This window comes from Myxine glutinosa, chromosome 7 (genome assembly GCF_964187855.1).
Source record: "Myxine glutinosa chromosome 7, kmMyxGlut1.1, whole genome shotgun sequence".
In the NCBI taxonomy this organism is placed as follows: domain Eukaryota; kingdom Metazoa; phylum Chordata; class Myxini; order Myxiniformes; family Myxinidae; genus Myxine; species Myxine glutinosa.
The window spans coordinates 163615784-163904141 of NC_136267.1; the positions used below are offsets into that span (position 1 = coordinate 163615784).

Consider the following 288358-nt stretch of genomic DNA (forward strand, 5'->3'; position numbering starts at 1 on the left):
CCTTTAATTATATTGAACTTGATCGTATCAATTAATTTGTAGCTATCACTATAATTACCAAAACCTGTAACAACTTGGATCATGGTAAGTATTTTGGAAGACAGTACGTTAAGTCTTCTTTTTCTTCATCTTCTTCTTTAACCACTCCAACTAATTCCACCTTCTTGTGTGCTCAGCCGGAGGGTTAACATTTCCGCCGCTAATCTTGGCCCAGGTCTATCTAGAACCGGTTGGCTTGGCCGGACGTTCGACTGGCAGGAATTCGGTATTTGTTTAGCGTGCAGGCAATAACAGGCCTTCTGCTTCACGAAGGACACCATGGGATCTTTAAATCCCAGCAACGACTAGTGCAGGCAGGTGAGTCGTCCAGCTTAATGTCTTTCCTGTGGATGACGCACACCTTAATGAATCACCCTGCACGGGAAACACCAGAATGGCCGTTTATAGCTGGGTTGAGATTCAAACACAGGTCAGACAGTTCAGAGGTGAGTGTGCCTATCTCTAAGCCATCCTGCCAGCCAGAGACAGTATATTAATGGAGAACTACAAATACTCAGTCAGGCCTTTGGAAGGGTAGCTATAGATCAATAAAATGGTTTGTTTATTGTAATCAATTGTTTTTGGCCTGACACACCTGTATACAACAATGGCAGAGTCCAGGGAATGTCCTTGTTTTACAAAGCAAACAAGACTGGTGTTTAAGGTAAGAGTGGCTGAGTGCATAGAAAGTAAGGTAAGCAATTATAGTGAAATCAAATATTCCAGACTAAAGGGCTAGCCTTGGGGTACATGCTGCTCTGACCAATCAAAAATCCATCCTTTGTCCTTTATACTTTATGTCCCCTCCCCCTTCTCAAAATGAGCTCCATCCGACTAACCATCATCCGTCCATGTACTTTTGTGCACGCAATATTTCACAAACCGTTGAACATTTCGCTTTCATATTGCAGATATCTACTCCTCATGACATTATCTCAACTGGATTGTGGCGGTGATTGGCTGAATTACGTTGCCATGGCAAACATCTCGATAATTTGCCTTATGTACATGATGTTACAAAAACCAGTTCAAGATTTAACTGTCATATTACATAGATCTATTCCCCATACCACCCAAAAGATGGAGGACCTAGACCTAGAGTTTCAACTCCTTGTTATTTTTTTAATTAACAATGATAATACAGTGTGTTGCTTTCAAATATGTGGTTTAAATCACACGTGATTAAAATTAACTGGAAAAATAAATAAATAATTAACATGTATACTTTATGCCATTAAAAAAAAAAAAGTAAAATTCATAATGTAATTGTTAAATGACTGTTCCGGCATTCATTCATTGAATGAATATTCATTGTTCATTCAATCAATGTTCATTCCAAGTGTCTTTTTGGCACGAGGGATGTGTAGAACACCTGATTACAAGTTTCCATGCAACATAATTGCCTCATGCAATAATCGTTTGTCACGTGCAACTCATGCATCCTTTGGTTTTTAGAGGAGTTGTGAGGAATTCTTTAACAATCCATTGCAAATTCCACGTCTGTCAGAAAATGAGAGCAATCAAACATTTGACACCGTAAAGCAGGGTCTTCCGTTAGCAATGTTGGAAGGTTCTTTAACGTGAGAAGAGAAACTGTTTATGACCGACCTCAGAAGACATTGTCAAACTATTGGATCACCAAGAGATATGCCAAGGAGTGGACGTCCCAGGGCTAACTTTCCAGAGTTCTGCAAAACACACACCCTGGACCTCACAGGATAATTTCTACCAGTGTCTTGAGGCACCCATGCTCGTCGTCCTGTTCAGCATCAAATACTTCAGCATGACATATGCGAGCACACTTGCAATGGTGAAATCAGCACGTCCGATGGACATGGAGACCATGGGCACGTGTTATGTTAAGTGATGAATCCAGGTTTCTCCTTGAAAGGCATGATGGCCATGCATGGGTCTGCAGAAGACACAATGAGTCTACATGGGTCTACAGAACACAATACCCAGATTTGTGTCCAGGAAGCTGCAATTTTTGGAAATGGAAGTGTCGTGATGTGGGATGGTATTACTGAAATCTTTCACACCAACTTCATCCAGATCCATGGCAGCTATTGGCAGGTTGATGCTTTCTACATGTGTTGCCTACACTTCAACAACATGGTCGAGGAATTATCTTTATGCACGATACTGCTCCTGCTCACAGCGCCATTGGAACAAGGAACGTTTTTATCACGTGCCATCATTAATGTCATGACACCTTGATCTGCCATCTCACCAGATGTTAAAGCAATTGAACATCTCTGGGACATCATTGATCATTTTGGGCTAGCGGCTAGGGTGCCGGCTTAGGATCCTAGGATCCTCGGTTCGAATCCCGGTCGATCGCTGAATTAACGCCAGGGGGGTTGACTCAGCCTGTCATCCTTCCGAGGTCGGCTAATTGAGTACCAGTTCACTGGTAATTCCCTGTTTGTCGTTAAAGGTGGCAAAAAGGGTTGGCGTCAGGAAGGGCATCCGGCCGTAAAACATTGCTTCAAAAAGGGGACCAAAAAACAACAACAACCACGGTTCCCGAAAAAGGCCAACCCCCGCTTGCGGGGAAAAATGGCCTCTAAACGGTGGTTTTATATAGGGAAGAAGGCAAATTCTTCTTCTCTATAATTTGCCTTCACCATATAAATCTGTGTAATATGGAGAAGGAAAATTAAAATTTTTTGTCAAAAGGTCAAAAGGTCAAAGGTCAGCATCACAAAATAATCAATCTTCATCCAAATGACCTGAAATTACAATTTCCCATTTCAGTTTTGTCATCAAATTTTCAACAAAGCTTTATTATAAGAATATGGAGAAGGTAAATTAATAATTTGGTCAAAAGGTCATTGTCACATAAAACAGTCAATTTTAATCCGATTCACCTGAAATTTTAAGAATCTACATATTGGGTCACTGAGTTGGTTCACTGATCAAAAGGTAGGAATCAATTGTTTGTTTTTTTAGATCAAAAGGTCAAAGGTCAAGCGTTGCATAAAATCGGCAATTTTTGTCCAATTGACCTGGAATTTTAAGAATTTGCATATTGCATCATATAATTGGTTCACCAATCAAAAGGTAGAAGCTGATTACTTTTTTTTTAGATCTAAAGCTTAAAGGTCAAGGCTGCATAAAATCATCAATTTCCATTTTATATATTTCTTAAAACTGTTTTCGTGATTTTGAGCATAAAAAGAGGGCGAAGAAGAAGAAGCTGGCTGAATACAAACGGACGACGCAGTCTGGCTTTGCATTTTCACATGCTTTCTCGTTTTTATTGTGATCTGAGGCTCCTAGAGGAGTTTGTACATAAATTACATTTTGGATAAGGGTATTAGGAGATGTTCGTGTTATTAGTCCCCTACCGGTGTACACCGGAGGGGACTATAGGTTTGCACGCCGTCCCTCCGTCCGTCAGTCCGTCAGTCTGTCAGTCCGTCAGTCCGTCACGCAAAGAACAGTTTTCCGGACTTTTTTTCTAAACGCTTAATGCTCATGATTTCAAACTTGGCACATCGTTTCCTCATCATAAGTTACAGGTCAAGTTCGAACTTCACGACGTTTCGATCATTTTTAACAAAGTTATGGCACTTTGAACTTTGGTAATTCTGATAATCCTGATGATCCTTAACTCAGTGCCATTTTAAGTTTTAATTTCCTTTAAAAACCAATTTCTCTGCAATAATAGGACCGATTGAGACAAAATTTTCACCATATGATGGACTCGGTCTGTAGAATATTTTAATGGTAATTATGACGTCACATGTCACGTGGTTCGGCCGCCATATTGTTTTTCGTGAAAACACGAAAACCCCTTTTTCTCTGCAACGGCTGAACAGATCGAGGCCAACCTTTGCAGGCAGAATCGCATACCCATGCCGAACAAAAAAGTCAGCGAGCATGACGTCATGCGTCACATGGTTTCAGAGTTATGACGTTTTTAAGCATGAACCTTTAAAACCGAGCTCCTCCCTCATTTTTGATCCAATCGAGGGGAAACTTCACAGATCAGCACTAAAATATCCTTTTGGAATTTGCGATAGGGCACGTGGTTTGGCAGATATCGTTAATTGAACGAAAATATTTTTTTAAATGGATATCTCTTGAATCGCTAGTACCTCAGACCGTGAGTTGGTAATTATATAATTCACACAGTGCAATACGTGCAGGCCGCTCCACGGAGCGACCATGCGGGCTTATCAACGAGGTGAGGCGTGACACACATGTGTCTCAGCATACCTCAGATCAAGTTTGAAAACCAGCATCAACCGTGCATAAATTTGCATATTCGATCATTTTTGACAAAGTTATGGCACTTTGAATTTTGGTAGGGGACATGTATTGCAGCGCAATACTCAGAATGCTTGTTTTACATGAATTTTTTTTTTTTTTTTTTTTTGTGTATACTGAATCGAGGCTCGTGAAAGAGCTAAAGTGCAAGGGCATTAGTAGACAATGGACAATTCAACATAGTACAGTCGACTCCCATAAATTCAAATCCAGCAATTTGAATATGCTGTGATGTACACTATTCTTGGAATTTTTAATGCCTATGAAAACTTTTTGTAGACAAATCCAGGCTCACGAAAGAGTTATTCAACTCATGAAAGAGGCCATTATTGACACAGGGTATATAGAAGGCAATACGTACATGGCCATGGTGCAGTGGCATAATAAGTGGACGCAAGAGGCAAGGGAATAGACAAACAGGAACAAGAGAGAGAGAGGGAGAGGAGAGGGAAGGAAACAGTGAGCTTCTAGTCTGAGGGGCAGATTTGAGGAAGATGGTTCAATGGGGGAGGAGAGGGTTCATGCTACATTTGTACTGAGGTCTGAGGTTAGCCTTGTTCATTAATTTCCACTGGAGTTAATGTTATAGGGTTAAGTTTACTGTTGGGATTATTTTAAAGGCTCACGCCTTGGGGTTGCGACTACATTTGATGCTGAGGTTGACCTTGTTGGTAGCGCAATTCCTGTTTACCTTTTCAATTCCTAATATTATTGGTTGTGTTCATTTATGTCCTTTTGCTGTCCAGTTAAGGGTGATTTTTCTTTTTTGTTATGCGCTTATATTTGGCACAGAGCTTTTGATCTTCACCACCTATACTCCAAACATGCCTCTTCCCTTCCCTCCCCAGTCTCCAATCTTCTCCCAAACTTCTTTCTTTTCTTTCCCCACTTCTCCCACACTGCTCAAAACTCCTTTCTACTCCTAAATAATCCTTCCTTTTCTCAAATGTAAGTTTTCTCATTTTAGCTAACTCCTTTATCCGCAAGGATGGCCCATGGCCCAGACTAGAGGTACGCACACTCCCCTCTAAGCCATGTAGCCTGGGCTCAAATCTCGTCCCGGCTATAAACCGTCATCCCGGTGCTTCACGGGCTGGGTGAATTATGAATGTGTGTGCCGTTCCTCAGATGGATGTTAAACTAGGTGTTGAATTCCTGCCCTAACCTTCGTCGAACATCAGGTCCGGCCAGCCAGTTCATAAACGACTTGGGCCAAAACTTCCCCCGACCAATCGCACAAGAATGTGGGAATAATTGTGGCCATTAAAGAGGAAAGAAGAAGAGAAAGCCTACCCCTTCCCCACAAACCCTTATACTCTCCCTTAGTTTTCATTGGGCTTGATATTAATTTCATGCTAATGTGTTGCAAACCTGTGACACATGTGCAGTCTTGAGCAAGCAAATTGAAAAATTAAGTTTTGCCAAACCTACAAGCTGCTTGGCTAAAGCTTCAAGCTATTATTTGCAACATTTCCAAGCTGGCCTCCAAAGCCAGTCGCCGACTGGGCATCCTCAGTCGTGCGAAGTCCTTCCTTGGCACACCTGAGCTCCTCACCACACACAAGGCTTTCATCCGCAGCTCAATGGAGTACTGTTCCCCCCTCTGGGCCGGTGCTCCTGCCTCACACCGAGCTCGTCTTCACGCTGTTGAAACCAAAGCTTTCAGAATCATTGAAATCTCCCGCGATGAAGCTAACTCCGAGGGCCTTCCGCTCACTCACCGCAGTGGCAGGTTGGTTGTCTTTCTGTCTTCTGCCGACTCCTGTCCGGCCTTGCTCCCCCAGCTATTTCTGGGCTCTGTCCCCCAAATATTCCGACAGGTCGCACAAGATCTGCCAGCAACCCTCTTATGGTTAAATTGCCGAAATCTCGGCTCTCTGCTCACCTTCACTCCTTCATTCCTCTTTTCTCCCGCCTCTGGAACAAACTCCCTCACTCTCTTCAATCCCACACCTCCCTCCAGGTCTTTAAAACAGCTGTTCACCACCATCTCTTATCTTCCCCCATCCAAAACCTTGACCTTTTCTACCCCCGCTAATTCATCCCAGATCCACTTTTTTGAAATTCCAACTTCTTTCCTGAAAGTCCTTGCAGTGTCTTTGTGTTTTATACTTCTCCCACCTCCCCCCAAGCCCTCTCCCCCCCACAGATCTCTCGTTGTCCCTGCTCTCAAATGTTGTGTTTGTGTCCTTCCCCCTCTCTCCCCATCTTGTGTTCCGCTCCCCTTTTTATATATTTTATGTGTCGGTTTGACTTTTTGTGTGATTAATGTTAGCTCTTTCACTAGCCTCGATCTTGTATATTAAAAAAAAAAACAAACAAACAAAAAATACCAGAATGCTTATCATATTAATGTCTTGTGACTCTTACTGGATTCAAGAAAACTGTCCACTTCAATATTTGCAATTCTTCCACTTATCTTTCCACTCTTATTTGGAAAATAATCCAAAAATGCTTTCTAAATTGTCAGTTGTATTTCCAAAGTTCATTTCATCACATTCAATTTTGAGATGGGAATATTTTATACTGTTCAGGGTAGAGGAGCCAGAACATGGGATAAGTTAAAGTTGCCAGAAGGGAGCTTTTTTCTTCTGATATGTCACCTAAGTTGCACTGCAGGCCACTGCAAATAGCAACACGCAAATACAAGGTGCGTTCTATCTGCACAATCGAGTCCGACTCCAGCTTCTGAAGTTTCTGGAAAAGGGTGGAAATTGTCAGCACAACCCCCCCAGATATGTATTCATGTCCAACTGCAGAACCCTATCACCATAACTGTGGCAGATTTTTTAGGTAGTAGGTTGTAGAGAGCAACTGCCCAGACCTGATTTAGGAGTGTTGAAGTGCTGCCCGGAACCATCTTACACTCTCCGTGTCAGGAATGAATGATTGCTTCGGGCTGTAGCTGCTTGCCAGTCGTTCACAACTCAGAAGTTACTCCCGGTACATATGTCTGACCTCCTCCATCACTACAGGCTATCCTTTGCTCACATTGCACTCTCAAAACACATCCCAAACCCTATTCAAACACTCCTACAAATGAGGAACCTCTCCTCATGTCTACTGCTGGTGTTCTTTTTCTCTATAAAGAGTGCAACAGTTACACGGACAAACTTCAACACCATTTTGCATCACCTAGAATCTCGATCAGCTGATAAAATCCTCTCGATATATAAATCCTGTGGGTCTCCCCCACTGTCGACCATTCTCCGTACTTGCAGCATGACGAGTCTGTTCACATCATGGAGTTCTGCTCCCAAACATCTATTGCCAGCTAGTAAGTAACTCTGTCACTCTGTAGAAATTGTTTGGCCTATTTTGATGATTCTGAAAGACTAAATCCGTTTAACAGTCACTGCAAAATAGTCACCGGCCAGCTTTTGGAATCCTGCCCCTGTCATGTCTGGGCATAAGCAAGCTCTACCTGTAAATCATTGCCACACCTGATAGCGGCTCAATAATATCTGGAGGTCGCCATTTCCATTGCATTTATTGAACTGGGGCCATTTCCGTCGACTACGATGTACCAAATTGTCTGGTTAGACGCCGTACCACCTTGTCATATTAATAGGAATATCGATTGTAGTTTTGACGATCTCCCATGGTTGATCCTATAAGGAAGCCATCAATGAAGCAAGTTTTTCCTCCACAGATCACCGTTCACTCAGTTTTTGCGACATACCCGATCTGAGCTAAATTGTCCGTCGGATATCTCCTCTCCTTTATATGTCCCACCCATCATGTTATGTCTCATTGAGCCAGCTTATACTACTCTGACTCCGACTAGTGTTGACTCACAGCTGCACTACATGACGGACTTTACATATACATGGGTTTGGGTGGAGTCAGGGCAGCTGTCGAACCAATGGGTGGAAAGGAATGTTACACACTGATAGACGGATGAACAAGTGTATTATTATATAGATTCTTAAGTCTACCGTCCACATTTACTTATTTTCTTAAACTCATTCTCTCCCTTTTCTATACTTGTTATTCTATTTTACCAACCTACACTGTCACTTCAGTTTTGTTTTTAGGTCCTCACGAGTTTTTATCAATCTCCTTGCTCATCATCCGCTTACCTTGACAATTTCAGCACCCACACACTTCTTTCTACCTGTAATATCTGCATTCACACTTCCAAATTCTGCATATATTGTATTGTATTACTCAAATTAGCGCTAGTAGCCGGCGAAGCCGGTGTTGTCAATGAACGCGTATTATGTTAAAAAGCCAGATTTTGCTGGATCCTTTGAGAATTTCAAAGCTTTGACGCACTAAATCGCTCCATGGAGGCCGCCATCTTGCGGATGCGGAAGTATGCATAAACAATTGCGAAAAAGTTCAATAGGAGTTTGTTTCACCCATCTTTTTTTGATTCACAATCTTATGCACCTCTAATTTGTAATTAAAATAAGCCAGATTTTTCTGGATCCTTTGAGAATTTCGAAGCTTTGACGCACCAAATCGCTCCATGGAGGCCATCATCTTGCGGATGCGGAAGTATGCATAAACAATTGCGAAAAAGTTCAATAGAGGCTTTGGCTTCACCGGCTCATTGTGGCGTTGCAGTCGGGTCATATTTATTATAAGTACTGAAGATTAATCTTAGCATTGAAATTCTTCACTTTGGCATTCCAAAATGTTATTTTTAGGAATTTTCTTGGAATGGAATCTTTTGGAAAGCAAAACTACAAAAATGTTTGCCTACAATACTCCTCGACACTCATGAACCTCTGAAAGTTTGACGAAGATCCATTCAGCCATCTCTGAGAAAAATGGCGACGCAGACACAAACCGCTCTCTTGTAGTACGGATTTCCATCAATACCTTCACGAGGTCCAGACTCGGAGACATGAATATGTAGCGACTTCTATAGTTTTACATGCATCAGTTTCTACATGAACAGGCGGTGCAGGCAGAATCAATTCACCAACCTTTTCCCTCACATACTGACGCTCTGCTCCCAAAAGTTAGGTTAGTGAGGCGTGGTTTAAAACCAGGAACAACCAATCAAGTCTGAGTACATGAGGGAAGCACCAGGGTGAAGAAGAAGAGGCGGTTTTGCGCAGACTTTGGACTCTCGAGGAGTTGAGGAGCTAAAAGGCCGTGATCACGTGGAGCGTGTAAATACTGTATTTCACTGTTCTTTGGTTTCCCTTGGGACTATCAGCAGAGTTCTACTTCATCACCCGCTCACTGTTCACGACAACTCGGCAAACTTTACTTCCCAGGGTTATTTTTTTTCTTCCGCCATTTTAGATCACTTTTTGCTGGTGGAATATATTTATTTTGTTTTACCTACTGCTCTGGTCACCCCGAAGCATTGGTATTTTCGTCTCCTGAAAATCAACATTTCAGGAGAGGTTTACCCGTCGAGCCCCATCAGCTTCTGGGGAGCAAGGGCTGCATTTCAATGGAACATCCACCTTTAGTCCCGTTTAGCGTAACGTTCGTCGAGCGTAACATAGACGGAGGATTGCCAGGAAGCATCGAACCACCGTATGACCACACATGAGTAGAAACTCACATAATTTCTACAAATATGCCTCCCTGTGTGCCATGTAATAGCTGTGAAAGTTCTTCTTCTTCCTTTCCTGATGGATTAAACTCCAAAATCACAGGCTGTCCCTCATTGTCCGAATCCTGGATTGTATGTTTGACAATGTTTCCAATACACACTCAAGTTCTTTCTTAATGGAGCTCTACTTTGAACTTTCCTTGATGTCTCCTTCATCTTAATGTGCATGAGTTTTGTCATCAAAGCTTAACTGTGATACTTCTGTGATACTGTGTGATAACTGTCAACTTCCTCAAGCTTAACTGTGATAAATCTGAAATAATCATCATTGGCCCAAAAACGCTCACAAAATCCACCCATAACTTTGCCCTCAACATCGACGGTATCCCAGTATCCACCTCCCCTCACATCCGGAATCTTGGCGTCATCTTTGACCAAACCCTTTCCTTCGACAAATACACTAAACAGATCACAAAGTCAGCCTTCTTTCACCTGAAAAACATTGCCCGTCTCCGCTCATCCCTCTCCTCCACGGCTGCAGAAACCCTCATCCACGCCTTCATCACCTCCCGTCTGGACTACTGCAATAGCCTCCTCTATGGTTCACCCTCAAAAATCACCAATAAACTCCAATACATTCAGAACTCCGCTGCCCGTCTACTCACTCATTCCCGGACCCGTGACCACATCACCCCCGTCCTTTACAAGCTTCACTGGCTCCCCATCCCCCAGAGAATCCAGTATAAAATCCTCCTCTTGACATACAAAGCCCTCCATAACCTGGCCCCATCCTACCTGGCTGACCTCCTCTCCAGACACACTCCCACCCGCAACCTCCGCTCTGCTGGTACCAACCTCCTGACCCCCCCCATCCGGACCAAATTCAGATCCTGGGGGGACAGGGCCTTCTCCATCGCTGCTCCCACCCTCTGGAACTCACTACCTCACACCATCAGAGACTCCTCCTCACTCACCACATTCAAAACATCACTAAAGACCCACCTGTTCAACACTGCATTCAACATTCAACCCACAGCATTTAACCCCTGACTATCTCTTCTCCTTCTCCCTCCTTTTGCTTTAAATATTTCCCTATTGATTCTTGTCTTTTTGCAATTGTTGTTTTCATGTATTGTTATGCATTATGTTTGCCACTCTGTCAAAGCGCCTTTGGGCTTCTGGAAAAGCGCTATACAAAATAAATGAATTATTATTATTATTATTATTATCAAAGGGATCTCTTTTTAATTTGACACGTTTACCTTGTCCCTTTGACGTAGCATCTGCGACAATGGAGAGGAAAGAAGTTTGGAGTTTTTTTTCTTTCACTGTTTCCTTCAGCCGTCCTTCATGGTCTCTAGTCATGGTTCATGGTCGCTGGATGACCTCAATTAAAGGCCACACAGATGTTCGTACATGGAGTACAACAGCTAATTTGTGTTCATTTTGTGAAGCACTATACAGTGAATGAATGATCGTTTTAAGGCCATTTTCCCCCGCTAGAGCGGGGGTGAGCCTTGGGGGCCCCATGACAATCATGGTTCCCTGTTTGAGGCAATGTTTTTATGGCCGGATGCCCTTCCTGACGCCAACCCTTGGTCACGCTCTTACGATGCGCAGGGATACGGTGTACCTATTCTAAACCGGGGTACACACCGTGATCATTCATCCCAGCAAGCTGGTACTCAATTTGCCGACCTCGGAAGGATGACAGGCTGAGTCAACCCCCCTGGCGTTAATTCAGCGATCGACCGGGATTCGAACCCAGGATCCTAGGATCCCAAGCCGGCACCCTAACCGCTAAGCACTATCCAGTATGTGTACGATAACAGTCAAATAATAGTCTGTTGTGAAACAACCAAGAGGCCTGCTATCTTGAGCTGCCAGACATTGAACTTACAAAGCCGGTGAGATGATCGGCCCTTTCATGTGCAGAGGTCAACAGATCAAAAAGTTCAGAGTCAGATCCTGCAGTCGCATAAAAATGAAAGTCCTCATTCAATTAATGCAATTCCTACAAGCAACGGGCAAATAAAAGTTCCTCTCGCTCCTCTTTTTCCCCCACCTTTGGAACCATGAACTTCCATATTATCTTCAATCTCATCCTGAGATTCTCCAGGTGTTCAAGGCAACTGTTCACCACCATCTCAGATCATCCTCCATCCAAAACCATGACATTTTCTATCCTCACAGCTAAGTCCACCTCCTTACAAATTTCCAGTTTTTCCTTCCGAATACTTTCCTTCGATATCCATCTTGTCCCTCCATGCATCCCTTCTTACCCCTCATTCCTCCCCATGTCCATTGCTTGCCCATCTCCCTCTGTTTTATCCTTCAACCCTGCTATTGTTGTTTCCCCTCTCTCTCCACTGCTCCGTTAGTTCTGTTGCTTCCTGATCCATCAGTGTTCTAGCTCTTCCATGAGCTCAAGACTGGGTAGTCGAACATATGGTTTGCTCTGCATAAAAAGCACTATATACTGGCCAAATCTCATGCTGTAGTACCGCAGTGAGCAGGTGCTGGCCTTTCAGAGTCTACTGGCGATGCTCTCTTAAAATGGTCAGCAAGGAACTTCTACAGCAAAGGTGAAGAGTCAAGGTGTGGTGATGAAAGGGAGTTCCAAGATCCCACCATCTCTCCTACATACATTTTCTGAAATCGACACTTACATTTACGGTCAAGAAGTGTTCCAAAGGAGAAGCTTGATTAGCACTCTGCCTCATCCTTTACTGTACATATCTTCACTCCCTCGATCCCCTCTTTTGTCCAACTTGTTCTCCTGTGGCTCTGCCTCATCCTTTACTGTACATATCTTCACTCCCTCGATCCCCTCTTTTGTCCAACTTGTTCTCCTGTGACTCTGCCTCATCCTTGACTGTACATATCTTCACTCCCTCGATCCACTCTTTTGTCCAACTTGTTCTTCTGACTCTGCCTCATCCTTGACTGTACATATCTTCACTCCCTCGATCCTCTCTTTTGTCCAACTTGTTCTCCTGTGACTCTGCCTCATCCTTGACTGTACATATCTTCACTCCCTCGATCCTCTCTTTTGTCCAACTTGTTCTTCTGACTCTGCCTCATCCTTGACTGTACATATCTTCACTCCCTCGATCTTCTCTTTTGTCCAACTTGTTCTTCTGACTCTGCCTCATCCTTGACTGTACATATCTTCACTCCCTCGATCTTCTCTTTTGTCCAACTTGTTCTCCTGTGACTCTGCCTCATCCTTTACAGTACATATCTTCACTCACTCGATCCTCTCTTTTGTCCAACTTGTTCTCCTGTGACTCTGCCTCATCCTTTACTGTACATATCTTCACTCCCTCGATCTTCTCTTTTGTCCAACTTGTTCTCCTGTGAATCTGCCTCATCCTTCACTGTACATATCTTCACTCCCTCGATCTTCTCTTTTGTCCAACTTGTTCTTCTGACTCTGCCTCATCCTTGACTGTACATATCTTCACTCCCTCGATCTTCTCTTTTGTCCAACTTGTTCTCCTGTGACTCTGCCTCATCCTTTACAGTACATATCTTCACTCACTCGATCCTCTCTTTTGTCCAACTTGTTCTCCTGTGACTCTGCCTCATCCTTGACTGTACATATCTTCACTCCCTCGATCTTCTCTTTTGTCCAACTTGTTCTCCTGTGGCTCTGCCTCATCCTTTACTGTACATATCTTCACTCCCTCGATCCTCTTTTTTGTCCAACTTGTTCTCCTGTGGCTCTGCCTCATCCTTCACTGTACATATCTTCACTCCCTCGATCCCCTCTTTTGTCCAACTTGTTCTCCTGTGACTCTGCCTCATCCTTCACTGTACATATCTTCACTCCCTCGATCCTTTCTTCTGTCCAACTTGTTCTCCTGTGGCTCTGCCTCATCCTTCACTGTACATATCTTCACTCCCTCGATCCTCTCTTTTGTCCAACTTGTTCTCCTGTGAATCTGCCTCATCCTTTACTGTACATATCTTCACTCCCTCGATCCTCTCTTTTGTCCAACTTGTTCTCCTGTGAATCTGCCTCATCCTTTACTGAACATATCTTCACTCCCTCGATCCTCTCTTTTGTCCAACTTGTTCTCCTGTGACTCTGCCTCATCCTTCACTGTACATATCTTCACTCCCTCGATCCTCTCTTTTGTCCAACTTGTTCTCCTGTGGCTCTGCCTCATCCTTAACTGTACATATCTTCACTCCCTCGGTCCCCTCTTTTGTCCAACTTGTTCTCCTGTGACTCTGCCTCATCCTTCACTGTACATATCTTCACTCCCTCGATCCTTTCTTCTGTCCAACTTGTTCTCCTGTGGCTCTGCCTCATCCTTCACTGTACATATCTTCACTCCCTCGATCCTCTCTTTTGTCCAACTTGTTCTCCTGTGAATCTGCCTCATCCTTTACTGTACATATCTTCACTCCCTCGATCCTCTCTTTTGTCCAACTTGTTCTCCTGTGAATCTGCCTCATCCTTCACTGTACATATCTTCACTCCCTCGATCCTCTCTTTTGTCCAACTTGTTCTCCTGTGAATCTGCCTCATCCTTTACTGTACATATCTTCACTCCCTCGATCCTCTCTTTTGTCCAACTTGTTCTCCTGTGAATCTGCCTCATCCTTTACTGTACATATCTTCACTCCCTCGATCCTCTCTTTTGTCCAACTTGTTCTCCTGTGAATCTGCCTCATCCTTTACTGAACATATCTTCACTCCCTCGATCCTCTCTTTTGTCCAACTTGTTCTCCTGTGGCTCTGCCTCATCCTTCACTGTACATATCTTCACTCCCTCGATCCTCTCTTTTGTCCAACTTGTTCTCCTGTGAATCTGCCTCATCCTTTACTGTACATATCTTCACTCCCTCGATCCTCTCTTTTGTCCAACTTGTTCTCCTGTGAATCTGCCTCATCCTTTACTGAACATATCTTCACTCCCTCGATCCTCTCTTTTGTCCAACTTGTTCTCCTGTGGCTCTGCCTCATCCTTCACTGTACATATCTTCACTCCCTCGATCCTCTCTTTTGTCCAACTTGTTCTCCTGTGAATCTGCCTCATCCTTTACTGTACATATCTTCACTCCCTCGATCCTCTCTTTTGTCCAACCTGTTCTCCTGTGATTTAATGTTATTACATTGCTTGTTTCTCCCTGACGATTTTGGCAATTTTGTGATGCCACCACAAGCACAGGTAAGCATTGTGCTTGCCAATTATACAGCTGCCATGTTATTTTGACCTTATTTGCTTTTTTTGTGTCTTTTATTCTCTACACATACTTGGACAAGCCTGCAAATAAAGCAAAATCCTCAGAGGCACAATGTATTTGATGTATACATTGTCATCATCATTAGTATTGGAGCATAAGTGCATGCATTAGGTTGCAAGCAATGCCCCTATGTTTGCAAGATTTACTGCGGCTCTTAATAAGAGATATAGATCTTGACTCAAAATACTTCTCATGCCATTACTCCTCCTCTCGCAACTTACATAGTGGAAGCGATTAGCAAAAAGAGTCCACGGTTGTCTTCCTCACCCAGTATCTTCTGATCACACAACACATTCTTCATAGATTGTTTTTGATTCCCTGAAGATGCACTTGTCTGTCTGTTTGCAGTTCAATGAAAGTTCACTTTGTTGTAGTTTTCTTTACTTATGATAAACTAAAAAGCATCTTCAAATGCAAAGCCCGTCCACGTCCACTTTCTACTCAAACTAAAGTTGGCGGAGGTTTGTTGAAAACTTGATGACAAAACTTCAATTGATAAACAAGACAGAGCCATCAGAGATTGCAGACCTTCACTGGCACGTGTTTATTTGGTGTATTTTGTGTGGTGTTTACTATCTGCTGTGTTTGTGTAGTGTAATGACGACATAGATGTACGTTCATGCAGCCCACAAAAATACCTTTTTTGGTTTTATTGTATCGATTCACATCCCAATCATATGTATTTTATAGACGTACTCACATTCCAATTGTATGTACTGCATAAACATACGCACCTTCTAATAATACATACCATACAGATAAAAACATTCCTAATAGCATGTACTTTATTGACATACACACATTCTCAATTGAATTTGATGTGCCATACACGTTATAGAGCGTTGAATGCTGCCAAAGAAGTTTATTGGCTAGGTTTACACTGGGTGGTTTGCCATTGCCTTCCCAGAATGTTTGTTCATGTTACATCCTTTTAAATGCTGAATGTAAAGCAAACCATCGATCTTCATTCCAACCTTCCAACCAGAAAAACTTTCCAACCACGTGACCTATGACATCAAATATTTACAATCTGCCTATGATTGGGTAGAGGATCACTTGTGTGAGGTTTTGTGTTGATTGGTTATGGTTCGTTTTTCTATCCAAAATGGCTGACAAATCACGTGACCTATGATGTCACCATTTTCGAACTTTATGCAGCAATGGTACGAGATGTTATTTGTAAAATTTGGCATCAACAGGGTGAGTACTTTCAGAGAAACAGTCTTTTGAATATTTCCCTTCAATCCAATATGGCAGCCAAACCATGTGACCGGTGACAAGTTTTTTCCCCCAAATGATATCCCCATAGGTAGTCGAACATATGGTTAGAATTTTGCATCGATACGTTCAGTGCTTTCAGAGGAGAACAATAATTTCCTTTATGCAGTTTTTGCATAAAATCCAATATGGCTGCCAGACGGTATGACCTATGACTTAATAGTTTTCCAACTGTATTCCCCAAGGCTAGTAGATCATGTGTGTGGAGTTTCACATCGATCTAGTAAGCCATTTTTCGATATTTTTTTTTTCAAAGAAGATGTTTTTCATTTTCAATCCAATATGGTTGCCGAACCACATGACCGGTGACATCATCAATTGAATTCTCCCATACAATTTTTGTGTAGATCATGCTAAAGAAATGTCAAACTGATAAGATCAAGAATTCTACTTGTCTAATTATGAGGTCATAATGAAGGCACTGATGACATCATCATAAATATATGAAGAGCTCTATTCCAAAACGCGATAAACGCCAAAAAAAAAAAAGAAGCGATTACCGGCTCCAACATTCGTGAACAGATAGTCGGTCAATATCACACATTCGTTTTTTCTCAAAACGTGATATCTCCCGTTAGTTTACGCAGCCCAGTTTAGATCTTTTTTGCAAAGAGCGACAAACGCCATGCCACTTTTATTCCAAACCGCGATATTGCCTGTCGGCCAATCCGCGTGGGGAATTTTCCACAACATGGCGACTTCCGTTGTTTGACTGTGGCGTGATTTTCCTGGACGTAATCTTCTGTAAAATGGACAGTTTTGATGGGATGGACGAAGCAGTGGTGCTTTCACCGGGAGGAAGAAAGCGTAAGTTGAATAAGGACAACCATGAACGGGAAAAAGCTAAGAAAATTCGCCATTCTGGCGCTGGTAAAGTTCCAACCGTGGCATGTAAACACACCGCTGGAAAAAATCAAAATCGTTGTCACGCTGATAAGTTCACAGAAGACGACCTCAGACTGAACTTTGACAAATTATACGGAAACTCAAAGAAAGCAGATCAGGACAGGGAATTTCTGCAGCTGATGACAATCACGTCTGTTAAGCGGCATCGCAAGAAGGTGGATACAGTTGGCAGAAGGTAAAACAGGAATGTTTCCGCGCAGTTCAGTCTGCTGACGGTGAACCACCCAGACAAGCTTCCTGTTTGTAAAGACACATTCGTCTCAGTACTGGGTGAGTTTTTGTGTTGTTTTCATTGCAGATATCTTTCATCTGGAAGCTCATTGAATGTTATTCGCGTTTACTATTTGCACACCATTATGCATGCACCCAGATTCTCCACCACAGATAACATTTAAAATATTTACATAATCCACGTATGTCAGCGATGATCATGCATAAAAAAATTATTAGCACCGATTCACAGCATCTCCAGGCAGATTCTACGCGGAATCGAGGTGGTTGCAACTTTGCTGGGCTGATTAAAACAGCCACAGTCAAAATTATTTCTGTCTATCGGTTCCACAAGATTGATCCCCTGCACCCCATACGATATTAGCCATTTTATACCAGGTATTGCATTATTCTTTTGATTTTTTCAGGGATCAGCAAGGACAGAGTGTCCCGGGTGGCCCGATATTACGCGGAGACTGCTGAGGCTCGCCCAGAAAGAAGTGGAGGCACCCGAAAAGTAGACATCAACAACAGCAAGAGGGATCTGATCTCCAATCACATTGGAACATTCACCTGCAGGGCCAGTCATTACGGCCGTAGGGGGGCTCCAGGGCGAAAATATCTCCCCACTGACTTGAGTGTGCACAAAATGCACCAGCTGTTTGAGGCACAAAACCACGCCCAAACCAGCTACTCTCTGTACTATTCTGTTTTCTCATCCCAATTCAACCTTGGCTTTGGCCATCCTGCCACAGATGCCTGTTCCAATTGTGCCAAATACAGGATGAGAATAAAGGATCCAAACATGTCAGAAGCTGAAAAGCAAAATGAAACAGCCTTGTTCATTTTGCATCGGCGAAGAGCACGAGCATTCTATGACCAGCTGGGAAGGGACGAAGAGGACTCCGTGACTGTTTGCTTCGACATGATGCAAAATCTAATTTTGCCCAAAACACCAATAGGCCAAGCCTATTATTCCAGACAACTCTACCTTTACCTGTTTGGTATTGTTGTGCATCATGGTAAGGAGAGCAAACAGCTCAAGGAGGATGTCCACCTTTATGTCTGGCTGGAAAATCAAAACAAAAAGGACAGCAATATGACAGCTTCCGCACTGGATCATTGCTTCCGCCACCCACTCAATGGTCCGCTTCGGGAGAAAAAAAGCCTTCGCTTGTTCAGCGATTCATGTTTTGGACAAAATAAGAATATGAATATGGCATCCATGCTCTTGGCACTTCAGCAAACAATTCCTGGTCTCAGGATTGAGTACACCTTTCCAATTAGGGGGCACAGCTTTTTACCAGCAGATAGAGTATTTGGGAGAATTGAACAGAGAGTTAGGAAAGTGGACACCATCCTGCTCCCAGAAGAGTACTGCTCAATTTTGAAAACATTTGGGAATGTCTACGTGTATGGAAAGGACTGGCAGTCGTTTGATTACCGATCAGCAACCAAACATCATGTGAGGACGAAGAAAACCTTCAAAATTAGTGAGGCCCGCATGCTAGAATTCACAAATGGCCAAGTGGGTTTTAAAACCTCCTACAGTGCTGAATACTGCCACCACAGTGTTTTGAAACGGGGCAAGAAATGGGCTGAATTCAGACCTGATCCATTACCAATGCAGACCACTGTAAAAGAGGCGAAGAAGCGTGATGTGTTTTCACTCCTTGCGGAAATAGGAGCGTCAGACAAAGTCCGGGCGTTCTATGATTCTGCTTTGTCAGTGGTGAGCGAGGCTGATGCAGCCAGCAGTGATGAAGAGCCCGGACAGGGCTGACCTGCATTCCAATGCAAGTCTGACATTGAGAAACGTCCATCATTGGACTTGTGGTGTTTTTTAAGAACTGTCACACAGTGGATATATAGCGTTTTGGAAAAAAACTTCATTATTTTTGTTAATTTGTTGTGAAAAAAGATTACTAGATTTTCAGTTTGTTCTTTGATATGTTCTAATATTTGCATATTAAACATTGAAACAGAAAAAAAAGGAAGTTTGCTTTATTTTCTTTGCTGTGCAGAAATTCTCATTTTACACAAAATGCTCCAAATGAATTTATAGCGTTTTGGAAAAGAGCTCTTCATATATTGTTCCCCATTGGGAGTACTTGACAATGAGCCAGCCATATTGCAATTTTTTCCATGGAGATAAAGAGGTGCAAAGTTTTTCAGTTTTCACAAGATGGCGCCTGTATCACGTGACCTATGACGTCATAATTATCAGTAAAAATCTACAGGAGGAGGTGCTAACTTTTGTGTCAATCGGGCCAACGGTTGCAGAGAAAAGCATACTCACGTTCCGTGCAGACAAACAAACAAACAAACAGACAAACAAACAAACAAACAAGAAGACGTCATGCAGAGCACGATACTTGCAAAATCCACCCACCCCCCCCCCCCCCTGCCAGGCGGTTGCCCCTGAAAAAAAGGTTGCAATTGATCCAGCAAATTGTCCATTTCATCAAGATCAAAATTGACCATCTTCATCAAAGCTCGGGTCAATAGGATGAAAAGTGATGATTTTTAGATGAAAATTTATGATTTTAGAAGTTTGACCTAGAGTTGACCTTTGACCTTTTGACCTCAAAAATAGTTGGTTTCCCAATTCAGTGAGGGACTATGCAAATGCTGTTAAATTTTCAAGTCAGTCAGATGAAAATTGATGATTTTAAAGATAAAAATAGATGATTTTGGAAGTTTGACCTTGGGTTGACCTTTGACCCTTTGACCTCAAAAATAGTTTGTTTCCCAATTCAGTGAAGCACTAGGCAATTGATTTTCTATTTTCAAATCAATCAGATGAAAATTGACGGTTTTTCAGATGAAAATTGATGATTTTGTAAATTAGACCTTGAGTTGACCTTTGACCTTTTGACCTCAAAAATGGTTGGTTTCCCAATTTAGTGACTCAATGTGGAAATGCTGTTCAATTGTCGAGTCAATTGGATTAAAAATGGCGATGTTAGAAATTTGATCTCCAGATGACCTTTGACCTTTGACCTCAAAATCAATAGGCTTCTCAATTTTGATGACCTATACAACTTGGTGAGGTTTCGTGAATATCGGTTGAAAATTGTGACCTGTAGGCGACTGACATACAGACAAACAAACAGACAAAGAAACAAGAAAACGTCATGCGTAGCACGATACTTGCAAAATACGCCCTCCCCCAAAAGTTTACCATTGATACAGCAAATTGTCCATTTCATGAAGATTAAAATTTACAATCTTGATCAAAGCTCGGGTCAACAGGATGAAAAGTGACGATTTTTCAGATGAAAAATGATGATTTTGGAAGGTTGACCTTGAGTTGACCTTTGACCTTTTGACCTCAAAAATAGTTAGTTTCCCTATTTAGTGACTCAATGTGCAAATGCTGTTCAATTTTCAAGTCAATTCGATGAAAATAGAGGATTTTAGAAATTTGGCCTATGTTGACCTTTTGGCCTAAGTTGACTTCAAGAATACTTGGTGGTTGAATTCAGTGACCAGATATGCAAGTCCTCTTCAAATTTCAAGTCAATTGGATAAAAATTGAGGATTTTAGAAATTTGGCCTATGTTGACCATTTGGCCTATGTTGACCTCAAAAATACTTGGTGGTTGAATTCAGTGACCAGATATGCAAATGGTCTTCAGATTTCAAGTCAATCGGATGAAAATTGGGGATTTTAGAAATTTAGCAAATTTGGTGACCTTTGGCCTATGTTGACCTTTTGACCTATTGACCCCAAAACAATAGGCTTCTGGCTTTTGACCAACTCTACCATTTGGGGAAGTTTGGTGAAGATCGGTTGAAAATTGTGACCTGTAGGCCGGTGACAAACAAACAAACAAACAGACAGAGTCACAAACACAACCGACCAATATACTGTACTTGAAAAATCTTCGATTTTGCAAGTAATAATGTTCAACACCAACCAATAAAGTAACAAACAAACGGACTCAAATGCAATACCCGAGATCTCCTCTGGTGAGGGTAATAAGTTATGGCCTGGACTGACACTCTAAAACACCGAGGTGGATACCTCGAGACATGGTAGATCGCCGCTCCATCTCCTGATACCCGCATATGGAGATAACAACCACAGACACACAAAACGTATCCATCTTGCATTGTGTGTGCATTGGCAGACGGGCTACCTGCATTGTTAAAATCCTGTTTGTCCAATACATTATACTGGATGTATGCAGTTTTATTTGCTTAAAACACCAATAATGTTGACATTGTTAGGATCTGTAGTTACGTCTTGGAAATACTTCAAATAATACCTTTAAATGCCTTTAAAAAAAAATAATTGGTGTTGTTGTTGTTGTTGTTGTTGAAAATTTTATCAAATCGAAACTGAAATTGGATTCGTGTCCTCCTGACTCCATCACTGGAATTCTTCCAGCTTATATCGTTTTGAAGATTACAGCCTGGGGAAAAAACAATCACCATTACCGGAGAAAGTATTTTGTTGACTTCCTGAAGCCCTAATCCAGTTTACCACCTCCGCCACCAAAGGTGGATGGAGGTTTTGTTTTCATGCCCTGTTTGTCTGATTGTGAACAGGATATCTCAAAAAGTTGTGGAGAGATTCGGCCGAAATTTGGTGGAGAGTTTGGGTAAGTGACACAGACGAAATGATGGGATTTTGGTGAAGATCCGGATCCGAGAATTTCTTAAGTGATTCTTCACCTTTTCTCAAAAAGTTGTGGACCGATTTGGCCGAAATGAGAGAGGTTGGGTATGAGACTAGGACAAAATTATTCGATTTTGGTGAAGATCCGCATCTGGATCCGAGAATTTTTTTAAGTGATTCGACTTCACCATTGAGAGATAGGACAAAAAAACGATAGATATAGCACGATATCTTAAAAAGTTGTGGACGGATTTGGACAAAACTTGGTGGAGAGGTTGTGTGTGTGTGACAAGGAAGAATCGATTCAATTTTGGTGAAGATCTGAATATGGATTCGGATATGAGAATTATTTAATTTTTTTAAGTGATTCTTCACCATTGGGAGATTGGGCCAAAAAATATACATAGCAGGATATCTCAAAAAGTTATTGATGGATTTGGACGAAACCTGTTGGACAGGTTGTGTGTGTGACAAGGACGAATTGATTCGATTTTGTTGAAGATCCTAATCCGGATTCGGATACAAGAATGTTTTAATTTTCACCATGGATTGATAGGGCCAAAAACAATATACTGTATATCACGATATTTCAAAACGTTGTGGATGACATGAGACAAAACTTGGTGGACGAGTTGGTTATTCGACAAGAACAAGTCGATTCGATTTTGATTCAGGTCCGAATCCAGATCCGGTCTATCATTGGGATACAAAATGTAAACTGTTCACCAGGCGGAGGTACGCGCTCTACCGAGGGCTGTTGTTTTTGTTTTTGTAACATTGATCAGATGTGTAGTCTTTAGACAAAACAATTGCTTTGAACCACCTTAAGCATTTTTGACACACATCTAAAGGATGTTTGTGGAATTCTTCTGGGCAGAGAAACATGAACCCAATCCTTCGGTGCTGATTTTTGCCTTTGTCCCAAGGTGGCCCTCGACCTTAGCAGTTGATTAATGTCTTTCCGCTTGCTCGGCCTAATGGCTTTTGCTTTTATAATTTTGCTTTTTTTTGTAATATTTCCTGTGTTACAGAATACCAACTGTTTGAGGTCTGATGTGTAAGCTGGTGGAACGCTGTAAATCCACTGTTGCCAAGTTTGCCATCCTGCACTCTTGGTCTACCAGAAGGATTTGTCAGTCACAGAAGGTGCATCAGCAAAACTAGCGGTACCATCATCATCATCAATTTACCATACTCTTGCTGGAGTGTCAACCCCTCCACAGCAATATATTGGCAAGAGTTACGCTGGGTGGTTTGCCATTGCCTTACCATCAGTCAGGCAGGGCAGGAATACTCTTTCACAAACAACCTTTCTACTACTCCTTCACAAAGACACCATTGGATCCTCAATGTCCACCAACGATCAATGCTGTCAGACACATCCTCTGGCTGGTGCACAAACTGACAAATCACTCTGGTTTCGAAACACCAGGTCGACAGCTGGTCCATCCAGGTTTGAATCTGGGGCGAGGTCGACAACTGAGATGTGAGTGTGCATACCTTGAGACTATCCTGCCAGCAAAGGTACATGAAGACCATGTTATTGGTCAGACTTGTATGTTTCCTCACATGAGGATTGTACAGAATGCCATATATGCTTTCATCCATCTTCAGTTAAATTATCGGCTCGTATCGTTAAACTTGGGCAATTTGCTGTCTGAAACTATCTTGGCAGTTACTTAGGGTAATGAATGCAGATGAGTGCTTGTTCTGAATAAGTTTTATTCATCCATCGAACAAATGGGTGAACAGATGAGTAGGATAAAAACAACTAGAGCTTCCAGGGAAGCAGAACTCAACTGAACTGATACCTACCTTGTGTGGTAAGAGTCTCACACACCAAGTTTGATCAAAATCCATAAATATTTGTGGACGTTAAAGTCTTAACGTCGTTTCGGAGCTGAAAACAATATGGCGGCCATTTTGTGACGGATCAGGTTGGAATGCAATAGCATCCTACCTTGTGTGGTAAGGGTTAAACATTCTAAATTTGATCAAAATCTGTTAATATTTGTGGACGCTAGAGTGTTAACGTCGTTTTCATGACCAAAAACAAAATGGTCGCCTACGTCCGTCATTTTTCAACGGATCGGGCTAAAATGTAATACCAACCTGGTCCTTGCGGTAAGGATCGTGCTTGTCAAGTTTGATCAGAATCGGTTGATATTTGTGGACGCTGGAGTGTTAACGTCGAAAAGTTAACGGACGACAGACGACGACAGACGACGGACGCCGGAGGGTTCAGTATGTGATGAACTAAACTGGACGGTAGTCCAGTTGAGTTAAAAAGAAACTAGAACTGCCACTTTATAACTGCTGGCAGTGATGACCGGGTACCGAGACGGCCCGCTTTGATACGACCCCACATTGATCAGTCACGTGACCCATGATGTCCTCTTTAAAAACTGGATTCAGAATTGTATTGAAAAAATTCAATTCAAAGGAATTTCAAAAAAACTCAAATTCAAAATAAATTTTAAAAATGGCTGCCAGACCATTCAACCGATGACACGTAAATTACCAAACTATATTCCGAACCACTCGTTCATCATGTGCGTGGCGTTTCACATCATGTATGACGTTCTGGAGAAGAAAAAATTGTAAGTAACGAAAAAAATTGTGTAGGTTTCTTCTTCTTCAAATAACTAAAACATTCTGGCTGCCAGATTGTGCGACCGATCACGTTGAAATTTTAAACGTGTATTTCCATTGATGAGTCATGGGCCAAGTAACATGCCGCATTCAATATATCAATTACATACGCAGTTGACCATCTTTCCTGGGGACATCGTCGGTATCAATTGAATTGGTGCCTAAATAACTTGAAAAAGAAGTAATAAGGGGTGGAGGGGTGCTCCCTTGGGTTTAAGGGAGATTTTAAGGAACATTCGGAATTCGGAATATTCATAATACTTAAGGAATACTCGAATATGCAATGATCCTCAAATGATGGATGTCCTTAAGGGGAAACTTGAGGAGACATTTAAGTAAATCCTCAAATCTTTCCTTAAGAATGTTTTATGCAACTGGGCCTAGGGTTTCAGATGCCACTCCTCTACCCTAAAACCCATGCGTGCACAACCAAGTGAGCCTTAATAAAATAATAATAATAATAATAAAAAATAACCCAGATTCACAAAATTAAATAATTATGGCTGCCAGACCATGCATTGGACAGGATGAAATTTAAAACATATACCTATTCCCCATGACTGCTAGATCATAATTGTGAAGTTTCACGTCGATCGATGAAGCAGTTCAGGAGAAAATTTTTTTTAAAGATTTTCGTTCGATCCAATATGGCTGCCAGACCATGTGACATTTGAATTATATTATGTGACATAATATAATAAATTATATTATGTAGGTCTGATTATATTATATTATGACATAATAAATTATATTATGTGCGTACCTCCGCCTGGTGAATTATGTGACAATTACATGTGACATTTGATTTGGAAAACAGAGGGCAGCATGGAATAAATTAATTTTAAGAGTAAAATAAAACTTTCCTTCCGGTCCACCTAAACAAATACTCCACCTTCTGGCCAACTCGTATTTATAAACATTTACTCCTAAGCTATCCTATTCTAGATATACAAGACTGATGTTTGTCTGTCGGTCTGTGACCATTTTTTTCAGAAATGGCCCGACAGATGTTCGTCAAACTTTCTGAGGTTCATCAGTGAATGCCAGGGAGTGTTTTAGGCAAAAAAAGTTTTCAAAATTTTTGAAAAGAAAAGTTGGATTTATTAAAATCACTCCATAGTGCCTAAGCCCTTGCAGCTATATGAATTGTAATATTAAATGATCCCCGACCTATTCTTTCATGAGTGTAGGGCAGTGTTTTAGGCCCTCACAAAAAATAGAAAAATAACCAAATTTGACCCTAGAAGAGCTCAAGGCCCCCCCGCCCCACTTCCCATGCCTCCTCCCCCCAACCCCTCTCCCTCCCACAGATCTCCCGATGTCCCTATTTTCCACTGTTGTGCTTGTGTGCTTCCCTCTCTCTCCCCATCTTGTCTCCCGCTCCCTTTATCTTATGTTTTATGTGTCAGTTTGTCTTTTTGTGATTATTGTTAGCTCTTACACGAGCCTCGATCTTGTATACAAAAAAGGGTCCTCCATTTTGGGAAGGGGAGGGAGGAGAGGGAACAAGATTGATGTGAAACAATTTTCCATTTTTCCACATAAACCAAACAACAATAATGAACTATAATTAGGATTGTTCCACAGCCATTATAATGGCAGCCATCTAAATATCCAGGATTGCTGCCATTTCTCAAAATGGCTGCTGGTTACCCCACCAATGTCAACTTTCAAAATAAAAGTAGATATAAGTATCTGATTTGAATGATCTAAATCTCTATCTACATTATTTTGACATTGCTACCTTAGCTTGTGTGTCTCCAATCTTCTCACCTGTGCTTTTCTTAAAAAGCAAAGACTAATTTGTGCAGCGGACACCATTCTACTTGTCACATGAAATGGAGCATTCCAGTCCACGATTCTTGCAGTTTCAACTTCGTGTATCGCAGTCAGTTTTGCATTTCCAATTGATGACCCCAGAAGAGCTTCTGGAGCTGGAGGCAAATCCGTTGTTTGTGGCTCAAAATGACCTCTTGCATCCATATTGTCAGATTTACCCATCCACTGTTGCAATTGGAAATGCGCACGAGGACTGCGATATCAGGCCACCATTTGTATGGGGGAGAGGGAGATGCACCTGCACAGTATTGATGCTTGTGGACATCTCACAAAAGCACTTGTAATGCAGTGCATCCAAGCACTTAAATCAAGATGACCTCCTGACACAAACTTTTGAGAAGGTGATGTAATCCTTAGAAACTTCACTGGAGAACTCAGCTTGCTTCTTGAAATCAGGCTCACTTCGAAACTTATGGAGAGCTACTCCGTTCCCATTGCCAAACAAGCATGACGTGGTGTCACATCCAACAATTGCATGCATGAATGGCAACCAGTTGCACATCTGAGGACCCGAATCATTCTGCAGCTAGATAACATTCCAAATCCGTAACTTATTTGTGGGTAAACATCCATGTAGCTTCTCCTATGACAGTAGTGGCCCATTTGGAAGCAGAATCTACTGCTGTCTGGCCAATGGGGAGGTCAGCATCACCTTCTGCATGGATTTGTGTAAATCCATTTATTTTCAGCTTCTCAGTGAGCATGAGGATGAAATTCTGGTTTTTTTGGTACTGCTGGCCAAGAAATGTTATTTCTTTGTCTTGATTGTCATGTCTCCAACAAAGTTCACTTGGGCAACTACGACATGTTTTTGTCACCGATATGCATGGTATATTTTGGAGATGGCTCTGCACCGTATCCATCAAATACAATGGTGGGGCTCGCTGTACTTGCAATGAAGGTAACGTAACCTACATCGCTGATGACAATGCAGTCAAATGTTGCATCGCGTTTCATGGAAGCCATTCAATGAGTGAGCCACCACAAAGCTTGATGGAGAACTGCTCTCCGCTCTGGGCTTGCGCTCATACCTCACACCTTAATTGCTCGGCTTGACGTCATGGAAACCAAGGCCTTCAAGATCATTGGAATCTCCCGCGATCAAGATGAGTCTCTAGACCTATCATTTTCACATCACAGACAGGTCGGTGGTCTCTCTGTCTTTTACTGCCTCATTCCCGGTATTGCACCCTCTTGTCTGCTATTTTCGTGCTTGGTCCCCTCTGCACCCCACAGGTTTCTGCAGGACGCACAGGGTCCACCAACAACACCCTTCTGGTGAACCTCTCAAAATCCAGAATCACTGCTCACCTCCACTGGAGGTGAACATTCGTTCTTCTCTTTTTTGAGCTTGTGGAAGGAACTTCCACATTCTCTTTCTTTTTTTTTTTGTATACTGAATCGAGGCTCGTGAAAGAGCTAACATTTACTTCACAAACAAATCAACCAGACAAACAAAATATATAAAAAGAGGGAGCGGAAGACAAGATGGGGAGAGAAGGGAAAGCACACAAATATAACATTTGAGAGCAGGGAGATGTGTGGGAGGGAGAGGGCTTGGGGGGAGGAGGCGTGGGAAGGGGGGGGGGGTGTGGGAGAAGTATAAAACACAAGGACACCAGGGACTTCCGGGACAGAAATTGGTATTTCAAAAAAGTGGATTTGGGGTGAAATTAGTGGGGGTAGAAAAGATCAAGGTTTTGGATGGGGGAAGATAAGAGATGGTGGTGAACAGCTGTTTTAAAGACCTGGAGGGTGGAGTGGGATTGAAGAGAGTGAGGGAGTTTGTTCCAGAGGCGGGAGAAAAGAGCAATGAAGGAGTGAAGGTGAGCAGAGAGTCTTGATTTTGGCAGTTTAACCATAAGAGGGTTGCAGGCAGATCTTGTGCGACCTGTAGGAATATTTGCAGGACAGAGCCCAGAGAGAGCTGGGGGGGGGGGGGGGGGGGGAAAGGCCAGAAAGGAGTCGGTAGAAGACGGAAAGACCACCAACCTGCCTGCGGTGAGTGAGTGAGAGGCCCTTGGAGTTAGCTTCATCGCGGGAGATTCCAATGATTCTGATGCTTTGGTTTCAACAGCGTGAAGACGAGCTAGGTGTGAGGCAGGAGCACCAGCCCAGAGGGGAGAGCAGTATTCCATTGAGCTGCGGATGAAAGCCTTGTATGTGGTGAGGAGCTCAGGTGTGCCAAGGAAGGACTCCAATGTCATTCTTCCATCCAAGGCTTCAAGACAACAGCTGTTCACCACCATCTCAGACCATCCCCCTTCCAAATCGATGATCTTTTCTACACCAATTAACGATCCCCAACCCCAACTTTTTGAGGGATGCCAGTTTTTCCTTCCACTTCTGTGATTGAGAGTTTGTGGCTCTATCCATCTTGTTCACCCCTTGTGTCCTCCTCTTGTTGCCCTCATTCTTCACCACATCCCTTATTTCTCCAAGTCTCCCTCTATTTTGTCGGTTTTTTCCCCGTACCCCTCTACCTCACTCTACCACCACATCCCCTCTTTCTACTGTTCTTTTCTTTCTGTTACATCCTCATCCATTATGGGTTCTCGCTCCAAAACATTGCTCTCCACCATGGCTTTAAGAATGTTGTACCCATTTCCTCTGCTTTATGAGCAGTCAGTGTCATCAGCTGTAACTCCGGCGACAATGCTACACAGAGACAGATCCCGTACAAATGGATGTCAGTCCTGAAGGAACACAAGGACCGCCAGGTTGTCGTCGGCATCTCTTGTCTTCCTGGGACTTTGTTACATCTTTCTGCTGATCACTTGATTGTCAGGTAAGTTGTGGCTGTGAGATCCTGCTTGGCACCATTTACATCAGCACATGCCGGCATAGACAGCAGCCATTGTGTGCGTTGAGACTCCCCGACCACTGGTCATGACCTATTCCCCAACCCTTTGTCAGTCGAGCTGTTGACTTCTTGAAATTAGGCAATCACTGCCCCTGAGTAACATGGATCCCTGTGTTGAAGAAAGAATAAACGTCTTGATGTCATGTCCGAAGCTAAAGCATTTTCTGGAAGCCAGATATGCCCTCATGTGACATGTATGTTAGTCTCTGCAGCAGCAAAATATGGAAGCATTTATTGGAGTGACTGTAGTTGAAGACTCCAAATCCCTGTCCGTTCTGCTTTGACAAACTGGCAGAGCAGACCAACCACTTTCATACACTGTAGCCATAGATGTGCAGTTGGGTGACTGCAGCCATTGCAGCTCGAACGACATCTCGGGAAATCCTTCAAGAAAAAATTGTGTTCTTACATCTTTATTTGACCAATTAATCCCTTTAATGCAATATTAATTGAGCGAAATTGACAGAAAATGTGGCACTGTACTGCCATCTTGGATTTATGCAAATTAGCACTTTTGCCACTCCTATATTTTTGACATATTGTTCGGGAGGAGGATGGGAGTAATTTCCAACGAATGTTACTTCTTTTGAAATTCTCTCCAGGTTTGGCAATTGTTTCACTCCTTTGACTTACAGAATGGATTACTGGAGATTGACAATAATTATGGAGTAATGAGGTATCATGGAGTAATGAGGCTTGATAAACTACAAAGAGCTGTGAGAGCTCAGAGATGTGTATGCATACCTTTCGGGCCGAGGTCATCCTGCCCACCTGTAGATGGTAGAAGATTAATGAGGCCATGAACGCGATTTTTTTTCTGCACAAAGGTTCAGGCTCATGGAGGAGCTGAATGATGGCAGCAGGCAAGGACAGGAGTTATAACACAAACTTGAACTAGAATGGTACTCGTAGAGCACATAGTCTCGCCTCGCACATTCATTCCGAACAAAAATACCATCCTCAACTGAACACGCTACTATTATGGCCTACTGCTATATTATAGCCCATATACCTCTATCATCTGTGCACCCTATTATGTCACATAGTTTCTTGACATGGGTTATGAACATTATAAATTGAGGTCATATCGATCAGATATATGAAGTTTCAAAGTTTTTCGAATAAGGATTTCAATTAAACCAATTGTGGCTAGAATACCACTTCACCAATGACATCATCGTTATCACCCTATACACTCCATGGGGAGTTGATGATGTATTCCAAGTTTCATTTTTCTACGTTGAGCGGTTTTGGAGAAAATTATGTCCAAATTTTTTCCTTTAATCCAATATGGCTGCCATACCATGTGACCTATGACATCAACTTAGCAATAATATATTATCCATGGGGAATCCCCCCTTTGTTTAAAGTTTTGCATCGATCGGACAAGCGGTTGCAGAGAAAACCATTTTTTAAATGAAAAAATATAGACGACCAAAATAGAGAACCCACCAACTTGGCTCTGTGAGGCAATGACGGACCTTGGGAATCCACCCCCTGTCAAGATTCCAATGGTGTGAAGGAGCACCAACCCAGATCGTTGAGCCATAAGTTTACCCCTATTTTAAATCGGACACAAAATGGAGGCACATTCAACTTGATTTTATCCTGTGTCAGCAATCAAATCCAGACTATACAGCTCAAAGGTGATTACGCTACCTCAAAGCTATTGTACCTGCACCATTATGTTGTAGTGATGAAATAAAAAAGGAAGAGGACAGATGCATTATTTATTTGACTACCATCCATCTTTTGTGACCACCTGTTGGCAAATAGAATGGCTGCTCTAAATAGTCTCGACTCCATGCATTTCGTCACATATAGCTCACAGTGGTATGCTGCTTGTTGCTTTTTCTGCACACACAGCAACTAATATTCTTGTTGTTGCATAACATTTCTAACATTGTTTTACAGGTGTTACACAAAGAACTATAGAGAGTTCATAGAACACGATCCCACACGCAGTGTTCATAATGATTTCAAAGATTTTAAAGATCCCACACGCAGATTAAAGATAATAAAATAATGATTTTAAAGATCGTTAAAAAATATATCCGGAAGTTTAGAGCGATTGACGCAGTCGTATACATCACCCTTATACACCACCTTACTTAACATGTACAAGTACTGCTAAACTGGAGGTTCTTGGAAATGCAAAGATGGGTCCTCAGGGACCTTTGGGTCATCTAGGTCTTTTGAACCCTCAGGGACTTTTGGGCTCTTCTGGATATTTTGGGTCCCCGGGGAGTTTTGGGTCATCTGGATCTTTTGGGTCCTCAGAGACTTTTGGGTCATCTGCGTCTTTTTGGGTCCTCAGGGACTTTTGGGGTCATCAGGGTCTTTTGGGTCCTTGAGGAGTTTTGGGTATTCTGGGTCTTTTGGATCCTCGGGAACTTTTCGGTCCTTGGGAACTTTTGGGTCCTTTGCGTCTTTAGGGGTTTTTGGGGCTTTAAGGATATTAAGGTTCTTAAAAGGTTCTTCAAATGTCGAAGGGGTCTCAGCAGTCTAAAGAGTTAAAATATACATTTCAATAATACGTAATAAATAGACACAAAAAGTATGCCACACACACACACACACACACACACACACACACACACACACACACACACACACACACACACACACACACACACACACCTCATGAATTTATCGTAGATAACTGAAATCAGTCGCACAGTACTTCCAAAGATTGACATGAATGTGTTCGCGTTGTTCGGATGTGATATATGTAACGTGAACCATAAATCATTTCTCTTTCTCATCACTTGCAGTCTCACGTCCAAGGTTGCCCATCCTTCAGGGCCCTTCAGCTCACATCTCCGTGCCCTTACTCACACTCCGGCCAACGGTGTATCCTTCCTTGCCCCTTGACCGCCTTCGACGATGAAAAGCTTGGCACCTGCGCCTCGAGCTTGCTGGCAAGGCGTGAACGCTTCAGTGCCAACCTCAACATCTGCTGCCATTGATGTAATGCCATATCCAAATATAAAGTGATCATTGCTCCCTTTGTAAAAATAAATAAATAAATCGGAGTGGGGATGGGAGGGCATTTCATGAATTGGCAGGTCACGCACTGGCTCAGCAAGTGGAACCTCGACATGATTATCCAATGGAATTCTAACACTACATATATATGTATATATTGTATACAAGATCGAGTCTCATGAAAGAGAACATTAATCACAAAAAAAGCAAATAGACACATAAAACATATAATAAGGGGAGTGGTAGACAAGATGGAGAGAGAGGGGGGAGCACACAAACACAACATTTGAGAGCAGGGACATCGGGAGATCTGTGGGAGGGAGAGGGCTTGGGGGGTGAGGAGGTGTGGGAAGGGGGGGGGGGGGGTGTGGAAGAGGTAAAAAAAAAAAACACGTGGACACTGCAAGGACTTCCAGGATAAAACCATTTCAACTACTCTTGGGAAATACGGAATATCCAAAGAAGCTAATGAACTTGTATAATTTGCTACAAATTAGATATATATGGAGTCGAAATAATAAAACACTTGTTTTGCTCAATTGTACCTCTTGTACCAATTGTACCTCTTTACAAGTAGAAAACTATGGCCACATCCGTCCAGGAAAATGCTTGGATTCTTTTTAAGGGCCAAGGGAAGTTATTTCAAGCTCAGATAAAGCTGTTTCTATAGTAGACCATAGTAGTTGAGGGTATTTGAAGCCTCTCACTGTGGAACGGTCAGATTTCCCAGAGCCAGCAAGCGTTCCAGCAGGGGTACAACAGCTAGACCTGAACAAGGGGCCCGACTGGCTGTACGCCATCGTGTTTTCCCATGAGGTCTGGAAAAGCCGTAGAGGAAATTCCACTGTTGACATCAAACCCTGAGAGGCCATCACACAATAGCTTGGCTCGTTGTCCGATCGTTCGGCGAATAGGACAACAATCCGGCACTGCTGCACAACACAGTAGTTTATTTCAAATGATCAGAAAAACCACCATTGCTTTGTGTGGCCCCTGCTTGAATGAGCTAACCGTTGTGGATTTTGCTATATTTAACCCCACAACACACCAAATCCCATAAGTGTAGTGTAGCGGTGTGTGCCAAAGTCCATACAGTAGTGTATTCTGAAGTCAGCACACCAAGCTGAAAGAGTATCGTCAATTAACGAATCCAATGCTCTCTCCCCTAATCCCATTTTCAATTTCTCCATTACACTCTTCACCTTCATGATTGGACATATTGTTGTGGGAATGATCTTTAAGGGATAATAAAACTGTATAGTGTAATGATAGTTATGTACTATTTGCACAATAGGTATGCGTTGTGTGTGTACAGTGAGTCTTGCGTCATCCCAGTTGTCACCTGGGAACATCAGGCCACAAACAGTTCAGCTTGGTGTAACATTTAACCGCAAATTAAAAAATTGTAACCAAAAATTGTAAGAAAAATTGTAACAAATATTGTAAGAAAAATTGTAACAAAAATTGTAAGAAACATTGTAAGAAAAATTGTAAGAAAAATTGCAACAAAAATTGTAACAAAAACTGTAACAAAAACTAACAAAAATTGTAAGAAAAATTGTAACAAATATTGTAAGAAAAATTGTAACAAAAATTGTAAGAAAAATTGTAAGAAAAATTGCAAGAAAAATTGCAAGAAAAATTGTAACAAAAACTAACAAAAATTGTAAGAAAAATTGTAAGAAAAATTTTAACAAAAATTGTGACAAATATTGTAAGAAAAATTGTAACAAAAATTGTAACAAAAATTGTAACAAAAATTGTAAAAAAAATTGTAACAAAAATTGTAAGAAAAATTGTAACAAAAATTGTAAGAAAAATTGCAAGAAAAATTGTAACAAAAATTGTAACAAAAATTGTAACAAAAATTATAACAAAAATTGTAAGAAAAATTGTAAGAAAAATTGCAAGAAAAATTGTAACAAAGATTGTAAGAAAAATTGTAAGAAAATTTGTAAGAAAAATTGTAAGAAAAATTGTAAGAAAAATTGTTCGAAAAATTGTAAGAAAAATTGTTAGAAAAATTGTAAGAAAATTTGTAACAAAAATTGTAACAAAAATAACAACATTTAAATTGTAACCGCAAAGGCCTGGACCACTTTGAATGTGGGAGACTCGCTATCGAGAGACGGCAGAGGCAAGAACGGAAAACCTGCCAACGTCCATCTCCACAAGGACCGGTCTATACCTGCGATGTTTGTGGTAGACGCTGTGGGTCCCACATTGGACTATACAGTCTTTGCACAATGCTTGGTGAGCACGCCAACGAAGGGCAGAGATTCGTCTAAAGTGACGACTCACGCCATCTTATCTAACATGTTACATTAGTTATCCATGCCTGTTGTTTGTGTCCTCTATAACGTCCTTAAAAACGTTACGTTTCCTGTTTGGAATGATTTTCAATATTTGACTGCCAGTCAGACAGACAGAGTAAAAACATTATCTCACTCCTCCCTGTGCATTTGCGCTCATGACGGATTCAGAGACAAAGTGCGGTGAAACGATAAACTTGTCTTCCGATTTGTGTTCAAAATTTAGCATTTGATTTGAATAAGCGGTTCCTTATCATAATCTGAAAAGACAGATAGACGACGGATGGATGGACATGACCCGATTGCTTAACCCCGCTTTTCGCTTCGTGTGCGCGGGGCAACGACACAAGAAAACTTCAACATCCCCAGAGGCCATTTGGACCATCACACATGCGAGATGTTCAAATTGAAAAATCACCTCAAACCAGTTATTGGTTCACGAGTTATCAAACAGAGTGACCACTATATTCGTCATGTGTGTGCGTCTGTCTGTCCGCAGCATAACTACTCGATGATATCATCCGATCTTGATGAAACTTGTGTGGGAGGTTGATATCATGATCTGGTTGTGTCCTGCCTAGAGTGGGCGTATTGCGCCCATTGTGGGCGGAGCCACGCCCGAAAAAGACGTCTTTTTAGGGGGTAATCGAGTTCAAGCTACATCTTCTCCGAGGGAGTTGGTGGAATCTGACCCCAAGGCCTAACCTAACCAAATATTTCGATATTTGGTTAGGCCAATATCATATGTCTAGCCCCACGGAGCTCGATTTTTCATTTTCACCCCAAGGTCAAGGTCACAAGGTCACGAAATTTAGAAAAGTCGATTTTTGATGGTTTTATTACATCGTTCACTTCCTGATAGGGTGAAATATCGTACATGATCTTGTATTATCACATACATCATGAAATACAAGTTTTCCAACAAATTTCAGAATCTTCGACCTTTGACCATTGAAGGTCACAAAGGTCAAATTTTCAAAGTTGTCAGAATCTAACCGAACTTTCGGTATTGTGCAGCTAACTAGTCTCATAACAGATAATACATTCCTATATATATATTTTCAATGTCGGTTTTGACTTTTAAAGGTCACAAAGGACGGCCATTTCAAAGTAGTCCGTCCTTTGTCATTGAATACCGCTCGCTTGTGAACCATCGTCGTCTCCTGACTTGTTTACCGTAGCTTTTCTTTTTGTACACCGCTCCTTTCCTTTGCCATCTCCAGGCACTGCATGACGTCATTGCCGGGCATTGATGGGGCTGAAAGGGAGTCCTCAGATTTTACTCCAGTTGTTTGTTTTCTTGTTTTTGTTTTCAGGGCGATATCTCAGCCATCCTTTGAGCTAGGAAGCTGAAATTTGGGCACAATATTGAGCACGTGCTTTGGCAAAAACTGTATATTTAGTTTTTTGATTAATCAATGAATTGATTTGTTACTTAATTATTATTGATTAATGAAGTACTTATTTATTTCCTTTCTCATCTGGGCATTATCTCAGACACCTTTTGAGTTAGGAAGCTGATATTTGAACATGACAATGACCAAGTGATGTGGCTATAAAGGATATTTTTGATTTATTGATATAATAGCAGAAGTACCTGGCTTTGCCAGAGGGGGGAGTGGGGGGAGGGGAGGGAGGAGGCAGGAGAGGGAGGGGTGAGGAAGGGAACTGGAAGGGGGTTCACCACCTTTTCGTTGAATATATGCTGGTGGGTGAATGTGCCGTTCATCACGTTTCTCAGTTAAGTGTGATGCTGATCAGGAAGAAGAAGAAGAAGCCTTACTACCAACTTCGTACACTTCCGGAATTGTTTGATTTATTTGTATTCAAATGTCTGGTGATTGTTTTGTATTTATTTATGCGAATGTGTATTTGTATATAACTGTTATTAATTTTAAAAGGCTTATTAGGCACTATCGAGCGATTTATTTATTTTTTCATCCAAAAAAACGAACTTTTTTATTTCAGTATTTTTTTCACCCTAAAACACTCCCAGTCATTCACTGATGAGCCTCTGAAAGTTTGACGAAGATCCATTCAGCCATCTCTTGAGAAAAATGGCGACAGACAGACACACAGACAGACAAACAGACATCTCTCTTATATAGTAGACTAGCAGAAGTACCCGGCATTGCCGGGCGGGGGGAGGGGAGCGGAGGGGAAAGGGGAGGGGAGGGGAACGGGGGGCAGGGGAGGAGAGGGGGGGGAGGGGAGAAGAGGGGGGCGGGGGAGGGGGTGAGGGGAGGGGGAGGGATGGGAGGGGGAGAGGGGTGGGAGGGTGGCAGGGGGGGAGGGGGATGGGGAGGGGGAAAATGGAGGGGGAGGGGGAAAAGGGAGGGGGAGGGGAGAAGGGGAGGGGGTAGGGTGGAGGGGGAAGGGAGGGGGAGGGGAGGATGGAGGGGGGAGGGGGAAGGGGGAGGGAAGGGGAGGGCCAGTCAACAATGACGTTGCAGTTCTCATGGTCGGAGAGCAGCACAACAATCGCGACATCGTCCTGCATCTTCGCAACAGCACGAAGCGGATTTTGGAGACTCACCGATCCTGTGACGCCCTCCAGTACCGGCGTTGCCGGGCGGGGGAAGGGAGACCCGTACATTCCCAACCTGTACATTCGCCCTCTCGACTCAAGCTCACTCGGACAAAAGCCTCGCACAAATTACACCGTGAAGGCCCAATGGCCATGTCTATGCCACAAATCAAGTACGTGAGCGAGTCGGGCGTACTGAATTGAAAATATATAGAACGCTCATACTCCGTGAAAAGTGAAGCCGCCGTGTCGCCATCTTGGTTAGCACGACTCGACCAACTCGCTTCGCGGATCTCGTTTGTTTTGAATGTGTGAATTACGTGCGAACGTGTAACTGTGAGTTTATGGCGGCATGGAGCATCACGTGATCGCTCTGAGCGAATCAGCGTACTGCTCTGCCACCTGATCAGATTCCATGTATAATATTCCTCGCTGAAATGCGCTGAGGTAAATATGAATAAAAAATATGGATCTCGTAAAGATGAAAGAAAAAAAAACCTATGTGGTGTGAATGGCAATGGTCCTCGTTGAAATGTGAAAAAACGCAATCGCTTTTCACTCTGAAATATGTGCGAACGCGTAACTGAGATAATGGCGGCAAGGAACATCACGTGATCGCTGTGAGCGAATCAGCGCACTGCTCTGCCACCGGTCAGATTCCATGCACAATATTCCTCGCTGAAATGCGCTAAATATTATGAATTTTTTTATTTTTAGGTCGGCCATGTTCTTCCCAGGCTCAATGGCCATGTCTATGCCAAATATCAAGCACGTGAGCCTCTCCGTTTAGGAATCTATCGGTAACATTACACACACACAAACTGTTTTATATATATAGATAATTATTCAATGAAATTTTTTTTTCCCGATGAAAGACTTATTTAATTAATTTTCAAAATGTTACAGCTTCAGCTGGAACACTGGTGGTTGAGGTATGCGATTTTTTAAATTCTTTTTTTATTTTTTGTATACAGAATCGAGGCTCGTGAAAGAGCTAACATTTATCCCCCAAAAAAAAAATCAAACAGACAAACAAAATATATAAAAAGAGGGAGCGGTAGACAAGATGGGGAGAGAAGGGGAAGCACACAAACAACATTTGAGAGCAGGGACATCGGGAGATGTGTGGGAGGGGGAGGGCTTGGGGAGAGGAGGCGTGGGAAGGGGGAGGGGGATGGGAGAAGTAAATTAAGAAAGTGATTGATTAATTAATTAATCAATTGATTAAGAAATTATATTACGATTACTATTTAATGATTTTAATTATGCAATTAATCTATCAATTATTGTACACCTCTCCCTCCCTATACCGTCTCTGTGAGCTGCATGACGGTATCGCCAAAGGTACCCCTGCAATACCACGAGCTGGAGGATGTTGTTTATGTATTTGGTATTGGGGCGGTGTACTTTGAATGTATCTGTACTTGTTAGTTTAATTTATCTTTTTCACCTTCTAATTATCACAAATAATCTTATTTAGATTTGTCAATCCACATCCCGTCACACTTAGAATCCAAAATGTCATTTATTTTGAAAGCAGAGTTTGTGTGACCATAAGTAGTCTGGTGGAAGTACCTTCTTCTTGTCCACATGAAAATGGATGGAACAACTAAAAACGATGGTGTGACAGCTCAGAAGCAAAGACCACGATTGCTGAACTGTCCTCGCTGCCATCGATATAAACGGATGCTCAAATAACGTGGATGCCATCTTTGTTTTATGTTTCAGAAATCATCATCTTCCTGTGGTGATGCAAAGGAAGGGACGCGTGGCTGCGAATACGCCACAAGTCGAGAACCAGTTCCTTGCCAACACATGGCATTTCAGACAATTCACGACTGCGGGTGATCCGGAGATCAAGACGCATCAAAGGCAGGTGATCACTCAAGGGGGCTGTACGCAGCACCACCTTTCCTTCCTCCACGCACAGGCTGCGCTCCCCCACTTACGTCTGTAATTTGAACCGCACCGCCCCTGCACTCTTCTGTGCACTTTAAGGAATGCAAGTGCATAGTCTCAGCAGTGATGTTTTTGTGATCCAGTCAATTTTAGTCACAAAGGGTCTTGGCCAAACTTGTTTCCCCCTTTACATTTCGTTCCCTTCTGCTCGAGCTCTTCCAGAAGCCTCCACCATATATACAAAAAAACCTTTCCACAGCACTCCCATTTTCCAGGTTAGTTGTTGGTCGACTTGTTCCTTGTCTGTTTCTTCTCCGATTCCCACCTTCCTCTTCCTCTTCTTGCTGCGGTTCATTACCCCGTGACGGGGTTTTGGAATCACCCGTGTGTGTTTGTGTGTGTCCGTGTGTGTCCGTGTGTGTCCGGGCCGTAACTTTTTACCATTTGAGCTATTGTCATCAAATTTTCACCCAACCTTTGTTATGATAATACGGAGAAGGCAAATTAATAATTTTATTAAAAGGTGAAAAGGTCAAAGGTCAGCGTTAAATAAAATCGTCGATTTTCTTCCGATTGAACTGAAATTTTAAGAATTTCCATATTGGGTCACAGAATTGGTACACTAATCAAAAGGAAGGAGCCGATTGTTTTTTTTAAGACCAAAAGGTCAAAGGTCAAGGTTGCATGAAATCGTTTTCGTCCAATTGACCTAAAATTTATAGAATTTACATATCGGGTCACAGAATTGATACACCAATCCAAAGGTAAAAGCTGATTGTTTTTAGATCTAAAGCTCAAAAGTCAAGAACCACCTTTGGAGGCCATTTTCCCCCGCAGAGCAGGGTTTGGCCTTTTCGGGCACCGTGGTCTCCTTTTTGAAGCAATGTTTTATGGCCGAATGCTCTTCCTGCCACCAACCCTGTTGGTCGCCTCTTGCGACACACAGGGAATTAGTGAGCTGGTACTCAATGTGCCAACCTTGGAAGGATGACAGACTGAGTCAACCCCCCTGGCGTTAATTCGGCGATAGACCGGGATTTGAAGCCAGGATCCTAGGATCCCAAGCCGGCACCCTAACCGCTTACCCAACAGCAGGCCTAAAGCTCAAAAGTCAAGGCTGCACAAAGTTATCAATTTTCATTTTTAAAAAAACTGTTTTTTTGGTATTTTGAGCATAGATAAGGAAGAAGAAGAAGATGTCTGAGTACAAATGGGTGTGGACGGCTATTGCATTTTCAGAAAGTTTCTAGTTCAATTTGCGTTCCATGAGCCTCGATCATGTATATATATATATATATATATATAAAAAGAAATGGTGAAAATTATGTTGAGATTTCCTCCCATGATGTCATGCTTCACACAATCACAATTGCACAATAACTTTTTAGATTCTGTATGGTGAAGCTACTTTTTTAGACCTATTATCACAAGTGTCATGGCATCAGGGAGATAAATGAGATCCTCTCCAATCAAAAATCGTATAACTGTTTGTTACTTAATCTATCTCGTGAGGTTAGCTCGATCTGCTGCCTGCAATCACTAACACCAGCGATAAATCCTCCTTGTGCCTCTTTCTCTTCTTTGTGGGTGAGTGGAAAAACATGATTAGCCTCTCTTTGCCAAAAGTAATGGGTTGAGAGGATCTTATCCAGGAAGTGGAACATACATGGCCTATCATGCATGGCAAGGCCAGAGGAAGATGAGGATAAAAGGAACTCCTCCACAACCTTTAGTCACCAAGGGTCATGGGCAAAACCCAGGCAAAATGACAAGTTATTATTATAACAACATTAGCCAAGAAAGTAAACCCGGACAGGTAATGAGGACTTGGTGCTGGGTGGTGTCATGGCTGGAGATTTGAGTCAAAGCATGATGTGGGCCCAAAGCGGGGCTGGAGTAAAAGTCTCATACGTTTCTCCGCGTTTTGCTGTGATGTTCAGTGCTGAACTTGTTTGATGACTGAATCTTGGGAATCTAACATTGTGGGTGCGGAACGAGTCTAGGGGGTCCACAGCAACACAGTGAAGTCAGCTGAGAGCGTCTGGTTTGCGATTAACCGAGGGGAGATGACGAGGATTGTATGCAGGGTCTACTAGGCCTGTTGAGGGAGTCAGGGTCTTACCAGCTCCAGCATCTGATCAGAATGATTTGTTGGTCATTATTTTGGCTGTTGGTTCAGGTGTGTGTCTGCCTAATATTTCTCATATCCAAGATCATCATTGGGTGTGATATTTCCAAATCAATTTCACTCAATAATGAACCTTGTGAAGTGTTGTCGTCCCCTGCTCCTCCGACAAGGTCCGGGAAGAGAACGCAAGTCGTTTCAAGGCAACTGCTTCTCAGAAGGATTCAGTATACCATTGGTGAGAGCATAAGTATGACAACTGCAGTCAAGATGGGATAAATCTGTGCATAAGAAATGTGATGGAGTGGCTTTCTGAGGAAAACTTCCAAGGCCACGTGACAGGGTGACAAAACAACAAGGATACGATGCCTTGAGCTGGTACTGTTTTGCAGGTTTAACACGAAACCTCACCAGGACGTGTCTGTGCGGTTTATTGACAACGTCGATTTATGTTCAATCCAATATGGCTGCCGAACCATGTGACCAATGACGTCATCAATTTAATTCTCCCATACGCGTTTTGTGTAGATCATGCTCAATACATTTTAAACTGATCAGATCTAGCAACCCTCTTCTGGTGAAACTGCCAAAATCAAGACTCTCTGCTCACATTCACTCCTTCATTCCTCTTTTCTCCCGCCTCTGGAACAAACTCCCTCACTCCCTTCAATCCCACTCCACCCTCCAGGTCTTTAAAACAGCTGTTCACCACCATCTCTTGTCTTCCCCCATCCAAAACCTTGATCTTTTCTACCCCCGCTAATTCACCCAAGGCCCACTTTTTTGAAATACCAACTTCTTTCCTGGAAGTCCGAGCAGTGTCCATGTGTTTTTTTTTACCTATCCCACACCCCCCTTCCCATGCCTCCTCCCCCAAGCCCTCTACCTCCCACAGATCTCCCGATGTCCCTGCTCTCAAATGTTGTACTTGTGTGTTTGTCCCTCTCTCCCCATCTTGTCTCCCGCTCCCTTAATTTCGTCTTATGTGTCCGTTTTTTTTTGTTTTCGGTTATCATTAGTTAGCTCTTACAAAAGCCTTGATGTTGTATCCAAAAAATAAATAAATAAAGCGTTCAACTTGTCTAATTATGACGTCATATTGAAGGCACCAATGACATCATCATGAATGTATGTTGTTCCCCATGGGGAGTACTTGACAATGAGCCATGATTCAATATGTTCCATCGATCGGTTTCGGAGATATAGAGGTGCAAAATTTCTCCAAGATGGCGCCCATACCACGTGACCTATGACATCATAATTATCATAAAAAAATTCTACAGGAGGCACCATGGTGAAAATTTCTTGGCAAATGGACCAATGGTTGCAGAGAAACGCATACTCATGTCCTGTGAGGACAAACAGGCAGACAAATAAACAAACGGACCCGAATGCAATACCCTCTCCACTGGCGAGAGTAACAACAACAACAACAACAACAACAAAAATCACAGCTTCAGCCACTCCCCACATCTTTAATAATATATTTTAATCCAACCAATATTAACGTCACCAAGAACCTGTGAAATTGACTAGAGAAATGCTTCGGTTGCCATCCATAACTCTCATCTACTCTCTATTAAATAAACCACCTTTAGAGGCCATTTTTCCCCGCAAAGCGGGGGTTGGCCTTTTTCGGGAACCGTGGTTGTTGTTGTTTTTCGGTCACCTATTTGAAGCAATGTTTTACGGCCGGATGCCCTTCCTGACGCCAACCCTTTTTGCCGCCTTTAACGACAAACAGGGAATTACCAGTGAACTGGTACTCAATTAGCCGACCTCGGAAGGATATGACAGGCTGAGTCAACCCCCCTGGCGTTAATTCAGCGATCAGACCGGGATTCGAACTCAGGATCCTCAGGATCCTTGGATCCTAAGCCGGCACCCTAGCCGCTAGCCCAACACCAGCCGCTAGCCCAACACCACTCTCTATTGATTCACAGTATATGGAGACATTCACCTCCGCCAGCAAAGGTGGATGGAGGTTATGTTTTCACCCCTGTCTGTCTGTCCGTTTTTGAACAAAATATCTCAAAAAGTTGTGGACAGATTCGGACGAAATTTGTCTGAGATGTGTCGTATGTAACACCGTCGAAATGATTAGATTAGATTTTGGTGAAGACCCGGATTCGGATCCGGCTACTCGAATTTTTAAAAGTGATTCTTCACCATTGGGAGATGGGGCCAAAACTGATACATAGCAGGAAATCTCAAAAGGTTATCGACGGATTTGGACGAAACTTGGTGGACCGGTTGTGTGTGTGACAAGGACTAATCGGTTCAATGTTGGTGACGATCTGAATATGGATTCGGATATGCGAATTATTTAATTTTTTAAGTGATTATTCACAATTTATGGATAAAAGGGCCAACAGACGGGGCCAAGGAGATGAGATAGGGCCAAAAACGAAACATAGCAGAATATCTCAAAAGGTTATCGGACGGATTTGGACGAAACTTGGTGGACCGGTTGGGTGTCTGACAAGGAAGAATCGATTCAATTTTGGTGAAGATCTGAATATGGATTCGGATATGAGAATTATTTAATTTTTTAAGTGATTATTCACCATTTATGGATGAAAGGGCCAAAATATGGGGCCAAGAAGATGAGATAGGGCCAAAAACGAAACATAGCAGAATATCTCAAAAGGTTATGGACGGATTTGGACGAAACCTGGTGGACCGGTTGGGTGTCTGACAAGGACTAATCGGTTCAATTTTGGTGAAGATCTGAATATGGATTCGGATATGAGAATTATTTAATTTCTAAGTGATCATTCACCATTTCTGGATGAAAAGGCCAAAAGATGGGGCCAAGAAGATGAGATAGGGCCAAAAACGATACATAGCAGAATATCTCAAAAGGTTATGGACGGATTTGGATGAAACCTGGTGGACCAGTTGGGTGTCTGACAAGGACTAATCGGTTCAATTTTGGTGAAGATCTGAATATGGATTCGGATATGAGAATTATTTAATTTTGTAAGTGATTCTTCACCATTTATGGATGAAAGGGCCAAAAGATGGGGCTAAAAAGATGAGATAGGGCCAAAAACAATACATACCAGGATATCTCAAAAAGTTATGGATTGATTTGGATGAAACTTGGTGGACAGGTTGTGTATGTGACGAGGACTAATCGATTCAATTTTGGTGAAGATCCGGATCCGGCTAGTATAATTTTTAAAAGTGATTCTTCACCATTGAGTGATATGGCCAACCAGGTGGATGTATGCTTTCTACTGAGTGCCGTTCTAGTTTAAAATGAAATAGGATATCACGTGACAGATATACCGACTTTACCACCCAGGCATGTTGTGGAGATGAAGTACCGAGCATGATCCTCCGAATCTCTGGGAATGAGTCTGAGCCAGAGTATCCTTTTGCCTCCTGATCAGCTTCATCTATTAAAGTGTTCACGTGCATGCACCAATGCACCATGGTAAGTCAGTCGGGTTGCCTCGTGAAAGTTAATTAAGGCGGTGCGACACAGATACTATACTGTTCCTGCATCATGGAAGATTCCCCCTGGTTTTCCCTTTCTTTGGCTTGCGTACGAAAGCGAGTCGGCATGAAGTACAGGCCGGTGAAATCACAACGAAATCAATGATAGGAATCCAATACAGCAACCATTTGATCATCATGTGAATAAAATCCGTTAAAAGTTCAATTTGAGTCACGGTGAAAGGTAAACAGACCTGGTCTGCCTAAGTGTGAGTCAGTGCGTGTTTGCCACATCCTTTTACACGCTGACAATGCCAATTTTTTACACGCTGATTCAAATCTCATGTCAGCAAACATTTTCCTTGCGATGGAGTTTCCATGGCTATGTCATTCTGCAAATACAGACGTGGCCAAAAATATTGGCACACTTGTAATTTTTTCAAATAACTCACAATTTTCTCTAAAAATAAGTTGAAATTGACGAAAGTATTTGGTCTCCACAATTCTTTATTTCACTGTTAATATTACAGAACCTTTGCTTTTGATTCAGAACTTAATATATCCTTTTAAATCAGAAAATAAAAAGAAATGGCATTGATAAAATTATTGACACCCAAGACTTAATATTTGGTAGCACAGACTTTGGACAAAATAACTGCAGTCAAGCGCTTCCTATAGCCATGAATGAGCTTCCTACACCTCTCTGCTGGCAGTTTGGCCCACTCTTCTTTTGCAAACTGCTCCAGTTCTCCCAGATTTGAAGGGTGCCTTCTCTGAACTGCTGTTTTCAGATCTCCCCACAGGTGTTCAATGGGATTTAGATCTGGACTCATTGCTGGCCATTTCAGAACAGTCCAGCGTTTTGTCTTGAACCATTCCTGGTGGTTTTTGAAGTGTGTTTGAGGTCATTGTCCTGCTGCAAGACCCATGACCTTCAACGGAGACCCAGCTTTCTGACACTGGGTTCAACATTGCGCTCCAAAATGCCTTGGTAATCTCCTGATTTCATGATGCTATGCACACATTCAAGGCACCCAGTGCCAGAGGTAGCACAACAAACCCAAAACATCACTGAACCTCCTCCATGTTTGACTGTCGGGAAGATGTTCTATTCTTTGAAGGCTTCCTTTTTGTTTTCTGTAAACATAGAGATGATGTGCTTTACCCAAATGATCTAATTTGGTCTCATCTGTCCACAGAACATTCTCTCAGAAGGATTTGGCTTGTTCAGGTGTGTTTTGGAAAAGTCCAGTCGGGCTTTCTTATCTCTCTCTCTCTCAGCAGTGGGGTCCTCCTGGGTCTTCTACCATAGAACCCCCTTTCATTGAGTTGGTGACGGATGGTGCGAGTTGAAACTGTCGTACCTTGTCTCTGAAGGTCAGCTCGAATCTATTTGGCAGTTGATAGAGGTGTTTTCTCCACCATTCGAACAATCAAGTCAGAATTATTGGAATCTCCCGCGATGAAGCTATCTCTGAGGGCCTTTCACTCACTCACCGCAGGCAGGTAGGTGGTCTTTCTGTCTTCTACCGACTCCTCTCCGGCCTTGCACCCCAAGCTCTCTCTGTGCTCTGTCCCCCAAATATTCCTACAGGTCGCACAAGATCTACCAGCAACCCTCTGATGGTTAAACTGCCGAAATCTCGGCTCTCTGCTCACCTTCACTCTTTCATGCCTCTTTTCTCCCGTCTCTGGAACAAACTCCCTCACTCCCTTCAATCCCACTCCTCCCTCCAGGTCTTTAAAACAGCTGTTCACCACCATCTCTTATCTTCCCCCATCCAAAACCTTGATCTTTTCTACCCCCGCTAATTCACCCCAGATCCACCTTGTTTGAAATTCCAACTTCTTTCCTGGAAGTCCTGGCAGTGTCCATATGTTTTATACCTCTCCCACCGCCCCCTTCCCATGCCTCCCCCCCCAAAGCCCTCGCCCTCTCTCAGATCTCTCGATGTCTCCATGTCTCTCGGTCCCTGCTCTCAAATGTTGTGATTGTGTCCTTCCCCCTCTCTCCCCATCTTGTCTACCGCTCCCGATGTTATATGTTTTATGTGTCGGTTTGTCTTTTTGTGTGATTAATGTTCGCTCTTTCACGAGCCTCGATCTTGTATACAAAAAAAAAAAAAAAAAAAAAAAAAAAAAAAATCCTTCGCTGGAATCTTGGGTCAAGTTTTCTCTTGCGGCCAAGTCCAGGGAGGTTGGCTACAGTGCCATGGGCCTTAAACTTCCTGATAACATTGCGTACGGTGGACACAGGAACATCAAAGTCTCTGGAGATGGACTTGTAGCCTTGAGATTGTCCATGCTTGGCTACAATTTTGTGTCTGACCTCTTTAGACAATTCTCTGGGTTTCTTTCTTTTCTCCATGCTCATTGTGGTGCACACAGTGACACAAAACCGCAGAATGACTCCTTTTCTTTGTAAGCACCTGCAACTCACCATGGGTGAGTTCAATTCCAAAGTAAAGGAGAATCACCTGCTTGAAATCTAATTATTTCTAACAACTTCTAAAAGGTGCCAATAATATTGTCTGGGCCATTTTATGATTTCTGTGTGGAATAAACTAAGATTTAGTATTTTTTTCAGCTTTTTTTTTTTGTTCCACTTCAAACCAAAGAAATACAAATGTGGATACCAAAATATTTTTTAAATTTCAACAATTACCTGGAAGAAATGGTGCATTATTTGAAAAAAGGGCAAGGGTGCCAATATTTTTGGCAACGACTGTATCATTACCTCCACCACCGAAGGTGGATGGAGGTTATGTTTTCACCCCTGTCTGTTTGTTTGTGAACAAGATATCTCAAAAAGTTGTGGATGGATTCGGACGAAATTTTGCGGGGAGGTTGGGTATGTGACAAGGACGAAATGATTCGATTTTGGTGAAGATCCGGATTCGGATCCAGCTACTCGAATTATTTAAGTGATTCTTCACCATTGGGAGTTAGGGCCAAAAACGATACATAGCAGGATATCTCAAAGAATTGTAAATATATAAGAACAAACCGATTAGATTTTGGTTCCGGTCCGGATCCAGATCGGGCCTATCAGTGGATACAAAACAAACTGTTCAACCTGGTGGAGGTATGCGCTCTACCGAGTGGCCTTCTAGTTGCTGCTTGTGGTTGTTGTTTCCCATGGAGCCTGTTGGTTGCATCATTTGCTGGAAGCTTAAGACCCTGAGAACTCAAGACCATGAGATCCTAACCCAGCCACCTCAACTGATAAGCCAACACAGGCTTGCTGTTTGTGGTGAAATAGAAGTGGATTTGAAAGAACCCACCTCAATATGCAGCACTGAGTTCTTATCTGTTTGGAAGCGAGCAAATAATATTTTTTTATTGCTGAAAGGATGTGGCCTTGGAGTGCACATCAAAATATCCAAACAACTCCTCGACACGCCGCCGCCCCCCTTCCCTTTCCGACCCAGATTTTCCCATAATACTGCAATAATAATACTGCAACCACAATGTAGAAATGTGCTCTGGTGGCTGATTGTAGGGTTAATGCAGCCTATCAAAGATCTCCATTTACAATTTTAATGAAGCGGCATTATCTCCACATCAGCAAAGCTGATATGTGAGTCTGGAAAGAGCTCAGCAAAATTAATATCCCCCCCCCCCCCACTGCAACCCCAAATACCTCAAACTAGATCGAATTCATCAAATATAATTAACTAATTGTAGCCCAGGTATGGAAAATGAAACACATATGAGGGAGATGAAGCTGTGAGAGAGACTCAACATGAAGTGATTTTCTACTTTCCTCAAATCCTCCAGCTTTTCTTGTGTTTGGACTGAATATCCTTGAACACTAAATAAATATACTTTTGCCAATGGAGTACACAGCACAGCAACAGGCATTTTAAGGCCATTTTCCCTGCAAGAGTGGGGGTTAGCCATGCGGTCCCCATGACGATCTTCTCCATTTTGCCCTATTTTCTGCATCTCCCCTTGTTAACTCCTTTGCCCGCATTTCTTCTTCCACCACCTTAAGCCAAGTCTTTCTCGGTCTTCCCCGTCCTCTACTTCCTTCTCCATTCATTTACATCACTCTTCTCAACCAGTCACTTTCATCCTTCCTCAACACACGACCAAACCATCTCAAACTGTTTCTCTTCACAGCATCCATCACAGGCTCTATTCCCATCATCTTTCGCAATTCATCATTTGTCTTCCTCTCTCTCAACGATACTCCACACATCCACCAAACCATTCGCATTTCTACCCTTTCCAGCCTTCGTTGCTGCTCTACGCTCATTACCCATGTCTCGCTCCCATAAATCATAACACTTCTCACACATGCAGCATACGCCTTTCCCTTCAGCTTCAGCGACACTCCACTCCTCGTCAGCACGCCACTCAATTCCCAAAACTTCTTCCATGCACATCTCTCTCTAGCAACCGTTGCCGAGTCTGATCCACCTTCTCCATTCAGCATGTCTCTGAGGTAGCAAAATGTTTCCACACCTTCCAGCTTCACGCCGTCTCCAAGATCCAACTCAACATTTCCTCCATCTGCAGCTCCCTCTGTGCACACCTTACACTTGAATGTAGCTGCCACACTGGTTAATGACCCTCTCAAACCACTACATTTTTGATGAACTCACTCAGCGCACATTGTACATTGAATGGAGTTCACTACGAGACCCTTCCTGACGACTAACTTTTACCAATGGAGTGTTCAACTTTATTTTGCTTGTGGAATTGCCAATACAAATATCAGGCCGGTTCATCTAAAGCGAAGTCGTGAGATACGGGGAAACTGCAATGCATGAAAAACTAAACGTCTGGCACTTTGTGTCATCTTAGCTTCGCACATGGTGGCAACAGTGCTGGAATTCTTTAATATCAAAAGTGTATCTCCGAATAACATTCATCCTGGTAGAGTGAATGGAGATGGTTTGTGTGGGTCCAGAGAGGACTTCATGCACCACCTGAACAGAAATAAAGCACATACACATATGATTAAAGGCAATTACGTCTCATAGTAATATGTTTAGTTCTTAACAATAGGCTGTATTCATGTTGAATGATATGCGTTGTGACTGGTAGTTAGTCAAGTACATGTCCTTTCATCTTTACATTTTTACTGAAAGCCATTTCTCACACGTCACCACACTAACTGGCCACGAGCACCTTAGCGTGCGGCTTCGCATGCAAATGTCAGAAGGTAATCAATCCTGTCACACACTGACTGGCCACAATCAATTGTCACACACTGACCGGCCACAGTCAATTCTGTCACACACTGACCGGCCACAATCAATCCTGCCACACACTGACCGACCACAATCAATTCTGTCACACACTGACCGGCCACAATCAATTCCGTCACACACTGATTGGCCACAATCAATTCTGTCACACACTGACCGGCCAATCAATTGTCACACACTGACTGGCCACAATCAATTCTGTCACACACTGACCGGCCACAATCAATTCCGTCACACACTGATTGGCCACAATCAATTCTGTCACACACTGACCGGCCACAATCAATTGTCACACAATGACCGGCCACCATAAATTCTGTCACACACTGACCAGCCACAATCAATTCCGTCACACACTGATTGGCCACAATCAATTCTGTCACACACTGACCGGCCATAATCAATCCTGTCACACACTGACCGGCCACAATCAATTCTGTCACACACTGACCGGCCACAATCAATTCTGTCACACACTGACCGGCCACAATCAATTCTGTCACACACTGACCGAGCACAATCAATTCTGTCACACACTGACCGACCACAGTCAATTCTGTCGCACACTGACCGGCCACAATCAATTCTGTCACACACTGACCGGCGTTTACGTTTTGTATCCCACTGATAGGTCGGCTCTGGATCTGGACCTGAACCAAAAACGAATCGGCTTGTTCATGTCACCGAACCAACTCATCCACCAAGTTTTGGCAGAATCCATCCACAATATTTTAAAATATCGTGCTACATATCGTTTTTCCCCTATTTTTCAATGATGAAGAAACTTAAAAAAACTATCGGATCTGGATCTGGATCTTCACCGAAATCGAATAAATTCATCCTTGTCACACACCCAAACCTGTCCACCGAGTATCGTCCGAATCCATCCATAACCTTTTGAGATATCCTGCTCACAGACAAACAGTGGTGAACACATAACATTCACCTTCAGTGGCGGAGGGAAAAAAGCAAGCAAACGTTTTCTACTTCTTTAAACAATACATTTAATGTGGAAACACGATAAAAGACTCTTCTTTAGGGAACAATCAGAAAATAAATCAGTGCTTAAATCAGCTCTTCCATAAAGATACGAATCTGCAATGAATTTTTCTCTTCGAGCTTCAATTACTTCAAGTTTGTCTGAGCTACAAAATGATAATCTATTGTGACATTAGTCAGGATATGTTACACGATACAAACACACATTGGAAAGCAAAAACTTTTGTACTTTGTGCAATTGGCTTGATTAGCATTTCCATATGAAGGCTGGCCAGGATTTGTGGAACCCAAATTAAAATTCCATACATCACATGTTTTTTTCCATTATCTAATGCCCTTGCAACTAATGTAAAGCTACGTCTTTGCTCTGCATGGAATTTATGTACAAGCTCCTCTCTGAGTCTCAGATCATTAAAAAAAAAAAGTGGTAGCACAATGAATGAATGAACGAATTGGATGGTGGAATGAATGAATGAATGATCGTTTTAAGGCCATTTTTTCCGCTAAAGCGGGGGTTAGCCTGGGAGCACAATAGTACACTTGAATATTACATCATGATAATGCGCTTACTCCTCCTGTGAAGATTTACATGACATCTCAGCAATGCTTGAAATAAACCCTGGCATGCTGTACAAAAAAAACAAAAAAAACAAAGCAAGCAAATAAGTGAGTGAAAAGGTTTGTGAAAGTTGGGTCCTGCAGCTAGTTTGAATCGAAAAATCTGGCCAGGTAGAGAAAGGAAAAGCAGACCGTATGGAGTAAATGAAATCCCGACATAGAGAAATTATCTTGACAAAGTGTGACAAAAATAATGAGAAGTGAAGGGGAGAGACAGAGAGACAGAGAGAGGGAGAGAATATGAAGAAGATGAAAAAAAAAAAAAAAAAGTAGTAGGTTTTGATATTTCATGGAATCCTCTTCAGCAGATGCAAAAGAGAATAAGATAGGGAAGCAACATGAACCTTATGGAAATGCAAAGTTATTTTAAACATCGGCGAGTTCTAGACTCACATCCTCAACCAACGTAAAGGCACTGATGATGCTTGTCCAGCAGGCTGAGAGTCTCAGTCAAGCTGAGCTGACGTCAGGCTTCCGGTAGCATCCAGCTGCATGCACTTGCACGAACAAGCTGAAACTGGACACTCGGTGTGTTCCCTGCTGGGTACAGCACAATGGGTCAATAATTTGAAAACCAATCAACGTCGACAACCCGAGACAGGCCAAAGACAGCCGATAACTCTTGCTTCAAATTAACGCCACTCAACTTTTGCAGCTCCGCACCAATTCAAGAAATCATTCCGCAATTCGCAAAACAAAAATTAATTCACTTATACAGTACAATTAAAGAAAACAAGAAGAAAAAGACATAAAATGTCATCACACCCATGGTTTTAGTAATTATGCTGTACGGAGTAAAAGGCTGTCAGTCGGCCATCTTTGGTCGGATTACAAAACAACATCTGCATGTGTATACTCTCATGTCTTTTTGTGACAAGTTTGAACAAAATCGGTCCATGCATGTAGCGAAAAGGTTGAGGACACATTCAAGTAATAAAATGGCCGCTAGTCGAACATCTTGGATCCGATCTCGAAAAAAAAATGGCGTGCATATGTAAGCCATCATTCGTTATCTGTTTGACAAGTTTGAACAAAAAAAAACAAAAAACAAAAAAATCAGTAAATGCATTTCCGAGAAATGGTGGAGGACGTGTTCAACATCGGGATTTTTCCAACTAAAATGGCCGCCAATCGGTCATCTTTGATCGCATCGCAAAACAAACGCTGAGCAATGCACAATCATGGGCAAAAATATTGGCGCCCTTGCATTTTCTTTGAAATAATGCACCATTTCACGAGATCTTGGTGCATTATTTCTCGCGAGATCTTGGAGACGGCGGCAGGGATTTTCGAAGCTCCACACGGTCTCCACGTTTTTCGAAGTTAAGTCTGTTCACAATTGTATTTTGTCGAAACTGTATTTATCTTTCGGTGTGTGAAGTTATTGTGTGCAACTTTGGTTGTTTCTCGGTGTTTATCTTTCATAAATTGATCGTCTGTTTGCCGTGTCGCGAGCAAGGCCTTGTACAGTGTGCACTGTACAACCTTGAGGCTTTGTTTTTCTCTCAGTGGTCCGTCGTTTGTGATCCAATAACTTTCGTTCTCTGTATTCCCAGTCTTTTCACCCATAGCCTACTTCCTTGTGTAAATCTCAACTCAAAAAAAAAAAAAAAAAAAAAAAAACATTTCCTTCTCTGTTCTCATTCGTTTATTCATTCTTATTCGTTCGTTCGTTCTTCGACCACGTGTTTCTCCCCCATTTCCCCAGATAGTTTTCACTCATTAACCTTCAATGTTTACACTTTCCCCTCAAGTTATGTATTCCGTCATATTTTATAACACCTTTTTCTTCTTCTTCTTTAAAAGGCTGCTTTCGACTTGCTCACCAAATCAATTCATCCCAAAAAAAATATCCATCTCCTATAGTGCCTTTGTTCTACATTCCCTAAACTCTCCTGCACTCCATCCTCCATCCAGCGTCCTTAAACGTATTTTTAACTCGAAGGTCACAAGAAACTCATTTTGCAATAAATGTTAGTTTCCCATAAATCGTACACTTTCAAAAATCCAATCTCACCCCTCCCCTCCAAATCTTCCCCATAACCCCTCCCCTCCAAATCTTCCCCATCACCCCTCCCCTCCAAATCTTCCCCATCACCCATCCCTTTCAAATCTCCCCCCTTGCCCCCTCCCTCCTAAACTACTCCCTCACCCCTCCCCGCCAAGACGCCCCCTCGCCCCTCCCCTCCTAGACTCCTGCCTCACCCCTCCCCTCCAAATCTCCCCCATATCCCATCCCTTTCAAATCCCTCCCCTTGTCCCTTCCCTCCCAAACTCCCCCCTCACCCCTCCCCTTCAAATCTCCCCACCCTCATTGCTTCTCAATTTCCCCCCGCTCACTCCCCCTCCTCAAAGCGTCCTCCCCGCTTCTTCCCCCTTCAAACTCTCACCTCCATCTCCCCCAACCTTCTGCCTCGCTCTTCCCCCTCCTCAAATAACACCTCATTGTGGCTCACCCAATCACCATCAAACCTTTTGTCCGCCCCATCCTTCCCTTTCTCCGAGCTATTCTGAAATCTCTGACACACCTTCAACAGCTCTCCCTACCTCTTCCACCTCTTCCACATCTTACCCTACCCCTCCTCCCCCCTGTTCTGTATCTGATGCTCCCCCTTCCTCTTCATTAACGGTATGGACCTCAAACATCCGGGGCCTTCGTTCAAACTTAACTGATCTCTCCATACAGGTTGCTTCTGTCAAACCAGACGTGATCTGCTTAACAGAAACTTTCCTCCTTTATGATGTCTCTGATTCCATAGTATCTCTCCCGGGCTACTCCCTCCTCCGGTATGATAGACCTGAGCCTCGTCCTGGAGGCGGGGTTGCTATCTTTATCAAAAACTCTCTTCCTCACTCGCCCTGCACTGCACTCTCTCCACCTCACCCCCAGGAATACCTCTGGCTACGGCTTCCCCTTCGCTCCCACCTCTTGTTCATATGTGTGTTGTACCGTCCACCAAACAGTGATGACTCCATCTACATCTCGCTGTCTGATGATATGGACCAACTTCTATCTACTCATCCCAACTCTCTCTTCCTCATATGTGGTGATTTCAACTGTCATCATGCCAGTTGGCTGGGTGTGGGTACCTCTCTCACCAGCCATGGCTCCTCAGCAAAGGACTTCTGCGACTCACTGGGACTGACACAATCTGTCAATTTCCCGACCCGGATCTCAGTCAACGGAACATCTTCTCTTCTGGACTTGGTTATGACTAACTTCCCTGAAAATGTCTGCTGCTCTTCTTCTGCTCCGATCGGATCATCTGATCATGTCCTTGTTAAAGTGGACATCTCTCTGACCATCCTCAGGGAGCCTGCTCAGCGTCGACGAGTCTGGCATTTCACTCAGGCCAACTGGCACGGTCTTCAAGCAGCCATCAATCATCTGGACTGGTCTCCCATCTCTACCACCTCTGACATCAACTCATCCTGGGAATTCTTCCAAAGTAAATTGCTCTCTCTCATGCACAGATTTATCCCATCTCGTCTTCAGTTGTCATACCCTTCCTCCCGTCCATGGTACACGGAATCTTGTGGTGAGGCTGTTGCCCAGAAACAACTTGCCTTCGTCTCCTGGAAAGCAAATCCAACGGAAGGAAATCTCATTTCCTTTCACAAAGCCCGAAACAAGTGTGTGTCCACCCTCAGGAGAGCCAGGAAACAATATCTCTCCGTTCTCAAGACCGAACTCTCTTATCTGTCTCCCTCTTCCAAATCCTGGTGGCGTCTGGTCAAATCCGTTTCTGGTGTTTGTTCCCCCTCCATCCCCTCCCTTACCTCAAACGGCTACACAGCTGACTCCGCACGTGAAAAAGCTGAATGCCTCAACTCTGTGTTTGCCTCTAAATCTTGTGTCCCAAACCCATCCCTCTCTGTACCCACCATACCCAGTCGTACCCTGCTGCTCCTGGACTCCGTGTCCTTTCCTCCTGACAAGGTGGAAAAGTTTCTGTCAACCCTCGACTCTGATTCTGCAACTGGACCCGACGGCATCAGCCCACGGGTCCTAAAATCCTGCTCTGCTGCTCTATCTCACCCTCTCTCTGTTCTCTTCACCCTCTCTTTTGCTCAAGGTCAACTGCCATCTGCTTGGAAATCAGCCAACATCACCGCTTTGCACAAAAAAGGTGCAAAAACAGATCCTAGCAACTACAGACCAATCAGCCTTCTCCCAATTATCAGCAAAGTCATGGAATCCATCATTGCTTCTGATATGAAATCTTTCCTCTTCTCCAATGGCTTGATCTCTGATCATCAATTTGGTTTCAGACCAGGTCACTCTACTCTGGACATGCTGCTTCTGCTGTCTCAACAATGGATGGAGGTCCTCAATGCCAAACAGGAAATTAGAGCTGTCTCCCTCGACATATCACGTGCCTTCGACACGGTCTGGCACCCCGCTCTGCTCACCAAACTCTCCTCCTTTGGTATCCATGGAAATCTCCACGCATGGCTGGCGGACTTCCTCTCTAGTCGTCGTCAACGTGTGGCCCTGAATGGGTTTCTCTCATCTCCTCTTCCTGTTCAGGCTGGAGTTCCCCAAGGCAGTGTTCTGGGCCCCGTGCTTTTTCTGGTCTTCATCAATGATCTCTCTGACTCTCTCGAAAATCCTCTCTATCTCTTTGCTGATGACTCCACTCTCTGCCGCTCCATTCCTCTTCCCTCAGATCGGCAGTCTGCTGCCTCCTCACTCTCTGAAGACCTTGACAAAATCACAGACTGGTCAAACAAGTGGAACATGTCTTTCAATCCTGACAAATCTCACACTCTTACTATGTCTCTCCGAAAAGATCGACTGGACAACCCTCCCATCTACTTTCTCAAAAATCCTCTCCAAGAAGTTCTGTCGCTCAAGATTTTGGGTCTCACTATCTGCCATGATCTTTCTTGGGAAAACCACATTTCCAAGCTGGCCTCCAAAGCCAGTCGCCGACTGGGCATCCTCCGTCGTGCGAAGTCCTTCCTCGGCACACCTGAGCTCCTCACCACATACAAGGCTTTCATCCGCAGCTCAATGGAATACTGTTCTCCCCTATGGGCCGGTGCTCCTGCCTCACACCTAGCTCGGCTTCACGCTGTTGAAACCAAAGCTTTCAGAATTATTGGAATCTCCCGCGATGAAGCTATCTCTGAGGGCCTTTCACTCACTCACCGCAGGCAGGTAGGTGGTCTTTCTGTCTTCTACCGACTCCTCTCCGGCCTTGCACCCCCAGCTCTCTCTGTGCTCTGTCCCCCAAATATTCCTACAGGTCGCACAAGATCTGCCAGCAACCCTCTGATGGTTAAACTGCCGAAATCTCGGCTCTCCGCTCACCTTCACTCTTTCATTCCTCTTTTCTCCCGCCTCTGGAACAAACTCCCTCACTCCCTTCAATCCCACTCCTCCCTCCAGGTCTTTAAAACAGCTGTTCACCACCATCTCTTATCTTCCCCCATCCAAAACCTTGATCTTTTCTACCCCCGCTAATTCACCCCAGATCCACCTTGTTTGAAATTCCAACTTCTTTCCTGGAAGTCCTGGCAGTGTCCATATGTTTTATACCTCTCCCACTGCCCCCTTCCCACGCCCCCCCCCCCCAAAGCCCTCGCCCTCTCTCAGATCTCTCGATGTCTCCATGTCTCTCGGTCCCTGCTCTCAAATGTTGTGTTTGTGTCCTTCCCCCTCTCTCCCCATCTTGTCTACCGCTCCCTATGTTATATGTTTTATGTGTCGGTTTGTCTTTCTGTGTGTTCATGTGATTAATGTTCGCTCTTTCACGAGCCTCGATATTGTATACAAAAAAAAAAAAAAAAAAAAAAAAAAAAAAAATTCTTCAAGAAAATTGTTGAAAATTAAATATATTTTGGTATCCACAAAATTATTTCTTTGGTTTCCAGTGGAACAAAACAAAACAAAAAACTGAAAAAATGACGAAATCTTAGCTTATTCCATGCAGAAATCCTAAAATGGCCCGCACAATATTATTGGCACCTTTCAGAAGTTGTTAGAAATCATTAGATTTCAAGCAGGTGATTCTCCTTGATTTTGGAAGTGAACTTACCTATGGTGAGTTGCAGGTGCCTGCATTATAAAAATCACTCATTCAACCAGTTTGAATGGAGGAAATGAGTCATTCTGCTGTTTTGTGTCACTGTGTGCACCACAATGAGCACGGAGATAAGAAAGAAAACCAGAGACTTGCCTGAGGAGGTCAGACACAAGATTGTAGCCAAGCATGGAAAATCTCAAAGCTACAAGTCCATCTCCAGAGACCTTGATGTTCCTGTGTCCACCGTACGCAATGTTATCAGGAAGTTTAAGGCCCATGGCACTGTAGCCAACCTCCCTAGACGTGGCCGCAAGAGAAAACATGATCAAAGATTGCAGCGAAGGATTGTTCAAACGGTGGAGAAAGCACCTCAATCAACTCTCAAACAGATTCAAGCTGACCTTCAGACACAAGGTACGACACTTTCAACTCGCACCATCAGTCACCAACTCAATGAAAGGGGGCTCGAAAGGGGACCCAGGAGGACCCCACTGCTGATAGAGAGAAATAAGAAAGCCCAACTGGAGTTTGCCAAAACATACCTGAACAAGCCAAAATCCCTCTGGGAGAATGTCCTGTGGAGTGATGAGACCAAATTAGAGCTTTTTTGGAAAGCACATCATCTCTATGTTTACAGAAAACAAAATGAAGCCTTCAAAGAAAAGAACACCTTCCCGACAGTCAAACATGGAGGAGGTTCAGTGATGTTTTGGGGTTGCTGTGCTTCCTCTGGCACTGGGTGCCTTGAATGTGTGCATGGCATCATGAAATCAGGAGATTACCAAAGCATTTTGGAGCAAAATGTTCAACCCAGTGTCAGAAAGCTGTGTCTCCATTGATGGTCATGGGTCTTGCAGCAGGACAATGACCCCAAACACACTTCAAAAAGCACCCAGGAATGGTTCAAGACAAAACGCTGGATTCTGAAGTGGCCAGCAATGAGTCCAGATCTAAATCCCATTGAACACCTGTGGTGAGATCTGAAAACAGCTGTTGGGAGAAGGCACCCTTCAAATCTGGGAGAACTGGAGCAGTTTGCACAAGAAGAATGAGCCAAACTGCCAGTAGAGAGGTGGAGGAAGTTCATTCATGACTATAGGAAGCGCTTGACTGCAGTTATTTTGTCCAAAGGCCATGCTGCCAAATATCAAGTCTAGGGTGTCAATACTTTTGTCAGTCATTTATTTTTATTTTCTGATTTAAAAGGATATATTAAGTTCTGAATCAACAAACAAAGGTTCTGTAATATTAACAGTGAAATAAAGAATTGTGGAGACCAAAATACTTTTGTCAATTTCAACTTATTTTTAGAGAAAATTGTGAGTTACTTGAAAAAAGTGCAAAGGTGCCAATATTTTTGCCACGACCGTTTACCATCATGCGTTGTCTTTGTGCCAACTATGAACAAAATCAGTTCATACATCTCTGAGATATGGTTCCGGATGGAGGCACACACGAACGGACGAGACCCAATCCATAAGCTCCCGTTTCTGACTAAGTCCAATGGCGGCTGATATAATCAAAGCAAATTACTGATAGTTTAAATGACAGAAACAATATCCCACGACCTCCACTCCCCATCCCTCCAGTGGGTGCTTTTTGCAGAACCACCTTTCGAGGCCATTTCCCCCCGCAGAGCAGGGTTGGCCTTTTTCGGGCACCGTGGTCCCCTTTTTGACGCAATGTTTTATGGCCGGATGTTCTTCCTGCCGCGAACCCTGTAAGTCGCTTCTTGCGACACACAGGGAATTACCTGTGAACTGGTACTCAATTTGCCGACCTCGGAAGGATGACAGGCTGAGTCAACCCCCCTGGCGTTAATTCAGCGATAGACCGGGATTCAAACCCAGGATTCTAGGATCCCAAGCCGGCACCCGAACTGCTAAGTAGTCGGTGTTTCTTGTAGAGTATTCAAAATCAAGAAGGAAATGCTACGTTCCTTTTATCTGTAACTCACTGCAATAACCTAAAACTAGAGATTTCATAGAACATGATACCCCACACAGTAAGTATGAACTTCAATTTTAATAAAATAATCATTTTAAAGATTGTTAAAAAAAAAATCGGAATATTTAGCGCTATTGGAATAGAACACAGCGGCATTTGGAATCGTACATATAGCCATACTGGCGGCCACTTCTTCACCCTCTCAAATGATACGCCCTCTCGTTCTACATATTGGTTCTTGGAAGTACTGTGAAGGTGATTTGTGTGGTGCAGAGTTCAAGTATATAATTCAATTTAAACAAAAGGGAGAATTGCTTTGTAATACACGCCCCCTATTGGTCCCAATGAATGTTCTTGTTCCAAGCACCCAGCAATTGTGAGCCATATATTGCAGGACAAATTGTTTTAGGTATGCAAAGCTACAGAATAAGTTGCAGTTTCTGTAACTTATAATTAAGCCATGTACCAAGTTTCAGTTCAACATGTTAAAGGGTAACGGGAAAAAGTCGAGGAAATTGACCCAAGTATAGTATGTGATATTTGTCTTCGTCCAAAAAGGGCATAACTCTGTGTTCTCTATGACGTCCTTAAAAACAGTAGGTTTCCTGTTTGGAATGATTTTCAATTGTGTTTGACTGCCAGTCAGACAGACAGGCAGACAGGCAGAGCAACAAAATTATCTCGCTTCAATCTGCGCATGTGCGATTGGGACGAATTCAAAGCCAAAGTACGGTAAAACAAACAGACTTATTCATGTTCCGATTCGTGTTCAAAATAGAACATTTGATTTAAACAAGTTGTTCCTCGATCATAAACTGATGATTAGAAACTGATAGGACAGATGGACGGACGGCCAGACATGAATCAATTGCTTAACAGAGCTTTTCGCTTCGTGTGCACGGGGTAATAATTGAGGCCTGACATATAAATGCTGTTGATATGAAGCAATCCCCTTGCCACTCACAACAAAGCTCAAACAATAAATTGGCAATAGCCAAAATAAGAAACACGATGCAACTTTATAGGATTAACATAAAGACAAAGTCTCACCGGAACCAGCTCATCATATGGCCAGCGTGCCCACCGTGCCGACAGCTCTGGCACCAGGTGAACCAGCTGTTGAACTGGGAAAGCTTCTGCACCTGACTCAGCCTGTCCTCTTCTTCCCCTTTTCCAGCCATGCCTGTGGGTTGATGTTCATCAGACATGGCATGTTGATCTAGTTTTTGTGGGAGGGATCTCTTCAGCATGGTTGTCATTTTGGGAAATCTCTTCCTGATGGAAGTCACTCAACATAGGGATGGAAACTACTGGTTTTTTTTTTTTTGGGGTATCTTCAACAACTTGGACTTGGAGGAAGAGATATTGCTGAAATTATTTTTAAAGTTTCTGAGATTAATGACAACCATGCTGACGAGATCCTCAATGATGAAGCAGCCCCTGTGCAAACAATAATATCAGGAGTGAAATATTTATTAACCGCATACAGATGTTTCGCCATTTTTTACTTGCGAAAATGAAGATGTTTCAAGTATATTGGTTGGTCTTGTGCGTTATTCTGTCTGTCTGTATGTCAGTCGCCGACAGGTCACAATTTTCAATCGATCTTCACGAAACTTCACCAAATGGTAGGGTTGGTCATAAGCAAGGAGCCTGTTGTTTTTGGGGTCCAAACATCAATAGGTCAACAGAGGCCAAAGGTCACCAACTTTGTCAAATTTCTAAAATCCTCAATTTTAATCCAATTGACTTGAACTATTAAGAGGATTTGCATATCTGATCACTAAATTCAACCACCAAGTATTTTTTGGTCAACATAGGCCAGATTTCTAAAATTATTTATTTTATATATAGGCCAGATTTCTAAAATCCTCAATTTTCATCTGATTGACTTGAAATTTTAAGAGGATAAGCATATCTGGACACTGAATTCAACCACCAAGTATTTTTGAGATCAGAGGTCAACAACTTATTTTAGGGATTTCGCAAGTATCATATTGTACATACTATGCCCAACATATTGTACACCGCTCCTTTCCCATTCCATCTCCAGGCGCAGCATGACGTCAGCGCCGGGCACAAAAGGGGGCCCGGCGATGACGCGCGCTGAAAGGGAATACTCAGTTTTCACTCTGGTTGTTTGTTTGTTTGTTTGTTTGTCCGGGCGATATCTCAGCCATCCTTTGAGCTAGGAGGCTGAAATTTGGGCACAATAGTGAGCACGTGCTTTGGCAAAAACGTTTTTTTTGTTTTTTGATTAATCAATCAATTGATTAATTACTTCATTATTATCGATTTATTAAGTACTTATTTATTTCCTATCTCAGGCACCTTTTGAGTTAGGAAGCTGATATTTGGACACGACCATGACAAGTGATTTGGCTGTAAAGGGTATTTTTGATTTATTGATTCATCTGTTAATCGATTAATTTTTTAATTATTTGATTAATCACTTAATTCATTAATTATTTTTAAGTTACAGATTTGAATGAAATGGTGGTGGTTTTGGTATTCTATTAGCCAATTGATTAATAATTTAATTATTTTACGATTATTTATTTATTTTTGTTATTAATCACTTATTTATTTTCTTTCTAATCTGGGCAATATCCCGGGCACCTTTTGAGCGAGGAAGCTGATATTCGGACATGACAGTGACCGAGTAATGTGACTATAAAGGATGTTTTTGATTTATTGATTAGTCAATGAATCCTTTTTTTTCCTTTTTTTTTCGATTAATGACTAATTTAATTAATTTTCTAAACTAGAGATAGAGCAAAACACGAGGAACTGTGAGAGGCAGGAATAGCAACAAGTCTGACGCACCAACATTGGGAGAGGCCGCCGTGCCCATATTTATAAGGCAGAGGGCACATCGTGGCAATGGCTTGCGGCATCCTGGGCAGCTTGTCACCTTGGACTTGATGGGAGAGCCTCCCACATTGTACTGGGTAAAGGAGCGGCCCTGGTGGCCAGTGGCTGAGCCACCAGAGGAAATAGACTTCCCGCAGAAGTTACAGCTCACAAACACCTAAATGAATATTAAATCAGACAAGCAGACCATTGGGAGAATCGATTAATTGACAATTACAATGAAAAAATGCTTTTTGTTTGACTGCACTATAACACACACAATACAATGTCAAAATCACATTATTCATAATTAACATTTGAACCTTCATTGTATTGTGCAGAGTGTCTATGATACTGTGCAGTGTGTCCACAATACCAGTGCTTCTTAACCATTTTCACAACAGGGACCGGCAAAGGTCAACAATAAATGACTGCGGACCACCAATTGGGAACTACATAATTAATGGTATTTACTGTCTATATTTCAGAACGTCATGAATCTCTAACTTTTTACAGAAATATTTTGGGATTTTAAAAATAATTACCTCATTTAGAAAATGGCCTAATTTAGCTACAGTCACGTGAAAAAGTAAGTACACCCCATGTAAAGTTTTGACTTTTTCAACATATTTCAACATACAGCTATTTGATCTTCGTTTCAACAATATTGATAGACTAGCGGGGTCACCCGTGGGAATCCCACGGGCATGGATGTGTGTGACATTTCGACATATTGAGTTATATGCTGCACATTCATTTTTACAAAATGGTTACTGGCAAGTCATCAGATCCAGAAATGGTGTGAATTTAGTTATTTCACATAATATGTGACCCCTCACTCCTCTCCACCTGACACTCTCCTGTCTCCACCTGACACTCTCCTGTCTCCACCTGACACTCTCCTCTCTCCACCTAGCACTCCTCTCCTCTCCAAACCCTCACATCCCTCTCCTTTCCAATCCCTCACCTCTCCAATCCCTCACACTCCTCTCCTCTCCAATCCTTCACACGCCTCTCCAATCGCGCCTCACACTCCTCTCCAATCGCGCCTCACACTCCTCTCCAATCGCGCCTCACACTCCTCTCCAATCGTGCCTCACACTCCTCTCCAATCGTGCCTCACACTCCCCTCCAATCACTCCTCTCCAATCGTGCCTCACACTCCTCTCCAATCACGCCTCACACTCCTCTCCAATCGTGCCTCACACTCCTCTCCAATCGCGCCTCACACTCCTCTCCAATCGCGCCTCACTCGCCTCTCCAATCGGCTTTCCCCGTCTCGTTTCTCTCCTTTTTCTCCCGTCTCGTTCTTTTTCTTGCTCCAAATCGGCCCGTCGGAATCGGAAATCGGCCCGTCTCGCCCGTCGGCCCGTCGGAATCGGAAATCGGCCCGTCTTGCTTTTGTGCTTGTGCGTAAATAAATTGTGTTCATGACACCATTTCTGGTGTTGGGCTAGCGGCTAGGGTGCCGGCTTAGGATCCTGGGTTCGAATCTCGGTCGATCGCCGAATTAATGCCAGGGGGGTTGACTCAGCCTGTCATCCTTCCGAGGTCGGCTAATTGAGTACCAGTTCACTGGTAATTCCCTGTTTGTCGTTGAAGGCGGCAAAAAGGGTTGGCGTCAGGAAGGGCATCCGGCCGTAAAACATTGCTTCAAAAAGGGGACAAAAAAACAACAACTACCACGGTCCCCGAAAAGGCCAACCCCCGCTTTGCGGGGAAAAATGGCCTCTAAACGGTGGTTTTTACACCATTTCTGGATCTGATGACTTGCCAGTAACCATTTTGTAAAAATGAATGTGCAGCATCTAACTCAATATGTCGAAATGTCACACACATCCATGCCCGTGGGATTCCCACGGGTGACCCCGCAAGTTTGCATTGACGTTCGTCGATGGACTCGTTCGCCCGTCTCATTCGTTTTCTTGCTGCATCCTGTTCAAGTCTGCGTTCTTCATCGATCGTCTCATTCATTTTGGAAATAGAAGTTTCCACGCAGCGCATGAATTGTCACGATCCTCAAGAGGAATTTGTCTCGTAATCATCAAATGATAAATGGCAAGTAAATTATATTGTGGAAAATTAAAGATTTCAAATAAACCTATTTAAAGTGTATTCGCACATAACTAATTTTAAAAAACGAAGAAATATCTCTCGGTAATTTCCTGAAACATATTTTACTTCCGGCTAATAATGTTGAATTAAATAAAAACGAAGAAATATATGTCGGCATCATTGTTGACGTTTTTGTGACGACTGTCATCAAACGAAAAAGTAATATATCTTAACGGAAAAGCAAAAGCGAATTTTTAATATATATCGACACGTTGCCGTCGGTGTCATGTTGGGCGGTGTATGATACACCATGACGCGATTTTTAAAAATATATCTCTGCATTTTCCCGCGTGTGTGGAATGTTCTCAATTATTGCTGACACCGAGTCCAAAACCATCGATAAAAATGAAATCATATGGTGAGTTAGATTGGAGATAAAGGCGTGAGAGAGACTCAATGGCCTTGAAGTTGAAGTTACAGGCGTTTGAGAATTCATTTCGTTCTATAAACGGCAACTTTCATTGGATTTCCTTCCCGTTTTTTTTCAACCGAGTCGAAAACTATGTTAGCGACTGTGAAAAATGAAATGATATATCGAATTTTTAATATGTATCGACACGTTGCCGTCGGTGTCATGTTAGGCGGTGTATGATACACCATGACGCGATTTTAAAAAATATATCTGCATTTTCCCGCGTGTGTGGAATGTTCTCAATTATTGCTGACACCGACTCTAAAACCATCGATAAAAATGAAATCATATGGTGAGTTAGATTGGAGATAAAGGCGTGAGAGAGACTCAATGGCCTTGAAGTTACAGGCATTTGAGAATTCATTTCGTTCTATAAACGGCAACTTTCATCGGATTTTCTTCTCGTTTTTTTTCAACCGAGTCTAAAACTATGTTAGCGACTGTGAAAAATGAAATGATATATCGAATTTAAAATAGATATCGACACATTGCCGTCGGTGTCATGTTGGGCGGTGTATGATACACCATGACGCGATTTTAAAAAATATATCTCTGCATTTTCCCGCGTGTGTGGAATGTTTGTGGAAAATTAAAGATTTCAAATAAACCTATTTAAAGTGTATGCGCACATAACTAATAAAAAAAACGAAGAAATATCTCTCGGTAATTTCCTGAAACATATTTTACTTCCGGCTAATATGTTGAATGAAATAAAAACGAAGAAATATATGTCGGCATCATTGTTGACGTTTTTGTGACGACTATCATCAAACGAAATAGTAATATATCATAACGGAAAAGCAAAAGCGAATTTTTAATATATATCGACACATTGCCGGCGGTGTCATGTTGGGCGGTGTATGATACACCATGACGCTATTTTAAAAAATATATCTCTGCATTTTCCCGCGTGTGTGGATTGTTCTCAATTATTGCTGACACCGAGTCTAAAAGTAAAACCATCGATAAAAATGAAATCATATGGTGAGTTAGATTGGAGATAAAGGCGTGAGAGAGACTCAATGGCCTTGAAGTTACAGGCCTTTGAGAATTCATTTCGTTCTATAAACGGCAACTTTCATCGGATTTTCTTCCCGTTTTTTTTCAACCGAGTCTAAAACTATGTTAGCGACTGTGAAAAATGAAATGATTTATCGAATTTGATTTGAAATAAAACTGGGGGAGAGCAAGACACCACGGGCCTACAAAACAGGACTCAAAGCTATGCGAGTTAATAAAATGGTGGATATTTGTTTATAGCCACTCCCAGAATGGGTGGAGCTATGGGTGGAGCTACTCTGCAAACCGAGTAAGCCACACCCCGGACAGACACCCAACAGATAGACAGACAGACAGACAGAATCATCTACGGCTATTATAATATAGATAAAGGTGATATAATATAACAAATATAATGAAACATTTACATTTTGTCGTCCATTGTATAATTTAAATAAACATAAATGCAAATTTCGCATGTGGAAAAAGTAAGTACACACTTGGCTCTAATTAATAGGTGGTATTGCCCCCTTTGGCAGAAACAACTTCAAGTAGACGTTTCTTATAACTGTCTACCAGTCTCTGACATCGACTGGGAGAAATTTTTGCCCACTCCTCCATGCAGAATTCTTTCAGCTGTGCGATGTTTGAGGGGTTTCTTGCATGCACAGCTCGTTTCAAATCCCCCCACAACATCTCGATGGGATTTAGATCCGGGCTTTGACTTGGCCATTCCAGAACCGTCCATTTCATTCTTTTCAGCCATTCCTTAGTGGATTCACTGGTATGTTTAGGGTCATTGTCATGTTGCAAGGTCCGCCTTCGGTTGAGCTTCAACTTTCCGACAGATGGCCTCACATTATCCTCAAACACCCTCTGGTACAATGATGAATTCATAGTTGATTCTATGATGGTGAGCTGCCCAGGCCCCGATGCAGCAAAGCTGCCCCAAACCATAATATTCCCAACACCATGCTTTACAGTTGGTATCAGATTTTTGTGGTCAAATGCTGTCTTTGGTTTTTGCCAAACATGTCTTCTGGTACTGTGGCCAAATAGCACTACCTTTGACTCATCTGTCCAGAGCACATTGTTCCAGAAGTGCTGGTCTTTGCCTAGGTGTTCATTGGCAAACTTTAGTCTTGCCCTGATGTTCTTTCTGGACAGCAAAGGTTTCCTCCTGACACACCTCCCATGTAGATCAAATTCGTGCAGCCTCTTTCTAATGGTAGACTCGTGCAATTTGACATCAACAGTGGCAAGAGCTACCTGTAGGTCCCGTGATGACATTCTGGGGTTCTTAGAGACTTCTTTCAGCATCTTGCGGTCTGCTCTCGGGCTGAACTTGCTGGGGCGGCCTGGCCTGAACAAGTTGGCAGTTGTTTGGAATCTTCTCCACTTGTAGATGATCTTCCGGACAGTCGAATGATTGATTTCAAATTGTTTGGAGATCTTTTTAAATCCCTTCCCAGACTCTTAGGCATCTATAACCTTCTTTCTGAAGGCCTCAGAGAGCTCTTTTGATCTAGGCATGGTGACGCCACACACTTCAACAGCAAAGAGTAAACCAAACTAAATGTCTGAGGTTTAAATAAGACAGGTTCCTCCAAGATCCTCTCTAATGATGTTCTAATCATTTGCATCTGAGCTGGTGCACCTGATTCTAATTTTAGGTATTTGAAGTAGTGATAAATGTAGGGGTGTACTTACTTTTTCCACATGCGAAATTTGCATTTATGTTTATTTAAATTATACAATGGACGACAAAATGTAAATGTTTCATGATATTTGTTATGTTATATCACCTTTATCTATCAATATTGTTGAAATGAAGATCAAATAGCTGTATGTTGAAATATGTTGAAAAAGTCAAAAGTTTACATATCTCCCCACAGGTGTTCAATGGGATTTAGATCTGGACTCAGTGCTGGCCACTTAAGAACAGTCCAGTGTTTTGTCTTGAACCATTCCACTTTTTCACGTGTCTGTAGCTGCCTTTGGAAATTGCCTTGTGTAGCTGCCTCTGATGTCACCCACTTGCGAGTACATCGTCGTGGCCAAAAATATTGGCACCCTTGCACTGCTTTCAAATAACTCACAATTTTCTCTGAAAACAAGTTTAAATTGACAAAGTATTTGGTCTCCACAATTCTTTATTTCACTGCTAATATTACAGAACCGTTGTTTTTGATTCAGAACTTAATAAATCCTTTTAAATCAGAAAATAAAAAGAAATGGCATTGACAAAATTATTGACACCCAAGACTTCAAATTTGGTAGAACGGCCTTTGGACAAAATAACTACAGTCAAGCAATTCCTTTACCCATGAATGAGCTTCCTACACCTCTCTACTGGCAGTTTGGCCCACTCTTCTTGTGCAAACTGCTCCAGTTCTCCCAGATTTGAAGGGTGCCTTCTCCCAACTGCTGTTTTCAGATCTCCCCACAGGTGTTCAATGGGATTTAGATCTGGACTCAGTGCTGTCCACTTAAGAACAGTCCAGTGTTTTGTCTTGAACCATTCCTGGTTGCTATTTGAAGTGTGTTTGGTGTCATTGTCCTGCTGCAAGACCCATGACCTTCGACGGAGACCCAGCTTTCTGACACTGGGTTGAACATTGTGCTCCAAAATGCCTTGGTAATCTCCTAATTTCATGATTCCATGCACACATTCAAGGCACCCAGTGCCAGAGGCAGCACAGCAACCCCAAAACATCACTGAACCTCCTCCATGTTTGACTGTGGGGAAGGTGTTCTTTTCTTTGAAGGCTTCATTTTGTTTTCTGTAAACATAGAGATGATGTGCTTTACCAAAAAGCTCCAATTTGGTGTAATCTGTCCGCAGGACATTCTCCAAGAAGGATTTTGGCTTGTTCAGGCGTATTTTGGCAAATTCCAGTCAGGCATTCTCAGCAGTGGGGTCCTCCTGAGCCTCCTACCATAGAACCCCCTTTCATTGAGTTGGTGACGGATGGTGCGAGTTTAAACTGTCGTACCTTGTGTCTAAAGGTCAGCTTGAATCTGTTTGGCAGTTGATCGAGGTGCTTTCTCCACCATTCGAACAATCCTTCACTGCAATCTTCGGTCAAGTTTTCTCTTGCGGCCATGTCCAGGGAAGTTGGCTAGAGTGCCATGGGCCTTAAACTTCCTTATAACATTGCGTACGGTGGACACAAGAACACCAAGGTCTCTGGAGATGGACTTGTAGCCTTGAGATTGTCCATACTTGGCTACAATCTTGTGTCTGTCCTCCGCAGACATTTGGTTTTGGTTTTCTGGACGAAGGAGACAAAAGACAAAGACAAAGACAAACAAAGACGAAGACAAAAGACAAACCTCTTCTGGTTTTCTTTCTTTTCTCCATGCTCATTGCGGTACATACAGTGACACAAACCAGAAGAACGACTCCTTTTCTCTATTCAAACTGGTTGAACGAGTGATTTTTATATTGCAGGCACCTGCAACCTGCCACAGGTGAGTTCAATTCAAAAGTAAAGGATAATCACCTGCTTGAAATCTAATTATTTCTAACAACTTCTAAAGGATGCCAATAATATTGTCTGGGCCATTTTAGGATTTCTGTGCGGAATAAGATGAGATTTTATAATTTTTTCAGCTTTTTTGTTTTCATCCACTGCAAACCAAAGAAATACATATGTGGATACCAAAATATTTTTTAATTTCAACAATTTTCTTGAAGAAATGGTGCATTATTTGAAAAAAGTGCAAGGGTACCAATATTTTTGGCCACTACTGTATGACCGGCCTGATGGAATGACTTGAAAACTCATCGTTGTACTCATTGCCAGTAAAAAGAAGAAAAAAAAAATCCTGCCACTTGCACTGCCACGCCATGTGCCGTCATGGCGCCTAATAACAGATCAAACCTTAGGCTTGATGCGAGTTTCGGAGCGGATTCTTCGGAAGTGTGTTAAACAATATATACATGGAAAGTGCAACTAGAACCACTCGCCGTATATTCACGAACATAACACAGTATGAAGGGAAACTGTTCGCGATTGCTCCATAAGTTATATGACTCATGAATATTCATGAATAATCCATCCTCTGAGTTCCTGAACAGATTCAGACTCAATTTAATTCGTACAATTAATATGTTTTGTTTCGGAGGGAAATTACAAAATGATTGGTGAGTAAGTTATGTCAATGACTTAGTCAATGACTAAGTTGACAAAGCCACAAGTTCCATCTCAATCCCGTCAAAATTGATCATAAAAAGAGAAATAAAATATATTTTACAATCAAAACATTGGGTGTGTGACAAAGACTAATCAAATCGATGTTAGTCAAGATCCAAATCCAAATCCGGATATGAGAATTTAAATTTTTTAATGTGATTATTCACCATTGAGTGATAGGGCCAAAAACGACATATAACATACAGGGTGAGTCAAAAGTAGCACCCGATTTCTGTTTTTATATATATATATTATGTATGTATGTATGTATGTATGTATGTATGTATGTATGTATGTATGTATGTATGTATGTATATATATATATATATATATATATATATATATATATATATATATATATATATATATATATATATATATATATATTTCTGTCAGTTGATTGTTTGTTTGCCATTTGTATTACAGTGTACAAGAAGGTAGAAATAAATGAATGACATGTTTATCTAACCATTTATTCGGGGGAAAATTATTACGGAAGTGTACCAAGCTGTTTTACCTGCAATTTTCAAAGTGCCCTCCCTCGTGATCGATGCACAATTGCAGCTGAGCAGGCACAAAGTGGCACACACGCTTGCAGAGTTTGATATCGATTTCCTCAAACTTTGCAGTGATTTGAGCCTTCAATTCCTGAATGGTACGAGGCTTTTCACGATAAACAAGGTCTTTCATGAGCCCCCAAGAAAGAAATCTGGAGGTGTAAGGTCTGGGGAGTGTGCCGGCCACTCGATCGGACCGCGGCGGCCGATCCACTTTCCGGGAAAGTTTTCATCAAGGCACTGACGAACATGATGTCCATAATGAGGTGGAGCTCCATCTTGCTGGAAATAACAGTCCTGATCTTGTACCCTGGGCCAAAAGAAGGTTTGCAGCATATCCAGGTAAATTTCTGCAGTGACAGATCCCTCAAAGAAAAAGGGTCCAATTATCCCTAATGGAGATATGGCTGCCCAAACTGTCACGCCAGGTAAATTTACCTCCTTCTCAACTGTCACTCTTGGGTTCTCCGCAGCCCAGTGGACACATTTGTGTCTGTTAATTGTGCCATTAAGCTTAAAACATGCCTCATCTGACCACCAGATGTTGTCTAACATTGTGTCCTCTTCGTCAAGTTTAGCTAAGAACTCTTCGCAAAATTGAAGACGTCGGTCGTCATCTCCATCATGAAGGGCATGCAGTAAGCATGGAATGTAAGGATTCCAGTTTTTCTGGTGAAAGATACGGATAACACTTGATTGGCTCACTTCCAACTCTGCAGATAAACGGCGAGTTGACTTTTGCGGACTTTGTTCCAGTCTCCTGATGGTTTCTTCAGCCTTAGCTACATTCGTTGCCGTTTTCGGACGACCGGACTTCTTTGCAGTGGCTACCGACCCTGTTGCTTCAAATTTCTCGACAATCAATCATATGTTTCTTCCCTGTGGTGGGTTAATATCGAATTCCTGTGCCAAACGGCGTGCCGCCATCGTTGGTTGTTCATTACATTTGTAGTAATGTTTCACGGCCGCAATGCGTTGATTCATTGAAAGGTAATTCATGGTTCAATTTGGTGCAAATTCAGTAACTTTCCATACTCTCAGCAATAACCTGCAAAACAAAAACAAAAATAAATAAATAAAGAAAATTAATAATCTGCAAGACGATTATTAACAACATGACATCCCAGAAAGAATCCGACAGCCGAAAAAACAGAAATCGGGCGTGGGCTTTACTTTTGATTCACCCTGTATTTCAAAAAGTTGTGGATGACTTTTGACAAAACTTGGTGGTCGAGTTAGTTAGGCAACATGAACAAGGCAATTAGCTTTTGGTTTTGGTCCGAATCCAGATCCAACCTATCAGTGGGAAACAAAACGTAAACTGTTCAGCTTGGCGGAGGTATGCGCTCTACCGAGTGTTGTTCTCGTTAAAACTGCGAAAAGGAATATTTTTTAATATGATGATCTTCTTTCGTAGGCAGCACAGGGCTGCACGGCACCATCATCGGCATAGGGCGTGGCTGTGTGGCTAATGCAATGCCCTCTGCTGGTTAAGACAGCAATTTTTTTATGGTGTTAGTAATAGCTCGTCTACTCTTCGTAAAGGACACCATGCGATCTTTAATGTCCACCAACTAATGCTGACAGATGGGATGCCCAGTTTAACGTCTATCTCAGCGACGGCAAACATAATGATGAATTACCCTGCCTGTGAAACACCAGGATGACAGTTTATAGCTGGGTTGGGATTCAAACCCAGGCTGGACAGCATAGAGGCGAGTGTGCATACCTTTAGGCCATCCTGTCAGCCCTATGATGATGATATATTTATGTTGTATCGTGGCATGGACTGACGAATCTTACCTGTTGCAATGGCCTAGCTGCTGGGTCAAGTTTGCTGCGATGGATGTCAAAAGCAGCTCTTTTGTGCCACAAACGCCAGGCATCGAGGAGGTCACGATAACTCTCCACCCAGTGTTGTACTCGCGCCTCCTCTATGACCTCACTAGATGCTGCCTGTAGGGTCACATTGGCATGCTCAGTGTCAGAGTTCCAGTGCAACTGATAGGCCTGGGTCTTATATTTTCTACGCAATGCACACACACATGCACAGATACATTTGTTGCGAATTTAAATGTGAAATTTTTGTGCGTTTAATATATCTGGTAAAAATAATTTCTCAACATGGGAACTTGCCTGTAACATGCAAAGGCTCGCCGTCTGCACATCACTTGTCCGATCTACATAGCTTGCCATAAGGTCTATACCATCTTGGGTCAGGCCGGTGAGCAAGATTCCTTCGAGATTCCCAGATTCTTTCATCTCATTGGTGAGTTTGTCGAGATATCGGAAAAGCTGTGACCGTGAGAGAGGTTGGGGCAGGGGGTAGGGAGGGATAATAGGGAGAAATAGTTTTATTGCAATAAACCAAGTTCATTGCTGTTAATGATTAGCAATACACAAATATATATACATAGTGCATTCAGAAAGTATTGAGACCCCTTCACTTTTTTCACATTTTGTTATGTTGCAGCCTTATGCTGAAATTGTTTAAATTCATTTTTTCCCTCATCAATCTACACTCAGTACTCCATAATGACAAAGAGAAAACAGGATTTTAGAAAGTTTTGCAAATTTATTAAAAAGAAAAAACTGAAATATCACATAGCCAAACGGTTCAATCTTCGTTTCATCAGACCACAGAATCTTGTTTCTCACAGTCCGAGAGTCCTTTAGGTGCTTTTTGCAAACTCCAAGCGGGCTTTCATGTGTCTTTCACTGAGGAGAGGCTTCCGTCTGGCCACTCTGCCATAAAGCCCATATCGGTGGAGTGTTGCAGTGATAGTTGTCCTTCTGGAAGTTTCTCCCATGTCCACACAGGATCTCTGGAGCTCAGCCAGAGTGACCATCGGGTTCTTGGTCACCTCTCTTACCAAGGCCCTTCTCCCCCGATTGCTCAGTTTGGCCGGGCGGCCTGCTCGAGGAAGAGTCCTGGTTGTTCCAAACTTCTTCCATTGAAGAATTATGGAGGCCACTGTGCTCTTGGGAACCTTCAATGCAGCAGAAATTTTTTTGTAGGCTTCCCCAGATCTGTGCCTCAACACAATCCTGTCTCTGAGCTCTGCAGGCAGTTCCTTCGACCTCATGGCTTGGTTTTGCTCTGATATGCATTGTCAGTTGTGAGACCTTATATAGACAGGTGTGTGCCTTTCCACATCATGTCCAATCAATTGAATTTACCACAGGTGGACTCCAATCAAGGTGTGGAAACATCTCAAAGATGATCAAGAGAAATGGGAGGCACTTGAGCTAAATTTCAAGTGTCATAGCAAAGGGTCTGAATACTTATGTCAATGTGATATTTCAGTTTTTTCTTTTTAATAAATTTGCAAAACTTTCTAAAATCCTGTTTTCTCTTTGTCATTATGGGGTATTGAGTGTAGATTGATGAGGGAAAAAATGAATTTAAACGATTTCAGCATAAGGCTGCAACATAACAAAATGTGAAAAAAGTGAAGGGGTCTGAATACTTTCTGAATGCACTGTATAAACAGACCTGCACAATAGTTTTTAAAATACTTTCAAAACTAAAGTGTAAGCAAAGAAAGGCAAACCTGCCTGTTGTTAAGAATCACCTGGCTGTCTTTAAGAAACATACAAGCAAAAGCCACTCTGTCCCTCACCGCCATATTACTTTCATTCTGTAAAAGAAGATGGAAGATGAAGTTGAAAAACATAAAAGCATTTTCATATTGTTATAGATGCTTGTGATGCAGAAATAAGCTCTTTTGCCAAACAACAGCAACTTTCCCAGGATCTTAAAAGAAAGATTATGGGGCAAAGTGCACATTACAGGACCAAGCATTTCATATTCACAACTTGCCTTGTTAAATCAAAACAAAACTATGAAGGCTGTTTTGACTGATTTATGTTTTTGGATTTAATATTGCCATTATTTTGGTCCAGAAAAAGAACAATAAGATGGAATTAAATGATAGCTCAGAGGGAGAGCTTATGAGTTATGTTGTCTGGATTTGATTCCTGAAAGAAGACAATTCAAGCACAAATCGCCAACCTGATGCTTTACAGGTAGAAAGTTGAATGATGCAGATACACCACAACTTCAGAGATTTTACTTTCTTTACAAGAAGGAGGATCATGGAAGAGCAAGGTGATGGAGGGTATCAACTGACAGTGGGGTAGAGGATCAACAGTTGGACACAAGCAAAGGAACGAACCAACAGGAAGGGAGAGAGAGAGAGGAAGGAAGGAAACACTGCAACCTGCAAATAGGAGCGTTGGTTTAGAAAGGGTTAATTGGGGGAAATAAAGTTGAGCAGATGTTGTGACAAGACATGATGGTGCCCCACCTGTTTGAAACATTGGAGGGAAGATCAGGATAGAGGGCCACAGATGGAAGTGGAAGAGCAGCAAAAAAGTATAGTAAAACAAGTACAGATACATTCAAAGTACACCGCCCCCATGCAAATAAATAAATATCCTCCAGCGCGGCATTGCCGGGGCGCCTTGGGCACCCGGCGATGCCGCCGTACAGCACATAGAAACTGTATTGGGAGGGAGAGGTACACAATATTTGATTGATTAATTGCGTAATTAAAATCAATAAATAATAATCGTAAAATAATTTGTAATCAATTGGCTAATAGCATATCTCAACCACCAGAGTTTCATCCGAAGATGTAACTTTGAAAATGATTTAAATCTGTCAAAAATCAAATAATTAATTAACCAATAAATAATTAATCTACTAACTGATTAATCAAGAATAAATCAAAAATATCCTTTATAGCCACATCACCTGGTCACTGTCTTGTCCAAATATCAGCTTCAGAGCTCAAAATTTGCCTGAGATATTGCCCAGATGAGAAGGGAAATAAATAAGTACTTAATTTAAAAAAAAAAAAAAACCACCTTTCGAGGCCATTTTTCCCCGCAAGCGGGGGTTGGCCTTTTTCAGGAACTGGGGTTGTTGTTGTTTTTCGGTCCCCTTTTTGAAGCAATGTTTTACAGCCGGATGCCCTTCCTGACGCCAACCCTTTTTCCGCCTTTAACGACAAGCAGGGAATTACCAGTGAACTGGTACTCAATTAGCCGACCTCGGAAGGATGAACAGGCTGAGTCAACCCCCCTGGCGTTAATTCAGCGATTGACCGGGATTCGAACCCAGGATCCTAGGATCCTAAGCCGGCACCCTAGCCGCTAGCCCAACACCAGGGTCTCTTAATTAATCGATAATAATTATGTACCTAATCAATTAATTGATTAATCAAAAAACAAAAAATACCATTTTTGCCAAAGCACATGCTCACTATTGTGCCAAAATTTCAGCTTCCTAGCTCAAAGGATGGCTGAGATATCGCCCGGACAAACAACCAAGAAATATGTCGTGCATAGCACGATACTTGCGAAATCCCTAAAATAAGTTCTTGGGCCATGATGACCTAAAAATAATTGGTGGTTGAATTCAGTGACCAGACATGCAAATCCTCTTAAAATTTCAAGTCAATCGGATGAAAATTGAGGATTTTAGAAATTTGACAAAGTTGGCGACCTTTGGCCTATGTTGACCTTTTGACTTTTTGACCACAAATACAATAGGCTTCTTGCTTATGACCAACTCTACCATTTGGTGAAGTTTCGTGAAAATTGGTTGAAAATTGTGACCTGTAGGCGATTGACCCAGACAGATAGACAAACAGACAGATACACAGACAAACAGACAAACAGACAGACAGAATAATGCACAAGACCAACCAATGTACTTGAAAATCTTTGATTTTCGCAAGTAACAAACAAGAAAACAACAGGAGTGAAAACTGAGTACTCCCTGAAAACTGAGTACTGAGTTCTCCCGTGTGTGTGTGTGTGTGTGTGTGTGTGTGTGTGTGTGTGTGTGTGTGTGTGTGTGTCAGCTCTATAAGAGCCTTAGCCCATGTATTAAAAAATAGGGATAATACCCTTGGGCGCTCACCTGTAAGAACAGAGCAGTATACTACACCGGCTAAAGGTATTTTAAACAGTACCATGGTATTTTAAACCAATTTCATTGGTTGCTCGGAGACAGTGCAGTATGTAGAATCATACGAACGTAATCATAAGACTTTAAACAAACAAACAAAAAACTATTTTTGAGGGAATCCCTCCCTCTCCTCGCCCTCAAATTGTGTGTAGTTTCTGAGACGAGAGCAAATACCTATTTTAGGGAGTCAACCACCCCCCACCCCCCCCCCCCCCCCATTCCTCCCTTAAACGCTGATTTTCTAATGCCGTGACCATGCTTTGGTGCAACATGGGTGATGAAGGTTGTGATCAACTTTCATGAAAATTGTGCGCGTAGTTTCGGAGAAGAGAGCAAATACGTACCTATTTTGGGGGGAAAGCCCCCTGTACACCCCTCTAGGGCCCAATTTTTTTAGTACCGTGAACAAATTTTGTTACATGACAGGTGATGGAGATTGTGATCAGGTTTTATCAAAATTGTGTTTGTAGTTTCAGAGAAGAAAGCAAATACCTATTTTTTTTTTGATGGGGAGATGGAGTCAAACTCACTTTGACCCCCGGTAGACCCCCTTAGACTCCGATCTTTTTAAGCCACGAACAAACTTGAGTTGCATCATACCAAATATCATTTTCGCCAAGTTTGGTCACAATCCCATCAGCAGTTTCGGAGAATTTGCAAGTGTTTACTGACTGACGGACGGACGGACGATGCGCCGTCTCATAAGCTCCACGGAACTACGCTCCAGGTGAGCTAAAAACAGGAAATTCTCTGTATGTGTGCATGTGTGTTCATCTGAAAATCAGAAAAAAAAATAAAACAGGGCTGGGCCGATCTACACCAAATTTTGCGTACGTGTTAGTCGTATCCAGGGACGTCATAGGCACAAAAAACTCCTCCCCCTGTGAGGGGTGAGATGACACGATTTTAACCTGTACACTTGACACAGTGCAAGTGTTTTACTGACCCTGCTGCAGAAGGGGGGATTATTAGCCATTGCACAAAATAGATTTGCCCCACCTCCCCTACCCCACCACCCTCAGGCTGCTCCGAAATTTGCAACTTGATACCCAACATCATGAGGCATACAGGCAAACACATTTATTCGTGGATGTAAAACATCTCACACTCCCTTCAGAAAAGTGTGAGCCAACATTCCAGTGTTGACTCAAGAAAAGCAGAAGCAATAAAAATGTATTTTGAAGTGTTCATGAGAATAATACGTTGTACTGTTGATTTTGAAATTAAAAGTTTACATGAAAGAGCCACTGAACAACTCTGGTTGATAGTATGGAGTCAACAAAAATGAAATAAAAAGCTACAAAATAATATAGTTCATCTCTTATTGAGAGCAACTTTAAACAAAAAGGAGAAACTTGGCAGAAGCATTACATGGCTAGTTTCCACATTTCAATATTTCAGTTTCCACATTAGTTTTAATTTTCGGAATAAAAAGTTCCACAATTACCAGTATGTCATCATAGCTGCCCACTTCGCTCGTGAGAAAGGTGAAAACAGCACGCAGGTATGGGTTGGAAAGCTGAAGACGTAGCGACCCACACATCTCACGCCATAGTGATGCACGGTCGTCTGTGTAACCTGACAGTGCCATTGCAACCACATTGAGGTTCAAGTCACCTGGTGGACAATAACAAGTAGGGTCTCAGGTTACAGCAACTCAGAACTTAACACCAATGAAAAGGAGGTTGTAGGGTTATACACACACGCAGAAAAGAGCAAGGAATATGGGATTCTTTGGGAAATCCTCATAATCTCTGTGCTGATGACTCCCTTCTATGCTACAGCATCCCTAATCCTTCAGAAAGGCAGGCAGCAGCCTCTTCCCTCTCTGCTGACCATGCCAGGATCAGGAGTTGGTGCAACACTTGGAATACGTCTTTTAACCCTGGGTAATCTCATGCTCTCACTCTCTCTCTGAAAGGACCATCTAACAAACCATCCCATATACTTTCTTGATAAATCATTTGAAGAGGTTAATTTCCTTAAATGTCAGGCTTCAACATCAACCACGATCTCTTTTGAGGAAACCACATTTTGGAGTTGGCCTACAAAGCCAGCCACATGGATATAAATTTGTGTTATAATGGTATAATACAACACATGTGTTATAATATAATGCCTATGTTAAAACATGAGATATATATATATATATATATATATATATATATATATATATATATATATATATATATATATATATATATATATGTATCTATATATATATATATATATATATACAGTAACGTGAAAAAGTAAGTACACCCCATGTAAAGTTTTGAATTTTTCAACATATATCAACATACAGCTATTTGATCTTCATTTCAACAATATTGATAGCTAAAGGTGATATAACATAACAAATATCATGAAACATTTAGCGTGTGGAAAAAGTAAGTACACCCTGCTCTAGCGGGGAAATGGCCTTAAAACGATCATTCATTCATTCATTCATTTACATTTTGTAGTCCATTGTATAATTTAAATAAACATAAATGCAAATTTCGCATGTGGAAAAAGTAAGTACACCCTTGGCTCTAACAGGTGGTATTGCCCCCTTTGGCAGAAGCAACCTCAAGTAGGCGTTTCTTACAACTGTCTACCAGTCTCTGACATCGACTGGGAGAAATTTTTGCCCACTCCTCCATGCAGAATTATTTCAGCTGTGCGATGTTTGAGGGGTTTCTTGCATGCACAGCTCGTTTCAAATCCCCCCACAACATCTCGATGGGATTTAGATCCGGACTTTGACTTGGCCATTCCAGAACTCTCCATTTCTTTCTTTTCAGCCATTCCTTGGTGGATTTACTGGTATGTTTAGGGTCATTGTCATGTTGCAAGGTCCACCTTCGGTTGAGCTTCAGCTTTCCGACAGATGGCCTCACATTATCCTCAAGCACCCTCTGGTACAATGAAGAATTCATAGTGGATTCTATGATGGTGAGCTGCCCAGTCCCTGATGCAGCAAAGCTGCCCCAAACCATAATATTTCCACCACCATGCTTTACAGTTGGGATCAGATTCTTGTGGTCAAATGCTGTCTTTGGTTTTCGCCAAACATGTCTTCTGGTACTGTGGCCAAATAGCTCTACCTTTGACTCATCTGTCCAGAGCACATTGTTCCAGAAGTGCTGGTCTTTGCCTCGGTGTTCATTGGCAAACTTTAGTCTTGCCCTGATGTTCTTTCTGGACAGCAAAGGTTTCGTCCTGGCACACCTCCCATGTAGATCAAATTTGTGCAGCCTCTTTCTAATGGTAGACTCGTGCACTTTGACATCAACAGTGGCAAGAGCTACCTATAGGTCCCGTGATGACATTCTGGGGTTCTTAGAGACTTCTTTCAGCTTCTTGCAGTCTGCTCTCGGGCTGAATTTGCTGGGGCGGTCTGGCCTGAACAAGTTGGCAGTTGTTTGGAATCTTCTCCACTTGTAGATGATCTTCCGGACAGTCGAATGATTGATTTTAAATTGTTTGGAGATCTTATTAAATCCCTTCCCAGAATCGTCGGCATCTATAACCTTCTTTCTGAAAGCCTCAGAGAGCTCTTTTGATCTAGGCATGGTGACGCCGCACACTTCAACAACAAAGAGCAAACCAAACGAAATGTCTGAGGTTTAAATAAGACAGGTTCCTCCAAGATCCTCTCTAACGATGTTCTAATCATTTGCACCTGAGCTGGTGCACCTGATTCTAATTTTAGGTAGTTGAAGTAGTGATAAATGTAGGGGTGTACTTACTTTTCCCACATGAGAAATTTCCATTCATGTTTATTTAAATTATACAATGGACTACAAAATGTAAATGTTTCATGATATTTGTTATACTAGGGCATGCCCGTACTATATATATATCTAAAATTATATCCCCCCCCCTCTATTTACATGAAATGGTTTGGTCCAAAGCGAACGGCTTGCGAGTACGGTGACAATCCCCCCCCTCTATTTACATGAAATGGTTTGGTCCAAAGCGAACGGCTTGCGAGTATGGTGTTTTTTATCGGACCCGTGGAATTATAGATAGTAGTTTTAATTAGTTTTAAAACATAGTTTAACGGCAACATAGTTTTCCAACGTGAAATAAATGAATACGCTCTCAAATGTGCCGTCCGAGGCAGAGTCTGTTCGCCACGTTCGGCACACGTGATAGCTCGCTGCTCTCTGATTGGTTGAATCGTTTTTTGGACATAGCTCGGTAACTACTTGTCCGATTAATATGAAACCTTGAAAAGGCACATCCTCGGGTCCCCAGCAATATACCTGGCAAGTTTAAAGTATATCGGACCCGTGGTTGTCGAGAAACAGCGGTCACAGACATACAAACATACAAACATACAAACATACACACAGAGATTACTGGAATTATAGATAGATTATATCACCTTTATCTATCAATCGTGTTGAAATGAAGATCAAATAGCTGTATGTTGAAAAATTCAAAACTTTACATGGGGTGTACTTACTTTTTCACGTGACTGCATATATATTTACATATACATATATATATATATATATATATATATATATATATATATATATATATATTGATGGAATAAATGGAACCATGTGCATGTATTATTTTGCTTTCTTCATTACAAATAAAGCTCAGAACATTGGCATCTCGTTATGTTATCTGCGATTCCGTCTTGACAAATTGGGAGTTGACTTGGGTTAATAGTTTATCTGTTACAAAATACATGAACAACTAGAACGTCACTCGGTAGAACACATACCTCCGCCAGGCTGAACAGATTATGTTTTATGTGAACGCCAATTTGATTCACGCAGCTGCATGAAGAAGTAAATGTATTTCATTTGCCAGATGTCGGGCACCCCATTATGTGAACTTTTATAGAGCATTTTCCCCGCAAGCGGGGGTTGGCCTTTTTCAGGAACTGTGGTTGTTGTTGTTTTTCGGTCCCCTTTTTGAAGCAATGTTTTACGGCCGGATGCCCTTCCTGACGCCAACCCTCGATTCCTCCTAAGAACACAAGGGTAGTCCAGCATGCACATGAGATTTTTTGAATGTACCTTCTTCTCTATTGTTTGGCATTTTCTACAAGCTGTGGAATGTCCCTTCTTTTCTAGAGTTTGTCACATGGCACATACCATATAAAGGGACCCTTTCTATGCCCCTGGCATTTTCGTCAAGTAAAGTTTGGTGGATCGACATAAACCCAAAGAGCATTTCATAACATTTTAGAAAAGTTTAATACAATTTTATGCCCCTCCATGATACAAGTTTAAAATCCAGAGATTATTTTGATATCAGAAGATATGAAAGAACCCTTGTTTTTCAGAAATGGGCTGTGCATGACCGGAAGAAATCAATGTTTTAGAAGAAGCCATGGAGTTGAATGACATTTGAAAAATGAATGAAAATCGAATATATTGTTCTAAGATGATGAACCAATCAAAGTAACGAGCTAAAACTGGCTGAGTCAGGCATTTATCCAAATGTTGGAAATAAGTAATTAATCAACTAATTCAGGGCTATCTTCATATTACACAAGGTAGATTGGCACAATGTGTTTACCCACCCCCACACTTTAAATGCCTCCTAAAAATTAGAGTAGTTGCAAACACGAGGTAGAATTAAACGGGAAAGTTTCCTCACACCCTTCCCAGAAGCTGCTCCTTTCTGTAAGATCTGGATGGCGAGACGAATCTTGAGGTTAAAAAGTGAAATGGCGGCTGCACGTTCCCATTCGTTGAACCGTTCCAATGACAGCAAGAAGGTATCCACATCACCGTCATTCCCGCATGGACGCCAACCACACAGCTGCAGTGCGAGGCTCCGTGCCTCACTTTTGAAAGTCACCACTTCAACGCTGTGTTCCGCCCCGACACAAATCTCAGACTTACCTGGAATCATACCAACAAATCAAGAACATTGGTATCACAAACAATTATGGTATTCTCAAATAAAATCTGCATTTAAAAAAAATCAAAATCAACATTATCTTCCGACTTTCGCTTTGTAAAATTGTATTAAAAAATCAACATTATCAATTTCCGCTTCCGGTTCCTCGAGCGAGGAAGCGACTTCGATCTCTCCACGGCATCAAAGTTTAAGTATTTTCCCATTCGTGTCTTTGTCAAATTTCCACTCGTTATTTTATTGTGTATGTGTTATTGTGCGTTTCCAGTTGGCTTTGGTTTGTAATTCGTGTAAACTTGTGTATAATGAATCGTTTTCTGTTCGCACCACGTGCGCGGCCTGCAAACTTGAGGCTTCCCTCCCCCCGTCAGTGTTTTGTGAATTTAAGTTCTTTCCTTCGCTGTATTGCTTCTTTCTTAGATTTTCTCTTCTCCCCCCAACTTCCCAGAACATCGACCCTTTGTCTAAAATTTTAAATACAAAAGAAAAAAAAAAAAGTTTTTTAAATTTCCTTCTCTCCTCACGGGCCCTCACGTTTGCTGTTGTCTCACCTCAACCCCTTTATCTCCTTTTCTCCCACCTCTTCCTTCCATCTCCAGCCGATACTCGCCTTTCCAATTCTAGTTTCCTCCATGCTCATTCAACCCTTTCTCCGATCCGCGCCCTCACTTCAGGGACTTTTCCCAGATTGTTTTTCACGGTTTTGTTCAATCAAGTTGAACCTTTCTCCTGCAGTGTTTTATTCAGTGGTTTATTACAACACGCTGTTTTTCTTCCTATATAAAAGGCTTTTTTCAATTTCCTCATCAAATCATTCCACTTCAAAAAAAATTCAATCTCTTACAGTCCTTCCTTTCTACATTCTCAAAACTCACCTGCATTCCACCCCTCCTCTATCCTTTTCAAACGGATATCTGACTTGAAAATCACAATAAACCCAGTTTGTAATAAATGTTCGTTTTTCATCAATCATCCACTTTCTAAACTCCCCCCTCACCCCTCCCATCCTAAACTTCCCCATCACACCTCCCCTCCTAAACTCCCCCCTCCCTTTCAATTCTCCCCCATCAACCCTCCCCTCTAAATCTCCCCCTCACCCCTCCCCTTCAAAACTCCCCCCCCCCACACCTCACCTTCAAAACTCCCCCCTCACCTTCAAAACTCCCCCTCCCCCCTCCCCTTCAAAACTCCCCCCACCCCTCCCCTTCTAATCTACCACCCCAGCCCCCCACTATCTTTTTCCAATTCTCCCTCCTCCCCCTCAAAGCTGCTTCCTCCCCACTTCCTCTCCCTTCCATCACACACCTCCACCTCCTCCAACCTTCGACTTTGCTCTGCTCCCCCCCCTCCCCCCCTCAAACAACACCACACTGTGCCTCATCCCATCACCATCAAAGCTCTTGTCCTCCTCATCCTTCCCTTTCTCCCAACTCTTCTGCAATCTATGACACACAATCAACAGCTCTCCCTACCTCCCCCTCTCACCCCTCATCTTACCCTACCCCTCTGTTCCCTTCCCCTGTCATGTACCTGATGCTCCCCCTCCCTCTTCCTTAACGGTATGGACCTCAAACATCCGGGGCGTTCGCTCAAACCAGATTGATCTCTCCATACAGGTTGCTTCTGACAAACCACACGTAATCTGCTTAACAGAAACTTTCCTCCTTCAAGATGTCTCCGATTCCTTATATCTCTTACTGGTTACTCCCTCCTCCGGTATGACAGACCTGAGCTGGGATTGCTATCTTTATCAAAAACTCTCTTCCTCACTCTCCTTGCACTGCCCTCTCACCACCCCAACCCCAAGAGTACCTCTGGCTACGGCTTCTTCTCCACTCCCTTTTGTTCATACTGTATGTGTTCTGTACCGTCCTCAAAACAGTGAGGACTCCATTTACATCTCCCTGTCTGACAACATGGACCAACTTCTATCCACTCATCCCAACTCTCTTCCTCATATGCGGTGACTTCAACTGTCATCATACCAGCTGGCTTGGTGTGGGTTCCTCTCAAACCAGTCATTGCACCTCAGCAAAGGACTTCTGCGGCTCACTGGGACTGACACAATCTGACAATTTCCCGACCCAGATCTCAGTCATAGAGTATCTTTTCTTCTAGACTTGGTTATGACAAACTTCCCTGCAAATGTCTGCTGTTCTTCTTCTGCTCCAATCGGTTCTTCTGATCATTTGCTTGTTAAAGTAGACATCTCTCTGGCCATTCTCTCTGGCCTCCTCAACGCCGACGAGTGTGGCATTTCACTCAGGCCGACTGGCATGGTCTTCAAGCAGCCATCAATCATCTGGACTGGTCTCCCATCTCTACCGCCTCTGACATCAACTCATCCTGGGAATTCTTCCAAAGTAAACTGCTCTCTCTCATGCACAGATTTATCCTATCTAGTCTTCAGTTGTCTTACCCTTCCTCCCATCCATGGTACACTGAAGCTTGTGGTGAGGCAGTTGCCATGAAACAACTTGCCTTCACCTCAAGGAAGGCTAATCCAACTGAAGGCAATCTCAGTTCCTTTCACAAAGCTCGGAACAAGTGTGTGTGTCTACCCTCAGGAGAGACGGGAAACAATATCTCTCTACTCTCAAGACTGAACTCTCAAACCTGTCTCCCTCCTCCAAATCCTGGTGGCGTCTGGTCAAACTGTTTCTGGTGTTTGTTCCCCCTCTATCCCCTCCTTTACCTCAAACAGCCACACAGCTGCCACCGCATGTGAAAAAGCCAAATGCTTCAAATCTGTTTTCCTCAAAATCTTGTGTCCTGAACCCATCTCTCTCTGTACCCACCTTACCCAGTCGATCCCAGCTGCTCCTAGACTCTGTCCTTCTCTCCTGACAAGGTGGAGAAGTTTCTGTCAAACCTCGACTCTGATTCTGCAACTGGACCAGACAGCATCAGCCCACGGGTCCTAAAATCCTGATTTTTTTTTTTTTTTTTTTTTTTTTTTTTTTTTTTTTTTTTTTTTTTTTTTTTTTTTTTTTTTTTTTTTTTTTTTTTTTTTTTTTTTTTTTTTTTTTTTTTTTTGTATACAAGATCGAGGCTCGTGAAAGAGCGAACATTAATCACACAGAAAGACAAACCGACACATAAAACATATAACATCGGGAGCGGTAGACAAGATGGGGAGAGAGGGGGAAGGACACAAACACAACATTTGAGAGCAGGGACCGAGAGACATGGAGACATCGAGAGATCTTCGAGAGGGCGAGGGCTTTGGGGGGGGGGGGGCATGGGAAGGGGGCGGTGGGAGAGGTATAAAACATATGGACACTGCCAGGACTTCCAGGAAAGAAGTTGGAATTTCAAACAAGGTGGATCTGGGGTGAATTAGCGGGGGTAGAAAAGATCAAGGTTTTGGATGGGGGAAGATAAGAGATGGTGGTGAACTGCTGTTTTAAAGACCTGGAGGGAGGGGTGGGATTGAAGGGAGTGAGGGAGTTTGTTCCAGAGGCGGGAGAAAAGAGGAATGAAAGAGTGAAGGTGAGCAGAGAGCCGAGATTTCGGCAGTTTAACCATCAGAGGGTTGCTGGCAGATCTTGTGCGACCTGTAGGAATATTTGGGGGACAGAGCACAGAAAGAGCTGGGGGTGCAAGGCCGGAGAGGAGTCGGTAGAAGACAGAAAGACCACCTACCTGCCTGCGGTGAGTGAGTGAAAGGCCCTCAGAGATAGCTTCATCGCGGGAGATTCCAATAATTCTGAATGCTTTGGTTTCAACAGCGTTAAGACGAGCTAGGTGTGAGGCAGGAGCACCAGCCCAGAGGGGAGAACAGTATTCCATTGAGCTGTGGATGAAAGCCTTGTATGTGGTGAGGAGCTCAGGTGTGCCAAGGAAGGACTTCGCACGACGGAGGATGCCCAGTCGGCGACTGGCTTTGAAGGCCAGATTTGAAATGTGGTTTTCCCAGGAAAGATCATGGCAGATAGTGAGACCCAAAAGCTTGAGTGACAGAGCTTCTTGGAGAGGATTATTCAGAAAGTGGATGGGAGGGTTGTCCAGTCGGTCTTTTCGGAGAGACATCGTAAGAGTGTGAGATTTGTCAGGATTGAAAGACATGTTCCACTTGTTTGCCCAGTCTGTGATTTTGTCCAGGTTGTCCAGATTTATCCATGGAAATCCCCACGTATGGCTTGTGGACTTCCTCTCTGGTCGTAGTCAATGTGTGGCCCTGAATGGATTTCTCTCATCTCCCCTTCCTGTTCAGGCTGGAGTTCCCCCCGGCAGTGTTCTGGGCCCTCTGTTTTTTTCTGGTCTTCATCAATGATCTCTCCGACTCTCTGGAAAATCCTATCTCTTTGCTGATGACTCCACTCTCTGCCGCTCCATACCTCGTCCCTCAGATCGGCAGTCTGCAGCCTCCTCACTCTCTGCAGACCTGGATAAAATCACAGACTGGTCAAACAAGTGGAACATGTCTTTCAATCCTGACAATCTCACTATGTCTCTGAAAAGACCATCTGGACAACCCTCCCATCTACCATCTGAACAATCCTCTCCAAGAAGTTCTGGCACTCAAGCTTTTGGTTCTCACTTTCTGCCATGATCTTTCCTGGGAAAACCACATTTCTAAGCTGGCCTCCAAAGCCAGTCACCGACTGGGCATCCTCCGTCATGCGAAGTCCTTCCTTGGCACACCTGAGCTTCTCACCACATACAATGCTTTCATCCGCAGCTCAATGGAATACTGTTCTCCCCTCTGGGCTGGTGCTCCTGCCTCACACCTAGCTCGGCTTCACGCTGTTGAAACCAAAGCTTTCAGAATCATTGGAATCTCCTGAGATGAAGCTACCTCCGAGGGCCTTTCACTTACTCACCGCAGGCAGGCTGGTGGTCTTTCTGTCTTCTACCGACTCCTCTCCGGCCTAGCTCCCCCAGGTCTGTCTGAGCTCTGTCCCCCAACTATTCCTACAGGTCGCACAAGATCTGCCAGCAACCCTCTTATGGTAAAACTGCCAAAATCAAGACTCTCTGCTCACCTTCACTCCTTTATTCCTCTTTTCTCCCGCCACTGGAACAAACTCCCTCACTCTCTTCAATCCCACCCACTCCTCCCTCCAGGTCTTTAAAACATCTGTTCACCACCATCTCTTATCTTCCATCATCCAAAACCTTGATCTTTTCTACGCCTGATAATTCACCCCAGATCCACTTTTTTGAAATACCAACTTCTTTCGTGGAAGTCCTAGCAGTGTCCATGTGTTTTTTTAACCTCTCCCACCCCCCTTCCTACGCTTCCTCCCCCCAAGCCCTCTCCCTCCCACAGATCTCCCGATGTCCCTGTTCTCTACTGTTGTACTTGTGTTCCTCCTCTCTCTCTCTCTCCCAATCTCGTCTCCCGCTCCCTTTATCATATGTTTTATGTGTCAGGTTTTTTTTGTGTGATAATGTTTGCTCTTACACAAGCCTCGATGTTGTATCACTAAAAAAATAATCTCAATCTATCTCCTTCAGTCCTGGTTTACAAGATGGCCTCAACGTATGCATGCTAACCTCTATCAGCCTGGGTTTGAATCCTGACCCAGCTATAAACTGTCATCCCGGTGTTTCACAGAAAGGGCGTTTCATCAATGTGTGTGTTGTCCCTCAGATGGATGATAAATTGGTGTCCATTCTACTGGCATTCGTAGGTGAATGTTAAAGATCCCAAGGTGACCTTCGCAAATAGTCAGTGAGAAATCACCGACACCATGAACAAATTACAAATTCCTGCCCTAATCAGCATCAGCGGCACAGCCACACTCTCAGCCAATGATGCCACCCCGCAGCCGTGTGCTGCATCCGAAAGAAGAGGAAGAAGACGTTCTGCTTTAAGAGAAGTTGGCATAAATTTATCAATCACAGAAATGATTGTGAAATTGAAATGTGTCAATCTGACCCTATACGCTATACAATGCAAAATTTATTTCGATAAAACTGTGGTTACAGAGCATTCACTTCCGAGACATTCCCTAAGCCAATCAAAGTAGTGATATAAAATCACGTGTCCCCCAGAAATAGTTTACTTAAACTGGAAAAAGAATTGATTTTGACAATGTGAATGTTAAAACAAGAGAAAGACTGAAGAAAGATTCAAGATCCTGAGCTGATCCATATCCACTCTTTCACCACGGTACAAAGTGCTGCTCATAAACGCAAAGTGCAACTACAGAACGCACTGTCAACTATTATGGAACCATTAGCAAGACTAAGGTTGATGCAGCTAAGAGAAAGAAAATTATCAAAATGGACGCAGCAAGCCTGTAATTATCTATGTGACATGCATCCAGTGAGGGTCCACTGTGGTCAGGGTAATCACAATAATATATAAATAAATATAAGCTTTATATAACAAATTGCATACGTGTTGGTAGTACCCAGGGTCAGGTCATGGGCACACAAAAAAAAATCCCCCAACCCTGCGAGGGTGGGAAAGACACTTTTCACCTTACATATCGTGCCACAACGCTAGTGGTTTACTGACCCCTGCTGCAGACAGTGGGGATTATTAGGCATGGCACAAAATGTATTTGCCCCACATTCCTGCTATCCACCTCCAAGCTGCTTCCTAAGGGAGCGGGTGTTTTTGGTACAATTTATTGGAGTCAACATTGGCAATTTTTATTTATTTATTCCAGAAACATTTTGTTTACTGTCAACTCGGTGTCAATTTTAGTAAAACAAACACTTATTTGCTAAAAATAATAATAATTATGAATCGTTTTATGTTCTCAAGTATCAGACGTTATGTTGTTTTTTATTTTCAAATTGCAAAATGCAATTCTCATCAAGTCACAAACAATACACCCGTTAAAGGCCTGGCATAGCACTAGATATAACACTGTCCCAGACGAAACACCTTCTTACTACACATCCATCACAATAAAATACACAATTTGGTGTCTGTCTGTATCATTCATTGTCTGACCGTGATACATTGTCATTACTGATCCAATCTCAACCAAACGTGTCAGGAGGACTAAGAGTCACATGACGGAGGTTATAGCGGCTTCATTGCCCTCCTCTCCAAGGGGGTTGTTCACCTGGGGGCAAAATCCATGTTAAGGTGTATAATGTATATACATATTAAGATAGATAATTGTGGCATTTTCCAAAGTCGCTTCTCCTAACAAAAGTTGAAACAACATCAATGATAAAAGTATAATATGAATGTTATTACACAACATTGTCAATACAAATAACATCCGCCCATCCCCAAGGGGTTTTCCTCCTTTGATAACACCATGTTAACGTGTGTAAATAGCTTATCGTGCCATTTCATGGAGGCAACCCCACCAGAGGTAAGACAAATCTTATAAATCACAACCATACATGTACCTTTTGAAACAGCCACTACTGCAGTTTCACACTAAAATGAAAGGAAGGAAACTTGACGTTCTTGAAGCATTATATGCTTATACCCCACAGACTAATGTACCCAAGCCTAAATCTACTGTAATCTATATACCCCAGAGAGGTAAATGACTGAATTAAATGACCCATCCTGCCATTCCCTTCGAGAGTAGGTGTAATAGTCTTACTAAATCAATTATTCTGATGCCTAGCGTCTGACATTTAGGTTAGCGTCTATGAACATCAGATGGTCAGACAGTCAGACATATGTGTTATGGTGTTCAACTGATATTAGCAAAACGCTAGATGTAACGCAGTAATGTTTGTGTCGGTACAGGCCTAGCCGAGTGCGAGACGTAAAACCGTAATGAAGTCCCAGTGAAAACAGCACGCAAGACAGCAGGACAAATGGAGAAATCCGGCTACTTTAATACATAGATAAGCAAACGATCCTTTGCATCTCACCTGACTCCGACTTGACCAGTCTTTTGACACCGTGGTAGACAGGGGGCAGCTGGCTCCCAAGGGTACATGCTTGGCTTTCCATATCCTCAGTGTAATGTTTCATGAGTTCCATGAGGTTAAGGGTTGCATATCATCACATAAATAACACTGCACATTTTCAAACAACTTAAAAATCGACCATTCATATGAATGTAATCTAAAGCAGCAATAATTGAGATCGTTTAGACGTCGGTAGGACTCGAGGTGGTGTGGGGGAAGGAAAGTCATATTTTAAAATAAATAATCAACCAAATTAGAGGCAAAAAAAATATACAAATAACAAAAAATATCCACCAATTGAGTATGGCATGTTTACATTGAATTTGTGGATTTACCAACATTGTTTAGGAAACTAGAAATAAACTGTACGGGTATACGTATAAGATCCAGGCTTATGGAAGAGCAAGGAGACAGATGGCAATGGGGCAATGTGCAAAAGGTGGATACAAAAGGCAAGGGCATTAACGAACAGTGGGGGGAGAAAGGACTGGCAGAACAACTTTACTCAGAGTAAGAGAACTTCCAAACATAATCATTGGAAATGTGAACACTAAGTTCTGGATAGGATATAGTGCAGAGTATACCAGAGTGACTTCAACTGTGGATCTTGATCACCAGCCAGCTGAAAGTTCTTCCACACAATTTCGGTCTCCAAGCCGTAACCCGCCAGAGCCCGTCGCTTCATCTTTCCAGCCACGTCCTGCTCTCTGGTGCTAACTTTACCCACAACACCAGATTTCTCCTCACATTCGTACAGGTGCCGTCCACAGGCCCAGAGAAGAGCTGGAGAAGGGCCCCATGCGAAGGCGATGCGCTCAAAGACGGTGAAATCACAAAGTACACGGGCTTGACTTAAAGCGAGCATGCGTGTCTGAGACGTGGGGATCCAGGTGAAGGCCGCAACGGCACTGCTGCCAAAGGGCTGTGCACTGCGTTCAATAATGGGGGGCTCCGTGTCATCACCTTGTGGAGATTGCGTGTGTTGCATGTCATACAAGCGCACAACGCCGCTGTCACGTGCCAGCGTCGCAAGCAGTCCAGGACGTTCCGGACACCATGCTACTTTGCTGAGCTGTCGAGGAGGTTCATTGAGCGTCAGCACTGGCTTTTCAGACATGCGGTAGTCCCAGATAGCCACCTGCCCTTCGACGAAGGAGGCAAAGCGGTTGCTAAAATGCGGATCAAAGGCAACACCCTGGACCGCCTTCGAATTGGCAAAGAGCTGCTTTTGGCTTGTATCACGAAGGTCATACGTGACTAAGTTACGATGCATGCCAGCCAAAAGCAGTCGACTGTTATGGGGAATCCAAGCGATTGAGAGGCACGCATCGTTCTGCCCAAACTCTGCTAACGGCTTCATCACTATCTGCCCCAAATCACCCTCAGGCGTGAGCAGAATGCGTCCCCTGTCAGTGGCAGAAAACTGAGGCATAGAGGTTGCCGCCGCCGCCTCAACGCCATACTTGGAGTTAACGTCCCACACGAGCACCGAGAAATCAGCACGGTGTTTGTCTAATCCTGCGGCGAGTAGATTGGTGTCCTTGGGGTTCCAGGCAAGTGTGTTACACTGGCGTGCATGCTTCGGGATAAACTCTTTACAGGCAAGGTCCTTCACCTGCGCGTGACTCTCCTGTCCCAAGCTCGTCAGGACCACTCGACCATTTGCCTGTCCCACCGCCAGAAGACATTCAGCGTCATGTCTCGGGCACCATGCAATGCACTTCATGTAAGGCGTCTCGGAGTTGATAGCAAGGAGCGTGGCCGCAGTCTCCTCAGAGAGCCGGTGGCAAGAGGTCTTCGCTGCTGGAGCGGCCACAGGGTCCATGCGGTACAGAGCAATCTCCGAGTCACAGATAACAAACTTATTGTCATGTTGTGGAGACCACAGGATGTCTGGCTTCAGCCCACTCATAGTGTCACTATGGTGAATGCTTACTACTTGTATTAATTACAATAATTACCCTCGTCTTGCTGTTGCTCTTTTTGGTCGTCCAAAGCATCTGCTGAAAAGCCAACACAACGTCACAAGAGATGGGTTAAACTAACTGTGGTCGGAACATTTTTGCTTGACGCTACTTTTTGCTTGACTGGTAAAGCAGTTTCATTCGTTAATCGAGTGAGGGAAATATAATAAGGGATAAAAATTCGGAAAATGTGTTCAATCGGGTTCGACTTAGCTTTAGCGCTCCCGTTATTTATACCGACAAATTGGCTTCAATATCGCCAACGATACCGGAAGTGACGTCAATGTACACAATGGCAGAAATCGCTTTACCCGTTATACAGACAAACTCGTTTCAGTAGAATCACCAACGATACCGGAAGTGACGTCAATGTACACAATGGCAGAAATCGCTTTGCCCGTTATACCGACAAACTCGCTTCAATAGAATCTCCAACGATACCGGAAGTGACGTCAACGTACACAATGGCAGAAATCGCTTTACCCTTTATCGCTTTAAATCGCTTTACCTCGGTCACAAATGGCCTACGGCATGTTGGCGGCGGCCATAAGTCCCCAAAATTGCCATAACCGTGTGGTGGCCGCACGGTAGATACGGTAGCCGTGAGGCGATCTCAAGGTTTTTTGCTCGTCGCTGGGGCTTACGATTTTTTAAATTTGACATTAAACTTTTTTTCGGAAATCGCTAGGCCATAGGCCGCAACCCCACCGCATGTAGTATCGCAAGGTCACTGTACGGTTGCCGCCACCTTGCGGCGGCCGCAACAACCGTGCGGGCGCCTTGCGATTGCCTTGCGGTCGCCGTGAGGGCACCTCGCGGTTCGCCTTGCGGTCTCCTCACGCATTTTGATTTCATGACTTTTACGATTGCTGTGCGGACCCCGTAACATTTGTGAACACTGCTGCCGCAGCCCGCAAAGCCTTACGATTTGTAAAAATCCCATCTACAGACCGCAGAACCGTGCGGCGGCAGCATCATATGTGACTAAGGCATTATACAGACAAAGTCGTTTCAGCAGAATCGCCAACGATACCGGAAGTGACGTCAATGTACACAATGGCAGAAATCGCTTTACCCGTTATACCGACAAACTCGCTTCAATAGAATCGCCAACGATACCGGAAATGACGTCAATGTACACAATGCAATGGCAGAAATCGCTTTACCCGTTATACCGACAAACTCGCCTCAGTCGAATCGCCAACGATACCGGAAGTGACGTCAACGTACACAATGGCAGAAATCGCTTTACCAGAAAAAAATAGCGTTTTGGGTAAACTAAATATTGTGAATGGCACAGACTAAACATACAGTAACACTGAACAAACACACTTTTTAAGCATCACATTTATTTAACTTAATCCTCGATCTGCTTTTTATTTATTATTATACGTTGGCGTTTGCATCAAAACGATTTGATAACATATTGAGCAAATCCACGTTATTAATTAGTATTACTAGGGCATTGCCCGTACTATATCTATATCTAAAATTATATCCCCCCCCTCTATTTACATGAAATGGTTTGGTCCAAAGCGAACGGCTTGCGAGTACGGTGACAATCCCCCCCCTCTATTTACATGCAATGGTTTGGTCCAAAGCGAACGGCTTGCGAGTACGGTGACAATCCCCCCCCTCTATTTACATGAAATGGTTTGGTCCAAAGCAAACGGCTTCCGGAGTTTGGTAAAGAAATCGCCATCGCGTGCACAAACGCGCAGGAAAGCGAATGAATCGCAAATTCGGTTTTATTAGTTTTAAAACATAGTTTAACGCCAACATAGTTTGCAAACGTGAAATAAATGAATACGCTCTCAAATGTGCCATCCGAGGCAGAGTGTGTCCTCCACGTTCGGCACACGCGATCGTTCGCTGCTCTCTGATTGGTTGAATCGTTTTTTGGACATAGCTCGGTAAGTAATTGTCCGATTAATATGAAACCTTGAAAAGGCACATCCTCGGGTCCCCAGCAATATACCTGGCAAGTTAAAAGTATATCGGACCCGTGGTTGTCGAGAAACAGCGGTCACAGACAAACAAACGTACAGACGTACAGACAGACGTACAGAGATTACTGGAATTATAGATAGACTAGGGCATTGCCCGTACTATATCTATATCTAAAATTATATCCCCCCCCCCTCTATTTACATGAAATGGTTTGGTCCAAAGCGAACGGCTTGCGAGTACAGTGACAATCCCCCCCCTCTATTTACATGCAATGGTTTGGTCCAAAGCGAACGGCTTCCGGAGTTTGGTAAAGAAATCGCCATCGCGTGCACAAACGCGCAGGAAAGCGAATGAATCGCAAATTCGGTTTTATTAGTTTTAAAACATAGCTTAACGTCAACATAGCGCCAACATAGTTTGCAAACGTGAAATAAATGAATACGCTGTCAAATGTGCCATCCGAGGCAGAGTGTGTCCTCCACGTTCGGCACACGCGATCGTTCGCTGCTCTCTGATTGGTTGAATCGTTTTTTGGACATAGCTCGGTAAGTAATTGTCCGATTAATATGAAACCTTGAAAAGGCACATCCTCGGGTCCCCAGCAATATACCTGGCAAGTTAAAAGTATATCGGACCCGTGGTTGTCGAGAAACAGCGGTCACAGACAAACAAACGTACAGACGTACAGACGTACAGACAGAGATTACTGGAATTATAGATAGATTATACATAATATTATACAAAGAATACTATTATACATAATGCTCGATCCCATGCCTCCTTGCGATACGATTACGAACACAATGACAAGGTGTAAATGTTAAACGACGCGATAACCGGCACGTAGACTGACCTACTTACACACGTGAGGTGTGGCGCTTCCAAAGCCTCGACTTTTACAATCACTCCAGAGGTTTATTCAAACGCAACTTCTGACTAAAACTTCTCATTTTGTTCGAGAACATGTCCTAGGCCGATAAATAACGCTGTGTTGCTATGCTACAGAAATGACCAATACTTTCACGCTGTACCGAAATTACTATTATTATATTAGCGGCTTAAAAAAAAAAGTGGCAACAAACAACAATTGTTATTTTAAAAAAAAAGAAAAAAAACTAATTTCTTCACAAAAAAATAGGGAGATTTAATTTCCGGTGGTTACGCGTGACGTCACTCACAGTAGATTTTTTTTTTTTTAAGGGAAGTACGTGATTGTGAGAATGCAAGTGGACTGATTTATACCAAGTCAACAACATACATTTCTTCTCGATGCGGTAGTTTGAAGTGAATAAATGAGAAAGCTCTGTATTGAGCAGTTAGAATTTAAGGCAGTGTATAGACACGGTGACATCGGTCACATTGCACGTTTGAAGAAGAGGGCAGCAGGTTTTTTTTTTTTTTTTTTCATGATGGCGGAATACCTTTCAACGGCGAGGCCACGCCCTTTAATGAATTATTTTGCAAAGGTGCAGACAGGTAAGACGTGAGGAAGCATTTCTTCAGTGAGAAGGTAGTTGAAGATTGGAAGCGGTTTTTCGGGAATGTTGTGGATGTTCAATTCTGTTGAAGCTTTCAAATGGGGTTTTGGCGCGGTGACCGGGTGAGCGTTACAACTTCCACAAACCCATGAGTACTTTAAACCGCATGAGCACCAACTGAAAGCAGCAGCACACGTCGTGCAAATCGGAAGATTTGCTGCTACACGACTACCTTTGCTTCCTTAAACATGACGATATTGATGAAAAAAAAATGTCCGATATCTATTTCCTCTGGATTAGAAACTTTAAAGTGCAACGCACTTATCGATTGCGCTGCAGAGGATGATGGTGAAAGGAGCGGTGTAGCGGAAGGCATTTTTATCATTCGTGAATTATATGATATTTTCGCCTGAACATGACACCATCGATTTATCGCACCGCATGTACTTTGTAAATACCTTTTGACATGTTTCATCACCGTAAATTGAAAGCCTAACTGCTAACATCGCCAGATTCTGTTCTGACAGACGGTTGGTTCGGCTGAACCAATCAACCGTCAGCACCTCCGGCAGATCCAATCGTGTTGTGGATTTCGATCACGTGATCAGCGTGCCTTTCTGAGATCCGTGTCCTGAACCCTCAATGAAAACGTTGTGCTTGATCCGACGTCCCGCACTGCTGCTGGCCCAGGCATTGCCACCCAAGGTGTTATCGCCTCGCAGACCGGGACAATGACTCGGAGGAAGGTTTGCGATTTTACATGAGGGCCGGAGGTGGACTTAGGGTGCTGGTGTTGTGTTGTCATTCAAGGCCTATCGTTAGGTTTGGACTACATTGTCATTGTGTTGCCGTTACGAATCGAATTCCTCCTTGTTTCACTTCAGTGCTCAGAAGTGTTGTCCTGTGTTATCATTTACATTCTGATTTCGAAGCACTGAGTGATGAATGTGCAGCCTGTTTTACCTCCACCGCCAAAGGTGGACAGGTTACGTTTCACCCCCTCCCTCTGTCTGTTAGTGTTTGTTTGTTTTTCTGACTGAGCAGGATATCTCAAAAGGTTATGGACAGATTCGGCCGAAACCGGGTGGACAGGTTGGGTGTCTGACAAGGACGATTCGATTCGATTTTGGTGAAGATCTGAATATGGATTCGGATATGAGAATTATTTAATTTTTAATGTGATTCTTCAGCATTGAGAGATGGGGCCAAAACCGATACATTGCAGGATATCTCAAAAAGTTATGGATGGATTTGGACGAGACTTGGTGGACAGGTTTGGTGTGTGTGACGGAAAAATCGATTCGTTTTTGGTGCAGATCTGATTATGGATTCGGATATGAGAATTATTTAATTTTTTAAAAGTGATTTTTCACCATTGAGTGATATGGCCAACCAGGCGCAGGTATGCTCTCTACTGAGTGCCGTTCTAGTTTGAGTGATTTATTCATCATTGAGAGATGGGGCTAAAATTGTATATAACACGATATCTCAAAAAGTGACAAATCTCACAATCAATTTTCCTGACAAATCTCACACTCTTACTATGTCTCTCCGAAAAGACCGACTGGAGAACCCTCCCATCTACTTTCTCAACAATCCTCTCCAAGAATTTCTGTCGCTGAAGCTTTTGGGTCTCACTATCTGCCATGATCTTTCTTGGGAAAACCACATTTCCAAGCTGGCCTCCGAAGCCAGTCGCCGACTGGGCATCCTCCGTCATGCCAAGTCCTTCCTTGGCACACCTGAGCTCCTCACCACATACAAGGCTTTCATCCGCAGCTCAATGGAATACTGTTCCCCCCTCTGGGCCTGTGCTCCTACCTCACACCTAGCTCGTCTTCACGCTGTTGAAACCAAAGCTTTCAGAATCATTGGAATCTCCTGCGATGAAGCTAACTCCGAGGGCCTTTCACTCACTCACCGCAGGCAGGTTGGTGGTCTTTCCGTCTTCTACCGACTCCTCTCTGGCCTTGCCCCCCCAGCTCTCTCTGTGCTCTGTCCCCCAAATATTCCTACAGGTCGCACAAGATCTGCCAGCAACCCTCATGGTTAAACTGCCAAAATCAAGACTCTCTGCTCACCTTCACTCCTTCATTCCTCTTTTCTCCCGCCTCTGGAACAAACTCCCTCACTCTCTTCAATCCTACTCCTCCCTCCAGGTCTTTAAAACAGCTGTTCACCACCATCTCTTATCTTCCCCCATCCAAAACCTTGATCTTTTCTACCCCCGCTAATTTCACCCCAATTCCACTTTTTTGAAATACCAACTTCTTTCCTGGAAGTCCTTGGTGTCCTTGTGTTTTATACTTCTCCCTCCCCCCCCCACCCTCCCCTTCCCACGCCTCCTCCCCCCAAACCCTCTCCCTCCCACACATCTCCCTGTTCTCAAATGTTGTGTTTGTGTGCTTCCCCTTCTCTCCTCATCTTGTCTTCCGCTCCCTCTTTTTATATATTTTGTTTGTCTGGTTGATTTGTTTGTGAAGTAAATGTTAGCTCTTTCACGAGCCTCGATTCAGTTTACAAAAAAAAGAAGAAAAAAAAAGAAGGTATTTCTTTCTTTGTAGGAAGCACGCTATTCTCAGAGAAAATACGTCGTTTATTTTTTCGCTTTAAACCCAACGCACCTGGTCCTTTTTGAATGAACGAAGTTTTTGATAAATTGTCATTCGGCGGTTTTTATATAATATTGTCGGGCATTCCTTTCTGCCAATGGTTGTACTATACGGGCCGCTTTGGCACTATGTCAATGCAGGTCAATCTCCTGGCTTCCCACAGCGCTCTGGCGACCATGGATCCGAAGAAGGGGTGTCTGCAGTGGAGCCCTGGGGCGAAGAAACCCTGCTTCGGAGAACTTCAGCTCGATTAACTCGAGCGGCATCTTTGCAATGCGACAGCTTCCAGCATGGTACACATATGGTCTTCCTTTAATTTGTCTGACTCGTTTACACCATTTTTAGGTCTTGGGTTACCATGAATAGGAGGGTGCACAAAATCTATGGAAATACTGCTTTCCTTTTCGTGTTTCCTTACAATCTAAAAGATCAGTGTTTTTAATCATCATCATCATCATCATCATCATCATACTGTAATGGAGCTATGGCATATGTGTATTATGTATCATATACTCCTCCGACAGGATTTGACATAGGAAGCTGAAACTTCAGAGATTAACTAGAATGGCACTCAGTAGAGAGCATACATACCTCTGCCTGGTTGGTCATCTATCTATAATTCCAGTAATCTCTGTGTGTATGTTTGTATGTTTGTATGTTTGTATGTTTGTATGTCTGTATGTCTGTGACCGCTGTTTCTCGACAACCACGGGTCCGATATACTTTAAACTTGCCAGGTATATTGCTGGGGACCCGAGGATGTGCCTTTTCAAGGTTTCATATTAATCGGAGAAGTAGTTACCGAGCTATGTCCAAAAAACGATTCAACCAATCAGAGAGCAGCGAGCTATCACGTGTGCCGAACGTGGCGAACAGACTCTGCCTCGGACGGCACATTTGAGAGCGTATTCATTTATTTCACGTTGGCAAACTATGTTGCCGTTAAACTATGTTTTAAAACTAATTAAAACTAATTTGCGATTCTTTCGCTTTCCTGCGCGTTTGTGCACGCTATGGCGATTTCTTTACCAAACTCCGCAAGCCGTTCGCTTTGGACCAAACCATTTCATGTAAATAGAGGGGGGGGGGGGGGGGGGGGGGATTGTCACCGTACTCGCAAGCCGTTCGCTTTGGACCAAACCATTTCATGTAAATAGAGGGGGGGGGGATTGTCACCGTACTCGCAAGCCGTTCGCTTTGGACCAAACCATTTCATGTAAATAGAGGGGGGGGATATAATTTTAGATATATATATAGTACGGGCATGCCCTAGTATCACTAAATGGTGAAGAATCACTAAAAAAATTAAATAAATCTCATATCCGAATCCATATTCAGATCTTCACCAAAATCGAATCGCTTCTTCCTTGTCACACACAGACACACAACCTGTCCAACAAGTTTCATCCAAATCCATCCAGAACTTTTTGAGATATCCTGCTATGTATCGTTTTTGGCCCTATCTCGCAATGGTGAAGAATCACTTGATATTTAAATAATTCTCATATCCTAATCCATATTCAGATCTTCACCAAAATCGAATCGCTTCTTCCTTGTCACACACAGACACCCAACCTGTCCACCAACTTTCATCCAAATCCGTCCACAACTTTTTGAGATATCCTGCTATGTATAGTTTTTGGCCCTATCTCCCAATGGTGAAGAATCACTTTTAAAATTCTAGTAGCCGGATCCGAATCTTCACCAAAATCTAATCATTTCGTCCTTGTGACATACGCTACATCTCTGCCAAATTTCTTCAGAATCCAACCACCACGTTTTGAGATATTTTGTTCACAGACAAACATGATGTTTGTCTGTCTGTTAGGCAAACAGACAGACAAACAGACAGGGGTGAAAACATAACCTCCATCCACCTTTGGTTGTGGAAGTAATCAGGGCACCATGATGGTGTGCATGTGCAAGTTCCATTGGATTCTTGGGCAAAGTTTTTTTTTTGCCCACCTTGGCATTTTCTTCCTTTGTGGAGAGTGGGTGGGAGTTGCAAATTTTCTAAAAGTCCGATAGAGGCCTAATTTGGGAAAATACAAGCAGTATGCATGTTTTGCTTAATTATATGTAACCTGAGTTTTCTTCTTTTTCTGGAGCAATTGAGGCAGTGGTCTGTTGCCTATACACCACCCAAATAAAGGGACGTGTCAAAAGAACATGTTGCATGCTTGGAACAAGATCGCCCATAGGGCGGTTACTCTGCTCGTATATTTACTCCCGCCAGGGAGTGTGTGTGTGTGTGTGTGTGTGTGTGTGTGTGTGTGTGTGTGTGTGTGTGTGTGTGTGTGTGTGTGTGTGTGTGTGTGTGTGTGTGTGTGTGTGTGTGTGTGTGTGTGTGTGTGTGTGTGTGTGTGTGTGTGTGTGTGTGTGTGTGTGTGTGTGTGTGTGTGTGCGTACACAAGATATCTGGAAAAGTTCTGAACGGATTTGGATGAAAGTTGGTGGGATGATTGCCCTTGGGATAAGGAAGAATTGATTAGTTTTTGGTGAAGCTCAGGATATTATTCCGGCTCCAGGAATTTTTTGAAGGATTTTTTTTTACCATTGGAAGATAAGGCTCCAACTTGACCCATGGCGGGAGTATGCGTTCCACTGAGTGGCGTTCTAGTTAATTATGAACTTGACAGTTTATCCTTCTGCAGTTAATTTTTGTTTCATCAAATTTGTATTTGAAGAACATTGACAACCATTTTTATCTGAAATGGACTTTGGTCCGGCGAGCTTATGCGATTGAGCAGTGTCCGTAGGTCAGTCAGTCAGTTAGTCAGTTAGTCAGTGAGTCTGTAAAGACTTCAGTTATTATCACTTGAACCAAACGCATGGTTTTGATGAAATTTGGCCACAAGATTCATATCTGATGCCTAACGAAGGTGTATTGACCACATCAATATCTGCACTCATTAACTCATTAAGGAGAGGCGGCTGGACAGGGTTGACCCCCCAAAATAGGTATTTGCTCTCTTCTCCGAAACTATACAAACATTTTTGATGAAACTTATCCACAAGCTTCATCGCCCATGATGTACCAAAGTTGGTTCACGGCATTAAAAATATCACGGTCTGAAGAGTATCTGGGGGCGGTTTGAGTAACTGTTGCTCCTTATCCAAGTGAGCTTTCAGGACCCGCGGTCCTATTTTTACCTCTGCATCCAAAGGTGGATGGAGGTTATGTTTTCATCCCTGTCTGTCTGTTTATCTCAAAGTTGTGGACAAATTCAGACAAAACTTGGTGGACAGGTTGGGTGTGTGACATGGAAGAGTTAATTCAAATTTGGTGAAGATTCAGATCTGGATCAGATAATTTTTACGTGATTCTTCACCTTTGAGTTATAGGGCTAAAACCGATTATATAGCATGATATTTCAAAAAGGTTATGGACGGATTCGGACGAAACTTGGTGGACAAATTGGGTCTGCGACAAGGAGAAATATATTTCATATTGGTGAAGATCCGAATATGCATCCGGATACAATAAGTATTGAATTTTTTTGTGATTCTTCACCATTGAGAGATCGGATATAAAATGTTATTTATAAAAGTTGTGGACGAGTTATGACTAAACTTGTGGGATGAGTTGGTTAGGTGACGAGAACAAGCCGATTAGATTTTGGTTCATGTCCGAATCCAGATCCGGCCTATCAGTGGGATACAAAACAAACTGGTGAGCCTGGCGTAGGTATACACTCTATTGAGTGCCCTTATAGTTACTTTTGTGATGATAATTCCCTTAAAAATGGAAATATTACTTTAATAGGCCATGCAGGCAAAGTGTTATATGTCCAACAGGTGGCATTTTTATTTTGTAATTAAGAACTATTAATTTATTATATACTTTTCCCCTCAACCTGCACTAGCTGCCATCCTTTATATTAGGCATTTTGCACATCTATTTACGTTGCCACCTCCCTATGACGAGTCCGAACTCATCGTTGCTCAAGCCGACCTGCCTGAATAGGTTGGCCTGTTCAAACAAGAACCGTGAATCTTGCATGGGGAGAGCTACTTTAAGGGGACACGTCAGTAGAAGGAGAATGTGGGTTCCAGTGCACATAAAATTTAACATTGAAGTCAAAGGGGAAAATTAAGGAAATTTATTGACGAGCACTCGAGCTCACCAAAAATTTCATCCCCTTTCCTCCCTCCCCCATTTTGCATGTGTTTCATTTTGTCTTTCATTTTTAGGTAATAGCTTAATTTTCTTAAAAGCAGAATCACCATCTAAAATATTGATAAACATTACATTACAATTTAACGCTCGGTTTAGGTATCGCTGTTGTGCCAACATGAAATGATAAACTTCTCTTAATGATCTCATCTGCCCCCTCCCGAACCACATATCATTTTGAGATTATAATAAATTATTTTCCCATTGATTTCTTGATAATCACTTATTTTTTGCCGAATAAATACAATGTTTCAAAACACCAAAGACTAATTTCAATCAATCTTTCCATTCAAAAAAAGGATACTGAAATATATTGCACAAATGTAAAATTGAACAAAGATGATTAGAATGACTTTTGGATTAAACCTATGATACAAACAACAACAACAGGCATTTTAAGGCCATTTTCCCTGCTAGAGTGGGGGTTAGCCTTGCGGGCCCCATGACAATCTTCTCCATTTTGCCATATTTTCTGCATCTCCCCTTGTTAACCCCCTTGCCTGCAATTCTTCTTCCACCACCTTCAGCCAAGTCTTTCTCGGTCTTCCCCGTCCTCTACTTCCTTCTACATTCATTCCCATCACTCTTTTCAACCAGTCACTTTCATCCTTCCTCAACACATGACCAAACCATCTCAACCTGTTTCTCTTCACAGCATCCATCCATAGGCTCTATTCCCATCATCTTTCACAATTCATTATTTGTCTTCCTCTCTCTCAACGATACACTGAACATCCACCGAACCATTCGCATTTCCACCCTTTCCAGCTTTCGTTGCTGCTCTACGTTAATTTACCCATGTCTCGCTCCCATAAATCATAACACTTCACACATGCAGCATACACCTTTCCAATCAGCTTCATCGACACTCCCCTCCTGGTCAGCACGCCACTCAGTTCCTTAAACTTCTTCAATGCACATCTCACTCGAGCAACTGTTGCCGAGTCTGATCCACCTTCTCCATTCAACATGTCTCCTACGTTGCAAAATGTTTTCACACCTTCCAGCTTTATGCCGTCTCCAAGATCCAACGCAACATTTCCTCCAACTGCAGTTCCCTCTGTGCACACCTTGCACTTGAATGTAGCTGCCACACTGGTTAATGACCCTCTCAGACCACTACATTTTTGATGAACCCTCTCTGCGCACATTTTACATTGAATGGAGTTCACTCGGACACCCTTCCTGCACACAGCACACGGCCACTTCCCAGTTCTTTCCACCTCACCACATGCTTTACAACTTGCCATCACCTTCGTTTTTCCGATATTCACCTTCAGACCTTTGTCTCCATACATTCCTTCCACTTGTTGATCTTCTCCTTCAGTCCATCCATACTTTCCGCAATCAACACCAGATTATCTGCATACAACAACTCCCACGGTAAACCCTTCTTTACATTCCGAGCCAGCATCTCCATCACAGCTACAAATACAGACTTGGCATTTAATATGGAATATTTTTTTTGTGGGGGTGAACTTACTTTTCAAGATGTCTTAGAACCAAAAGTTCATTGGAATTATGTTGAAATTATTCTAGATTTTGTTAATGTGTCCTTTAAAAGAAACAAAAACCACATTTGACATTTCGAAACAAATAAATTGATCCTTGAAAGTGATGTAAACTGATATCGAACTCAATTCATGGACAGTACTGTGTTAAACTTCTGTACGTTTTCCAGAAGTATCTCTTTATTTTGCACATTAGCCAAAATTTTTTTTAACAAAAACAAAAGTTAAATTACGACTGGGATTACGGACATTAAAATTACAGTTCAGTACTTCGTGTAACCCCCACGAGCATTCAGGAGAGCACGTACACGTTGAGGCATGCTGTTCACGAGATTTCCCAAGGTTTGGACAGGAATCGCTTGCCATGCAGTGACAATAGCCTGCTGCAATTCACGCACAGAGGTCGGCTGCTGGTCCAAGTGGTCGATTTGACGCGTTAATTCTGCCCACAAGTTCTCTATCGGATTCATATCCGGGGACATGGCGGGCCACTCCATATGCTCTACACCACGGTCAGCAAGAAAGTGTTGGATCATGCGAGCACGATGAGGCCGTGCATTGTCATCTTGGAAGACAAAGTTTCCTCGAAAGGCTGCACGAGCAAATGGAAGCAATGTTTCTTCCAGAATGGCCCTGTACTTGAACTGGTTCAGGTTTCCATTCAGAACAACCAGGTCAGTTTTGCCCCCTGCATGAAAAGCAGCCCAAACGGTCACCACACCACCTCCAGCTTGGACTCTTAGCACTAAAAAATCTTTGCTGTAGGCTTCATGCACTTGTCTGCACACTCGGACGCGGCCATCTTGACGATAGACCAGACATCTAGACTCTTCACTGAAGATCACGTGATTCCAGTGTCCTGGCTGCCATTGACGGTGCTCTCTGGCCCACTGCAATCGGCGCTGGTGGTGTTGTCTGGTCAGGCGTGGCTTTCTCAGGGGACGCCTTGCACGATAGCCTGCTTGAACCAGTCGTTGGTTGACTAGCCTTCTGGATACAGGCTCATTTGTCAGTTGCTGCCACTCAGCCCTAAGCCGATTAGCTGATTTGGTACGGCCATTGCGGACTAACCGGTGCAGCTGGCGATCATCCCTCCTTGTGGTTCTGCGGGGACGTCCTGGCCTCGGTATTGGAGTAGGGACACCACTCTGAGCATTTCGTTTCAGGATCTTTGACACCTGACCTTGAGTGATGCCATACTGCCGAGCAATAGCACGCTGTTTCATGCCAGAATTTCGTAAAGCCACCACTCCATGACGAACAGCATTGTCGAGTTGACGGACCATCTCCAGAGGAAGCGGCAATAACTTTTGGAGATGTGCAGCAGTTGTTTTCCACAAATACAGAACGCAACAACCCTTGTATACCCGACTGTGAAGCCAATCGTCAAATGCACCTGTCCGTACATTTTGCCACGTCACCTGTCCGTACATTTTGCCACGTCACCTGTGATATAATCCTGTTGTTGACTTCTTGCTGCGACAGGCAATCAGTGACATGGTTCTTTTAACAAATAAATCACCAAAGTGTAAAAGAAAGTCACCAGATTGATATACTGAGTTAAGAAAGTAAACCCAAGTCAAGAAAAAAAAAAAAATTCTACATTAAATGCCAAGTCTGTAGTGGTGGACTTAATACTGACTCCTGATGCACTCCCACCTTCACCTCAAACTCACCACTGTTCCCGTTCTTTGTCCTTACAGCTGCGCGCGCTCTCTCGTGCATTGCCATCACTACTCTGATCAACCATTCCTCCACTCCTAACTTCCTCAATGCCCATGTCACTACTTCATGTGGAACCCTATCAAAGGCTTTCTCCAGATCAACAAACCCAAGAAACAACTTCTTCCTCTTCTCCATGTACTTCTGCAACGGCCTTACAATAAAAAGCGCGTCTGTCGTTCCTCTTCCTGGCATAAATCTAAACTGCATTTCATCGACCTTGACTTTCTTCCTTATCCTCCTCTCCAACACCCTTTCCAATACCTTCATTCCATGCTCCAATAACTTTATCGCTCGATACGAGCCACAGCCCAGAGGGTCACCTTTCCCCTTGTATAGAGGGACGAGGGTACTCAGTTCCCAAATCCACTGGAATGCGCCTTCTTTCACCACCAGATTACAGATCTCTGTCATTCTCTTCACACCCCAACTTCCTGCTGCCTTCAACATATCTCCCACAACTCCTGTCGGCCCTCCCACTTTTCTCCTCTTCATTGCTTTTATCGCTTTACTTCTTCAACTTCCTTCTCAGTTATCTTCTCTGCCGGTCCTAAAACTGGGTTACTCTCTATGTTGCCATCCCATTCATTCTCTGCATTCAACAGCATTTCCATATATCTCTTCCATCTTCCTTTAATTCCATCTGGGTCTACAATGATTTGTCCCACTTCATCCTTCAAGCAACTCACCCCCATCACATCATACCTCTCTTTCACTATCTGCTTTGCAATCCTGAATACCGCTGTCCGACCCTCTTCCGAATCCAAGCGTTCTCCGAACATTTTCCTACATGCCTCCTGTGCCTTTGCTACCTCTTTCCTTGCAGCCTTCTTGTCTGCCTTATAACTTTCATGCTCTGCCTTTTCTGCCCCCGTACCCTTCGCTTTCTGCCGCATTCAGAAACTCCTTGAACTTCTCCTCTTCTCGTCAATCCTCTTTCCATCTTCATCATTCCACCACCATGTTTCCGAGTGCCTCGGTGGTCCTTTTGTCCATCCACATACCTCACCAACAGCTCCCAACATACTATCTTTCATTGACTTCCAACCACTTTCAAGCTCAACCACATCATCCTCTGCCATACTCAGCCTCTCTTTTACTCCCTCACCGTCACCTCTTTCAACCTTCACACCTTCATTCTCGGTTGGTACTTCACCCGCCGAGCTCTCCTCGCACCTTTCACCCTTATGTCGCAGACAACCAAGTGGTGCTGTGAAACAGCCTCCTCCCTCGGGATCACCTTTGTGTCCTGGAGGTGCCCCCTTTCTCGCCTATGCACCATCAGGTAGTCAGCGGTTGTCGTCGACCCACCTGACGTGTATGTAACAATCTTATTATCCTCTTTCTGGAACTGAGTATTACAAATCAACAAACCAGCTACATCAGCAAACTCCAAAATCCTTTCACCTTCTCCATTTCTCACACCATATCCATAACCCCCATGAACTCCCTCAAAACTGTCCATACTCCTTCCCAAATGTCCATTTAGGTCTCCTCCTACAACAAAAACTTCCTCATCTTTCACGTTTTCCATCAGCTTCTCTATTGCACACCAGAACTTGTCCTTCTCTTCATCGCTCCGACCGACCTGCGGAGCATATCCCGAGATGACATTCACAAAGAGCTTTCCAATCATTTTCACCATCATCAACCTTTCACTCACTCTAGTCACACTCGCCACACTGTCTACAAACTCCTCAGAAAACAGGACACCAACACCATGCACGCCTTCCGGACACCTTTGCCACTCAAACTTGTATTTCTGTCCCTACCGACCCATCACCATTCTCACACCACTTCCCTTCCATCTCGTCTCCTGCACACAACATATGTCCACACTTCTTCTGACCAATACTTCCAACGCTTCTCCTGATCTCCCTGTCATTGTCCCTACATTCCATGTCCCAAACCTCAGAAACCGTTCTCCACGTGGGGCATCAGACGTTTCATCATCATAAATGGAGTGACTTCCACCCTTGCTTCGATCGGGTTCCACACCTTGATTTTTGACGAGAGGGAGTGGGGTCCACCACGGGGTACTTCGGGCTGTACCCTGCCCATATGTAGTTGTAATTGTCATGGTTCCCTTTTTGAGGCAATGTTTTATGGCCGGATACCCTTCCTGACCCCAACCCTTTTAGTCACCTCTTACAACATGCAGGGATACGGTGAACCTATTCTAAACCGGGGTACACACCGGATATATATGATACGAGTAATTATAAGTTGGATGATAAGTTGTTTTCTTCAAAGAATAAAAAGGCTATTGGAAAGTTTAAGGATGAATTGGGTGGAAAGATGAGTGAATTTATAGGATCAAAGGCTTATGCTTATCATAGTAGGGCGGCTTAGCCCAAATATTCAAAAGAATTGTGCATTTTGTGAAACAAGCACCAAATTTGGCACAAATGTACATTAATATGTTGCGAACATTTTCAGATATTGGGCCACTTGAAATTCCGTAATTTTTTTTTTCAAATTTTTTCAAATTTTTCGGGTGACACCGTCACAATTTCGGTCTTCGAGGCCGGCCGATAGGCAAAGTGTGACCGGAAGGGACGAGGTTCTCCTGACCACGTGGCCCTCGATCTGGGAAGCGAGAGGCGTTCCATTAGTGGACGCGCCCCTCACGCCCGACTTTTGGGCGGCCCCGGCAGGCCGTTTGTTTTGACGTTCCGTGACAGGCCCCGCACCCCCACCTCCGGGCCGACCGGAAGCTTGTGCTGAGTACATCATACCTGAACAACTCAGTGAGGCAGAACACAGCAGTGCACACCAGGGTGACCCCTTCAGTGCATAAACCAATTAACCTGTCCACTGCAGGGCATATAGAAATGAAGTTATTTTCTGCATATAATAATAATATAAGTTCAGTTCTATATAACAATTTCTGTTATCACCACTACCACTACAACTACCACTACTACAAGCTTTGTCTGGAATTTTGTGGACTAACAGACAAACAGACATACAGACAAGCTGGGATCAATTACCTCCTTCCACCATTGAGTGTAGAGGTAAACATCATGGAAATTATATCATGCCCTAGATTTAATTCATGCTTACCCGTGTATTTGCTTCACTGGTTCACAAGGTCTTTTGCATACATGTAATTCAGACTCTCGTCTTCATTGCTGACCACACAATGTTCGCAACATATTAATGTACATTTGTGCCAAATTTGGTGCTTGTATCACAAAATGCACAATTCTTTTGAATATTTGGGCTAAGCCGCCCCACTATATCGGCCGGCCTCGAAGACCGAAATTGTGACGGTGTCACCCGAAAAATTTTAAATTACGAAATTTGAAAAAATTTGAAAAAAAAAATTACGGAATTTCAAGTGGCCCAATATCTGAAAATGTTCGCAACATATTAATGTACATTTGTGCCAAATTTGGTGCTTGTATCACAAAATGCACAACAGGTTTGCTATGCTGCTACACTAAGTGTATTGTTAATAATATTGAGAAGAGTGATAAAAAGTTAAAAGGATTAAAGAAAAATGTTATTGAGGAATCAATAAACTTTGAAAATTATTATTGCTGTTTGACCTATAAGAAAGAAGAGTGGAAAAACTGAGTACAATAAGAAGTTATAAATATCAATTGTATACAGAAGAGGTAAATAAGAAGGCGTTAGGAGCTTTTGATGATAAGAGGTTTATTTTAGAAAATGGAATTGATAGTATCCCTTATGGATATAAGTGTTCGGATAAGTATAAGTGATAAGTTAAATATATAAATGTTAAGATAAGCATAAGTGTTAAGATAAACATCAGTGATAAGTGTTACGTGCCCCTCCCCAAACCCCCTGGTCACGGTGTACCTCCGAGCCCCGAGAGGAGTCACGGCAGAAAGATGTGTTATTCTGTGTCAAAGATCAATGGTGAAACCACACCAACTGTTACCAACAAACAAACATTGTATTAAGGTCACACAAGAATAACAACACAAAAACAATAGTAATCAATTGTACAACCAATATATATTTCCTATGATGGTACCATCAGTTTCGTACAATATATCTCACTGTGGTCCAAGTAAGTGAAAAGAAGACCATTCCCCAATGTCTATTCCGGCATCAAGCCAAAGTAGATCCGCTCCAGCGATCGTCAGAACGATGTCTAATCGAGACCGGAATCCCGTTCGGAATCCCGTTCGGAATGCAGTCACAGTCCCGCTGCCAAAGCTGCGTAAAGGCGACTGGGAAATCCCACCCTCGGGTATGGACGTTCCACGACTCCCACTCGGCGAACCGCAGATTTCCAACTCAAAAGCCACGTTGCGCGCGCGCACACACACACACACACACACACACACACACACACACACACACACACACACACACACACACACACACACACACACACACACACACACACACACCAGATTAACGTCTGAATGCGGTGAAAATGGTTTGAAGCGAAGTGAAAATCCTTGAGCGAAGCGCAAAGCGCGCGAGTCAAAACGGCCGACGGCCCGTTCTCGAGGCGTAACGGCACTACAATGATTCTCCTCGGAATCAACCGCAAAACCTGACACGCAGCTTGATCTGTCACAGCGATAACAACTCTGTCGCAGGAATCCCTTTCCTGGGAAACCCAAAGTTCACTCGTGACTTGTTCGCCAATCGTTCGCTCCAGACCTCAAAGCAGCTAGACTTCTTGTCCGACTCACTCGCTCCGCCTTTTCTTCTTCCTCTTCATCTTCGTCGTCGTCCGGTTCCGGTTTCTTTTAAAACATTAACTTTTTTACCTTTTGAAAATAGTAATATCTATTTCCCTTAAACGACAACAATAATAGTACATGGAATCAAAAATGTTTACAGTGGATGAAAACCACAACAACGGAAGTGACGAATCCGTAACATAAGATTTTAAAAATAGCACCGCAAGGCGGGCGTAACGCCTCAGCCCATGCATGGTGGAAACCAATTTCAAATGGCTGTGGTGGCGGCCATATTGAAAATCGCAGTGCGCCCATTTTCGAAAGGAACCTTCCTCTACTCAACCCCAACAAACACTGCAAAAATGGATTTAATCGGACAAGCCGTTCTGCTTGAAATTGACGGAAACCAATTTCAAGATGGCTGCCGTGGCAGCCATATTGAAAATCGCAGCGCACCCATGAACCTTCCTCTACTCAACCCCAACACACACTGCAAAAATGTATCTAATCGGACAAGCTGTTCTGCTCGAAATTGACAGAAACCAATTTCAAGATGGATGCCGTGGCGGCCATATTGAAAATCGCAGCACGCCCATTTTCGAAAGGAACCTTCCTCTACTCAACCCCAACACACACTGCAAAAATGGATTTAATCGGACAAGCCGTTCTCCTTGAAATTGACGGAAACCAAAAGTTGACTGACGCCCAGACGACGCCCGTGACGACAATACCCCTTAGCCAAATTTGGGCTGAGGGGTGTAAAGGGGGGTGGGGGTGTTTAACGGGCTACCGCTGCCTTTTTTACTTATATATAAATGTTGAACCAAGCATTAACCAAACTAAAGACTGGAGGCATAGACAGCCTTGGTATATAAATGGAAACCATTATGAATTTGAGGAATATCAAATAAGTATTATTGAAGAAATAACAGGGTAAGAGTAGATAAAACAAATAAGCGAATAAATTTAAGTACGAATAAGTTGGAGGCTCGAAGAGGCAACATCCTTGAGTGGACTGAAAACTTTAATGGTTGCCAAGAAATCAATGGGAAAATAATTTACTATAATCTCAAAATGATATGTGGTTCGGGAGGGGGTCAGATGAGATCATGAAGAGAAGTTTATAATTTCAAATTGGCTCAACAGCGATACCTAAACTGAGAGTTAAATTCTAATGTAATATTTATCAATATTTTAGATGGTGATTCTGCTTTTAAGAAAATTAAGCTATTACCTAAAAATGAAACACAAGTATTCGTTGGGTCTCTGTATGAGTATAATGAAAAATGGGGGAGGGAGGAAGGGGGATGAAATTTTGGGTGAGCTGGAGTGCTAGTCAATAAGTTTCCTTAATTTTCCCCATTGACTCCAATGTTAAATTGTATGTGTCCGAGAACCCCCATTCTCCTTCTACTCACGTCGATGGCAGTTGAGATTTTGAAAGATTCCATGAAAGTCGAGTCAGGTGAGATTCACCTCGCTCTACTTTCAGAGACCCTGGTAGGTTCGGGTAGACCTGGGAGAGCGATGAGCCTTGAGGGATTTGTGGCATTACAATTGAGAACGCAGTAGAGAATAGTTGCATCCAGTTTTCAGTGTTAGTTCACCCGGCAGTTGCAGGTACAGTGGCGATGCTCAGTCATGCACGAGGCTCAAAGTCGTGGTTTGGGTTCAGCAATGTTTCCGCCACTCTTCACGAGTGTGTGGTTTATCTACGCCATCGTACACACTGCTGATGCCATCAGGGCTCTCTCGGGTGACCCCATTGTGCCAACTTGTGCACTGTTGCTGTCCTCAGGGCTCTTTCCTTCACCTTTTACCACGCGCTTGTGAAGCGAAAAGTGGGATTAAGCAATCGTACATGTACGTACGTGTCTGCATTTTATTCAGAGTGTACATTTAAAACCAGTCAACGTAGGATATTGAAACTTTACCCCACATGTTACAGTACCATTTGCTTTCGCGCATATTGAGTGCACATCGAAAACCGTGCAAAACTTGAATCGATGTAATTGCCTCGGCCTTGCTTGGCTGGATTTAAAAAGCGAAGAAGAAGAAGTACAATTTCCCTTTTTAACGATCTGCCGATTTATATTTCAGTGAACTATTCTGGTGCCTTTATCAGCCACTCAAAAACGAGAATAAAAGCTACTTTTAAAGGCTTATGAATGTACTCTACAGCAGACTTTTCAAAGTATAATTTGTTTCCATTAACCTCGGAGGTGTAGTAGATGCTGTTGTGGAAAACCAATCAGGTCCACACAACTTTAGTCCAACTTGTGGTTTAATTCCATTTAGATCATGACATCATCCTGTAATGCAGGAAATGCAATAAGTATACGATGTGGCATCACATGGGACCATTCATAACATTCAATGCAAGCAAGCTGGATATTCTATGCTGGCGTACCGTTAGCGAGTCTACCAGATGTAACGTGTCACAGGAGAAGTCTCGGAGCACCGTCCGCAGCAGCGGGTCTTATAGTCACGCCCCTAGCGGTGTCAACGAGCAGCGAGCATCACCCCGGGTTCAGTACGAATACGATTTCACTACATTCTCCCCCCCGTCAGAATTATACGGCGGTGCGGCTAGAAGCGAGCGAGCGTCAGCACGAACAGGGTGCGGAACATCAGTCGACCCAACCGTATCGGGCCGGGCGGCGAATTTCTCTGCCAGCACGCGTCCGAAATTCCCCGGGTACGGCATCACGTATCCCTGTGTCCCCGGCGTCGGAGGCGCCATCAGGGTCGGGTGACGAAGGGGGTAACTCCAAGTCGTCGGGCCCAGGTAGACCCGGCGAGGGAAGAGTCGGTAGACTTTCGGCGATGGGAGCGTCGGGAGAGGCCATAGTCTCATAGATGGGTTCGGTCGGTCCGTCCGATTCCCTACTCAGGTTGCCGACCCCGCAAGGGGCAAGGTGACGGACGGAGACAGTAGTCTCACGGCCATCAGTCGTCATCACACGAGCATGCTCAGGATTAGCCTGGAGAATCTGCACTTTGTCCACTAGGGGGTCGTACTTGCTCGCGCGAACCGCCCGTTTAAGGTAGGCCGGCCCGGGCCCAGCGAGCCAACTGGGCAAAGACCGTATACACCCCGTGCTCCTGGGGTGGTGGGAAAGTCGCTCGTGGGGAGTTTGGTTGGTTGCCGTACACAGGAGAGCCCTGATCGAGTTCAACGCCGCAGGTAGCGACCAAGCCCATTTATCGAGGCCCCGGCCGAGGGTCCGGAGGTTGAGCATGACGGCCCTCCAGATAATCCCGTTGAAGCGTTCGATCTGCCCATTAGCCTGGGGTCTGTACGGCGTGGTGTAACTAGAAGCAATGTTATTTTGGAGCAGATAGCCGCGCACCTCCTGAGACAAGAAGACCGCACCCCGGTCGGTATGGACATAGGCCGGGTACCCGAACATTGAGAACAAGTTCTGTAAGCATCGCATCACCGTGGCAGCAGTCATGTCCGCGCACGTATAAGCAAAGGGGAATCGCGAGTACTCATCGACGATAGTGTGCAGATAGCGAGAGCCGCTCGACACCAGCAATGGGCCCTTGAAATCCATCGCCAAGCGTTCCCACGGTCGCGTAGCCTTAACCAGAGTCCCCATGGGAGGGTTATAGAAACGCGGTTTGATTTCCGCGCAGATAGCGCAGTCGCGACAGATACGGCGGATATCGTCAATCGAGTATGGGAGATTGCCACGCCGCACAAAATGAGCGAAACGCGTTACGCTGGGATGGCCCGCAGTGGCATGCAGCACCCGTAGGCCCTCCAAAGAGGTGATACCCGCGCATGTAGCCGGTCGTGATAAGGCATCGGCGGCCCGGTTATCCTTCCCCGGGCGATATTTGATGGTGTAACAGAATTCGGCGAGTTCGATACGCCAGCGAGTGATTTTCTCATTCTTAATGCGCTGGGCGTGTAAGGTGTCGTACATGAACGCAACGCTTTGCTGGTCCGTGATGATTTGGAAGCACCGCCCGAGTAAGTACGGGCGCCATCGCCGAATAGACTCGACGATCGCATACGCTTCCTTTTCGACGGACGAGTGTCTCCGCTCAGCGGTGGTAAGAGTCCGTGAAAAGAAAGCCACGGGACGCCCCCCTTGGGAGAGGGTCGCCGCGATGGCCTGATCCGAGGCGTCACTTTCGAGGACGAAAGAGCCGCTCTCGTCGATTGTCGCCACGGCGGCTCGGGCGATGTCGGCCTTAAGGCCTTCAAAGGCCGCCAATGCGGCCGGACTCAGTGGGAAGGTGTCGCAGGCCACGAGGGGGCGAAGTTTCGCGGAGAAATTTTGCACCGATTTGGAGTAATGGGCGAATAGCCCGAGGGCGCGCTTCAGGGACGCCCGATCACAGGGAGGGGCCATGTCGAGCAAAGGTCGCAGACGCTCCTTATCCGGAGCGACAGAGCCATGGGTCACGGTGTACCCCAGAAGATCTATCGTGCGTCGGGAGTATTGGCACTTATCCTCGTTCATAGTTAAGTGATACCTCTGCGCGACCTCAAAGAAGCGCTTCAGATTAGCATCATGGTGCCCTTGGTCATATCCACAAACCGTAAGATTATCGAGGTAGACGAAAACATCGGTTAAGTGCTCCCGCGCAATGAGGTCATCCATGGCCCTCTGGAAACGAGCGACCCCGTTCGTTACCCCAAAAGGCAATCGCGTAAATTGGTACAACCGCTGCCCCGACTCAAAAGCGGTATAGATACGATCCGCCCTAGAGATAGGGATCTGGTGGTACGCACTACGGAGATCGAGAGTGCTATAGACCGAATACTGGGACACCTGTTGCACCAGCGCGTCCATCCCCGGAAGGGGGTAGGCATCCAGCTGTGTAAAGCGGTTAATTGTTTGGGAATAGTTGATTACCATGCGTCTGCGGTGGGCCTCGCTGCGCACCACCAAGACCTGGGCGCGCCACGGCGACCTGCTAGGTTCTATGATGCCGTCTTTCAAGAGCTGAGCCGTTTCGTCCGCAATGAATTGCATGTCTGCGCGAGAGTAGCGCCGTGATTTCACCGCGACAGCGGTACAGTCGGAGGTTAGATTGGGGAACAGCGAAAGCGGCTGGATGTCCATTTGCGCTAGGGCGCACACCGCAAGCGCGTCGTCCGCCCCCACAACAAGCGTGTCAGGCCCACCAAACTCCATTACCAGACGTCCATGCAGCTTAAGAAAATCGTGTCCTAACAGAATATCAGCACATAAAGTGGAGTGGGTAAAACCATAAGGTGTACATCAGGAAAAACCCGTCCCTTTAGCACGAGTTTCAATCGGCATTCCCCCTTCGTGCTGAGTTGAAGCCCCTGGGAAGCCATGAAGATCCGTCTCGTAGACCTCCAGATCCGCCATCCATGCCTGAGCACAAGTCGCTGGTCGATAAAACTATCCGTAGACCCTGTATCCACCAAGGCCCGAACACAATGGCCTTCGACCATGAGGGGAATAAGGGCTTGAGCCAGGCCAGACGAGGCTGCTGGGAGTGGGACTGAACCCCCCGAATGGGTCGGACAAGCCTCGCGGGTGGATCCTATGCCAGCAGCAGTTTTGCGGTCATGGCCGGAGTATGCGTTGTCCATGGGGAATCCATTAATGCCATCAGAGGGCTTTCCCAAGCATTCCGGTGTTTCGCGATTCAAAATCTGACAATTCTGACGGGAAAAGGCCTCCGTAGTATTTGAAAACGCCTTTTGACACTTTTGGCAGGAAAAGGCCTCCGTAGTATTCGAAATCGCCTTTTTCCGGGGTGAGGGCCACCGTTAGCTCGTGGACGACACGAGGAGAACGTTCCGCTGGGGCTTGGCGAGGCTTCAAAGCCCCTTGCGTGGCCCGGAGTTTGGTCAAGGACACGTACTTCGTGCCCGATTGAGGATGAGACTGTGGTGGCTGTCCGGTGACGCCCGCCAAGGACGTCTGAGCGCCCAGGGGTCCGCAGAGAGGGGCCCTCCCCTTCGAAGACGGGTAAGGCGCCGGGTTTCGGGCTCGGCTCGCAGGCTCCGCAATGAGCCCATTCAAGGTCGCCGCGACCGCGACTGCGCGATTCAATGAGCCGCGTGCCGTTTTCCTGCACACTTTCGCGTAATGTCCCTTTTGCGAGCACAAATGGCATATAGCGTCTCGTGCCAGACACACGGGCCGGGCATGGCGTGGCCCCCCACAGAAAAAGCATGCGGCCCCGCGTAAGGCCTTGGGTCTGGCCGTAGCGGCAGCCGTCAGGACTGGGTCTTCCTCCGGAGCATCCCGGAGTTCCGCGAGCAGGTCCGCGTCCTCGGCGGTAGCACTCTCCGGCCGGGCGTGTAGTATAGTGCCCGCCAAGAGGCGCGTGCGATCATAGGTGTTCGATTGCATCCGCGCTTCGGTGTATACTTTCCCTTGCTCGAGTGCCGTAGCGAAGGTCAGGTCGGTCTTCTCTAGGAGCTTGAGCCTTAGTTCCTGGGAGGAGACCCCTGCAATAAAGGCATCTAAACGAAGATCATCCTGAGACTGCGCGGGAGTCCGTGGCTCCTTGATGCTGTCCAGCAAGAGCTGCCGGAGCTCCTGGGCGTAGTGGTCCATCGCCTCGTTGGGTTGCTGACGTCGCGTTAGCAGCAAATATCGTGCATACACCGGGCTTTTTTCCTTTATGTACAGCCGTTTGAGCTCCGCGATCGAGAGGTCATACGTCGCGAATTGAGCAATGGAATTGTACACCTTGTAGTCGATTTTTGAATGAAGCGTTGCTAGCTTCGCGGCAGCCGTCGGCGCGGTCTCAGGCTCCTCGAAATGATTCTCCAATGTTCTGAGCCAGTGCTTCAGTTGCAAGCCACCATCCGGGGCTTGCGGGTCGGCGCAGAATACGGCAACCGCCAGCGTCTTGTTGCCAGCCATGTCGGTAGATATAAATGGAATTAAGTGTTGTGGAAAACCAATCAGGTCCACACAACTTTAGTCCAACTTGTGGTTTAATTCCATTTAGATCATGACATCATCCTGTAATGCAGGAAATGCAATAAGTATACGATGTGGCATCACATGGGACCATTCATAACATTCAATGCAAGTAAGCTGGATATTCTATGCTGGCGTACCGTTCGCGAGTCTACCAGATGTAACGTGTCACAGGAGAAGTCTCGGAGCACCGTCCGCAGCAGCGGGTCTTATAGTCACGCCCCTAGCGGTGTCAACGAGCAGCGAGCATCACCCCGGGTTCAGTACGAATACGATTTCACTACAGATGCAATTACACATTTGTCAGACTGCGCGGGGTAAGTATTCTATGAATACCATGTAGGTTTTGTATGAGATCATTCAGCCACCACTGTCGTTAGTGTATCTTGACCATTTCCAGGGCTCTTTGCATGAGGCCACTATGCCAGTGTATGCTACCGGCACTTCCACTTCACCGCATCGAAGGCTCATTTTCTGGTGCAAAAGTTCCGCCGTTAGCTGTAACTGCATACTGTGACCTCCCCTTTGACTTGCTCTTCACAAATCCTGCTTCCCATGCCCTCACGTCCTCAGCACCATCAAATCAAGCCTCAATTATGTCATTATTTTTGTTCCTTTTAACATTTAAACCCCCATTTGATTTATATATCCCTTGTCATTTAGCCTGCTGGTGCATAGCATATTACAAGTCATGATTATCATTTGTTCTTCATTATTCTGTCATTCTGGTCCCTCCTTTTACAGTATGTCTTTAATTATTTGTCTGTAATCTAGGGGGTGTTGCTTGTTTGCTTTTTGGTGAAATTAGGCTAAAAATTAATTCATTGGGGACTTTGAGAAGCGGTTTCCGCTCCACCTGAATTCACAATGTTAAGAGCTCTGCCCTCTGGGAATTGCGAACTGCCATCCGGAGGTCCATAACAACACGTTTTGTATTCGTTAAAATGTAAGATTGGCTGAATCAAATCCACTGTTTTTGTACAATATCTAACGTTTATTTCGACCTTGTATGTTTGGTTGTTTTTATATTCACGAGAGGTCAAAATGATGTAGGTTGGATTGATATTGGTTCCTGCAGTTTAAATCTCGGAGTGGACATAGAACGGATGAAAAGGTATCTTTCGACTTGTTTAATGGCCACAATTATTCCCACGTTCTCGTTGGGTTGGCCGGGGTAAGCTAGGCCTAAGTCTTTCACGAACCGGCTGGCCAGGCCTGACATTCAACGAAGGTTCGGGCAGGAATTTTTAATTTGTTCCTGATGCCGGCAATAGCTCACTTACTCGTCGTGAAGAACACCCGTGGGATCTTTAATGACCGCCAAATAATGACATCGGACAGGATGCCTGTTTTACGTTCAGCTGAGGGACGCACGCACACACAAGATGAATCGTCCTGCCTGTGAAACACCGGGATGACAGTTAATAGTTGCGCCCGGATTCAAACCCAGGCTAGACAGCTTGGAAGCAAATGTGCACACCTCTAGGCCATGCCGACACCCCCATGAAAATGGATGTTTACAACATGTAAAGGGAGGTTTAGCCTAAACAGACGATGTTTGAGAAATAAATATTCAATTAGTGCATGTATTACCTGGATTATCACGGACTCTCATAAATAGCTTGAACCGGCCATCAGTCGCTTTCCCGATGAGATCTTCCAAATGTTCCTCTGAGATTTGTGATCTGTTCAAATTGACGAATGTAAAGTCGTTTTTACAAAGAGAAAAAGTAATAATAATAATTTGAAGTACAAGTGGTAAAATCAATTTATTTACGATGCTGTATTATTATTATCTATCACTTGCTGTGCCTAGAATATCTATCAAGTCAATGTTTTTTTTTTTTTTTTTTTTTTTTTTTTCTTGTAGCTTGGTTAGTAGTGTGCTCCTTTTGGGTTTACTTCCAATCCATACTTTCCTTCTGGATGGGATGTTAAGATGGCCATCCTTTCTCCTGTCACTGTTATGAAATGTCCCGCATGCCTTTCAAAAAGAGAATGCCATTGTGAACCTGCACCCTTGCCAAATTCCAAATTATTGCCACCGGATATACTTGTCCCTGGTCAATCACAATCCCTTTGTTTCATCGGGATACAAGGAATAATGCTGAGAGGTTCGTATTGCGACAACTGTACGGTCATGCTCTTCTTAAATCTCTCCACATCAAAGTTGAAGGCCCTCTTGTGGTGAGGTGTTCAGGTGCCAGTGTTTTATTGGAGTACCAATTGCAGTAGTCTTCCGGCTCTTATTCTTGGTTGAATTGGAATGCGTTTGTTGTGATCCTTTTCTTTGTTCGCAGAAGAGTCGTCCTATTTTGTTCGGAGGGTAAGCCGGTCTCACCAGCATGAAAGCCCCCCCATCTCGCCAAAGAAGTACCCTTTACGTGGAGGACGCTCCCTGTCTGACTCGGATATTCCTCTGGAGATATCGGACGGTGAGTGTTCGGACGCAATCGGCTCATATTGGGGTTACAGTGTTGCTTGGTTAGTGGTATTGTATGTCACATGTTTGTGTCATATGATGGTGTTATTATGCCTCTGCCGACGAAGTCACCGGAGGTTTTATGCTTTCTTCGGGTTGTCTGTCCATCCATCCATCCGTCTGTCTCTCCATGATCGGTTTTAGTTGCCGCAATAACTTAAGAACGGCTGAAGGGAACCAAGTCAAACTTGGTACAAGTATGTATAACGATGTAAAGATAAAGAGATTAGATTATGGGGTCAAGAGGTCAAAGGTCAGAAGTCCTGTTAAGTAAAAAAAATTATGTTTCTAACTAACTAAATTATCGAACTAACTAATTCTAACTAAATTCGAATCTAACTAACTAAATTCTAACTTGTGAACCAGTGATGGGATTTTAACCAAACTTGGTATAAGTATATGTTGTGATGAAACGATGAACTAATTGGACTTTTGCATCAAAGGTCATAGGTCATGACAGGTAAAAATGTGATACTTGAGAATAGCTGAAGGGATTTGAATCAAACTTTGGTGCAAGTATATATAATGATGTAATAATGTGTGCGGAGGCATATTGGTCGACCGACATCACGTCAGTGCTGTTCTAGTTGATTGATATTAACATTGGTGTCCAATTGACATCCATGGGGAATACCCCGCTGAGTGCGGTGAGAAAGGTGCCACAATTGCTGTGATGTCCTTTGTACCCAGAAAGCCCTGGGAAGTGACGGCACTTCCATCAATCTCAGTGGCTGTTTGTCTCGGCTAACAGTTCTGTGGTGTGTCCACGTGTGGCCTTGTGTGTCCATCTATTACGAGCCTTAGATCCTGTAAAAAAAAAAAAAATACTGTATTGACACATAATGCTCCTATATGCGCATGCAGGTTTTGATGCTAAGATCCCAGTTCCAAATCTTGTGTTACTTTACTATTGTGTACGACGAAGCTGTAATTGTGTAATTGTGCCTTTTTAAACCCATAAAAGTATCGGTGATGTCTCCTTCCATCTTCGTTCTGCATATTATTATTCAGTCCTTTTCATGAGTCCACACCACAAGGTCTTCACAAGGTCTTCACACCACACCTCTCCACCACAAGGTCTTCAGTGCAGTGATCGTATTCGGCAGAACAGTTGAAAGTTTTTGTTAAAGCGTTTAATTAGCCCACGTGCGCGAAGTGAAAAGCGGGGTTAAGTAATTCACTCTTGTGTGTCCGGCCGTTTGTCTGTCCTGTCAGTTTATAACCGAGGAACGACCTATTTAAATTTAATGTTGTTGTGACTTTAGCTGTTATTTTTTTTGTATACTAAGTCGAGAGACAGAGAGAGACAGAGAGAGACAGAGAGAGACAGAGAGAGACAGAGAGAGACAGAGAGAGACAGAAACAGACAGAGAGACAGAGAGAGACAGAAACAGACAGAGAGAGACAGACAGAGAGAGACAGAAACAGGCAGAGAGAGACAGAGACAGAGAGAGACAGAGAGAGACAGACAGAAACAGACAGAAACAGACAGAAACGGACAGAAACGGACAGAAACGGACATACGGACAGAAACAGACAGAAACGGACAAACGGACAGAAGCGGACAGAAACGGACAGAAACGGACAAACGGACAGAAACAGACAGAAACGGAGAAACAGACAGAAACAGACAGAAACAGACAGAAACGGACAGAAACGGACAGAAACGGACAGAAACGGACAGAAACAGAGAGAAACAGAGAGAAACAGACAGAAACATACAGAAACAGACAGAAACGGACAGAGACAGAAACAGACACGGACAGAAACGGACAGAAACAGACAGAAACAGACAGAAACAGATAGAAACGGACAGAAACGGACAGAAACAGAGAGAAACAGACAGAAACAGACAGAAACAGACACGGAGAGAAACGGACCGAAACAGACAGAAACGGACAGAGACAGAAACAGACACGGACAGAAACGGACAGAAACAGACAGAAACAGACAGAGACAGACAGGGACAGACAGGGACAGACAGGGACAGACAGGGACAGACAGGGACAGACAGGGACAGACAGGGACAGAAACGGACAGAAACGGACAGAAACACCTTCGGAATCAGCTCTGTAATAGCTGGTGGTGACATATTGCTGAGGCAAAGATAGCTGTTAGATAACAGATTTTTTTTTTTATATTACAGTTTAATGAGTTTAATACTCGCACACATATGTGCACAGTTTGATGTTCTGCTCGATTAATGAGCAGAAACAGGAAATCAGAACAGAAGTGGGCATGGTCATCCGTCCTCGTTTCTCTAAACCTGCGAAATCCCCACAGTGCGAAATCCCCACGCCCAGCTGCTGTCACAGTTATATTTGGAACATGAATATGAAGTTTCTCGTTTTACCGTACCTTGGCTCAGAATCTGTCTTTATTGCACATACACAGAGAGGAGTGAGATATTTTTATATTTTTACTTTGTCTGTCTGCCAGTCAAGCAATATTGAAAATCATTCCAAACAGGAAAGTTACTGTTTTTCTACGGGCGTCATGTTGGACACATACAATGGACACGAATAACTAATGTAACGTGTTGCATAAGATGATGTAATAGACACCGTGGAAAATGGTGGTAAAACCGGAATTAATTTCTTTATGTGACTTTTGCAATTTTATTTAAATTGAATTATATACTTGAACACTGTAGTATCCAAATCCTCTGTCATAATATTTTCAAGAACCTCCAGTTTTACAGTACTTTAATTTAAATAAAGGTTCAATGGGTTGGTGTATATATACTACTCACAATAAGTTCGTGATATTGTGTGAGTTTGTTTATTTATTTTTATAGGGGTTAGGGTTCGGGGTATTGAAATCAAGAATGCTGTGTTTTTTCACACATTAATAACCATAGAATTAGGACCAACAACTTTTTTCAACATAATTAAAACACAAAATCAACCACACCGAAGAACCTGCCAATATCGGCGAGGTCACGTCTTTACGAAGCTGTTCCATGCGCTCACGCTTTCGAAGCTAAGTAATCTTTCACAATTGTGTTTTGTCGAGACTGTATCTATCTTTCAATGTGTGTACCTATAGCGTATCTTTAGGAAAATTTTCGGTGCTAATTTTTCGTACATGTATACACAATCGTCGGTTAATGCGTATCGAGTATTCTGAGGCCTAGTACTCGTAGGCTTAGGCTACCGTACCGTCTCCGACCTTGTGGTTTTGTTTTTCTCTCAGCGGTTCGTCGAATGCGCTGCAATTATTTTCGTTCTCTGTTTCGTCTTAGTCGTTCACCCCATACCTCCTTGTTTAATATCTCTACTCAAAAAAAAAAAAACCCCAAAAAAATATTTCCTTCTCAGGTCTTATTCGTTTATTTGTTGTTCTTATTTGTTCGTTCGTTCTTCGTTCACGTTGTTCGCGATCACGCGATCACGTGGTTAGAAATGTATAATCTCTCCCCTGAACAACTATTTTCTCTCTCATATTATAACAACTTTTTCTTCTTCTCCTACAAAAGGATGCTTTCGTCTTGCTCACCAAATCTATTCATTCCCAAAAAAATATATAATACCATCTCTTACAGTTCCTCTTTTCTACATTCCCTAAACTATCCAGAACTCCACCTCTCCTTCAGCGTCCTCAAACGTATTTTTGACTCGAAGGTCTCAAACTCATTTTGCAAAAAATGTTCGTTTCCCATGAATCGTACACTTTTCAAAATCCAATCTCACCCCTCCCCTCCAAATCTTCCCCATCCCCCCTTCCCTCCAAAACTTCCCCTTCCCCCCTCCCCTCCAAAACTTCTCCATCACCCCTCCCCTCCAAATCCTCCCCATCACCCATCCCTTTCAAATCTCCCCCCTTGCCCCTTCCCTCCCCTCCCTTCTAAACTCCCCCCACACCCCTCCCCTCCGAGACTCTCCCTCGCTCCTCCCCTCCTAGACTCCCCTCTCACCCCTCCTCCTCAAAGCATCCTCCCTGCTTCTTCCCCCTTCCAACTTTCACCTTCATCTCCCCCAACCTTCTGCCTCGCTCTTCCCCCTCCTCAAATAACACCTCACTGTGCCTCACCCAATCTCCATCAAACCTTTTGTCCGCCCCATTCTTCCCTTTCTCCAAGCTATTCTGAAATCTCTGAAATCTCTGACACACCTTCAACAGCTCTCCCTACCTCTTCCTCCTCTTCCACATCTTACCCTATCCCGCCCCCCCCCCCCCTGTTCTGTACCCGATGCTCCCCCTTCCTCTTCATTAACGGTATGGACCTCAAACATCCGGGGCCTTCGCTCAAACTTGACTGATCTCTCCATACAGGTTGCTTATGACAAACCAGATGTGATCTGCTTAACAGAAACTTTCCTCCTTCATGATGTCTCTGATGCCTTGGTATCTCTCCCAGGTTACTCCCTCCTCCGGTATGATAGACCTGAGCCTCGTCCTGGAGGTGGGGTTGCTATCTTTATAAAAAAACTCTCTTCCTCACCCGCCCTCCACTGCCCTCTCTCCACCTCACCCCCAGGAATACCTTTGGCTACGGCTTCCCCTTCGCTCCCACCTTTTGTTCATATGTGTGTTGTACCGTCCACCAAACCGTGATGACTCCATCTACATCTCGCTGTCTGATAATATGGACCAACTTCTATCTACCCATCCCAACTCTCTCTTCCTCATATGTGGTGATTTCAATTGTCACCATGCCAGTTGGCTGGGTGTGGGTACCTCTCTCACCAGCCATGGCTCTTCAGCAAAGGACTTCTGCGACTCACTGGGACTGACACAATCTGTCAATTTCCCGACCCGGATCTCGGTCAACGGAGCATCTTCTCTTCTGGATTTGGTTTTGACTAACTTCCCTGAAAATGTCTGCTGCTCTTCTTCTGCTCCAATCGGCTCATCTGATCATGTGCTTGTCAAAGTGGACATCTCTCTGACCATTCTCAGAGAGCCTCCTCAGCGTCGACGAGTCTGGCATTTCACTCAGGCCAACTGGCACGGTCTTCAAGCAGCCATCAATCATCTGGACTGGTCTCCCATCTCTACCGCCTCTGACATCAACTCATCCTGGGAATTCTTTCAAAGTAAATTGCTCTCTCTCATGCACAGATTTATCCCATCTCGTCTTCAGTTGTCATACCCTTCCTCCCGTCCATGGTACACGGAATCTTGTGGTGAGGCTGTTGCCCTGAAACAACTTGCTTTCGTCTCTTGGAAAGCAAATCCAACGGAAGGAAATCTCATTTCCTTTCACAAAGCCCGAAACAAGTGTGTGTCCACCCTCAGGAGAGCCAGGAAACAATATCTCTCCGTTCTCAAGACCGAACTCTCTTATCTGTCTCCCTCTTCCAAATCCTGGTGGCGTCTGGTCAAATCTGTTTCTGGTGTTTGTTCCCCCTCCATCTCCTCCCTCACCTCAAACGGCTTAACGGCTGACTCCGCACGTGAAAAAGCTGAATGCCTCAACTCTGTGTTTGCCTATAAATCTTGTGTCCCAAACCCATCCCTCTCTGTACCCACCGTACCCAGTCGTACCCAGCTGCTCCTGGACTCTGTGTCCTTTCCTCCTGACAAGGTGGAAAAGTTTCTGTGAACCCTCGACTCTGATTCTGCAACTGGACCTGACGGCATCAGCCCACAGGTCCTAAAATCATGTTCTTCCGCTCTTTCACTCCCTCTTTCTGTTCTCTTAACCCTCTCTTTTGCTCAAGGTCATCTGCCATCTGCTTGGAAATCAGCCAACATCATCGCTTTGCACAAAAAAGGTGCAAAAACAGATCCTAGCAACTACAGACCAATCAGCCTTCTCCCAATTATCAGCAAAGTCATGGAATCCATCATTGCTTCACATATGAAATCTTTCCTCTTCTCCAATGGCTTGATCTCTGATCATCAATTTGGTTTCAGAGCTGGTCACTCTACTCTGGACATGCTGCTTCTGCTTTCTCAACAATGGATGGAGGTCCTCAACGCCAAACAGGAAATTAGATCTGTCTCCCTTGACATTTCACGTGCCTTCGATACGGTCTGGCACCCTGCTCTGCTCACCAAACTCTCCTCCTTTGGTATCCATGGAAATCTCCACGCATGGCTGGCGGACTTCCTCTCTGGTCGTAGTCAACGTGTGGCCCTGAAGGGGTTTCTCTCATCTCCTCTTCCTGTTCAGGCTGGAGTTCCCCAAGGTAGTGTTCTGGGCCCTGTGCTTTTTCTGGTCTTCATCAATGATCTCTCTGACTCTCTTGAAAATCCTCTCTATCTCTTTGCTGACGACTCTACTCTCTGTCGCTCCATTCCTCATCCCTCAGATCGGCAGTCTGCAGCCTCCTCACTCTCTGCAGACCTGGACAAAATCACAGACTGGGCAAACAAGTGGAACATGTCTTTCGATCCTGACAAATCTCACACTCTTACGATGTCTCTCCGAAAAGACCGACTGGACAACCCTCCCATCCACTTTCTGAATAATCCTCTCCAAGAAGTTCTGTCACTCAAGCTTTTGGGTCTCACTATTTGCCATGATCTTTCCTGGGAAAACCACATTTCAAATCTGGCCTCCAAAGCCAGTCGCCGACTGGGCATCCTCCGTCGTGCGAAGTCCTTCCTTGGCACACCTGAGCTCCTCACCACATACAAGGCTTTCATCCGCAGCTCTATGGAATGCTGCTCTCCCCTCTGGTCTGGTGCTCCTGCATCACACCTAGCTCGTCTTCACGCTGTTGAAACCAAAGCGTTCAGAATCATTGGAATCTCCCGTGATGAAGCTAACTCCAAGGGCCTTTCACTCACTCACCGCAGGCAGGTTGGTGGTCTTTCCGTCTTCTACCGACTCCTCTCTGGCCTTGCCCCCCCCCCAGCTCTCTCTGGGCTCTGTCCCCCAAATATTCCTACAGGTCGCACAAGATCTGCCTGCAACCCTCTTATGGTTAAACTGCCAAAATCAAGACTTTCTGCTCACCTTCACTCCTTCATTCCTCTTTTCTCCCACCTCTGGAACAAACTCCTTCACTCTCTTCAATCCCACTCCACCGTCCAGGTCTTTAAAACAACTGTTCACCACCATCTCTTATCCTCCCCCATCCAAAACCTTGATCTTTTCTACCACCGCTAATTTCGGTCCCCTTGTGTTTTATACCTCTCCCCCCCTTCCCACGCCTCCTCCCCCCAAGCCCTCTCCCTCCCACACTTCTCCCTGCTCTCAAATGTTGTGGTTGTGTGCTTCCCCATCTCTCCCCATCTTGTCTTCCGCTCCCTCTTTTTGTATATTTTGTTTGTCTGGTTGATTTGTTTGTGAAATAAATGTTAGCTCTTTCACGAGCCTCGATTCAGTATACATAAAAAATAAAATATCCCTAACTTATTGTGAGTAGTGTAAGCGTGGTGTTAAGGATTGCTATTTAACTACTTCGATAGCACTAAACTTTAATATTTTTAAAAGTATCGTTAAAATCATTATTTTATTAAAATTAAAGGTACATTCCATGGGGTATCGTGTTCTATGAACTCTCTACTTACTGATCTTTTAATTGATTTTGCATTTTTATGCCTCCGCCGACAAAGTTGCCGGAGGCATTATGTTTTCAGGTTGTCCGTCCGGCTCTCCGTCCATCCGTCCGTCCGTCCGTGATAGGTTTTCGTTACTGCGATAACTTGAGAACGGCTAAAGGGATCTTAGTCAAACGTGGCACAGGTATGTATAATGAGGTAAAGATTAACTGATTAGATTTTGGGGTCACGAGGTGAAAGGTCAGAGGTCATTTTGGGTAAAAATACTGTTACCGTGATATCTTGTGAACCAGTGATGGGATTCTGACCAAATTTGGTACACTTATGTAGAATGATGTAAAGATGAACTGATTAGATTTTGGGGTCACGAGGTCAAAGGTAAAAGTCTGTAATAGGTCTATAACTTGAGAACGGCTGAAGTGGGTGATGTAATTCAAACTTGGTACTAGTCTGGTGACTGGACAACCCTCCCATCCACTTTCTGAATAATCCTCTCCAAGAAGTTCTGTCACTCAAGCTTTTGGGTCTCACTATCTGCCATGATCTTTCCTGGGAAAAAACCACATTTCAAATCTGGCCTCCAAAGCCAGTCGCCGACTGGGCATCCTCCGTCGTGCGAAGTCCTTCCTTGGCACACCTGAGCTCCTCACCACATACAAGGCTTTCATCCGCAGCTCAATGGAATACTGCTCTCCCCTCTGGGCTGGTGCTCCTGCCTCACACCTAGCTCGTCTTCACGCTGTTGAAACCAAAGCATTCAGAATCATTGGAATCTCCCGCGATGAAGCTAACTCCAAGGGCCTCTCACTCACTCACCGCAGGCAGGTTGGTGGTCTTTCCGTCTTCTACCGACTCCTCTCTGGCCTTGCCCCCCAGCTCTCGCTGGGCTCTGTCCCGCAAATATTCCTACAGGTCGCACAAGATCTGCCTGCAACCCTCTTATGGTCAAACTGCCAAAATCAAGACTCTCTGCTCACCTTCACTCCTTCATTCCTCTTTTCTCCCGCCTCTGGAACAAACTCCCTCACTCTCTTCAATCCCACTCCACCCTCCAGGTCTTTAAAACAGCTGTTCACCACCATCTCTTATCTTCCCCCATCCAAAACCTTGATCTTTTCGACCCCCGCTAATTTCACCCCAATTCCACTTTTTTGAAATACCAACTTCTGTCCTGGAAGTCCTTGGTGCCTTGTGTTTTATACTTCTCCTTCCCCCCCCCCCCCTTCCCACGCCTCCTCCCCCCAAGCCCTCTCCCTTCCACACATCTCCCTGCTCTCAAATGTTGTGTTTGTGTGCTTCCCCTTCTCTCCCCATCTTGTCTTCCGCTCCCTCTTTTTATATATTTTGTTTGTCTGGTTGATTTGTTTGTGAAGTAAATGTTAGCTCTTTCACGAGCCTCGATTCAGTATACAAAAAAAAAGAAAAAAGGAAGTCTACTTGCCAAGCCTATAGAGCCCTCTTGTGAACCCGGAAATGTTGAGTACCCCAACGTTTTAAGTTAGAAATGTACAGTATGGGTCCCCAGCACTTAGAAACTGCCGGATGCTAACTTGCATATGTTGGGCAATTAGCAAAATTAGCATTAATAGCATTAACCCTATCAAACATAGGCCTGGGACACTGAAATTGCTGTTTCGCTCTATTGCTCCGTTTGAATGCTACAGGAAAACTCCCATCCACTCACCATAGAGACCGCGACCCTTCACCATATCATAAATGGCCAGGTGGCAGATGAAAAGGTAAATGTGCAAGATGCATTGAAGATCGGACAGGACATGAGCACACTGTTCTCTTCATCACTTCCTGAGAGATTTCATGCGCCCATCTCAAATAAGGTGGTGACAATGACATTCACCAAAAAAAGAGTGAAGGTCAATGCGAAGATCATATGTGACCTTGAGGCGTTGTTTGCTCGGCTGCTGGTGGTGGGGAGCAAGAGAAGAATGGAGCTCTCTGTCCTCTTTGACTACGAGCTCGGCCCGGTCCCTGCATCCATCATCGATGAGTATGGATGCCTCAGGAAGGGTAACAAGTCTGTGATCGTCCAGCGTCTTGGAATCCTTGCCCCCAATCCCCACCCACCACATGTTGTACTCGTTGATGCATCGCAGCTCATCTACCACGTGGTGTGGCCATCGTCAGGCACTGTGGCTGACCTCGCAGCCAGCATGGGGCGCCGGCTTAATCGCTACATCACCGAAACATTTGTCATCTTTGACCGGTATGAGCAAGTCTCTGCCAAAGACCACGAGAGGCAGAGAAGAGCTGGGGAGAGCTCAACAGAGTACCGACTCTCACTGACAACCCCTCTACCTAGCCGCGACAAAGTGATGAAGAACAAGCCAAACAAACGGAGACTGGGTAAGCTCCTGTGCACACACAGCATAGGAGATCACATCAAGATGGTCAGCAAAGCAGACAGTATTGTCACTCATGACGAGGCTGACGTCTCCCTCATCTCATACATGTTGGATGCAGCCAGTCGCGGAGCTGAAACTGTCCGCATTCTCAGCGACGACACTGATGTTTTCGTACTCATGGTCTATTGGTGCTGGAAGGTGGGTATCACATGTAACCTGCAGATGGAGAGATGGGATGGCACTATTCTCAACATCAATTCGACAGTAGAGAATCTCGGTGAGCAGTGTCGCTCCATCCTGGCTATGCATGCTCTCTCCGGATGTGACACCACCTCCTATCCCGCGGGGAAAGGGAAGGTGTCCGCACTCAAGGCCATGAGAGTAGTACCTGGTGACCTGCTTCACTTCATCGGAGAGGAGGGAGCTACTGATTTACAGATTACAGAGGCAGTGAGTGGTTTCCTCCTGGCTCTGTACAACGAGAGGGAGTTCGGCATCTCTGAACGTCGCCAGATATGACATCTACCGAAAGCGCAAACCCCCCCCCCCCCCCCAGCACTGAAGACACTGCCTCCGACAGAGCGCAACGCTCTCCTCCATGGACGGCGTGCCCATCTACAGGTGCTGCTTTGGAAAGCAGCAGACTGCCCTGACCCACCAGCTGTGGACATAACAGAGTTTGGATGGAATAAGAACGAAGGCGAGAAGGGAGAGTAAGTCATCATGCCCATCCTGGATGCAAGCCCCGTTGCTCCTCCTGCTGTGTTGGAAATGATCAGCTGTAGCTGCAAAGCTGGGTTAAAGCCCTGTTTAACAGCAAAGTGCAGCTGCGTAGCTGCAGGCCTGGCCTGTACCAGCTACTGCTTCTGCAAAGGCTCTGATAGTACATGTTGCAACACACACACACACACACTCACAGCAAGAAGAGCAATATGACAAGAATGTAGAGTCAGGAGAAGAAGATGAAGACGATGAGGATGAGTTTTATGATGAGGATATGCTTTATAACAGTGCAGAGTAGTAGAAGTGCAAGACGCTCTTTCTTGATGGAAGTTTTATGTTGTGTAACTAGTGCACATATTTTTCAGCTCTGATAATTTTGGGTATACTTGTGTTTTAATTTTGAGGATATTATTTACCCATAGTCATATTATTCTAGTTTGGTATGGTACTTGCCTTTGTTACCTCTAATACCTGTGAATAAAAGTGGAGCAATAGAGCGAAACAGAAATTTCAGTGTCCCAGGCCTATGTTTGATAGGGTTAATGCTATTAATGCTAATTTTGCTAATTGCCCAACATATGCAAGTTAGCAACCGGCAGTTTCTAAGTGCTGGGGACCCATACTGTACATTTCTAACTTAAAACTTTGGGGTACTCAACATTTCCGGGTTCACATTGCTGGCAAGTAGACTATATAGGCATGTGAAGAGTAAGTGATGAAATTTTGGGGTCAAAGGTCAAATGTCAAATCTGTAATAGGTATATAACTTGAGAACGGCTGAAGTGATATAATTCAAACTTAGTACAGGTTTGTATAATGTTGTAAAGATTAAGTGATTAGATTTTGGGGTCATAGGTCAAAGTCTGTAATCGGTCTATAACTCGAGAATGGCTGAAGTGATCCAATTCAAACTTGGTACAGGTATGTATAATGATGTAAAGATTAACTGATTAGCTTTTGGGTTCAAGAGGTCAAAGGTTAAAGGTCAAAGTCTGTAATAGGTCTATAACTGGAGAGTGGCTAAAGGGATAAAATTCAAACTTGGTACAGATATGTATAATGCTGTAAAGATTAACTGATTAGATTTTGTGGGTCCTGAGGTCAAAGGCCAAAGGTCAGTAGTCAAGTCAGGTAAAAATGTGAGAACTTGTGAACAGCTGAAGGGATTTAAATTAAAACTTGGTACAGGTATGTATAATGATGTAAACATGAATCGATGACATTTTGGGGTCAATAGGTCAAAGGTCAAAGGTCAGATGTCATGTAAGGTACAAGTGTGCTAACTTGGGCACAGCTGATTGGATTTAAGTGCAGTTCTAGTTGGTGTCTAATTCACTTCGTTTGGAGATAATATATACTTCAGATCCTAAGCCTGGTGTTGGCTTAACGGTTAGGGTGGTGGCTTGGGATCCTCAGATCCTGAGTTTGAGTTCCGGTCGATCGTTGAATTAACGCCAGCGGGGTTGACTCAGCCTGTCTTCTGAGGTCGGCAAATTGATTACCAGCTCACTGGTAATTTGGATATTGTAATTGTGTCTGTCCTTCACACTATCTCCTCTTAAATAGTTGTGCATAAATTCACCAAATTTGGTAGTTATGATCACCACATGACAGTCAGATGCAAGAGAAGAATCATTTCTGGCCCCGCCTGCTGTGGTGGGGTCAAAAGCTCAAGTGCCAACAAATACAATTACGGGAATATTTTAAACGTGTTTCAATAAAACATTGTATAAGAACCACCTTTCCAGGCCATTTTTTCCCCGCAGAGCAGGGGTTGGCCTTTTTTGGGCACCATGGTCCCCTTTTTTTGAAGCAATGTTTTATGGTCGGATGGCCTTCCTGCCACCAACCCTGTTAGTCGCGTCTCGCGACACACAGGGAATTACCAGTGAACTTGTACTCAATTTGCCGACCTCGGAAGGATGACAGGCTGAGTCAACCCCCCTGGTGTTAATTCAGCGATTAACCGGGAATCAAACCCAGGGTCCTAGGATCCCAAGCCAGCACCCTAACCGCTAAGCCAACACCAGGCTCAAATGAAACTTTGTATATGCAATAAAAATGGGGAGAAACATGAAATATGTCATGATTTTTTGGGGGATTTAGCCTCTGGTTTCTGCCCAGATGGTCAAAATGGGGGTCAAAATAGGGGTCAAAATGGGGAAAATAAATGTAACTCAGAATTTGATATTGGGTCATTCCTGGTGGAATCTTTTGCTATCTTTCAACTCTGCTTTAGAATGGAAGCATGGGGATTTGCAATGGTGCGCCATCGACTTCGCTCTGGTTATTATCCATTCCATCATCAGGTCTTTTAAAAGATTTCGTCTTGATGAGACTGCTATACCACCAAACTTTTATGCTGGTAATATATCTTCATGTAATGTTTTCACCACTTGCCTGGCAATGCAGCAAAATTTATTTTATATTTTTATTTATAAAAGTGATCTCTCTGGTACACAGATCTAAAACCCCCCATGGAGGTGAAAACCAGCCTACCTTGCACAGTGGAGCCTGCTTCGCCCCCTTCTGAATTGGTGCCAATAAAATGCAGCCCCGGGAGGGAATCGCCTGACGCTGGAGCATCGTTTGCGACCGTCATTGTGACTCCGTCCAACAGGCCTAAACGACGGCGCTTCCACGAAAGCTACAACTTCAACTCAAAATGTCCAACACCAGGATGTGATTCCATGGGTCGGTACCATATGCCATCACCTTTACATGCTTGGACGATAACATTCCAAATTATTTATAATACTGATCACGTTGATGTTATTGTACTTATCTTGTAGCATCACCATGTTTGTATCAAACTTGCATGTACAGTTGCCCACAAAATGACACATTTACAATTGAAATGGAAAATTTTAATGTTTATAAACTTAGAACGATTTATTCATCAAATATGAACAATATACTTGTGAAATTTATTTGTCATGGCAAAACTCTTCAATGCCACTGCCATATTGTGCCAGATGCTCTTCTTCAACATAGGACATTCTTTCCGCTTCCGGTCCGGTCTGGAGAGGACGCTGGCGTTACTTGTTCGCCGCTTCTCCGACTGGGCCATTGTACATAGTTTGCTTTTCTGGTGGTCGTGGCGGATTTTTGACCATTGGGTCTGCCCTCTGCTCGGTCCCGGCTCTGCTCCTGGCTTCGCCTGCCCGGCTCCTCCACTGTTTCCTCAGGCCCGCTCCCGTTGTTTGCGGCGGTGGCTGTTTGCCGCTGTGGTCTTGATTAGCGGCTGCAGTCGTTTGCCGCTGCGTTTGCCGCTTTGCCTCCTCGACCTTGGCCTCGTACTCGTCCCTTCGCTCCTGCCTGGCATGGCTCTGAGGTACTCTGCCGCAGGGCTTCTTCTGCTCGGTACCCGCTCCACCCCATCATGCATCTCTGCCATTAAATCAAATGGACTCCTCCGACGACCCAGGTACATTCACCGTGGCTCCGGTCGTAAGTTTGTTTATTTGCAATCAGGTCACTCCATCCCCGTCCTCTGGTCGGCTCAGCGCACTCTCACTCTTCGTCCCAGCGCACCTGGTCACAGCAACGCACACGATCGCACCTCCTGCCTACGAACCCTGGCTAAATCACCTGAATTCATCCCTGCTGTTCAAAACAACATCAAGCTCACCCTGTTCAACACCCGGTCCCTCAACAACAAATGCCTCATCCTGAACGAATACATCCTGGATAACAAACTGGACTTTCTCTGTCTCACCGAAACCTGGCAACAACCTCTGGACTACTACACACTTAACCTCACCACACCCAATGGATATTCCTACGTCAATAAACCACGCTCGGAGGGCCGAGGTGGTGGAATTGCCGTTATCCACCGTCAAGACATCAAGACCAACCTCATCTCCATCTCATCTGCTCCATCATTTGAACACCTGGCTTTAAAACTCTCTGGTCGCACGCAGTCAGTCATGGCTGTCGTCTACCGCCCTCCCAAACCACACCCATCATTCCTGTCTGACTTCTCCTACTTTCTGACCCAGCTATGTTCCCTCTCCCCCTCAATCCTCCTCCTTGGTGATTTCAATATCCACGTGGACTCCACTGACTCCACAATAACCACTGACTTCACTGATTTACTCACCTGCTTTAACCTCACTCAACATGTCGACTTTCCTACCCATATCCATGGTCACATTTTGGACCTTGTCTGCTCCACTGGATTAAATTTGCACCATCTCTATGGCTCCGACCTCACCCTCTCTGACCACTTAGCCATCACTCTGACCATCAACATCCCCGCCCCAACACCAAGGCATTATCGCACAATCAACTTCCGTAAGCTAAACGCTCTTTCACCTACCTCATTCTCATCCACCCTCTCTGAAAAAATGTCCACTTCTCCCTTCATTGACCTCCACACCCCTTCCGACCTCACTGACTACTACAACCACACTCTCTCCTCCTGCCTTGACCAGCTTGCGCCTGTAAAAACCAAAACGGTTTCTTTCGCCCATTCTGCTCCCTGGTTTACCCCTGAACTCCACCTGATGAAAACTCGTGCTCGCCAACTTGAAAGACTCCGCAATAAAACGGGTCTCACAGTTCACTCCCAAGCCTACAAGGACCACCTACAACACTACAAAGATGCCCTCTCCCGCGCCCGCTCTGCCTACTACTCTCAAATTATCCACTCTGGCTCCGGAAACCCAAAAGCACTCTTCTCGACAATAAACAAACTCCTCCGCCCCCTGAACACCACCACCCAGTCATTCACAGTAGACAACTGCATCTCCTTCCTCTCTTTCTTCCAACGCAAAATTGACAACATCTACAACAGCTTGACCACCGCCGCACCCGCTCCCCCTCCAACCACCTGCCCCCCCCTTGTCCTGCCATCCCCTGTCTCGGTTCTCCCCAATCTCCCCTACTGACCTCTCTGAACTCCTCATAGGAATGAAAACTGCCACCTGCACTCTTGACCCCATCCCCTCCAGCTTTGTCAAAGCCTCCCTCCCTGCTCTCTCTCCACTTATCATTGCAACAATAAACTCCTCCCTGTCTACAGGCATCGTCCCACCTTCCCTCAAAATTGCTGCTGTTACCCCCATTCTAAAAAAACCTGGTCTAAACCCTGACACCCTAAACAACTTCAGACCCATCTCCAACCTACCCTTTCTGTCAAAAGTTTTGGAACGCGCTGTAGCCACTCAACTCAAACATCATCTCTCTGCCAATAACCTGTATGAAACATTCCAATCCGGATTCCGGTCCAACCACAGTACTGAAACTGCTCTCCTCAAAATCACCAATGACCTTCTCCTCTCCTCTGACGCTGGCAACCTCAACATTCTCGTCCTCCTCGACCTCAGCGCTGCCTTTGACACCATCGATCACACTATCCTCCTCACCCGACTTGAATCCACCTTTAACGTTACCGGCACTGCCCTCTCTTGGATTAAATCATACCTCTCTGACAGATGCCAGTTCATCTCCATCAATAACTGCAAATCCCCCACTGCTCCCCTCCCCCAAGGTGTCCCCCAAGGTTCAGTTCTTGGCCCCCTCCTCTTCATCCTTTACCTGTCCCCGCTCGGTCACTTAATCCGCCGTCATGGTCTCCAATTCCACTGCTTCGCCGATGACATCCAGCTTTTCATCTCCACCAAGTCCGTCTCCACCGACACCCACTCTATCCTGACAAACTGCATCACTGAAATAAAATCCTGGCTTGAAATCAACTTCCTCAAGCTTAACTGTGATAAATCTGAAATAATCATCATTGGCCCAAAAACGCTCACAAAATCCACCCATAACTTTGCCCTCAACATCGACGGTATCCCAGTATCCACCTCCCCTCACATCCGGAATCTTGGCGTCATCTTTGACCAAACCCTTTCCTTCGACAAATACACTAAACAGATCACAAAGTCAGCCTTCTTTCACCTGAAAAACATTGCCCGTGTCCGCTCATCCCTCTCCTCCACGGCTGCAGAAACCCTCATCCACGCCTTCATCACCTCCCGTCTGGACTACTGCAATAGCCTCCTCTATGGTTCACCCTAAAAAATCACCAATAAACTCCAATACATTCAGAACTCCGCTGCCCGTCTACTCACCCATTCCCGGACCCGTGACCACATCACCCCTGTCCTTTACAAGCTTCACTGGCTCCCCATCCCCCAGAGAATCCAGTACAAAATCCTCCTCTTGACATACAAAGCCCTCCATAACCTGGCCCCATCCTACCTGGCTGACCTCCTCTCCAGACACACTCCCACCCGCAACCTCCGCTCTGCTGGTACCAACCTCCTGACCCCCTCCATCCGGACCAAATTCAGATCCTGGGGGGACAGGGCCTTCTCCATCGCTGCTCCCACCCTCTGGAACTCACTACCTCACACCATCAGAGACTCCTCCTCACTCACCACATTCAAAACATCACTAAAGACCCACCTGTTCAACACTGCATTCAACATTCAACCCACAGCATTTAACCCCTGACTATCTCTTCTCCTTCTCCCTCCTTTTGCTTTAAATATTTCCCTATTGATTCTTGTCTTTTTGCAATTGTTGTTTTCATGTATTGTTATGCATTATGTTTGCCACTCTGTCAAAGCGCCTTTGGGCTTCTGGAAAAGCGCTATACAAAATAAATGAATTATTATTATTATTATAGGTATGAAGTGATTCAGTAATTGGTACTTGTCAGTTGAGTTGCACATTTGGTCAACAACTTTTGCCCCCAGCTCCATGAGAGTTTGGGGCCTTTGTGTCAAGATTTTGTTGTTCAATGTGCAGGACGACGATTTGTTGCGGTCTGGGGGGTTTCAACCATTTTTGGTATGCATTCTAATGCTAGCAGAAGCTTCGTCTGTTCAAGCATGGTGCCTTTATCTTCCAATTCTGTGCAGACGAGAATTGTGTTTATGACAATGGCCATCTAATCTCGTCCCAAATTTATCTCTGCAGTCATTGTCATCTTTTCACCAAATAGTAACACAGTCCCTACTCTTTTGTTCTGTTTAACTTTTGCAATAATATGAGATTATATGGCGGTTACAATACGTGACTTTCAAAATGACATAATCCGCCCCAGAATGCTTGACGTGCATGCCCAGAACCCCCATAAATAGCATAATTGAACTTATCAGAACGTGATGGGACAAAACGAAACGGTAGCGAGAGGGGGGAGGGGGCACCTACAGCAGAGTTGAAGACCAATATCGAGGAAAAATTAGACAAATGATAGATGTGGGGAGTAATGGGGGCAAGACAGTTTGCATGGGCTGGGCAAGATTGATACAGAAGGAAACACTCAGGATAGAAAAAAAAAACTGCAAATTTGGAGGGAAGCGGGCTTAGGGTGGGGAGGTTGATGGTAGAAAATATCATGGTTTTGGATTGGAGATTATCTGAGATGGTGGTGAACAGTTGTCTTGAAGACTTGGAGGGAAGAAAAAGATTGAACAGAATGTGGAAGTTGGTTTCACAGGTTGGGAAAAAGAGGAGTGAATGAGTGGAGGCGTGTTGTGATCCCGGATTTAGGTAGTTTCACCAGAAGGGGGTTGATGGTGGACTGTGTGTGCCCTGCAAAAACGTGGGGAGGACATAGCACGGAAAGAGCATAGGGTGCAAGAAAAGAAAGGAGATGGTAGAAGACAGAGACTGACCTGTTCGCGATGGTGAAGTGATTGGCCCAATGGCCCATCGTCTCGTCTATATCACGGGAAATTCCAATAATCTTGAACGTCTTGGTTTTCACGGCGTCTAGCTGAGCAAGATGTGAGGCAGGAGAGCCAGCCCAGAGAGGAGAGCAGTACCCTATCAAGCTATGGAGGAAGGCCTCGTCAGTGGATAGAAGCTCAGATGTGCCAAGGAAGGACTTTGTATGACTGAGGATGCCAAGTTGGCGGCTGGCTTCAGAGTCCAACTTTGAAATTTGGTTTTCCCACGAAAGATCATGGCAGATAGTGAGACCCAAAAGCTTGAGTGACAGAACCTCTTGGAGAGGATTGTTGAGAAGTAGATGGGAGGGTTGTCTAGTCGGTCTTTTCGGAGAGACATAGTGAGAGTGTGGGATTTGTCAGGATTGAAAGACATGTTCCACTTGTTTGACCAGTCTGTGATTTTGTCCAGGTCTGCAGAGAGTGATTAGGCTGCAGACTGACGATCTGAGGGATGAGGAATGGAGCGGCAGAGAGTGGAGTCATCAGCAAAGAGATAAAGAGGATTTTCCAGAGAGTCGAGAGATCATTGATGAAGACCAGGAAAAGCACGGGGCCCAGAACAATGCCTTGGGGAACTCCAGCCTGAACAGGAAGGGGAGATGAGATAATTCCATTCAGGGCCACACGTTGAGCAAGACCAGAGAGGAAGTCTGCAAGACATGTGGGGAGATTTCCATGGATACCATCAGAGGGGAGTTTGGTGAGCAGGGCACGGTGCCAAACCGTATCGAAGGCACGAGATATGTCAAGGGAGATGGCTCTGATTTCCTGATTGGCGTTGAGGACCTCCATCCATTGTTGAGACGGCAGAAGCAGCATGTCCTGAGTAGAGTGACCTGGTCTGAATCCAAATTGATGATCAGAGATCAAGCCATTGGAGAAGAGGAAGTATTTAATATCAGATTAAAGCAAGCCTAGAGTATCTGCATATACGCACCATCCAAGTCTACATGTCATAGATGAAATGTCGCAGGAGTGGCCCGGAGCCGCGGACGTCCGAGTTCTTATAGACGCCTCTCAGTGGTTCAAGTGAGCATCACACCTGGGTTCAACTTGGATACATTTTCACTACATTCTCCCCATCATTCGCATCATTCGTTAGAACTACACTGCCGCTAGGCAGGAATCAAGCATGCGACAGCAGTAGTAGAGTTGCGATGTCAGTCCATGTCAGTCGGTCCATCCGTAGCGGTCAGGGCGGCGAATTGCCCTGCCAGCACGGGTCCGGAAACTACCAGGTACTACATCCCCAAGCCCGGAGTCCCCCACGCCGGAGTAGCCGCTGGAGGCAGGCGTCGGAGGGGGCACCACAGTGCCTTCAGGCAGGGGTGTATCTGGCGACGGGAGGGACGGCAGATGCTCCATAGGCGGAGCCCCGGGAGAGTCCATAGACTCGTAAATCGGTTCGTCGATGTCCCCGTAAGGGTCGATGGCCCCGCAAGGGGTGAGATGGCGTACGGAGACAGTAGACTCGCGTCCATCAGCCATCATCACGCGAACATGCTCGGGATTAGCCTGGAGTACCTGCACCTTATCCATTAGGGGATCGTACTTGCTCGCGCGAACTGCGCATTTGAGGTAGGCCAGCCCCAGCTCAGCGAGCCAACGAGGTAAAGATCGGATACTACCCGAGCTCCTTGGGTGGTGAAACAGCCGTTCGTGAGGAGTCTGGTTGGTGGCCGTACATAGTAAAGCCCTGATTGAGTTCAGCGCCGTCAGGTAGTGACCAAGCCCATTTATCTAGGCCCCGGCCGAGGGACCTGAGGCTTAGCGTGACGGCCCTCCATATAATCCCATTGAAGCGTTCGACCTGCCCATTCGCCTGTGGTCTATACGGGGTGGTATAGCTAGAAGCGACATTATTCTGGAGCAAGAAGCTCCTCACTTCCTGGGACAGGAACACCGCACCTCAATCTGTATGCACGTAGGCCGGATACCCAAACATAGAAAACAAGTTCTGCAGGCACCGTATAACTGTGGCGGCCGTCATATCTGCGCACGTGAAAGCAAAAGTGAATCGCGAGTACTCATCAACGATAGTGAGCAGATAACGAGAGTTACTCGACACCGGCAGCGGCCCTTTGAAATCCATCGCCAATCGCTCCCACGGTCTAGTAGCCCTGACCAGCGTCCCCATGGGAGGGTTGTAAAAACGCGGTTTGAGGTTCCGCACATACAGCGCAGTCGTGACAGACCCGGTGAACGTCCTCAACCGAGTATGGCAGATTACGACTACGCACAAAATGAGCGAAACGCGCCACCCCAGGATGACATAGTATCGTGCAAAGCGCGCGGACCCTCCAAAGATATGAGACCCGCACACCTAGCCGGCCGCGATAAGGCGTCAGCAACCAGGTTATCCCTCCCCGGGCGATATTTGATGGTGTAGCAGAAGTCGGCGAGTTCGATACGCCAGCGAGTGATTTTCTCATTCTTAATGCATTGAGCATGTAAGGTGTCGTACATAAACGCAACGCTCTTTTGGTCCGTGATGATTTGGAAGCATCGCCCGAGCAAGTACGGACGCTAACACCGAATCGACTCGACGATCGCATACGCTTCCTTTTCGACAGACGAATGCCTCCGCTCAGCGGAGGTGAGAGTCCGCGAAAAGAAAGCCACAGGGCACCCCCCCTGGGAGAGAGTCGCCGCTATCGCATGATCCGAGGCATCACTTTCCAAAACGAAAGATTTGTGCTCGTCAATCGTCGCCACAGCGGCGCCAGCGATGTCGGACTTAAGGCCCCAAAAAGCAGCCATGGCGGCAGGGCTCATGGGGAACGCTTTGCAGGCCACAAGTGGGCGGAGTTTCACGGATAAAATTTGCACCCACTTAGAATAATGGGTGAACAGCCCGAGAGCACGCTTCAGCGAAGCTCGATCGCAGGGCGGGGCCATATCGAGCAAGGGTCGGAGACGCTCCTTATCTGGAGCAACAGAGCCATGGGTCACGGTGTACCCCAGAAGATCTATCATGCGCATGGAGTAACGACACTTAGCCTCATTCATGGTTAGGCGATACCTCTGCGCGACCTCGAGGAAGCGCTTCAGATTTGCATCATGATGCCTCTGGTCATGCCCGCAAACTGTAAGATTGTCCAGATATACAAAGACGTTGGTCAAGTTCTCCTTAGCGATGAGGTCGTCCATAGCCCTCTGAAAACAAGAACCCCGTTCGTGACCCCAAAAGGTAGTCGGATGAACTGGTATAACCTTTGACCCGATTCAAACGCGGTATAGATGCGGTCGGCCCCGGAGATGGGGATTTGATGATACGCACTACGCAGATAGAGAGTGCTATAGACCGAGTACTGGGCCACCTGTCGAACCAGGGCGTCCATCCCCGGAAGGGGGTAGGCGTCCAGCTGTGTAAATCGATTAATCGTCTGCGAATAGTCGATTACCATGCGTTTGCGATGCGCTTCACTTCGTACCACCAAGACCTGTGCCCGCCACGGCAACCGGCTAGGTTCTATGATACCTTCCTTTAAGAGCTGGGCTGTTTCTTCCGCAATTAATTGCGCGTCAGCTTGTGAGTAGTGCCGCAATTTTACCGCTACAGGTGTGCAGTCCGTGGTCATATTGGGGAACAGCGACAGAGGCTCTATTTCCATCCCTGCAAGAGCGCACACAGCAAGCGTATCAGTACCACCAAATTCCATTTCCAAACGTCCATGTCGCTTAAGAAAATCATGTCCTCGCAAAATATCAGCACATAATGCTGGTAAGACCATGAGATGTACATCTGGAAATATTCGTCCCTTTATCACAAGTTTCAATCGACATTCCCCTTTTGTGCTGAGCCGAAGCCCTTGAGAGGCCATAAAGATCCGACGTCTTGTCCCAAGGATCGGCCATCCATGTTTTTGCACCAGTCGATGATCGACAGAACTATCTGTGGACCCCGTATCGATTAAAGCCCGAGCAAAAATTCCCTCGATCATAAGTGGGATAATGGCCTAAGCCAGGCCAGGTGGTCCTGCAGGTATCGAGCCATCCGAGCGAGACGTTCGCGCCTCGCGTGTAGATCCAACGCCAGCTAAAGTTCTTCGTTCGTTCGAGCAGCCTCCGGATGGCGCTCGTGTCAAGCGCATAGTTTCAAAGCCAACTGCAGTTTTCCGTGCCGAAGCAGGAGCTTGTAGTTTGTACGAGCAGCCTTCGGATGGCGCTCGTGTCACGCGCAGAGTCTCAAAGCCATCATGAGACGTTCGGATACCGGCCAAGGACGGTCGCTTCGCGTTCGGTCATGCTTGCGCCATTTGTTTTGTCGGCCCGATGAATCTCACCAAGGTCGAGCGCGCAGCCAGGGGCCCACAAGGAGGTGCGCCTCTCATCAAAATCGGGTGAGGCGCCCCGCTCTGTGCTCGGCCCTTTTGCTCAGTGATAAGCACATTCAATGTCGAGCGAGTTCGTTTGCCCCGCGCAACTTTTCGGCAAACTTTTGCAAAGTGCCCCTTGGTCGAACACAAATGACATATCGCTTCCCGAGCCGGGCACGCCGACCTGGGATGTTGTCGATTCCTGCAGAAGTAACATGTAGCGTTTCGTCCAGGCTTTGGTCCTGCAGCTGCGGCTGCCGTCAAGCCTGGATCTGGGTCCTCCTCGGGAGAGGCCAGGGGTTCCGGCAGTGATGTCGAGTCTGCTCCTGCGTCCTCGGCGGTAGCTCTCTCCGGTCGGGCTTGACGAGATGTCCCCGCAGTGACGCGCGTGTGGTCATAAGCGTCAGATTGTTCCCGAGCCTGAGTGTAGACGTGAGCTAGCCGTAAAGCTTCCGTGAACGTCAAGTCCTCAGCTTCAAGAAGTCTTTGTCTAACGGTTGAGGAGCTGAGCCCCGAGACAAAAGAATAGCGTACAAGGTCATCTTGTACTTGCTCATGTGTGCGTACCTCCGGAGCACTATCGGCAAGCAGACGTCGCAGCTCTTGTGCGAAATGATCCAGCGTCTCAGTGGGCTGTTGATTCCACATTGCGAGCAGATGCCGGGAATAAACCACACTTAGTTTCTTAATGTAAATTCGTTTCAGCTCTGTCACAGCTGCATTGAATGTCGTACACTGTTCGATTACCCGGTAAACGCTATGATGTACTTTAGTCTGGAGTACATCTAATTTCGTTTCATCAGTGACAGCGGTGTCCTGGGCTTTGAACTGATTGTCCAAAGTCTTTAGCCAATGTGTCGGCTCCGAGCCCGAATCCACTGCTTGTGGGTCGGCTGCAAATAGCGGCACCTGAATCATCCTGTGTCCCGCCATGTCGTCCTCGTTCGCCTCTTGTTCTCGAGTGGACAGCGAGATAGATTGTCATTAATTGTAGTGGAAATCAATCAAGTCCACAACTTTGTCCCGTAGGTAGGTTTAATGACAATCTGATCTCTGGCAACATCCTGTCGAATACAATCATGCAATATACAGACTTGGCATTTAATATGGAATTATTTTTTTTTCTTGACCTGGGTTTACTTTCTTAACTCAATATATCAATCTGGTGAGTTTCTTTTACACTTTGGTGATTTATTTGTTAAAAGAACCATGTCACTGATTGTCTGTCGCAGCAAGAAGTCAACAACAGTATTATATCACAGGTGGCGTGGCAAAATGTACGGACAGGTGCATTTGATGATTGGCTTCACAGTCGGGTATACAAGGGTTGTTGCGTTCTGTATTAGTGGAAATCAACTGCTGCACATCTCCAAAAGTTATTGCTGCTTCCTCTGGAGATGGTCCGTCAACTCGACAATGCTGTTTGTCATGGAGGGGTGGCTTTACGAAATTGCAGCATGAAACAGCGTGCTATTGCTCGGCAGTATGGCATCATTCAAGGTCAGGTGTCAAAGATCCTGAAACGAAATGCTCAGAGGGGTGTCCCTACTCCAATACCGAGGCCAGGACGTCCCCGCAGAACCACAAGGAGGGATGATCGCCAGCTGCACCGGTGAGTCCGCAATGGCTGTACCAAGTCAGCTAATCGGCTTAGGGCTGAGTGGCAGCAACTGACAAATGTGCCTGTATCCAGAAGGCTAGTCAACCAACGACTGGTTCAAGCAGGCTATCATGCCAGGCGTCCCCTGAGAAAGCCACGCCTGACCAGACAACACCGCCAGCGCCGATTGCAGTGGGCCAGAGAGCACCGTGAATGGCAGCCAGGACACTGGAATCACGTGATCTTCAGTGACGAGTCTAGATTTCTGGTCTATCGTCAAGATGGCCGCGTCCGAGTGTGCAGACAAGTGCATGAAGCCTACAACAAAGATTGTATAATGCCAAGAGTCCAAGCTGGAGGTGGTGGGGTGACCGTTTGTGCTGCTTTTCATGCAGGGGGCAAAACTGACCTGGTTGTTCTGAATGGAAACCTGAACCAGTTCAAGTACAGGGCCATTCTGGAAGAAACATTGCTTCCATTTGCTTGTGCAGCCTTTCGAGGAAACTTTGTCTTCCAAGATAACAATACACGGCCTCATCGTGCTCGCATGATCCAACACTTTCTTGCTGACCGTGGTGTAGAGCATATGGAGTGGCCTGCCATGTCCCCAGATATGAATCCGATAGAGAACTTGTGGGCAGAATTAACGCGTCAAATCGACCACTTGGACCAGCAGCCGTCCTCTGTGCGTGAATTGCAGCAGGCTATTTTAACTGCATGGCAAGCGATTGCTGTCCAAACCTTGGCAAATCTCGTGAACAGCATGCCTCAACGTGTACGTGCTCCTGAATGCTCGTGTTTTTTACACGAAGTACTGAACTGTAATTTTACTGTCCGTAATCCCAGTCGTAATTTAACTTTTGTTTTTGTTAAAAAAAATTTTGGCTAATGTGCAAAATAAAGAGATACTTCTGGAAAACGTACAGAAGTTTAACACAGTACTGTCCATGAATTGAGTTCGATATCAGTTTACATCACTTTCAAGGATCATTTTATTTGTTTCGAAATGTCAAATGTGGTTTTTGTTTCTTTTAAAGGTCACATTAACAAAACCTAGAATAATTTCAACATAATTCCAATGAACTTTTGGTTCGAAGACATCTTGAAAAGTAAGTTCACCCCCACAAAAAAAATATCCCATATTAAATGCCAAGTCTGTATATATCATGATCATGGCATCATATAGAAAGGATCGATAATATTAGTCAATGCAAGCAAGCCTAGAGTATCTGCATATACGCACCATCCGAGTCTACATGTCATAGATTAAATGTCGCAGGAGTGGCCCGGAGCCGCGGACGTCCGAGTTCTTATAGACGCCTCTCAGTGGTTCAAGTGAGCATCAAACCTGGGTTCAACTTGGATACATTTTCACTACATGTGCCATGTGGCAAAGTATAGAAAGGAAGGGACATTCCATAGCTTGTAGAAAATGCCAAACAATAGAAAATAAGGGACATTCCAAAAAATCTCATGTGCATGCTGGACTACCCTTGTGTTCTGAGTAGGAACCAAGTAATGCTCTAGAGATGTTCATATAAAAGGGTGCCCTACATCTGTCTGTTAAAATACATTTACTACTTCATGCAGGTGTATGATTCAAATTGGTGCCCCTTTAGCTAGTTTCAATGTATAGCTTTTGAGATGAGTGCCAACACATTTTGGGCGGACGAACGAACGGATGGATGGATGGACGTATGGACGGACATACGGACTGACTTACGTGAATTTGAGTGTTTTCTTAATAAAACTCAAGAATGCGTAAACAGACGTTGCTGAAATTTGGAACATATTAACTCGACGTACAAAGCATTTACTTCTGAAATTTGCAGCCAATTTCGTCCAGTAGAAGCTGAGATACGAATTTTCAGTCCCCATGTTAAAGGCCGCATTCCAGTGGTGAAAGAAGGCCACATTCCAGTGGATTGGGAACTGAGTACCCTCTTCCCTCGATACAAGGGGAAAGGTGACCCTCTGTACTGTGGCTCGTATCGAGCGATAGTTATTGGAGCATGGAATGAAGGTATTGGAAAGGGTGTTGGAGAGGAGGATCAGGAAGAAAGTGAAGATCGACGAAATGCTGTTTGGATTTAGGCCAGGAAGAGGAACGACAGACGCGCTTTTTATTGTAAGGCAGTTGCAGGAGAAGTACATGGAGAAGAGGAAGAAGTTGTTTCTTGGGTTTGTTGATCTGGAGAAAGCATTCGATAGGGTTCCACACTAAGTAGTGACATGGGCATTGAGGAAGTTAGGAGTGGAGGAATGGTTGATCAGAGTGGTGATGGCAATGCACGAAAGAGCGTGCACAGCTGTAAGGACGAAGGACGGGAACAGTGGCGAGTTTGAGGTGAAGGTGGGAGTGCATCAGGGGTCGGCACTAAGTCCACTACTATTTGTGTACTATTTGTAGCTGTGATGGAGGTGCTGGCTCGGAACGTAATGGAGGGTTTGCCGTGGGAGTTATATGCAGATGATCTGGTGTTGATTGCAGAAAGTGTGGATGGACTGAAGGAGAAGATGAACAAGTGGAAGGAATGTATGGAGGAAAAAGGTCTGAAGGTGAATATCGGAAAGACGAAGGTGATGGCAAGTGGTAAAGCATGTGGTGAGGTGGAAAGAACTGGGAAGTGGCTGTGTGCTGTGTGCAGGAAGGGTGTCGGAGTGAACTCCATTCAATGTACAATGTGAGCTGAGTGGGTTCATCAAAAATGTAGTGGTTTGAGAGGGTGATTAACCAGTGTGGCAGCTACATTCATGTGTAAGCTGTGCACAAAGGGAGCTGCAGATGGAGGAAATGTTGAGTTGGATCTTGGAGACGGCGTGAAGCTGGAAGGTGTGAAAACATTTTGCTACCTTGGAGACATGCTGAATGCTGAATGGAGAAGGTGGATCAGACTCGGCAACGGTGGCTCGAGTGAGATGTGCATGGAAGAAGTTTCGGGAACTGAGTGGCGTGCTGATGAGGAGGGCAATGTCGTTGAAGCTGAAGGGAAAGGTGTATGCTGCATGTGTGAGAAGTGTTATGATTTATGGGAGAGAGATATGGGTAATGAATGCAGAGCAGCAACGAAGGCTGGAAAGGGTGGAAATGTGAATGGTTCGGTGGATGTGTGGCGTATCGTTGAGAGAGAGGAAGACAAATGATGAATTGCTAAAGATGATGGGAATAGAGCCTGTGATGGATGCTGTGAAGAGAAACAGGTTGAGATGGTTTGGTCATGTGTTGAGGAAGGATGAAAGTGACTGGTTGAGAAGAGTGATGGAAATGAATGTAGAAGGAAGTAGAGGACGGGGAAGACCGAGAAAGACTTGGCTAAAGATGGTGGAAGAAGAAATGCAGGCAAGGGGGTTAACAAGGGGAGATGCAGAAAATAGTGCAAAATGGAGAAGATTGTGATGGGGCCCACAAGGCTAACCCCCGCTCTAGCAGGGAAAATGGCCTGAAAATGCCTGTTGTTGTGTGGTGTTGTTGTATGTTAAAGCTGCATACAGAGAAACGATCCCTTGTATAAAGGGAAGGGCACTTTGCGCCTCCCTTAATGTAAGATCCAATCGTGTTTGTAATGAAATATACATTTTTATTGTGTTTGAATATTCCCATGTTCTTATGCAATGTACAGCTCTTTCACGAGCCTCGATTCAGTATACAAAAAAAAAAAAAACTTTTCCAAAGTTGCAACATACTTTGCTTATTCGGTGTTTGTATATTTTACACAGGAAGCACAAACAGTCCACCTCATGGTCTGGCTATTTGAGTTCTGCATTTTGCAATTTCCAATTGCAACCAAAGTTGAATTGGCATTTTTCTTTTTTTTCTTTCTTTTGCAGGTCATTTGACAGGAAAGCATGAAAGGCACTTCTCTATCTCTGGCTGCCCCCTTTACCACAACCTATCTGCAGAAGAATGCAAGGTGAGATCTACAGATACATAGCCATTGCAAGTGAATCAGCCTGAGTTTGTTTGAGGCAAGAATGTCTGCAAATGATCGAGTGTATATCATATAGCGTGCCCCATAGAACTGTAAAGTAAGATGGGGACCGCGACATTGTATTCAGCAAGTCTCAAACATCACGGAACAACTGCTGTGGTGGGTAAAACATGTGAAATATTGTCCCGTGTGCAAACCCATGTCTTTGAGATTTGAAGAAGGGCCTGATCGGAGATTGGCCCTTTTGACCCCTTTCTCAATGGAATATCGTGTGTGGAACTGCACCATTAAATTCAGCAGGTCTGTCTGATACATTAGGAATTACACAATTATACTTGTGTCCCAGAATGTCCTGAAGGAAGTCTATTTCTGGCCACGTTTCGAGCCTTCAGCTCACAGCCTATACCTCTTCCACGAGCATCAACTCTGTGTACAAAAACGCAAGTGTAAAACAGTTTACCTCGTACGCTTTCAGTTTGTGGAAATTTAAGATCCCAAGTTGTCTTTTGAAATATGTTATGCGAGTTACCTGGCCTAATTTCACATATTTTGAGTTGGCTATTTAGCATAACCTGCAGTACGTAGATGGACGTGCTAGGTTGTGGATGCTTTGATCCTGGAATCGCTTTGAACTTCGTCTTCTGACTTGATGTTACCCTACAGTCAGAATATCCAACATACTATTACGTTTGGGAGGAATGAACCGAGTTGCATGACAAAGTCAACACAACCGTGGCCCAAACCCCAGGTTGGATATAAGAAATGGAAGCGTCAAGACTGGTTTGATGAAAATGATGACAATATCACTCAATTTCTAAGAGGAAAGCATAGACTGGCACATGCAAAAATCCTCAATACAATCGGCAGCGTGCTTCGAGGTCGATGGTGAATGACTCGTGGGACACCAAAGCAAACAAGATACAACAACTAGCTGATGAGCACGATGATGCTGTTAAGGCTGTTCACGGATCATTTGCAGCTATATTTGCTCCTCTAAGGACAGCAGATGGCACTGAACCGCTGATTGACGAGGCAGCAGTGATGAAAAGGTGGCGTAAACACTTGAGCTACTTAAGAGATTCCTACCTCTCTGTAGAGTGGAAGTAAATGAATGTCGCCTGAAAGAGAGCATGTCCCACCCACCACCCAGGGAAGAGGTTGTGAAGACAATTAAAGCAACCTGGCAGGGCAACGCCCCAGAACCAGATGCTATTCCTGCAGATATCTGGAAAAGCAGGATCAAGGAGCTCATTAAAAAGGAAACTGCACTCATTATGCTAAAGTGCGATGCAGTTGAGCCATTGGAATTGTACAGTCCAAACCATCTCTTCAGTTTTCAGGGCATACTTGGCATGCCATGCTTGTGGAAACTTCATTTGTGAAAGCATTGGCTTGACTGACACTGCAGATTGCAATCACATATCATTGTGTGTCCAATGCAGGTGTCTGCTGAGAAGCAGCAGCGGTTCAGGGAGAAAGCTGCAGAGATGCGAAAGATGCGTGATGTGGAGGAGTCGAAAGAACAAAAGGAGAAAACATTGGTAACTGCTGAACCTCAATTTACTTAATTTCTTTATTTATTTTGAACTATGTGATTGAATGTACATCTCCTCGTAAATTGCACTCAAAATACAGCTGTTGCACTCAAATAACCTGCTCAGAGTAGCTCATTCCAGCTACTCTGTATGAATCTCCAGGAAAACTTGCAGAAAGATGGCACCAAGGAACCACTGCTGCAGGGTCTTACCTCAGATTATGACTTGGAGCTCTTCCGAAAGGCCCAAACCCGTGCATCTGAGGAGCTGGTCTGTACTGTAGCCACAGCTGTTACTCATTCGTACTTTTATGTCTGGTTTCACCTCGAGTCGATCTTTATTTTTGAATATATTGAGGCCAAAGATGTCAGTATCAAGCGAGTTATTTATTGTACCTTATCTCACCTCTTTTTTTTTTTTTTTGTCCCTCTCTCCTCTGGCTCCTTCACTTTCCTTCTCCTTTCTTCTGCCCTCCTTTTGTTTTTTTTCTCTTATCCCTCTTCCATTTTTTTTTTTTTTTGGTGTCATCTTAATTACCTCCATCACCAAAGTTGGATGGAGGATATGTTTTCACCCATGTCTGCTTGTTACCCTGCGCTCGCGAAGCGAAAGGCAGGGTTAAGCATTCGGGCACATACGTGCGTGTCTGCATTTTAAAAATTTAGTTTCTCGGCAACCATTGGTCCGATTGACATGACATTTTCACCATAGGAGGGACTCCTCCTGTAGAATGTTTTAGTGAATATTATGACATCACAGGTCACGTGGTACTGGTGCCATCTTGGAAAAACCAAAACACTACGCACCTCTATCTCAAAAACCGCTGCACAGAAATAATTGAGACAGATCTCATTGCAAAGAACTCTCCATGCGGAATAACATATTTGAATGATGACGTCATAGGTGCCACCGTTATGACGTCATAATTCGACGAGTAAAAAACTTTATCCGATCCAGATGAAATTTCTTGAGCATCTTCTCGGTATCAATTGATGCAGAAATAAAATTATAATGACGTCGTAGGTCACGTGGTTCGGCCGCCATATTGTTTTGAGTGACAAGCCTGAAAAACGACTAAAATCCAATTTTCTCCAAAATGACTGAACAGATCGAGGCCAAACTTTGCAGGCAGAATCGCATACCCATGACGAACAAAAAAGTCAGCGAGCATGACATCATGTGTCACCTGTTTTCGGAGTTATGACATTTTTAAGCATAAACTTAAAAAACCTAGCTCCTCCCTCATTTTTGATCCTATCGAGGGGAAACTTCACAGGTGTGTTCAGCATATAAGTCGACTAAAATGACCTTTTGGAATTTGCGATTGGTGACGTGGTTTTGCAGATATAAATAATTAAACGAATATATTTAAAAATGTATAACTCTTGAACCGCTTCATTGATCGACGTGACACTTTATATTATCGTAGAGGTAATGGAGTATAACGTGTGTGCAAAATTTCAAGATGATTGGATGTACGGTCTGGAAGCTAGAAGTTGTTATTGCATGAAGAAGAAGTCTTCTAGAGTGGGCATGGAATTGATGGTGGGGAGGGGGTTGGCATTCTCTCAAGCAAGAATTCAACCCATGTCCTTATAAAAGATCTTTGTCCGAGGTCACCGAGTCCGATCGGTGCAGCCGTTTGTGTGGCACCCGGGAAAATAGCGTTATGCGGGAGTCCAAACCTGAAAATGCTGGAGGCCAAAGCTGAAATTGGGAAAATAATATACCCTATTTTACTCCAGGAGATCCCAGGATTACCCACCCAAAATATCGTTGCGATCGGTTCAGCTGTTTTTGCAGTACCTTCGAACGAACGAACGGATGGACGGACATTTGGTGAATTATAGTAAGATGGTCTAAAGGTTCATACAGGTATTGTGCAAATATTATTTATTTGTTTGAATTATAGTACTGTATTCACCTTTTGTTTTCTTCGGTTCATTGATATGCGATTTTTCCCCTTGTTATGGAAAAATGAGAACGTGTACCATATTCATTCGTTCGTACAAAACATTTTTTCTTATTTGCAGGAGAAGATGCGGCTGCAGGGTCATGTGACTGAAGGTACTCACATGATCAAGTCCATTGTGTTTGGTTGTTATGAACTAGAGACGTGGTACCACTCTCCATACCCAGAAGAATATGCTCGTCTCGGTCGTCTTTTTGTATGCGAGTTCTGCCTCAAGTACATGAAGAGTGAAACTATACTCAGGAGGCACATGGTACGGAGTTCTTTGTGCTCCAAATACTGTTCACAAAATTGTTTCTGGAACCTTTGTTTTTCCTTCTATTTGGAACCGATTTATTTTTATTAATCGATCGATTGATTGTTGATTGACTGCTTTTGAGGAGTGGCATGTGGGAACACTTGCTTTGCAGGAGAAGTGTGTCTGGAAGCATCCTCCTGGTGACGAGATCTACCGCAAGAGTGATATTTCGGTTTTTGAGGTGGATGGGAAGAAGAATAAAGTAAGGAGTGGTTGTCTGTTACAACTTTTTTTTTTGGAATGACTTTGATGCTGTTTTGAAGAAAAAAAATATATATGGAAATGTATATATATATATATATATATATATATATATATATATATATATATATATATATATTTATATATATATCTATATATATAAAGTAGAGTTGGCCTCTATCTATGATCTCTAAGATCTCGAGAACCCGTGGACGGATTTGCGAGCGGAAAGTACTGTTCGACTCGGGATGGTCCCAGGAATGTCACGGAGACATAAACATTTAAAAAATTTCGGGTTTTAAAATTAGCGTATTATTAGCACTAGCAGAAGAGAGAGGGATTCGAAGGGAGGGAGCGCAGCGCTTCTAGCGCTTCTGACTACAGCACACCTTCTATATATATAAAGTAGAGTTGGCCTCTATCTATGATCTCTAAGATCTCGAGAACCCGTGGACGGATTTGCGAGCGGAAAGTACTGTTCGACTCGGGATGGTCCCAGGAATGTCACGGAGACATAAACATTTAAAAAATTTCGGGTTTTAAAATTAGCGTATTATTAGCACTAGCAGAAGAGAGAGGGATTCGAAGGGAGGGAGCGCAGCGCTTCTAGCGCTTCTGACTACAGCACACCTTCTATATATATAAAGTAGAGTTGGCCTCTATCTATGATCTCTAAGATCTCGAGAACCCGTGGACGGATTTGCGAGCGGAAAGTACTGTTCGACTCGGGATGGTCCCAGGAATGTCACGGAGACATAAACATTTAAAAAATTTCGGGTTTTAAAATTAGCGTATTATTAGCACTAGCAGAAGAGAGAGGGATTCGAAGGGAGGGAGCGCAGCGCTTCTAGCGCTTCTGACTACAGCACACCTTCTATATATATAAAGTAGAGTTGGTCCTGATCTATGTATCTATGATCTCTAAGATCTCGAGAACCCGTGGACGGATTTGCGAGCGGAAAGTACTGTTCGACTCGGGATGGTCCCAGGAATGTCACGGAGACATAAACATTAAAAAAATTTCGGGTTTTAAAATTAGCGTATTATTAGCACTAGCAGAAGAGAGAGGGATTCGAAGGGAGGGAGCGCAGCGCTTCTAGCGCTTCTGACTACAGCACACCTTAAAATTAAAAAAACTTCGGGTTTTAAAATTAGTGTGTTACGCGTAATTAGCGCTAGCAGAAGAGGGAGGGAATCTAAGGGAGGGAGCGCAGTGCTCCCTCCAGCGCTTCTGTTAGCGTAATTAGCGTATTTCGGAACGTTAATTTTTCAACTTCATTATTCGGAATCAGTACGTCCCAGAGAACCTTCGTAACGTTAATTTTTCAACTTCATCCGATTGACATGGGACCAACGGCATGTGACAAAGAGTGAAACATACAGGCTACATTTATTTGACGACAATGAGTTCCGACTTCCGACCTCGGTGGGATGACAGGCTGAGTCAACCCCCCTGGTGTGAAGGGGGAGGAGGAGGGGAGGGGGAAGAGAAGGGGAGGGGAACGAGGGGGAAGGGGATGGGAGGGGGGAGGGGGAGGGGGGAAGGGGGGAGGGGGAGGGGGAAGGGGGAGGGGGGGGAGAGGGGGAGGGGAGGGGCCCTTCTTCCCCTGGGCACCCCCGCACCCTTCCCCTCCCCCCCTTCCCCTCCCCCCCGCCCCCCCTTCCCCCCTCCCCCCCCCCATTCCCCCTCCCCTCCTCTTCCCCCTCCCCTCCTCCTCCCCCGCTTCCCCCTCCCCCCTCCCCCCCGTTCCCCTCCCCTCCTCTTCCCCCTCCCCTCCTCCTCCCACTCCCGTGCAAAGCCGGGTACCTCTGCTAGTATATATATATATATATATATATATATATATATATATATATATATATATATATATATATATATATATATATATATATATATCTATATATTTCGATATATTTCGATATATTTCTATATATACATATATATATTTCTATATATATATTTCTATATATATATATATATATATATTTCTATATATACATATATATATATATTTCTATATATATATATATACATATTTCTATATATATATATATATATATATATATATATATATATATATATATATATATATATATATATATATATATATATATATATATATATATATATGTATATTGTTGCGGATATGGGATTTGGCCTCCATCCATATCCGTTTGTAAATATTCCCCTATTTCCCCAATACTCCCCAACTATCCCCAATCCCCCATTCCCTAGTCCCATTGTCTGTAAACAACACTCTGTAGCCCCGACCTTCCCCTTTTTCCCCCATTAAATGTCGTACCCAGGTTCACCGCATCTCACGTAGACAACTATAGGACATCTTGCTAGTTATTCTTAGTCTATGTCAGTTAAGGACTCGTTTCCATTAATTCTGACTCTTCGTTGCACCAGAATGTGATTGTATGGCACCATTAGTAAGTTTAGGACCTCCCAATACCTCCCCGCATCTCTTCCTCATGGAACAACAACACCAACAACAACAACAGCGGCGGCGGCGGCGGCGCGGGGAGTGTGCGTCCTCACTCCGGCTTGGTTAGCCGCCATTGAACATGTGCTCCGACGGGGTTACCACGCAGGGGCTCACTGTCAGCTCCTCGTCAAGGGCGGAGCCCGGTAACCCCCCGCACCCAATAAGAAGCGGCGGACCGATTCCATCTGGGGCGGAGCTAAAGAGCCGAGGGCGTGTCACTCCCCGCTGGACATGCGCAGGAAGAGGGAGGTGACGTCAGATGCGCCTCAGCTTGGAGAGAAAAGGACACCACCTCCAGCGCGACGATACCTCCCCGCATCTCTAGACCGGACCGGGTCGATTCTGCCCCTGAGCCAAGGTGCACCTTGAGCTATCGACTGCCTGCCCTCCCCTGCCATCAATCCCCGTGTAAGTCAGTCTTGTCCCGTTTGTCTGTGGTCTGTCGGGAATAAGATAAGACCGTGTATAAGTGCCCATCTTGCTGTGCTTTACCTCTTGTCATGTAATCTAACCGTTCTGCATAACCAATATTATATCCTCCTCCGGAGGTCTTGAGAACTGTACCCCTTGTGTCGTTGCCTTAATCCCAGCCGTTGTGTCCTTTCCTTCATTGATCTAGCGTAGCGCGATTCGGCCAACGTTCGAGTGTAATCGGGTAAACTGTGCGAACACGGCGGCCATTCCGCTCGGCCCATCATAACATCTAAGTCGTGTCCGTAACAATTGGTGTCGGGAAGTGGGATTGGACCCGGAGCGCATTTCACGCGCTCGAAATTATAACGGCGAAATTTGATTTTGTTTTACAAAAATAAAAACCCGAATTTTGAAAGTCGCGCTATGGCAGATCAAGACGGCTGGGTTCCGGTAGAGGAGAGTGAGGCAGGGTCGATCCAGGACCAAATTGAGGGACATGAGAGCGAAGCAGTGAGGGTGGCAGGTTCGCAAAATAGCGTCGTCGCGCACGAGGTTACGGGCGCGCAAAATGGCGCCTCGCACATGGCCACGGCGACTACGCCCGCGACCGTAGTAGCGCCGCTGGTAGATTTGAACCTTTTTTTTAATACAAATGAAGGCCCTTATGGCCCAGAATAGCGAGAAATTGAGGGAGGACATGGGGTCCAATAGCGAGAAATTGAGGGATGACATGGGAAACCAGATCGGGGGTTTAAGGAATGACATGGGGGCCCAGATCGGAGGGTTAGGGAGTAGAATAGAGGGATTAGGAAACAAATTTGAGGGATTAGACAATAGATGAGGGGAAATACAGGAGGGGTTAATGGGGGTAGAAAACAGAATGGCCGTTCAGGAGAATCAAATGGAAGGGATGCAAAAGGGGTTAGAGGGGTTAGAAAACAGTATGGAAGGCAAATTGAGGGACATGAGGGACCAAGCGGAAAGGGAAGTTAAACAAATGGGGCAGCAGATAGAGGGGGTCAGAATGGGGGTAGAAACCAAACTGGATGCTCACAGGGAGGAAATGGAGCAGATGAGGGTGGCATCTGGGCAGGAGATGCAAGTGATGGGAGAAGAGATCAGAAGAGGGGTGAGTGAGGAGGTCGGAGGAGTGCGCGAGGAGGTGAGGCACTGTAAGGAGCGCATGGAGAAGGAGGTGAGAAAGGGGACTGTAAAATTGCAAGGTGGTATAGAGGAGTTGACGCTGGGAGTAGAACAACTGACAGTGGGACAAAAGGAGTTGGGGGACCAGGTAAAGAAGAACACAGCGGTAATAGAGGGTTTAAAATCGACACAGAAGGAGATGAAAAAGGACGTAGGGGTAATTAAAAAAGAGTGTCAGACGGTACATGAGGACCTGACGAGGAAAATGGACAAGGTGGTAGAGGTGATGGAGGTTAAAGAGCGGGAGGTGCGGGAGCACATAGAAAAAAATAAAGTGGAGTTAGAGGAAGAACTTAAAGGGGCGCACGAGGAGATGAAGGAGGTGAAGCAGAAATTAGAAGAAGTGGAAGAAGGGGTGAGCGAAATTAAGAAGCGACGGAGAGAGGATAAGAAAGAGATAAAGGAGGAAGTAAAAGAATTGGTCCAAAGTCTGTGTTCGGATCGTGATGATGTGCTCCTTAACCGGATGAGGGATTCGCAGGTGATGGAGGAGAAGCGAAGAGAAAGAGGACCCGGTGTAAGTGGTGACCAATATGGTCGTGCGTATGATGCGCCAGGTGATTTAATAAGCTTGGGGGTCGAGATAGACCCGGATGTTCGTGAGAGGCCAAGAGTGAGGTGTATGGCTGGTCCGGAGGGTATGGAACGAGAGGTGCGAGGTGTGGGTGAGCAAGGTTGTGGTGGTATGGAATGGGTAGCGGGTTGCGGAAGTGTGACCCATGCATCGACACCAACAGGGGTAGTTGTTAGAGGGACAGGGGAGGCACGAGAGCCCCTTGGGGGTAATGTACTGTGGGGGCCCGGCCGGTTTGGCCCCGCGCTGACCCCGCAAGGGGCGACGCACGGGGTCCGGCAGGCGGGCAACGACTCGCATACGAGGTGGTCCCACAAGGTCCCACTCGCGCCGTATGACGGCAAGAGTGATCTACGCGCGTACCTGGCGCAGTTTGACTGTGTGTGTAAGGGCAACGGTTGGGGTGAGGACGAAGGTGGAGTACACCTGGTGGCCGCATTGCGCGGCGCGGCGGCGGAGGTGCTGACGGCATTACCAGCGGGTGCTCTCACCCTGCCAGCCCTCCGCGACGCCCTAATTAATCGATTCGGCATTGAACAGCAGAGCGAGCTTGTTAAAGCTCAGCTCGCGCTGCGAAAACGCAAGCCCCAGGAAGCCATCGGGGAACTTGCCCACGACATTCGCCGCGCAGTGGGGATCGCACATGCTAGCATGGCAGCGGATTCCCGGGAAAGCCTGGCGCTGGACCATTTTATCCAGGCCCTCCCGGATATTGAGCTCCGGCAACAGCTCGCCATGTGGCGCCCGCAGACTCTGAGCCAGGCGGCTGACGCTGCGGCCCGTTGGGAAGCAGCGAGGCCCCTGGCCCGGGGGAGCGAGCGTCACGCAATGGCGGTCCGCCAGGTGGGACCTCCGATGGAGGGCGGACCCCTTAGGGGGCCCGCCCCCGACGTGAGTCCTGACCTGGCGGGCATGGTCCGGAGGCTGGTGGACCAGCGCCTGGCGGGACCTGGACCATGGCAGGCGGCCCCGGAGGTGGCCCGCGGTGGACCACGAGCGGGTAATCCAATTCGGACCTTCAGGGGGGGGAATTTGGAATTCCGGAGACAAGCACCTTATCAGGTGAGGTGCTATACTTGCAACCGTCTGGGTCACCTGGCGCCGCACTGTCGAGCCACGCGCCGGGATGATCCCCGGCGGTTGAGGTCCTCAACTCCGCCCAGGGGGGAGCGGGTTAGCCGACCCCAGACACCCCCCCCGCCAGACCCCGGGAAACTAGAAGGTGTCGGGCACGTAGGGCGGTGTTCGGCAGAAGAGGATGGAGGAGAGCCCTCATTGACGCGACAGGTCATTTATTGTGGCCAAATTGGAACCGGTAGCCTGACAATCAGATGCAAAATTGCCGGCGTGGGGGTAGACGCCGTAGTGGACACAGGAGCTAGCGCCACGATCATCAGCCCTGTGGTCCTTGATTCGAGCGCAGGTGGCTGGGATAAGATCCAGCGCCTGCAAAATTATAGTTTGCAACTTGCTACCGGGGTAACGGCCCCTATCATAGGGCGTGGTTCTGTGACCCTCAAGTTAGGGTCGGTAAGGAGGGAGATAGATGTTTGGGTGGCGGAGGTGTGCGACCCATGTTTAATAGGGTTGGATTTGTTGACTGCCAGCGGTTGTAAAATCGACTTGTGCCGGGGGATCCTGCAGGTGGGAGTAGAAGAGCTGCCGTTAGGGGGAGTGAGCACGGCCGAGAGAGCGGAGCTGGAGGCTTCCGAGGCCGTGACCATCCCCCCAAGGGCCGAGGCGATAGTGCTGGCCCGGTGGGCAGCTCGCCCAACATGGCAGGAGTCCTGCGGCCTGGTCGAACCGGTGGCAGCGCAGTCCATACCGGGTTTAATCGTGGGCCGCACCCTTGTAAAAACGGACGGACCGGTAGTGGCCGTCCGAGTAATAAATATAAGTACAGAACCACGCACTATAGTAAGGGGCACGAGGGTCGCTGGCTGCACCCCAGTTGAGGAAGTCGCGACAGTGAGGGGCGAGAACGTCCAGCCGAGCCGGCCCTGGGGGGAGCCTTCAATAAGAAGTAGGAATTGGCCCGATCCCATTTGCGAGATGGTAAATCGTAGTAGCGTAGAGTTGGGAGGTACCCAGAGGGAGGCCTTACACAAACTGGTTGGGTCCCATTTGGACCTCTTCTCCCTGTCCACCGAGGATATTGGACGTACGGGCCTGGTGAAACATCAGATCCACACCGGTGAGGCCCGGCCTATTCGTCAGGCCGCCCGACGGCTCCCTTGGAGCAAGAGGGCGGAAGCTGACGAGCAGGTTGAAAAAATGCTCGACGCAGGCGTGATCGAGCCCTCGGGAAGTCCTTGGATGTCACCTGTTGTGCTGGTCAAAAAGAAGGATGGGACCACGCGGTTCTGCGTGGACTATCGCCAGCTAAACAACGTGACACTCAAGGACTCGTATCCCCTGCCAAGGATTGATGACACCCTCGATGCCGTTGCGGGCTCAAATTGGTTCTCAACTTTGGACCTCAAGAGTGGGTATTGGCAGGTGGAGATGGATAGGGCAGGGAAGGAGAAAACGGCATTTTCCACAGGTAAGGGACTGTATCAGTTTACTGTGATGCCGTTTGGTTTGTGTAACGCCCCCGCCACCTTTGAAAGATTGATGGAGCATGTACTAGGCGGCATGCCATGGCAATCATGGCTGGTGTACCTGGATGACGTCCTAGTACATGCCAAAACGTTCCCCCAGGCAGTAGCTAATTTGGACCAGGTGTTCGGGTGCCTCAGACAGGCAGGGTTGAAGCTGAACCCGAGTAAGTGCACCTTGTTTGCCAAGGAGGTGGCCTATTTAGGCCACGTCATCGGTTGCGAGGGGGTAAAAACGGACCCAGACAAAATTAAAGCGGTAGAGGAGTGGCCCGCACCACGTACCATCAAAGAGGTGCGGGGATTTTTGGGACTCTGCTCCTACTACCGGCGCTTTGTGGCGAAATTTGCGGAGTTGGCCCGTCCCCTCCACCGGCTTACGGAGAAGGGGACGCGATTTAATTGGACACGGGAGTGCCACGAGGCCTTCCAAAAATTGAAGGGGTGTCTAACATCCGCACCCCTTCTAGCTTACCCCACTAGCAACGGGGCATTTACCCTGGACACGGATGCGAGCCAGGAAGGATTGGGCGCAGTTTTGTCTCAGACACAGGAGGGCGTGGAGAGAGTGATTGGTTATTATAGTCGGGCCTTAAGTAGGCCCGAGCGAAATTATTGCGTCACTCGCAAAGAGTTATTGGCTATGCTGGCTGCCATGAACCATTTCCACCCGTACTTGTACGGGCGGAAATTTTTGGTTCGAACTGACCATTCCTCTTTGCAATGGCTCCTTCGGTTCAAGGAACCAGAGGGCCAAATTGCAAGGTGGTTGGAAAAGTTGCAGCAGTACGATTTTGATGTGGCCCATAGGGCCGGGAAGGCCCATGGTAATGCGGACGCACTCTCTCGGCGTCCTTGTCTGGGGGAAAACTGCAAATTTTGTGCGAGACACGAGGAGAGGGAACAATTGGGCGATTCGGACCCGACCCTCGTTGTCCGGGCAACCCGGGTGAGAGGGCCAATTTTGCCACTAACCGCAGATGAGGAATTCGGAACTTTGGCATGGAGCACGGCCCAGCAGGAGGATCCTGTCCTGGGGCCAGTGTTCAATTGGGTCAAATTGGGGCAAAGACCTAATGGGGAAGAGGTCACCCCCCTCGGGGCACAGACCAAGGCGTATTGGGCTCAGTGGAAAACCCTGGAATTGAAGGATAACATCTTGTATCGCAAGTGGGTGGAGGTTCCCTCTGATAAAACTTCCTGGCTGGTGGTAGTCCCAAATAAATTTAAGACCGATATATTGCAACAGGTGCATGGTACCCGCCCCGGCGGCCATTTGGGCAGGACAAAGACGACATCGCAGGTACGCCGGAGGTTTTATTGGGTGAATATGGGGCGCGACATACAGGACTGGTGTCGGAGATGCGACGCCTGTACTGCCAAAAAGGGACCAGCACGGAGGATGAGGGCCCCCCTTCAATTACACCAGGTGGGGGCCCCCCTAGAGCGGGTGGCCATGGATATCCTAGGCCCACTACCCCGCACCCGCCTAGGTAATAAGTACATCCTCGTTGTGATGGACTACTTCACCAAGTGGCCGGAGGCCTACGCCCTCCCCAACCAAGAAGCAGGGGTGGTAGCGCAGGCCTTCGTGGAAGGATTTGTGTGCCGGCATGGGATTCCACAGGAGTTGCACACCGACCAGGGATGAAATTTTGAGAGCAAATTGCTAAAAGATGTGTGCAGTCTCCTGTCAATTCGAAAAACCAGAACAACGCCTTTAAGACCTCAATCTGACGGGATGGTGGAAAGATTCAACCGAACTTTAATCCAACAACTGGCACTGTTCACCGCCACCCGTCAGGATGACTGGGACGAACATCTCCCTTATTTGCTCATGGCCTACCGAACCAGCCAGCACGGGGCCACCGCATGCAGTCCAGCGTTGCTTATGTATGGGCGGGAGTTACGGGCTCCCGCCGACTTGTTATGCGGTCCCGTGCCAGACACAGTGGTTAACCCGCCGAGGGAGGGGTACGCACGTCACCTAGAGGAAGGCATGGAGCTAGTCCATGCCTTCGCCCGCCGCCAACTCCATCTGGCGGGGGAAAAGATGAAGCGCAGGTACGACCACCGGAGCCAGGGGAGTCAGTACACTCCGGGGATGAAGATTTGGTTCTTCAATCCCCGGAGGAGGAAGGGTAGGTGCCCGAAACTCACCTCTCCCTGGCAAGGCCCGGGGGTCGTCCTGTCGCAAGTCTGTGACGTGGTAGTAAAAATCAAAATGGGGCCACGAGCCCTCCCTCGGATCGTCCACGCCGACCGGATAAGGCCTTACACCGGCGAGCAGGCGCCCCCGTGGATTGCCTCGGCTTTAGATGCCGAGGCGGGACCCAGTACCTCTGAATAAGGGGGGCTTATTAGTGCCAGAGGACTGGGGGATTGATGAGCGATGGGCCCGGTGGGAAAGGGTGGCATCCCTGCCACCCTTCCCATGTGGGGCAAATGCGCAATAGATTATGGGGTGTATGGCAGTGAAAACTAGCCCGGGTGGGTTAGGATATGGGGTGTAGGGCCCTAGAAGATTGACATTAGGTGACGTTAAGATTAGTTAGTGACTGATACCTGTAGTGGGGACGCAGGTAGATTAGTGTGGATTATAATGACGAGGGAGCGCAATGGTGTAAAGGGACGACTGGGAAGCGCAAGTTTCAGAGGGGAGTAGTTAGATGAGATGATGCTGTGTGAGAACTGGACAGGTGTATGGAGCAGTGTATGAGTAGTGAGTGTTGTGGATCAGCGCGAATGCGCTTGGGGAGAGAAGGGTGCAGGTGGCACCAGGTGTGAGAGCACAGGTGTGCAAGTACAGGTGTGTGGAATATATGGAGCAGAGAATGAGTGGTGTGGAGAGAGTTGGAGTAAGTGGTACGGAGTGGTGTGCATGGTGCGAAGGTGTGGATGGGGGAAGAGTGGACCCCTTTCACGAGTACCCGGGGCGGGTAGTGTAAGTGTTAGGTAGAAGGTATAGGTAAATTGTGGTTGGATATTGGCATTTGTGGTGCGGTTGCAGAATGGTATTGTGGATGGGTGCATTAGTGTTGTGGAAATGGCTGGGCGTGTAGCCTGTTAGTGTGTGTAGTTGGTTTGGGCACTCCACCACTGTGAGGATGTCGGCCAGGTGAGGCCGCAGGTGGGCTCTGGGAGCCGGTAGTAGTTGTTGTGGATGGGGCCCGAGGATCCGGAGGACGGACCCGGGTAGCCCAGTGCCAGAGGGCACCAAGGGGTGACAGAGCCAGGAGAGGGCCTTCCCCCGTTAGTTAGGTTAGGGTGAGGAGCAGGTAAGCTCGGGTGGCAACTACAGTGGTGGAGGTGTGCAGGTGGGTAGACCTGCTGGGAGAGCTACACGTCGCAGCCCAGAAATTGTGCGAAGGCACCGGGAGATGAATCGGGGGAGTGAGACCCCAAATTGAAAGGCACCACAGATTGGTCAATGGGAATTGGTTTTTAGAACCCATAGTGTAAGTGGGCCAATGGTTTGGCAGGAGAAAGACCCCGGGTAATGTAAAGTTGTTAAAGTCATTTAGGAAATAGTTAGGATTGATAAACCTGTCGCACCATACGCAGCCACTTACCTGAGGTGATGATGATGACTCCACACCTGTGTTCCTTTGTTCTGTGTTGCAGGAAGTGAGAATTGCTGTTGGATTTGTGAGACGCATCACGACGTGGATGAGACATTGTGGTGATTCCATCTCTCCCTCCTTAGGAGGGACTGATGATGAATTGGTGATGGCAAATTTTGATGTTGAGTTGGAAATGGCAAATTTGATTGGTTAGGAGGGAGAGAAGACGAATTTGGTTTTTGGGAGGAACGGGGAAGACAGTAGGGACGTTTGTTGATTTGTAAAGTAGATGTTTATGGGTAGTGTTGTGTTTTGTGGATACAGTAAGGGGTAAGGGAGGGGCAATGTAGGTTACCTGGTGGGGGGGGGGGGGCGTACGGTAGGAACGTACCTGTCTCACCTGGTTTCCATGTGCCCCCAGTGTGCATCACCTTGTATTGCGTGCACTTTTGCGCCCTTACCACCTTACTCACTTGTCTTCTTTTTTTGTCTCCCACCTCCGAGGATCTGGCTTTGGGGCAGAGAGAGAGGAGAGAGAGGTGCTGGCTCTGCAGTTGTGGGCCTGTACTTTCACTGCTTGCTGCCTGGATCGATACACCATATGGACCGCAATTTTTGTGGCCGCCCACCATGGACCGCAGTTCTTTTGCGGGCAAGCACCACCCGTGGATGGACCTATGGGTCAACGTGGCACCTATGCCATACAGGTGAACCACTTTTAGTTGGCCCCCCCTGACGGCCACAATTTAGAAATGGACGCGGTTGGCGCCTTTCTTTATTTTTGAAAGAAGCCAGAAGGCCAAGTGCTTCAAGAAGGCAAGACCAGCGGCAGAACATCGGCCGGCTGCGACACCACCGGTGACGTTGAACACTTTATTGGTGCACCGGATGGTGCTGACTGTACATGATGGGGTGGTGCTTTTGGTGCTTGGATGGGGTGCTCTGCACATTATTAAAGGCCGTAGGGCCACAGAGCACTCGTGGGTTGGTGTATCGATGCTGGCATGCGTGCTCTCTCTATGCATAACATCTGCATGTGTTCCTCCAAAAACAGGTCCTGGATCGTAGTGTAAATATCAGTGTAGTCTTGTATAAATGATGCTCCCTACCGGCTGTATGTTTAGTTTGAGGATTCTTTCCGCGATTCGGTTATCCTGTGGGTGTGTTTCTGTGAGGAGAAGGGTGCAACGTCGCAGGGGGACATATTTACTCAATTGTGAACATCTGTAAAACTGTCGCACTCAGGGTTGAGTTAATAGTAGAGGGAACTACATCTGAGTGCCACACTAACGTAGGTAAAAATTTATCGGGTCGGGACGCCCCGAGGTAGAGAAGGGTGCAATGTTGCGGATATGGGATTTGGCCTCCATCCATATCCGCTTGTAAATATTCCCCTATTTCCCCAATACTCCCCAACTATCCCCAATCCCCCATTCCCTAGTCCCATTGTCTGTAAACAACACTCTGTAGCCCCGACCTTCCCCTTTTTCCCCCCATTAAATGTCGTACCCAGGTTCACCGCATCTCACGTAGACAACTATAGGACATCTTGCTAGTTATTCTTAGTCTATGTCAGTTAAGGACTCGTTTCCATTAATTCTGACTCTTCGTTGCACCAGAATGTGATTGTATGGCACCATTAGTAAGTTTAGGACCTCCCAATACCTCCCCGCATCTCTTCCTCATGGAACAACAACACCAACAACAACAACAGCGGCGGCGGCGCGGCGGCGGCGCGGGGAGTGTGCGTCCTCACTCCGGCTTGGTTAGCCGCCATTGAACATGTGCTCCGACGGGGTTACCACGCAGGGGCTCACTGTCAGCTCCTCGTCAAGGGCGGAGCCCGGTAACCCCCCGCACCCAATAAGAAGCGGCGGACCGATTCCATCTGGGGCGGAGCTAACGAGCCGAGGGCGTGTCACTCCCCGCTGGACATGCGCAGGAAGAGGGAGGTGACGTCAGATGCGCCTCAGCTTGGAGAGAAAAGGACGCCACCTCCAGCGCGACGATACCTCCCCGCATCTCTAGACCGGACCGGGTCGATTCTGCCCCTGAGCCAAGGTGCACCTTGAGCTATCGACTGCCTGCCCTCCCCTGCCATCAATCCCCGTGTAAGTCAGTCTTGTCCCGTTTGTCTGTGGTCTGTCGGGAATAAGATAAGACCGTGTATAAGTGCCCATCTTGCTGTGCTTTACCTCTTGTCGTGTAATCTAACCGTTCTGCATAACCAATATTATATCCTCCTCCGGAGGTCTTGAGAACTGTACCCCTTGTGTCGTTGCCTTAATCCCAGCCGTTGTGTCCTTTCCTTCATTGATCTAGCGTAGCGCGATTCGGCCAACGTTCGAGTGTAATCGGGTAAACTGTGCGAACACGGCGGCCATTCCGCTCGGCCCATCATAACATCTAAGTTGTGTCCGTAACAATATATATATATATATATATATATATATGTATATACGAGGTGTGTTCAAAAAGTATGCGACCTTAATTTGTCGTGCGTAAACAAATGAAGCTAGGGAGGCGTTGATTGGTGCACGTATGTAGGCGATCCTAATGCGCACGCGTGAATTTTTCCCCACCTGCAGAAGCTGTCATTCGACGGCAGACCGCCGATGAGTGAGGAAGTGTAAGTGAGTGCCGCCGGATTTTCGTTTTTGACCAAATGACGGAAAAACTTGAACAATGCTACTGCATCAAATTTTGTGTAAAGCTTGGCGAGTCCCAAGTGGAAACGATCCGCAAGATTCAACAGGCCTTCGGGGACGAAGCAATGAGCACCACACAGATAAAGGAGTGGTACAACTGCTTCAAAGATGGCCGCACATCAGTGGAGAGTGAAGCACGTTCGGGTAGGCCCTCAACATCCCGAAATGAGATCGTCATTGACCAATTGAGGACCCTGGTGATGCAGGATCGTCGAATCACGATCAGAGAACTTGCAGACGAGGTGCGCGTCAGCATTGGATCCGTTCATTCCATTATGAAGGAGGATTTGGGCTTCAGGAGAATCTCAGCGAAGTTCGTACCAAAGCTGCTAACGATTGAGCAGAAGCAACTCCGTTTGGAGATCGCACAGGACATGCTGGAGACAGTGAACAGCGATCCCAGCTTCCTCAACACAGTGATCACTGGCGATGAGTCCTGGGTTTATGGGTACGACCCAGAAACCAAGTTGCAGTCATCACAATGGAAGCATCCAACATCCCCGAGGCCAAAAAAAGCAAGGCAGGTCCGCAGCAATGTCAAAGTCATGCTGACCGTCTTCTTCGACTCCAGTGGCGTGGTTCATCACGAGTACGCACCACACGGCACAACCATCACCAAGGAGTATTACCAAGAGGTTCTGCGTCGCCTTTGTGACGCTGTGCGACGCAAACGGCCGGACCTGTGGGCAGCGGGCAATTGGCAGCTCCATCACGATAACGCACCCGCCCATTCTTCACATTTGATACAGAGTTTCTTGGCCAAACACAACACACCTGTGCTTCGTCAGGCTCCCTACTCTCCCGACATGGCTCCGTGTGACTTCTGGCTTTTCTCCAAGCTGAAAATGCCCCTGAAAGGGACCAGATTTCAGTCCAGAGAAGACATAATGCGGAATGCGACGGACCAGCTGCGCGCCATCCCAAAAAAGGCGTTCCGGCGCTGCTTCCGACAGTGGCAGAACCGTTGGGAGAAGTGTGTAGGGCCTTGGGAGAAGTGTTGGGAGAAGTAGCCCAAGGGGACTACTTTGAAGGAGATTAGCATAAGTTTGTTGTATCTGGATACGAGTATTTTTTATGAACAAAGGTCGGATACTTTTTGAACACACCTCGTATATATGAGGAAGAAGGAGGCAGATACAAAATTGCTAAATGTAAGCTTACATTTCTATCTTTCGAGGATTATTGTTGTGTTTATTATTGAAGTATAGTTTGAAAAGTAACCTAAGGCTTCAAGGAACTTGGGCACAGGAGGAGACCATTTGGCCCATCAGCACTTTATCAACACTGCATTCATGAAATCTATCAGTTTATTTCCTTAATTTCACTGTGAAAAGGTTTTGAGGTAGTTGTTGTATGAGGAATTAAGAAACACCAGTAGCATATACCCTTTTTGACAAGACCCACTCAGACATTACAATCACTCCACATGCATATAACCACCCATCCGTAACTAAGCTACTTGCCAGGGTCCATGTACCCCTCTATCCCCAGGTGCGTTGAGATACCTGTGTAATTCTAGTTTAAACCTTTATAATGTACATGTAGTCACATAATTTTGACCTTAGTTGTAATATGTGAATACGCTTTAGTTTTGGTTCAATGCGGTTTCCTGGTTTGGGTTCTGAGAGGGTTTACTGTTGTGGTTTAATAAATAATTGATTCGGAATCCGAATGTCAAGGTCATCTTTTTTTTTCCACGCTAAATTGACGACGATGTGATCAAATGGACGAATAAGGAAGTTGCAAACGTGCAACCAGTCGCCAGAAATGAACAGCCAGTTGAGCCCTTCCCTTTACGTGCAACCACTTTCATCGGTGGCAACAGTTTCAGTTAAGCTGTCACCATTCTGGCTGAATGACCCGCAGCTGTGGTTTACACAAGTCGAAGCCCAATTTGACACCCGAAACATTATTACGGAGTTGATGTGATTTAAATACATTGTTGGCTCTGTCAGAGAGAGAGGAAGACAAATGATGAATTGCGAAAAATGATGTGAATAGAGCCTGTGATTGATGCTGTGAAGAGGAACAGGTTGAGATGGTTTGGTCATGTGTTGAGGAAGGATGAAAGTGACTGGTTGAGAAGAGTGATGGAAATGAATGTAGAAGGCAGTAGAGGACGGGGAAGACTGAGAAAGACTTGGCTAAAGATGGTGGAAGAAGAAATGCGGGCAAGGGGGTTAACAAGGAGAGATGCAGAAAATAGGGCAAGATGGAGAAGATTGTCATGGGGACCGCAAGGCTAACCCCCGCTCTAGCAGGGAAAATGGCCTTAAAATGCATGTTGTTGTTGTTGTTATTGTTGGCTCTGTCACTGGAGCATGTGATGGAGGTGAGGGACATTTTACTACCACCTCCAACGGGCGATTTCTCCTCACACAATCTTGAAGACAGCGCGAAAGCGCACAACCCCCTCTGAGAACCACTGCATTCAACTACTTCTTCCAACCGGGGATTTAGAAGATTGCCCATCAACCACTGCGTCATATGCAGCAGCTTCTCGGTGACTTGTATGCCACCTTCGACCAGTGGTTCCTTCGTGAGTTGTTCTTGCAACGTTTACCACTACACATCCACATGATACTTACAGCTAACGCAGATCTGGCACTACCCACCGCTGTGGATCTGGCTGATCATCTCATTGACACCATTACACCGACCGTGGCTAATGTAACACCTTCACCACAGCACATCGCACAGCTACAATCTCAAGTGGCAGACCTTAAGAAGCTCGTCCTGGAGCTCCATGCTGCACAACATCAGTCATACCCATCTTCGTGTACCTCTTTTAGGCGGCATGTAATGAATATCCCTGTCAATTTTTACTTTCAGCGGCAGACAGCGACACAATGATCACCTTTGCACCTGTATCCACAAGAAAACGAAGTCCGCTAGTACGATCCACAAGGAAGAGAAGGCGACTGAGGTACGGCCTAGGTGAACTCACCATTAATTGTGGGCATCAGCATTTCCTTGTGGCCAGTACGATCACAGTGCCTGAAACTGACTTAACATTAGCAGTGAAGGTCATGTGGTACCAACACCAATCTGGAGTGTTCACGGAAGGCGAAGGTGAGTGGAAACGTGAGGGACTGTGTTTCTCTCTTTCCGAAAGCCAGAATCTTTTGGTACGATTAGTCCGAAGCCGAAGTGTCCAATTGATGTTGCAGGGAATTATGTTAAATGAGGCGATGTTTGTGAATGTGCGGATGGTAGTGAATGGCATGAGGTGTGGGAGAATGTTGGGAGAGGATAAGATCGAGAGATATAGAGACAAAATAAAATGGAGAAATTGGGAAATAGAAAGGGGAGAAAGGAAGCTCACAAACACAATGCATATTCATCACATAAATACGAATTACCATACTCGATACAGGATAGTAAGGAAATAACTAATATATATATATATATATAAATATAAATATATGTGTGTGTGTGTGTGTGTGTGTGTGTGTGTGTGTGTGTGTGTGTGTGTGTGTGTGTGTGTGTGTGTGTGTGTGTGTGTGTGTGTGTGTGTGTGTGCGCGCTTCCATTCCCTGAGGGGCTGGTGGGGAGGGGGGGGGGGGGGGCAGGAAGTCCAACTATTACAGAGGCTCTTCAGGCATAATAGCTTCCTCATATGCTGAAGTTCCTTGTAAGGGAATTTGTTACTATTATCATTATTAATCTTACTACAGACTTGGCATTTAATATGGAATTTTTTTTTTTTCTTGACTTGGGTTTACTTTCTTCACTCAGTATATCAATCTGGTGAGTTTCCTTTACACTTTGGTGATTTATTTGTTAAAAGAACCATGTCACTGATTGTCTGTCGCAGCAAGAAGTCAACAACAGGATTATATCACAGGTGGCGTGGCAAAATGTACGGGAGGTGCATTTGATGATTGGCTTCACAGTCGGGTATACAAGGGTTGTTGCGTTCTGTATTAGTGGAAAACAACTGCTGCACGTCTCCAAAAGTTATTGCCGCTTCCTCTGGAGATGGTCCGTCAACTCGACAATGCTGTTTGTCATGGAGTGGTGGCTTTACGAAATTACGGCATGAAACAGCCTGCTATTGCTCGGCACTATGGCATCACTCAAGGTCAGGTGTCAAAGATCCTGAAACGAAATGCTCAGAGGGTTGTCCCTACTCCAATACCGAGGCCAGGACGTCCCCGCAGAACCACAAGGAGGGATGATCGCCAGCTGCACCAGTTAGTCCGCAATGGCCGTACCAAGTCAGCTAATCGGCTTAGGGCTGAGTGGTAGCAACTGACAAATGTGCCTGTATCCAGAAGGCTAGTCAACCAATGACTGGTTCAAGCAGGCTATCGTGCCAGGCGTCCCCTGAGAAAGCCACGCCTGACCAGACAACACCGCCAGCGCCGATTGCAGTGGGCCAGAGAGCACCGTCAATGGCAGCCAGGACACTGGAATCACGTGATCTTCAGTGACGAGTCTAGATTTCTGGTCTATCGTCAAGATGGCCGCGTCCGTGTGCGCAGACAAGTGCATGAAGCCTACAACAAAGATTGTATAGTGCCAAGAGTCCAAGCTGGAGGTGGTGGGGTGACCGTTTGGGCTGCTTTTCATGCAGGGGGCAAAACTGACCTGGTTGTTCTGAATGGAAACCTGAACCAGTTCAAGTACAGGGCCATTCTGGAAGAAACATTGCTTCCATTTGCTCGTGCAGCCTTTCGAGGAAACTTTGTCTTCCAAGATGACAATGCACGGCCTCATCGTGCTCTCATGATCCAACACTTTCATGCTGACCGTGGTGTAGAGCATATGGAGTGGCCTGACATGTCCCCGGATATGAATCCGATAGAGAACATGTGGGCAGAATTAACGCGTCAAATCGACCACTTGGACCAGCAGCCGACCTCTGTGCGTGAATTGCAGCAGGCTATTGTCACTGCATGGCAAGCGATTCCTGTCCAAACCTTGGCAAATCTCGTGAACAGCATGCCTCAACATGTACGTTCTCTCCTGAATGCTCGTGGGGGTTACACGAAGTACTGAACTGTAATTTTACTGTCCGTAATCCCAGTCGTAATTTAACTTTTGTTTTTGTTAAAAATAATTTTTGGCTAATGTGCAAAATAAAGAGATACTTCTGGAAAACGTACAGAAGTTTAACACAGTACTGTCCATGAATTGAGTTCGATATCAGTTTACATCACTTTCAAGGATCAATTTATTTGTTTCGAAATGTCAAATGTGGTTTTTGTTTCTTTTAAAGGTCACATTAACAAAATCTAGAATAATTTCAACATAATTCCAATTAACTTTTGGTTCTAAGACATCTTGAAAAGTAAGTTCACCCCCACAAAAAAAATAATCCATATTAAATGCCAAGTCTGTATAATTCACAAAATGTCTGTCCGTCCATTCAAAGGTACCGCAAAAACGGCTCAACTGATCGCAACGATATTTTGGGTGGGTATTCCTGGGACCCCTGGGAGTAAAATAGGCTATATTGTTTTTTCAATTTTTCCAATTTTCCAGTTTTTCCAAACACGATGGAATAATATTTACCGATATGAACAGTGATGTGGCTTTTGTTGAAATTCTACAAATACTGTTTATTCTACGTACCAGGAGAGAGTAGATCAACTCCTGACGAACTCTTCCTATATACAGACTTGGCATTTAATATGGAATATTTTTTTGTGGGGGTGAACTTACTTTTCAAGATGTCTTAGAACCAAAAGTTCATTGGAATTATGTTGAAATTATTCTAGATTTTGTTAATGTGACCTTTAAAAGAAACAAAAACCACATTTGACATTTCGAAACAAATAAATTGATCCTTGAAAGTGATGTAAACTGATATCGAACTCAATTCACGGACAGTACTGTGTTAAACTTCTGTACGTTTTCCAGAAGTATCCCTTTATTTTGCACATTAGCCAAAATTTTTTTTAACAAAAACAAAAGTTAAATTACGACTGGGATTACGGACAGTAAAATTACAGTTCAGTACTTCGTGTAACCCCCACGAGCATTCAGGAGAGCACGTACATGTTGAGGCATGCTGTTCACGAGATTTGCCAAGGTTTGGACAGGAATCGCTTGCCATGCAGTGACAATAGCCTGCTGCAATTCACGCACAGAGGTCGGCTGCTGCTCCAAGTGGTCGATTTGACGCGTTAATTCTGCCCACAAGTTCTCTATCGGATTCATATCCGGGGACATGGCTGGCCACGCCATATGCTCTACACCACGGTCAGCACGAAAGTGTTGGATCATGCGAGCACGATGAGGCCATGCATTGTCATCTTGGAAGACAAAGTTTCCTCGAAAGGCTGCACGAGCAAATGGAAACAATGTTTCTTCCAGAATGGCCCTGTACTTGAACTGGTTCAGGTTTCCATTCAGAACAACCAGGGCAGTTTTGCCCCCTGCATGAAAAGCAGCCCAAACGGTCACCCCACCACCTCCAGCTTGGACTCTTGGCACTATACAATCTTTGTTGTAGGCTTCATGCACTTGTCTGCACACATGGACGTGGCCATCTTGACGATAGATCAGAAATCTAGACTCGTCACTGAAGATCACGTGATTCCAGTGTCCTGGCTGCCATTGACGGTGCTCTCTGGCCCACTGCAATCGGCGCTGGCGATGTTGTCTGGTCAGGCGTGGCTTTCTCAGGGGATGCCTGGCACGATAGCCTGCTTGAACCAGTTGTTGGTTGACTAGCCTTCTGGATACAGGCACATTTGTCAGTTGCTGCCACTCAGCCCTAAGCCGATTAGCTGACTTGGTACGGCCATTGCGGACTAACCGGTGCAGCTGGCGATCATCCCTCCTTGTGGTTCTGTGGGGACGTCCTGGCCTCGGTATTGAAGGAGGGACACCCCTCTGAGCATTTCGTTTCAGGATCTTTGACACCTGACGTTGAGTGATGCCATACTGCCGAGGAATAGCACGCTGTTTCATGCCATAATTTCGTAAAACCACCACTCCATGACAAACAGCATTTTCGAGTTGACGGACCATCTCCAGAGGAAGCGGCAATAACTTTTGGAGATGTGCAGCAGTTGTTTCCACTAATACAGAACGCAAAAACCCTTGTATTCCCGACTGTGAAGCCAATCATCAAATGCACCTGTCTGTACATTTTGCCACGCCACCTGTGATATAATCCTGTTGTTGACTTCATGCTGCGACAGACAATCAGTGACATGGTTCTTTTAACAAATAAATCACCAAAGGGTAAAAGAAACTCACCAGATTGATATACTGAGTTAAGAAAGTAAACCCAAGTCAAGAAAAAATATATATTCCATATTAAATGCCAAGACTGTATATAAATGTGCGGCTCTGAAGTAACAGGGCAGTGTGTGCAAAGCGACTGCGAAACAGGTGTAGCGGCCGCTTCCGTGTTACAGATTCGGCGCGCACTCTTCACACATAAACATGCGACTGAGAAAGACGTGTAGCGGCCGCTTCAGTTTTGCAGAATTCAATCTTTTTTCAAAATGGGCGCCATGTACTGTTTTGATTTTGATGATTTGCGTGTGATATGATTCAACAGATGTTTATATGAATCGTTTAAAATAAAAAAGCCTTTCTGATATACTTCAATTTCTGATATTTTGCCTTTTCGTTTGGGCCTCCCAATTAAAGCCCCGCCCATAGGGCAGGTACCGTTGCTGGTGTAAATAATATTATTATTCCTACATCGATAAAACTTGGCAGACAATAGCTTTGATGGTTAAAAAAAAAACTACTTTTTTTTTTACGGCGTAGCCCATTGGGCGAAGCCGTCTAGAACAGTGCTTGTCCGTCCATATCTATGTCCCCTCAAATGTATACCAATCAGAGCTGAGGATTTGTTCACACGACAGGGTGATCTGATTACGTCTGATGTCATTACGGCGTACGGCGGCTGACTCTCCACACTCGTCATTTTGATTTATATGCCGAACATATTGTCGAACCTGTCATATGTCACAATCGCCATGCTCTACCTTTACGTTTTTCATTCAGTGTGAAACACAAACAAAGCGATTGTTAAAATGACCATCAAATATCGAAAGCATAGACGTTACGGCTCTTCCAACAATACGGTATGGTACGTTTAGGCCTTGGGCGTTACGACTCATCTTCGGACCGCTTCGGACAAATTAAGCCCAGGTTTCTTAATACAGTAGTGTATCGTTTCAGTAGTATCGTTTTCGTAATAATAATAATATAAGTGAATAAAAAAAAATATGCTAAATTAAAAAGGCAATGTAGGGATGACAAACTACAGTCTAAAAAAGGTCCTAAACAAGATAGGGATGATGTTGGTTTCGAGAGTAGCTCGAATATGATTGTGCCTGAGTATTGGCAAGAGTATTGCCAAGAGTATTGCCATCGCATAACAATCCCTACATGGTTTGAGGTGGGACAGAGATCGAGAGTATGTCTGTGTACATGTGCGGGGGAGGGAGGGGAGGAGGAGGGGGAGTACACATCTGTGGGTTTTGAATGGAGAGGGAGAGGAATAGGGCAAGAGTGAAGGTGTGTCTGTGTGTGTGTGTGTATGTTTGTGGGTGTGTGTGCGTTCACATGATAATGTAAAGCGCCATGAGGGTAGTTTACTCTGCTTGATGGGGCTATATGACTCCTTTATTATTGTTATTATTACATCACTGCCTCATTTTTCACTTCATCAGTTATTGCTTGAAGCTTCTACAAACACTCCACTGGTTACACCAGTACTTGATTACTCTTGTAGTGTAGCCATATACTGAGACTCTACAAATTAGCAGCCTGAGTACAATGTTATAATATCAGTACATGATCACCAACTTCTTACAAACTGCATGAACATCTCCAATAATAGCATTCTATAATTATCTCCATTTGTGATTGGTTACTCTAAGTTGATAAAAAAAGAAAAGTAGGAAAGACAACTGAAGCTGCAAGAAGTCCCTGAAATTATATTGGTGCTTCTTATACTTATGCAGAAATGAAATAGAGGAGCTTCTAATACTTTTAGCTAGGCCTCGCCCTAGACAATAGTCTGGAGGCAGTGATGTATGGATTGTTATGTGATGGCAAATACTGTTAGCTACTCTCTAAAGTCTAAACCAACATCATCCCTATCTTGTTTAGGACCTTTTTTAGACTGTAGTTTGTCATCCCTTCATTGCCTTTTTAATTTAGCATAATTTTTTTTTATTCACTTGTTTCTGTAATTTTTTATAATGTGGAATAACACAATGGTATATGGTACTCAGAGGATACCCAATCTTGGAACAAAAGTGCCAAGATATCTTCGTCAGCAAAGTCAAACACTGCACATGTTCCTATATTGTCTTACGTAACCCTGACTGTATCTTGCAGCTCTGTCTTATTGCTCGTTTCTCAAAGAGTAATGTTTTCATCCAGCCTCAGGCCACACAAGGACCTGCATTTAGAAATGCTCAAAATAACTGGTGTGGTTTCCCTCTAACCAATAGGGCGGGGACAGAGGGGAGGGGCGGAGCTTCTCGAGGAATTTCTGCACGGCCGGACACGTGAAAGACACTCTCGTGGGTTTTACTGTTTTGTTCACTTGAAGTGTCAATAAAACTTATTATACACTCGAAATGCAAATGTCCTCGATAAACTATTATGAGAGGAGCAAAAGATACTCCAACATTTGTTTTGTTTCAGTGAGTGGGGCCGACATTGTTTTTTAATCCGCATCATCCCGACGTTAGTACGTAGAGTCGACAGTGCCAACGCTCTCTGATAATAATAGTTTTGTAAAATTAACTTCAATGAAGAACTTTATCAAGATAAGATATATATATTTATCTGTGGTATCCAAATCCTGGTTCTGGGAAATCAGAAGACCTCAGTAATACTTGAGTAGATTCTCGTCAGACAAAAATACATCACTATATATCATCAGAAAGACGTTAGTCAAACACACTGTCCACGTGACACGCTTTCTTATCTGCGCATAGCAAGGTTCAGAGTTGACCGAGTAAGCGTGGGGAAGGGCGTGGCCTTGCCAAACCATGATGGCGTTGGTTGAGTACGAGAGAACACGTTGGTTGAGTACGAGAGAACACGTTGGTTGAGTACGAGAGAACACGCTCTCAGAGAGTATCTGTAAATATTTAACTGTATAAATTAACTGGAGAAACAAATTATAACAAAGGATTCTGCACCAAGTGAAACTCCAGTCATTGCCATTGAGAGAGGCCCAGCTCATAAATACACACCGTCTGAATAATTATTATCATATTTGAGTAGGTGGTGTTCTACTACTGATTTACAAATGTTGTAGCACATTTACAAATGTTGAGCCTGGTGTTGGGCTAGCGGCTAGGGTGCCAGCTTAGGATCCTAGGATCCTGGGTTCGAATCCCGGTCGATCGCTGAATTAACGCCAGGGGGGTTGACTCAGCCTGTCATCCTTCCGAGGTCGGCAAATTGAGTACCAGTTCACTGGTAATTACCTGTTTGTCGTAAAAAGGCGACAAAAAGGGTTGGCGGCAGGAAGGGCATCCGGCCGTAAAACATTGCTTCAAAAAAGGGGACCAAAAAAACAACAACAACCACGGTCCCCGAAAAAGGCCAACCCCCGCTTGCGGGGAAAAATGGCCTCTAAAGGTGGTAGCACAAACTTTATGGACGTGCTCACCAGTGACATGCTGAAGGTGTCTGGCATTATTATTAGTTATTTTTTTAAATAACATAATTGTTCCCCCTCCACCCACCGCTTCCACCTCCCTCTCCCAAATCTCCAACCCCAGTAGCCATAGGTAATACAGTCATGCGTCGCTTTACGTCCGTCCGAATAACGTCCGATCACTTATATGTCCGTGGCCCAATAAAATATTAAGAAAATAATGGGGATTAAAAAAAACCCATTCAGACAACGGGACGTAGCGGACGCAAGTGGCCTTAGAGCAGGCGCGCTCACGCATGCATCACATGTTCTTAAACAAAATAGATTGTGCTGCCAGGCGTATGATGATGCAGCACAGCCCGTTGGTCCATTGGACAAAATTTTAATTCGGGACTTTTTGATCTTCGGGACTTTTGGGTGTTCAGGACTTTTGAGTCATAAGGGTCATCTGGGTTTTTTGGGTACTCGGGGACTTTTGCTTCATCGGGACTTTTTGGTCATCTGGGTCCTCGGGGACTTTTTGGATCCTTGGGGACTTTTGGGTCCTCGTGGACTTTTGGGTGATCTGGGTCTTTTGGGTCATCAATAACGTTTGGGTCATCTGGATGTTTTGGGTCCTCAAGGGTCTTTTGGGTCCTCGGGGACTCTTGGGTCATGTGGGTCTTTTCGGCCATCAAGGACTTTTGGGTGATTTGGGTCCTTGGGGACTTTTGGTTCATCTGGGTCTTTTGGGTCCTCGGGGGGTCTTTTGTGTGATTTGGGTCCTCGGGGACTTTTGGTTCATCTGGGTCTTTTGGGTCCTCGGGGGTCTTGTGGGTCAAGTGTTAAAGGGTCTTCCCAGGTCTAAGGGGTCTCAGCAGTCTCCAGGGTTAAAAGGCACAATTGAATAGTACGTAATTAATTAATAGACCTGAAAAAGTATGACACACACACACACACACACACACACACACACACACACACACACACACACACACACACACACACACACACACACACACACACACACACACACCACACACCTCCATTTATAGTAGATTCAATTCCGGTGGATTACTTGTTCAGGCTGTTTATATGACGCCATCAGTGATGCGCCGACGTAACGAATCTTGCGCCGAGAAACCGTGACTAGAATGTTTATTGATCACGTGGTTTGCTTTTACCTTGAACCGCGACTGGATGGATCGTGATCACCTGTCCCGTGTGCGGTGTATAGCATTGGTACCTCACTATTATTATATTGTCATTCATGTAACGATGAAAAACAAGGCATTTCCCGAGACATGATATTTCTGCTGATATTATTTAATGCCACATAACATTATCATGCATAACGCCGACACTGAGGCAAATGTGTCTAGCGGCTCCACCCCCATCAAGCTGATTGACAGTCATAGCCACGCCCACCCCAGTCCCATTCTTTTACATAGGAATGTCGTTTTCCGTGCTTTTCAAGGAATCCTTTCAAGTTACGAGAATTATAATACCAAAGGATGTTGCAGGAAGTAAAACTATCGAATGGTAGCAGAATCATTGCCATTGATAGAGGCAGCTCGGAAATATGCCGTCTGTAGAAGATTATCTATATAATAATAGCGTAAGGACTCGACTTTGTTATCCCTTTTACGCCGCACCCAGTGACCCGATGCCCACGGCACTAATGGATTTACGATCTACGAACCGCGCTCTTTGTTTATCACGTAAAGCCATACTCAAAAAATCTGAATTAGCCGACGTTGGGGCCCAAAAGCATCCGATTAACTGCCGATACGACGCCATCTTACGACGCCATCGTATTGGCGTCTGCTGGGCGAAGGCGAAGCAAGCTGTTACAGGTGTTAGCTTGTGTTGATAACACCGCCCAGTGTACTTTGCACATGTACTTCCGGAGTCACATCCGGGCCGGGAGTGCCGGACGTGGAACATGGATTGCTCGAACTACTACCGGCTCCGTGTCCTTTTATACGAGCGTCTGAAACACAAGCCGTCCGCTGATTGGACAGGCGAAGGCGAAAGCAAGCCGTCCACCGAGTGGACAATCCAGAGCATGCATTTGTGCCGGTGTCGGCGATCGTTGTTCATATACGCACTCTTCATTCTCATCTTTCTTCCTAACTCTTACTCAGACAAGCAAATCCCCTATGCCATCCATAAGGGTACACACTATCCATACACCACATCCTCCCTTCCGTGGATGTTCCACGGGTTTCGGCTAGTCTATATAATAATAGCGTAAGGACTCGACTTTGTTATCCCTTTTACGCCGCACCAAGTGACCTGATGCCCACGGCACTAATGGATTTTCGATCTACGAACCGCGCTCTTTGTTTATCACGTACAGCCATACTCGAAAAATCTGAATTAGCCGACGTTGGGGCCCAAAAGCATCCGATTAACTACCGATACGACGCCATCTTACGACGCCATCGTATTGGCGTCTGCTGGGCGAAGGCGAAGCAAGCCGTCCGCTGATTGGACAGGCGAAGGCGAAAGCAAGCCGTCCACTAAGTGGACAATCCAGAGCATGCATTTGTGCTGGTGTCGGCGATCGTTGTTCATATACGCACTCTTCATTCTCATCTTTCTTCCTAACTCTTACTCGGACAAGCAAATCCCCTATGCCATCCATAATGGTACACTCTATCCATACACCACATCCTCCCTTCCATGGATGTTCCACGGGTTTCGGCTAGTTATTATTATTATGAGCAAGAAGATGAAATCCCGGGTTTGAGCGATCCCGTTTTTTCGCTTTATTTTGCTTTTGCCTTGGTCTGGAGAACTGAAAAGTGATCCCTGCCTCGACAATCAACCGAACAGAACAGGTAGGCTCTCATATGTAGCTTAAGCGAGTTTTTAAAGAAGATAATCCAACTTTAGTTTTGTATGTAGCAGATGGGACAGTCATTTTTTTTTTCCGCGCCATCCCTACATAGAGAGTAGTAGAGTACTCTCTGATAGTAAATATATCCATAACACTTTAATCCCAATGTCGTGAATGGAGAGTCGATGGATTGAAGCGGTCGGTGTATGATTCATGATCAGTGATAAGCGGTGTTTGGCACAAATATTAATAACCGAGGAGTAGGGAATTCGCCTCGGTTTTTTTTATAGCAATATCATTTTCGAAATAATGATAACGTAACGTTATTATAGTAAATCTAATCGTTACACTAATCCCTTCGTAGTGACTGCAAACTTACTGGAAGTTAAAATATATCGGTTTTGTGTCCATTACGTCTATGATGTCATTACGACGGCTGAGTCCACCGACCGACATTTTAATTTTCAAGTACACCTGCTCACTATGGGAGTGGCAGGAAGGGTCATTCCTCTTTGGGGTATAATAGATTACAGTCGATCTATGGTTGGGTCTCAAGAACATTGGGTGTGTGTTCATTTACCAAGTTTCTTGTGGAGAGAACGCCAAGTGGTTTAAGCATTTGAGCAAGCACTCCATTCAGAACCGTTGATATGGAACAGCTGGCTTGGCAAGCACTAGCTAGCTGCTTGGTAACTGACCACACCCCCAACCCTTGTGGGGTATATAGATTTCAGTAGATCTTCACTCAGTTCTGTAAGTAAAACTTACCTCACGGATGTCGGGATTCCTCCAAATTTCTTTTTTTTTTAATGTTATAAGCAGCATTAGCGACTGTTTGAAAAGCTAAACATATGTTTTTGTGGTTTATAATATTTTACAAGCCTGGCTACGCCGCTGTTAGACTTTTGTTCTTGTTCATTTTGGGGTTAAAAATGAAAAAGAAAATGACGAGTCCTATGTGGTAATGAGAAAGTGGTCTGATAAGTTTTGGTTAACATTGTGGGGAAATGTAAGTGCTTTTTGTTTTTATGACGAACTTAATTTGTTGTTATTGTTATTATTGCTGCAACCTTTTTTCACATCATATTTTTTCAACCATCACAACTAGCCAACCTTGCCTTCTTATCTAGTCCTTAATTTTAATTTCACTTCTTTCTCCAACCAGATTTACTGCCAGAATCTGTGCCTCCTTGCTAAGCTGTTTCTTGACCACAAAACACTGTATTATGATGTTGAACCCTTTCTCTTCTACGTTATGACTCGGGCAGACAATACGGGCTGTCACATAATTGGATACTTCTCCAAGGTAAAGTCAAACTTGTTCTGTTCATGTTCTGTTTGCACATTGTTTCTGAGCATCGTTCGTGCATCGTCATTTCATCCTCGAGACTTCCATGTCCTTTGTTTTCCAGGAAAAGAACTCTTTCTTGAACTACAACGTCTCTTGCATTCTTACGATGCCTCAGTTCATGAGGAAAGGATTTGGAAAGATGCTGATTGATTTCAGTAAGTATATCAATAAAATGGCTGTACTCTCTCATCCAGTCACCTTACTTCCTTTGTCTTTATTGTTTCAGATAACATAAAAAACAAACCTGCGCACACTCCAAATACCGGAGAATTGATATGTTATGAATGTGTTTTGAATTCAAGTATCCAGTACTTGTAGAATTTTGAAGCATTGTTCTTCGTTTTAAAATATGATTTGATGCATTTGAAAAAGTTCCTACTTACCAATCATTTTTATATGATTGCTCTTGATTATTATTTAATGTGAATTTTTGTGTTTAATCGATAATTATTACAATTATTTAATTATTCAGCAATATGTCATTTTATTGTGCATATTCCAGCATTTCATAGAGATTATCTTTTTACTGTGTATTTGAGGGAGAGGTGGGGTGGGTGGTGTTTTCGGCTGGTGCACACATGGTACATACAAGGCGGTCAGTGCTTCCATAATCTGTAAGCATTTAGTTGGATTTAGTGTTAATTCTGGTATTTAATGTCATCACATTTATTTTAAGTTCTATACTTTTAAGTTCGACATGATCAATAAACTTATCTCCACAATGCCCTCCAATTAATTGAATTTATCATTTATATCCATTATTCCTGTGAAATGAACTGGCATATTTCATATTTTATGCAATGTTCTTGTATCACCCTTCCTTCATTCCACCATTTACTTTCCCCCTCGAGTAGAATGACATACCTAACGCCTTTCAGGGGAATGGTCGCACAGTTCAAATGTCAAATCAATGTGGGGGTTCAAGGGTCAAAATTGCAATGCTGAGATTGATGATGTTCCAGCATCCAGAGTGAAAGTTCAAAAATATACAAGCATTACAACATGTTGTAATTGATATTTACCTCTGCCACCAAAGGTGGATAGATGTTATGTTTTCAACCCTGTCTGTTTGTCTGTTTGTTACTTGCCGGAAAAGATTCCGGCAAGTATGTTGGTTGGTTGGTTTGTCTGTCTGTTTGTGCGCAGTACTACGTCAACATCGTTGCACATAGAATCGCCATACTTTACACACATATTTGTTTTGCCCTGGAATAGACTGTGCCCAATTTTTAACTCTCTCGGCCCAAGGCTTCCATTATGACGTCATAATTCGATAATTCGACAAGTACAAAACTTCATCCAATCAAGATGCAATTTATTGAGTGCCATGTCGGCATAAACTGGTGGAGAAAAAAAAATAATGACGGCGTCATTGGTCACGTGGTTCGGCCGCCATCTTGGAAAAAACGAAAAACTTTGCACCTCTATCTCCGAAAGTGCTGAATAGAAAAAATTAAGACATGCCTCATTGTAAAGAACTCTCCATGAGGAATAAAATATGTTGATAATGATGTCATAGGTGCCTCCATTATGATGTCATAATTCGACAAGTACAAAACTTCATCCGATCAAGATGAAATTTCTTGAGCAGAATCTAGGAATAAATTAGTTTCGAAAACAAATAATGATGACGTCATCGGTCACGTGGTTCGGCCGCCATATTTGTCCAAAATGGCCGATTAAAAAAAAAAAGTACATTCCGGCAAGTCCACGGTCTCTGACCGATTTTTCATCTGTTTGTCTGTTTGTGAACAAAATATCTCAAAAAGTTGTGGACGGATTCGGACGAAATTTGGCAGAGATGTGTAACGTATGTCACAAGGACGAAATGATTAGAATTTTGGTGAAGATCGGGATTCGGATCCAGCTACTGGAATTTTTAGTGATTCTTCACCATTGGCCTCCATTATGACGTCATAATTCGATAATTCATAGAGTCTCTATGAATTTATACTCACAGACCACGGTCTCTGACCGATTTTTCATCTGTTTGTCTGTTTGTGAACAAAATATCTCAAAAAGTTGTGGACGGATTCGGACGAAATTTGGCAGAGATGTAACGTATGTCACAAGGAAGAAATGATTAGAATTTTGGTGAAGATCGGGATTCGGATCCAGCTACTGGAATTTTAAAAGTGATTCTTCACCATTGGGAGATGGGACCCAAAAACGATACCTAGCAGGATATCTCAAAAAGTTGTGGACGGATTTGGACGAAACTTGGTGGATAATAGCCACGTACAAGAAACTGATGCACAACAATGTGTCCACTCCCGCAGCATCAGATGCTGCCGAAGCAGTTTCTCGACTATTGGGAACAATCTTGGTCGGGTCATCACTCATACGCAGGACACTCGAATGGCTCGGGGAGAATGCACACAGGTGTTTTCAGCCTTGCAGGTTTCACAGCCCACCTTGTTTCACAGTCTGGAAACGCCATATCCAGCGACTAGTGGCAACGAGTCAGCCTGGTGACCATCAACCATGTCGCTCGTTTTTCATCAGAGACAGGAACACCGGCACCCAAGTTTTAGTTGGCGCTGGAGCTGAGATCAGCGTTTTACCCCCAGCGGTTATGGACAAAGGTAAACCATCAAGCAGGTTTACTCCAAGCTTGACTTGGTCAGAGCACATCATCAGATTGCTGTAGAGAACACAAATCGCCTTATTGGCACTTTCAAGAACCTTTCGTTTAGCAGAACTTGGACAAAATATTGCGGGATTTTACATCTTGACCAATCATATTTGCCGCTCACAGACCACGACCAAGTCCTTGTTTCTCAAGACTGCGTGTGGTAAGGTGTTCGAGGAACTCTCTAATTTTCTTCTGTCGTTAAACCCATAAGCAGCACAAAATGTCGCCGAATTCTCCAATATTCATGCACACATAGTTGCTACTTATTGGCAATTGTTGCTACGTCAGTTGTTGGAGGAGAGTGGGGTAAGAAGGAAAGAAATACCTCCTGCCTTTGAGACATAGCCATATTCAGTGGCCCTTTCATTTTCAGATGAAAGCTATGTACACCCAAGAATGACTTAGCCCTGTGGATTCTGAGGTGGTGGACAGTTTTGGAGGATGCTTGACAATATGATGTTTATGGTACCTGTGGAGTTCCATAGATTATTCCTCTCACAGAGGATGGCCACAGAATTATACTGGGGGATTTGCTAGCTGTTCCTTATATGGTGGGACAAGCAGGGTGCAGGTCTATGTAAGATATGGCATGCTGCAGGCCAAACCAATCTGCCTGATTTAAAAATTCTAGAAATGGTGGCGCCCTGGCAGTATTTGCTTGCTCCACTTCATTCTTATTACACTCGCCAGAGGATAATCTATTGCATTTGGGTCCATTTATTTGTCTGCATGGAATGTAAGTATGTGTATTAATTACATTAGGCACCTTTAGACTCTTTACAACACTATTATCTTGAAGACCCCGAAAACCCATAAGACCCCTAAAGTTCATAAGATCCCTAAAACTCATAGCGTTAAAACCCTAAGACCCTTCGAGACCTCTAAGGGCCTTTAGACCCTTCATACTCCTAAGACCCTTTATACCCCTGAGACCCTTTATACCCCTGAGACCCTTTATACCCCTGAGACCCTTTATACCCCTGAGACCCTTTATACCCCTGAGACCCTTTATACCCCTGAGACCCTTTATACCCCTGAGACCCTTTATACCCCTGAGACCCTTTATACCCCTGAGACCCTTTATACCCCTGAGACCCTTTATACCCCTGAGACCCTTTATACCCCTGAGACCCTTTATAGCCCCGAGACCCTTTATACCTCTGAGACCTTTTAGACCCCTAAGGCCCTGAAGACACTATAGACCCTGTTAAACCCTTCAGAGCGCTTCAGACAATTATGGCCCTCTCGACCTTAAATTACACCCTTTGGGACCCCTTCGACCTTTTAAGACCATTTAGACACTTTTGAGTTGACCATTTCAACCCTTTTGACCAACTTAGACCTTTTCAGACCTTTTGAGCTTTGAACCTTTAGTCCTTCAGACTATTTGACCTTTACAACTTTTCAAACATTTCACTTTCACACATTTACAACTAGACCGTTTAGACCTTTGATTTGCAATTGTCGACCTTTCATTTAGTGCATCTTTCCATTTATTTGCCACACAAAACAAAACGAGTCCTGGCGAGGGTCTGCAATCTCTGATTGCTCTTTTTTGTTCTTATTTGGTATTGTTCCATAATTTATTGAAGGTTGGTATTTTACACTGTTGTCAAAGGAAGTTTTTTTTTTTTTTCAGTTTGTATCTTTCCATAAAATATCATTTTGCCATAGAATTCCCAACCTGCCTTGCACTCTGTTTTTTTTTTTTTGTTTGTTTGTTTGTTTTTATTATTGGAAAGAAATACAGTAAAGTATTTTGTGTTTTTCCTCAGCTTTTTTGTATGTATAAATTTTGTATGTTTTGTATGTATTTTGTATGTGAGCTCATGAAGGAACTGAACGACAGAGGGCAGCAGGTTCACAGACTGACAGAGGATCAAATGGGAACAGGGAGATAAATATATCGCACATTAGTGGATGAGTGGCAGGAAGGAATGGGGTGGGAAGGGGGAGCGATAGTCAACAAGGGTAGAGTACAGCAGGCGTGTGTAAGTATGGAAGAAGACGAGCAGTTATTTTGAAAGAATAAGTAAGGGACAATCTGTGACAGCCAGACCATAATGTTTGCTTGTTTTGTAGGTGCACATACCTCTAGGCTATCCTGCCAGCCTATCAGAACATAAAACAAATAAGAAATACTTTTGATGTGCTTGCAAACTGCATTATGCAGGTATTCTGCAATTGGGCTCGTTACTCAATGTGGCTTAGGACATCAAGGATCCCTGTGATATTACAAGTGCCCATCATCAGTGCCGGCACAATAGGCCAAATGACAATTTTCTTTGTGGAGCTTGATCCTTTCTTAGTGGTCCATGCATAAGAGATTTCCTTCCTTGGTAGGGGGAGGGACACGGGACATGGGACATGGGACAGCAGACGCAGCTGGTCAACTCCACAGACAAGATAATAGAGGGATGAAGAAATGGAAATGAGCATTCAGCTAATAAGTGGGGAGGATAACCTCGTACTGATGCAACATCCTGTCTGCGATGCACCAATCCGATTGTTGGTAGCTAATCTGAGAATCGAACCTTGGCTAGACGGCTCATAAGGCAAGTTTGTTACCCTCGTTTGTCTTGGCAAGCACTGATGTTATTCAATGCACTTGGTATTGAAGTTGAGTTTGCAACTGAACAATGCAGCATTGTATTTGTGGTACAGTATACACCCTTGTACATGGTGTGCAAAATAATCATTTTTTTGCCATATAAATCCTAGCCTGTGAATTGATCGCGTTTAGTTCTATAGCTTACGTTATCTTCCATGCCACAATAAGGCAAATCACTTATTAAAATTAACTGGCTGGGATGGCCGAGATGTACGCACACACGCCTCCAAGCTGCCTAGCCTGGGTTTGATTCCCGACCTAGCTATAAACTGTCATCCTGGTGTTTCACAGGCCGGGTGATTCATCGTGTGTGCCGTCCCTCGGATGGATGTTAGACTGGGCTTCCCGTCCACCGGCATTAGTTGGTGAACGTTAAAGGTCCCATGGTGTTCGTGAATAGGCGAGCTATCGCTGGCTCCATGGCCAAACTCCTGTCCAAACCAGCAGAGGGCATTGCATCAGTGGCACAGCCACGCCCTCAGCCAATGATGCTACCCCGAAGTCTTGTGCTGCCTACTAAAAACGCTCATTAAAACCGTGTTATATGATCAAGTATTACTATATGTCTGTCTTTCAATGTGGAGAGAGAGGAAGACAAATGATGAATTGCGAAAGATGATGGGAATATAGCCTGTGATGGATGCTGTGAAGAGGAACAGGTTGAGATGGTTTGGTCATGTGTTGAGGAAGGATGAAAGTGACTGGTTGAGAAGAGTGATGGAAATGAATGTAGAAGGCAGTAGAGGACGGGGAAGACCGAGAAAGACTTGGCTAAAGATGGTGGAAGAAGAAATGTGGGCAAGGGGGTTAACAAGGGGAGATGCAGAAAATAGGGCAAAATGGAGAAGATTGTCATGGGGCCCGCAAGCAAATGGCCTGAAAATGCCTGTTGTTGTTGTTGTTGTTGTTGTTGTTGTTGTTGTTGTTGTTGTTGTTGTTGTGTCAATATGTAATTCTTCTGGATTTTTACTTTGAATACCAAATCTAAGCAGTCAAAATGGACAACGTACTTTGTTATTTGGCCCCGATTACTGTGCAGATTAGAAAGCAATAGATGAATCATGCAAAACAGGGAGCGTCATCAAGTGGGGGAATGAAGGACAAAGCATGATTCACAGATATTTTTTTTATTCAACCTCGGCCATGTTAAATGGTATTGTTCATTATTACGGTACGTTTGGGTAAACAGTGTTAACACTACAGTTTATTCATCCATATGTACTTTCTGTTGACGTACACTTTTCTTCAGACTCTGGTCATGTCTGTCGTTCCACGCTAAACTTGTTGCACGTGCTTTAAAACATGAACAGGAGAAAGCAGCCGTATCACATGCTGTTTGTTCATGGCAAAAGATTTCAAAGTTGAAAGAAATTGGTTTTACCTTTTGTATTGATGAAAAAAAGTATTTGATAAACTGATGAGGTATTTCTAGTCCGACAGGATGGTGCAGAGGTAGCATACTTTTACCTTTGAGATGTGTTGTGCAAGTTGCCTTGCTGAACCGAATATAAACTGTCGGATCGATGCGTCACCAGATGGGTGTTGTATCACAAAGCATACCGTCCCTCTAACCGACGTCCTGTCTGCAGTTATTGTTGGAGAGATCCCATGGTGTCTTTTGCAATGAATAGGCGAGTTGGTACCATCTCCCTAGCTATGTTCCAAATTCCTGCCACCTTCAGTCGATTCTCAGGCCTGATAACGAACCCCATGAAGGAATTAAATCTACCTTTATGCAATCTATTAAATGGGTCCTTGAGTCGTGTGAAAATGAAAACGGCACTTGCCCACTTGCTGCATGCACACTCTCATAATGAACAGTTTGCCAATTGTTGAACTCGAGGCAATTTGACCGTGCAGCACAACTCGGGCCTCGCTGTGTTTTACGGAATCGCCTGCTTACCTTTTCATTCAACATCGAACTACTTTAACAATTGTGGAAAACCCTGACAGACAATTACAGGCAGATGAGACTGTCGGGCCTATTCTCACAAAGATTATTTAAAACAAATAAAAGCCTGTAAAATATGACTGGTTGGAACAGTTTATTTGATGGTGCAGCCTCGTGAGTGTGCCAAAGTTTGAAGCCTGGGCCTCGTGTCAGGTGTGCTTATATCTTCTTTATTTATTAGACATCCTACAGATGTAAATGAACACTTGTTTTACTCTGTGCACATTGCACATCATGTGCAGCAAATTTCACCTCGCTGCACCTTGTATTTATTGTTTTTTGTTTTTGTTACGTTTCTGTACACTGACCTTGAGGCTAGTTTTGCAAGCCACCGTCTACAATTCCAATAGAAGAGACATAATTATTCTTTTATGGAAAATGTTTTTCGAGTGTTTTTATCCTTAAAAATAGACCATAGTGAACATACATTGGTGTTAAAAGATTGGCCTTTAAAACCTACCCTTATGAAGGGGGACAGTCGTCTGTACTGTTATGTTTTTGGGGTCGGGATGAAATACCTTGGCCAAGATAGAATCGTGTAGGTTTAGAATGCTCCGAGGGTCGTGAAGAGGAAGAACCCACCTCGATGTAAATTAAGTTAGGCCGAATGTCCGGGTAATATCGTATATGTGTCTCCATACAATGGGTGGAGCTATGCTAATTAGGTAAGGCTTAAGGATAAACCCCAGTGTGTAATTGCCCTGTGATTTTCCCTTCGTTGTTAGTGCATCACAAAGGGCCGCCACAATATCTACAACGATTGCACTGTAAATGGACTCATTCGCTCACAACTCCGCCAGGGCTAACCAACACCCAGCACATTTGCCGATCGGCAAGGAAACCCTGACGTCGTCCAAACATTCCCAAACGGAGGTTGGACTCCGCCCCTCCCCGACCGACTTGCAACGGGAAGTCCACGCCCCGACCTTCGTCATTGGGCGTCAAGCACGGCTGTGAGGCCCCGCCGGGAAGACGACGATTGGTTGTGGCCATGGACTGAAGTGGTGGAGTGCGGGGATTGGTTAGAGTGTGGCGTGATCGTCGAAGATTCGAGAGTGTAAAGAAAATATGCGGACGCGCCATCTTGGTCTCTCGATCGTCTGGTTCTGGCTATGTGGCGGATGGTTTGATTTGTGCTTCGGGTCGCTTGGCTGCGTCTTTTCTGGTTCTGTGCGCTGGTGCTGAGGAAGAGCAGTGTTCGCCTTCGTGGCCGGTGTGACCGTGAGAAGAAGGTGGGGGCGACAGTTTATGGGGCTCTTGGCGCTTCGGACCAAGTGGGGAGCGAAGGAGGAGCGCCGCCCGGATTGCCTCACGTACGTGGCGCTGCGGAGAGCGACTGCACGCCATTGTTGGAGCGGTTTCAGGCCACCTTGAACTGCCATTTCATTCAACGACCTCGTTGAAAGAGATAAGTGCCGAAACTATACAAAAGGCCATTTAATTATTTCTTTTCTTTTATTTTTGGAGGATCCTCAACCTAGGAATTTTAGTTTTACCTCACATTCATTTTAATTGTTTGCATTTATTTTCATTAAATCAGTATTTGTTGAAATTGACTTTTCTTGTCCTGGTTCATATTTGTGTTTGGGGGTTCGGATTAACCCCTGCGTGTGTTCCGATTAGATAAGGCCTCGAACCTTCACGCACGTGTGAAAAGATAATATCTCTAAGTTGGATATACGCCTTGGAGTAAAGCTCGTTTTGGCCATTCGTCCTCTTGGGGTTTTAACCCCGGGGATATGATAGTACTGACATTGTGTTTCATATGTCAGTTACATTGTCAGTTACATTTTACAAACACACAAACTGACATTGTGTTTTATATGGTAGATTAGTCAATACCTCATACTAACATCTCACTTCTTGGGTAGAACTAGCCTCTTGTGGTGTCAGAATAATATATTGCAGCATGTGCTAGTGCTCATCGATCTGATAATAAAATAATGCTGAAAATGAATTGCTGCCTGTGAAAACGTAAACGCAAGTCTGACTTCTCAACACACCAAACCTTCCCACAAGAATATCGGTTCATTGCTGTGGGTGTTTAAACATGTGAGTTGGTGGACCCACCTGGAATGGAGAACTATATGCATCTCGTAAGTAAAAACATGCTTCTAAAACTCGTAAGTAAAAATTGCAGTAAAAACTAAATAATTTCCTTCTCTTTCCATATGTCTTTAGTTTTATTTCCCAGGAGAGATCAGGATGAGTAATTATAATAGGACGAACAGGTGTAATCTTATCAGTGTTTCCCAACTTCTGAATTTTGTGTTTAAAAGTGAGTCAGACATAAATTTTGCAGAAAAGGTTCTGATCATCTTATGTCCATATTTTGGACAACTCTTTGTAAATTCCTGTCAAAAATGATGTTGCTTATGATGGATTAACTCTTTCAGTGTTGGTGTCCTTGTTTGTCATTATGTTATGCCAACAAAGTTTGCAATTCTCTTGAGATAACAAGAATGACCGCACTAGTCACAATCTGCGACAAAATTGGGTAACGGCCGATTGAGAAGCACGTATTTAAATAACTTGTAAAAGATTAACAGAGCGATTGGGAAACACACATTTAATGCGCGATTAAAAGATTAACTTGACAACTCTCATCCATGTTACCCTCTCCATGGTAATATCAGAATGAGCTGATTCATCATGCATTGCTTAACCATAGCAATTAGGGCCATTCAAAAATTATGTAACGCTATTTTTTTTTTAGTAATTTGCGTAATATAACGCTTGATTACCGTGCGCTCTGACGTACCGTGCATTCTGACGGGCTTGATTGAACCTTAGTATTATTTGACATGATTTTATTTTTCGGAGTCCCCCATCGAGAATAACACTCGACCCAAACAAAGCCAATGGAAATCTGACGCAACAAACCCGGGCAGTGTATTAATCAGCAGAGGTCTGCAGGCTTAATGCGTTAGGCCCAGCAGAAAACCAAGATGGTGGCCACATCATTTCATCTCGGTCTGTGGTGGGTGAAGTCAAGTGTATGTGGGTATGGCCGGCAGCTGTCCAAACAATGGATGCACATTTCAAAAATCGACCGCCAACAAGAACTGCAACAACAGCAACGCGAAGCTCTTGTAGCTTTTTTTTTTTGTTTTTTGTTTTTTGTTTTTTGTTTTGTATACAGAATCGAGGCTCGTGAAAGAGCTAACATTTATCACAAAAAAAAAAATCAAACACACAAACAAAATATATAAAAAGAGGGAGTGGTAGACAAGATGGGGAGTGAAGGGGAAGCACACAAACACAACATTTGAGAGCAGGGACATCGGGAGATGTGTGGGAGGGAGTGGGCTTGGGGGGAGGAGGCGTGGGAAGGGGGAGGGTGGTGGGAGAAGTATAAAACACAAGGACACCAAGGACTTCCAGGAAATAAGTTGGTATTTCAAAAAAGTGGAGTTGGGGTGAAATTAGCGGGGGTAGAAAAGATCAAGGTTTTGGATGGGGGAAGATAACAGATGGTGGATCTGCAACATATCGTGGGTAAAAAAGTATACATTTTGAAACAAGTAACCAGTAAACACTTTGTTGAAAAAGTAGATGAACAAAATTTTCATCAGCAGTGCATTTTGCCAAATTGGTAGCTTGTACAAAGTTTTGAATGGTCTGAAACTTTTCCTCTACATTTTACTCAACCCTTTGTACATGCGCATGTGAAGCAATGTTTTAAGTCACATTTTTGCTCTGTTGGTTCGAATCTTGCCTGCCCCAGGTTATCTGCTTTCCAAAATGGAGAACAAGATGGGGTCTCCCGAGAGACCGTTGTCTGAGCTCGGGGCCATCAGTTACCGTAGCTACTGGAAAGAAGTGCTTTTGAAATATCTTCACAATTTTCATGGCAAGGAAATTTCCATAAAAGGTAAGTTGACTGAAGGTTTTATTTTCAGGCAAGTGCGAGACACAAGTAATCCCAATTGATAAATGAAAGAATCCACCTCAATGAAAGGAGACCCAGGAGGACCCTCACGGCTGAGTGAGAGACATAAGAAACCCCAACTGGAGTTTTCCAAAACACACCTGAACAAGCCAAAATCCTTCTGGGGGAATGTCCTGTGGACAGATTACACCAAATTAGAGCTTTTTGGCAAACCACATCATCTCTATGTTTACAGAAAACAGAATGAAGCCTTCAAAGAAAAGAACATCTTCCCTACAGTCAAACATGGAGGAGGTACAGTGATGTTTTGAGGTTGCTGTGCTGCCTCTGGCACTGGGTTCCTTGAATGTGTGCATGGTATCATGAATTCAGGAGATTACCAAAGCATTTTGGAGCGCAATGTTCAACCCAGTGTCAGAAAGCTGGGTCTCCGTCGAAGGCCATGGGTCTTGCAGCAGGACAATGACCCCAAACACACTTCAAAAAGCACCAGGAATGGTTCAAGATAAAACACTGGACTGTTCTGAAGTGACCAGCAATGAGTCCAGATCTAAATCCCATTGAACACCTGTGGGGAGATCTGAAAACAGCAGTTGGGAAAAGGCACCCTTCAAATCTGGGAGAACTGGAGCAGTTTGCACAAGAAGAGTGGGCCAAACTGCCAGGAGAGAGGTGTAGGAAGCTCATTCATGGCTATAGGCACTTGAACGCAGATATTTTGTCCAAAGTCTGTGCTACCAAATATTAAGTCTTGGGTTTCAATAATTTTGTCAATGCCATTTCTTTTTATTTTCTAATTTAAAAGGTTATATTAAGTTCTGAATCAAAAACAAAGGTTCTGTAATATTAGCAGTGACATCTCGAATCTCCAAGATAATTTATTTTAAGGTTCTTTTGGTGGAGCGCAAATGTATGTGCAGTAGTAATGTTTTATGGTAATGGTCTAAGTGTGTTGTGTGTGTGCCTGTGGACCTTCTTATATTTTCAGAGATCAGCCAGCAGACGGCGCTGAACCCCATAGACATTGTCACAACCCTTCAGAAGCTGCAGATGCTAAAATATTGGAAAGGCAAATATCTGGTGCTAAAGAGGCAGGTGTGTGATATTAACTGACAGGTGTGTTTTTAACTTAAAGAGGCAAGTGTGTTTTTAACCTCATTCAATGTTTCATATAAAGCGTTTCTGAATGGACAAAAATGACGTAGGAATGAAGGGAAACATGTTCATATAAAATCCTTTTTTGCTTCATTCAAAAATGTTCATTTATCAATGACAAAATACTCTCCGCAAAAGCTCTTATTGCCCATTTGAGTATGTTGTTTGCAGAACAAGGTGATGATTTTATAAACATCTGAAAATGAATGATTACTTCTCACTGTAACCCAATTCGATATGTCGACTTTTGTGCTTTAAAGTTGTATTCGTAGATTACGCATCTATCTATAATTCCAGTAATCTCTGTGTGTTTGTTTGTACGTTTGTACGTTTGTACGTTTGTACGTTTGTTTGTTTGTCTGTGACCGCTGTTTCTCGACAACCACGGGTCCGATATACTTTAAACTTGCCAGGTATATTGCTGGGGACCCGAGGATGTGCCTTTTAAAGGTTTGAAATTAATCGGACAAGTACTTACCGAGCTATGGCGATTTAGCCGTTCGCCGTTCGCTTTGGCGTTGCGAATGGACCAAACCATTGCATGTAAATAGAGGGGGGGGTTCTGTGGTCGTTGCGAATGGACCAAACCATTCATGTAAATAGAGGGGGGGGGGTTCTGTGGTCGTTACTGCCACGTGGTTTCAAAGTTTTTTTTTGTTGTTGTTGTTTGCACGCATGTTTTTTTGCACCCACGTACGGGCACGCCCTAGGATGTTTACACACACACACCCCTACACAAATTTTTTTTTTTTTTTTTTTTTGGCAAGGAACGGGCACGTCCTAGCTTATATATAGTACGGGCATGCCCTAGTACTCCCAATTGGGCTTGTTGGTTTGTGTTCTGTTTTGAGACTTACCCCTGATAGCACAACTCAACAATGAAGATGTGAGTAAAGTGATTGCAGACAAACGTGCAAGGTACAAGCAGTACAGCAAAAAAGGAGAAAGGCAGAAGAGGACAGGTAGATGTGTGGCATGCAAACATGACAGCAGCAGCAAGTTATTTGTACACCAGTCACAGTTATGGGTGGACATTGCGGAAAGGTCATTGCATGTGGAAAATAAAAATCATGTTCAGGAAAGAAACAAAATATTATTGTTAGGGAAATGAAATAAGATTTAGTCACCTTAAAGAACTGGAGGTTGGAGGAACATTGGAGGGATTCTGGAAGGGGATTCCATCCATCAGAGAAATGAGAGGCAATGGAGTTTTGGTGAGCAGTGATAATAGATTTGGGAGGGCTAACATGGTATGGGTTGGTGTAAGATGGGCCTGTGTCGCCTGACAGGGCTAACGATTGCTGAAAGATTAAAACGGCAAAATGGGATGTGAGACGTGACAACAAGACCATCAATATATGAGTAGTGAGAGATAGAGAGGGGTGTAGTCTCTGTGATTCAGGCGATTCTACTGATGGATACCAATTGGTGATTGCCCCAAGTGCCTGAAGATCTACAGCCACCAGTGTGAAAGATGGGTTACAGGAACATCACCCCACAGAAGAGAGCCATCCATCATCCTTGGCACTGTGGTTGATAGTCTTGCAACACTGCTTGGAGCTGATGATATCCATGGAAGGATTTAGGTATTCCTACAATTCATAGTCAACACCCACTCCTTGAGGCCAGCTTGGAGATGTAATTGGATTGTATACGTCATGTCAGATTGTAAGGTGGATGAACTTTAAGGAGTGCATCTCCACCATAGGTTGACTACCGAAGTGGACCTTAAAGCAATGAACATGTACTTTATTTAGTTGATCTACTTTTGGCTGTAAAAATCATCAGACAAGGTGCTTGCTTTATGGCTGAAGAACTGACAGTTTGGAATAATCTGAAAGGTGGTTATAAATTATTTTTCAGAGAGGTCCCTGATATCTACCAGAATTATGAAGAGGACACAGGATGCTGGGAAGGGCAGTAGAGAGAATGCCATCCAGGGCAACCTGCTTCCATGCATAAAAGTTTACAAGCATGGGACTGGAGGGTCGGAGCAATCATTTGTTGCTGATTTAGTACTCGTACATGCAGTGGCCTACAAAAGTATTCACCCCCCTCCAAATTTTTTTCGCATTTTCATGCCACCTGAGCTGATTTCCTGAAGCTTTCAAATTAAACGTAATATAGTCTTTGCTAACAACTCAGAAGTGATAACTAAAAATGCAGATAAATTGTGAAAAATTTTTGATTAACAGAGAAAATCAGATGATTCTCAGTTGCATACGTATTCAAACTCTTTGCGTAATTAACCCTAAATCACTTCAGGATCAAATTATTTGTTTGAAATGTTACAAAATAAGTGTAATAGGTTTCACTTGTATGTAATCAGTGGTTTAACTTGAAGATTAAGCCCCTGCGCTTACCTAAAGAGGTTTAAGGTGTGACTCACTTGATCAATCAACAAGGCAAACATGAAGACCAAGGAGCTTTCCAAAGAAGTCAGACATATAGTGGTGGAGAAGCATTGTTCAGGAGAGGGTCATAAGAATATTTCAATGTCACTCATTATCCCTTTCAGTATGGTGAAATCCATCATGAAGAAGTGGAAAACGTACCATACCACCCAGACTCTACCCAGATCAGGTCACCCATCCAAACTCTGCAGCCGGGAAAGCAGGAAACTGGTACGGGATGTCACTGTAAATTCAACAATGACTTTGAATGATCTGCAAGGCTCTCTGTCTGATATGGGGGTCAACACGAGCCTCGATCTTGTATGCAAAAAGTGTTCATCAATTAACAATATCCCGATCCCTTCATAAAGCTGGCGTCAATGGACAAGTGCCAAGAAAGAAGCTGTTACTGAAAAAGACAAATCTAAAAGCTCTTATGGAGTTTGTGGAAAAGCATCTTAATGATACTGCAGGCATGTGGAGAAACGTTTTGTGGTCAGACGAGACAAAGATTTAACTTTTTCTTCTAAATTAAAAGCGTTGTGTCTGGCGTAAGCCGAACACTGCACATCACCCGGTCAACACCATCCTTACTGTCAAGCAAGGTGGTGTCAGCATCATGTTATGTGGCTGCTTTTCATCAGCAGTGATTGGAAAGCTTGTCAGCATAGAAGAGCCAATGGACGGTGCAAAGTACAGGAGAATCTTAAACCTGCTTGAGTCAGCCATGCATCTGAAACTGGGTCTGAGATTCACGTTTCAGCAGAACAATGATCCAAAGCACGAAGCTAAAGCCACGCTGGAGTATCTGAATAAGAAGAAAATAAATGTTGAGTGGCCCAGTCAAAGTCCTGACTTGAACCCAATTGAACATTTATGGAGAGACTTGACGATTGCAGTCCATCGACAATCCCCATCAAACTTGGAACTAGAGGAATTTTCATGTGAAGAATGGGCAAAGATTTCACCATTTCACTGTGAAAAGCTGGTAGAGACCTACCCCAAAATGTCTCATAGTCTAAATTGTCATTCATTGTTGCAAAAGTCATTGTCTCATAATTTTTGCTGCAAAAGGTGATTCCACGAAGTATTTACCTAAGGGGCTGAATACCTTTTCACCAGTGAATTTTGATTTGTACATGTTTTTTACAGGTATTCCTGACATGTAACTTCCTTCAACTATAACAGGGTTTAGTTTGATCTCTTCAGTTATGAATACAAAATTCATTTGGAAAATTAGTTTCTGCATAATTTGTAATTCATCTAAATGTGGCATTATTGGTAGGGGTGAATACTTTTGCAGGCCACTATATGTAGATAGTACGTCTCCAGTAGAATCACCAGGATGGAAAATAAACTGCAGTCATTCTTGCTGTTTATTCATCCCCTGCACGCACTCCCAATCTTGTAGCTCCCCTTTGTTCTACAAGTCCTCAACCACCCCCCCCCCCCCACCCCCCCTCTTTCCAATCTCAAGTCCTCAACCCTCCCTCACTCACTCTCAACTCCTCGTTCTCAACTCTGTCCCTTCTTTGCTCCCTCTACCCCCACTCAAACACTGTCCTCCACTCCCTGTTTCTTCCCAACCCCAGATCCGCACCTCCGCCTTTTTTCTTCACAACATCACTCCCCCTTCCCCGTTACCCACCCCCTCCCCCCATTCCCAACTCCAAGTCTGCAGTAATAGTCACTAACTGTTAAGATCGCATGCACTGTCTGGACCCAAGAGCTCTTAAATGAGGTATCATTCAGCATTGTACGTGCTGAGGTTATGACGTTTACTCCATTCAGACGCATTCTGACAACTTGCATTTATATATAGAATAGAATATAGATTGTTTATGTGTTACCCAGCATGAGCGCTGCATTTGTTTTTGTTACAGGATCTGATTGACGAATGGCTTCAGCGGGAGACGAAGAAGCCAACAACCGACAGAGTCGTTGACCCGGACGGTTTGAAATGGACTCCTCCAAAATGTTCTTGATTTATTTCGTCCAAACGCACACTAAATCAATGGAGTAAAAACTCTCATTACTCAGTCATTACCAGCATTGTTGTATTTACTTATTCATCGACGGTTTTAAAGTAATGTTATTTCTTCAGCCTTCACCGCACACGTTAACCCCTGAACACCCTTTTGCAAGTTACTTTTAGTCATTGTTTTTGGCTTTTCCTTCGTTTGGAGTTTATTTTTGCTTTTTTTTTTATAAGCATTGCTATCTTCCTGTACATTACATGCTTCAAAATTTTGTTTGCACCAAACCTTGCTGTATATTTTTGTTTGTCGCTTGAGCAGTTACTATGAATAAATGTGCATTTTTTTTTTCTTTTGCAAGTCATCTGTTTTATGTTCTTCGTCACGTATTGCACCGTTAGTGTTGGCCATTTCCCAAAAAAACAAAAAAAAAACAGGTGTTCTTGCTTCGGGAGATGAGGCTTCAGTGTTACAGTTGATTATCGAGATCCCCTACATATCACGTCTTTAGATGATTGCCAATGTTAACCAAATTGAGAGATTTATCGCCATTATGGTCCTTTCATCCGTTTCTGCATTTAATGTATTTCAACTAAGTCCTATGCTTGAAAAGGTAGTTTATCTTTTCCATCTGATCATTCTTTATAATGACAGGGTAGGTACACCGCTTTTTTTTTTCTTTCTTTTTTTGTTGCGGCCAATGCTTTATCAATTACTTTGCCTTTACAGCACACGCTACAGCCAAAATGAGGTGACATGGAAAGGCAAATAAGTCCAGGATGGTTTATTTGATTACCGACTTATGTTGTGATCACTTTATTATAAAAGTCTAAAAGTCATTTTTATTGTAATTCTTTGGATACTCACAAGAATATCAACTTTAATCTCATAACGTTTCTTACATTGTTTTGTTTTTGTAGATGCCGAGGTGTCTCTTTTTGAGTTAAAAGGCTTGTTTTTCAAAATAGGCCACCTTTGTGTTTGGGTTTGTTTGTATTACATTCCTAATAATTTTTCCAGTGCAATAATGGTCGACGATTTCCTTTTGCTGGATTATCACATTCCTGGATTCCTTTGAAATGCACTTGCTCAGTAAGCGTTTTAACTCTAAAACCAATTCTTTTATAGCAAATGAAAGTGTCGGAGAAAGACAACCAAATTGTAACGAGCTATGAGTGCAAGGATATGTAAATGTTGATTTTAAATGGTTTGCACACATTGAAAGAATGGAGAAAAGATAAGTGAAGAAAATATACTAAAGCAGTATGACGAGTCGAAGGCCAATCGGTAGATTAAGAGCTAAATGGAAGCAAATGGTGGAGAAAGATTTGAATTGGATGAAGCACAGCATCTAGCCTAGGATTGGAAAGGGTGGGGAGCTGTGGTTTAGGCCTTATCCTGTGTAGCAGGGAGAGGATAAAGTAATGATCTCATCATCAAATTCAAGCTTCTGTTTATAAAAGCTTGCGAGGAATTTGAATATGGCGATGCATTTTCCTCATTGGACATGTCGAACAAGGCTGAGAATGAAGTAGCCCAAGGAATATTGTTCGAACATGGAATTTCCTGAAAGTAGGAGATGAGCTATGAATCGCTCTCTTCTGATCTGTCAAAATTGGGTTTGATTCCCATACCAGCTACAAACTGTCATCCTTGGCTTGCACGGGCAGGGTGATTCTTCAATGTTTGCAACATCCCCTGGATAGACGATAACTGGGCATAAGTTGATGGATGTTAAAGATCCTACTGTGTTCTTCGTGACGAGTTGCCAGCTATTGCTGGTACCCTGAATGAATTCCAAATTATTGCTGTGATTTACAGGGGGCACTGCATCAGTGGAAACTGCTGCACTCTCCCACCCCCCCCCCCCCCCCCACCCCAGCCAATGTGCTGAAGCATTGCTGTATATTCAGTGATAAAAAAACTGATCATAGAAGACAGACATATGTAAACATTGTACTGATTGAAGCCCTTAGCATTGTCTACTAAGGGAGAAGTTGCTGTTCAGTGATCTCTAGTGCTGGAGCTAAAGGTGAAAAGAATTGGCAACATCAAATTTGATTCTGACATTTACATGTTCTTAAGGCAATTAAAAATTAATGAAATGCAAATTTGTGATGTTTTATTGCAAACTGTTGATCAAAATGCAAGCTGAATAAGCATGGTATGAGTTGTTCGACTCAATGTCTGTCTGTCTGTATGCTTGTAAAAGTCGAAAACTGCTTTACCGATTTCCACCACGTTTTTCACATGTGATGGGGGTGCACATACTCGGGTCAGGGGCACAAAATAATCCAAAACCAAAACGAAGGTGGGTTGACTACTTGTGATTCTTTGCTGTGCACGTTGTTTACTGACCCCTGTCGGTGTGAGCGGGTATTACTAACCATGGGCACATTGAACTTGCCCCAACACCACTCACCTACACCACCCCATTTCAGAACCGGCGACCGTGCCAAACACCTCATTGCACTTGTAGTGAAAGTCAATCCCATCCATTAGTTAATGGATTGGTGTGAATCGTGCTCTTTTATTCATTCACTCGCTGGGACTTAGGTTGGACCGGAATGATCAGGTGCAAGGTTAACGGGTTCAGATTTTGACATCCTCTTTAACTTGAATCCCATTTGAACCTTAAGCCTATCGTGATAGCTAGCAGATGGACAGTAATGTTCTGAACTGATTGGAAACAAAGTTGTGATGAAGGAAGAACAAGATGGATTGGAGAACACCAGAGAGTTGCATCATTATTAGCACAGAAATACACCAATGCCAAGGAGTTTCCGATGTCAATGCGAGGTTGTACATCTCTTCCTTGATTATCGCCACCCAATGCCCAAAACTGATGCTTGTGCCCAATGAGGGCAAAAAGAGACAATTGTGCAAGTGTCCGGACTTTGCGGCTTAACCCTGCCAGTATTTAAGACATAAATATACTTAAGACATAAGTTGGTAGATTTCAAGCTGGATACCCGTTTGCAACGGGTTGTTCCTTTTACAATCTAGCATTGATTTTTATCTCTCTACAAGAGCCGTCAGCAGTAAACTTGACGCGGTATAGAGGTGTCCCTCCCCCCCCCCCCTTCCCTGTTATAGTGTCCCCCCTCAACCCCCACAACAACAAAAAAATTCCTGATCATTCTCATGTCTGAGACACTTCCCTAGAGAGGTAAACATGCACTTTAATCTAAGTTTGTTTTATTATATTGTTGTGGGAATTAGACTGGTGTTGGGTTAGCGGTTAAGGTGCCGGCTTGGGATCCTCGGATCCTGGGTTCGAATCCCGGTCGATCGCTGAATTAACACCAGGGGGGTTGACTAAGCCTGTCATCCTTCCGAGGTCGGCAAATAGAGTACCAGCTCACTGGTAATTTCCTGTGTGTCGCAAAAGGCGACTAACAGGGTAGGCGGCAGGGCATCCGGCCATAAAACATTGCTTCAAAAAGGGGACCACGGTGCCCGAAAAGGCCAACCCCTGCTCTGTGGGGAAAAATGGCCTCTAAAGGTGGTTCAATTACCTTGTGGGAATGACATCTAGGGGGTAGCTTTGCATAGTACTATATCCTTCTTGTGCCAGCAAATGTCTGTGGTATGAACTGCCTTTTTCCTGGAGATATATCCACTTGCGACAGCTGCGTACCGTCGAGCACAGCCTGTGGTATTTTCTGTCATGTAAATTTATTCTGTTATTTTCTTCTGTGGTGTGCTTAAGGCTTGGTTTGATGAGAATCTCCCAATCGTTTTGTTTAGTCGGAGGCACGTACAGGGTTTTTTATTGTCCAGGTTTGTATTGTTTATCTTTGCATACCTGCCCTTTGCTTGTTTTTCTATGTATTACAAATCGACTTGGTCTCAGACCATTCAAGTTGGTCTGATCGTTAGTATATGAGCTTCTATATACCCGTTAAATGACAGACTGGGTTTGGGCGATTTAGCGCCTCATACGAAGTGTGCCTCCATCCAAACAACCACCGCTTGGTTTGTGACTTTTGGTGTTTGGCGCATGCCACCGATGAGCACGTCTCCTGATTGGCTCAGATGTGCCGCTTGAGTGAGGTAGCATGGCAAACATGCCTGTGACCCTCCTTGGAGTGCTCAAACCAGTCGGCTTAAGTAAGGTAACATGGCAAACAGGCCCATTATCATATTGGAGTGCCCAAAACAGTCCGCTTGAGAAAGGTAGCATGGCAAACATGCCTGTGACCCTCCTTGGAGTGCCCAAACCAGTCGGCTTGAGTAAGGTAACATGGCAAACAGGCCCATTATCATATTGGAGCGCCAAAAACAGTCCGCTTGAGCAAGGTAACATGGCAAACAGGCCCATTATCATATTGGAGTGCCCAAAACAGTCCGCTTGAGCAAGGTAACATGGCAAACATGCCCGTGACCCCACTTGAAGCACCCAGATCATTTGGCCGGCATGATCGCTTTGACTCAGTTAGTCGGGATTCAGACCAAGCAACTGGGACAAGCTTAACGACTAAAACAATATCGATGAGGAAAAAAACCCCATACACACCACCTTTGTTATGAATTCTGATATCGGACTGCATTATACTATCAAATATCAACCAACATCGTACGTTTTTTGTCGCCCAATGCAATACTCGAGTGATTTTTCCTCCTGTCTGCTTGGTTTAACCTGCTCCATGGAAATGTACATAATATATACAAGGGATGATTATCAAGTCCATAGCGTCATATTATTTATTTATATCTATATATATATATATATATATATATATATATATACACATATATACATATATATACACATATACATATATATATAAAACCAAGTCAAATGCCGGTAAGGAAATGTTTTATTGGTGTTTTCTTAACAATTTACCATTTTAAGTAATTAAATGCAGCATTGAGTAATTTCATGAGATGTTTGGTGTGGTGTATCAGCAGTCGTCCCGTTTTACCCTTCTTAGCTGCGCGGCCATGTTGTGACAGATGTGGACAAGGATCACCAGTGTCCCACGCCTGTGCAATTCTTACTTCTGTCTCCAAGGAGCTGGTGGTGCACAGCAGTGAGCACACCCTGGGATCTGACCTCGTCTGGCATGCTAGACTAAATGAGGGGAATATCCCTTGTGGTGATGTCTACTGTAAAAAGGAACAGGGAAGAAGAGGACTTGCTCGGACAAGGGAAGTAAGACTAGCCTTCATAATAGTAAGAATAGCGAGGGAAGTAAGAATACGAAGCAAGGCAAAAAAACAAAAAACATTTGCTTTCGCTCAAACCTGATTGATCTCTCCATTCAGGTTGCTTCTGACAATCCAGACTTGATCTGCTTAACAGAAACTTTCCTCCTTCAAGATGTCTCTGATTCCTTAATATCTCTTCCTGGTTATCCCTCCCTCCTCCGGTATGATAGACCTGAGCCTCGTCCTGGTGGCGGGGTGGCTATCCTTATCAAAAACTCTCTTCCTCACTCTCCTTGCACTGCCCTCTCTCCACCCCACCCCCAGGAGTACCTCTGGCTATGGCTTCCTCTCCACTCCCACCTTTTGTTCATATGTGTTCTGTACCGTCCTCCAAACAGTGATGACTCCATTTACATTTCACTGTCTGACAACATGGGCCAACTTCTATCAACTCATCCCAATTCTCTCTTCCTCATATGTGGTGATTTCAACTGTCATCATGCCAGCTGGCTGGGTGTGGGTTCCTCTCTCACCAGCCATGGCACCTCAGCAAAGGACTTCTGCGACTCAATGGGACTGACACAATGTCAATTTCCCGACCCGGATCTCGGTCAACGGAGCATCTGCTCTTCTAGACTTGGTTATGACAAACTTCCCTGCAAATGTTTCTGTTAAGCTGATTACTTCTGGTTTGTCAGAAGCAACCTGTATGGGGAGATCAATCAGGTTTGAGTGAAGGCCCCGGATGTTTGAGGTCCATACCGTTAAGGAAGAGGGAGGGGGAGCATCGGGTGCAGGACAAGGGAGGGGAGTGGTAGGGTAAGATGAGAGAGAAGAAGAGAAGGTAGGGAGAGCTGTTGATAGTGTCAGAGATTGCAGAAGAGTTAGGAGAAAGGGAAGGATGAGGAGGACAAAAGGTTTGATGGTGATGGGATGAGGCACAGTGAGGGGTTGTTTGAGGGGAGGGGCAGAGCAAAGTAGAAGGTTGGATGAGGTGGAGGTATGAGATAGAAGGGAGACGAAGTGGAGAGGAGGCAGCTTTGAGGAGGGGAGTTGGGGGGACAATTGGAGAAAGATGGTAGGGGAGGGGTTGGGTGGGAGTTTTGATGGTGAGGGGTAAGAAGGGTGTTTTGAAGGGGAGTGGTATGGGGAGATTTGAAGGGGAGGGGCAAGGGGGGAGATTTGGAGGGGAGGGGGGGAGTTTAGGAGGGGTGAGGAGGGAGTTTTTGAGGGAGGAGTTTTGAAGAGGAGGGGTGGGGGGGAGTTTTGAAGGGGAGGGGTGAGGGGGGTGAATTGAAAGGGAGGGGGGAGTTTAGGAGGGGGGGAGTTTAGAAAGTGGATGATTAATGAAAAACGAACATTTATTGCAAACTAGGTTTATTGTGATTTTCAAGTCAGAGATCTGTTTAAAAACAATAGAGTAGGGGTGGAATGAAGGTGAGTTTAGAGAATGTAGGGAGGAGGAACTAATAGATTCAATTTTTTTTGGAAGTGGAATGAATTGAAGAGGAAATTGTAAAAAGCCTTTTAAATAGGAAGAAAAACAGTGTGTTGTAATAAACCACTGAATAAAACGCTGCAGGGGAAAGTTTAAACATATTTAAATAATGTTTAAACAAAACCGTGAAAAACAATCTGGGAAAATCCCTAAGTGAGGACCTGGATTTGAGAAAGAAGGAGAAAGGGTTGAATGAGTATGGAGGAAACTATAATTGGAAAGGCTGGAGAGGTGGAAGAAAAAGGAGATAAAGGGGGCGGGGCACAAGGCGAGATAAGGGTGTGAGAGAACAAGCATGTGTCCATGAGGAGAGAAAGAATTAATAATTTTTTTGTTTGTTTTTAAAACGTTTGACAAAGGATAAGATGTTCATGCGAGGTCGGGGGAGAAAAGAAAATCAAAGAAACAAGCAAATACAGCGAAGGAAAGAAATTATATTCACAACATACCGACGGGGGGAGGGAGCCGAGAAAGACCAGGCACGAGGTGCGAACAAAAACCGACTAATTACACACAAGTTTGCAATAATTACAAAACCAAAACTAACTAGAAACACACAATTACACTAACCAGTGGAAATTTGACAAAGACACGAATGGGGAAATACTCAAACTTCGACGTCGTGGAGAGATCAAAGCAAGCCTCCTCGCTTGAGGGGACCGAAAGCGGAAGTTTTTTTTTTTTAACCTAATTTTCATCTACGGACGCTTTTTCTTTATTTCATTTGCAGACATTATTGTCATGTTTATTTCACAGTTTACAGTTAGTTATAGAAATGACAATGTTCAAATTCTAGATATTGATTGTTTTTTTGGGGTGTTTTTCTATATGCTTTTTTTTTGTTTGTTTTTTGTATACAAGATCGAGGCTCGTGAAAGAGCGAACATTAATCACACAAAAACTCAAGCCGACACACAAAAAATAAGGGAAGCGGCAGACAAGATGGGGAGAGAGGGGGAAGGACACAAACACAACATTTGAGAGCAGGGACAATGGGAGAAATGTGGGAGGGGGAGGGCTTTGGGGGAGGTGGGAGAGGTATAAAACATATGAACACTGCAAGGACTTCCAGGAAAGAAGTTGGAATTTCAAAAAGAAAAAAAAGAAAAGTATCTGGGGTGAAATTAGCGGGGGTAGAACAGATCAAGGTTTTGTATGGGGGAAGATAAGAGATGGTGGTGAACAGCTGTTTTAAAGACCTGGAGGGAGGAGTGGGATTGAAGGGAGTGGGGGAGTTTGTTCCAGAGGCGGGAGAAAAGGGGAATGAAAGAATGAAGGTGAGCAGAGAGCCTAGATTTTGGCAGTTTAACCATAAGAGGGTTGCAGGCAGATCTTGTGCGACCTGAAGGAATATTGGGGGGACGGAGCACAGAGAGAGCTGGTGGAGCAAGGCCGGAGAGGAGTCGGTAGAAGACAGAAAGACCACCAACCTGCCTGCGGTGAGTGAGTGAAAGGCCCTCGGAGTTAACTTCATCGCAGGAGATTCCAATGATTCTGAAAGCTTTGGTTTCAACAGCGTGAAGCCGAGCTAGGTGTGAGGCAGGAGCACCAGCCCAGAGGGGGGAACAGTATGCCATTGAGCTGCGGATGAAAGCCTTGTATGTGGCGAGGAGCTCAGGTGTGCCAAGGAAGGACTTCGCACGACGGAGGATGCCGAGTCGGCGACTGGCTTTGGAGGCCAGCTTGGAAATGTGGTTTTCCCAAGAAAGATCATGGCAGATAGTGAGACTCAAAAGCTTGAGCGACAGAACTTCTTGGAGAGGATTGTTGACAAAGTAGATGGGAGGGTTTTCCAGTCGGTCCTTTCGGAGAGACATTGTAAGAGTGTGCAATTTGTCAGGATTGAAAGACATGTTCCACTTGTTTGACCAGTCTGTGATTTTTTTCCAGGTCTGCAGAGAGTGAGGAGGCTGCAGACTGCCGATCTGAGGGATGAGGAATGGAGCGGCAGATAGTGGAGTCATCAGCAAAGAGATAGAGAGGATTTTCCAGAGAGTCGGAGAGATCATTGATGAAGACCAGAAATAGCACAGGGCCCAGAACACTACATTGGGGGACTCCAGCCAGAACAGGAAGGGGAGATGAGAGAAATCCATTCAGGGCCACACGTTGCCTTCGACCAGAGAGGAAGTCCGCAAGCCATGAGTGGAGATTTCCATGGATACCATAGGAGGAGAGTTTGGTGAGCAGAGCTGGGTGCCAGACCGTATCAAAGGCACGTGATATGTCAAGTGAGTCAGCTCTGATTTCCTGTTTGGCATTGAGGACCTACATCCATTGTTGAGACAGCAGAAGCAACATGTCCAGAGTAGAATGACCTGGTCTGAATCCAAATTGATGATCAGAGATCAAGCCGTTGGAGCAGAGGAAGGATTTAATATCGGAAGCAATGATGGATTCTATGACCTTGCTGATAATTGGGAGCAGGCTGATTGGTCTGTAGTTGCAAGGATCTGTTTTTGCACATTTTTTGTGTAAAGCGGTAATGTTTGCTGATTTCCAAGATGCTGGCAGATGACTTTTAGCAAAAGAGAGGTTGAAAAGAACAGAGAGAGGGTTAGATAGAGTGGCAGAGCAGGATTTTAGGACCCGTGGGCTGATGCTGTCTGGTCCAGTTGCAGAATCTGAGTCGAGGTTTGACAGAAACTTCTCCACCTTGTCAGGAGAGAAGGACAGAGTCTAGGAGCTGTTGGGTTCGACTGGGAAAGGTGGGAACAGAGAGAGATGGGTTTGGGACACAAGATTTTGAGGCAAACACAGAGTTGAGGCATTCGGCTTTGTCACGTGCGGTGTCAACTGTGGAGCCATTTGAGGTAAGGGAGGGGATGGAGGAGGAACAAACACCAGAAACGGATTTGATGAGACCCCCCAGGATTTGGAGGAAGGAGACAGGTTTGAGAGTTCAACCTTGAGTGTGGAGAGATAGTGCTTCCTGGCACTCCTGAGGGTAGACACACACTTGTTCCGAGCTTGGTGGAAGGAACTGAGATTGCCTTCAGTTGGATTTGCCTTCCAAGAGGCAAAGGCAAGTTGTTTCAGGGCAACTGCCTCACCACAAGATTCAGTGAACCATGGACGGGAGGAAGGGTAAGACAACTGAAGACGAGATGGGATAAATCTGTGCATGTGAGAGAGCAGTTTGCTTTGGAAGAATTCCCAGGAAGAATTTATGTCAGAGGCAGTAGAGATGGTAGACCAGTCCAGATGATTGATGGCTGCTTGCAGACCGTGCCAGTCAGCCTGACTGAAATGCCAGACTCGTCGGCGCTGAGGAGGCTCTCTGAGAATGGCCAGAGAGATGTCCACTTTAACAAGCACATGATCAGAAGAACCGATTGGAGCAGTAGAAGAGCAGCAGACATTTGCAGGGAAGTTCGTCATAACCAAGTCCAGAAGAGAACATACTCCATTGACTGAGAGCCGGGTCGGGAAATTGACAGATTGTGTCAGTCCCAATGAGTCGCAGAAATCCTTTGCTGAGGTGCCATGGCTGGTGAGAGATGAACCCACACCCAGCCAGCTGGCATGATGACAGTTGAAGTCGCCACATATGAGGAAGAGAGAGTTTGGTTGAGTTGATAGAAGTTGCTCCATGTTGTCCGACAGCGAAATGTAAATGGAGTCATCACTGTTTGGTGGACGGTACAGAACACATATGAACAAAAGGTGTGAGTGGAGAGGAAGCCATAGCCAGAGGTATTCCTGGGGGAGGGGTGGAGAGAGGGCATTGCAAGGAGAGTGAGGAAGAGAGTTTTTGATAAAGATAGCCACCCCACCACCAGGACGTGGCTCAGGTCTATCATACCAGAGGAGGGAGTAACCAGGAAGAGATATTAAGGAATCAGAGGCATCTTGAAGGAGGAAAGTTTCTGTTGAGCAGATCAAGTCTGGATTGTCAGAAGCAACCTGAATGGAGAGATCAATCAGGTTTGAGCGAAGGCCCCGGATGTTTGAGGTCCATACCGTTAATGAGGAGAGAGGGGGAGCATCGGGTGCACGACAGGGGAGGGGGGTAGGGTCAGATGAAGGATGAGAGGGGGAGGTAGGAAGAGCAGTTGATAGTGTGGCAGAGATTACAGAAGAGTTACAAGAAAGGGAAGGATGAGGAGGACGAAAGGTTTGATGGTGATGGGATGAGGCACAGTGAGGGGTTGTTTGAGGGGGGGGGCAGAGGAAGGTCAAAGGTTGGGGGAGGTGGAGGTGTGAGATAGAAGGGAGACAAAGTGGGGAGGAAGCAGCTTTGAGAAGGAGGTGGGAGGAGGGAGAATTTGGGAGGGATGGTTGGGGGGTAGATTTGAAGGGGAGGGTTTGGGGTGGAGTTTTGAATGGGAGGGGCAAGGGGGGAGTTTAGGAAGAGAGGGGCAAGGGGGGAGTGTAGGAGGGGAGGGGCAAGGGGTTGAGATTTGAAGGGGAGGGGAAAGGGGGGAGTTTAGGAGGGGAGGGGCAAGGGGGGAGATTTGGAGGAGAGGGGCAAGGGGGACGTTTCGAAAGTGGATGATTAATGAAAGATGAACATTTGTAACAAATTGGGTTTGTTGTGATTTTCAAGTTTGCGATCCGTTTAAGAACGATGGAGGAGGGGTGGAATGAATGAGAATTTAGAGCGTGTAGTGAGAAAGAATTATAAGAGATTGAATATTTTTTTGAAATGGAATGAGTTTAAGAGGAAATTGAAAGGAGCCTTTTAAATCGGAAGAAAAACAGCGTGTTGTAATAAAACCCTGAAGGGGAAAGTTTAAACATATTTAAACAGAACCGTGAAGAACAATCTTATATTCACAAAAATACCAACGGGGAGAGGGAGCCGAGAGTGACACCACGAGTCACTTGAACAGGGCAGAAGGTGGAAGGCAAGGGGATAATGGGGACGGGGCGGGACAGCGCACATGGACAGAGGCGCACGATGGAACAAAAGCACACGAGGAGAAAGGGAAATGAGTTTGTTTGTTTTTTGTTTGTTTTTTTGGGGGGTGGAGGGGGGGGGGGGGTTACAACGTCAGACAAAGAGTAGATGTTTGGGGGAGAAGGGAAAATCAAAAAATCTAGCAAAACAGCGGAGGAAGGAACAACCTTCGACGGGGGAAGCCTGAGACTGCAAGGCCTCGCTCACGACGCGGCAAACAAACGACTAATTTATGGAAGAGAAACTTCCAAGGGGCACATTATAGGTTCCCACACCGAAAGATAAATACAGTTTCGACAAAATACAATTGTGAACAGACTTAACTTTGAAAACGTGGAGACTGTGTGGAGCTTCGAAAATCCCTGCCGTTGTCTCCAAGATCTCGTGAGATCTCCAATTTCCGAGATCGCATTTACATTTTTTCATTTGAATTTTAATTTACAGACGCTTTTCGACGGTTCTGTGATTTTTCTCGGTGTACCGTCTTCAATGTCCATCGGCACGCCAAATTTCAGCTTTCTACGACACCCGAAATATACCGAACATTAATATCAGTCAGTCAGCGGTCAGGAAGAGCTTTCTATATTAGACTAACGGAAGTACCGCCCAACGTTGTCCGGTTATGTAATCCTGTTGGCATTTCGAAGAAATCAAAAAATATATTTTTTTTTCTATTTTTTTTTTTGTGGGTGCCTAAAACACTTCCCTAAACCGACTAAGGAAATTTATATTTATTTTGATATTACACACACACACACACACAATAATCGGAGACAATATAATATTGTTTCTCACATACCCACAACAACATGCATTTTAAAGGCCATTTTCCCTGCTAGAGCGGGGGTTAGCCTTGCGGTCCCCATGACAATCTTCTCCATTTTGCCCTATTTTCTGCATCTCTCCTTGTTAACCCCCTTGCCCGCATTTCTTCTTCCACCATCTTTAGCCAAGTCTTTTTCGGTCTTATAATACCCACAAAGGCTTAGACAGACGATTTTTTTTAAATCCAAAAACAATTTAACTTTTTTTTTCAAATTAAAAAAAAAAAATTGTGCCCAAAACACTCCCCGGCACGAATGACTGAAAGTTTGACAAAGTTCGGTTCAGCCATCTCATCCATCATCACACACACACACACACACACACACACACCTGTCTTATTGTATAGATTCCAAGTGCATTGAATGTTGCCTAGAATGGAAACTACTCACCATGGTAATCCCTCGACCAACGACTCGTCTGGCTTCTCCCTCGCCCCCTCGGAGGAGATGAAAGCACCCGGCCGCGACACCAAAGTAAGGAGATGGAAGCCCTCCTGTGCCCCGGGCCTGCGGCGGCTCTAAACAGATGTTGAGTTCGATGGCGACGAAGCGAAAGCACGCGGCGCCTGCGCTAGGCACGAGCTCGTGGAGGGATTGGGGTCGGCGCCAGGCACAATCACCAGTCTAGTGCAGGAGTTCCCTCGTCAGGCTGTCAGGGCCACAGCTGGCGATCAGAGATGATGGAAACCAAGCGGTCCAGTCCATCGCTTTCACTCATCGTATGTTAGAAAGTCCAGGTTCATCCTTTCTCGACAGTTCACCAAGATTCGGTCCATCTGGGCCCTGAATTGAATATTTTCAAAGAGATTTTTTTTAAAGCTTCATCGAAACATTTTATCTATGCATTAAGAGCTTATAGCAACCGACCAAGTTCAGCAAACATTTATAGTTGTTGCATACAAAACTTAAGGTGCAATATAGTATAGCGGGTGGCCAAGGGGGGCTTCATATACCACGAACTGGGGTCGCCAGCTTAATAGGGCAGGTGGAACTGACTCGATTTCGTTTTCCACAAACCAGGACTGACATTTTGTGTCCAGATGGAATGGCCGACACCACCTGACTAGGCAACCGTGGGAATGAAATCCACACCAGTGAGAGCAATGCAACAAGACTTCCATCCACCCAACTATACCAAGCAACTCAGGTACAAGGGAGTTCAGCAAATCAAATAAAAGTATTACCTCTGCCACCCAAGGTGAACGGATGTATTTTTTTTTTTTTTTTTTGTGTACAGAATCGGGCCTCGTGTAAGAGCTAACACATTGAACATGAAAACATGCAGAGACACATGAAACATGCAATGAAGGGAGCGGGAGACAAGAAGAGGAGAGAGAGAAGCACAACAGAAGAGAACAGGGACATCAGTAGATCTGTGGAAGAGGGAGGGAGGGGTACACGGTAAAAGCAAATTAACACTTCTGGGAATTTCAGGAAAGAAGTTGGGGGTTTAAAGAGGTGGATCTGGGGTGAATTAATGGGGTAGAAAAGATCAAGGTTTTGGATGGGGGAAGATAAGAGATGGTGGTGAACAGCTGTTTTAAAGACCTGGAGGGAGGAGACGGATCGAAGAGAGATGATGTTTTCACTCCTGTATGTCTGTCTGTCTGTGAGCAAGATATCTCAAAAAGTTACATACGGATTCGGACGAAATTTGGCGGTGAGGTTGGGTTTATGACAAGGACGAAATGATTCGATTTTGGTGAAGATCTGGATCCGGATACTAGAATTTTAAAATTATTCTTCACCATTGGGAGAAAGGACCAAAAACGATATAGCACGATATTTCAAAATGTTGTGGACAAGTCGTGATAAAACTTGGTGGACGAGTTGGTTGGACGACAAGAACAACCACATTCGATTTTGATTCAGGTCCGAATCCAGATCCGCCCTATCGGTGAGATACAAAACATAAAATGGTCAACCTGGCGGAGGTACGCGCTGCATACCGAGTACCTTTCTGGTTATATAACAATGACTCGTTTCTTTAAATCAGTCTGTGCAACAAATTTTGATTTGGATATTTGCAGAAAATAAAAAAAGGAATCTTAAAAAATAAAAAAATTTCAGTGTTGTAAAATTGGTTTTAAAGAACAACTCCGACATCCTGGAGAAAAGAAGATCATTGGGATGTAAAATTTTACAATAAATCTCGCAATCAATGTTCATGAACCATTTTGTCTTACAATTAAATTTAAGTAAAAATTCAACAAATAAGTAAAAAAAATTATTGTTGTTGTGCAGGATCGCAAATATTTAACATTATAAGTGTTGATCGTGCCCGTCACAATGTTCCGGAAAAAAATGCATATTGGAGTATAGAAAACCAGGTGAACAAAATCAAAACGAATAGCAAATAAAATATCTTAATGGTGATTGATCTGTCATAGAGAGAAGAGAAGCTGACGTTTTAGTCAGGTTCACTATGTTTTTTCGTTCAAAATCATGGTAGATTAGCAAACCTATACATTTTTGGAAACGTTATTACATGGAAAATCTGAAAATCAATGTTTACATTTGCCAATTCCGATCAATTCGATTCGACCAATTCGACCAATCGACCAATTCCATTCGACTAATCGCTTCGATCGACCATTCGACCAATCGACCAATTCGACCAATCGCTTCGATCGACCATTGGACCAATTCGATTTGCCAATCAATTTGACCGACCTTTGCTTGTGTGGAACGGACTGTGAAAACGATGCGGACTATATTGTCGGATACGACACACAGGACAGTGATGACGAACTCGACATGGCATATTCTGTAATCGTGTATGTTTGATGCCATTGACTGCCTGTGTATATTTTGTCATTGACTGCCTGTGTAGATGTGAAGTTATACCGACTGCATGTGTATATATGATTTTGCTGACTGCCTGTGTATGTTTGGTGATATGAATTATTGTGACACATTTTGATGTTATTAACTGCCTGTACAAAATGAAAACATGTATTTGATTATGCAACTTATCGCGAATATAAAGACGGTATTTTGCAATTCAAAACCTTCGATTCGTGTCTTACCATTCCCCATAGCACTAATTTGATACTTTCATTGGATTCCTTGTCCCTGAAAATATAGGTTTAGTATATTTTTAAAAGTTTTTATGGTAATTAGAGGCAGAAATAGAACAAAATATGTATTTTACAGTGGCCATTTTGAAAATCCAAAATGGCCGCCATACAGGTATCTCTCCAAATGTAAACATTGATTTTTAGTTTCCTTATGCTATAACCTTTCCAAAAATGTATAGGTTTGCTAATCTACCATGATTTTGAACGACATATAATTTATTGACATAGTGACCCTGACTATTTCGGGCATTACTCTGTCATAGCAAAAAAGAAAGGAAATCGGGCATGGGTGGGTGAAAAGAGACTTCCACAAATGACGTCATCCCCAACATTGTGGGAACGGGGGAGGCCGATTGGACAGAGTTGTGCACGACATGTGTGATGCATTGCTCAGGATGAAAGGCTTGATTTTGTTGAAGGGAATTTATTCGATTTTGGTGAAGATTCAGATCCGCTTTGGAGAATTTTTTTTAATCTCAAGTGATTCCTTTGACATCTCCACATCTCTCTCCACAAGCTTTTGTGTTCAAATCACCCATAACTATCACGACCTCTCCATTCTTCACATGCTTCTTGTACTTTCTCATAGAATACATACTTCAACTTCTTCATAACTGTGATTTCGTGATGGTGGACAACGTTGTAAAACACAATGTTCCGCAGTTATCCCTCAAATGTTGCCATGAACACTCTCTCTGATATTGTCCAATAACCATGCATCGTTATTCCTATATCTCCTTTGTCATTATTCCAACTCCATTCGGATGTTCACTGCCACCTGAGAAGATCACCACATACTTTCCTTTATCCATTTTCCCACATTCCATCCATCTATCTGCTCCCAATCCAAGTTCCAATTTTCAAGAGATTTTGTCTCGGATTTTCAAGTGATCTCACATGAGTTTTAGAATGAGCCCACAAATGATGGGTTTGGGCTGCGAGAGAGAGGGAAGCAAACAAGTACAACATTTGAGAGCAGGGACATCGGGAGATCTGTGGGAGGGAGAAGGCTTGAGGGAGGAGGCACGGGAAGGGGGGGGGGGGGGTGGGAGAGGTTTAAAAAAAAAACAACACATGGACACTGCTAGGACTTCCAGGAAAGAAGTCGGTATTTCAAAAAAGTGGATCTGGAGTGAAATTAGCGGGGGTAGAAAAGATCAAGGTTTTGGATGGGGGAAGAAAAGAGATGGTGGTGAACAGCTGTTTTAAACATCTGGAGGGAGGAGTGGGATTGAAGAGAGTTTGTTCCAGAGGTGGGAGAAAAGCGGAATGAAAGAGTGAAGGTGAGCAGAAAGTCTTGACTTTGGCAGTTTAACTATAAGAGGGTTGCTGGCAGATCTTGTGCGACCTGTAGGAATATTACAGAAAGACCACCTACCTGCTTGTGGTGAGTGAGTGAAAGGCCCTCAGAATCAGCTTCATCGCGGGACATTCCAATGATTCTGAAAGCTTTGGTTTCAACAGCGTGAAGACGAGCTCGGTGTGTGGCAGGAGCACCGGCCCAGAGGGGAGAGCAGTATTCCATTGAGCTGCGGATGAAAGCCTTGTATGTTGTTGAGGAGCTCAGGTGTGCCAAGGAAGGACTTCGCACAATGAGGATGCCCAGTCGGCGACTGGCTTTGGAGGCCAGATTTGAAATATGGTTTTCCCAGGAAAGATCATGGCAGATAGTGAGACCCAAAAGTTTGAGTGACAGAACTTCTTGGAGAGGATTATTCAGAAAGTGGATGGGAGGGTTGTCCAGTCGGTCTTTTCGGAGAGACATCGTAAGAGTGTGAGATTTGTCAAGATTGAAAGACATGTTCCACTTGTTTGCCCAGTCTGTGATTTTGTCCAGGTCTGCAGAGAGTGAGGAGACTGCAGACTACCGATCTGAGGGATGAGGAATGGAGCGACAGAGAGTAGAGCCATCAGCAAAGAGATAGGATTTTCAAGAGAGTCGGAGAGATCATTGATGAAGACCAGAAAAATCACAGGGCCCAGAACACTACCTTGGGGAACTCCAGCCTGAACAGGAAGGGGAGATGAGAGAAATCCATTCAGGGCCACACGTTGACTACGACTAGAGAGGAAGTCCGCAAGCCATGCGTGGAAATTTCCATGGATACCATAGGAGGAGAGCTTGGTGAGCAGAGCTGGGTGCCAGACCATATCGAAGGCACGTGATATGTCAAGGGAGACAGAGCCGAGATTTTGGCAGTTTAACCATAAGAGGGTTGCTGGCAGATCTTGTGCGACCTGTCGGAATATTTGGGGGACAGAGCACAGATAGAGCTGGTGGAGCAAGGCCGGAGAGGAGTCGGTAGAAGACAGAAAGAACACCTACCTGCCTGCGGTGAGTGAGTGAAAGGCCCTCAGAATCAGCTTCATCCCCCCCCCCCCCCCCCCCACACACACACACACACACACACACACACACACGCAGAGTTTTGTGTATTTGACCTCAATACGATCTCAGAGATGTATTTTTGTAAAAGATAAGATGTACCACACTCTTTTCAGAAACTAGAACGTTTCCTCCCCCCTCTTTCCCATGCCACCTCCCCCCAAGCCCTCTCCCTCCCACAGATCTCCCGATGTCCCTGCTCTCAAAGGTTGTACTTGTGTGCTTCCCTTACTCTCCCCATCTTGTCTCCCGCTCCCTTGATTATATGTTTTGTGTGTCCGTTTTTTTTTTGTGATTAATGCTCTTGCCTCTTGCCTCAATCTTGTTTAAAAAAGAACAAACAAACAAACAAAAAACATAAAGGCATATGTAAAAAAACCTCATTCAATATCAAGCATTTGAAAATTGTAATTTATATAACTGTAAATTGTGAAATAAAAATCTCAATGAAAATTTACGTAAAAACCGTAAAGGCGTCCATAAAATAAAATAGAAAACCTAAATGATTTCTTGCAGTAGGTCGGAGATGCTTACCTATAACCATAAAGCTTCTACTTATTATGTACTTACGTACACGGTTTGTTATTGCTTCCACAATGTGTAAGCAGACCCCAACAGTATATTATATAGGAGGAACGTTCTAAACGTTGTGCAAATCGAAGACACTCCAATTTTTTGGGGGAAATGTAAGATGTGATTAGTAAGGAGTCTTTTCTTTTTGTTGGTAACTATTTGTACTTGTAATATTGCAAAATGAAAATGAGTCTGTGTGTTTTGTATTATTGTATCTCGTTCCGAGAAACTCCTCACCAGTTCGCATTCCCAAATAAGGCTTTGAGCTTTTTGAGTCGGAACTGTCGGGTTTTATCCAAAATTAGCATTTACCCAAATAACCTGCTTTAGGATCAAAAATAATCATTGATTGATGGTTGAGGTGCATTCTTTCATTCATTCATTTCGGTACGCAGCACCTGCTGCTCATGGTCTTTGTCCATCAGATGAAGGCAATAATTTCGAAGTTGACCAATGCACCAGCACACGATAAGAAAGGTGCCGTGGGGTTTTATGTCCACACGCAAATTACAGCCAGCTTAGTATCTCCTCTAAAGGAGGGTGTGGTTACCCAGGCGACACCTTCCCTGCAAGGTACCAGGTTGAAAGTAACGAGACATTGTAATCCAGACTATACAGTTCAAATGCGTGTAGCTATACATTGAATTACGATTGTCCGAAAATCTCAAAGTATCTTTTGAAGACGAGAGAGTTCACCACTAAAATTTCCTGTTAAGCATCTGTGATTTCCTTGCTGACATCCTGGCGAATAACCACATGATTTTTCATCGTTAATGTTTTATATAAACGGTCGTATAACTTTGATGGGAAGTATGTACCTGTCATTAAAAAACAATCAGAATGGCTCACAGCTCTTTTTGGGAATGAAGTCTCAGCTGAACCGAGTGCTTCACCTTTCTTTTTCTTTTTTTCTTTTGGTATACAAGATCGAGGCTCGTGTAAGAGCTGACATTAATCACATAAAAACAAACTGACACGAAAAACATATGATCAAGGGAGCGGGAGACAAGATGGGGAGAGAGAGAGGGAAGCACACAAGTACAACATTTGAGAGCAGCGACATCGGGAGATCTGTGGGAGGGAGAGGGCTTTGGGGGGGGGGCATGGGAAGGGGGAGGTAAAAAAAACACATGGACATTGCTCGGACTTCCAGGAAAGAAGTTGGTATTTCAAAAAAGTGTATCTGGGGTGAATTAACAGGGGTAGAAAAGATCAAGGTTTTGGATGGGGGAAGATAAGAGATGGTGGTGAACAGCTGTTTTAAAGACCTGGAGGGTGGAGTGGGATTGAAGAGAGTGAGGGAGTTTGTTCCAGAGGTGGGAGAAAAGAGGAATGAAGGAGTGAAGGTGAGCAGAGAGTCTTGATTTTGGCAGTTTAACCATAAGAGGGTTGCTGGCAGATCTTGTGCGACCTGTAGGAATATTTGGGGGACAGAGCCCAGAGAGAGCTGGGGGAGCAAGGCCGGAGAGGAGTCGGTAGAAGACAGAAAGACCACCAACCTGCCTGCGGTGAGTGAGTGAGAGGCCCTCGGAGATAGCTTCATCGCGGGAGATTCCAATGATTCTGAAAGCTTTGGTTTCAACAGTGTGAAGCTGAGCTAGGTGTGAGGCAGGAGCACCAGCCCAGAGGGACTTTACCAGGTGTGATTACCTTTATTTACTAGCTGTAATTAATTTATTTTAGGTAACAATCATCTGGTCTATAAATGGCTTCCTCTCACAAAGCAGAAAAGACCTGCCTGGTCCTCTAGTTTGGCACCAAAGAGCCTGAAGCAGACCTATGTAAGACGGTAATTGAAGATAGTGATGTACCTGGACAAACGATTTGACAACTTCAAACAAGGAACCATCCATGGTTTTCTTTTGAGAAATTTGACATCTCCATCTCCAAGTTTACACATGCCCGAGAGGATCTTGCAGTCTTTGGTGACATGGAAATTGAAAATCTCCTTGAGCACTTTACAGCTGACTGAGGAGGAAATCGGAGAAATTCCAGATGAAGTGGTCTGATCTGAAATGCTGGATGACAGCACAGAGGAGGAATCCCTGTCTGTTTGTGAACAGGTTATCTCAAACAGTTATGGACGGATTTGGACGAAACTTGGTGGACAGGTTGGGTGTGCGACGAGGACAATTTTTTTTTTACATTTTGGTGAAGATCCGGATTTGGATCCAGATATGAGAATTTTAAATGTGATTCTTCACCATTGGGAGATAGGGCCAAAAACGATATATAGCACGATATCTCAAAAAGTTGTGGACAGATTCGGACTAAACTCGGTGGACAGGTTGTGTGGGAGACGAGGACTAAATTGATGAGATTTTCTATCAGTGGGGTACAAAACGTAAACTGTTCAACCTGACGAAGGTATTCCCTCTTCCGAGTGCCGCTCTAGTTCCATTGGTCATTGTTTTACAGAATTCTGTAAGAACCAAACAGAGGTTTTCGATATTTATCGAACTCTTTCATGGATTCATAGTTTAGTTCTGCACGCTCCATCATTCGCTGATCTTGTCTCATCTCCATTTTAAAGTCTTCTGCTTTCGTGTGACACAAACGACTGGACTTTTTCCAAGTCCAGGAATTTGTGTGAACAAGGATCAAGGGCAGGAAGTGATCGATGCCCCCCCGCCCGTTCCCACGCCTCCTGCCCCCAAGCCCTCTCCCTCCCACACTTCTCCCTGCTCTCAAATGTTGTGGTTGTGTGCTTCCCCTTCTCTCCCCATCTTGTCTTCCGCTCCCTCTTTTTGTATATTTTGTTTGTCTGGTTGATTTGTTTGTGAAATAAATGTTAGCTCTTTCACGAGCCTCGATTCAGTATACAAAATACATACCTATAAGTTCCCTTCACAAAATCTCCTTTTCAGTTCATTCATAATACACATTGACCACTGGAAACAAGACCATCCTTTTTGTGCTTGATGAATCGGATGCAGATTCACGTTTATATCAGAACAATGCGACGTCTTCCAAATAGGCTGAAGATGCATTTTGGTGCTTGCTGACTCGACTGGAGCCACAGGATCTTCGGTGTTTGACAGAAATTTCAAGTAAACAATCAGAATATTAAAAGTTTACAATTGAGCCGACGTTTCAGCGAGAATCCACTGACATTGGTTATGGCAGATGTGGAAGTGAATAAGAGGCTTCATAATCACAACGTGACCTCCATCGTTTGTCTGAAGACCAGTGGTTCCCAACTCGTTTCAGTCCATGGACCACCAGGCCAATCAAAAACTTTTCGAGGACCACTTCCTTTTTGAGACGTGATTTAAAAAAAAGAGTAGGCGACAAACATTTTGATTTGAAATTTATTTCTCACGCCGAATTGGGTGAATTTATATATTTTGACTACCTCTTACAGATATGTAGTTCTGTAAATTTGTATTGATACTCGTACATCCTAAGTTCAATATTAAAAAGTTTATGGCACATTTTTGCAATTGTGATGGTCATTTTGAAAAAATATTTTTGCCGCTATGTTGACTTTTGAGTTGGCTAATCTACTGGCTTTAAAGAGTGTTTACATAAGAATCTCACTGCCAAATTTCATGATTGTATCACAATGCGAACGATTCATCATAATAATGGGTGTTGGCCACCTAGCCATAAACCACCCTGAGGAAAAAGAGGAAAATCTTCCTGCACTCTCAACACTCCAAATTTCCAAACTGTATTTCTCAGAGCCAGCTGGGATTTTTGGAATGAAATTTTGCCTAAATAATGGGAATTAAAAGGATGCAGGATTGACCCAATTTTTGCCCTTGACCTATTTTTAAGGTCATGAGCCAATTATAGACATTTTAACAGTTTTAACCATAACTTGACTAATATTTGTCTGATCAGAACGAAATTTCCCTCTCTCGATAGCCTAGATCGATGTGCATTTGTCTTTTCTTTACGTCATTGCCTTTCGGGTTAAAGGTCAAGGTCAAATTGCAGTCTGAAAAAAATAATGCTTTTTTGCCATGGCTCAATTTTGCCAATGTGAAAAAAAGAGGAAAATCTTCCTGCACACACACAACACTCCAAATTTCCAAACTGTACTTCTCAGAGCCAGGTAGGATTTTTGGAATGAAATTTTGCATCAATAATGGGAATACAAAGTATGCAGAATGGACCCAATTTTTGACCATGACCTAATTTTAAGGTCATGACCCAATTAGAAATTTTAACAGTTTTAACCATAACTTGACTGATATTTGTCTGATCAGAACGAAATTGCCCTCTCGATAGCCTAGATCAATGTGCATTTGTCTTTTCCTTACATCATTGCCTTTTGGGTTAAAGGGATGGTCTTCTGGGACGGTCTTCAAGCAGCCATCAATCGTCTGGATTGGTCTCCCATCTCCACTGCCTCTGACATCAATTCTTCCTGGGAATTCTTCCAAAGCAAACTGATCTCTCTCATGCACAGATTTATCCCATCTCGCCTTTAGTTGTCTTACCCTTCCTCCCGTCCATGGTACACTGAATCTTGTGGTGAGGCAGTTGCCCTGAAACAACTGGCCTTTGCCTCTTGGAAGGCTAATCCAACTGAAGGCAATCTCAGTTCCTTCCACCAAGCTCGGAACAAGTGTGTGTCTACCCTCAGGAGTGCCAGGAAGCACTATCTCTCCTCACTCAAGAATGAACTCTCAAACCTGTCTCCTTCCTCCAAATCCTGGTGGCGTCTGGTCAAATCCGTTTCTGGTGTTTGTTCCCCCTCCATCCCCTCCCTTACCTCAAATGGCCACACAGTTGACATCGCACGTGACAAAGCCGAATGCCTCAACTCTGTGTTCGCCTCAAAATCCTTAGTCCCAAACCCATCTCTCTCTGTTCCCACCTTTCCCAGTCGAACCCAACTGCTCCTGGACTCTGTGTCCTTCTCTCCTGACAAGGTGGAGGAGTTTTTGTCAAACCTCGACTCTGATTCTGCAACTGGACCAGACGGCATCAGCCCACGGGTCCTAAAATCCTGCTCTGCCGCTCTATCTCACCCTCTCTCTGTTCTTTTCACCCTATCTTTTGCTCAAGGTCATCTGCCAGCATCCTGGAAATCAGCTAACATTACCGCTTTACACAAAAAAGGTGCAAAAACAGATCCTTGCAACTACAGACCAATCAGCCTGCTCCCAATTATCAGCAAAGTCATGGAATCCATCATTGCTTCGGATATGAAATCTTTCCTCTTCTCCAATGGCTTGATCTCTGATTATCAATTTGGTTTCAGACCAGGTCACTCTACTCAGGACATGCTGCTTCTGCTGTCTCAACAATGGATGGAGGTCCCCAATGCCAAACAGGAAATTAGAGCTGTCTCCCTCGACATATCACGTGCCTTCGATACGGTCTGGCACCCCGCTCTGCTCACCAAACTCTCCTCCTTTGGTATCCATGGAAATCTCCACGCATGGCTGGCGGACTTCCTCTCTAGTCGTAGTCAACGTGTGGCCCTGAATGGGTTTCTCTCATCTCCTCTTCCTGTTCAGGCTGGAGTTCCCCAAGGCAGTGTTCTGGGCCCTGTGCTTTTGCTGGTCTTCATCAATGATCTCTCTGACTCTCTTGAAAATCCTCTCTATCTCTTTACTGATGACTCCACTCTCTGCCGCTCCATTCCTCATCCCTCAGCTCGGCAGTCTGCAGCCTCCTCACTCTCTGCAGACCTGGACAAAATCACAGACTGGGCAAACAAGTGGAACATGTCTTTCGATCCTGACAAATCTCACACTCTTACGATGTCTCTCCGAAAAGACCGACTGGACAACCCTCCCATCTACTTTCTGAATAATCCTCTCCAAGAAGTTCTGTCACTCAAGCTTTTGGGTCTCACTATCTGCCATGATCTTTCCTGGGAAAACCACATTTCCAAGCTGGCCTCCAAAGCCAGTCGCCGACTGGGCATCCTCCGTCGTGCGAAGTCCTTCCTTGGCACACCTGAGCTCCTCACCACATACAAGGCTTTCATCCGCAGCTCAATGGAGTACTGCTCTCCCCTCTGGGCTGGTGCTCCTGCCTCACACCTAGCTCGTCTTCACGCTGTTGAAACCAAAGCATTCAGAATCATTGGAATCTCCCGCGATGACGCTATCTCCGAGGGCCTTTCACTTAATCACCGCAGTCAGGTTGGTGGTCTTTCCGTCTTCTACCGACTCCTCTCTGGCCTTGCTCCCCCAGCTCTCTCTGGGCTCTGTCCCCCAAATATTCCTGCAGGTCGCACAAGATCTGCCTGCAACCCTCTTATGGTTAAACTGCCAAAATCAAGACTCTCTGCTCACCTTCACTCCTTCATTCCTCTTTTCTCCCACCTCTGGAACAAACTCCCTCACTCTCTTCAATCCCACTCCTCCCTCCAGGTCTTTAAAACAGCTGTTCACCACTATCTCTTATCTTCCCCCATCCAAAACCTTGATCTTTTCTACCCCTGCTAATTTCACCCCAAATCCACTTTTTCGAGGTGCCGACTTCTTTCCTGGAAGTCCTTGATGTCCTTGCATTTTATACCTATCCTGCCTCCTCCCAGGCCCTCTCCCTCCAAAAACATCTCCCGATGTCCCTGCTCTCAAATGTTGTGTTTGTGTGCTTCCTCCCCTTCCCTCCCCATCTTGTCGACCGCTCCCCTTTTCACATACTTTGTTTACTTGTTTGTTTGATTTGTTTGTTTGATAAATGTTAGCTCTTTCACAAGCCTCGACTCTGTATACAAAATTGCCTTCTCTCGATAGCCTAGATCGATGTGCATTTGTCTTTTCTTTACGTCATTGCCTTTCGGATTAAAAGTCAAGGTCAAATTGCAGTCTGAAAAAAATAATGCTTTTTGCCATGGCTCAATTTTGCCAATGCGAAAAAAAAGAGGAAAATCTTCCTGCACACTCAACACTCCACATTTCCAAACTGTACTTCTCAGAGCCAGCTAAGATTTTTTCAATGAAATTTTGCATCAATAATGGGAATACAAAGTATGCAGGGTTGACCCAATTTAGACCTTGACCTAATTTTAAGGTCATGACCCAATTATAGACATTTTAACAGTTTTAACCATAACTTGACTAATATTTGTCTGATCAGAATGAAATTGCGCTCTTTGGATAGCCCAGATCAATGTGCATTTGTCTTTTATTTACGTCATTGCCTTTCGGGTTAAAGGTCACGGTCAAATTGCAGTCTGAAAAAAAATGCTTTTTTGCCATGGCTCAATTTTGCCAATACGAAATCTCAAAGACCGCTTGACCTTCTAATATGTTCTTGCATCATAATGGTGTACCTGCATTGCAGTTGTGCACCTGATATTTGTCTTGTGTCCACCTACTTTTTGGGATTGTGACCTAATTAACAAGAAACACCTTTTTGATCATAACTTGAATAATTTCCCTCCAATTTTCATGAAGTTGAGTTTTATGGATAAATCATAGATGGGGGCGCATTTTCTTAATTTACACACTATCCCTAAATGTTGATGGTCAAGGTGATATGGTGGTCTGAAAAAATATGGCCTTCATTGGATCGCGGGCCAAGGGTAAGTCGCGGGCGCTCGCATATATTTAGTGTTGTTGATCGCTGTTGCTGCTGCTGTTGTCACCGTCGCTAGTGCAGTTGTATTTGCCATTGCCGTTGCGATTACTTTCCAAGGGTCACCAGCGACCATGTCTGGGTTTGGATGTGTGTCCCCACTTTTGGAGTTCCTTTAACGAAGTGGTTGCCGGGGGTTGGAAAAGTGCTCTGAGCTCACTGAGCAGGACTTATGTGAATATCTTGCACACGTACAAGGGATGTCGAAGAAAAACGTTCGTGGGTCACTATCAGAAAATTTTATCTCTCTCGGTCACCATTTCCATAAACACAACTGGCCGGGGAAAAGAGACAAGGACTGTTTAGCCTGGTGCACTGAACACGACTATAATTCCCAGGTATCTCATGACGTCAGACACCTTACCAGCCAATACCAACAGTTAACGTTCTTGCCAAATTAGGGTACAAGTGCGTCAAGAACACATGTACACACATATACACACACATCCTCCAAAGTCTGGGGCAATTGAACCTGTCCCTTACACCACTCAAAAAGTTTTACAATTAGACCTTTGGACATAAATTTGCCCCCAAAGCAAAGAGATTCCCACATCGTCTATTTTCTCCCCAGGATAACATTATTATCCATTAAAGACCAATTAAGCACCGATTATTTTTTTATGATTCACTGGGTCCTGTGTTCATTTTATATTTACTAGTTGCAGTATTGGAATTAACCCGATGACCCTAGATTCTGCCCCCCCTGCCCAAGCTATGCCCTGTGTAACCACAGCCCTTGGCCCTCTCCCTACTGCACTTAAGACTAGTCCAATACAATATGTACAGGCTAGTCTATTTTTTTATTTTGATGTACGGTACTCTTTAGACATAGCATTGGTACATAGCCGAAGCAGTTTCTTGGCAAGGGTTATATATACTGTGACAGTGGTTTGATATTGCCCTACCTGTGTGGTCTGTCCAGGTTCTATCCTCTGAATGCTGAACATCAAGCAAGTGCGCACTTGCTTGCGTTGAGGCAACACGTTGAGGCATTGAGGCAACACAGGTACCATTTTTAAAGTCCTTGGTATGACCCGGCCAGGGTTCAACCCCCAGAATCAGAGGGGACACTCTACGCATGACACCACCGAGTCTATTACAGCAATAAGTACCATGGGTAAAGGTTATGGAGGTTGGTGTTGAAGCGGTTTGTTCTCGGTGTTTGTATGTCGAGATTAATTGTCATCACCCACTATATTCAACTACCCGTGTTGCCAGTCGTTGCGCAATTTGACATTTGACATTTTCCACTATTCGTGCACCAAAGGCCAGCGGAGCATTCCCTAATTGCCTAATACAGGAATGCTCGCGTGCCTTGTGATCGACATTTGCAGTTTGCTTTTCCTAAACACCAAACCACAAAACCACTAAACGCAGCTATAACCACACGACTTAATAACAAGCGGGTGCCTGGAAATAGGCACTTCCATGGCGCCAGAGTACTTTGGGAGTTCCTCGTGCTGGAACTTGATCTGTCATGGAAGTTTGCTTTCCCATGTGTTTAAACAGCTCGGATGTTCCTCGCCAACAAACTCTTTGACAGCGTCTGTTCCAGAGACCTTTCTGCATATGACAACTCTGGGAAATTTTAACGTGTTTGCTACAGTTGTAATGGCAGGTTTCCGACTCCGGAACAACCCTGTTTATGAGCAGGTGGGTTACCTGTAAAGGGGAGTCGGGGGCAATTGTACACAAAAAAAACAAGTTGTACACATCAAATATTAGTTAAACCAAGCCAAGTTACTTTCCTCTAGACCAGGATGGCGGTTTTCTTGGCCTACAAGACTGAACTGTGGAGCATTTTTTGTGCACCTGCGGTTTTCCATGGTCTCTCTAGTGGCGAAGCACCTGCTGAAAAGCTACTCTGGGAGCAACAAGCATCACCCGCCTGTGATATCTTGAGCCTCGCCAAACATCTGCTCTGGAGGCAAAGCTTCCCTAGGGCCAGGGGAAAAGCCGAGGGTTCCGCACGTCGCTTGTGCACCGTATTTGCTAATTGACACAGAGCTTGTTCATACATCTTGCTTTTCCACTTCCAGAATCACTCGTTGCTTGGGTGCGACTTAGGTGATCTTCTCTCCAAATGAAGAATCAGCTGTAAAAGGAGAAGCGCTCCTCGCTTTTCAATTGTTTTGTTGTCTGTTGTCATTTACCCCAGCTCTGTGCCAACATGGGTGTTGGCTTCAGCTTCGCTCCCTTAATTGCAATCGCTATGAGTTACCAGGCATCTAATTCATTTGTTATGAAATGTTATACCCTACGTGTACTACCTTGGTGTGTGTTACGTTCAATCTCGGACCTGGTTCAAGGAGACGAAAGCACAACGCTGCTCAAGAGTTTCCGATAAACTTTTCATTATTGAACAGCAAACACCGAAACACATTGGTTTTCTGCACATCATTTGTCAATGCAATTTCTATAATACTCACAATCACAATCCCAATTGCCTAATAATACAACTGGGTTTTGCAATTTTTTAAAGCATTCGTTAATTTATTTATACTCCTGGGATTCCAGGATTATGTCTTTGGCCTGGCTTCAACTTCTACAATAATCTACTTATGTATTCATCTCATGCACACATTATTTAATTGTTTTCATTTTTTTAAACAAGTGCTTCGCAAACAAATGGTAATATGTCAAGTTCCATGGGGCTTGAGGCCCTATGCATTGCATGAGACTTTAACAATACAAAATGCATTGTCTATGATTAGTGATTACATTGCAATTCTGCAGAAACATGTCAATATTCTGTGTCAACTGTCAATGCATTTCAATTGAATTATATGTGATTTATAAGAACCTGAGCTTACATTAAACTACTTGCAATATGTGAAGAGGGGGTGCCTCCACATGCATTGATTTATTCTTATTTGGATTGTGTGTTGATAAAAATATATATATCATTTTTGGGGGGAAAAATTCCATTGGCCTGAACCATCTGTTGCATCCGCATGACCACAGAGGCCCCGAGGCCAGGGCTCCCTTGTGGATGGCTGGCAGCTTTCGAAATGAACCCTCTGGTCCTCAGCAAATCACATCTGTGGAATTCTGTATTTTGTGTTTTCATGGATACTTCATGGGCTGCTTCTCAGTTTCCTCTAGGTTTTGTTGATGCTTTTTTTTTTCCTTTACAGGAGTGTGGCTCATAGAAGGAGAAGGTAGAAAATACAGTGACACAAACAAGGAGATCAACGAACAGGAAAAGAGGAGGAGAGGAGTGGAGGAATCACTGAAACTACCAAGTAAGGTTTATGGGGTTTTCTAAAGATTAGGGATGACAAGCCGTGGCCGCACATTGCTTGTTTGATGTCCTGGAGGGAAGAGGGAGACAAAGCAGCCTCTGGAAGGTGGTTCCATAGATGTGCAGTCAGCCTTGATTTTGGGGGTTTAACCAGGAGGGTTCACTGGAAGAATCTGTGCATCCTGGAGTAGATCGAGAGGGGTTAGAGGACAGAGGGAGCAATGTTGAAGAAGAATCGACAGTAGAGAACAGAGACCATCAACCTACCTACGATAGGCCTCATCACGGGAGATTCCAATAATTTTGAGAGCTTCAGATTCCACAGAATCCAGGAGAGACTGATGTGATGCTGGGGTGTCAGCCCATAGCATTGAGAACTACTCCATTGAGCTATAGACAAAGGCCTTGTAGACTGAGTAGCTCTGATATTCCAAGGAAAGACTAGGATCGATGGAGAATGCCTAGTCTGTGGCTGGCTTTGAAAGCCCGCTTTGCTATGTGGTTGCCCAGGAAACATCATAGCTGATGGTGAGGCCTAGAAATTGCAGATAGTTAACGTTTTCTCATGGATAACCAAGGAAATAGATAGGTGGATTTGTCCGACGATCCTTTCCGAGTGATTGGATTAGGCCATGAGATTTTCCAGTATCGAATGACTCAGACCAGAGTCTAATCATTTCTATATCGGCAGAGAGATGTATAGGTGTCGTCTGCCTAGCAGAGCGATTGGCTACTGAACAACACATTGTGAAATCGTTTGCAGGAAGGAAGAAGCTTGTCCAGAGCATCGGAGTGGTCTCTTATAAAAAAAATTAGGAACAAGACTGAGCCCAAAACACTATCTTGAGGAACTCCAGCCAACAACTGAGGCCTTGAACGTTGAACTTCAGCTGGATTGGCAGGGACATCAATCAGTTAATTTGCCCTTTAAACTTGTCAATTAACTTCATCTACTTTTAGACGATATACCTTCCTCAGCCTGATAACGGTTTTCATAATACAATGATTGATGTGTCAAAATGTGCAGAATCAGTCTTCATCTGATTGTCTTCGTGCTATCTTCTTCATGGATATATTTTTGTATTAAATTCAATATTTTGTGAATATTAATTCCATCTCTTACTTTTCAACTGGTATAGTCAGGTAATACCTGCATCCCTGTATTCGTGTATTATACCAAAAATAATTAAGAGATGGCAGTAGCTCCATGCAATCCAATGCTTGACAGAGATACGCAGGTGTTTCTTCATCCTACTCCCATTGCTACTCTACATTGCATTCTCCAACGGCAGTGTAAAGTTGCCAAATGATACGAAAATGTGTGCACACCTGGGAACTGGAAAGTTCCTGCTACCCACATAGGTTATGGCAGTCTTGAGAATTCGGTGACACTAAAGAGAGCACCTGCTCTCGTTTATTTTCCCCAAGGTTTGTGAACTTTACCAACCCCAATAACAATTAAACCCAGCTTGCTTCAGGCAGAAAGCTTACATTCCTTTTTTTTCCGACAACATTCTTAATGAACCAGCATATCACACAATTCAAAAATAAAACCGTGACTGTGCTTTGTACGTAAGTACATAACAAATAGAAGCTTTTTGATTATAGGCATCACCGACCTGCTACGAGATATCAATTTAGGTTTTTATTTATTTATTTTATGGACGCGTTTACGGGATTTACGGAAATTTTCACTTACGGACGCTTTTTCTTTTCATTTATGGACATAATTGTCCTGTATATTTCAAAGTTTACAGTTATAGAAATTACAATTTATAAATGCTAGATATAGATTGAGGTTTTTTTGTTATGGACATGTTTACGTGTTTTATGGAAATTTTCATTTACGGAAGTTTTTTCTTTTCATTTATGGACATGCTTGTCCTGTTTATTTAAAAGTTTACAGTTATAGAAATTACAATTTATAAATGCTAGATATAGATTGAGGTTGTTTTTTTATGGACACGTTTACGGGTTTTATGGAAATTTTGATTTACGAGTTTTTTTTTTCATTTACGGACATCATTGTCCTGTTTATTTCAAAGTTTACGGTTATAGAAAATAAAAATGTTAAATGCAAGATATAGATTGAGGGGGTATTTTTTACGGGTTTTACGGAAATTTTTGATTTACGGAAGCTTTTTCTTTTCATTTATGGACATGGTTGTCCTGTTTATTTCAAAGTTTACAGTTATAGAAATTACAATTTTTAAATGCTAGATATATATTGAGGTTTTTTTGTTTTGGACATGTTTACGTGTTTTTTGGAAAATTTTGATTTACGGAAGCTTTTTCTTTTCATTTATGGACATGCTTGTCCTGTTTATTTCAAAGTTTACAGTTATAAAAATTACAATTTTTAAATGCTAGATATAGATTGAGGTTGTTTTTTTATGGACACGTTTACGGGTTTTATGGAAATTTTGATTTGCTGAAGTTTTTTCTTTTCATTTATGGACATCATTGTCCTGTTTATTTCAAAGTTTACAGTGATAGAAACTCGTGAGGTACCCATGCTATGCATGGGTGGGAGGCCAGAAGCAAACAGACAATGCAGAAACGGCGAATGTTAAAGCATGAAACCAATAAATTCCACATTCCTGTAGCACCTTCAGTCACACGTCAGACATGGACAGCAAGTTCGTGAAGGACTTCCATGAAAAACGTTGCCGTAATCTGTCCACTTCTGCCTTCGTGGCAGGTTCATAATTCTCATCCAAATCGAAACAGTATTTGTAGAATTTCAATAAAAGCCACATCACTGTTCATATCGGTAAATATTATTCCATCGTGTTTGGAAAAACTGGAAAATTGGAAAAATTGGGAAAAATTGGAAAAACAATACAGCCTATTTTACTCCAGGGGGTCCCAGGAGTACCCACCCAAAATATAGTTGTGATTGGTTCAGCCGTTTTTGCGGTACCTGGGAACGGACAGACAGACATTTGGTGAATTATAGTAAGATTACAATTTTGAAATGCCAGATATAGATTGAGGTTGTTTTTTTATGGACACATTTATGGGTTTTACGGAAATTTTTATTTGCAGAAGCTTTTTACTTTCATTTATTGACATTATTGTCCTGTTTATTTCAAAGTTTACAGTTCTAGAAATTAAAAATTTAAAAGCTAGATATTGATTAAAGTTTTTTTGCTTTTATTTACATATGCATTTACCTTTTTTACATCGATTTTCATTAACGGACACTTTCCCACGGTGATGTGATTTTTTTTTCTCCCAGTGTACCCACTTTGATGTCCGTTGGCACACCAAATTTCAGTTTTCTTCAACACCCCAAAGGTACCAAATATTAATATCAGTCAGTCAGGGGTTAGAGAGGTCTTGATATATTAGATATATACATACATTCTTATTTCCTCTGACAAGAGATTCATGGTTTCAAATGTTGTTTATATCAAAATGGATAATACAAATTCAAAGCCTGATTACATCTAAACTCAAAAAATGTGTCAAAGAATGAAGTTTTCAAATGCTGGCTTGGATGCTTTCCTCGGATTGTTATTACCCTTCCAGAGGAGAGGGAATTGCATTTGGATCCATTTGTTTGGCTGTCTGTTTGTTTGCACAAAACATGAGTTCCTATTCTCTGCAGCCGTTAGTCTGATTGCCAACAAATTTTCACCATAGGAGCTCCTCCTCCTGTATAATTTTTTAATGGTCGTGTGGAACTGGTGCCATATTGAAAAAAAAAATTGCACCTTTATATCTATGAATACATTCCATGAGAAAAAAATGAAACATGTCTCGGATTGTCTCGGATTGATTCATGTCTCCTGAAAAGCGCTATATAAAATAAATGCATTATTATTATTATTATTGTCAAGTACTCCCGATGGGGAACAATATATATTCATGATGATGTCATCGTGCTTTCATTGTGACGTCATAATTAGATAAGTAGAACGCTTGATGCGATCAGTTTGAAATTTCTTGAGCATGATCTACACAATAAATGTATGGGAAAATAAAAGTGATGACGTCATTGATCACGTGGTTCAGCAGCAACATTGGATTGAACATAAATCTACGTCGTCAATAAACCACACAAACACAGCGGCTAACTAAAATGGCACTCGGTAGAGCGCGTACCATCCGCTAGGCTGAACAGTTTGTTTTGAATCCCACTGATAGGCCGGATCTGGATTCGGACCTGAACCAAATCTAATTGGCTTGTTCTTGTCACCTAACTAACTCATCCCGCAAGTTTAGTCATAACTCGTCCATAACTATTTTTAAATATGTTATATATTATCGCTTTTCGCCCGATCTCAATGGTAAAGGATCAATTAAAAAATAAATAACCCTCGTATCCGAATCCGGATCTTCACCAAAATCGAATCGATTCGTCCTTGTCGCATACACTACCTCTCCGCAAAGTTTCCTCCGAATCCGTCTACAACATTTTGAGACATCTTGTTCACAAACAAACAAACAGACAGGGGTGAAAGCATAATCTCCATCCACCTTCGGTGGCGGAGGTAATAAATCGACCACAAAATACATCACACAAACACGTCCTGGTGAGGGTCTGCAATCTCTGATTGCTCTTTCTTGTTGTTATTGTTATTGTTTTTTCCACTATTAATTATTTGACGAAATATCTGCTGACTCTAGAATTGGGTTTGATTGATTATTTTGATCATCCGGTTCTGTTTACGTAGGTCAATCATATCTGCCAACAATATAATGACGTTTTTGGTTGTGCATGTGAATAATTTGCTTACCGTGTCTCTGAAGAATCCCAGGGGTCACACAAAATCCAACGCCCAGTTGACCCTCGCGGCTATTGCATGCTATTTCATAAGGACCTAAGGACTTTTCACCGCTGAAACCATAAGGGAAAAGCCAAACGGTCTACTTTTCCACATTCTCTCATTCATTTTACTTTCTCACATTCAATTTCTCAAACTTTGAATGTGTAGAGTTCAAAAATGACCAGCATGAAAGACGTGGACGGAAGACAATTTAATGCACTTGTAAAATCACTAAATCACATGACAACCCCTGTAATGTGTTAACACTACCCCCTTCCCGACCCTCCCTGACTACTTCCCTAAAACAAAGCCATCCTCAGCTTGGCTACTTTTCTAATGTACAAAAGAATGTTACAAGCTACTTACTAGCCACAAGCTACTACTCAGCTGTTCACCACCATCTCTTATCTTCCCCCATCCAAAACCTTGATCTTTTCTACTCCCGTGAATTCACCCCAGATCCACTTTTTTGAAATACCGACTTCTTTCCTGGAAATTCAAGCAGTGTCCATGTGTTTTATACCTCTCCCAACCCCCCCCCCCCCCTTCCTGCTTTTCCATGCCTCCTCCCCCCAAGCCCTCTACCTCCCACAGATCTCCCGATGTCCCTGCTCTCAAATGTTGTACTTGTGTGCTTCCCCCTTTTCTCCCCATCTTGTCTCCCGCTCCCTTTATCTTATGTTTTATGTGTCAGTTTGTCTTTTTATGATTAATGTTAGCTCTTAAACGAGCCTCGATCTTGTTTCCAAAAAAAATAAATAATAATAATAATTTAAAAAACGATGAGCAAGCATAGAAAAACAGGGGCAAGGTATCTGTAAAAGTAATACGAAACAAATTTTCAGAACAACAAATTCACTGTTTCAAAACTGGAGACAGGAATCAAATGACATTCATGCAAACCTTTGTTTACCTAATGTGCAGTAATAGCAAACAAAAGATTCAGTTTCCCTGAATTTTTTTTTCAATGGGACATAGGCCATGCACATTGCATGACCATATCATATTCATTCAAAAAACATGATATTGTTGTTCATTCAAATATTATACACCGCTCCTTTCCTATTCCATCTCGAGGTGCTGCATGACGTCATCGCCGGGCACCAAAGGGGTCGAGCAATGACGCGCGCTGAAAGGGAGTACTCAGTTTTCACTCCGGTTTCTTTCTTGTTGTACACCGCTCCTTTCCCATGCCACCTCCAGGCGTTGCATAACGTCATTGCCAGGCACCGAATGGTGTCCGGGCACCAAAGGCAATGACGAGCACCGCCAGGCTCCGAAGCCGGGCACCGAAGGCAATGACACATGCTGAAAGGGAGTACTCAGTTTTCACTCTGGTTTCTTTCTTGTTACTTGCAAAATCGAAGATTTTTCAAGTGTATTGGTCGGTTGTGTTTGTGGTTCTGTCTGTCTGTTTGTCTGTGGTTCTGTCTGTCTGTTTGTCTGTTTGTCTGTTTGTTTGTCACCGGCCCACAGGTCACAATTTTCAACCGATCTTCACGAAACTTCACCAAATGGTAGAGTTGGTCAAAAGCAAGAAGCCTATTGTTTTTAGGATTAATAGGTCAAAAGGTCAACATAGGCCAAAGGTCACCAACTTTGCTAAATTTCTAAAATCCTCAATTTTCATCCGATTGACTTGAAATTTGAAGAGGACTTGCATATCTGGTCACTAAATTCAACCACCAAGTATTTTTGAGGTCAACATAGGCCAAAAGGTCAACATAGGCCAAATTTCTAAAATCCTCAATTTTCATCCAATTGACTTAAAATTTGAAGAGGACTTGCATATCTGGTCACTGAATTCAACCACCAAGTATATTTGAGGTCAACATAGGCCAAATGGTCAACATAGGCCAAATTTCTAAAATCCTCAATTTTCATCCAATTGACTTGAAATTTGAAGAGGACTTGCATATCTGGTCACTGAATTCAACCACCAAGTATTCTTGAGGTCAACATAGGCCAAAAGGTCAACATAGGCCAAATTTCTAAAATCCTCAATTTTCATCCAATTGACTTGAAATTTGAAGAGAACTTGCATATCTGGTCACTGAATTCAACCACCAAGTATTTTTGAGGTCAACATAGGCCAAAAGGTCAACATAGGCCAAGTTTCAAAAATCCTCAATTTTCATCCGATTGACTTGAAAATTGAACAGCATTTGCACATTGAGTCACTGAATAGGGAAACTAACTATTTTTGAGGTCAAAAGGTCAATGGTCAACTCAAGGTCAACCTTCCAAAATCATAAATTTTCATCTGAAAAATCGTCACTTTTCTTCCCGTTGATCCGAGCTTTGATCAAGATTGTCAATTTTAATCTTGATGAAATGGACAATTTGCTGTATCAATGGAAATTTTTTTCTTGGGGGTGGGGGGCGGATTTTGCAAGTATCGTGCTCAGCATGACGTCTTCTTGTTTAGTTGTTTTCTTGTTTGTTTGTTTGTTTGTTTGTCCCGGCGATATCTCAGCTATCCTTTCGCTGGGAAGCTAAAATTTCCGAACAATAGTGAGCAAGTCCTTTGGCAAAAACGTTTTTTTTTGTTTTTGGATTAATCAATTAATTGATTAGTTATTTAATTATTATCGATTAATGAAGTACTTATTTATTTCCTTTCTCCTCTGGGCATTATCTCAGGCACCTTTTGAGTTAGGAAGCTGATATTCGGACACGACAATGACCAAGTGATTTGGCCGTAAAGGCTATTTTAGATTTGATGCTTAATCAATTAATTGATCAGTTATTTAATTATTATCGATTAATTAAGTACTAATTTATTTCCTTGCTCTTCTGGATATTATCTCAGGCACCTTTTGATTTAGGAAGCTGATATTTGGAGATGACAATGACCAAGTGATTTGGCTGTAAAGGCTATTTTTGATTTATTGATTAATCAATTAATCGATTAATTATTTAATTATTTGATTAATGACTTAATTTTTAAAAAATTAAGTTACAGATTCGGATGAAATGGTGGTGGTTTATGTATTCTATTAGCGAATTGATTAACTATATAATGTTTTTATGATTCTTATTTATTTATTTTCATTATTAATTATTTTCTTTCTCATCTGGGCAATATATCAGGCACCTTTTGAGCTAGGAAGCTGATATTTGTACACGACAGTGACCAAGTGATGTGGCTATAGAGGATATTTTTGATTTATTGATTAATCAATTTATCGATGAATTATTCATTGATTAATCAATTAATTTTTTTGATTGATGACTTATTTAATTAATTTTCAAAAAGGTACAGCTTCGGATGAAGCACTGGTTGTTTACGTATGCTATCAGCCAATTGATTAAGAAAATATTTTATGATGACCATTTATTGATTTTAATTATGTGATTAATCAATCAATTATTGTACACTTCTCCCTCCCAATACAGTCTCCATGCGCTGCACAGCAGTATCGCAGGGTGCCGAAGGCATCCCGGAAATGCCGCGCTGAGGATGTTATTTATTTATTTGGCATGGGGGCGGTGTACTTTGAATGTATCTGTACTTGTTTGTTTTCTTGTTTGTTTTTCCAGGCCATATCTCAGCCATCCTTTGAGCTAGGAAGCTGAAATTTTGGCACAATCGTGAGCAAGTGATTTCGCAAAAACCGCATTTCTTGTTTTTTGGTTAATCAATTAATTGATTAGTTACTTAATTATTATCCATTAATTAAGTACTTATTTATTTCCTTTCTCTTCTGGGCATTATCACAGGCACCTTTTTAGCTAGGAAGCTGATATTTGGATATGACAATGACCAAGTGAATTGGCTATAAGGCTATTTTTGATTTATTGATTAATCAATTAATCGATTAATTATTTGATTATTTGATTAATGATTTAATTTAAAACATTTAAGTTACAGATTCAGATGAAACTGTGGTGGTTTAGGTATTCTATTAGCCAATTGATTAATTATTTAAATATTTAATACTATTATTTATTTATTTTCATTATTAATCATTTATTTATTTTCTTTCTCAACTGGGCAATATCTCAGGCACCTTTTGAGCTAGGAAGCTAATATTTGGACAATACAGTGACCAAGTGATGTGGCTATAAAGGATATTTTTGATTTATTTATTAACCAATTGATAGATTAATTATTTATTGATTAATCAATTAATTATTTGATTTTTTCGATTAATGACGTCTTTAATTAATTTTCAAAAAGTTACAGCTTCAGATGAAGCACTGGTGGTTTAGCTATGCTATTAGCCAATTGATTAAGAAATTAATTATTTTATGATTATCATTTATATATTCAATTATGCAATTAATCAATCAATTATTGTACATCTCTCCCTCCCAATACTGTCTCTATGTACTACACGATGGCATCGCCAAAGGCGCCCCAGCAATGTCGCACGCTGGAGGATATGTTATTTATTTGGCATCGGGGTGGTGTCCTTTGAATGTATTTGTACTTGTGTTTACTATCATTTAACCCTGCTTCCCTTTCGGATAGGTGCTTCATCATCGCCCAAACACCTTACACTCTTCCTCCATTATTCTTCCCCATTCTTTGCTCTCACGATTGTCTCATTAGCATCATATGCAGTCTTGGGAGATCTTTCAAATTTTCCTGAATCGGTGCCAATCCAATATCGAATATGATCACTGAGGTATTCCCTCAATGTCTCTATGTCATACTTGTAATCCTCGTGGTCCCTGACACACCTGGTAAATTGTGTCATTTATTCCCTGTTTTATTAGACACCAATACCTGCCAGTCTAGAAATTTGGGAAACTGCTTGACACAGCCAGCAAATGTACAACACAGCTGTTTGTACGAATCTGCAAACACCTTGATCCTACCAGCAGTCTAAAATGTTGGGCAGTCTCCATTCCTCCTTTTCAGATTTCCCACATTAGGAATCTCTGGCATCACATATCGCATATCATCCCATTTTCTCGCTGTGCATAGGCATCACAAATCGTTTTCATTGGTGTCCCCTCACATGTAAACTGATGTGCACCTTCAACTTGAGTTTGTAACTCTTTGATAGACCCTGGGAATACATATGGTGGTAGTTCAGGTAATAGGTTTGGCATTGATTACTCTAGAGAAACTCTTAATTTCCCACCCTCCATTAGAAGAGAAAGAGTTCAGCTAATAAATCCACTTAGAGAGTCACACTAAAGCAGAATAAACAAGAAAGCATCTGAAAATGCAAAGCCCATCTGCATCCGTTTGTATTTAGAAATAATCTTCTTCTTCCATTTGCTAAAATTAACGAAAATAATTAAGTAATTAATCAATTAATTGATGAATAAAAAAAATACCGTTTTGCCAAAAAAAAACGTGCTCACTATTGTGCCCAAATTTCAGCTTCCTATCTCAAAGGATGGCTGAGATATCGCCCTGACAAACAAACAAGAAAACAAGAGAACAAGAAAGAAACCGGAGTGAAAACTGAGTACTCCCTTTCAGCGTGCGTCATGCAGCACCTGGAGATGGAATAGGAAAGGAGCGGTTAAAAAGGAGCGATACAACAGTTTAAAAAAATTACAAAATGAATATTGATGATTTTATTCAGCCTTGACCTTTGAGCTTCAAATACATTTTTAAAAATCAGCTTCTAGCTTTTGATGAGAGAACCAATTCTGTGACCCAATATGCAAATTCTTAAAATTTCAGGTCAACTTGACGAATATTGACGATTTTGCGGAACTTAGACCTTTGACCTTTTGCCAAAATTATTAATTTTCCTTCAACGTATTGTCATAATAAAGCTTTGGTGAAAATTTGATGACAATAGCTCAAATGGTAAAAACGTTATTGCCCGGGCAGACACACACACACACACACACACACACACACACACACACACACACACACACACACACACACACACACACACACACACACACACACACACACACACACACACGTGATTACAAAACCCTGTCTGCTGCTGTCCAGAGGATGGGCAAACCCCTTCATTAACAACCAAGTCATTTTGCAACTACTTTATATCTATCATTTCTTATATAATTTATCATAGTCTTATATAAGAGACACTAATATAATTTATTATATAATTTATGTTATTGATATCTATTTATATATTATAATAATTAAATTCAATATAATTTATGTAATTAGAATATTACATCAATCAATACTATCAATATTGATAATGTTTAAATAATAACAAATTATCTCATGGGCTAGAGAGTTCATAGAACACCTTATCTCACACAGTGTTCAAGTTACTTTTCAATTGAAATAAAATAATGATTTTAAAGGTCGTATTTAAAAAATTCCGGAAGTTTAGTGCCGTTGACGCATTCTTATACACCACCTTATTTAACATTTCCATGTAGTGCAAAACTGGATGGAGGTTCGTTATTGCACGTACGTATACAAAAAATGCAATAAGAATGCAATTTTTGTTCTGCAGTGTTCAGGTATACAACAACAACAACATACAACATGCATTTTAAAGGCCATTTTCCCTGCTAGAGCGGGGGTTAGCCTTGCGGTCCCCATGACAATCTTCTCCATTTTGCCCTATTTTCTGCATCTCTCCTTGTTAACCCCCTTGCCCGCATTTCCTCTTCCACCATCTTTAGCCAAGTCTTTCTCGGTCTTCCCCGTCCTCTGCTTCCTTCTACATTCATTTCCACCACTCTTCTCAACCAGTCACTTTCATCCTTCCTCAACACATGACCAAACCATCTCAACCTGTTCCTCTTCACAGCATCAATCACAGGCTCTATTCCCATCATCTTTCGCAATTCATCATTTGTCTTCCTCTCTCACAACGATACTCCGCACATCCGTCGAACCATTCGCATTTCCACCCTTTCCAACCTTCGTTGCTGCAGAGTGTATACAATTGACGAATACAATGACGAATGATGAATTGAAAAATGACGGAGTTCAAGTATACAATTAAATTTAAATAGAATAAAGATTGTAAAGGTCATATAAAAAAATTGATTCTGGAAGTTTATCGCTGTTGACGCAGTGGCTATTACACCACCTTATCTAACACGTTACATTAGTTATTCGGGCCTGTTGTTTGGGTTCTTTATGATGTCCTTAGAAACTAACTTTCCTGTTTGGAATACTTTTCAATTTTGTTTTACTGCCAGACGGACAGACAGAGTAAAAAACATATCTCACTCCTCTCTGTGCAGGTGTGATCTGGTCAAATTCAGAGACAAAGTACGATTAAATGACAAACTTCATATTCATGTTCTGATTGGCGTTCAAAATTATAAAATCCCTTTTGAATAAGTTGTTCCTTGTTCATAAACTGACAATCATAAACCGATAATATGGACGGACGACATGAATCATTGCTTAACCCCATTTATCAGTTCGTGTGCACGGGGTGATTACTCCAAGTTGCATGCCTTGACTGGTCGAGATATACATTATTATGCAATCCACTTTTGTCGAATTTGTGTCGATAGGTATAACTATAAGTTGTTAATATGCCTTCTTTAATTTTTGACCTGTAACCATGCAACCTAAACCATAAAGTTTTGTTTTTTCATTTGTTTCAGAATATTTGGTTCTTCAGCTTTTTATATAAATGACCTGATTTGAAGCATAGCCCTTCAAAAAGGAGCGAAATCATGAAGCATATCAATACTAGATATTATTTATCAATTATATATTAATATAATTTATTATATAACTTATATTATTGGCGTCAGGAAGGGCATCCGGCCATAAAAAAATTTGCCTCAAACAGGGAACCATGATTGTCATGGGGCCCGCAAGGCTAACCCCCGCTCTAGCGGGGGAAAATGGCCTTAAAACGATCATTCGTTCATTCATTCATTCATTCATTCATATAACTTATATTATTGATATTTATTTATATATTATAATAATTAAATTCAATATAATTTATGTAATTACAATATTACATCAATCAATACTATCAATATTGATAATGTTTAAATAATAACAAATTATCTCATTGGGCTCACCCCTTCATTAACAACCAAGTCATTTTGCAACTATTGTATATTTATCATATCTTATATAATTTATCATCGTCTTATATGAGACACTTATACAGGGTCCGGCTGGGAGGTGAGACGATTTTCAGAAAACTCGTACACAGTTATTTTTAGTCGAATTTCAATTTTTTTTTTTTTTAAAGACTACATATATAATGGCATTTAATACACTGTAACAAAGACATTTAAAAAATGTAATTCATGTTTGAATTGGGTATAACAATGCAAGTGGGGGGTCTAGCGCATGCGTGATGGCTGTTGGTTACTCGTTGTTAGGTGCCATTTCAGTAGCCATGGAGCTGTGGACGATTGAACATCGTGTCTTTGTTGTTGAGACGTTTATTCAAACGGGTAGTTCGGTGGTGCTTACACAGCGCAGATTTCGTACTCACTTCAATGTTGGTCGACGTGGTGCCGTTCCGTCTCGAAACACAATATTGAAGTGGGTAAAAAACTTCAGGACAACTGGATCTGTGAGGCCGGGAGCAGCTCGGGGAGGTGATCGAACCGTTAGGACCCCGGAAAACATCGAAAGGGTTCGACAAGCTGTGGAGGCCAGCCCTCGTCGATCAGCGGTACGGCACGCTCGCGCTCTACGGATGTCAGACAGATTTATGTTTGGTTCATGAGTGATGAGGCGCTTTTTCACTTGTCGGGAAGTGTGAACAAGCAAAATTCCCGATATTGGTCAGCAACAAATCCGCGAGAAATCCATCAAAGACCCCTGCACTGCGAACGAGTCACTGTGTGGGCCGGAATAGTCCGATTCGGCATAATTGGGCCTTATTTTTTCAAGGAAGGCGGGCACACTGTGACAGTCAACTCACAACGTTATGTTACGATGTTGCGCGAGTTCTTACTGCCTGATTTGAGACGACGTCGCATTGACCTCCCTACAGTTTGGTTTCAGCAAGATGGGGCTACTTGCCATACCTCAAGAGAATCAATGGCCTTATTAAGAGAACATTTTCCAGGGCACCTCATTTCAATCCGTGGGGATGTGGAGTGGCCCCCTCGATCGCCCGATCTTTCACCCTGTGACTATTTTTTATGGGGTTACCTGAAAGCTAAGGTTTACATTGAAAAACCATGCACTCTTGAGACCCTTTCAGATGCCATCACCAGAGAAATTCGAGCTATTCCACTTGCCATGGCTGAAAGGTCTATGGACAACTTTTCCGCGCGTCTGCAAGAATGCTTGGACAAGAACGGCCGCCATTTAGATGATGTCATTTTTCAAACATGAATTACATTTTAAAAATGTCTTTGTTACAGTGTATTACATGGCATTATATATGTAGTCTTTAAAAAAAATAAAAATTGAAATTCGACTAAAAATAACTGTGTACGAGTTTTCTGAAAATCGTCACACCTCCCTGACGGACCCTGTATAATTTATTATATCATTTATATTATTGATATTTATTTATATTAATATTATATAATTCAATATAATTTATGTAATTGCAATATTACATCAATCAATACTATCAATATTGATAATGTTTAAATAATAACAAATTATCTCATGGGGCTAACCCCTTCATTAACAACCAAGTCATTTTGCAACTACCGTATATTTATCATCTTATATAATTTATCATCGTCTTATATGAGACACTTATATAATTTATTATATAATTTATATTATTGATATTTATTTATATATTATAATAATTAAATTCAATATAATTTATGTAATTACAATATTACATCAATCAATACTATCAATATTGATAATAATGTTTAAATAATAAATTATCTCATGGGGCTAACCCCTTCATTAACAACCAAGTCATTTTGCAACCACTGTATATTTATCATCTTATATAATTTATCATCGTCTAATATGAGACACTTATATAATTTATTATATAATTTATATTATTGATATTTATTTATATTAATATTATTTAATTCAATATAATTTATGTAATTGGAATATTATATCAATCAATACTATCAATATTGATAATGTTTAAATAATAACAAATTATCTCATGGGCTAACCCCTTCATTAACAACCAAGTCATTTTGTAACTACAGTACATTTATCATATCTTACTATAATTCACCAAATGTCTGTCCGTCTGTTTGAAGGTACCGCAAAAATGGCTCAACCGATCGAAACGATATTTTGGGTGGGTAATCCTGGGATATCCAGGAGTAAAACAGGCTATTTAGTTTTCCCAATTTCAGCTTTGGTCTCCAGTATTCTCAGGTTTGGACTCCCGCATAACATTCACGTTCGCATAATGTCCATTGTGACGATGTTCTCATTGTGACGATGTATGTATGTGTTCACGGTAGTGTTTGACGTGACAGTGTGAACGTAATTTCGTAATGTTTTTCGTTTCGTAATCCTTTAATGAACGTTTAATGTTTAATGAACGTTTAATGTTTAATGAACGTTTAATGCCCTCCGATGTCCGGGGCCGCACGTGCGCCACACTGCACGGGCCAGCGTGTACCTTGCCCTTCACCATCAGGCTCGGGTAAACCGCTGAGCCCCATCTGTGATGGGGACTGGGGCTTGAGACAGTGTCCTTCATTAAAAGTATAATAAACGCTGTCTCCATCGATCTTGCCAAGGCCGTAACAGCCGTAACGTTTAATCTCTACATGAGAGAATTCCACATAGCTATTTGGGTGGTGAATACGCTAACAGATCGCTGTCTCCATCAATCTTGCCAAGGTCGTAACAGCTATCGTCTCAAAATCCTTTTAACTGTTGATTTGGTACAGTTACACGTATCGGGAATTTGCTACACGTATCGGGAGTACATACGACATCGCGATTGTGAACACGATTATCGATCACGATGCATGATCACGATCATCACGATAATCGTGTATCGATCACGATTTGAAACCCGATGGAATAATATTTACCGATATGAACAGTGATGTGGCTTTTATTGAAATTCTGAAGATACTGTTTAGATTTTGATGATTTGCGTGTGATATGATTCATCGGATGTTATATGAATCGTTTAAAATAAAATTTAAAACCTTCAATTTCTGATATTTTGCCTTTTCATTTGGGCTTCCCAATTGGAGCCCCACCCATAGGGCGGGGTACCGTTGCTAGTCTTATATAATTTATCATTGTCTTCGAAAAGAGACACTTATATAATTTATTATATAGTTTATATTATTGATATTTATTTATATTAATATTATTTAATTCAATATAATTTATGTAATTGGAATATTATATCAATCAATACTATCAATATTGATAATGTTTAAATAATAACAAATTATCTCATGGGCTAACCCCTTCATTAACAACCAAGTCATTTTGCAACTACTGTATATTTATCATGTCTTATATAATTTATCATTGTCTTATATAAGAGACACTCATATAATTTATTATATAATTTATATTATTGATATTTATTTATATTTATATTATTTAATTCAATATAATTTATGTAATTGGAATATTATATCAATCAATACTATCAATATTGATCATGTTTAAATAATAACAAATGATCTCACGGGCTAACCCCTTCATTAACAAGCAAGTCATTTTGCAACTGCTGTATATTTATCATAGTCTTTGCAGACCTGTTGTAGTAGAATTTCTCACTTGTAAAGTGTCTGCAACATCTTTAATCCACTGCAGATCATCTTGGATGTAATTGGATTTTGCCGTGGATGCATGGCTCCATTGTAAAATGAAGTGTAAGTGCATGGATTACTTGGAAAATACAAAAACTCCAGTTCCAGTAGAAGGAGTCCCGAAAAAGAAATGATCGGCGTACGACGGAGAAGTTGTGCGGCGCCGTCTAAAGTTTCTGTCTGCATGAAGTCTTGACTTGCGAGTCAGACATCTGGGCCAAATTGTAGGGTAAGCAGTAAGCCACAGTTTTATTACAAGCCTAAGAGACACTAATCCCTGCTGCATAACAGTAACAATTATCGTAATAACCATAATCATTCGTGCGGCCTTGCACGGACCCAGAGGTGTTGGTACAGCCTTGTCCTGGTGTTTTATTCTTTAACTCTGTTTTATTCTCCATTTGCCACTCATTCAATATGAGGCAGTAAATAAATATGGGAATTTTTCGGGGGTCAATGATCAGTGTTCTTGAAAAGTCTCTTTGCAGCATTAATCAAATTGAAAGAGAAATTCATGAGGTTCATGATTATCAACCCTTCAAAAAATATTCTGTGGAATTTATACAGAACTCAGTAGAATTGTTATGGAACCTATGGATTCTATAGAACTCTGGTGAGAGGTCCGTTGTTCCATAGAATTAGATGTTCTTTAAGATCCATTGAAGTATTTATAAAACCCTGCAGAGAATGGATGTTTTATATAAATCATTAGACGTTCTGCAGAAGATCCATTTAAATAATTATAAAACCCTGCGGATAAGGAATATTCTATATAATTCATGAGACGTTCTATAAGATCAATTTAAATAATTATAAAACTCTGCAGAGAATGGATGGTTTATATAATTCATTAGACGTTCTACAGAAGATCCATTTAAATAATTATAAAACCCTGCGGATATGAATATTCTATATAATTCATGAGACGTTCTATAAGATCAATTTAAATAATTATAAAACTCTGCAAAGAATGGATGTTCTATAGGATTCATTAGACTTTCTATAAGATCCATTTAAACAATTATAAAACTCTCCAGAGAATGGATGTTCTATACAATTAATTAGACTTTCTATAAAAACCCACATATTTCAAAAAATCTGCAGAGTTAGACATTGTAATGATGTTCTATATAATTAATTACACCTTCTATAGAATATCCATTGAAATATATATAAAACTCTCCAGAGAATGGATGTTCTATATAATTAATTAGACTTTCTATAAGACCCACATATTTCTAAAAATCTGCAAAGTTAGACATTGTAATGATGTTCTATATAATTAATTACACCTTCTATAGAATATCCATTGAAATATTGATACAACTCTGCAGACAATGGATGTTCCATAGAATTCTTCAGATGCTCTATAGAAGCTGTCTATATAAATGATCAAGAGTACTTTAAGACCAAATTCTATATTACTGTACATATATACAGTCACGTGAAAAAGTAAGTACACCCCATGTAAAGTTTTGACGTTTTCAACATATTTCAACATACAGCTATTTGATCTTCATTTCGACAATATTGACAGATAAAGGTGATATAATATAACAAATATCATGAAACATTTACATTTTGTCGTCCATTGTATAATTTAAATAAACATAAATGCAAATTTCGCATGTGGAAAAAGTAAGTACACCCCTACATTTATCACTACTTCAAATACCTAAAATTAGAATCAGGTGCACCAGCTCAGGTGCAAATGATTAGAACATCGTTAGAGAGGATCTTGGAGGAACCTGTCTTATTTAAACCTCAGACATTTCGTTTGGTTTGCTCTTTGTTGTTGAAGTGTGTGGCGTCACCATGCCTAGATCAAAAGAGCTCCCTGAAGCCTTCAGAAAGAAGGTTATAGATGCCTACGAGTCTGGGAGGGGATTTAAAAAGATCTCCAAACAATTTTAAATCAACCATTCGACTGTCTGGAAGCTCATCTACAAGTAGAGAAGATTCCAAACAACAGCCAACTTGTTCAGACCAGGCCGCCCCAGCAAGTTCAGCCCGAGAGCAGACCGCAAGATGCTGAAAGAAGTCTCTAAGAACCCCAGAATGTCATCACGGGACCTACAGGTAGCTCTGGCCACTATTGCTGTCAAAGTGCACGAGTTTACCATTAGAAAGAGCCTGCACAAATTTGATCTACATGGGAGGTGTGCCAGGAGGAAACCTTTGCTGTCCTGAAAGAACATCAGGGCAAGACTAAAGTTTGTCAATGAACACCTCAGCAAAGACCAGCACTTCTGGAACAATGTGCTCTGGACAGATGAGTCAAAGGTAGAGCTATTTGGCCACAGTACCAGAAGACATGTTTGGCGAAAACCAAAGACAGCATTTGACCACAAGAACCTGATACCAACTGCAAAGCATGGTGGTGGAAATATTATGGTTTGGGGCAGCTTTGCTGCATCAGGGCCTGGGCAGCTCACCATCATAGAATCCACTATGAATTCTTCATTGTACCATAGGGTGCTTGAGGATAATATGAGGCCATCTGTCGGAAAGTTGAAGCTCAACCGAAGGTGGACCTTGCAACATGACAATGACCCTAAACATACCAGTAAATCCACCAAGGAATGGCTGAAAAGAAAGAAATGGAGGGTTCTGGAATGGCCAAGTCAAAGCCCGGATCTAAATCCCATCGAGATGTTGTGGGGGGATTTGAAACGAGCTGTGCATCCAAGAAACCCCTCAAACATCGCAGAGCTGAAAGAATTCTGCGTGGAGGAGTGGGAAAAATTTCTCCCAGTCGATGTCAGAGACTGGTAGACAGTTATAAGAAACGCCTACTTGAGGTTGTTTCTGCCAAAGGGGGAAATAACACCTATTAGAGCCAAGGGATGTACTTACTTTTTCCACATGCGAAATTTGCATTTATGTTTATTTAAATTATACAATGGACTACAAAATGTAAATGTTTCATGATATTTGTTATATTATATCACCTTTATCTATCAATATTGTCGAAATGAAGATCAAATAGCTGTATGTTGAAATATGTTGAAAAAGTCAAAACTTTACATGGGGTGTACTTACTTTTTCACATGACTGTATCTACTATATAAGAGAGCCTGTGTGTCTGTCTGTCTGTTTGTCTGTGTCGCCATTTTTCTCAGAGATGGCTGAACGGATCTTCGTCAAACTTTCAGAGGTTCATCAGTGAGAGCCTGGGAGTGTTTTCGGCAAAAAAAAAAAAAAATTAATTGTGAATTTTGTTTTCGTTTTTTGGATTAAAAAAAAATCACTTTATAGTGCCTCAGCCTTTTTGATTAATGACAGTTATATACATGAACACATTCACATAAATACAAAGCAATCACCAGACATTTGAACACATTATAATAAAGCAATTCCAGAAGCGGTCGAAGTTGGTTTTAAGGCTTCTTCTTCTTCCTGAACATCATCATACTTAACTCAGAAACGTGATGAATGGCACATTCAGCAGCATATATTCAACGAAAAGGTAAAATGATGATTTGACATTTGTGATGGATTCTGATTTGGATGTAATTGCTTTTCCATTCTATTTGCCCTAATTTCAAATATGTTATTTTCTTTTTCGCTTGAGCAATGCCGGGTACTCCAACTACAAACACTTTTATACTTTAATCAGGGTACAAATACAAATACAACTTTGTCTGGGGGGGGGTAACATAGGCTATGTGGCCACGGCCTCATTTGGGGGTGTGGGGGGCTGGGGGAGTGGTATAAATTATTTATGTCAGTGTGTACCATGTAGCACCACCTGGTGATGGTGGCAGAGGGTATTACAATTTCCTTTTTTACCTGTGCAACACTGAGGTTATGAAGCACTCTTTGCACAGGAAAATTTTTCCTCCTTCCCTTCCCCTTCCCCTTCCCCAAAACGGAGGGGCCTGTCAAAGCCTCCCCCTCCGAAAAGATGTATATGTAGTATATCTTTCCCCTCCCTCTCCCCTCACCCCCCCCCCTCCTCTCCCCTTTCCACTCGCCCCACTCCCTTCCTCACCCCTCCCCCTCCTTCCCCCCCTCCCTCCAGCAACGCCGGGTACTCCTGCTAGTTATATGTAACATTTCTGTAGACATTCTATAGAAATTCTATATTAATACTTTAAAACCAAATTCTGTAGAAATATCGACTTTTACTGTCGATTCTATTTCTATAGAACATTTACATGGAACCGTTCTACAGACATTGGTCCAAAATAAAATACTATGGAATTTCTATAGAACGTCTATCGAAATTTTCTACAGAATTCCTATTGTTCATTTTTTGCACGAAGGTTCTGATGGTCCTTTGATTCCTAAAAAATCTGCTTGCATGCAGAATAATGCACAATCTATTTATTGGCCTGCAATAAAACCTGCACTGATAACCTAAAAACATCAAAGTGTGCAAGTCCAACTTCAACCATATCCTGGCCCCTCTCCAACCACAATACGCAGTATATTTGCGACCTCTTTCCACAGCTTTGGTGGTCTCACATCCATAGACTGTCCGAGGTCGATTCAGCTTTATTTCCAAGAGCAGACAAGGTCAAGTTCTCCAAATAAATAAATACAACTACTTATATTCAAAGCAAAATCAAGAAAGCGTAAATATATAACTATCACCAATCCAGCCTCTACAAGACAATGTGAATATTATTTTGTTGCCGAGATAATTTTGCGCGTATAATGGAGAAGGATTTCAGCTCACAGTACAGCAAAACTTTGACGTTCTGTGATCATCTGGAAGTTATTTTGCATGTGCCTTACTCCACTGAGAAATCCCATCCCAAAAGGTCTCGGGCGGTCAAATCTCTCACTGTTGCCTATCCCCAAGACCCTGGCAATTTAGAGCTCGAAGGCTTCTTGATTTTGGAAATGTGACCTCAATATCCGAGATAACGCATTAACGCAATAAAATAGGAACTTGTGTTACAATTTATAAAATTAGTTATATGGTTGATATCCATTTTCCGCATTGGGTAGACTTATGCTTGTTTGTGTTGGGTATGCTTACACATTCTGTAAGCAATAACAGAACGTGCTTTGTACATAGGTACGTAATAAATAGAAGCTTTATGATTATAGGCAAGCATCACCGACCTGCTCCTCGATATCAATTTAGGTTCTTTATTTATTTATTTATTTTACGGACGCATTTACAGTTTTATGTAAATTTTCATTGAGATTTTTTTATTTCACAGTTTACAGTTATATAAATTACAATTTTCAAATGCTAGATATTGATTGAGGTTTATTATTATTATTTTTTCTTTATGTATGCATTTACGGTTTTTAATGTAAATTTTCGTTTACGGATGCCTTTCGACGGTTCTCGGATTTTTGTGTTCTGGGAATTCTAGGATTTTTCCTGGTGTACCAGCTTTGATGTCTATTGGCAAGCCAAATTTCAGTTTTTTATGACACCCATAAGGTTGCGAACATTAATATCAGTCAGCCAGTGGTGAGAAACAGCTTTATATTCGTGTGTATATATATATATATATAATTATATATACTGTATATATATATATATATGTGTATATATATATATATATGTGTATATATATATATATATATATATATATATATATATATATATATATATACATATATATATATATATATTACGTATATATATATATATATATATATATATTATATATATATATATATATATATATATATATATATATATATATATATAATAATCAAGTACACCGTTGAGTGTATAGAGGTAGCTTTTATGACAATCTACAACATTGCATAATGCATGTCCACATGACCTTGTGCTGTCAATATAAGTAGGTACATGCCATGGTATGTTCGTATTTAGCTGTTTAGTGTGTGCACAGACGTATATGTGATTTAGCCGTGTGACCATGTCTCATCTATAGGTGTACGTATGCTTATACATACCTGTTCAGGTACCCAATTACACTTACATACGTGCTCAGCTTTCTTGTGAGCATGCAATTATTGCCATATTGGAATGGTTGTGCAGGTGATCTGCACATACACCTGTCACTCTCGAGACGATATACGTCATCTCGTCGCATTTTTTGTGGAGACACATTTTTAACGAGTTCAGTTTTAACTCGCAAACGAGTGGAGACACATTTTTTGCACGTGAGCGGAGGTTCGAGGATTTATTCAATTTTTTGAGGTTTTTGCTTGAGATTTAATTTTGAATAATAACAATTGAGATGTTTGCAATTTTTTGCAACTTATTCATTTTTTTCGTTTTCTTTGAAGCGATTCAGTATCTCAAGTTAGAGCAAAGTAACCTGGAAGTTTTTTTTCATTGTCTGATCAGATTCATTACCCTGCGCTCGCGAAGCGAAGTGGGGTTAAGTGATCGGGTGCGTCCGTACTTATGTATGTCGTACCTGTGTCTACATTTTAAAAATTCATTTTCTCAGCAACCATTTGTCTGATTGATACGAATTTTTTTACCATAGGAGTGCCTCCTCCTGTAGAATATTTAAATGATAATTATGACGTCATAGGTCACGAACGGGCATGATCTTGGAACAACGTTGTACCTCTATATATCTGAAACTGCTCAATGGTGAAAATTGAAACACGGCTTATTGTCAAGTACTCCCAATGGGGAATAAGATATGTTAATGATGACGTCATCGGTATCTTCATTATGACGTCATAATTCGACTAGTACAACGCTTGATCCAATCAGCATGAATTATTTTCTCTGCAACTGTTGGTCCGATGGACATGAAATTTTCGCCATAGGAGTGCCTCGTCCTGTAGAATTTTTAATGATAATAATGACATCATAGGTCGCATGGTACAGGCACCATCTTGGAAAAAACGAACAACGTTGCACCTCTATATCTACGAAACCACTCTATGTAAATGTTTTAAATCATGGATCATTGTAATGAACTCCGCATGGGAAATAAGTGTTATTAACGATGATGCCATTCGTGCCTTAATTATGACGTCATAATTCGACAAGTACAACCCTTAGTCCAAAAAGTTTGAAATTTCTTGAGCGAGATCTAAGCAACAATTTTATTGGAGAATGTAAATTTATGATGTCATCGGTCACGTGGTCAGGCAACCATATTGGATCAAAGAAAAAACCCTTAAAAAAAGAAGTGCTGGTTTGTACCAAGTTGACTTCACAGGGTAAGTATTCTATAAATATGATCTAGTTTAGGAAGGCGCTTTATTCATTCATATAGGGTTATATTAATGCTAGTTCCCTTGCAAGGAACTTTAACGCAGGAGGAGGTCATTAGGACCCATCAAGCCTGCACAATGGTTGCCAACCTATTGTTTGTCCATGCTCCATCCTTTTTAAATTCTGAGCATCAAGCAAGGAAGCAGTACATACTATTTTAAAAGTCTTTGGTATGACTCAGCCGAGGTTCGAAACACCGCCCTCCCAAATTCAGTGTGGACACTCCAACCATTGTATCACCGAGCTTGGTTGTTTGCAACATCATCATCGCCATTGGAAGGGTCAAAATATTATTAGTAAGGGCATTTTATGAGATATTTCACAAATCTGTTAACTAAATTGTTACCAAAAAATTTCTTCACCAATATGTTTGTAAAGGTGTGTAATAACATGTGTTAAAATGTTGAAGTTCAACTCCCGTGGGAAACCCAGAAAAAAAGCTGTTGAATTCGGGTACCGAAAAATTATTTTCGAGAATTTTTATTTTTTTAAATCGGCCCTTAAGTAACTTATGAGGGGTCAAATAAGGGTTTTTCATGATTCTGAGTTGATTGTTAACTTTTATATTTTCACTTTTACATTTACACACAAAGTAGCTTTTATTTCACATGCATATATAATACTCGAGAGTTATTTCTCATTCACAATGTCAGAAGTTTCAACAGTCATTGTCTATGTCTTCTTCAGACTCAACAACATCATGACTGCAGTTTCTGCATGTAATGCCATTACAGACTCCACAGGCCGAGATGCACGTGACCCCATTCTTCTTGCAGCTGCATCGCCGGTTGCTGCAATCTCCATGACAATTACAGCTCGTGAACTGCAATAGCTCCTCAGGAGCCGTGGGGTCCAGTGTTGGAACTGGCTCATACCCATGCTGCTGTTGCTGTTGTTGTCTGTGGATCTGGCAAAGGTGGTGCCGGAGAGGTGACTTCGATCCAACCCATTGAGTGAAAGGGAGTGTTTCCGTGAATAGAGACAATGTTTAAATCTATATTGTCTCCAACAAACTGAGTGACTGCATTGTTTGTTTCCCCAACCTCCATAAAGACCACCTGATCATTACTTGACAATTCACTTTCACTGGCTGGCACTTTGGCTGTCATCACTGATTGATCCTCAAGCGCAGCATCAACCGCAACCTCATCATTGATCTGTTCATCGGTTTCCTCCACAATGGTGTCAAGAGTGCCAGAAGTATCTGGAACATCATCTCCACTCCTACTATTAAGGAAGCAGTATTTGTAGTTTTGTGTCTCCGTGTAAGACTCAGTGTATCCCAGCCGGTGGAACTTGTTGAGCATCCATTTTGACCCAAATCTATGATCAAGTTGTATGGCAAGCCCCATTTGGTGTGGCAATACTCCAGACCGAGGTCGACAGGCCTTAATACAATTCTGCCCCCAAACGGCAACTCTTTCGTCTGTCTTGACAATCGGTCTCAAGAACATCTGAAGGCTTGCAGGAACAAGTGTCAGCTGACTATCGATGTCAGTCATACTGTGTGTGGTGGGGTATGACTTTGGACGTAAATCAATCAAGGCAATATCATTGGATATGAACTTGAGTGCCGTCTTTATGATCTGAGTCTTCTCATCTCCATGGTCAAGATTAGCATGATGCTCTCGCAGAATATTGTCGGTGCCATCTTTGAGACAGAGTACATCTGCCCTTCTTTCCTGTGTTGTGAAATACAAGGTGTCTTCGTATTTCTCTAGAAGTTTTATCTTTAGCCAATGCTTTGAATAAGAAAGGCTCTTCTCTGGTGACTGATCAAACTCCTGCAGCTTTTCATGGACTTGGACCATGTTCATTACCCCATGCTCTAATTCTGAGTCTAACCATTCGCAGAATTCAATAAAAACTGCCTCTCGCTCCTCATCAATACTCCTCTGTCCTCTCTTCCTTTTTCCTTCCTCATCAGTCTTGGACAAACTGTCACCTCTCGCAAACATAAGTTTGCATCGCAAATGGTACAGTGTTTCTCCTGCTACCAAGTCGTTGATCCCTTCCAGGCGTCCAGTGACTTCAGTGCCCCAGTCATCCCCGCGACTCCGTGCTGTCTTCAGCAAGCTTGCCTTCAGTGTATCTGCAGTCAAATTATCTGGCACTCTGTATTTCTTTCTAGCTTGTGCTGGATTATTTTTGTAGAGCTGGGCTGGTTGGTTGCAAAGAATGCATACATCCTTATACAGGAGGTCAACTGACTGTGATCTTCTAGAACTGCAGCCAGTTGATGAACTGAACTCACAAGTAGTGCGTCTTCTCTTCAACTTTGATGACTCTTTCTCTGCCTTTGATGCTTGAGCTGACTTCTTGGTGGTTGCAACAAAGTTGTTGTACAGATCATTTTTACACTTCTGGTGGTACCTCAGTTTTTCTTCCTTTTGAGCCTCCTTCATACGTTCCACAACAGTAACATTTTCGACAGTTTCTGCTTGTTTCAATAAAGTTGAGTATCCCTTTGGAGTTGCCTGTATGAGCCTTTCAGCTGGTGTATCCGAGCGTGCACAGATGAAGCAATTGAGCACAGGTGGAGTAACGTCTTCATCCATATTGCTAGACTCCATGTCCTGCAAAGTAGAAAATGAGATATATTTAGAAATTATTTTTCCACAAAGGAGTGTCTGTGGTGAAATATAAATGTTAACAATCAACTCAGAATCATGAAAAACCCTTATTTGACCCCTCATAAGTTACTTAAGGGCCGATTAAAAAAAATAAAAATTCTCGAAAATAATTTTTCGGTACCCGAATTCAACAGCTTTTTTTCTGGGTTTCCCACGGGAGTTGACCTTCAACATTTTAACACATGTTATTACACATCTTTACAAACATATTGGTGAAGAAATATTTTGGTAACAATTTAGTTAACAGATTTTCATATGTTTCCCTTACTATATGTTTAAGATGGTTCATGATTGGCAAGGGTCAACATTTGTGGATTTTTTTTTATTTTTATTTTTTTTGTATACAAGATCGAGGCTCGTGAAGGAGCGAACATTTATCACACAGAAAGACAAACCGACAAACCGACACATAACCGACAAACCGACACATAAAACAAAAAGCATCGGGAGCGGTAGGCAAGATGTGGAGAGAGGGGGAAGGACACAAACACAACATTTGAGAGCAGGAACCGAGAGACATGGAGACATCGAGAGATCTGTGGGAGGGAGAGGGCTTTGGGGGGGAGGCATGGGAAAGGGGGTGGGAGAGGCATAAAACATATGGACACTGCCAGGACTACCAGGAAAGAAGTTGGAATTACAAACAAGGTGGATCTGGGGTGAATTAGTGGGGGTAGAAAAGTTCAAGGTTTTGGATGGGGGAAGATAAGAGATGGTGGTGAACAGCTGTTTTAAAGACCTGGAGGGAGGAGTGGGATTGAAGGGAGTGTGGGAGTTTGTTCCAGAGGCGGGAGAAAAGAGGAATGAAGGAGTGAAGGTGAGCAGAGAGCCGAGATTTTGGCAGTTTAACCATCAGAGGCTTGCTGGCAGATCTTGTGCGACCTGTAGGAATATTTGGGGGACAGAGCACAGAGAGAGCTGGGGGAGCAAGGCCGGAGAGGAGTCGGTAGAAGACAGAAAGACCACCTACCTGCCTGCGGTGAGTGAGTGAAAGGCCCTCAGAGATAGCTTCATCGCGGGAGATTCCAATGATTCTGAAACCTTTGGTTTCAACAGCGTGAAGCCGAGCTAGGTGTGAGGCAGGAGCACCAGCCCATAGGGGAGAACAGTATTCCATTGAGCTGCGGATGAAAGCCATGTATGTGGTGAGGAGCTCAGGTGTGCCTAGGAAGGACTTCGCACGACGGAGGATGCCCAGTCGGCGACTGGCTTTGCAGGCCAGCTTGGAAATGTGGTTTTCCCAAGAAAGATCATGGCAGATAGTGAGACCCAAAAGCTTGAGCGACAGAACTTCTTGGAGAGGATTGTTGAGAAAGTAGATGGGAGGGTTGTCCAGTCGATCTTTTCGGAGAGACATAGTAAGAGTTTGAGATTTGTCAGGATTGAAAGACATGTTCCACTTGTTTGACCAGTCTGTGATTTTGTCCAGGTCTTCAGAGAGTGAGGAGGCTGCAGACTGCCGATCTGAGGGAAGAGGATTGGAGCGGCAGAGAGTGGAGTCATCAGCAAAGAGATAGAGAGGATTTTCCAGAGAGTCGGAGAGATCATTGATAAAGACCAGAAAAAGCACAGGGCCCAGCACACTGCCTTGGGGAACTCCAGCTTGAACAGGAAGGGGAGATGAGAGAAATCCATTCAGGGCCACACGTTGACTACGACCAGAGAGGAAGTCCGCAAGCCAAGCATGGAGATTTCCATGGATACCATAGGAGTAGAGTTTGGTGAGCAGAGCTGGGTGCCAGACCGTATCGAAGGCATGTGATATGTCGAGGGAGACAGCTCTGATTTCCTGTTTGGCATTGAGGACCTCCATCCATTGTTGAGACAGGAGAAGCAGCATGTCCAGAGTAGAGTGACCTGGTCTGAATCCAAATTGATGATCAGAGATCAAGCCATTGGAGAAGAGGAAAGATTTCATATCCGAAGCAATGATGGATTCCATGACTTTGCTGATATTTGGGAGCAGGCTGATTGGTCTGTAGTTAAAAGGATCTGTTTTTGCACCTTTTTTGTGTAAAGCGGTAATGTTTGCTGATTTCCAGGATGCTGGCAGATGACCTTGAGCAAAAGATAGGGTGAAAAGAACAGAGAGAGGGTGAGTTAGAGTGGCAGAGCAGGATTTTAGGACCCGTGGGCTGATGCCGTCTGGTCCAGTTGCAGAATCAGAGTCGAGGTTAGACAAAAACTCCTCCACCTTTTCAGGAGAGAAGGACACAGAGTCCAGGAGCAGTTGGGTTCAACTGGGAAAGGTGGGAACAGAGAGAGATGGGTTTGGGACTAAAGATTTTGAGGCAAACACAGAGTTGAGGCATTCGGCTTTGTCACGTGCGATGTCAACTGTGTGGCCATTTGAGGTAAGGGAGGGGATGGAGGGGGAACAAACACCAGAAACGGATTTGACCAGACGCCACCAGGATTTGGAGGAAGGAGACAGGTTTGAGAGTTCGTTCTTGAGTGAGGAGAGATAGTGCTTCCTGGCACTCCTGAGGGTAGACACACACTTGTTCCGAGCTTGGTGGAAGGAACTGAGATTGCCTTCAGTGGGATTAGCCTTCCAAGAGGCAAAGGCAAGTTGTTTCAGGGCAACTGCCTCACCACAAGATTCGGTGTACCATGGACGGGAGGAAGGGTAAGACAACTGAAGACGAGATGGGATAAATCTGTGCATGAGAGAGATCAGTTTGCTTTGGAAGAATTCCCAGGAAGAATTGATGTCAGAGGCAGTGGAGATGGGAGACCAATCCAGATGATTGATGGCTGCTTGAAGCCCGTCCCAGTCGGCCTGAGTGAAATGCCAGACTCTTCGACGCTGAGGAGGCTCTCTGAGAATGGCCAGAGAGATGTCCACTTTGACAAGCACATGATCAGAAGAACCGATTGGAGCAGAAGAAGAGCAGCAGACATTAGCAGGGAAGTTTGTCATAACCAAGTCTAGAAGAGAAGAAACTCCATTGGCTGAGATCCGGGTCGGGAAATTGACAGATTGTGTCAATCCCAGTGAGTCACAGAAGTCCTTTGCTGAGGTGCCATGACTGGTGAGAGAGGAACCCACACCCAACCAGGTGGCATGATGAGAGTTGAAGTCACCACATATGAGGAAGAGAGAGTTGGGATGAGTGGATAGAAGTTGGTCCATGTTGTCAGAGAGTGAAATGTAAATTGAGTCATCACTGTTTGGGGGACGGTACAGAACACATATGAACAAAAGGTGGGAGCGGAGAGGAAGCCGTAGCCAGAGGTACTCCAGGGGGTGAGGAGGAGAGAGGGCAGTGCAAGGAGAATGAGGAAGAGAGTTTTTGATAAAGATAGCCACCCCACCACCAGGACGAGGCTCAGGTCTATCATACCGGAAGAGGGAGTAACCAGGAAGAGATATTGAGGAATCAGAGACATCTTGAAGGAGGAAAGTCTCTGTTAAGCAGATCAAGTCTGGATTGTTAGAAGCAACCTGTATGGAGAGATCAGTCAGGTTTGAGCGAAGGCCCCGGATGTTTGAGGTCCATACCGTTAAAGAAGAGAGAGGGGGAGCATCGGGTACAGGACAGGGGAGGGGAGGAGTAGGGTAAGATGAAGGATGAGAGGGGGAGGTAGGGAGAGCAGTTGATAGTGTGTCAGAGATTACAGAAGAGTTCCAAGAAAAGGAAGGATGAGGAGGATGAAAGGTTTGGTGGTGAAGGGATGAGGCAGAGTGAGGGGTTGTTTGAGGGGGGCATGGGACAGTAGAAGGTTGGGGGGGGTGGAGGCATGAGATAGAAGGGAGACGAGGTGGGGAGGAGGCAACTTTGAGGAGGGGGGAGGAGGGAGAATTTGAGAGGGATGGTATGGGGGGAGATTTGAATGGGAGGAGTTGGGGGGGAGTTTTGAAGGGGAGGAGTGAGGCGGGAGTTTAGGAGGGGAGGGGCAAGGGGGGAGTTTAGGAGGGGAGGGGCAAGGGGGGAGTCTAGTAGTGGAGGGGCAAGGGGGGAGTTTAGGAGTGTAGGGGCAATGGGGGGGGGGGATTTGGAGGGGAGGGGCAAGGGAGGAGTTTATGAGGGGAAGGGCAAGGGGGGAGTTCAGGAGTGGAGGGGCAAGGGGGGGGATTTGGAGGGGAGGGGCAAGGGGGGACTTTAGGAGGGGAAGGGCAGGGGGGAGTTCAGGAGTGGAGGGGCAAGGGGGGAGTTTAAGAGTGGAGGGGAAAGGGGGGAGTTTAGGAGTGTAGGTGCAAGGGGGGGGATTTGGAGGGGAGGGGCAAGAGGGGAGTTTAGAAAGTGGATGATTAATGAAAGACGAACATTGATAACAAATTGGGTTTGTTTTGATTTTCAAGTTAGCAATCCGATTCAGAACGATGGAGGAGGGATGGAATGAATGTGAATTTAGACCATGTAGTGAGGGAGACGTATAAGATATTGAATTTCTTTTTTTTGACGTGGAATGAGTTGGAGAGGAAATTGAGAAAAGCCTTTTAAATAGGAAGAAAAATAGCGTGTTGTAATATACCACTGAATAAACCACTGAAGGGGAAAGGTTAAACATATTTAAAATAATATTTAAACAGAACCGTGAACAATCTTATATGCACAAAATACCAACGGGGGGAGGGCCGAGAGGGACCACCACGAGTCACGTGAACAGGGCAAAAGGTGGATGGCAAGGAGATAATGGGGGCGGGGCGAAAAGCACCGCGATACACCTGGACAGAAAGTACAGGATGAGACAACGACACACGTGGAGAAAGGAAAAATAAATGTTTTTTTTATTTTTTTGGGGGGGGGGGCGTGGGGTGAGGGGGGGTGGGGTGGGGTGGGGTGGGGATTTAAAACGTTAGACAGAGAGTATTACGTTCGGTGTAGAAGGGAAAAACTGAGAGCCAAGCAAAACACGATGTAGGGGACTTAAGTTAACAAACACCGACAGGGGTACAAGGCCGCACACGAGGCGCAGAACAGGATTAATTAATTACGAGTTACAGGAAATTCAAACCAAAACTAACTATAAACAAACAATAAAGCATGGACGATAAAGTAACGAGTTGAAATTTGACAAACACACAAATGAAAAAATAACCACTTTGGATGCCCGGAGAGAAACCAAGCCTCCAGGTCGGAAGCTTCAACAACTAGGCCGTGTGGCCGCGCACGGCACGAGATACTCGACTATTTTTTACAGGTATGAAAGATTAACCCCGATAAAACTTCCGAGGGACACTTAAAAGGTACACACACGTAAGATAAACAGTTTAGACAAGAATACAAATGTGACAATGACTTAGCTTCGAGCATGCGTGAAGATCGTGGAACAGCTTCGAAAATCCGTGACCGCCCCGATCAAGATCTCGCGAGATCTCAAATTTTCTTTTTTCAAGATTTTGTCCTTGTGACAAATCAAATTTCAAGATTTCTTTTTTAGCTCAATATATGAGGCATTTAGGTTCTATCGGCAGGGCAATGAAAATGCTATGCAGGATTAAATTTGTTTGAACATCTTTCTCTTCTGACCAGAATTGTTCATAAGAGACAGAGGTGTTACATTTTGGAAGACTTTTTGTATCTTGTGTAAAATTAATTCACTAAAAACAATCATTCTTTTCATCGCCCCTCCGTCCGCACTCCTCCACCCTAAAAGTAATCTACAGGTCTCCTATCGTTAAGCTTCTTCCTTCTTCCCCACCCCGCGGCCACCCTCACAAACCCCACACGCAGCGAGTCGACGACCCCTTCCTGCAGCAAGACCAGCTTGTGCCAGCTGAAGTCATCACCTGTTCCTTGGTTGAATCTGGTAATTTGGTGCCATTAACGGAGTTTCGTGCCATTCTTGTCCATAACTTCACTTCTGCCCTATTTGTGTCTATCGACCACCAGATCTGTTCTGTTTATTCATGGTGTTATGTCTTCTCTTATCGCCTGTATTGTTTTCATAATAAACCATTATTACCTCCACCACCAAAGGTGGATGGAGGTTATGTTTTCACCCCTGTCTGTTTGTCTGTCTGTCCGTTTGTGAATAAGATATCTCAAAAAGTTGTGGACGGTTTCGGACGAAATTTGGCAGAGATGTTGCGTAAGTCACAAGGACAAAATGATTAGATTTGATGAAGATCCGGATTCGGATCCGGCTAGTAGAATTTTTAAGTGATTCTTCACCATTGGGAGATTATTATTATTATAATTATTTTTGTATACTGAATCGAGGCTCGTGAAAGAGCTGACATTTACTTCACAAACAAATCAGCCAGACAAACAAAATATATAAAAAGAGGGAGCGGAAGATAAGAGAAGGAGCACACAAACACTTGAGGGCACACAACATTTAAGAGCAGGGAGATGTGTGGGAGGGAGAGGGCTTGGGGGGAGGGGGTGGCAGAAGTATCAAACACAAGGACACCAAGGACTTCCAGGACAGAAGTTGGTATTTCAAAAAAGTGGAATTGGGGTGAAATTAGCGGGGATAGAAAAGATCAATGTTTTGGATGGGGGAAGATAAGAGATGGTGGTGAACAGCTGTTTTAAAGACCTGGAGGGTGCAGTGGGATTGAAGAGAGTGAGGGAGTTTGTTCCAGAGGCGGGAGAAAAGAGGAATGAAGGAGTGAAGGTGAGCAGAGAGTCTTGATTTTGGCAGTTTAACCATAAGAGGGTTGCAGGCAGATCTTGTGCGACCTGTAGGAATATTTGCTGGACAGAGCCCAGAGAGAGCTGGGGGGGGCAAGGCGAGAGAGGAGTCGGTAGAAGACGGAAAGACCACCAACCTGCCTGCGGTGAGTGAGTGAGAGGCCCTTGGAGTTAGCTTCATCGCGGGAGATTCCAATGATTCTGAACGCTTTGGTTTCAACAGCGTGAAGACGAGCTAGGTGTGAGGCAGGTGCACCAGCCCAGAGGGGAGAGCAGTATTCCATTGAGTTGCGGATGAAAGCCTTGTATGTGGTGAGGAGCTCAGGTGTGCCAAGGAAGGACTTCGCACGACGGAGGATGCCCAGTTGGCGACTGGCTTTGGAGGCCAGATTTGAAATGTGGTTTTCCCAGGAAAGATCATGGCAGATAGTGAGACCCAAAAGCTTGAGTGACAGAACTTCTTGGAGAGGATTATTCAGAAAGTGGATGGGAGGGTTGTCCAGTCGGTCTTTTCGGAGAGACATCGTAAGAGTGTGAGATTTGTCAGGATTGAAAGACATGTTCCACTTGTATGCCCAGTCTGTGATTTTGTCCATGTCTGCAGAGAGTGAGGAGGCTGCAGACTGCCGATCTGAGGGATGAAGAATGGAGCGACAGAGAGTAGAGTCATCAGCAAAGAGATAGAGAGGATTTTCAAGAGAGTCAGAGAGATCATTGATGAAGACCAGAAAAAGCACAGAGCCCAGAACACTGCCTTGGGGAACTCCAGCCTGAACAGGAAGAGGAGATGAGAGAAACCCATTCAGGGCCACACGTTGACTACGACTAGAGAGGAAGTCCGCCAGCCATGCGTGGAGATTTCCATGGATACCAAAAGAGGAGAGTTTGGTGAGCAGATTGGGGTGCCAGACCGTATCGAAGGCACGTGATATGTCAAGGGAGACAGCTCTAATTTCCTGTTTGGCATTGAGGACCTCCATCCATTGTTGAGAAAGCAGAAGCAGCATGTCCAGAGTAGAGTGACCAGGTCTGAAACCAAATTGATGATCAGAGATCAAGCCATTGGAGAAGAGGAAAGATTTCATATCTGAAGCAATGATGGATTCCATGACTTCGCTGATAATTGGGAGAAGGCTGATTGGTCTGTAGTTGCTGGGATCTGTTTTTTCACCTTTTTTGTGCAAAGTGGTGATGTTGGCAGATTTCCAAGCAGATGGCAGATGACCTTGAGCAAAAGAGAGGGTGAAGAGAACAGAGAGAGGGAATGAAAGAGCGGAAGAACAGGATTTTAGGACCCGTGGGCTGATGCCGTCAGGTCCAGTTGCAGAATCAGAGTCGAGGGTTGACAGAAACTTTTCCACCTTGTCAGGAGGAAAGGGCACAGAGTCCAGGAGCAGCTGGGTACGACTGGGTCCGGTGGGTACAGAGAGGGATGGGTTTGGGACACAACATTTAGAGGCAAACACAGAGTTGAGGTATTCAGCTTTTGCACGTGCGGAATCAGCCGTGTGGCCGTTTGAGGTGAGGAAGGGGATGGAGGAGGGTCAAAAACGATATTTAGCAGGATATCTCAAAAAGTTATGGACGGATTTGGACGAAACTTTTGGACCGGTCGGGTTAGGTGTCTGAGAAGGACGATTGGATTCGATTTTGGTGAAGATCTGATTATGGATTCGGATATGAGAGTTTTTAAAATTTTAAGTGATTCTTGACCATTGGGAGATAAGGCCAAAAACTATACATAGCAGGATATCTCAAAAAGTTATGGACGGATTTGGACGAAACTTGGTGAACATGTTGTGTGCGTGACAAGGAAGAATCGTTTAAATTTTGGTGAAGATTCGGATCCGGATCCGGCTAGTAGAATTTTTAAAGTGATTCTTCACCATTGAGTGACATGACCAAAAAGGAGGGGTAGATCAGGGTATGAAAGACTGGACCTATGGTGATTCCTGTGATTGATTTTGATTAAATGTGATTCTGTATTGTGATTTTCTCGTCTACTCTGAGATACAAAACGTAAACTGTTCTGGGATACGAAATGTAAACTGTTCTGCGATAAAAAATGTAAACTGTTCTGGGATATAAAACGTGAACTGTTCTGGGATACAAAATGTAAACTGTTCTGGGATACAAAATGTTAACTGTTCTGGGATATAAAACGTGAACTGTTCTGGGATACAAAACATAAACTGTTCTGGGATACAAAACGTAAACTGTTCTGGGATACAAAATGTAAACTGTTCTGGGATACAAAATGTAAACTGTTCTGGGATACAAATGTAAACTGTTCTGGGATACAAAATGTAAACTGTTCTGGGATACAAAATGTAAAGTGTTCTGGGATACAAAATGTAAACTATTCTGGGATACAAAACGTAAACTGTTCTGGGATACAAAATGTAAACTGTTCTGGGGAAAAAACGTAAACTGTTCTGGGATACAAAACATAAACTGTTCTGGGATACAAAACGTAAACTATTCTGGGATACAAAATGTAAACTGTTCTGGGATACAAAACGTAAACTGTTCTGAGATACAAAACAAACTGTTCTGGGATACAAAATGTAAACTGTTCTGGGATACAAAATGTAAACTGTTCTGGGATACAAAACGTAAACTGTTCTGGGATACAAAATGTAAACTGTTCTGGGATACAAAAAGTATGTTCTCCACTGAGTGCCGTTCTAGTTTGTAAAGAAATATCTTCCTGCCTTCTTGCTTTTCCGTGCTCAAGCAACCGCCAGTTTCGGCTAGCATTTAATTGAATATTCGGGGGTGTCAATTGGTAAACGAAGGTAGTTTAAATTATTAAAAGAACGCAGTGTGAATTTGGAGATCGCTTGCCCATCCATGATGGTTAAAAGACCACTGGGCGTGAAGAGAGACGTTAATCTGATCCGTTGACGCAACAATATGTACCTGTACCTCTGCTGAGTTATTCTGTATCAAGTATAGTCACAAAAACGTTCATCGTTTGCCATGAGAACCCCAACTTTATTGAAATACAGTAAATTAATATTCCTTAATACAATGGGTGAATGTTTTTGCACTTGATTAATATGCATGATAATTATTCCTTATTTAAAAGACAGTAAATAATGTATACATACTGAATCATTGCGTGTATTTATTTGGAACATCTCTATTTATATATATGCAATTCTGTTTCACATTCAACATGGTTAATGTATCTGTTACCAAAGATCTACTTACTATAGGCATAGGGTAATAACGAATATACAGTGCATTCAGAAAGTATTCAGACCCCTTCACTTTTTTTACATTTTGTTATGAATGAATGAATGATCGTTTTAAGGCCATTTTTCCCCGCTAGAGCGGGGGTTAGCCTTGCGGGCCCCATGACAATCATGGTTCACTGTTTGAGGCAATTAGTAAGGGAAACATATGAAAATCTGTTAACTAAATTGTTACCAAAAAATTTCTTCACCAATATGTTTGTAAAGGTGTGTAATAACATGTGTTAAAATGTTGAAGTTCAACTCCCGTGGGAAACCCAGAAAAAAAGCTGTTGAATTCGGGTACCGAAAAATTATTTTCGAGAATTTTTATTTTTTTAAATCGGCCCTTAAGTAACTTATGAGGGGTCAAATAAGGGTTTTTCATGATTCTGAGTTGATTGTTAACATTTATATTTCACCACAGACACTCCTTTGTGGAAAAATAATTTCTAAATATATCTCATTTTCTACTTTGCAGGACATGGAGTCTAGCAATATGGATGAAGACGTTACTCCACCTGTGCTCAATTGCTTCATCTGTGCACGCTCGGATACACCAGCTGAAAGGCTCATACAGGCAACTCCAAAGGGATACTCAACTTTATTGAAACAAGCAGAAACTGTCGAAAATGTTACTGTTGTGGAACGTATGAAGGAGGCTCAAAAGGAAGGAAAACTGAGGTACCACCAGAAGTGTAAAAATTATCTGTACAACAACTTTGTTGCAACCACCAAGAAGTCAGCTCAAGCATCAAAGACAGAGAAAGAGTCATCAAAGTTGAAGAGAAGACGCCCTACTTGTGAGTTCAGTTCATCAACTGGCTGCAGTTCTAGAAGATCACAGTCAGTTGACCTCCTGTATAAGGATGTATGCATTCTTTGCAACCAACCAGCCCAGCTCTACAAAAATAATCCAGCACAAGCTAGAAAGAAATACAGAGTGCCAGATAATTTGACTGCAGATACACTGAAGGCAAGCTTGCTGAAGACAGCACGGAGTCACGGGGATGACTGGGGCACTGAAGTCACTGGACGCCTGGAAGGGATCAATGACTTGGTAGCAGAAGAAACACTGTACCATTTGCGATGCAAACTTATGTTTGCGAGAGGTGACAGTTTGTCCAAGACTGATGAGGAAGGAAAAAGGAAGAGAGGACAGAGGAGTATTGATGAGGAGCGAGAGGCAGTTTTTATTGAATTCTGCGAATGGTTAGACTCAGAATTAGAGCATGGGGTAATGAACATGGACCAAGTCCATGAAAAGCTGCAGGAGTTTGATCAGTCACCAGAGAAGAGCCTTTCTTATTCAAAGCATTGGCTAAAGATAAAACTTCTAGAGAAATACGAAGACACCTTGTATTTCACAACACAGGAAAGAAGGGCAGATGTACTCTGTCTCAAAGATGGCACCGACAATATTCTGCGAGGGCATCATGCTAATCTTGACCATGGAGATGAGAAGACTCAGATCATAAAGACGGCACTCAAGTTCATATCCAATGATATTGCCTTGATTGATTTACGTCCAAAGTCATACCCCACCACACACAGTATGACTGACATCGATAGTCAGCTGACACTTGTTCCTGCAAGCCTTCAGATGTTCTTGAGACCGATTGTCAAGACAGACGAAAGAGTTGCCGTTTGGCGGCAGAATTTTATTAAGGCCTGTCGACCTCGGTCTGGAGTATTGCCACACCAAATGGGGCTTGCCATACAACTTGATCATAGATTTGGGTCAAAATGGATGCTCAACAAGTTCCACCGGCTGGGATACACTGAGTCTTACACGGAGACACAAAACTACAAATACTGCTTCCTTAATAGTAGGAGTGGAGATGATGTTCCAGATACTTCTGGCACTCTTGACACCATGGTGGAGGAAACCGATGAACAGATCAATGATGAGGTTGCGGTTGATGCTGCGCTTGAGGATAAATCAGTGATGACAGCCAAAGTGCCAGCCAGTGAAAGTGAATTGTCAAGTAATGATCAGGTGGTCTTTATGGAGGTTGGGGAAACAAACAATGCAGTCACTCAGTTTGTTGGAGACAATATAGATTTAAACATTGTCTCTATTCACGGAAACACTCCCTTTCACTCAATGGGTTGGATCGAAGTCACCTCTCCGGCACCACCTTTGCCAGATCCACAGACAACAGCAGCTTTCCCCCGGATGAAGTTGAAGGCACTCGACAAAGCTAAGATCCTGAGAGGAACTGAAGTAAAGATTATTCCATTTACGAACAGGAAACAGATAGGAACGAACGCGATCATGTTTCTCCCCCTCGCTGAGCTTTCCTCCTCCCTGGCTCATGATCAGCCACTCCTCACTCCAGGTGACACACTCTGGGCAGCGGGGATACTACATTGGGTGAAATTCGGTACAACATGTTCTCAAGGAAGGCAGCGGCAGGAGTGATCAAACCAGAGACTCTACCTCCAACAGAGGGTGCAGCTGCACAACATTCACTCCGTGCCTACCTGCAGACCCGGGACTGGATCCTTCTACAGGGCATGTCTCTGAACCCCAGTGACTATGGATGGACAATAGGTGTGCATGGGTATGAGCCAGTTCCAACACTGGACCCCACGGCTCCTGAGGAGCTATTGCAGTTCACGAGCTGTAATTGTCATGGAGATTGCAGCAACCGGCGATGCAGCTGCAAGAAGAATGGGGTCACGTGCATCTCGGCCTGTGGAGTCTGTAATGGCATTACATGCAGAAACTGCAGTCATGATGTTGTTGAGTCTGAAGAAGACATAGACCATGACTGTTGAAACTTCTGACATTGTGAATGAGAAATAACTCTTGAGTATTATATATGTATGTGAAATAAAAGCTACTTTGTGTGTAAATGTAAAAGTGAAAATATAAATGTTAACAATCAACTCAGAATCATGAAAAACCCTTATTTGACCCCTCACAAGTTACTTAAGGGCCGATTAAAAAAAATAAAATTCTCGAAAATAATTTTTCAGTACCCGAATTCAACAGCTTTTTTCTGGGTTTCCCACGGGAGTTGAACTTCAACATTTTAACACATGTTATTACACACCTTTACAAACATATTGGTGAAGAAATTTTTTGGTAACAATTTAGTTAACAGATTTGTGAAATATCTCATAAAATGCCCTTACTAAATGGTTTTGTGGCCGGATGCCCTTCCTGACGCCAACCCTTGGTCACGCTCTTACGATGTGCAGGGATACAGGGAGCCTATTCTGAATCGGGGTGCACACCGGGATCATTCATCCGAGCAAGCTGGTGCTCAATTTGCCGACCTCGGAAGGATGACAGGCTGAGTCAACCCCCCTGGCGTTAATTCAGCAATCGACCGAGATTCGAACCCAGGATCCTAGGATCCCAAGCCGGCACCCTAACCGCTAAGCCAACGCCAGGCTGTTGCAGCCTTATGCTGAAATCGTTTAAATTCATTTTTTCCCTCATCAATCTACACTCAATACCCCATAATGACAAAGAGAAAACAGGATTTTAGAAAGTTTTGCAAATTTATTAAAAAGAAAAAACTGAAATATCACATTGACATAAGTATTCATACCCTTTGCTATGACACTTGAAATTTAGCTCAGGTGCCTCCCATTTCTCTTGATCATCTTTGAGATGTTTCTACACCTTGATTGGAGTCCACCTGTGGTAAATTAAATTGATTGGACATGATTTGGAAAGGCACACACCTGTCTATATAAGGTCTCACAGCTGACAATGCATATCAGAGCAAAAACCAAGCCATGAGGTCGAAGGAACTGCCTGCAGAGCTCAGAGACAAGATTATGTCGAGGCACAGATCTGGGGAAGCCTACAAAAAAAATTCTGCTGCATTGGAGGTTCCCAAGAGCACAGTGGCCTCCATAATTCTTAAATGGAAGAAGTTTGGAACAACCAGGACTCTTCCTAGAGCTGGCTGCCCGGCCAAACTGAGCAATCGGGAGAGAAGGGCCTTGGTAAGAGAGGTGACGAAGAACCCGATGGTCACCCTGGCTGAGCTCCAGAGATCCTGTGTGGAGATGGGAGAAACTTCCAGAAGGACAACCATCACTGCAACACTCTACCGATCTGGGCTTTACGGCAGAGTGGCCAGACGGAAGCCAAACAGTTCAATCTTGGTTTCATCAGACCACAGAATCTTGTTTCTCACAGTCTGAGAGTCCTTTAGGTGCTTTTTTGCAAACTCCAAGTAAGCTTTCATGTGGCTTTCACTGAGGAGAGGTTTCCGTCTGGCCACTATGCCATAAAGCCCAGATCGGTGGAGTGTTGCACTGATGGTTGTCCTTCTGGAAGTTTCTCCCATCTCCACACAGGATCTCTGGAGCTCAGCCAGTGTGACCATCGGGTTCTTGGTCATCTCTCTTACCAAGGCCCTTCTCCCCCGATTGCTCAGTTTGGCCGGGCGGCCAGCTCTAGGAAGAGTCCTGGTTGTTCCAAACTTCTTCCATTTAAGAATTATGGAGGCCACTGTGCTCTTGGGAACCTTCAATGCAGCAGGAATTTTTTTGTAGGCTTTCCCAGATCTGTGCCTCGACATAATCTTGTCTCTGAGCTCTGCAGGCAGTTCCTTCGACCTCATGGCTTGGTTTTTGCTCTGATATGCATTGTCAGCTGTGAGACCTTATATAGACAGGTGTGTGCCTTTCCAAATCATGTCCAATCAATTGAATTTACCACAGGTGGAGTCAAATCAAGGTGTATAAACATCTCAAAGATGATCAACAGAAATGGGAGGCACCTGAGCTCAATTTCAAGTGTCATAGCAAAGGGTATGAATACTTATGTCAATGTGATATGTGATAAATTTGCAAAACTTTCTAAAATCCTGTTTTCTCTTTGTCATTATGGGGTATTGAGTGTAGATTGATGAGGGAAAAAATGAATTTAAACGATTTCATCATAAGGCTGCAACATAACAAAATGTGAAAAAAGTGAAGGGTCTGAATGCACTGTAGGTTTAGCTACTTTTAAAATCCTATCAATAGAAGAGGATATTTGGCACTTTTGAATGAAATTGTGCAGAGTAAGTTTCACTGTGTGCGTAATTTCATGAAGCGGGACAGTCGGGGTAGAGAGAGAGAGAGAGAGAGAGAGAGAGAGAGAGAGAGAGAGAGAGAGAGAGAGAGAGAGTGAGAGTGAGTGAGTGAGTGCGAGAGAGTGTGTGTGTGTGTGTGTGAGAGAGAGTGTGTGAGAGAAAAAGTGTGTGTGTGTGTTTGTTTGTGTGTGGGGGTGTGTGTATGACTGCGTGTGTGTGTGTGACTGTATGTGTGTTTTTGTTTATTTGGTGTGGGGAGTGGGGCATTCAAACGTCTGTGTATGGTTGAAATAAACCTCCAGTGATTGACCACCAATGAAACGTTACAATCAAATGACTCGGATAAATGTGTGAAAGCTCCTCTGGGGACGTTTCAATCGTTGATTTTTGTGAACCAGTTACGCCAAGAAAAGACAACTTGCCAATTTTTAAAAAATCAGCATTCGTGTAAGCTTATACGACAGTATTAGTGTTAATTATGACGAAATGATTTCGGCCTCATTTCGATTTCCTTGCTTTTCACACCAAATAAATATTCATTGTAACATTTATTACTTGCAAAGTTGAAGATTTTTCAAGTACATTGGTTGGTCTTGTGCGTTATTTTGTCTGTCTGTTTGTGTTTGTTTATCAATCACCTGCAGGTCACAATTTCAAACAGATCATCACGAAACGTCACCAGATGGTAGAGTTCGTCATGAGGAAGAAGCCCATTGATTTTGAGGTCAAAGGTCATCTCGAGGTCAAATTTCTAATATCATGAATTTTCATCTGAAAAATCATCAATTTTAATCCGATTGACCCAAGCTTTGATTAAAATCATCAATTACTAAGTACCTAATCCTAATAAGCTAATCTAATAATACCTAACCTTATCCTAATCCGAAACCTAACCTAATCTAATCGTAACCTAATCCTAAGAATAATAATAATAATAATAACAATAATAATAACAATAATATAATATAATATAATATAATATTATATTGTTGCGGATCTCTGAGTACGGCGCTCCCCTTACCGAGGGGGGGAGGGAGGGGGGTTAATCCCCTCGTCTATTAAGCTGGCCATCCGAGTCCTAGAAGATATCGTGTTCTTTTGTGGGGTTGAGATTGACCAGGGTGACTGGTCAATGGGTTCCCAGATACCTTCGCCAACCTCGCCGCAAAGCAGGGTGCTACTTTGCCCGAGCCACGGACAAGATGGAATTTTGCCGAGCGGTTTAGCAATCCGAAGCTCGAGCCGTTAGCAGAAAGACTAACCCGATTCTGAGCGGTTCCTATATAGTGCCACCGATATCCAATTGGGGACAGGACGCAAGCGATTGGATGAGAGGAACCAAACTAAAGCAAGAACAAATATAATTTATTAATTACGTACATGAAACCCAAAGAGGAAATGAAAGAAGGGAATATACAAGAAGAAGAAGAAGAAGCAGTGACACAGGGCAGCCTTAAACAGTCTTATATTATCACACGCCCAGGACAGTACAAACACACTTACACGAATGGGGAATAGCAGGTCGAAGGAGAAGGGTCAAGCAGATGGTTCCAGGCTCCGGGTCCGCCGCGAAGAATGACAGGCAGCTTTGCGTGTCGTTGGCGCACGACCGGACCTTACATATGCGAGGGGCGGGAATGCTGCGTGCGTATAGCGTGCCGAACGCTCTCAAACCAAACGGCAGTTCGTATCAAACGATGGTTCCAAGCGATCCTCTGCGCAGTGTTCTTATCATCCGCCGTCTCTGCGCTGTTCTCTCAATCGCAATGGTCTCCTGCGCAGTTCTTCATCAATGGCCTCCCCTCGCGCATCTCTCTAGGTTTGACTCCTTCCCTCTCCCTGGCGCATCTCTGTGAGAGGGCTTGGCGCTTGCGCTTTTATAACCCGCTTAGGAATCAAGCCGCGCTTCATCGAGCCACGCCTATTAACGAGCTCACCTCAGCCCTGGTTGGCCGGTGGGGGCTTACCGGCCACGCCCTGGTGGTGAGTTGACGTGGCCACACCTCGTTCTTGCCGCCCCGCCCCCTTCTTCTCCAAGCCTGACCTTGTGTTCAATGGCGGCTTGAGCCAGGCAGCGAACGCTACTGGCAAGCCAAGGAACACAATTTGGAGGAAGGCTTCGCCGTAATATGAATTGACAAGGGGGCCTACTCTTATTTAATTAATACAACGCAGATTCAACTATTGGGAACAGATCCTTACCTGAAACACATACTAATGAAATAACTAAAGAAGAAGCCTATGGTGTGCTACGTGTTGCTCATGGCCTAACTAGGGTGCGACCTTTGACCTTTACACCAAAAATGGGAATATTTACAGGGGATTATTTATAAGGGAATATTACAGATATTTACAAAGTGGAGGGTTCTAAAAACCACAACACTGCACCCTCATTACCTCCAGGGCCGCCCGGCCCGACAGAACTTTAACTTAGTGTGACACTCAGGTGTGGTAACCCTCTACTATTAACTTCACCCTGAGTGCGACATTTTAAAACAACTAAGTATGTCCCGCCTGCTGCGTTGCATTATATCTATCAGATTCACACCCACAGGATAACCGAATCACGGAATTAATTCTCAAGCTAAACATTGATGGTGGGGAGCATTATTTACAAGAACACTACTTGGTATTTACAACGCGAATCCAGGACCTGTCTTTTGGGAAACAAAAGAAGATGTTTTGAAAAGAGGAAAGGCATACACTGCACTGCACCGATACCACCAGCACCAATAAGCACCAACATGCACAAAAAGCACCAAAGAGAGGATTGCACCACCAATGAAAATGCACAGTCAGCACCATCGAGTGCACAGTTCAACACAATAATCAATGTCAATGTCAATGGCGTCCGACGTCTTCTCTGGTGGGCCGATGGCTGCTGGGCCGATGGTTCTGGGTGACTTCTTTGCTTGCGGCCTATTTGAAATCTAAAAAAGGCACAAAACCGCTTCCACTTTTTAAAATTAGGGCCAGCAGGGGCCAACTGAAGGTGGTTCACCTGCTTGGCATAGGTGCCACCGTGACCGTGGTCCGCAAGCAAGATTCCCAGCAGCGATGCCAGGCCCCAAAACGTGGGGTCCATGAATGTGGTGCTCGGCCACAGACCTGTGGTCCATATGGTGGTGCTCGGTCACAACAACATGCGGTCCATAAGTGTGGTACCGGTCCAGCCAGGCAGCAGCGAGGGTGTGGGCACACAACTGCGGGCACCTGCACACTCCCCCCGGGCCCAAAATAAACAAATCCATGAGTGGGGGAAGGAGGACAAGCAAGCAGCAGGGCAAGATCGCAAGGGTACACAGCAACACAAGGTAATGCAGAGGTGAGGTGCGCAGGAGAGCGAGCTGAGAAAGCTCATCCCTACCGTACGCCCCTCCCCCCCCTGTCACCTAATCTACCCTTGCCCTTACCCCGTATTTACACAATTTACAAATCCGTCGCTACGTCCTGTCTTCCCCATATCTCCCCTAATCCAAATTCGTTATCAATCCCTCTAAACCAAATTTGCCATCAATCAATTTATCATCAATGCCTCCTAAGGAGGAAAAGATGGAATAACAAGCACAATGTCACCCCCACGTCATGATGCGTCTTACATCCCAGACACTTGCACAAACCGGTGGTGTGGAGTCCTATCACCCTGGTGAGTGGATGCAGATGGTGTGAAGAGACTTCCAATCCTAAACTACCTTCTGAATGACATTAACACACTTTACACTACCCGGGGTCTCTCCCTGCCAAACCATTGGCCATCTTTACTCGATGTGGTTCTAAGAAACGAACTCCCATTGAACAACTGTGGTGCTCACCAATTTGGGGTCTCACTCCCCCGATCCTACTCCCTGTGCCCTCGCACAATTTCAGGGCTGAGTCGTGTGGCGCTCCCAGCAGGTCCGCTCACCTGCACACCTCTGCCACTGTAGTTTTCTCCTGAGCTTACCTGCTCCTTACCCTAACCTACCTGGGGAAGGCCCTCTGGCGCTCTCACCCCCTACCGCCCTCTCTGGCGACCCGGGTCCATCCTCTGGATCCTCGGGCCCCATTGAACACTACTGGCTCCCAGAGCCTACCTGCGGCCTCACCTGGCCGACAGACTAACAGTGGCAGAGTGCTCAACCAATCACACTCACTAACAGGCCACACACCCAGCCAATGTACTCCACTAATGCACCCAACACAACACTTCTGTGCAACTACTCGCACCACAGATGCCAATATCCAACCACAATTTACCTACTCCCTCTAGCTACTTTTAAACTACCCTCCCCAGGTATTCGTGAACGGGTCCATCCTTCCCCATCCACTCCTTTCGCACCAACCACTCCACTCCACGTATTCCACACTACTCACTCCACACCATCCACTCCGTACTCCATTCATTCCAGACCATCCTACCATACAACCATTCTTCATTCACCTGTACTTTCACTTGCACACCTTGTGCCCACACACCTGGTGGCACTTGCACACCTGGTGGCACTTGCACACCTGGTGGCACTTGCACACCTGGTGGCACTTGCACCCTCCTTCCCTCCAGGACCATTCACTCAATACAATACAATACACTCAACTCAATGCACAATCGCACCTTTCACAATACTCTGCTCAATCACTTCCTACACACACTGCATCATCTGATCTACCTGGTTTTCCTTCTAACTTAGTGCTTCCCCCAGTCATCCCCTATACTATGGCACATCCCACGTCGTTATCATCCAAACTAATCTATCTACGTCCCCTACTACAGGTATGATGTCGCTACTTAAATCTACAGTTACCTATGGTCATCTTTCTAAATCCCTATACATTATCCAAACCCTCCCTGGCTTGGTTTTCACTGCCATAACCCCATAAACTATAGCTCATGTGCCCCCAAATCGTGTGAGGGATGGTAGAGATACCACCCCCCCCCCCCCCCACACTGGGTATCAATTTCCAATCAATACCACTATCATCCCAATTTCATTCACTATCAATTCCAAACAATAACACTATCGTCATCACAGTCCGCTATACTCGAGCCTCTCGGTGCGTCCATGCATTTTCAAAGCTCGGCTTCGCAAAGCCGAGCAATGCATACGGGTGCTTTGGTCTACTGTAGGTTGAGTCCGTCCGGCATTTGGTTCAGGGGAGGAGGTTTGTCTGGGCCAAGGCTCCAAGCACCATCCCTACACAGGGCCTTTCGCTCCCATGCGCGATGGCCCAGCCTTGCCCAGGTGGAACGCCGCCAGTACAAGGGGGCACCGTTTCGACCCCTCCTCCTTCCTCTCGAACCGGGCCGCCCGCTTTGCCCGGCAAAGCTCGGAATCGACCGTGCAGGGCGGGGCCCGTCCCGAATCGTGCAAGGCGCTCCGAAGAGGAGCGATGCGACACCGATCCCCGCCTGCTCCCGCAGCACACACTGCCTGGCACCGACTGGAAGCTCGCGTCGGCTATACGTCGGGCTCGACGCTAACCCGGTCAACGTGGATGCGTTACTCGCATGCTCACACGCATACGAGACCCCTTTTACAATCACACATCCAGGTGTCTCAGCGCCTCTCATGCAACCCATACATTCTCTGCACTCTATCACCGCACTCTCTCTCCATGCACACTCTTCTCTCGGCACACTCACACTCTCTGTTACACACCTTTCTTCCCCTGTTACGTCCTCCGTAACACTCACCACGGGTGTGCACTCCTGCACATACCCACTCACGCGCTCCGATGTGCCCTCCCGCACACGCGCCACAACCAACTCAGGTGTGCGTTCTCGCACACCCGCCACAACCAACTCACTCTCCGTGTCGCACTCCGTACACTCGGTTTCGCACATACCCTCCGACGTGCATTCTCCCTCGCGCTCGGTTTCACTTCCATACTTTGTAACACACTCACTCTTTGACGCACACTTTTTCCTCACACGCGTGCCATTTTCTCTCACACAGCGCACCACGGACCTCCCACAAACGCCCGCGGTACGCTGGGATCCCAAGCGCGTGAAAATTCTTTTCGCGACAAACACTTTGCCGAAAAATCTTTTCGCCCCACACACAGCCCGACTCACCTTCGGGATTCTTCTTCTTCGCTCTACATGCACCTGCAAATCTTTATAAGGATCAGCAAGTACGGCATCATGATGTGAATACAGACTTTGGGCATATTCCATTTCTCCCTTCCACGAGTGCTTTACCTCTGCCGTCTCTCCAATCCCAATTTCGATTATTTCTCTGATTGATTCGATTTCTTTTTCCTTTCCCTCGACGACCACTGGTCCGAATAAAACTTCCTTTTCTACCTCGGCGGTCGCCGGCTTCCCCATACCCAGGGTCGCGATTTCTATCCCGGCCATTTTAACCGCGCTCTGCTCCGCCTCGCTCAACCCGCGCTCCTCGAGTCGCGTTACCTCGTCGCGTACCCTTGGGACCTTCTCGCCCAATGTCCTTCCCCAATTTTTCCATGTTACCCCTGGATTCCTCCCTTTCTGACTCTGCACTCATTTCTTTTAGTTCATTAGTCATTTAAACACCCATGTTGTTAATTTCCCTGGTGGATATGAGCCCCATGGCATACATTTTGTTTTCTTCATCCCACTGGGTCAAAAATGTCATCAATTGTGCCATTAAATGGTCCCATTCAGTTGGCACCGCGGGCTCGACCCTCGTCGCCATGTGCGAGGCGCCGCCATTTTGTGCACCTGCAACCCCCGCTACCGCACCTTCTTTAACCTCCTCTTCCATTACTCCCACTGACTCCCTGGGGTCCTGGGTTGACTCTAACCCCTCTTCTATCTCCCCCACCGGCATCTGCTCGCCTTGATTATCCATGGCACGACTCAATTTGGATATTAAATACTAGATTTCGGCCGCTCGTAATTTCGACCAAATTTTTCAAGGTGGATTGAAAATTTGGTTCGGGCTTCAATCCCACTCCCCGACACCAATTGTTGCGGCCAATAGCACAATTGGTGTCCAAAATTTGGTCTAAATAAATTTAGTCCCAGGTTCCAGATCCCAACTCCTGACTACCAATTGTTGCGGATCTCTGAGTACGGCGCTCCCCTTACTGAGGGGGGTTAATCCCCTCGTCTATTAAGCTGGCCGTCTGAGTCCTAGAAGATATCGCGCTCCTTTGCGGGGTTGCGGCGAGGTTGGCGAAGGTATCTGGGAACCCATTGACCAGTCACCCTGGACCAGTTGACCAGGTGGAACGCCGCCCATTGACCCCATTGACCAGTTTCTCTCTTTCTCTCTTTCTCTCTTTCTCTCTCTCCTGGATGGTTGTGAGTCGTGCGTGGGTGTGGTAATCATGGCGGCTCTGGGTGTTGAGCTGTGAGTACGATGCTGTGTTGGTGGTCTTTCCTATCCTCCTTTCACTCCATTTGTGTCCTTGTACGTGGTTGTGAAGTTTTCTCCGTGTTCCCCTTCTGCTCTTGAGACAAGAGAGGGAGAGAGAGACAGCACGGTAACGGTTAGCCACCTGTATTAATTTATAACGTGGGTTGGTTATACCGTGCCGATTATTTATTTATTTAATTAATTTTGATTTGCTTGGTTAGTTTATTGCATTGTTACTGTTTAGTTTGTTTAGTTTATTGCCGATAAATGGCTAATAGGAATAGTCAAAGGACTGCTGATCGTGTTAGTGATGAGGTGTTATCGCGTAAGCACGGGCTGTGCCTTGTTCCGCCGGAAGACGTGCAAATGGACGATGTTCTACTTGCAATCGGGGATTTGATCGGGGTGAATAACATTCGTGCTGCGTCTCGAATGAACCACAAAGTGGTGGTTTTCGTGTCACAAGTTAGCCTTGCAGACATCGTGGTGCAGAACGGGTTAACGTTGGGGAATGACCAATTTGTTCCGGTATCGTCCATGGACACGCCGGCGGTTAAAGTTATTTTAAGTAACGTTCCGCCCTTTCTGAGGAATGAAGAAATCCTACGTAAATTAGGGGAGCATGGGACTGTCATCTCACGAATTATCACGGTCCCCCTGCGAACCAGGAACGGAAGGTTGAAGCATGTAGAGTCGTTTAGACGTTTCTGTTTCGTCGTACTAAAGGATGAGGCAAAACAGCTGAACATATTGTTGCGGATATGAGGATTGCATTTTTTTGATTGTGTTGTATTATATTGGAGATGGTGATGAACATTGTTGGATATGGCCCCTCCTGCCTCCAGAGTTGTATAAAGGTAAAAAGGGCGTCCCATAATTAGTCCAAAAGCATACACGTCAGCCAATCATAGAATACCCCTGTTCGATAGTTATATCTTATTATGTGTTTTAGGGTAAGGCTGTGTCTCCCATTAATTGAAATACTCCATTGCACCAGTGAAAGAGATAGATTCCCTTCATTCCCATTCCCAAAACCTCCATTCCCCCTTTCGTCGATTGGCAATTACCTCCCCTCCAATTGGCGCCATTGACCACGAGGCAGGGTTGGTGAAGAAAGGCGTGTCTCCACCTCGTCATAGAGGGGAGGAGTGAGCCAGCCCCACTCGACCAACCATGAGCCAGGGGTTTGGCTTGAGAGGGCGGAGAGAGAACGTTTGGGGGAGGTTCGAAAAGGTTGAGGGGCGGGGCCTATATAACCCGCCGGCGGGGCGTTCCCAAGCGCAGACGAGAGGGAGTCCAAGCAGTTGGGTCCAAGAGATGCGCTTTGAGTTGGGTCCAAGAGATGCGCTTTGAGTTGAGTCCAATTGAGAGGCGCTTTGAGTTGAGTCCGAGAGAAGTCCAGAGTTGAGCTGCAGCTCGAGCCACCGAAACTGCATTTACAGCAGCTCGAGTCACAGCAGCAGCCACAGCAGCTTGGGGCCTTGACGGCAGTTCTTGAGCAGGGCCGCGAAAGAACGACGGCTGCTAAACGCGCCGATTGTGCTGCCGTACCCGTGGACCTTCCTCTCCCTCCAGCCATTCACCTCCTGCCAGTCCTATCATCATTCCCCGCGTGAGTCTGTCCTTGTTTGTTCTGTCCCTGGGTTAATTAAGACTGTAGGTAAGCTAGCGTTGCACTGTGTCTCTAATATCTTCTGTAAATTATTTTCTTATCTTTCCTTCTTCCTTGGTTATTTTGAGCCTGTAAATAGTAAATAAATTTAGTAGTATTTTCAACCCTTTACTCGTCTTATTCCTTTTCCTCTTTGCATTCGGTCGCTTTAGAGTTTTCCCGATTGAATGGCGGTGGCGCGATCTGGCCAAAGTTTGGGGTAAATCGGGTTTTAGAGTCGGGGAATAACTGTTCGGTCGCGGAGCCTCCGCTCGGCAAATATAACATCTTTAACCGCGTCCGTAACAATATCTATAAATTTTAAAATAGGAGATCATGATTACCGGATCTTTGCAGCTACTGACACCTTGATTTGCTATACATGTGGGGCATACGGACACACTCGGCAGTATTGTCCTGATGTGAGGAAGAGTTACGCCGCAGCAGCTGGGGCACCCCCCCCCCCCCCCTGTAAATGACTTGAACGACCCTGTAGATGAGCCAGGTGTCGAAAAAAGGTCAACACCGGAATACCAGGGTGTGGGTGACAGTGGTGCTGGTGGAGAAGCCCATATGGTAGTGGAGCAACCATATGTGGAGGAGAGGCTGCAACCTCAAGAACAAAGGGACTTCGAGGAGGTGAAGCTGATGGAGACCGAGTCGAGGAGAAACTTGAAACGCTCTCTTGCGAGCGATGAGAATGGAGGAAAAGGAAACAAAATGGTTCTTGTGCAGGCAGATGGTAATACAGACCAACCTGATGACCATGAGCAAAATGGTAATGCAATAGGTAGAGATGGGAATCTGCCCATTTCACAGGATGAAGAGAATCGAAGCATTACCGAGCGTGTCACCGTGTGTGATGGTGGACACCCTGCACCATGCGACGAGCAGTTAAGGACCCTCATCTCAACGGAAGATGATGAGAAAGAGATTGATAAGTCGGTGGCAGACAACAACGATGGGGTAGTTGGTGCCATGCAGACGCAACAAAAATACCATGGTGACAATGACACAGATGAGGTGCCAGTACCTGACACACTACTAGGTGAGAGTGGGGTCGAGGCTGATGAGGAAGGATGCAGTCTTGCTGCCCTGAGTGAGTCTCAGAAGGAGCAGGTGAGGCAAGCAGAGGTGACAAAAGGGAAGGTCATTGATTTCTTAAACGAAACGTTTAGACAACGTCATGTTGTAATTAGAGATCATTTCCCTGATGTTCAAGCTTTCATTAAGGTTTCGAAACCTCTTTTACAGAAAAATGATCCCATGCTCTCGGAGCCTCAATTTCAACGTCTTCGTAAAGCAGTAACAAAGGCGAATAAGGAATTGCAGGCGGAGGGTGAGCTACCACCTTAGAATGACAATGCGAGAAATACATATTGCCTCCCTGAACATCAATGGGGGATGTGCCCCCTTACGAAAAATTCTAGCAATCCAGGCAATGGAGAGGGTAAAAGCAGATGTCATTCTATTGCAAGAGACCCATGCCACAAACAATTTGGCAGCTGAATGGTGTAAACTTTTTAAAGGGCAATGGTGGCTGAGTGGGGTTTCCACACCCAAGGCTGGTGTTGCCATCGCCTTAAGTCCCAGGCTTCCCACTCAGAGTGTTATTTATAGGGAGGTCTTTAAGGCACATTTGATAGCGGTGGAGTTCTACTGCAATACACAAAAGCTTATTATAGTAAATGTGTATGCACCAAGTGAACCTATAGAAAGAAGAACATTCTTTTCCACATTGCGGGACTTTGTAGAGGGACTGGATCCAGCTGCTCTCACCTGTATCGCAGGGAAATTTAACTGTACAATTGATCCTTCAGTTGACAGGAATGGACATGAACCCCACGGCGCTTCTGCAAAGGTGTTAGCGAGCCTCATCAAGGACTATTGTTTTGAGGATGTGTGGAGGTTGCAGCATCCAACTTCACGGGCCTACACATGGTGCAGATGTCATGATGGCGTCATATCAAGGGCAAGGCTGGACAGGATCTATATCAATAAGCCAATGCTGAATGTGGTGTCCACTACCCAAATACTCCCAACAGGGTTTTCAGATCATAATTTAGTGGCAATGTCCTTTAAATTACCCCTGACATCAGGAGGTAGCGCGTACTGGTCACTCAATACTCGGTTGTTCAGTGATAAGAAATTTAAAGATGCCTTCCGAACCGTGTGGGGGGAAATCCGGTCCTCTAAGCTTGAGCATGCCAACCTTCGCATATGGTGGGACCTTGCAAAGTGTCAAGTTAAAACGTTTTGTCAACAGTATAGTCTGTTTACTACAAAAATGCAAAGTCTCTCAATTGACTCAGTAAAGGTCGAAATTGCAGAATTGGAACAGAATCATAATGGGGCTGGGAAAGATTTGGGATATGATCAGTTACTATGGACAAAAAGGTCATTACTGACCGAAATGGTGAGGCAGCGGGCAATGGGTACCTTGGTGCATATGAGGATGAGTTACTTGACTTTGGATATGCCAAATAAGGACTTCTTTAGCTTGGAGAATTCGGTGAAAAACTCGCAGAAAATTCATAAGCTCTGTACTGCTAATGGGTCAACGGTTACCTCCCAACTGGAGATTAAAGCGGCCTTGAAAGCATTTTACTCTGACCTGTATTCTGCCCAGAGTATCAGCAGTGAGGCGATACAGGAGCTGATTGCTGGGCTCCCAGAAGTCGAGGAGGACAAGCAGCACACACTGGAATCGTTAATTTCACCTGATGAACTTGAAGCGGCCATGCGAGGCCTGAAAGATGGTAAAGCCTCGGGGATTGATGGGCTGCCTGGAGAGTTTTAGAAGACATTTTGGAATCTTGTGGGACCCGATCTGCTTGAAGTCCTTGACGAAAGCCTTCGTGCTGGAGAACTTCCTCTGTCCTGTAGAAGGGCGGTCGTATGCCTTTTGCCGAAGCCTGGGAACATTCAACTCATTGAGAACTGGCGACCTGTTTCCTTACTGTGTACTGACTGCAAAATCTTGTCTAAAGTATTAGCGAATCGGCTGAAAGAGGTGATCAGCTCTGTCATACAGCTGGATCAAACCTACTGTGTTCCTGGACGGTCCATGCATGATAATCTGTTTCTGGTAAGAGATATTATTTCCTGTAAAAAGTATGTGCCTGCCAGTTTTGGGTTATTGTTTCTGGATCAAACAAAGGCTTTTGATCGTGTTGAGCATGCATACTTGTTTTCGGTTCTTAAGGGGATGGGTTTTGGTGAAACCTTCACAACATATGTTAAACTGTTATATACAAACACTTTCTGTATGTTGAAAGTAAATAATAACTTATGCTCCCCCTTTCCCTTTCGACGGGGTATCCGCCAAGGCTGTCCTCTCTCGGGACTGTTGTACACAATTGCCCTTGAACCACTTTTGGCATCTTTCAGGAAACGATTGCCTCAGGATATGGGGGTAGAGGGGTTAAAATTTGTCGTAACAGCTTATGCTGATGATGTTTGTGTTTTACTTAAAGGCCCGGGCAGTGTAGCTGCAGTACAGCAGTGCTTAAAAGCCTTCTCTGCAGCCTCTTCTGGTGAAGTAAACTGGAGTAAAAGTGTAGCCTTGTGGTGTAGTTCAGGTAACCCCTCAGTCATATCACCACCATCACTCCCACAAAATCTGGTATGGAAAACAGACGGGGTCAAATATCTTGGAGTTTATCTTGGAAACCATGAAATGGAAATGAGGAATTGGGAAGGAGGTGTGGAACAAATCGCATACCGTTTAAAATCATGGAAAGGACTACTGCGGTCTCTTTCATACAGAGGCCACGTTCTTGTTATCAATAACCTGATTGCAGCGAGATTGTGGCATAAAATCATTACCCTGCAACCACCCAAGGAGCTGATCCCTGCCATCCAGAGGAAGTTAATAGATTTTTTTTGGAGTGGCTACCACTGGCTGCGGCCCAGTATAATGTACCACCCTCGAAAGGAGGGGGGCCAAGGAGTCATTGATGTCTCTGGGCGGCTTATGGCTTTTCGCCTGCAGTCTGTGCAGAGACTACTGTATGCGGAGGAGCTGCCCTGGTGCCCATTTGCACATTTTCTATTACAACAGGCTGGTGAACTGAACTATGATCGGCACCTTCTCTTGGTGGACCTTCATTGTGTCAGCAGTGCTTCACTTCCCGCTTTTTATCGGAGTTTGCTGGATGCATGGAAAGGCCTTGAGGTTAAACGTTGTCTTGAGGCATATAATTGTCGTAATTTCCTCCAAGAACCTCTGTTCTATAACAGCTTTTTCCCATGTATTCCTCGTAGCCATGCTTTAATTCAAAAATTCATTAAAGGAGGCGTAAGCAAAGTGAGTGATCTAAGGGATGCATCTGGAACCAAGTGGAGGTCTGCTGGGGGTGGTGGCGACAGGTGTTTGTGTAGCGTCTGTTCGAGTTGTTCAACAAATCAAACATGTAGTCGTAAAAAAATTCAGGCAGCTAAACATTGGCTGGGAAGGCGCCGGAATTGTCGAAGATTTTCGGCTATCTTTCCCCGAAATCAAGGTGCTGCCCTCTGTCCAGTCCAATGATGATGGGTTTCCCTCTCCCTTTCACTTAGTAACTAAGGCTGGTGTCCTTAAACTCGTGAGGGGGAAAGAAGTCTCATCCCTGTCTGGAGCGATGCGTGTGGCGTTGTGGTCAGAACGGTTAGGGCTGGGGTTTCCCTCCACTCCACTGTGGCATAATATGTTTGTTCCACCCATCTATGGGTTCTTAGCGGATATCCAATGGAGGCTAACACATTGGGCTCTCCCCTCAAACACTTTTATCCACCATCTTAATGCCTCGGTGCCTGTAAATTGTCCCTTCTGCGAACAGGAGGAGGATCTTTTTCATGCATATGTCCAGTGTAGGAGGTTAGCACCTCTACTTTCTGTGATTGCACACCTTTCTTATAAATTATCTTTCACTTTTACCTTGCATATGTTTATTTTTGGTGTACCCTTTACCTCCTCTTGTAAAAATGCTGGATTGCTGGTGCCTTGATGAATTTCCTGATTGCCATTGCAAAATATGCAATTTATAAGTCAAGGAAAATTAAGATTGATAAATGTTATGGTCATGACGTCATTCCAATATTTAAAGGGCTGGTGTCAGCAAGATTAAGGCTGGAATTTGATCACCATATGAGTAACGAGAATGTTGAACTTTTTGAATGGAAATGGTGCACTCACGAGGCCTTGTGTGTGGTTCAGGACTCGAAACTCGTCATGATGTTTTAAGAATTGCATCAAGAGTGTGATGCTTTGGTTTTGTTGTCCCTTTTTTTTCTCTGCCCCTGCTTGTAAATACCCTTGCGGTATGGGTTGACATCCTAGTGCATTTTGTGGAAATAAACGGTGTTCAAATTCAAAAAATTCTCTCTCTCTCTCTCTCTCTTTCTCTTTCTCTCTCTCTCTCTCTTTCTCTTTCTTTTTCTCCTTCTCTCTCTCTCCTTAATTTGCTCTTGATGTATTTATAGATCTTGCGTGAGCATTTCCTTTAAAATTGGTTGTGGTTTTGTTTGTGTCTTCCCCTTTGGTTTGTAAAATATATATTTTTGTATATTTGCTGGTTTCTTTTAAATACCCTTTGCTCTTTTTGTGGTGTTTTCATGATCCTCATGCAATTTCTTTAAACTGGTTGCTTTGTTTTTTACAACTGCTTGTGAAATGGCTTTATATTTTTTTATAATAAAAGGACACAAAAGTCAAAGTCTCTCTCTCGCTTAAATTTTCGCTTAATTTAATTAAACGCTTAATTTTGCTCTTGATGTATTCATAGCTCTTGCATGAGCATTTCCTTTAAAATTGGTTGTGGTTTTGTTTGTGTCTTCACCTTTGGTTTGTAAAATATATATTTTTGTATATTTGCTGGTTTCTTTTAAATATCCTTTGCTCTTTTTTGGTGTATTCATGATCCTTATGCAATGTTTCTTTAAACTGGTTGCTTTGTTTACAACTGCTTTGTGGATTGGCTTTACACTTTTATAATAAAAGGACACAAAAGTCAAGTCTCTAACTCTCTCTCTCTAACTCTCTCTCTCTAACTCTCTCTCTCTAACTCTCTCTCTCTCTCTAACTCTCTCTCTCTCTAACTCTTTCCCTCTAACTCTCTAACTCTCTCTAACTCTCTCTCTAACTCTCTCCCTCTAACTCTCTCTCTCTATCTCTAACTCTTTCTCTCTCTAACTCTCTCTCTCTAACTCTCTCTCTCACTCACTCTCTCTCTCTCTAACTCTCTAACTCTCTCTCTCTAACTCTCTCTCTCTAACTCTCTCTCTCTCTAACTCTCTCCCTCTAACTCTCTCTCTCTCTCTCTCTCTCTCTCTCTCTCTCTCTCTCTCTCTCTCTCTCTCTCTCTCTCTCTCTCTAACTCTCTCTCTCTAACTCTCTCTCTCTATCTCTAACTCTCTCTCTCTCTAACTCTCTCTCTCTAACTCTCTCTCTCTAACTCTCTCTCTCTAACTCTCTCTCTCTCTCTAACTCTCTCTCTCTCTCTAACTCTCTCTCTCTCTCCCTCTATCTCTCTCTCTTCCTCTGTTGTGGCCCTGGCTTTGTGAAGGCAGGCGTACACCATCCTAGATGTGTTGGACCTCTGGGTCGCTCCTGGGAGATCAATCGGCTGTCTCCTTGCCACGGGCTTGTTCAAGGGAACTCTCTAAGGCTATACAACAACAACAACAACAACAATAAAAACAACTCTGATTATGAATTCAAACAATAAATATAATCATTTGAACATGGCTACATATTATATGTTTTATTCCTGTTGTCTGTACTGAAGGCAAAAATCCCACATCATTCAAATGATATCAATTTGCAGTTACTGTGCTCTTGGTAGTGATCTAGTGCTCATTGTTCACACCAACCAATCCACTTAGCGCATTGACTTGAATGACATTTGAGGAACAGTTTACATTGGTTGTGTAACTACAAATGAGATTCAAGGTGCGCAGGCACCCAAGACGTTCTCCAACGCACCCATGTGGAACGTGCGAGAGTTTTTTTTTTTTTACAGCTCATTGGCAATGTTGTTTCAGACCCTCAATAAGTACCGCTCTCCACGTCTGGCCACTGTCAAGTGCCCAACGGAAAGCCGAGGTGTGGGCTCTGCACTCCCAATGCCCGCGGAATGTGTCCTGTGCATCTGTGCACCTTAATAATTTTGACGTGTTATTTATTGGATCTTTTGGCAGGGTGTTTGAAACATTTACCAAATTTTTACCAAACTTGTACTTGCAATGCATTACGACCTGAAACTGTGCATGCTGATTCACTACTGACCAATATGTAATGTCTTCAAGGTTTATGAATTATTAGTGGTCAATACATAGTGGTAAATATACCCTGAAATTATATTGCTGTACTTCGTTCAAGATGTGCTTGTTAAACTCTACAAGTTGTGCTCTTCCCGGCTACCTGAAATTTCACTCCAGGTGGATTGACCAGCATTACTTGTTGGGCCGCTCAATCTGTTGTCAATCAACTGAGCAAGCACATTCCCCAGCTTGTAAACCAGTCCTTGCTTTTCCATTGAATTTGCTCTCTTTTCTCTTCTTATTCATTGCATTGTCTTGATACCCTAAGCAACTGAAGGTGGACGGAGGTTGTTTTCACCCTTGATACTTGGCAAAAAAAATTTTGACAAGTATGTTTATCACTCTGGTTTGTTTGTGTGTGTGTGTGTGTGTGTGTGTGTGTGTGTGTGTGTGTGTGTGTGTGTTACTTGGCCAAAAAAAATTTTTTTGCAAGTATTTTGATCACTCCTGTTTGTGTGTGTGTGTGTGTTTGTTTGTTTCTCTGTCCGCCCACTTATATTTGGCTACAGGTCACAATTTTAAACCAATCTCCACGAAACTTCACCAAATGGTAGAGTTCGTAGTCTGACAAAATCCTATATATTTTTGAGGTCAAAAGGTCAAAAGGTCAACATAGGCCAAAGGTCAACCACATGTTTTCAAATTTCTAATCTCCTCAATTTTCATCCGATTGACTTGACATTTGAATACGATTTTCATATCAGCTAACTGAAATCAACCACCAATTATATTTGAGGTCAACATAGGCCAAAAGGTCAACATAAGCCAGATTTCTAAAATTGTCATTTTTCATCCGATTAACTTAAAATATGAAGACGATTTGCACATCAGGTCTCGGAATTCAACCACAAATTATTTTTGAGGCTAAAAGGATGCTCGACCCAGTGCAAGCTACTTTGTTCTCTTTTGCCAAGTGTCGCTCTTTGAGTGATTTTTCATCTGTCCATCTGTCTGTCTGTGGGCAGGGTATTTCAAAAAGTTGTCAACAGATTTGGACAAAATTTGGAGACAGTTTTGGTGTGTGACAAGGACGAATTGATCCGATTTTGTTGAAGATCCGGATCTGGATACAATAATTTTTCGGGGATTCGTCACCATGGAGAGATAAGGGCAAAACAATATATAGGATGATACACTACATGACCAAATGTATGCGGACACCCCTTCTAATTAGTGGATTCGGCTTGTCAGCCACACCCATTGCTGACAGGTATATATAATCAAGCACACAGCCATGCAATCTCCATATACAAACATTGGCAGTATAATGGGCCGTACTGAAGAGCTCGGTGACTTTCAACGTGGCACCATCATAGAATGCCACCTTTCCAACAAGTCAGTTCGTCAAATTTCTGCCCTGCTGGAGCTGACCCGGTCATCTGTAAGTGCTGTTATTGTGAAGTAGAAACGTCTCGGAGCAACAACAGCTCAGCCGCGAAGTGTTAGGCCACAGAAGCTCACAGAATGGGACCGCCGAGTGCTGAAGCTCGTAGCACCTACAAATTGTCTGTCCTCTGATGACTCACTATCGAGTTCCAAACTGCCTCTGGAAGCAACGGCAGCGCAGCAACTGTTCGTCGGGAGGTTCATGAAATGGGTTTCCATGGCTGAGCAGCTGCACACAAGCCGAAGATCACCATGCGCAATGCCAAGCGTCGGCTGGAGTGGTGTAAAGCTCGCTGCCATTGGACTCTGGAGCAGTGGAAACGCGTTCTCTGGAGTGATGAATCACGCTTCACCATCTGGCAGTCTCATGGACGAATCTGGGTTTGGCAGATGCCAGGAGAATGCTACCTACCTGAATGCATAGGGCCAACTGTAAAGTTTGGTGGAGGAGGAATAATGGTCCAGGGCTCTTTTTCATGGTTCAGGCTAGGCCCCTTAGTTCCAGTGAAGGGACATCTTAACGTTACAGCATACAATGACATTCTAGATGATTGTGTGTTTCCAATTTTATGGCAGCAGTTTGGGGAAGGCCCTTTCCTGTTTCAGCATGACAATGACCCTGTGCACAAAGCGAAGTCAATACAGAAATGGTTTTGTCGAGATCGGTGTGGAAGAACTTGACTGGCCTGCACAGAGCCCTGATCTCAACCCCATAGAACACCTTTGGGATGAATTGGAATGCCAACTGTGAGCCAGGCCTGATCGCCCAACATCAGTGCCCGACCTCACTAATGCTCTTGTGGCTGAATGGAAGCAAATCCCCGCAGCAATGTTCCAACCTCTAGTGGAAAGCCTTCCCAGAAGAGTGGAGGCTGTTATAGCAGCAAAGGGGGTACCAACTCCATATTAATGCCCATTATTTTGGAATGAGATGTATGATGTTCAGGTGTCAACATACTTTTGGCCATGTAGTGTATCTCAAAAACTTATTGATAGATTCGGACTGCATGTTGTGGACAGGTTGTGTGAGAGAAGGAGAAATCGATTCGATTTTTGGTGAAAATCCAAATCCAGTTCTGGCCTATCATTGCGATACAAAATGCAAACTGTTCAGTCTGGCGGAGGTATGTGCTTGACCGAGTACCCTTCTAGTTTGAATGAACAGCACGATTGGGAAAAACATTTACTACGCTAATAAAAGATGAACAGCACGATTGGGAAACACATTAAATGTGCTATTAAAAGATGAACTTGACACCTCTCATCATGTGATGTGTGTATCCTGTAAACACACGCACAGATGACTCACATGAAGAGAAAGTTGAATTTTGCCACCACTCTGTATCTGCAACTGCACTGCATCCAATATCATAGCAAATGACGTATTGTAGCGACCCATGGGTCCCCCAAGCAAGATCGGCATCAGAAGCTCCTTGCTCCAGCCGGTAACGTCACCGGCGGGGATCCACGGCGCCAGAGTGGCTGGTCACGTGACCGCCAAAGCGTGCCTCGCTTGAGAGGCGTGGCTTTCGGTTTCGGTTTCGGTTTTTCCTTTATAAGGCAGCCCGATAAACGGGCTTTTTAGTGTTCCCGAGTTGGTTTTACGAATAAACATCTTCTCGGAGGAGTTTGTGCCTTGCCATCCTTTTATCCGTATTCTGCTGGAGTCCGGACTCCTTCACTGGTGACCCCGAATTTGCAACACGGCAATGGACACCGCAGTGTCCCTCAAGCTGCCCACCTTCTGGGAAGCACATGCCGCCGTCTGGTTCGCGCAGGCGGACCCCCAGTTCGCCCTGCGTGGCATCACGGAGGACGCCACCCGCTATCATTACGTGGTCGCCGCACTCGGCTCCGCGACCGCCGCCCGCTGCCTGAGCTTCCTCCAGTACCCGCCCGCTGACGGCAAGTACGATGCCATCAAGGCACTTCTGCTGGGCGCGTTCGCCCTTTCCCCGGCTGAGCGCGCACGACGCCTGCTCGACCTACCGGAGCTCGGTGATACGCGCCCGTCCGAGCGCATGGACTACATGCTCGCGTTGCTCGGCGAGCACCCCTCGGATTTCCTGTTTCAGGAGCTCTTTCTTCGCCAGCTCCCGGCCCCGGTACGGGTCGCCCTGGCAGGTACGACCATCGTAAACCCCCCGTGACCTCGCCAAGGAGACCGACAAGATCGCTTCGGCAAGCCAGCTCGCCAGAGCGGCGAGCCAGCTCGTTGGAGTGGTGGCCGGGAGCCTTCCCGCCCACCCGCCCGATGCCCGCGACGCAGTCTCCTTCCCGGAGACCGCCGGACCGGCACGACTGGCAGCGGCGACGCCGCGTCGCCCGGTCCCGACGCGTCGACCGGAGCCCCCGCCGGACCCGGCCTGGTGCTATTTCCACGCCAGGTTCGGGCGGCAGGCCCCATCATGCCGACCCCTGTGCATGTTCGACCCCGGGAAACGGGCGAGCCGGCGTTCCCTCCCAGCAATGAACACTGGCCGTTCCGGAAACCTGCTGTTCATCGCCGGCCGAGCGTCAGGGCGGCGCTTCCTCTGCGACACCGGCGCCCAGCTGAGCGTCATTCCCGCTTCGGCGGAGGACAGGCGGGCCGCCGTCTGCGGCCCCCCATTGGTCGCGGCCAACGGCTCCGCCATCCGCACTTTCGGCCCATGCACCGTCGCCCTCCGCTTCGGCAGCCAGCTCTTTCACTGGGAGTTCATGACGGCGGACATCCCCATGGCTTTGCTCGGGGCCGATTTCTTGTGTGTCCACGGGCTGCTGGTAGACGTGAAACGCCGGCGTCTCGTCAACGCCGAGACTTTCAGCTCCCTGGCGTGCGCCTTGAGCCGGGCCGCACCCACCGAGTTTTCCTGCGCCCTCCCATCGGCGGACGACTTCGCACGTCTCCTCGCGGAGTTCCCGGCCCTCACGCGGCCGACGTTTTCGGCCATCGCGGTGAGGCACGGCATCGAGCATCACATCCCCACTACGGGCCTGCCGGTGTACGCCCGGGCTCGCCGTCTCGACCCCGCCAAACTCGCCGTCGCCAAGGCCGAGTTCACGGCGCTGGAGCGCCTCGGCATCGTACGGCGCTCCGGCAGCGCCTGGGCCTCGCCGTTGCACATCGTCCCGAAGCCGGGGGGCGGATGGCGGCCATGCGTCGACTACCGCCACCTCAACGACGCTACTACCCCCGACAGGTACCCCGTCCCGCACATCCAGGAATTTTCCGCCTGGTTGGTGGGGCGGACCATTTTTTCGCACGGCCAGGGCCACCAGGTGCCCGTTCGCCCGGCCGACATCCCGAAGACGGCCGTGATCACACCTTTCGGCCTCTTTGAGTTCCTCCGGATGCCCTTCGGCCTCAAAAACGCGGCGCAGGCGTTCCAGCGCCTGATGGACGGCGTGCTGCACGACCTGCCGTTCCTCTTCACCTACCTGGACGACATCCTCGTCGCCAGCACGTCCAGAGCCGA

At 44.1% G+C, this 288358-nt stretch overlaps 2 protein-coding genes and 1 long non-coding RNA gene across 26 annotated transcripts; 2 read left to right on the top strand and 1 right to left on the bottom strand.

Annotated features, from left to right (window-relative positions):
- Positions 1–300: 300 nt before the first annotated feature.
- On the top strand, positions 301–39149 carry LOC137430670 (uncharacterized). 2 transcript variants are annotated; one of them, XR_010985149.2, is made up of 4 exons: positions 301–357; positions 23147–23601; positions 32244–32439; positions 39025–39149. It is a non-coding gene; the product is annotated as an uncharacterized LOC137430670 (long non-coding RNA). The 2 variants fall into 2 exon arrangements; XR_013624187.1 differs by lacking the exon at positions 39025–39149 and having other exon boundaries at positions 32244–32509.
- An 8248-nt stretch (positions 39150–47397) lies between these two features.
- MIOS (meiosis regulator for oocyte development) lies at positions 47398–95388 on the bottom strand. 18 transcript variants are annotated; one of them, XR_013624189.1, is made up of 12 exons: positions 95189–95387; positions 90984–92416; positions 90375–90479; positions 82307–82552; positions 78142–78311; positions 74290–74355; positions 72851–73009; positions 72518–72670; positions 62406–62610; positions 60630–60762; positions 51994–52137; positions 47398–49701 (listed from the first exon to the last, which is right to left on the bottom strand). XR_013624189.1 is itself a non-coding variant. In XM_068123500.2 (12 exons), exons 3-12 carry the CDS (start codon positions 92137–92139, stop codon positions 52047–52049), a joined length of 2487 nt encoding a protein of 828 aa, XP_067979601.1. In that variant the 5' UTR covers positions 92140–92216; positions 92375–92416; positions 95189–95386; the 3' UTR covers positions 50963–52046. The 18 variants fall into 18 exon arrangements, 11 of the variants coding, with proteins under 11 accessions (XP_067979601.1, XP_078638623.1, XP_078638625.1 ...); XR_013624191.1 differs by having other exon boundaries at positions 95185–95387; XR_013624190.1 differs by having other exon boundaries at positions 95181–95387.
- An 873-nt stretch (positions 95389–96261) lies between these two features.
- LOC137431799 (histone acetyltransferase KAT7) lies at positions 96262–197288 on the top strand. Of its 6 annotated transcripts, none has more exons than XM_068123510.2 (15): positions 96262–96551; positions 98581–98710; positions 119730–119864; positions 132916–133146; positions 147888–147970; positions 149431–149529; positions 149686–149793; positions 151557–151748; positions 151906–151995; positions 174986–175057; positions 180138–180278; positions 180385–180478; positions 191248–191394; positions 192401–192507; positions 196844–197288. In XM_068123510.2, the coding sequence occupies exons 1-15, from the start codon at positions 96537–96539 to the stop codon at positions 196943–196945; spliced, it is 1746 nt and encodes a 581-aa protein (XP_067979611.1). In that variant the 5' UTR covers positions 96262–96536; the 3' UTR covers positions 196946–197288. The 6 variants fall into 6 exon arrangements, with proteins under 6 accessions (XP_067979611.1, XP_067979613.1, XP_078638629.1 ...); XM_068123511.1 differs by having other exon boundaries at positions 96398–96551; positions 119733–119864; XM_068123512.2 differs by lacking the exon at positions 174986–175057 and having other exon boundaries at positions 96367–96551.
- The last annotated feature ends 91070 nt before the right edge of the window (positions 197289–288358 follow it).

Bases quoted from the DNA above. Each gene is read 5' to 3' on its own strand.
- LOC137431799 (XM_068123510.2), top strand. The intron at 98,711-119,729 runs GTACACATATGG...CTTTGTTCGCAG, and splicing joins ATGCGACAGCTTCCAGCATG to AAGAGTCGTCCTATTTTGTT. The intron at 147,971-149,430 runs GTGAGATCTACA...TGTCCAATGCAG, and splicing joins TATCTGCAGAAGAATGCAAG to GTGTCTGCTGAGAAGCAGCA.
- MIOS (XM_078782497.1), bottom strand. From the start codon at position 92,325: ATGAGTGGGCTGAAGCCAGACATCCTGTGGTCTCCACAACATGACAAT. The intron at 78,312-82,306 runs GTGTGAGGAAAC...ATTGTCCACCAG, and splicing joins AGGAGCAGCTTCTGGGAAGG to GTGACTTGAACCTCAATGTG. The intron at 74,356-78,141 runs GTAATTGTGGAA...CTTCTTTTACAG, and splicing joins GCAGCTATGATGACATACTG to AATGAAAGTAATATGGCGGT.